The 288,358-nt window shown below is 46.3% G+C and overlaps 2 protein-coding genes and 2 long non-coding RNA genes across 5 annotated transcripts; 3 read left to right on the top strand and 1 right to left on the bottom strand.

Annotated features, from left to right (window-relative positions):
• Positions 1-17,600: 17,600 nt before the first annotated feature.
• Positions 17,601-37,342, bottom strand: KLHL31 (kelch like family member 31). Of its 2 annotated transcripts, none has more exons than XM_027524831.1 (3): positions 37,133-37,342; positions 23,876-25,080; positions 17,601-22,163 (listed from the first exon to the last, which is right to left on the bottom strand). In XM_027524831.1, exons 2-3 carry the CDS (start codon positions 25,045-25,047, stop codon positions 21,431-21,433), a joined length of 1,905 nt encoding a protein of 634 aa, XP_027380632.1. In that variant the 5' UTR covers positions 25,048-25,080; positions 37,133-37,342; the 3' UTR covers positions 17,601-21,430. The 2 variants fall into 2 exon arrangements, with proteins under 2 accessions (XP_027380632.1, XP_027380633.1); XM_027524832.1 differs by having other exon boundaries at positions 23,876-25,076.
• Positions 37,343-54,696: 17,354 nt separating this feature from the next.
• Positions 54,697-58,250, top strand: LOC113882181. The gene is made up of 4 exons (XR_003508310.1): positions 54,697-55,066; positions 55,608-55,784; positions 56,708-56,816; positions 58,211-58,250. It is a non-coding gene; the product is annotated as an uncharacterized LOC113882181 (long non-coding RNA).
• An 82,569-nt stretch (positions 58,251-140,819) lies between these two features.
• LRRC1 (leucine rich repeat containing 1) lies at positions 140,820-275,986 on the top strand. The gene is made up of 14 exons (XM_027524203.1): positions 140,820-141,032; positions 191,243-191,360; positions 226,845-226,923; positions 230,891-230,980; positions 244,550-244,606; positions 244,918-244,981; positions 245,360-245,434; positions 249,252-249,396; positions 251,688-251,806; positions 253,302-253,385; positions 263,960-264,075; positions 271,726-271,898; positions 272,807-272,943; positions 274,528-275,986. The coding sequence occupies exons 1-14, from the start codon at positions 140,874-140,876 to the stop codon at positions 274,684-274,686; spliced, it is 1,575 nt and encodes a 524-aa protein (XP_027380004.1). The 5' UTR covers positions 140,820-140,873; the 3' UTR covers positions 274,687-275,986.
• A 6,763-nt stretch (positions 275,987-282,749) lies between these two features.
• LOC113881936 lies at positions 282,750-287,996 on the top strand. Its single transcript, XR_003508219.1, has 3 exons — positions 282,750-283,615; positions 284,594-284,684; positions 287,857-287,996. It is a non-coding gene; the product is annotated as an uncharacterized LOC113881936 (long non-coding RNA).
• The last annotated feature ends 362 nt before the right edge of the window (positions 287,997-288,358 follow it).

Below are 288,358 nucleotides of genomic sequence, written 5' to 3'. Positions count from 1 at the left end.
ATTGTGTCCCCCGCCCCCAAAGAGATGTTGAAATCCTAACCCTTGGTACTTGGGAACGTGATCTGATTTGTGATAAAGGTCTTTGGAGATGTGATCAAGGTAAGTTGAGGTCATTAAGGTGGTACCAATCCAACACCCTGAGGGAAGTTTGGACACACACACACACACACACACACACACAGGAAAATGCCATGAGAAGACACAGGGAGACACTGGGAGAAGGTGGTCACGGAGTCATGGAGTTTCAAGTCAAGAAACGCCGAAGACGGGTGGAAGCCTCCAGCAGCTGGGAGAGAAGCACGGAACAGATGCTCCCTCGCAGCCCTCCTGAGGGAACCAACCTTCCTGGCACCTGGATTTTGGACCTCTTGCCTCCAGAACAGTGAAAGAATACTTTTCTATTGTTGTGAGTCATCCAAATTGTGGTCATTTGTTATGACAGCCCTAGAAAACTAGTCCACCGCCTGTGGACTCAGATAAATCCTGTGCAGGGCTCCCCTCTGCTCATGTTTGCCAAACACCCCCTTCCTCCTATTTAGATGCCTCAGGAATGGAATACATTTAATAACTCTGCCATCAGATGCAACGGGCTGCACTCTGGGTTTAGTTTGACTGATCTTTCAGATAATCTGGGACTTTTAAAGTCTGACGGAAGTGAGCATTTTAATACCCATCCTCTTTTTGTTCTGTGAACTCAGGGACGATGCCGAAGGCGGTTTGGCAAACAGTCAGCCACTGGTAGTATGACTGCAAAACCTGATATGTCAGCTATTGTCCTCCTGTATTAGCGGCATCTTTGGGTGCCATGAACTCATGAAATATAACAAAGCAGTGTATTGTCTAAACTCTTCTGAATATGTGGCTGGTGTTCACATAACTCCCTTTGTCTTGGTCTGTGCCTGTCAAACGGGAATTCTCTGGTGTCTTTGTTTCCCTGTGGAGCTTTCCTCTCTAATCTGGTCTGTGTTTGATGACATGCACAGAAAGGGCACCACGCACCTGGCATACCCAGGTCACGACAAGCACTGCTGAGCCGTCCTGCAGTCTCTGCACTCCAGGCGGAAGGGAAGGAAATTTTCCAGGAAGAAGACTTGTCACGGCTATCACATTTAGCCTGTAATACGTACGTGCCAAACCCTCCTCTAGGCACTGACAGAATATAACTCTTTCCGTTCTCACGGGTACCACTTGAGGCAGGTATCCTCATTCAACTGCCCAAGCATCTGAATTGCAGGGATGGTAAATAAAACCTGCTGGTCACAAGACTGGTCAGGGCGGGAGCTGAGCCGAGGAACCCAGGGTGACTAGCTGCAAAGTCTTAGCTTTCACAATCACTCTGTTGGCTTCCTGGCTGGAAATACTCCCATCCTGAATCTGAATGCTGTGATTTTTTTTTTTTTCCACTGAAAACTAGTCTTTCTATCCTTTTCAGCTAATGCAAACTTTGGGTTTATGTCCTTGCCCAAGGTTATGGGGTCATCTTTGGAGGAAGGGGAGAGGATGAGCTGGCCCCTGGAGCCCAGCTTGAGGGAGTCACAATGGGTGGTGGTATAGAGGTCTCTCCATCTTGGAATGAGGAAAACCAGGTGTGCACCATCTTCCAGCAGTTACATTTCCTCCAGCTAGGCCCACTCACCAGAAATCCCTGTTGCTGTCATTGTTCAGTCGCTCAGTGGTGTTTGACTCTTTGTGACCCCATGGACTACGCATGCCAGGCTTCCCTTCACTGTCTCCCAGAGTTTACTCTAACTCATGTCCATTGAGTTGATGATGCCATCCAGCTATGTCATCCTCTGTTGCCCCCTTCTACTCCTGCCCCCAATCTGTTCTAGCATCAGGCTAAAAATGGAATATTTTACTTTAAAAAATCATGATATTATATGATAACATTAGTGACAGTGACCATTTGGAGATCTACTCACTTCCTTACAGAATACACACATTTTGGCAGGGTATGTCAGAGACCCAGGAAGGGAGGGCTAGGTCCAGTGCCTTGTCGTCCTGCAGACCAGCATCTCCACCAGCTGGAGTGGGCAGGAGAGAAGAGAACTAACGGAAAGGATGGTCAGAAATGCTTCCAGAGCAGGGTTTCAATCCCATCTTCCCCAACACCTCTCCCTGTCAATTAAAAAAAAAATTAACTTCTTTTATCTTAAAATAACTTTCAGAGATAATATAACCTATTATACAATCAGTATAATGTCCCACCTGAAAAATAAAGAAAAAATAAAAGGAACATCAGTGAAACTGGTAATAGTTTGATATCTGTTGCTCGGGACCAGCTAAAATCACAGTGATGTAGCCAAATGTTTGCACTCACGTGGAGCCTCTGCAAAGCCACACAGAGGCGGACGCGCTGAATCGAGGGTGTGTGTCTGACTCAGGCATTCCCCATGGCCTTTACAGCAAGAGCTGAGGTCTTCCGGTGGTGAACAAGTCAAGTAGAATCATTACAAAACAAACTACAGTCGTCCTCTGCTTTAAAAAAAAATTATCAGCAAAGCAACATATAATTTTCTTTTTAATCTAGCGGCATTACTGGGATATTCAGCTTATATCAAAATAGAGCAATAATACTGTGTGCTATTATGGAAAAACAGAGTCGACTCCTGGATCTCTCACCTTCCTGGATTAGTTCCATGGTTAAGCAGGATGTGGTGGTCAAACAACACGATCCTACAGTATAGCACAAAGAAATATATTAGTATCTGATGATAAACAATAATGGAAAAAGTATTTAAAAAAGAATGTGTATATATTTATATATATAAGAGAATCGCTTTGTTGTACAGCAGTAATGAACAGAACATTGTAAATCAACTCTACTTCAATAAAAAAATAGGATATATAAACCATCATTAAGTGACTTTTAAAACATAATAAATATTGATAAGATAAAATTAAGAAAAAAAGCAAGCTGGGCCCCTTCTTTGAGTGGTGGGATCTGGAGACCCACATGACAGCTGCCACGTGCCACCTGCAAGTGTGGAGACAGGCAGCCACGCCCTTAGGTTTTCCCAGCATGCTCTGGGGCTGTAACACTCCATCCAAGGGGACAGGCAGCCACGCCCTTAGATTTTCCCAGCATCCTCTGGGGCTGAAACACTCCATCCAAGGGGACAGGCAGCCACGCCCTTAGATTTTCCCAGCATCCTCTGGGGCTGTAACACTCCATCCAAAGACTCTGAGGTGAGCATGTCCCCGGTCACAGGGCTTCTCTCGCCGCCTTTACCTCTCTGTGCATTTCCTTCTCCCTCTTCTGTCCCCCAACCATGTTCTTCTTCACTTCACTTGCTTCTTACGTTCTCCAGTTCTCTCTTTACCTCGCCCAGACCCTCCCCCTTCAGCAGGAGGAGGTGACGGCCGCTTTCAGGAGTGGAGCTGAGGACTGCTTGTCTCTTGTGGAGAACAGATCTCATCGGGCTGCCCGCTGTGGTCCTCCCAGCCCTGGCCTGATCCTGCACACTCTCTCTCATTTTTCCAGTTCTCAAGTTTTAATCTGTAATTTCAACTGTAGACGTCAGACGATACTGTCTGAGGAACGCTGTGATATCAGAACCTTAACTCTTTAATACAGTTTTCATATAGACGCTTAAGCACCAAACAATGGCTAAGATGTATTTGCACAAAAACTTACTTACCGGCACTGTGCCAGGTGCTTCAATACACATCACTGGCTTTGACGTCCGTGTTAACCCCATTTTGCAGACGAGGACTAAGACTTTAGGAAATTAAATGGTAGGCCAAGCTCACAGATCTCATAAATGACAGAACTGGAATGTATGCTTATGTACCAGGTAAAGGAGCACCAGAGAACCAATTTCCCTCCTCAGAGAGCTGAAGTGAATCTGACAGCTGGTATTTACTGGATGGGCTTCCCAGGTGGTGCTACTGACAAAGAACCCACCTGCCATTGCAGGAGACATAAGAGACGTGGGTTCGATCCCTGAGTTGAGACGATTCCCTAGAGGAGGGCATGGCAACCCACTCTAATATTCTTGCCTGAAGAATCCCGTGGACAGGGAAGCTTGGTGGGCTACAGTCCATAGGGTCACAAAGAGTCAGACGTGACTGAAGCAACTTAGCACATACCCATGCATTTGTTGGGCATTGCACACGTCATCAAGTGTGCTACTTGCATTATCTTATCATCATTATCCCCTTAATAACCCTATAATGATAAGGCCATTGTTAGCATGGCCACCACAGCCTCCCCCTTACAGATAAGGGGCCAGAGGTAGGAAGGTTCAGTAGCAAAGCAGAGGTTCAGACTCAAGCTGACTTCCTAGGGGCCTGGATTCTTTCCCACTAGTCTAAGCTGGTGAACATATTCCCAACATCTGGGATCAGGGAGGAGTGGCATTTGGGCTGAGCTTAGCAAGGAGAAGGGCTTCCCTGGTAGCTCAGATGGTAAAGAGTCTGCCTGCAATGCAGGAGATCCGATTCCATTCCTGGGTCAGGAAGATCTCCCTGGAGATGGGAATGGCAACCCACTCCAGTATTCTTATCTGGAGGGTTCCATGGACAGAAGAGCCTGGCGGGCTACAGTCCAAGGAGTCACAAAGAGTCAGACATAACTGAGTGACTAACACTTAGGCAGGAGAGGAATTTCCACTGGCAGAGGTGGGAAAAGGGGTTCTGTGCCTAGAATGGCTGGAGGGGAACAGAGCAGGGGTGTCCCCACAGCTGTGCAAACCCCTGGGAGGAAGGCGGGAGCCTGGGCAGGCAGGCAGCCTGTACTTTCTCCTTTATATTTTAGAGGCATGGGGTCTTTTATTTTTCCTTTTTTTCTCCAGCTGAATATTGAAGGGAATGAACTTTACTGTTGAGCATTTGTAATTGGAATAAATATATCCCTGTCTGTTCTGAGTGGCTATTAAATGATGCGTTAGCAGGACTGCTGCCATTCCTCCTGGTGCTCTGGGTGCCGTGTGTACACAGAGGATGGTCTGAAAGCAGGAGCTGGAGTCCAAGTCTGGATCCCACCCTGTGACTTCATCTTCCTCATTCTTCTGCAAGTCTGGGGCAGTCATATGTGCCCCAGCTCATCTTGGAAAGACATGAGGGGGTTCCCAGAGAGAACAGATGTGCAAGGCTTCAGAAGAAAGGTGCTGTGGAACTCAAAGGAGTCAAATCATGTATTACTCTGATGAGTCTGTTCTTTTAGAACATGGCAGTCATTCACAGCAGCCACAGGAACTCAGTGTAGAAACGCCGTGACCTGAAGTAATCTGTCGGGTGCCCTAGCGTTTTCGTGTACATGATATAATTTAATCTTTACAATTGTCCTACAAGATAAGCAGAATGGTTATGATTAACTACCATTTTTACAGAAACCAAACCATTTGTTTAGCAGATGCTGGATTTAGATATAAAACACCAGTTTTCCAACTCTCGATTTAGGCTTCTTTCTAAAGACGATAGATGAGGTCATGAGGGGCTAACCCTTGTTAAATTTTTTGGTAAAATTCAAGGGAGGCCAGAGTATACACTTATAATGCTCTTTTTTAAAATTTTTAATTAATTTTTGGCTTGTTGTTTTGTGGGTTTTTCTCTAGTTGGAGTGGTGGGGGCTACTCTTCGCTGCAGGCTGCAGGCTTCTCGCTGTGGTGGCTTCTCTGGTTGCAGAGCGTGGGCTCTCGGGAGCACGGAGTTCAGTAGCTGCGGCTCCTGGGTGCTAGAGCACAGGCTCAGCAGTTGTGGTGCATGGGCTTCGTTGCTCCACAGCAGGTGGGATTTTCCCAGAATTGAATAGAACCCACATCTCCTGCATTGGCAGGCGGATTCTTCACCAACTGAGCCACCAGGGAAGCCCTACAATCTCTTTGAATGTAGTGCATGATCCACAGAAATACTTGATTTCTAAATCTTTTTTTAAATCCAGTTGGAAGTTTGCCTCTTTTGCGTTGACCCCTGTAGAGAAGTTGCCTCTCCCGCAGGATCCCATGAGGCTCTGCACACACCCTGGGGTTCCCTGCATTGCATCATCCGGCAATTACTTGTTTACACTTCTGTCTCCCAGCCTCTCTCCCACACCCCTCCACCCCTGGGGACTCCCAAGGTCTAGTCATCTTGGGTCCAGCGCCTAGCAGGTTGCTAGACATAACAGTTCAAGATGTATCTTTATGTTTTTCACAAAGTAAAAAATTTGTTTTGACTGCATAACATTTAAAGACATTTAAACAGTAAAGGATATATCCTAAACAAAATAAAGGTTAAAAACACATGGAAAAATAAGAAACAAAGGTGAATGTCAAATCCCCTAAACTATGAGTTAGTGTTTATAAAAATATTGCAAGACTAAGTTTAGCTGGGGGTGGTGTTGTCATTTGGGGGTGTGTGTGTGTGTGTGTGTGTGTCTACACTCATGTGTTGTTTTTAAAAGCAATCAAAATTTTTGAGATATTAACCTACTATTATAGATTTCCAATAACAGCTCATAGAATATAGAAATGATCTTTATGCTTTTGAATGTTTCCTTCTGGCCATGTTGAAGTTTAATGATGGCTTAAATGATCATGGACCTTTTATTTTAAACAAAATACAATATTTATATGATTTATTCTCTACAGGAAATAATGTATGCATAAGAATTACATAGCAACCACTTATATTTGAAAAACAATACCTTAGGAATTGTAATTTTATCAGCAAATGTGGCATCAGTGAAAAAAATAGTGGTTAAACTAAAAACAGATAAATTGACTTTTAAAGAGAGAAAACACAGGCAAATTTCCTGTGGCTGTGGATGCACAGGGGCCAGTGAAAGCGGAAACAGACCTGCATGTGACCCTGGGTTCCAGAGTCCTTAACTCTCCTCCTCCCTCGGGGACCTGATGCACTGATCTTTTAGGACCTGTGCCGAGGGCTGCTTGTCGACTGGAAGAATATTAGCTCTCAACTTAGTTCCTCAAAACAACACACATTTATTCTAGTTCTGTAGGTCAGAGGTGTGACTTTGCTCTCTGGTTTCTTTGCATCAAAGTGCGGATGGGCTGGACTCTATCTAATAGAGAGGCTCAGGCTAGGCTCATTCAGGTTGTTGGCAAAACTCAGTTCCTTGCAGCTGTAGGTCCGAGGTCCTGTTTCCTGGCCAGCTGTCAGCTAGGGGCTGGCAGCAGCTTCTCGAGGCCTTTATTCAACCTTTGCACGTGGACAACTGCGACTCGGCGGTGCAGTGAATCCTTCTCCCACCTGGAAATTCCCTGACTTCCTCTCTGACTCTAGTTGGAGAAATTTCTCTGGTTTTTCGAGGTCTCAAGTGACTAGATTGCATCCATCTGGTGAGTCCAGGATAGTCATCGCCTCAAGATCCATAACCTTAATTACCTCTATGAGGTCCTTTTGGCCACATGACACAAGTTATGCACAAGATCCAAACAGTGGGGTGTGGCCATTAATCAGCCCACTCTAGGGCTGCTTGGGGAAATTGGAAATTTACTTCAGCTGATTTTTGCCAGGTACGGCCATTCCCTTGTCTTAGCTCACTGAGCTTTCTTCCAGTTGTCGAAGCTGCCAGCCAGCTCTCTTGAGCTTTTTTCTCATGGAAGATAATCCATCTAGCTTTCCAAGAAGGAAGTTGTAATTCTTTCTCCAGACCTTCAGCCAGACTGTCTTCTGGCTGGAGTTGTGTCTCCAATTCATGTTTCTGATGCTTTTCTACATTTTTGGAAGTTTTTCCTCTAAGAGATAAATTACCTCCTCAGCTGGTTTTCTACAAAGTTTCACTGTGTGTTCTTGACACAGTTCAGGCAGTATTTGAAGTTCAGTTGAAGTTCTTATCTCTCACCTTTAGGCTGTGAACTTTTAGACATTAAGATACTTGCTCAGTTTGGAAATTTTTCATTTGAACTATAAACTCTTCATCCATCTGATTTTAGTCAAATTATTTAAAATAATTCCTGTTTTTCTCTTTCAAGGAAACATTTAAGCAAGCAGCATTGATAAGTTTCTTCAAATTGACTTCTGACTGATAGTATAAGCAGCTGTGTTCGAATCACTTTTTTCATCTAATTCAAATGTAATCTTCCCTAAACTAAGCAGGCAGATGTATCATCTTCAGTATAGTTTCAGTTAGAGATGTGAACTGGCTCCCTTCATCATTTGAAACTATTTTGTTTTGTAGGATTTGAATATTTTTTTCCCTTTCTTTAATTCCTGCACTTTCTTCCATCTCATAACTTCTTGGATCAGCAGTTTAAGGCTTTCCAGAAGATGAGTGTTTTCATGCAAACCATTCATCATTTCTCTCTGAAGTTGTTCTATATTCTCCCAAGATGCCTATAAGATATTTTTGGTGTGAGTTACCAGGCACTGGGGGATGTTGATGCCTCTTCAACTGACTGTACCTCTGTCCTTGAAGGTGAGCCAATGTCACACCAAGAAATGAGAGGTTGGGGGTCTCGGTTTTCTATCTTTTGTCAGGAAGGCCTATTGTATCCTCAAGTGAAGAGATGAACATATTCAGATTTTTGTCACATGCTTGTAACTTCAGAGGACCAGTCTCCACTAGAGGTGACTCGTGCCTTCTTGGGTCTTGTAAGAAGTCTGATCTCTCTGACTTTACTGTAGTATTAATCCCTGGCACAAAACCTTTTGCTTCACTCTTTTTCCCACCTTATAGCTCAGTTGGTAAAGAATCCACCTGCAATGCAGGAGACCCCAGTTCAATTCCTGGGTCAGGAAGATCCACTGGAGAAGGGATGGGCTACCCACTCCAGTATTCTTGTGCTTCCCTTGTGGCTCAGCTGGTAAAGAATCTGCATGTAATGTGGGAGACCTGGGTTTGATCCCCGGGATGGGAAGATTCCCTGGAGAAGGGATAGGATACCTGCTCCAGTGTACTGGCCTGGAAAATTCCATGGGCTGTACAGTCCATGGGGCCGCAAAGAGTCAGACATGACTGAGCCACTTTCACTTTTCCCTTCTTAAAGTACACAGGCTTTTTCGAATAAAGAGCAGATACCACACTCAGTGGGAAACTCAGAGAAAACTGAGCACCATTCCCAGCATTCTGACCACACAGGGGGACCCAGCTGTTCCACGGCTGTTGGAAAGATATTCCCGTGGCAGTCAGCAGGCCCTCCATGGCTCCAAAGAACCCTGCAGCTCTGTTGCTGGTTGCCAGTGTCCTGTGAGCCACAACTGATACTCTGCATGGAATCCTGTGGAGTTCTGACCCAAACAAGTGCCTGATATCCAGGGCGGACCATCAGTGGGGCTCGATTCTATAAAACAGGGCTCTCTAACTTTGCACTGCGTGAGCAAAGAGAAAATGCACAAAGAGAAAGTAGAATTATGTAATGTGGTGCATTGGGGAAAAATGGAAAAGACTGACTGCAGCCTGAGAAGCACTGGCCTCTGCGGGTTCCATCTGGCAAACCCACAGCCAAATCCCTTCCACTACATCCCAACAGCAAAGAGGAACTGAAGAGTCTCTTGATGAAAGTGAAAGAGGAGAGTGAAAAAGCTGGCTTAAAACCCAACATTCCAAAAACTAAGATCATGACATCCGGTTCCATCACTTCATGGCAAATAGATGGGGAAACAATGGAAACAGTGACAGACTTTATTTTCTTGGGCTCCAAAATCTTGCAGATGTTGACTGCAGGCATGAAATTAAAAGATGCTTGCTCCTTGGAAGAAAAGTTGTAACCAACCTAGACAGCATATTAAAAAGCAGAGATATTACTTTGCTGACAAAGTCCCTGTAGTCAAAGCTATGGTTTTTCCAGTAGTCATGTGTGAATATGAGAGTTGGACCATAAAGAAAGTCGAGTGCCGAAGAATTGATGCTTTTGAACTCTGGTGTTGGAGAAGACTCTAAGGACTTGAGAGTCCCTTAGACTGCAAGGAGATCAAACCAGTCCATCCTAAAGGAAATCAGTTGTAGTTGTTCATTGGAAGGACTGATGCTGAAGCTGAAACTCCAGTACTTTGGCCACCTGATGCAAAGAACTAACTCACTGGAAAAGACCCTGATGCTGGGAAAGATTGAAGGCAGGAGAAGGGGATGACAGAGGATGAGATGGTTGGATGGCATCACTGACTCAATGGACGTGAGTTTGAGCAAAGTCTGGGAGATGGTGATGGACAGGGAATCCTGGCGTGCTGCAGTCCATGGGGTTGCAAAGAGTCAGACATGACTGAGCGACTGAACTGGACATTCCAACAGCAAACCCGGGAGGCATCAAAGCAGGGCTTGGCCATCACTTGTTCCCTGCTCAGGAGTGTGGCAGAGCATATGGTGGCATGTGCTCCATCCCTAGGGAAGCCCCCCCCCGCCCCCTAGTGTAAAGTCTCCTCCTGCAGCTTGGAGCCCAGGGCTGCCTGTGGTCACAGGGACCTCTGACCCCTAGAACTCCCTCTCTCATCTGTGTTTGGTCAATGTAGTCAGGGTCAGAGGTCTGACAGACTTCACCAAAGGCACTGACTTATTGAGCTGGATTTCTACTGGAGGATGGGCTTCCCTGGTGGATCAGTGGTAAAGAATCCTCCTGCCAATGGTTTGATCCCTGGGTCAGGAAACTTCCCTGGAGGAGGAAATGGCAACCCACTCCAGTATTCTTGCCTGGAAAATTCCATGTAGGCTGGCAGGCTACAGTCTATGAGGTCACAAAGAATTGGACATGACTGAGTGACTGAGCATGACTGAATGAATTCATCAGAAATCAAAGGGAAGTGACAGTATCTCAATATTTCATGGACTTTTGGTGGAGCCAGTTTGTCCCTGTTCCAGCCAATCCTTGGATGGAGAAGCTCTCCTCCAGGGACCCTGCCACCTCCAGCACATGCCTTCCGCCCTTGCCTGGGATCAGTCTCCCATCCACTGTATCACCTTCAGAAGGGTGCCCCTGGGGAGAGCCTCTGAAGAGTGGGCAGGTCCTTCTTTCAGCTGAGTTTACCACCTTCTATGTTATTTAATGTCACATTTTAGTGTCTCTGGAAGATGTCCTAGTATCTCAGGTCAGGGCTGGTGCTGTCCATCATCCAGGGACTGTGACCCGAGTCCTGACTGGTCCTCAGTGTCTTTATCCATGAGGGAAATGAGAGAACCATCAGTGAAGGACTGTCTGGGGGATCTAAAGGGCTCCAGGGTTTGGGCTGCAGGTGCCCTGCTCCCAAGAGTCCCTCTGTCTATGGCTCATTTCTGAACCAAAACAAGTCCTCTGGGGGTCAGGGGGTGGGCTTCAACCTTCTCAGGTTTCTCCATGTGGCCAGGAACATGGCAGCCCTCAAGACGTATTTAAAGAAATGAATGTTGCCTACGAACTCATTCAGCTCCCATGGAATTTAAGGCAGTGGCATCAGAATGGCTGTTAAATCTCAGAACCAAACGTGATGAGACATAGATATGTCTCTGTCTCTATAATCTTCATCTCCACTTGTATTCCTAGCTCAGTCTGCTCCAGCTGGGGCTGCTGTAACAAGGCACCGTAGACCAGGAGGCTCCACAACATACATTCATTTCTCACTGTTCTGGAGGCAGGGAAGTCCTGAGAGTTAGTGTGGTCAGAGTCTGGATGAAGGCCCTATTCCTGGTCCACAGATGGCCATCTTCTCAAGGTGACTTCACAGGGGAACAGGGAGGGCTCACTCCCCCTCTTCTTACAAGGACACTACTCCCATCATGGGGCTCCACCTTCATGACTTAATGATCTCCCAGTCATGACCAACTTAGATAGCATATTGAAAAGCAGAGACATTACTTTGCCAGCAAAGGTCCATCTAGTCAAGGCTATGGTTTTTCCAGTGGTCATGTATGGATGTAAGAGTTGGACTGTGAAGAAAGCTGAGCACTGAAGAATTGATGCTTTTGAACTGTGGTGTTGGAGAAGACTCTTGAGAGTCCCTTGAACTGCAAAGAGATCCAACCAGTCCATTCTAAAGGAGATCAGTCCTGGGTGTTCTTTGGAAGGAATGATGCTAAAGCTGAAACTCCAGTACTTTGGCCACCTCATGCAAAGAGTTGACTCATTGGAAAAGACTCTGATGCTGGAAGGGATTGGGGGCAGGAAGAGAAGGGGATGACAGAATGAGACAGCTGGATGGCATCACTGGCTCGATGGACATGAGTTTGAGTGAACTCCGGGAGTTGGTGATGGACAGGGAGGCCTGGTGTGCTGCGATTCATGGGGTCGCAAAGAGTCGGACATGACTAAGTGACTGAACTGAACTGAACTGAAAGGCCTGCTTCCAAATACCATCACATTAGGGGTTCAACATAGGAATTTTGAGGGGACACAGTCCCCTATTACACATAACATTGTAACTATATATATAAGTACATATATATGTATAAAACTATATATAGGACTTGATTCTACATTTAGCTGGTATTTATTTAGTGATAAATACAGATAGATCTAGCTAGCTACAAAATTTAACAGGATGTATGTTTATATTCATATATATACACCATTTGACAGAATAAGTATAAACAAATATATTCTATCAAATTATATATAATTATATACTATATATTTATATTCTATATAGTAAGCACGAAATAAATGCTTACCAGCTATTTGCTGAAATTAGTCCTAACCTGCTTTTAAAGGTTTGGCAATGTTAGAGAAAAAGTATGTGATTTAAAAAATTTTAATAGAGAAATAAGTATAGAAATATTATCAACCTTCTAAGAAATTTAAAAGTAAATAGGCAGAGGTAGAGTAAGGTTTGTCTGGATAATTCCCTTTGCCTGTGATGTGTTCTCAGCAATAGAATTCACGATGTCCCATTAGTTTGGAGAGGTTCTTGTTGCCATGGTTGTCACAACAGCCTTCATTATACTCACCTCTTCCTGGGGCAAAGGAAAGTGCTTTGAATGTAGTAGATGTGCAGTAATTGATTGTTAAATAAATGAATGGGGCTTCCCTAGTGGCGCAGTGGATGAGAATCCACCTGCCAGTGGAGAGGACACACGTTCCATCCCTGGTCCAGGAAGATTCCCGCACACCACGCCGCAACTAAGCCCATGCACCACAGCTACTGAACCCTCCTGCTCCCACTACTGAAGCCCACATACCTAGAGCACGTGCTCCTCAGTGAAGAAGCCTCCACAGTGAGAAGCCCGCACACCACAAAAAAGAGCAGCCCCAGTCAGTAAAACTAGACAGAGCCAGTGCCAAGCAGCAGAGACCCAGCGCAGCCAAATCTAACTAAACAGACAGAAATCCAGCTGTTTAAAAATAGTAATAACAAAGGACCTTGTGTACGTGCTAAGTCGCTTCAGTTGTGTCTGACTCTGTGTGACCCTACAGACTGTAGTCCGACAGGCTCCTCCGTCCATGGGATTCTCCAGGCAAGGATATTAGAATGGGTTGTCAAGCCCTCCTCCAGGGGATCTTCCTGACCCAGAGATTGAACCTGCATCTCTTACATCTCCTGCACTGGCGGGTGGGTTCTTTACCACTAGCACCACCTGGGAAGCCCCATAAAGGACCCTATCATTCTTTGAAAATAATTGGAATGGGAATCTAGCAAGCAGTAAGTTACATGGGTTTGTAATTTCATTCACGTGTTCATTCATTTATTCAGTCAACAAAACATGCTGATCCCCTGCTGTGCACCAGGCATGTTCTAGACGCTGGATGTTCACAGCAGTGCCTGAGACGGACAAGGTCCTCTCTCTCAAGGAACATATTCCCAGAAGGGTGACAGACTGTCAACAAGCCAGTGAGAAGGTACCCAGGGTCGGCAGCTGGTGTGGAGGTGTGAGTCCTGCGAGAGCCGGAGTCCCGGGGCTGCAGGCACAGAAGAGCCGTGGAGAGGGACACCTGCTGGAGAACAGGCCAGAAACACCGCAGCCACTCTCTCCCACCTCGGACCTTCCTGCGTCCTCCCACAGAAGAAATACAACCTCTCATCTGAAGAGTCTGAGTCTGGGTGCTAGTCCCTGGGGGTCAGCCTCCTGGAGCACAGAGCCAGGCAGAGACAGAGCGTGATCAGGGCCCAGCGGGGTCAATCAGGAAGCTTCTCACCACATCTGAGCACCCTGAGCGCAGGCTCTAAGTTGGGTTTACCTTTCTTTTCTCCATAGCACCCAGGGAACACAGAACTTGGCAAGGAGCACGTGCTTGCTAATTTAATTGTGTGCTGTAGGGTTGGCCCTACTTGATCTAAATATGCGCTTCAGGCATCGGGCAGGAATCCCATGGGGACTCTGGTTCTTCACTACCCTTGGGGAAACACAGCATCTTGTTCACCATGTATCACAGCAGAGCGCCTGGTACTTGTAAACATTTGCTAAATGCGGATTCTTTTTGCATGCAGAATTTTCTTTGTTACCCATATGCAAAACTCTGATAGGATAAAACATTTCTCAGCTTCAAGCTTGCACTAAATGGAAAGGTTTCATAGAGGTTAGGGAAGAAGATTTGGAGGACAGACTGATTATTTCAGTTTCCTTCCTCCTCTCTCCCTAAGGAATCCTCTCCTGTGATGGTGATGAAGAATTGATGAATTGAGGGGAGAAGGATAAATCAGGAATTTGGGATTAACAGATACACACTGCTGCTGCTGCTGCTGCTAAGTCGCTTCAGTCATGTCCGACTCTGTGCGACCCGAGACGGCAGCCCACCAGGCTCCCCCATCCCTGGGATTCTCCAGGCAAGAACATTGGAGTGGGTTTCCATTTCCTTCTCCAGATACACACTACTCCATGTAAAATAGATAAACAACAAGGACCCACTGTATAACACAGGGAACTGTACTCACATCTTGTAACAATCTATGATGGAAAAGAATCTAAAAAAGAATATATATATATTCTTTTGTACATGTTCATATATGTATGTATAATTGGATCACTTTGCTGTACATCGGAAACTAACATAAGAAAACAAAAGAATCGATGCATAGTATTTCCTCTCTTAGACTACACAATGTGCTCTTCCCCCCAAAGCATCATGCATTAGGAACCTTCTTCTATGGCTGGAATGAGAGAAGTTTAGTCACAGAAAAGGACTGTATAGTCCACATTGTCTTAGAAGAAGTGTTTTAATAAAATCAAGAAGAGTTTAGAGCATTCTAGAAGTAGAAGGACAAGGAAACCTGAGTGGGGGAGAGGTAAGGGGGGCAATTCTGATATTAGACCAGTTTCCTTGAGTTCATTGGCACCAGCTTTATGCAAATACCCGAGGCTTACAGAACCCATTAAATGTATGCTGGAGACCCATAAGAGCCCCGAATTGAGAAAAGGCTGCAAGAGCTGTCTGCGCTTGTCTTCAGAAGGGAAGAAGCAAGATCTAAGGAGGGGGCTGAGTGCAAGACCTGTGAGCCTGGAAGCGGGTGGACGGAGCACATGCTGCCGCGTGAGCACAGAGAGAGGGGCACTGGGAAGCTCCTTGTTTCCTGGACAGCCGGGGTGGGAGATGAGAGCTATGGTTTCCAAAGGGTAATCCTTCATTGTGTAGAGACAACACTCTGGGAAAGCTTTTCTTTTTCCCTCCCAGGCTCACCTGAAGCCTCTTTCCCCAGCTCCTGAGCATCCAGGAGGGCCACGTGCCTACTTCTAGCCGAAGTGACATAGATGCAATTGACATAAACCACTTCCATCCCTAGCCCACCAAACATTCACCCTGCTCAGTGTGCCCCCTGATCTTGTTGAGGAGCAAAGATATCCCCAAGATGGAAAGGCTTTCCGAATGTGGAGCCTCTGATGATAACCTAAACGTGAACGCAAAGCAAAGATGGTCAGAAAGGCGGGGGTAAGTTCTCTATTCGTATCACTGGACTCTTCCCTCCTCTGGGTCCGTGTTGCTGGCCGGTATGGGGAGGCAGTGGGAGAAATGTTTGTTACTATGATCAGAGCCATGCTTCTTCCTTTTTGGCACATCATCCCTTCTGGGCTAAATGAATAATGGTAATTAACAAGGGTCTTCTTTTTGAAGACTGCGATCACTTCTGAATATCAAGGCAAAGTCCAGATGGAAGATCAGTTATGAGTCAGCCTGACTTACTTTATAAGGCTTTGCTCTGAAAGGGATAAGGAAAGAAATTGCATAGGATCTTTAGGCTAATCTGAGGGTACTGTTTCTGTCCAAAGGTTCAGGAAAAGTGCTTTCTCCTCTGTACCACTCCCTAAAGAGCAGATTTGGTCTGAAACTGGGTAGAAGGTTGGTGCCGGCATGAGGAATAATGCACGTTCCACCCAGGTTCATAAGCCGGCAAAAGGGCTGGGCAGGGTGTTCCCAGGGGCCACTGGTTGGATCCCTCTCTCCCTAAAGGCCCGTTTGTGAAATGGACCTCCTACTGCTCTTCTCTGTACCGCTTTGAAGGGAGGAAAGCAGAGGGGAAGGTCTGAGTATCTTTTCCCCGCTAGTCTTTCTACTTCGTTTGCCAAGCACACTGTGTGCTAAATGGTTATTTCTTTGACACACAAAGGCGTAATTTCATGAAATAACTTCCTGTGTATTATGATTTGGATAGATGGTATATGAACGTCAGGGGAGAGGAGGGCTAACCTGCAGAGAAACTTGGAGCTCTGTGGGGGCTCAAAGAAAACGCGAGGAAACTCTGGGGCCCTTGGCTGGGATGCTCACGATTGGGAATGCCACCTGTTTCTGTTTGGGGCCCAATCCCTGGTGGCTAGCTGGTAAAAAAAAAAAAAATCCACCTGCAATGTGGGAGACGAAGGTTCCATCCCTGGGTTGGGAAGATGCCCTGGAAGAGGGTATGACAACCCACTCCAGTATCCTTGTCTGGGAAATTCCATGGACAGAGGAGCCTGGCGGGTTACAGTCCATGGGCTGCAAGAGTAGGACATGACTTAGCGACAAAACCACCACCACTAACTAGTCTCTGTACCTGGTCATGAGACTTGGGGAAGCTTAAGAAAAAGTTATTTCTGCCATTTAGAATTTTCTAGAAATGACTAAGATGGCCTCAACTGAGTTTCAATATTTTACTACTAGGACATCCCCAGTGGTCCACTGGTTAAGTGCCTTCCAATGTAGGGGGTATGGATTCCATACTTGGTTGGGGAGCTGAGATCCCAAGGCCGGAGCCAAAAACCAAAACAAAAAACAGAAGCAATATTGTAAAAAAGAAAATCAAGAAGGACTTAAAAAAATGGTCCACGTGTAAAAGAAAAAAACCTTTACTGCTAACTCAGATCAAAGGTTGAACACCTCGTGTTGGTTACACGTCATTTGCTCGTTTGGATGGTGAGGTGGAAGGGACAGGCTGTGAGGCTGGTCTGACAGCAACATGATTTCATTTCCTAAGTGGTGGTTTCCTTGCAAATGATGATGAATCCGAGTCTGTTCCGGGCTGGCTGTGGTCAGGGCGGAACCAAGATGAGAAACCACACTTCATCTATGACTTATGCACGGTCAGGACTGACAGACAGACCTGGGCTCCTGTCTGAGTTACAAAGCAAGTCATTAGCAATGCTTTATCCCTTTTTGTTTTTCACTAGTCTTCAGGTTATTGGAACAGCTTTTTAAATGATTTGTGGCTTCCTTTTTTGTTGTGTTTCGTTGAGGTGAGTCATCATGAAAACAAAATAAAGAAGAAGAAGAAGTAAAAAAGAAACCAACACCCAACTATCACAGAAAGAACACTTCAAAGCTGCCCACATCTGATCACTGACAAAGTGCTTGTTGAATACAGCTTTATTGATAGTGAGGAGATTATAAACAGGATATACCTTTTAGTTTGTTGTTCCTTATACAGTACAAGAATGTTTTAAGCAAACAAAGAAATTTTGGGCCAAAATTTGATGAATAAACACAAAGATTTTTAAGGAGTATTCAAGACAAGTATTTTATTTCTGGTTCCCTGAGAGGGGCATTTAAATGCTCTTTACTTTCTCAATGTGGTGAAGGGTAAAATTGTTAGTTTTAGAATCTTCTCATAATTATGATGGAGGAGTGTTTAGGAAACCAGTCTGCAGTTTTTAAAAAGCATGTATTGAAAAATAATTCCTTTGAATTATTTTTGTGCTGGAGAATATACTCATCAGTGGCTGGGCTGGGAATTCTAGTTTATTCAGAGAAGACTCATTCAGAGTAGATGGCATAAACTCATTTCTTTGTAACTCTGGAAGAAAAATAAGTGAAGTGATATTAGTTTCTTTTATCTAATAACTTGGATGAATTTGGAAGATATTTGGCCAGGGTAACCAGCAAAAGATGGACCTCTTAACACTTACATATTTCCAGGCAAACTTTAACTACACGCACATTTGTAAAATACACTTATTATAATGCTGCTCTGCCTTAAGTCATAGAGCCAGTCAGTACGTTCTCACATGCTTCTTACCTCAATTATACCTCCTCATTCATAACACTCCACTACCATCTAAGCCTGGTTTAGAATTATATTCATCTGCACCATCACTGACCTCCTATTCATAACCATTCGTACAACATAGGAAGCAAAAATAAAACCCATCCAACGCCGCTGAAAGCAACTGGTACATCAGGGATAACAATCTGGTACCAAAAGTCTAACTAAAAATGGACAGACTACAGTCTGGTATCCTGGAAACCTTCACATCAGATCTCTGGCCCATTCCAAAAAAGAGAGCTTGAATTTTATTATTTCAGCTGCTGGGTGGCCTGCTATTTCTCTGATACATTGAACTAATGCTTTTATTTCATCAGAGGACTCTGGTATTACAAAAATAATAAGTCCTTTGCTTTCAGAAAAATAAAAACAGGAACAGGGTTGGATCCTAAAGGCCTGAAAGTGTGATTGATTCTAAGTTTAAAACATAATGAAAATTAAGTAATTTTCCAGTTGGAAAACATGGAGAAATTGTCAAGTTTTCTAGGAACACCTGCTTCAGTAGTTGGCTTAAAGAGTGTGTTTCCCTTACACATGGAAGGTTACAGACATCATTTTGATGCTATACACTTTCATGGCTTTCGATTGTCCACGCAGGATGTTCTAAGATGTAAAACTTTCATTAACTCTTATGTTCCTTGCTCCCTACTAATTTGATATGTAAGAAATTCTGGAATTTCAAATTTCTATTAGTTTTTTGTTTATTGACCTAACTGTTGGAGCAGACGAAACAACAGCAATATACCCAGGAATCTGGTTAGCGCAGATATTTGTATTCTGAGTCTTCAAGCAACCAGTGTAGAAAATACATTAAACGGTCATCTCAAACAATCTGTCCATTCTAACCCAGGCTCTCTTCTAGAAAGTCACTACCGAATTTTTGCACATCATATTTTATCAAGCTCTGATGGATGAAAAATCTTCTAGTTTCAGCATCTTTTCTCATTCTTCCATGATAAAATACTTTAATTGATTGGTTGTATTCCATTCACATCTTAGGCCCCCCACTTCACGATGTTTCTAGGATCTCGGTGGGAGACACATCCAAGAAATTATGTCTGTTTGCCCACTTATGGCCGGTAACCCACAATACATCACTTTTCTCTCTCAAAATTAACGATGCGCTGTAGGTTTCTCAATTGTATGCAAATATATCACAGCAAACGAAACAATATTACAGTCACCCTCACATTGGCTTTGTAAGTTGTGGCCAAAATAATTTATTACAAATCAAAGTTAACTTTACCAGTAGTGCTGCAAGGACAAAAGTCTATCTATGCGTTGCACATTGGGACTTAAGAGCTCAGTGATGTAACCGCTCCATGCACTGGCTTCTCACACGCTTTATTTTTCAGACTGGGACAGTAAAGAATCAAGGAGCAGGTCTGCTCTGTACTGCCCTGCATGGGGAGAGGAAACAGCCCAGTGTTTTTATATTAATAATGTCTTATTCTCAACCTATGGTGTTTTAGCCTTTACCCAAGTATTACCATTAAACACTCAGAGACTGAACTTCCTCTCAGGGGCAATGATATAAAATTGTTCCACAAAATGTACTATATGAACCACTTTTCACAGTTCGAATAAAATATTTTAAATATAAATATTGTAACTCTAGCCATAACCTATCTACACAAGGTGGAAGAGGAGGGGGTTCATGGAAACCCAGTTATACCGTCATAGATATTCATGTTTCACCATTTAGATACTTTATCTTATTTTTTCAAAATCCATTTGCACGTAACCCATAATTGATAAGCCCTTCCCCTCCAAAACGAACTATCAAAGAACAAAAGGATAAATTATAAGAAAGGAAAATATGTATCATTTACTACCATCATTCCTTTGCTCCCAAACTTGGCAAACATAATAAAAAAGTGATATGCAGTGGATATAGTTTCATTTGTAAAGCTAATTTGCAACAGATGAAATTTTAAACATATGTGATCAAATGGGCATATATTAACATTTCAATGGGAAATGAATGTGTTAGATTTTTAATTAAGAAATCAGGATTGATATGAAATGGTAAGCAATAGGATTTACCAACAGGAAAATCCATTCATCCCACTTGTGCCAAATCCAGGAATTCTAAACATTTCCTTCATTCTCACTCATCTAAGAGTGGAAGAAATCAAATTATTGTTACTGGCTCCATAACCTTTGGGCTGTGTATGCTTTAAGTTAATGATCCTTAAGGACAGACTTTTATTTGCTGTTCTTCTGGGGTCCTACATGAAGGTCAAGGTTGCCTTTAACCATCTTGGGGTGGTTTTTAGATTAGCAATTATATTAATAATATCAATATTTGCAATCCCTTTAACAGGGAAGCAAAGTAAAGTGCTAATACTTCCAGGAGAAACAGAAAAATGATCTAAATTTACACTAGAAATGAAATGACTGATGTCAGTTTCTTCTCTGAGAGTAGGATTTTATGATAGGAAATACTCTGGAGGGCCTGAGGCATGGAGGAGGGAATCACTCTTAAGCCAAAGGCATCAACCTGGCAGCCCCTGGATGGAGTCCCTGTTACTTTCCAGTCGCGCTCTCATCTTAAGCTTTGTGATTTTTCTCCTGGGATGCCTTTAAAAATCTTTTACTCAGGCACGCATAGGAAAAGAAATTGCATTGACACATAGAATTAAATCTTGAGTTCTTATGGACGCAGACGGATTTCCATTTTAAAATAAAGTCTATAAAGAATATTTTTAATTTCCTAAAGAAAAAAAAAAAGAGGACAATCAACTTTTGTACGAGAGATCTTTTACTCACATAAGCTTCCTGTGTTACTAAAATGCGGAAGCACCATCTCCAAGGTGGGTGTAACCGCTCTAGTTTAAAAAGGATGCGGCGATGAAGTGCGCACCGCGAGTGCTGCCTGCCACCCAGTGGCCGCTGAAATCAACAGCTTCTTGTCTCTGTTGGCTCCGGCCCTGACTTTTGCTTAAGGAAAAAAAAAAAAAAAAATCGACAGAGAGGTAGATGATGCCCCACCAGCAACTGCAAACCCCCGAGACGGGTGCCTCGATGGATCTGAAAAGACTGCCCCGTAGTAAATGTTAGATATTTTCCTTTCCTCTCCCCCAGCTCACGCTTCGCCGCGCCGGCCGCTCTCTCTTCCCGCGGCGCCCCGGGCTCAGATGCTGACCGGCACCGAGGACACGGAGCTGGCGCGCGACTCCCGGGTCACGGGGTTGGGCATGGCCAGGGCGCAGCACGAGACGCCCACGGTGGCCTCGGGCAGCTCGTCGTCCTCCGTCCACTCGTTGAGCTCGGGGTTGAAGCACTGGATGCACTTCTTGTACTTCCTCTCGCCCTCGTTCCAGCCGCCCAGCAGGTAGGCGCGGCCGTGCAGCACCGAGGCGCCCGCCGTGCTCACGCCCACCGGCAGCGGCGCCGCGTAGCTCCACTGGCCAGAGGCCGGGCAGAAGCTCTCCACGGTCAGCACGTCCACGCGCTCGCCGCGCGGCCCCAGCTGGCTGCCGCCCATCACGAACACGCGCTCGCCCAGCGCCACCGCGCAGTGCCAGCCGCGCGGCGTGCCCAGCGCCGGCCGCTCCTGCCACGCGTCGCGCGCCGGGTCGTAGGCGCACACGGAGCGCGAGTAGGCGCCGCCGATGTAGCCGCCGGTCACCAGCACGCGGCCCTCGGCCACCGCACTGGCGTGGCAGCAGCGCGCCACCTCCAGGGGCGCTTTGGGCAGCCACTGGTTGGCCGAGGGCACGTAGCACTCGAGCGAGGCCAGGCTGCCCTCGGCGTTGCGGCCGCCCACTGCGTACAGGAGCCCGTTGAACACGCTCAGGCTGAAGTGCGTGCGCCTCTGGGTCATGTTGGCCAGGTGGATCCACGTGTTGAAGCGGGGGTCGTATCTGGAAGTGGCAGAGCAAGCGTGACAGCCTGGCGGGAAGTACCCGGGGCGGGGGCGGGGCTGGGGGTGGGTGAGGGGTAGACACCAGTACGTCCGTGCGAGGAGCCGGGGGACCCAGAGCAACTCCTTGCCGGGATGGAGGCTGCTGATCCTCTCTGATCCAGTAACAAAGTGTGGCCCTTAGGAAAGGCAGGGCCGGCGAGGGTGACTCCCGCCCCTCCCGCGTGTAAAACCAGCCACAACCGCCCCGCTGAGATGACCTCCGGCCCCCTTTCCTCCGTATTCAAATATGGAGGGGGGGAGGTGAAGCCGGAATGTGTGGAATGAGAGAAGGGGAAAGGAAACGCGGCCGCATGAAAGCCAATTCCACGTATCCTCAGACACCAGCCCCTCCAGCTCATCCTCACAGCTTAATCAAGGTAGGGGTTGACTAACTGGGTTTGTTTCTTCTTTTCTCACAAATCCCTTCTTGTTCACACACCTCTCCTGGCCACTGGCACCGTAAAGCTAGTCACTGAGTCTTCTATCCTCTGTTTAGCATGAGAACAGTAGAACTCATGTCTCAGCGCATCAACAAAGCTAAACTGTGGATGCTTTTCTAATTTCTAGCACTCATTATTAATAATAGGTCCGATTTTTTTAGCGTAGGTATACACTTTTTTCAGTGTTCAACGTTACAATTACTATACCATCAGCATTGAAGTCAATACCGCAAAAGGTGGAGTACCAACAGTTATCAGCTGGAGGAAAAGAAGCACCCATAGGAAACTAATACTTTCCTATTTCCGTAGTTCCAAGCATTGTAAACACAGAACTGACTTTGTTTGATGTTCATTCATGTTTGTCTCATTTCACCTCCAAGTCAAGACTTAACCATGGCTATCAAGGCTAAAAATCATTAAGTGTTTAATTTAAATGACACGTGCATATAATAAAATAGTAAAGAATATTTTTTATGATTACTAGATGAAGTTTCAACTCTTGTTCATTAGGTATGTTTGGCTTTGAACCACTACCCCAATAGAAGCACTGCTTTCTGAACATTTCATGTGTATGTAGGTTTCATTTTTTATTATAAATATACAAAAATAACATGCATGTAAATTTCACTTTCTGCAGGATTCGTTATGCTTTTGCTCTCTACATGCATCAAAGATATTGATGGTATTTAGTCTTTAAAGAAATGTTTTAAATTAATTTAAATTAATTAGCTGTCACATTTTTAATAATCTCAACCTAGTTGCCAGTTATGAATCTGACAGTCATCAGTAACAAGCCAGTTATGAATCTGACAGTCATCGGTAACAATCCACTTAAAAGAAATTTTACATCCTTTTAATCTTCTTACTTTGCACCCAGTTCCTTTCAAAAAGGCACGGTATCATGAAGAGCACCCTGACCAGAAATGAGAACATGTGAATTCCACTTACTAGCAGCATCACTTCTCTGGGTGTCAGATTTCTCACATGTAAAATCAGAATCATCAGACTCTTCCTGGCTTGCTTCACTGGCATATTCAGAAATTTCTAGTGCAGAATCTATGTGAGTGCACTCTATAAAATGTGAAGTTTTATATATGTGTATTGTGGCGTTATTATTATTGATTTACTGAGCCAGTAACCTAAGCTAATAGACATGATTAGCTTCCTTTTATGTCAGGGCAATTCCCTCATGATATTGAACCATTTCTATTTCTAATAAAAGAGTCTGTACCTGCAGAAATTGCTGACTGCATGCTTGGCTTGATTTCTTGCATCGTTCTGGTCTTCCCCACCAGCCACATAAAGAAATCCATCCATCACAGCCACACACTGATTAAAACTCTTGGCTGGCATCTCTGTAAGTTTGCTCCATCCGATTTCAGGGTCTCTATACAAGACATCTCTACTAAGGGACTTCTCTGTAAGGCCTGGACGGCCGCCCACAGTGACAAGCACACGACAGCCCCCTCGGATTCTCGTGCGTCTAGACTGTAACGTGTTCTGATGATAGGGAAGGAGGTGGTAGTTCATAGCATCTACAAGAAGCTTGTGACAGTCAGCATCTTGCATCATTCTCGGTACTGACTGAACATAATTGACCAGGTCTTGTGCAGAGATGGTACCAAAGCGAATATTGCTCAAAAGATCGGCAGCGTATTTCACTCTCTTTTGGTCAAATTCTAACCATTTCATTGCAATCTGGAATGCTACTATTTCAGAAGGCAACTGTAAATCATCATCTATAAGAAGTTCATTAATTTGCTCAAAGGTAAGTTTCATAAAATGATCTGTCTCTGCAAATTCAAGGAAGTTATCCCGGATAAATTTCTGGGCGGCTGCCTTTGCGTTTCTCAGGGAGTATGTTTCGGCGATGTTAGCAATGTACATGCAATTCTCAACGCTCATCTCTTGTATCAGAAAATCACTGCACATCTTGACAAGGGTGTGGATCTGAAGATAAACAGCAGCAGAAATAATGCTTCCTATGGTATACAGGGAGAGAGTGAGCTTTCCGGTGTAGGCGTATGCAATGACTGTGGCCAGGCCCAGCGGTGCGATGTCATTGAGATCTACCCTTTGGGTTGAGGGGTCTTTTTTTAGGATGTTGTAAAAGTACTCACTGCACGAAGCCATCACTGACTTGTGAACATCAAAGGATTTGGTTTTTGTGCTGATGACTAAGTCACAAAGGAAGCCCTCCTGCCTCATTTTACTCAAACCTTCCAAGAGGTTGGGGCCATAAGAAGCATCTGTCAGTTCAGAAGAAATGCAGCTAAGGCCGTTGCCTCCTTCCAGGAGCCCATTCAGAGCGTTGAGCTTGTTGAGGGGACTGTCTTCCACAATGATGGTCATCTCATTGACGTCAGCTTTGTTCTTCCTGACCGTCTTCTTTTTGGGGGCCATGTTGGCAAACACACTGTCACAGGCAAGAACTTGCTAGGAAAAAAAAAAGACTTGGTTTTCATTGTGCTCTGGACTTCAAAATACTACCCAGAGAAACTTCTCTTTTCCTTTGTAAGATAGTAGTTTTTTAACGGCACAATGTACATTGTCTCAAAAAAAGATTTAAAGACATTGAACTAGATCCACATCTTATTGACAGTTGACTTAAGCATCAATCATTGCAGACAATGCTAGAAAGATTTATGTTATCAAATGAGACCTCTCAGTAGCTATATGGACAAATTTTATACAGCAGAAATGGCCAAATATTCTCTGATCTAGCTGCCCAATAATTATGGAATAAGCTAAACATCATTTCAAGGACTGAGCTTGCACTCAGGAAGAAGTAAATTAGAACTGTGCTCAGTTGCTCAGTCGTGTCTGACTCTGCGATCCCAGGACTGTAGCGTGCCGGGCTCCTCTGTCCGTGGCGATTCTCCAGGCAAGAATCCTGGAGTGGGTTGCCATGGCCTCCTCCAGGGGATCTTCCCAACCCAGGGGGCCACCAGGGAAGCCCAAATTATAACTACTCTGAAGTTTTTCTCAATGAAATACTATAATACTAAAACTCAGGAATTCATGTTAAATGTAGATGTCTGAATATATATTAGAATACACATGGCTAATAATCAGTGGATAAGAACTTGTAATGATGTTCAAGTACTTCCTACTCTGCATAGTCACTAAAATAATTTCCAGTTGAATTAAATATCTAAAGGATGCATATACACACACAAACTTACAAAAACAAGAACAAAATAGTTAAAAAAAAAAAAAACCTTAGCATCAGAAAGATACTTAAGCATAACATAAAATCCAGAAGCATACAGGGAAAGACTGAACTCTGAATATTAAAAAAAGTGAAAACTTATATCTATAAAACAACATCAGCTATTTAAAAGACAAGCAACAGACTGTGAAGACAAATGTTTGTAACATTTTTGACAGATAAAAGGTTGCTGCTGCTGCTAAGTCGCTTCAGTCATGTCCGACTCTGTGCAACCCCATAGATGGCAGCCCACCAGGCTCCCCTGTCCCTGGGATTCTCCAGGAAAGAACGCTGGAGTGGGTTGCCATTGCCTTCTCCAGTGCAGGAAAGTGAAAAGTAAAGTGAAGTAGCTCAGTCGTGTCTGACTCTTAGAGACCCCATGGACTGCAGCCCACCAGGCTCGTCCATCCATAGGATTTTCCAGGCAAGAGTACTGGAGTGGGGTGCCAAAGTAAAGTTAATACGGTGTCTATTTTTATTTATTTTATTTTTTGGCCACACCTCACAGCTTGTAGGATCTTAGTTCCCTAATCAGAGATCAAACCTAGGCCCCAGCAGTGAAAGCTCTGGGCTATCAGGGAATCCCCTAACATGGTAGTTAAAGAGCTCCTACAATTAAGAGGTAAAAGGTTAACAAAGGAATCTTTGTAATAGAAAGTGGTTGCTAAGGAACATCAATAAAAATGTTATATAAACGACAACAAAAAAAGAAGTAAAAGGTAACCCAACTAGAAAATGGATGAAGACTATGACTGGGTAACTAGTTGTTCACAAAAAATAAAATACAGAGTTAATATTTTTTAAAAAAGCTAAACTAACAATAATCAGGGAACTGTCAACTGAAATACAGAGAGCATTTTTATTTTTTGTGGTCAAATTTTGCTTATCAAATGGTTAAAATATCTTAAAATACGAAGAATATCAGATGGTGTTGATGGGAGGATAATTGATACAGACTTTTGAATAATAATTAGCAGACTATCAAAAAAAAATTTATGCTTTGACACTAAAGTTCCAAATCTACCAATATGCATCTTAGAAATATATTTACATGGATGCTGATGTATGAAGGACAGTAACCATTTCATATTATCAATATCATAAATATTTGAACCAACTTCTAAACCTATAGGGAGTGTGGGTTTAGCTGTATATTTAGAGCTATGAACAGCTCTAATATTAAATGTAGACCAAACTCCTAACTTATCCCTTCCCCACCCCATCCTGTTTCTCCTTTTGGTAACGGTAGTTTGTTTTCTGTCTGTGGGTCTATTTCTGTTTTATAAATTAGTTCATTTGCATTTTTTTAGATTCCACATATAAGCGATATCATATGATATTAGCTTTTTTCTTACTTAGTATCATACTCTGTAGGTCCATCCATTTGTTTTTCATTTTTAAAATGTCAAAATCATGTGAAGGGACCTAGAGAGTATTATACAGAGTGATGTAAGTCAGAAAGAGAAAAACGTTGTATATTAATGGATGTATGTGGAATCTAGAAAAATGGTATCGATGATCTTATTTGCAAAGCAGAGATAGAGACGTAGATGTAGAGGATAAATACATGGACACCAAGGGGAAAAGGAGTGGTTGGGAGGGATTGGGAGATTGGAATTGACACACATATGCCATTGATACTACGTATAAGATAGATAACCAATGAGAACACAGTGTATAGCACAGGGAACTCTACTTAAAGCCCTGTGGTGGCTGGATGGGAAGGAAGTCTCAAAGGGATATATGCATGTGTGACTCACTTTGCTGTATGGTACACAACATTGTAAAGCAACTATACTCCGATAAAATTAATTTTAAAAGAAAAAAATCATGTTTCTCACCAAAAATAATAAAATCAGTATGTGTAATTCAACAGTTAGCAGTTTGCTGTATATCATTCCAGAACGTATATGCTCATGCATATAGATATCCATAGATCTTTCAGGGCTTCCCTGTGGCTCCGTGGTAAAGAATCCACGTGCCAATGCAGGAAATGCAGGAGATGTGGGCTCGATCTCTGGGTCAGAAAGATCCACTGGAGTAGGAAATGGCAACCCACTCCAGTGTTCTTGCACGGGAAATTTCAGGGACAGAGGAGCCTGGCAGGCTACAGTCCATGGGGTTGCAAACAGTCGGATACGACTGAGCAACTAAACGATTCCCTTGATATAAATACACTTGTGGTTGGTTTTAAGCTGTCAACAACCAGTTTGCTAAATTCCTGAAAATATACATTGGTTCTTATAAGCTCCAGCATACCACTGTGAGACAAGGTATCTCAACTCTGTGCAACTCTGTGGACTGTGGCCTGCCAGGCTCCTCTGTCCATGGGATTCTCCAGGCAAGAATCCTGGAGTGGGCGGCCATGCCCTCATTAGGGGATCTCCCTGACCAAGGAATCAAACCCGAGGCTCTTATGTCTCCTGCATTGGCAGGTGGGTTCTTTACCACCAGTACAACCCGGGGAAGCCCAAAACAAGTTTGTGCTCTATTATTCGGCAATTTGCTTTCTTCACTGGGATGTACTCATGTACTTCTTTCCGTAACAGCACATACATAAATTTATCTTATTCTCCCTAATAGCTGCAGAGACTCCCACAGCAAGGATATATAAAATTTGTTCAATTATTCTTGTGTTGATGGGCATTTAGGTGTTTAGGTATTCTATCACTTTTGAAGGATGGTGTGTGTGTATTTTAAGTCTCACTGAGGGGTGACACTTAGCTTTGAGTCCCCCTTGAATGTTTTCAATTTAATTACTACTGGAATAGATGTTTGAAGAACTCTATAACCTTTCTATTGTGTTTGTTCTTGTTCTTTTCCATGTGGAAGGAGAGAAGCAAGTAGGGAAGAAACAGGGTGTCTGTCTCTTTGCCGGGCCTTTTGTCTTCCTCATTAAGCTCTGATCGTCATGTTCACATTTGTATTTGTTTACAAGACTGGAGCACATGTGTCCTTCTTCATTCTTCCTTGTGAGCAAAGCCACATGCTTCCTTACCTGTGAAATAGATTTTCAACCCACCATCATTTTAGTCTTCAAATGCATTTGACTTATGTGGTGAGTGACCCGTTATTGGATTTTTCTGGGGAAAATTTAAAAAATTTTGTTCAGCAAGCAGTTATCAGGGTGTGGGCGGCACTGTGCTGGGAGTGAGGGAGCGATACAATGTGCAATTCATGTTAAACAGACAGACAAGGGCAAGTACTGGATGCCAGCAAGAGAGTAGGGAAGCCCAGCAGAGTACCTGCGGAATAACAAAAGCAGTTTCCACCACCGGGAGCACACATGTGTCTTCGCAAGAAGCCCTGTCTGTTTCTCCTGGAGGAATCCCTACGGGCAGTTTTTCACTCGTGTAGATGTAGGGCTTATAACTACTCATCAGTCTTTGTTTTGGAGGACATCAGGGAACTCAAATAATACGCTTCTAAATAATCCATGAGTCAAAGAAGAAATCACAAGGGAGATTGGATCGTATTTCAAACTGAATGATAATGACAATATGATGTAAATACCAGCTTGCCTACTTATCTGACGTGTGACTTTTCATAGATTACTGACCTCTCAGAGTCTGCACGGACTTACCTCTAAAGGAAAGATAACAATGGTGCTTGCCTGTAGAGTGGCCCATGAAAGCTTAGTGAGGAAGCATCTATACAGCATTTAATAGGGTATCTTGCAAAAAGTCAATTGTTGTCATTAAAACAAACAGCCCCTGTTATTTGTGTTTAGAGGAATAAAGGAAGTGACCTGTTTAAGCTTTGAGGTGAAGCCCATCAGAGAGAGCAGCTGCACTATCGAGAGGTAATCAGGGGATTAGGAGATTTCTGGAACAGTAGACATTTCTAAGGGATCTTTGAAAATGCCAGGGAGAGAACTGGAATTCATGCAATGATATAGGCTGAAGAACAGGTTATCTTTACGTTGCTATGAATAAGGGTAACCCTGGAAGTTTAGAAAACTTGGGACACAGATTATGTAAACAAAAGAACTAATATATGGGTGACTTCCCTGGTGGTCCCCTGGTTAAGACTACCCACTTCTGTGGCAGGGGGCACCACTTCCATCCCTGGTTGGGGAACTAAGATCTCATATGCCGCATGGTGTGGCAAAAAAAAAAAAGCAAAACAAAACAAAAAACCCCAAAACAAACAAACAAAAACACGGATTATATGGAACAGGTTGAATCTATGAGCCTGGACCTTAGAATTCAGATGAAAGGAATTGTTTTGTTGTGATACAGTTAGGATGGGAAAGTTTATAGATAACAAGAATCTTGCTGGTTCTAGTACTGAAAGCTTTTTAAGAGGAGTAGGTATGGGGGTGGGTGGAGGGGAACAAGGGCTTTAAAGCAGAGGAAATGCCCTTGTGGAAGCAGAGAGGGATGTGCAGACCGAGACGGCTGGAGTGATGGAGACAGGAGGGCAGGTAACACCAGACCAACACAGAAAGGATGCTGGGCGCCAGGAAGGGTTTGAACCTGAGAAGCTGGTACACGACTGGGAAGGACAAAGAAACCTCCAGGAAGGAGAGAACACACTGAGGCCCTAGTGCACTCCGTCACGTTTCCGCCGTGGCTTCCTGCTCTTGCTTCCTGTTACCACCTTCTCTTTCCTCCATAGTCTGGCCTTCCCGCTTCCTGCTGCCCTTGGCGTTCCCTTGGAGACCTCTCAACCCTCCATCTGAATCCTCTTGCCTTTGTCCCATTTCCCCAGGACCCTACTGGGTGAGACATCAGCTGGTCTGATAGATGATCGAGGATATGCATGGTTTCTCCCAGATATGCGTGGTTTTTGTTTTGTTTTTATCAGTGTCCTCCTATGACTCACATACAAATTTCTAACAGAGTTGCCACCATGGGACATATATTTTTTAATGTATTATTATGATATATTAATATTCAAATAATATTTTAACATCATTAATTTATTTAATCTTAATGTTCTTAATTTGGCAATAAGGAGTTCATGATCTGAGCCACAGTCAGCTCCTGGTCTTGTTTTTGTTGACTGTATAGAGCTTCTCCATCTTTGGCTGCAAAGAATATAATCAATCTGATTTCGGTGTTGACCATCTGGTGATGTCCATGTGTAGAGTCTTCTCTTGTGTTGTTGGAAGAGGGTGTTTGCTATGACGAGTGCATTTTCTTGGCAAAACTCTATTAGTCTTTGCCCTGCTTCATTCCGTATTCCAAGGCCAAATTTGCCTGTTACTCCAGGTGTTTCTTGACTTCCTACTTTTGCATTCCAGTCCCCTATAATGAAAAGGATATCTTTTTTGGGTGTTAGTTCTAAAAGGTCTTTTAGAACAACAGACCGGTTCCAAATAAGAAAAGGAGTACGTCAAGGCTGTATATTGATTTATTTAATTTCTATGCAGAGTACATCATGAGAAATGCTGGGCTGGAAGAAGCACAAGCTGGAATCAAGATTGCTGGAAGAAATATCAGTAACCTCAGATATGCAGATGACACCACCCTTATGGCAGAAAGTGAAGAGGAACTAAAAAGCCTCTTGATGAAGGTGAAAGAGGAGAGTGAAAAAGTTGGCTTAAAACTCAACATTTAGAAAACAAAGATCATGGGATCCAGTCCCATCACTTCATGGGAAATAGATGGAGAAACAGTGGAAACAGTGACAGACTTTATTTTTGGGGGGCTCCAAAATCACTGCAGATGGTGATTGCAGCCATGAAATTAAAAGACGCTTACTCCTTGGAAGAAAAGTTATGACCAACCTAGATAGCATATTGAAAAGCAGAGACATTACTTTGCCAACAAAGGTCCGTCTAGTCAAGGCTATGGTTTTTCCAGTGGTCATGTATGGATGTGAAAGTTGGACTGTGAAGAAAGCTGAGCACTGAAGCATTGATGCTTTTGAACTGTGGTGTTGGAGAAGGCTCTTGAGAGTCCCTTGGACTGCAAGGAGATCCAACCAGTCCATTCTGAAGGAGATCAGCCCTGGGATTTCTTTGGAAGGACTGATGCTAAAGCTGAAACTCCAATACTTTGGCCACCTGATGCGAAGAGTTGACTCACTGGAAAAGACTCTGATGCTGGGAGGGATTGGGGGCAGGAGGAGAAGGGGACGACAGAGGATGAGATGGCTGGATGGCATCACTGACTTGATGGACGTGAGTCTGAGTGAACTCCAGGAGTTGGTGATGGACAGGGAGGCCTGGTGTGCTGTGATTCATGGGGTTGCAAAGAGTCGGACATGACTGAGCGACTGAACTGAACTGAATGTTCTTAATAAATATATTTTAAATACATATATATATCTTAAATAAGAGAGGCTTTTTAGAGTCCTCAAAAGCACTTTGTAAAGGCTTCTTTAGCAGGGGACCATCTAACAATTTTGAAATCAGAGCCTGCAGACCCCTTCCTGGTGGCTGTATTTCCCCAGGTATGCTCATACATCCAGTCTTTCTTTACGAGAGCTGCCGTTGCATTCTGTTCCAAGGTCTGCACCTCAGAGATAAAGCTGTCCCGGCACCTGCCCAGGTGTACTTGGTTGGGGCTGAGTTCCTTCAGCAACACTGCAGATGCCTCCGAGGAGCCTGGGGTCCAGGCTCACTCCTTGGAAACTGGGCCAGGTCCTGATGATGTCCTCTCGGCTGCGGAGATGGTCACCGCCTCCCACATCCTAGGCAATGCTTTTCCTCTGGTGTCTCCCAGGGAGACAGGGCCCTGGCCAAAGCCCTTCTCAGTTTACGGGTAAGAACAGTAGGGCAGCTGCAGGGTGCTCTGGTCCCTGCTGCAGGTTCGACCAGCTCCCTCCTGATGGGGAGGCAAGACTCAGAGGCTCTGTTCTCCGCAGGCGCCCTGGGAAGCCTTCAATGACCCTCCAGGCCCCTCACACCGAGGCCTCTCTGACATGGCACGCTAGGGACAAACACACACACACTCTCACCACGCCACGTGACTAACACACCCAGCATTGTTCTACAATCACACTTAAATGAAAAGCAAAGGCAGCCTTAAAGGAAAGAAGTTATAAGCAGGCAGCCTGGGTCATGAATGGAAGGAAAGGGGAACAGTTTAATTCACTGCTATTCACTCATCTGGTGGTGGTGCTGGGTTGCTGGGCTGATGGTGTGGGCTTATGGAGGGAGATTAGAAAAACACAGAATGTCCACAGACATGTACTACTCAGTCCCAAGGTTATATGTGAACATGTAGTCAAAACAATGCACCGGAACCCTCGGTGGATCCTTCAGTTATTATGTGTGAAAGTCTTAGTTGCTCAGTAGTGTCTACTCTTTGTGATCCCACGGACTGGAGCTTGCCAGGCCCCTCTGTCCATGGGATTCTCCAGTCAAGAGTACTGGAGTGCGTAGCCATTTCCTTTTCCAGAAGATCTTCCCAATCCAGGGATCAAACCCACGTCTACTGCATTGGCAGGCAGATTCTTTACCATCTGAGCCGCCAGGGAAGCTAATATATGTGTGTGTGTGTGTGTGTGTGTGTATGAGTTTTTACAATCATACAAATGTTCATTATGCACCCATAATGACCCAATATGGGTCATATTGTAAATGATCACAAATGATGGCCACAGATGATACCAAAATGTGGCTGCAAGGGAGACGCAGAGGTTACGCCAGTGAGTTAGTTGCCTGTATACATCCTTATATGATCCAGACTATAACCCAGGCATTGAGTTACAGTTTGGAAAGCCTTCCATTCTTATTATATCAACTCAAAGTTGGATGAGCATTCTACTTGTTGTTTTCAAGGCGTTTTTCTTTTTTTGACGAGTGAGTGCTTTGTGGCTGGTGGTCAGGGAACCCCCCAGCTTGGTAGCTGTTGCCATGGGTCCCGGCGGGGGTGGGGGCTCTGATGGGGGTCACAGTCAGTCTGCATGGGGTCTGCATGGTCAGCCTAGCTGAGCAGCCTGCAGCTGGGACACTTTCAAGACTATTTCTCTGTTTTTCTCTGAAGCACAAAGGGCTGGGTTCTCCCTCCCCACTGTGGGGTTCTAATGAGTCGTCCCCTTGGGATGGAAGCACTTTCCCAGCACCCTGGGACCGGGAGTGGCCCTGCCGTAGCAGGACACACTAGACGGAGCAGGTCCAGCCCTGGCAGCAAGCTTGTGTAACGGGATGAGCAGCTGTTAGGAGGCACTGCCGGTCCCCTTCTGTCCCTTCCCTTTTTGAGTAAAAGAGGTGCAGGGTGCGGAAGGCTGCAGAAGGCTCGCAACCGAGCCATGCTTTCATTCTGTGGAGGGAACCCGGAGAATTCTCCTCTGGTCTTGAAGCCCACAGCCTCCTTCCCCCTCTGCTACATCCACTGTCTCCCAGAGCAACCTCCCAGGTGCCCTAGAAGAGCTGCCCGTTAGAAAGTGGGCAAAAGGCAACATAAGGCCACGCTCTCCTCCCACTGCCCGCCACTGCTCTCAGCACTTCTATCATTTCTGACAATAGGATCACGTATTCAGCGTGTGATCAATGAGTGGGCAGTTACATGAGCTGTCAAATTTGCTATGCTCTTTTGTCTTTGAAAATTTTAAGTATGTGAATAATTAACTCCTAAATATAAATCATCAAGCATGAATCTAGACTCTGTATTCAATGGAAACCATTACCTTTATTTCTACCTAAAATATTGATAATATTTATAGAGCTAGCAAACGTTGAGGACCACTGTGTTCTGTGCCCAGGTAAATACATGATTCTATTTTTATAAATTTAAGCATCATGCAAATTCCAAAAAGGCAGGTGATATTATGTTCACTTTACAAATGAGGAAATTAATATTCTGAGAGAATTTAAAAGACATATCCAAGTTCACACACTGGGTACATAATTCGTAGTGGAGCAAAGATCCAAATCCAGATTGAACCCTGACCCCCTTATATTACCCTTACCTCCAGGGCAGCTTGTAATCTTTCATAGGTTAAAAGGTTAGCTCCTTCCAGCATGAGCAGATAGAGACTGAATGAGGTGGAACTCAAGTTTATAATTTCAAAGGGTAGATATGGAGATCATGAAATGGTTCTTTCTGGCTCCAGACTGAAGCCCTGAAGCTGCCCTTCTCAATGGGAGACAGATTTGTTTAGAGACGGTCAGAGCCTGTGAGTTTCTTTATCTTATTAGGGGCAGTGAAGCTATGAGATTCTAGTAGTTTGGGTGAGCCAAAAGCAAAAGTAGGTTCAAGGAGATCTTGCGTGGATTTGTTGACCAGAGAATCAAACACTTCCTTTTAAGTGTTAGGTTGAATATAAAGTTATCAACTTTTGCTTAAAGACAAATATTGCCAATCTCTTATGGATCAACTTAGCTAGAGACCTGTCTATCTATAAAGTGTACAGACTCGATACCTAAAGCTACCTTCGGTTAAATCTGCATACACAATGTAAGGACTCTGTGCTAAGATTTTTGGCCTTGATTTTGTTGAAAATTTTAGTAAAATAGCTCTTTATTGTTTCTAGTCTTTGGTGTGTGTATGTTAAGGTTGTGAGAAGTGAGGTTGGAAATCTGGTTTGTAAGACTAATGATCTGGTCATCATAGAACTGAGAATTGGGTTTTGGTGTTAATGTTGCTGTAGCCATCTGAATGATCTGTGGCAAAACACTCAATTTTTTAAGATTTCAGTTTAATCATCTGTCAAATGAGGAGCTATATACCTTTCAGTTCTAAAATTTTACAGAGTTAAGAATAAACAGCTGGTCTTTGCTGTTAGAATTGTCAAAGTCTGATCTGTATCACTTCTTCTCCCTGACCCCCCTTCAGTATGGCCTTTTAGACTGGTAGTATCAACTCATGATTAACTATGGATAAACCAACAGAGATAAGGGATTCTTCACCCCGGGATCATGCATTTGGGTCTGAGTTGCCAACTTTAGCAAATAAAAATAGAAGATTTCTAGATAAATTTGAATTTCAGAGAAACCACTAATCATCTTTTAGAATTTAAGTATATCCCAGGCTATACTTGGGACAAACTTATACTAAAAACTGGTTTGTATCTGAAATTACCTGGCTGTACTGAATTATATCAGGCAACCCTTTATTGGGTTGGGTTTCAGGAGTCCAGGAATTGCATGAAAATTTCTGGAATATTATGAAAACATATTCTGCATGTGTGTTCATGTGTATTTTTCTCTAAGTGGGCCCAGAGCTTTCATAGGTTCAGAAAAAGGTCCATAACCCCAAATATTGGGTTGACCAAAAAGTTCGTTCAGGTTTTTCCATAACATCTTTTTGGCCAATCTAATAGATCTGCAACCACTGGACTGAAGTAAGGCTGCCAAGAAATGCTAACGTAATTCTACCCTCTTTTACGAGGGGCAAGCCCACGTGGCAGGATCACACTCGTCCCTCATGGCCTGAAACAGATTTCAGATGAAAACTCCTAGAAACGATTGCAGAGTGGGACCGTCACTTCATAAGTAAGAACGTGTTCTTTCCTTCCGCCCTCCACCCCGCCTCCTGGGAGGCCTCTGCCCGGTGCGGCCTGGGCAGCCTTGTGTGTCCAAGTGTCCCTGTCACTCTCCTGCCAGACCGAGCTGGGATCCCAGAGGGCCTTCTTGCCAAGGGGGTGGCAGCTGCGCCTGCCCCGGCCCCAGCACATTCCAGCCACCGCGTGTGTCCGCCCGGCAGCTTGACTCCGGGAATAGAAACAGCAGCCCTCTGCCTCTTGCCATTTTAAGCGAAGTCCAGCTTTAGGGGAGGTTTCCATTTTACTGTTCCACTTCCAAAATGATTTCTAGCATAAAACACAGGTCAGTATTGCCACAGGTGCACATCCGGAACAAAAACTTGTTTTAAAGTTAAATTAAACGCTGTTCTTTTTTTGCAGAAGACATTTTGTCAATAGGCTCTGTTTCTGGGAATTCAAAGAGCTGTCTGATTTGTTGGTACTGATTTCAACACAACAGATTATATTTTATCTAAACTTATCAGATACTAAATGCTCCTGATGTTCCTGATAAAAATGAAGATGAACTTCTAAACTTTAAGAACAAAACCTCAGAGGTTTATTTCCCCTCCCTCCTCTCTAACACAGAAAAAGAAAAACCTACATTAGCATTAGAGACTTAAAATGAGTGTTAGTAATTGTCACTTTACTTTCACGCCTTTCTATAACTATACTTCCTCCTCACATTCCTTAGATTTCAAGAAAATGTTTTCTAGCTCACGGCTTCAGGACTGGAGGATATGACGGAGAGGAGATCGTTGTCTATAAAATCACTACCACCGCGAACACACAGACACCCCCCTCCCACCCTCTGTCATTCACCCCCCGGATTTGGAGACTGGGGCCCCAGCGCCTTACCCTCCTGTGTGAGGGGCGTCCCGGAGACTTGCGATGCTGAAGTTTCAGCTGCAAACTCCTTTTGAGAAGCAATCTGTGGCGAGAGGGCGGAGGAAGACCCGGTGCGGAGCCCCCAGCAGCCACCTGACGCGTCCAGCAGCAGCAGTGCTTAGAGTGACCCTTCACCGCCCCGCGGCTGCGGCGACGAGCCTGTGCTCTGCCCTCCGCTCCCTCTCTGGCTTCAATTTCAGGCCACCCCGGGGCAGAGGGCGGAGCCTCTGGTTGGTGGAGAGGGTTTGGGTTTCTTGATCTCCCCACTTATTGAAAAACAAAAAATAGTCAAGCCCCCATAACCTGAGAGTGAGGAGAGAAAATTAATTAGGTAGATATTTAATTGTCGGAAGCAGATTAGAGTGTGTGTGGACTTGGTCAGAGAAAGGGAATGTCGTGGATAAAATGAGCTTCTGGAAAGGTAAATAGCCTGGTCAGCTCAGGTCCTTTGAGAAGACTGGGCTTATAAATAGACTGTTCTTTAGAAGAGGAGCTTCTGGTAGCTCGCACATGGCACCATCATCATTGGAGTCACAGTTCCACGGGGTGAGATTCACAGTCCCGACTCTCCGGTGGTCCCCAGGGAAGCCTGAGATGAACACGCACCCCAGCACACCCAGAGCTTGGGGAAATACTTTGGCAGTGCTTCCTGTGGGGGGAGAAACAGAGAGGGTCATAACTGACCACAAGCTTTAAATAGGTTCTGGGAGTGTGAAATAGCTGCTAAAAAAGTTACCCTGATAGTAGGCTGCAATAATAGAAAAATAGATCATGGAAAATAAATGTTCTAATTATTCTTGATTAGTCAGATCGTGAGTTCAGCATTGCTTTGCTGCTGTGGCTCGCTGAGAAGTTCTGTATCCTGAAGGAGGGGGCTGGAAGGAAGCTGGGCGTGTTGGGACCATCTGCAGAAAAGAAGAACCAAGAGAGGACTCAGGAGGAGTGGGAATCCTGGGTGCAAGTGTCCTGGGCGCTGTTGGGCAGCAAGGGGCCTTAATTAAAAATTTTGTGGTTTTAAGATATCAAAAGTTAATATCAAATATCAAATATCAAAAGTTCTACCAGTGGGTAGAACTTCCAACAAAAGACCAAAGTACTCAACTCTATTCCTGCTGTGATAAAAAATGAGCCTTATATCAGTATTTATGATAATGATGTTATAATGGCAAGAGCCTCTATCATGGCATCTGGTCCCATCACTTCATGGGAAATAGATGGGGAAACAGTGTCAGACTTTATTTTTTGGGGCTCCAAAATCACTGCAGATGGTGACTGCAGCCATGAAATTAAAAGATGCTTACTCCTTGGAAGGAAAGTTATGACCAACCTAGATAGCATGTTGAAAAGCAGAGACATTACTTTGCCAACAAAGGTCCGTCTAGTCAAGGCTATGGTTTTTCCAGTGGTCATGTATGGATGTGAGAGTTGGACTGTGAAGAAAGCTGAGCACCGAAGAATTGATGCTTTTGAACTGTGGTGTTGGAGAAGGCTCTTGAGAGTCCCTTGGACTGCAAGGAGATCCAACCAGTCCATTCTGAAGGAGATCAGCCCTGGGATTTCTTTGGAAGGACTGATGCTAAAGCTGAAACTCCAGTACTTTGGCCACCTGATGCGAAGAGTTGACTCACTGGAAAAGACTCTGATGCTGGGAGGGATTGGGGGCAGGAGGAGAAGGGGACGACAGAGGATGAGATGGCTGGATGGCATCACTGACTTGATGGACGTGAGTCTGAGTGAACTCCGGGAGATGGTGATGGACAGGGAGGCCTGGCGTGCTGCGATTCATGGGGTCGCAAAGAGTCAGACACGACTGAGCGACTGAACTGAACTGAACTGAATGGCAAGAGCCTCTAAGAGGTAGGTGTTGGAGCCAACACTGTTTTCGAGGGTTCAGTACTGTTCATTTCAGTTCTACTGGAACAACACTGAGGTCATCCTTTCAATAGACTATTATTTTACATAGCGGTATGAACCCAAGTGGAAGAAATCAATGGCAGAAATGGGAAATCTAAGACACTTTGATTTAAAAACATTTACAGAATAACTACATGTGCCAGGATTCAACTTCTGCTGTGGTTTGTATGCTAGAAATGGGGGCATAGAATGTGGGTGAAAAAGGAGCCTGTATGTGGATGAAAAAGGAGTCCTTGTGTATATTAGGACATTTAATCTTTATTTTTAAAGCAATGGGAGCTTATGTATTGAAGTCTATTATGACAAAAAGATCATGATGAGATTCGCATGGGAAAGAATGCTCTGGCATTTGGGGACTTTAACCTTTATAGACTTTAGAGGTTTAGAAAGAGAGAGAAAATATTAGGTGAGTTATCAGCAAAGACTGGGGTAGAGTAGATGGTGCTGGTGATGGAACGTGGGTTGGGATTGCCTGGCAGGATAGAAGGCCCCACTGAGGTCAGTGGCGGTGACTGTGGGTCTGAGACCTGTCAGTCTGCATGTATGCTTTTCTTAACCCAACTTCAACTGCAGAAAAACCAGTGAGCTGGACTTAACCGGAGAAGGGGTATTGCAAGGTGGGTAGTTTACTTGTTTCCATTGCTGGTGCCCACCTCTCCTTCACCAACCTCTCCTCCGGACCCTGTACCACAGGCCGTCTCAAATGTGAGCTCCAGGAGAGCAAGGGTCTTCTTCTGATGAGTCCCAAGTGCCTGAAACAGTGCTTGGCACATATTGGCTGATGAGTCATTGTTTATTAATTGACTAGGTGAATAAATGAATGAATAATTAGACACTGAATGAGTACAATGAAGTTAGGGGACGAGAGAGTGGAGGGTGTATGCCAAGGAGTATTATAATGGCAGGCCACAAAACTGAGCTGAGTGAGGATGGATATGAAATCCTAAGGGCAGGGGATTTTTCTTGTTAATTACTGCCATCCCAGAACCAAGACGCTGCATATAGTAGATACTCAATAAACTAGAGTTTATTAAAAAAAAAAAAACAAACACCGGACATACATGGTGGCCCAGTGGTTAAGACTCTGCACTTCAACTGCAGCTGGCGCAGGTTCAATCCCTGGTCAGGAAGCTAAGATCTCTCAAAAAAAAAAAAAAAAAATCCACTATTATAAATAAATAAATGATTACCTTAAAAAGTAGTACTGACAACACAGCAAAATACAAAGCTGAAAAGTGTTGTGATACTTTGCTTTTTCCTTATCCTATTTGTCTCTTATAGAAATTCATAGGGATTCTGTAGCTAAAACAAGTGTGTCTTTTAAAAAAACTTGTAAAGCTGAAAGAACCATTGGACAAAAAGGCATGGTCCTTAAAGTATACGTGTCTGCTGTAGATTACAGCTCTGACCCTTTAGTCAGTTCTCAACTCTTAGATTTAATAGGAAGTCGTTAAGAATGCTGTTTCTCAAATTTTAGCGGATACGGGACTCCTGAGAACATTTTTAAACACTCATTCTGGTTAAGGGATGTCTGAAGTGAGGCCCAAGATTCTGCCTCTCTAACTAGCTCACAGGTAACGTTGATGCTGCTGGTCTCAGGGCCACGCTTTGAATAGCAAGGATTTGGAATGCTTGGTTACTCAGCATCTGAAAGGAAAGGGTTTGTTAAAAGACAATAGAAGCCATTTCATCAGAACTCAGTATTTCAGTATCACATCTTCAGATCCACTGGAAAAAGTTCCTGACGTTTCTTCATTAAGTTGTAACAGCCCGGACTTCCCTGAAGGCTTAGTAGTAAAGAATCTGCCTGCCAACGCAGGAGACACAGGTTCGATTTCTGATCCAGGAAGATACCACATGCCTCGAGGCAATGATGCCTGTGTCCCACAACTACTGTGCCCCCAAACTACTGAAGCCCACCCACCCTAGACCCTGTGCTCCGCAACAAGAGAAACCACCACAGTGAGAAGCCTGAACACCACAACTAGAGAGGAGCAAGTAGAGAAAACAAGCACAGCGATGGAGACCCAGCGCAGCCAAGAATAAATAAGCAAATGATGTGGAGCAGCCCTCCTCCTAAACCCAGCTTTGGACCACTGCCGCAACCACCTGTTTGGGAACCCCACCCTCCGTATCTGCAGCTAATTTCTACCACCATTGAATGGTACACACGCTTTCTCTATTAAAAAACAACAACAACGGCAAACAAAACTTTCCATTTAGTCTGTTTTTCCCTGCAGTTAAAGCCACATTTCCTTCCACGTCCTCACAGGCACATTTCTCAGGCGCGCTGCCTGTCTCCTGTTGCTTTCCATTTCCCCTTAACTGTATCCAACCAAGCCTCCCTGTTTGCCCTCTACCAAGTGATTTGCCAAGGTTGTAAATAACCCTGGGTCACTGGGTTTTTTTTGGACATTTGCCAGTGTTTGACCTTTCAGAATGATTCCACACAGCTGACCAATTGCTCCTACTAAAAATGCCCTTTTCCCATTGGTTTTGGTTTTCCTCAAATTGCTCTGGCTGTTTCTTCTTATCCTCTTTTCCTCACGGAAGGTCTTCTGCTCAACTCTTGAAGATTACAATCCTTCAGGTCTGTCCTGGACTCTCTTTTCAGCCTCAAAACTGGAAGACGAGCTCATGCATTCTTAGATATCCACAGATATCTAAGAATATCTTTCCAAGACTGGAGTCATCCTTTCCCTCCAAATAGGTTCCTCTTACAATATTCTCTTTGGTAGTGAACAAGCCACCCCTCGTCCAGTTCCTTAAATGGTAAATCTGGGCTCATACATGACCTCTTCCTCACCACCCCGTGCCCGCATCTCCACATCTGATTGATTGCCATGTCCTTGTGCTACGTATCTATAATTTCTTCTCACTGCTGCCATTCTGGTCCAAGCCATCAGCACCTCTCACCGGGACCATCGTGAAATCCCCCCAAAATGACTTTACTGTATCCACTCTTGCTTCCCTCCAATCCATCCTCTGCACAGTACAGTCAAAGTGATCTCTTCACATCTGATCATGTGACTGCCCTACAGAAAATCTCACAGCTTTCCATTTTCTTAGGAGAAAGTCTCAACTCCTTCTTGGTTTGTAGTGGTTTGCAAACCACTTTGCAAACCTTGGTTTGCCTCTCAGCCACCTGGTCCCACAGTGTCCACCTCTGTGATCCCTTCATTCAAAACCCTCTTCAAGGGCCCCCAATATTCCATACTCATCTTCTGCCTTGGCTTTCCATACTTGCTGTTCCAACTGCCCGAGTGATCTCTTCCTCACCTTTGCCTAACAATTCCTAACTCATCCTTTGCCTTGTGGCTTAAATATCACTTCCTCAAAAAATCCTCTCTTGAACCTTCAGCTCAACTTCTGTGTTCCCGCAGCAGCTTCAGTTCCCCTTCCAGAGCACGTGGCTGGTGATGGGTGGAGCCATGATGTGAACCACATGGTCAGGCTCCAGAGGCCATGCTGCTGACCTTGACTTCGATGGAGGTAGGTCTGTCTAATGTGTCCACAGCTCTAATGCTAGTCACAACACGGTATTTAGCACATACATTATTTGGTTAATTAATTGATTACTTAATTCAGAAACTTACTAAATGAATAGATTGTTTATGTGCTGGGACTGTTACAAGTGTATTCTTAAGTGGTATAGTGTCTGTTTGGTCTCAAAGGCATCTTCTCATTTTGTAGATTGTCTAGGTGTGGGATGGGCCGTATACTAATTGACTGAAAGTTAGAGATGCATTTCAGTGTATAGAGCAGCATATATACACATTATGTGAGTTACATATGTAGCTTTAAATTTTCTGGAAGTTGCTTTAAAAAGCAAAATATTAAAATATTTTTTTATTAAAAAAGGATCCCGTGCAGCTCAGGAATCGTTTCAGCTGGACGACCAGAGAAACAGACCAGGGAAAGGAAAGGAGAAAACGGGTCTTCTGCAGATAGAACCACAGCCCAGACAAGCTCCAGACACCATAGCAGCCCGCACATGGCCACGGAAGCCATAACTGAAACTGGCAGCTTGGATATTTCTCTCTCTTTTTTTAAGATTCTTTTTTATGTGGACCATTTTTAAAGTATTTACTGAATTTGTTACAATATTGCTTTCATTAAAGCAATCGCTGCAGACGGTGACTGCAGCCGTGAAGTCAGAAGATGACTGCTTTGGCAGGAGATTGATGACAAACCTAGGCAGTGTGTTGAAAAGCAGAGACATCACTCTGCCGACAAAGGTCTGTATAGTCAAGGCTATGGTCTTCCCCGTTGTCTATGGTTGTGAGAGCTGGACTGTAAAGAAGGCAGAGCACCAAAGAATCAATGCCTTCCAACTGTGGTGATGGAGAAGACTCCTGAAAGCCCCTTGGACAGCAAGGAGACAGAACCAGTCAATCTGAAGGGAGATGAACCCTGAGTTTTCATTGGAAGGACTGATGCTGAAGCTGCAGCTCCAGTATTTTGGTCATCTGATGCAAACAGCCGACTCATTGGAAAAGTCAATGATGCTGGGCAAGACTGAGGGCAGAAGCAGAAGAGGGTGGGTAAGGTTGGGTACAAGGATGAGACAGCATCACCAATGCAATGAACATGAACTTGGGCAAACTCTGGGAGATGAGGAGGGACAGGGAGGCCTGGCATGCTGCAGTCCATGGAGTCGCAAAGAGCTGGACACAACTGGGTGCCTGAACAACAGTGTAGTTGATTTACAATATTGTGTTAGTTTCAGGTGTCCCGCATGGTGATTCAGTTACATATTCATATGTATGTGTGTACATATATATGTCACATACATGTATGTGTAGGTATATGCACACATATATGTTAATATATATACACATATTCTTTTTCAGATTCTTTCCCCTTACAGATTATTGCATGATATTGAGCACAGTTCTCTGTGCTATACACTAGGTCCTTGTTGGTCATCTATTTTTTTTATAGCAACTATTAATCCCAAACTCCTATCCCTCCCGTCCTCGCTTCCAGTAGACCCCTTTTCTCCTTAGTTACACAGTTATCTGCTCAGGAGCTCATGAAATGAGGGGCACTGAGGAGCTGGGAGCAGACCACCTTGGAGGCAGGAAGGCTGGGGCTGAGGCACACGACTTGAGCTGGAGTCTGTGGGGAAAAGGGGCCCGGGAGGACTTCCTGAGGCCCAGCGGCCGCAGGACCCACGTCAGCAAAGGTGCCTGACCATCTGTGTTCAGTGGCTTGCGTTCTGTGGAGTGAGGACCCTCCACGGCGCCGGGGTGTCAGGAAAGCCTGCTCTCCGTAAACGCTGGGTGGGTGTTTCGAGTGGAGATCACTGAAGAGAGCACTCGGTGGGCAGAGCTGATAGGAGAGCTAAGCAGAAGGACGTGATGGGGAGTGAGACGCGGGCCTGAGGCCCTGGGCCCGCCCCTGCAACGCAGGTGACGGCAGGGAACTCCCCAAAGGCTGTGACTTTGAGAGGTCAAGCCAGTTCTATTTAAAAAGGCTCAGAGACCTCAGTTGACATCCGGGTCACACCAGAGCTAATCCACTTGTCTTCGCTGAGGAGGACACACGGTGACAGGTCACAGGGAACGACAAGGCTGTTTCCATCATCGCTGCGGGAGGTGGAAACTGCCTGCAAGAGGAGCTGTCAGTGACTGCAAACAAATGCCACGCGCAGAGCCAGCAGAGGCCACGTGCCAAGAATTCCAGATAACAGACTCGAAACCTTGCCTTTTCAAGGGGACACAAAGTGGGATGCTTTATTATTCAGACAGGTAGGTCGGAAGCAGGAAGCCATAAGTTCAGCACAGATGTGTTGACTTCCCATCAAGCTCTAACTTCTGGAAAATAAACAGGAGGTTCATCAATGTAGTCAAAACGTTCATGGAGACTGCTGCTAACTCAGTGAATTCCCACTGCCTGTTCCAACAGCCTCGAGAAATGCCAGCTGTGCTGAGCTGCACTGAATATAGCTAAGAGCTTCTTGATGTAAGTGGACACTTGCGGTTCACATGCTCTGTTGTGACATTTTAAAGGTAGCAGCACTGTTTGGGATAAGACACACTCGGAAAGGAGAAAGCATATGCGTTGCAAGCACTTCTGAAAGTATGATGCAGTTTGCAAAACCCAGAGCAAGGTTTCTCTGACTGTAAGCGGGCAGCCACCATGGGCTGCTTTTCAGTGTCAAATAATGAAAACAGTGTACATATGAGAGCTGAGCGCCAGCCCGCCTTTGCGGTGGCACTGTTGAAGAGTCTTTCTTCTAGAATGTAGATGCCTCTTAATCAGGCTACTTGCTGTCCTGGCAGCCTTTGGCTTAATCAAAAGTAGGTTGATTCCTGTGACATCACTTCACTGACAAAGGTCCATCTAGTCAAAGCTATGGTTTTTCCAGTAATCACGTACGGATGTGAGAGTTCGACCATAAAACAGGCTAAGCGTCAAAGGATTGACATTTTTGAATTTTGGTGCTGGAGAAGACTCTTGAGAGTCCCTTGGACTGCACGGAGATCAAACAAGTCAATTCTAAAGGAAATCAACCCTGAATACTCATTGGAAGGACTGCTGCTGAATTTGAAGCTCCAATACTTTGGCCCCCTGATGCAGAGCTGACCACTGGAAAAGACCCTGATGTTGGGAAAGATTGAAGGCAGGAGGAGAAGGGGACAGCAGAAGATGAGATGGTTAGATGGCATCACCAACTCAATGGACATGAGATTGGGTAAACTCCAGGAGTTGGTGATGGACAGGGAGGCCTGGTGTTCTGTGGTCCATGGGGTCGCAAAGAGTAGGACATGACTGAGCGACTGAACTGAACTCCGCTTCATATGAACAAGCTGCATTCAAAGAATGAGTTCGAAAAGACAATTTGTTCTTAAGTCTGAAGAAGTTAGCCTAGGTACTAACACAATTGGCTGTATACTGCTGGACTATAATAGGCTTATAATACTTTTCACACAAATAATACATAGAAAACAAATACAAAAAAATAAAACATTTTTAATCTTGCAGTATAGTACCTTGAAAAGTATAGGAGTATAGTACAACAGCTGGCACACAGGGGCTGGCATCGAGTGAACAGTCAGGAGTTACTGACTGGAGATGGTAGCGCTGAAGGATCATCAGCAATAGGAGATAAAGGCAAGCCGCAATGTCACTCACGCCTGACATTGATGGCACAGCTTGTAGTTCCTTGCTGGAACCAGATGCATGTTCTCGTCTTTGAAAGTTTGCAACTTGAAGGTTCGTATGTAGGGGCCTTACTGTATAGTTCTTTTGAAATATGTATTTTTCTGGGGTTGGTCTGCTGTGGGGCCTGAGATTCTGCATGGCTAACAAGCTGTCGGAGGCAAGGGATGCTATTGGTCTGCAGACCATGCTTTGAGATACCTCAGTTCTAATGCTGACATCCTGACTTCTTGCTCTGAGGTAGAACCCAGACATTACCATTTTCTAAAGCTTTCCAGGGCTCTTTTGTAAACAGGGTGGAAGTGATGAGTAGCTTGGGGCCCCTAGCGAGGGTAGGAACACTGAGAAGAGGACTGCATTAGACATGCTTAGTTCTGAATACTTCAGCTAAGAAAGTGTTCTAAAAGATGAGCGTAATATGACTTGAAATTATTAAAGTTTATAAAATAAGAGAATCCTTCATTCTTCACACAGTATAAAGAAAATTAAAAAAAAATTAAGCTATCTCTGCATATGCAACAGTTTTCTTTTTCTTTTTAAAATCTTTTCAGGCATGTGGGACCTTAGTTCCTGACCAGGGATCGAACCCGTGCCCCCTGCAGTGGAATTGCACAGTTATAACCACTGGACTACCAGGGAAGTTCTTACAACAATGTTCTAACTCAGTGATGAGTCACGAGCCTCTTCCAGCATCAGTACTCGGAAACATACTGCGTCCTTACTGACATGGCGCTGTATTCCACAGCTTGGTTAAGCCATAATTCATCTCACCAACTCCTTATAGGGGGACATCCTGTTGACTCTGATTTTTCTGTTTTGCAGATGATGCTCTGTGCGCATATCCATGGGCACATGTACACGATGTTCCATAGGGACAGATTTCTAGATGTGGAAGTGCTGGGTTATTTAAATAATGCTCCTCAAATTGTCCTCCAAATCACATCTTCTTCAAACGGCTCACCAAATTACATTCCTACCATCTTATATAAAAATGCTTTTTTCCCAATCACTTTGCAACCACTGGGCCTTGGCCGTCTTTCGAGATTAACCAATATGCCATGTGAAAAGTGGCTCCATGGGTGTTGTAGTTTGCCTGTCATGATGAAGGTGTGAGGCTGAATTAGATTTAAGTACCTCTTCTTGGGATGGCCTGTCTATAGCTTTTGTCCCTTTAGCTATTTGATTGTGTTTTTACAGTAATCTTTTGTCTACTATGCATTATAAGTATTTTCAGCCTGTTTGACAGTGGTACACAGACAAGTTCCCTTTCTATACAGTGAGATCTATTCATTTTCATGACTTCCGAGTTTTACTTCTTGTTTAAGAAAGACGTCCTTATCCCAAGATTATAAAATATATTCCTGGTTTCTTTATCTGCTACTTGCATAGATTTGTCATTTATTAATCTGTCTGATCATTAATCCTTGTGCAAAATGTACGCTTCACTTACGACTTGAAGTTGAGCTATTACTTCGTTTCTTTTATTTTCAAATTTCATTCTCAGCACCAGACAGGTCTTCATTATTCCCGGATTTGAATCATCTCCTTTATCATATAGTCAACTCCACAGGTACATTCTGGTCCTTCCTTTTATCTCTTCCTCTTTTTACGTGACTATCCGAGCTGTCAAAACTTCTGCAGTTTTATAGAACTTCTAGAAAGTTTAGTTTTTGTTTTTCTTCTTCTCCCCTTCCTCTGCCTCTTTCTTCTTTTAACAAATTTCTTCTTGACTTTTTTCTAGATGGATTAGGAATTCCCATGTCAGGTTCTAAAGCAGTCTCATTGGAATTTTTACTGCAATTCCATTTTAATCCACGAATGTAAGAATAGACTTTTTTACAGTATTGAGTGCTCCAGACAGAAACAAGGTCTCTCCACTTATACATGTATATTATTCATATATATTTAAAATATTTTTTACAAATATAGATCTTACACATTTCTTATTAAGCTTATTCCTGATATTGACAGATAGACTGATCTATTAATCATCATTTTAATTGATTACTAACAGTATACGACAGCTATTGATTTCAATATCTGCTGTTGCTGTTAAGTAGCTAAGTCATGTCCTACTCTTTGCAACCCCATGGACTGTTGCCCACCAGACTCCTCTATCTATGGGATTTTCCAAGCAAGAATACTGGAGTGGGTTGCCATTTCCTTCTCCAGGAGATTTAAATATATTTATCTCCTAATCATCAATCTCACTAGGCTCTTAAGGCCTCATGGTTTAATTCATTGTCTTTGGAGTTATTAAGCTTTGATTTTACAAAACCCATTTATTAGTTTCCTTTTTCAACTATGAAGCTAATAAATATGCAATTGGGAAAATTAGAAATATAACAGAGAAACTACCCCAACAACCAAGAACAACTATTATTATTTTATTATTTTACTTGCATCGGTTTTCATTCCTTTTTTTAACATTTTTTTTAACATTGAAATGTTGTAGGCTTACAGGGCTTCCCTGGTGACCCAGTGGTAAAGAATCCACCTGCCACTGCAGGAGACACAGGAGATGCAAGTTTGATCCCTGGAAAATTCCATGTACAGAAGAGCCTGGCGGGCTGCAGTCCATGGGGTTGCAAAGAGTTGAGCATGCACACGCAATTGAGCATGCACATGTGCACAGTTGTAGAGTATAATATTAATTTCAGGTGTACCATACAGTGATTCAATATTCTTATATAGTACAAAGTACAGTTACCCTCTGTCATCATACAAAGCTATGACAAAAGGAACTACAGTCAATATCTTATAGGTTATTGTAATAATTTATAATGAAAAATAATATATATGTGTTACTGAATCATTTAGCTATACACCTGAAACATTGTAAATCAGTTGTACTTCAATAAAAATTTTTTTTTTAATTTTAAAGGAGGAGGACAAGATATATTTGCATGGCTTCTTCCACAGAATTGTAATAACACGGCATACTTAACTGGGTGCCTTTCTTAAATGAATAATTGCCTTCTATTTGCCAAACCCTTTTGCTGGAGGCATATTTGTCTAATAAGGAGCCGTGTGCTTCTCACTTAGGGGCAGAAGCACTCATGTGACTTGTGCACTGAGATGCTGAGTTAGGTCAGCCCCTCTGCTGCCAGCCTGGCCTGCTGGCATCTGAACCACCCGCTCCGGTTCAGCGTAACCAGGCCTTCCGGCCCTCGCTCCACACATAGCTGCTAACCTCTCTACATACCTAGCTGCCCCTTTCCAGGCCTCTGAGCAATCACTTTCAGGGTTCAAGTGATGTGGAGGTGGCAGAGGCCTTATAATTCTACTTAAAAGGCTGACCAGGGGCTTCCCTGGTGGTCCAGTGGCTAAGATTCCGTGTTCCCAATGCAGGCGGGCAGGTTCAGCCACTGGTCAGGGAACTAAAGGCCCAGCACCGCCCTCCCCCCACAAAACAAGTCCAAAAAGAAAAGACTGACTAGACTGTGACATGATAGAGATTTCCCAAGAACACTTTTAGAAACCATTTCCCATATGGCTCTTCCATGGGGGTTGGGTAGCAGAGTTTCTACTTCTTGAATGGGTGCTTCTCCATCAACTGACCCTGTGGGAGGTGGCTGATTCCCCTGCTGTGTGTGATGGTGTTTCTCCCCCTTCTCTGGGCCCTAGCAAAATTCCCTGCAACAGGAGAAACCCGTTTACCTGATACCCTATTACTCTGCTAGCCTAGCATCCTCTTCGGAGTACTGGAGGGTGACACCCGAGGTATTTGTGAGCCACTTGAGCCAAGACAAGGAGATGATCTTTCGCTGTAGCTGCATCGCCCACATGACCAACGTGAGGACTGAATTAGAGCGGTGGGCGTGGGCTTTGACCCCTGCTCACATGGAAATGAGCAGAAATGTCGGCACATGGCAGCTGAAGATATTCCACGTCTAGACGAGCCTTTTGTCGTTTGGAAGGGAGCCAAGCTCAATGAGTGACTGCACCTGTTCATCCAAAGAATCTTAAAAAGATCATCTCAAGGGAGCAGAAATAGTCCTACACTTGACTAAGTCCAGGTTTCTGGACTGAAGAAAACAATCACTTTTTTTTTTTAAGGTTTTGAGCCAGTATTGGTCAGGTACTGGTGAAGATTTCATATTTTTTCCCCTACTTGTCAATTAACAGGTTTCATTTTTCTTTTGCTCTCAGGGATGAAGGTCTCACTTAAATCATTAGCATAACTCCACAGATTGGAGCTTTACTGAGTGGTGATCTCAGAGGTAGCTTTGAATATTTAAAAACCATGTGTAGAGCAGACCCAAACCGGTACCCACAAAAACAGCGATGAGGGTAGTCGGCTCAAAGGAGCTGATGGAGCACAGCCCCAGCTCACAGACACCACGGCAGATCTAACAAGCAGCCTTTCTCTTCAGCAAATGATACCTGTGATGGAGAGAGCTGAGACACGCCGCAGTACAGAGCTTGACAAGGGCAGGCGATCCCCAAGCCTTACCCTGGCTATCTCCTCTGAATTTCTAGATTATTACAGACTGAGAACTCAAACTACTTGCTCACGGCTGGCATGAAGCTGAGGCATCTTCATTTGTTGCAAACAGACTGCTGATGCTAAAAAAGGAACTCACTTCATCCCGGGTTAGGTTGCTGCTTAAGCCGGCTCCGACCAGAGCTGTTTAAAACAACTGCGCTGAAATTAACCAAATAGCCACATTACTTTAAGAGAAACACATTGTAGGCGTGAATAAATCTGTGCTGAAGAGAAGCATGAAGCTGTCTGAACTGATGTTTACAGGTGAGCGGGGAGAAGTAAGGATGGCATTGGAAGGGCTGTTGGATTTCATGCATGTGATTGGAGGGTGTGCGGTACGACACCAGCACCCATTCCAGTCCTCAGTCCCCAAACCCAAGGGTGGTTCTGGATTCCTGCTCCCACCTCCCCCTTCGCAGTCTCTCAGCAAGTCCTGCCAGGTCCAAAATGCAACCAGACTCACCTGCTTTCTCCATCACTACTGCCCCTGTGCAGTCCAGGAGTCTGCCCTGGCTTCCTCTGCATCCCACTTACAGCCACACTAAGGGCCCACAACACTTCTCTACTTACCACCCCACAGGGCACCCCTTCTTAGAGCCCACAGCGTCCTTCAGGATCTGAGCCCTGCTTCCCGCTCTTTCCCTCATCTTCTCACACCTTCTACCCTAAGCAAGTGCAGCACACTGCAGCCCAGGCAGATACACTAACGGCTTTAGGTTCTCTGATGGGACTTCCCTGGTGGCTCAGACAGTAAAGAAACTGCCTGCAACGCAGGAGATCCAGGTTTAATCCCTGCATCAGGAAGATCCCCTGGAGAAGGAAATGGCGACCCAGGGGACGACAGAGGATGAGATAGTTGGATGGCATCACCGACTCAATGGATGTGAGTTTGAGCAAACTCTGGGAGTTGGTGATGGACAGGGAAGCCTGGCGTGCTGCAGGCCATGGGGTTGCAAATAGTCAGACATGACTGAGTGACTGAACAACAACCACCAATATTCTTGCCTGGAGAATCCCATGAACAGAGGAGCCTGGTGGACTACATACAGTCCATGGGGTCACAAAGAGTCGGACATGACTGAGTGATTCACACTTTCACTGTTTTCAATGTACCTCGTGGTCTTTGCATTGCTATTCTCTCTGCACAGACTGTTCCTCGCATGGCTCACAGCCCAAATGTCATCTTCTTAGAGATGCCCCCCACCCCATGGCCTCAGTCACTGCTCAGTCCCTCTATGGAGCAACCAGGCTTTATCCTCTTTATAGCTTGATTACAACCTGACCTCTGCTTGTTTGCTAACCAACTCCTTAATAGAAGCAGTGACTGTATCTGTCTTATTCACTGCCGTGTGCCCAGCGCCTACTCATTCTCAGTTAATAATGGTTGAGTCAGTGAAGAGGATGCCACGTTTCCCGCCCATTTGCTTCGATTTGGACTGTGCCCCCTCTTCCCCCCAAATCACAGAAGAATAATGCGTTAACAGTTGACAGGAAACTGAGGCGAACAACTTCCCTTCTCCCCTGCTGGGCTGGGGAGCTGGAGGCTGCGGTTCCGAGGTGGTTTGCCCAGTAGCACACAGCTCACCAGGGGCAGAGTCCGGAATGAAGCCGGGTCTCAGGACTCTGTCTGGCACCCTCCCTACAAAACCTGTGGATGGGCTGGGCTCCAAAAGAACTGGATTTTGTGGCTGAGCAAACAGTAATAAGGAATATGCGATGAAAGGAGGAAGGCGAGCCTGGGAAGAGAATACCATAAGACCCCTTAAAACAGCAGGGATAGGGAACAAGGTCCTGAAATAAAAAATAAAGGGAAGTCTTGCCATCCATCTGCCAATGCAGGAGACTCAGGTTTGATCCCTGGTCCAGGAAGAGCCCAGAGTCCTCGGGACGACTGAGCCTGAGAGCCGCAACTACTGAGCCCATGAGCTACAGCTACTGAAGCCCATGTGCCCTAGAGACCGTGCTCGGCAACAAGAGAAGCCTCTGCGATGATAAGCTGAGCACGGCAGATACAGGGCAGCCCCTGTTGGCCACAACTACAGAAAGCCTGCATGCAGCAATGAAGAACTGGCGTAGCCAAGATAAAAGTAAGGGGAAGTACACGTGCGGGAGGAGCAGTCATTGGCACGGGCCGTGGAGGTCGAGGTACAGTCTCCTGCTTTGTAGAAGGGCTTCCAGGGCAGCAATGTGTGAGAAGGCGTGGAGGCTGCCCCGTGAGACAGTGATGAGGACCCAAGCAGGTAGGAGGCAGACTCTCGAGCCCCGGCAGACACTCACAGGCACTACTCAAATGCTCTTGTGGACAAATGTAAACTTTTTATGTGGCTGGATGCAGCCCCGGGGAAGTCAGTTTGAATCCTTTGACACAAAACCTCTGAATCTGGTTGGGTCTTCTTGTTGTTCAGTCGCTCAGTCGTGTCCAACTCTTTGTGACCCCGTGGACTGCAGCACGCCAGGCTTCCCTGTCCTTTACCATCTCCTGGCACTTACTCAAACTCTTGTCTATTGAGTCAGTGATGCCATCCAACCATCTCATCCTCTGTCGTCCCCTTCTCCTGCCTTCAATCTTTCCCAGCGTCAGGGTCTTTTCCAAGGAGTCAGTTCTTCACATCAGATGGCTTCAGCTTCAGAATTAGTCTTTCCAATGAATATTCAGGACTGATTTTCTTTAGGATGGACTGGTTCGATCTCCTTGCTGTCCAAGGTACTCCAAAGAGTCTTCTCCAACACCACGGTTTGAAGGCATCCATTCTTCAACACTGTCTTTTTGATTGTCCAGCTCTCACATCCATACACGACTACTGGAAAAACCATAGCTTTGACTAGACGGACCTTTGTTGGCAAAGTAATGTCTCTGCTTTTTAATACGCTGTCTAGGTTGTTCACAGCTTTTCTTCCAAGGAGGAAGCGTCTTTTAATTTCATGGCTGCAGTCACCATCTGCAGTGATCTTGGAGCCCAAGAAAATAAAGTCTGTCACTGTTTCCATTGTTTCCCCAATTATCTGCCATGAAGTGATGGGACAGGATACCACGACCTTAGTTTTTTGAATGTTGAGTTTTAAGCCAGCTTTTTCACTCTCCTCTTTCACCTTCATCAAGAGGCTCCTTAATTCCTCTTCACTTTCTGCCGTAAGGGTGGTGTCATCTGCATATCTGAGGTTATTGATATTTCTCCCAGCAATCTTGATTCCAGCTTGCACTTCTTCCACCCCAGCATTTTGCATGATGTACTCTGCATATACGTTAAATAAGCAGGGTGACAATATGCAGCCTTGACGTACTCCTTTCTCAACTATGAACCGGTCTCTTGGGTCTTGTGTTGTTCCAAATATACAGTGAACTTGAATTGTGGTCAGTGCTGAGCAGAAGATTACCTCTGATGGGAGAAGTGGCAAAAAAAGCTATGGGGTTGCTTCTGAATCTTTGTCATCTTCTCTTCCTCCCAAATTCCTGCCCACGGTTTGACAGCTCAAGCAGGGAGTGACACAGGAGAAGATGGAGCTGGCCTGTGGCTGGCAGTGGGCATCTGTCCACACGCCTGTCCACACACATGTCCTTCTTCTTCTTTACATGGACTCCAGGCTATGACGGATTGTGTCTTGGAATTAAAGACAGTCATATACTCTGGTCCCTTGGTGGGATCCCAGAATTTGCTATTGAGTTAGGAAGGAAACCCAGGATTGGGTTAGAAAGCAAGGGTGATGGGAAAAGTCAGGGCATTAATATTAACGATGGATGTAGTCAGAGGAATTGGAAGGGGGGCAAGGAATTAAAGGGAGAACTCTTTAAATGAAAGGGGGGAAGCCCACTCAAGGTGGTATCAATCAGTCTATTTTGGTGACTATTCTTTAACTTATCCTTCATACATAATAGGCTGTGTGTGTGGTGGTGGGGAGTGTTCCAGATAAAAATAAATACCAACCACCAAAAAAAAACCTTTTCAAGGAAACTACTGAAGTAATACCCAATTTTTTTGCGGGTCCCTGACTCCAAAGAAACTTTCTGAAGAAACATCATACGAGATCCTAAGTCTTGGTTTATTTTGCGGGAAATTGTTCCAAATACAATAGTAGTCCCTCTAACGCACTGCACTGGCTGACAGTGATCACTGCTATTCATTACATTTCAGTTCACGGGAGATGAAAGTCTTCAATAACCTGAGCAGAAAGGAAGGAGGAGTAACAATAGCTTTAAGACAGGAGGGCTGCTCCCAAGAATTCTTCCTCTTCTTCCCCAGCCCCTTCAATAAGGCGCTTGCTGGCTTGGTGGTCTTTCTTCCTGACTTTCGAGGCATGTTTGGCCGCATGGATGAGACTGCAGGCTCCGGAACCCGGTGAGGAGTGTGTCCACCTGAGGGGCCGCCTGTGCGGGTCAGGAGGTCTGTCCACACGGGGGCAGCGAGGTCTGGGGGTCAGGGCCCACGTGGAGGGAAGAGGGGATGTGATGTAGAAGAGCGTGTCTCGGGTATGAGCATCTAAGCAGAGCAAGGGCGGTGATGCAGGGCAGGATGTCAGGGCTCAGGTAGAGTGGGGGGGGCTCCGGGGGGCTCCCACCCTCCAGCAGGCCTGACCCTGAGGGAAACAGGATGGGGGGAAGGGCACACCTGTCTGGGAAGGGGGTGGCCGCAGCAATATGGACCTGATTATAAGGAGGGAATTGATTCGATAAGTGAACATATCAAGAATGATGGGTGCCAAGTCTCTCACCGTCAGCAAGAGAAACTATTAAAATGCAAAGGGGGAAAGCAGGAGGAACCCTGTGGGATGTGGTTAGAACTGGCATCGATGCTGTATATTGTGTGTGTGAGTGTGTTCTCTTTGCCGATAACCTGGGAGCAGGTTCCACTCTAAATTCTAAATACTGTTTCCTACTAGAAGGAACCGGAGATCGTTGCAGAATTTGGCTGATTTCAGAGCGAGGGCAAGGCAAACATACCCCAAAATGGCTGTGCTTTTGCATTCACATCGTTGGAGATCTTCCGCCACTGGAGTATTTTTATTCTACAACAGTCTGTGTTTTATGTGTTCTCTGCACCTCCAGCCTAGCACACAGTAGGTTCTCAGCATAAATCTTTTTGCTGAACGCATTTCACTTTCATCTTTTGAACACTTACTTTGAAAACACAGAAAGCTTCAGAAAAATTTTACCTTAAATTGTAAATGAACGCTCCTATTCTAAATGTTTTATTTATGTGCTTATTTATTGAAGTTCAGTTGATTTACAATGCTGTGTTAGCTTCTGGTGTACAGTAAAGTGATTCTTTGATGTATACACACACACATACACATGTGTATTCTTTTTCAGATTCTTTCCTCTTATAGGTTATCATGACATATTGCAGATATTTCCATGTGCTGCACAGTACAACCTTGTTGTTTAGTTTATATATACTAGTGTGTATCTGCTAATCCAAAACTCCTAATTTATCCCTTATCCCTTCCTTCTTTTCCCCTTTGGTAACCATATGTTTGTTTTCTATGTCTGTGAATCTATTTTTGTTTTCTAAATAAGTTCATTTGTATCATTTTTTTTAGATTCCACATATAAGTGATATCATGTGATATCTGTCTGATTTATTTCATTTAGTATGATCATCTCTAGGTCCATTCACTTTGCTGCAAATGGCATTATTTCATTCATTATTTCATATGGCCGAGTAATATTCCACTGTATGTTTATATACTACATCTTTTTGTCCATTGATCTGTTGATGGATATGTAGGTTGCTTCCATGTCTTGAGTATTGTAAATAGTAATGCTACATGGTTTAACAAGAATTTTATTTTCAACCAATTCATAACCTAGAGTATGACCCAGACATCGGATTAGAACACTTATTGAATATTTAGAGGGAAGGGGAAAATTACAGAAGTCAAGATTTTTGTTTCTTTATAAAAGTGATAAAATTCTCCAAATTTTAAATTTTAGCAGAAAGTTAAAGAAGCGTTTAATATGTCTTTTGCTCAATTATCAGTCTGGGCCAAGAGACTTCCATGGAATTTTTCACATGCTCAAGTCTTGCCTGCTAGAGGGGAAACTTGCTTTTGAAGGCAACTGTCACTGCAAGTCTACCGGGAGGACAGGTGAGTGGACAAGGCAGGATGGCGAAGGACTTTCAGGTGGAGACATGCCTGCTCTTTCCCACGGTCCCTTCCGGGGCTAATGGCGCCCCCGTATCTATCCCCCAGGACATAAACCTGTGGATTGAGATTGGTACCGCAGACTCCTTTATGCCTCCCACAAAGACACCCAATGAACCCATCATCAAATGGTTCTTAACCTCCCAAACATCTCCCCTCTCATTCTGGGCCAGCTTCGCAACCGTGCCGTGGCGCGGGGCCGGCTCTCAGCGGTGTCTTCTGGGGTTTAAGGCTCTGAGGCTGCTATTTAACGCATCTTAACCAGGTTGGTTCTGGGGTTTTGCGAGGAAGTCGAAGGGGAGGAGGGAGCAGGCTCCAGGGGCTTCGGAGCACGCGTTGTCGGAGGTGCAGCCCTCCGGCCGGGAGCTTCTCCCCACCCGCACCCCGGCTCTGCAGCCCTTCCCCCGCTGCCCAGGTCTCGGGTCGCAGGGTCAGATCTGTGGGCCCTGGGCCATCGTGGCGGGGCAGGGGGTGGCTCTCAGGCCGCCGACCCCTGCGAGGCTGGGGGCCGTGGGGGCTGCGAGCTCCCGCGCCTCCCGCGGGGGCAGCGCCTCGGGCCGGCGCTGGACAGGGAGGCGCCGGCTCGGCGGGGGCGGCAGCGCCCCGAGACTCCGCGCAGCCCCACCGTCACCCCCACCCGCACTAGAGAGGACCCCTGCTCCTCCCTCCGACCTTCCCCCAGGCGCCCCCCAGGATGAGCCGCAAAATTCAAAAGGCTCGAAAACTCTGATATTTGTATTTAACACTGGCCTTGCACAATACAAGGATAAGGGGTAACATTCAACGCAGGAATGTAGAGTTAAATTTTTCTTTACTGGGAAAAGCACTAAATGGCAAGTAAAAAATATCCCAAGTTGAGAGGGATTTGGGCGGGGGCGGGGTGCCGTGGAAGGAGACACTTGTCCCTTTCAGGGTCTTTCGCCTTGGCACTGAGCCCTGCGGCCCCGGCCCTCTGCCCCCAGCTCAGCCTCTCCGTCTCCAGCCCCGAGGTTAAGGCTAGGTTCTGGGGCTAACCCACCTCAGGCACCATTTCAACAGCTTCTTCCGGCCTCTCAGAGTCCGGTCTGACGCCAGTCCACCCCAATACCTCCTCCAGTTTGCAAGAGCAACCTTTAAAACCCTCCAGAGTCTCAGCTCCGGTGACCTTGCCAATAATCCTTCTGAGTTTGCTCCAAAGTTACACACTTGCCCCTTCTCTTTTCTGAACTCAACTTTGTATATTTCTATTGTAGCACGTTTAATACATCATATTATAAAAACTGTTTTGCATTTCTTCCTGAGTCAACAGCAGCTTGAAGGCGAGTTCTATTTATTTCTTAATATTCTTTATTTTCCAGTGGTCGTGTATGGATGCAAGAGTTGGACTGTGAAGAAAGCTGAGCACCGAAGAATTGATGCTTTTGAACTGTGGTGTTGGAGAAGACTCTTGAGAGTCCCTTGGACTGCAAGGAGATCCAACCAGTCCATTCTGAAGGAGATCAGCCCTGGGTGTTCTTTGGAAGGAATGATGCTAAAGCTGAAACTCCAGTACTTTGGCCACCTGATGCCAAGAGTTGACTCATTGGAAAAGACTCTGATGCTGGGAGGGATTGGGGGCAGGAGGAGAAGGGGACGACAGATGATGAGATGGCTGGATGGCATCACTGACTCGATGGACGTGAGTTTGAGTGAACTCCAGGAGTTGGTGATGGACAGGGAGGCCTGGCGTGCTGTGATTCATGGGGTCGCAAAGAGTCGGACATGACTGAGCAACTGAACCGAACTGATTCTTTATTTGGGGGCTTCCCTGGTGGCTCAGACGGTCATGTATCTAGCATGTCCTAGGCACTCTTAAGCTAAGAATTCAATGGTTAACAACAAAAAATGCCTGCATTCAAGGAGTTGCTGTTTAGTCATTGAGATAGAGAATCGCATAGCAGATTACATTTCAACAGAGAAGGGGTGCTTTCAGGGGAGCTTTAGGGGATCTGATGTAGTTAAGGAAGCAGAGGTGTCATTCCTGAGAGCAGATTAAGCTGAAGCGTGGGTAGGAGTCCCCCAGGCAGAGCTGGGGAGAGAGGTTTCAGGAAGATGAAGCAGGGCCTGCAGAGACTGTACAGTGTAGCCTATGCCACTGGAGGTCAGGGCATGAGGGCCTAGAAGGTGAAATGAGCCCAGAGGGGTAGGTGGGGCAGAGTTTTGTGCAACACAAACCCAAGAAGTGAAGAAAACTAGATTAAGCAAAATCTGGACATACTTTGCAGTGGTAAAGTTCAAAAGCATCTATGTAATACCAGCCTCACGGAGAAGGCAATGGCACCCCACTCCAGTACTCTTGCCTGGAAAATCCCATGGATGGAGGACCCTGGTAGGCTGCAGTCCATGGGGTCACTAAGAGTCGGACACGACTGAGCGATTTCACTTTAACTTTTCACTTTCATGCATTGGGGAAGGAAATGGCAACCCACTCCAGTGTTGTTGCCTGGAGAATCCCAGGGACGGGGGAGCCTGGTGGGCTGCCGTCTATGGGGTCACACAGAGTCGGACACGACTGAAGCGACTTAGCAGCAGCAGTAGCAATACCAACCTCTGGTTTTGCCAGTAGGCATGTACAGATGTGAGAGATATAAAGAAGTCTGAGTGCCAGAGAATTGATGCTTTTAAATCATGGTGCTGTTAAATCATGATGACTATTGAGAGTCTCTTGACTGCAAGGAGCTCGAACTAGTCAATCGTAAAGGAAATCAGTCCTAAATATTCATTGGAAGGACTGATGCTGAAGCTGAAGCTCCGATACTTTGGCCACCTGATTCAAAGAGCCAACTCATTGGAAAAGACCCTGATGCTGGGAAAGATTGAAGGCAAAAGGAGGAGGGGTTGGCAGAGGATGAGATGCTTAGATAGCATCACTGACTTAATGGACATGAATTTGAGCAAACTCCAGGAGATAGTGGAGGACAGAGGAGCCTGGTGTGCTCCTGTCTATGGGATCGGAGAGTTGGACATGACTTAGTGACTGAACAGCACCAACAACAAATACCATCCTGGTTGAGAGTGTGGGAAACCATGGCCCTTGTATTAGGCTGGGGACAACTTTTTGGATCCCAATTTGGTCAAGTGTATTATAAGCCCCTTAATATCCTTTGACACAATAGTTCTACTTTCAGGAACTTACCATAAATAATTAAATGAGGGTATTAAGATAGTGTTAATTATTTAGACTTTGTAGAAAAGAGGATTTCACACTTGGGAGATTGTTACTTCTTTTGATATTCATGAAGGAATTCATGAAGTTTTCTTTTTGAGTATGCAAGTCTATTTATTTATCTGAATAGATGGGGTTTTTTTTTCTGCTTATGTCCCTAACAAAGTAAAAACTAAACATTATTAGTTTAGCCATTATCTTAGTTGATTCCACATATGATAAAGCCATTTGTTAAGAATGAAGAGATATTTTCTCTTTTAAAAACAATTCGAACCAAGTGTCTTCATGGTGGATCTTGCTATTTAAGGCGCTGTTTGGGAGTCACAAATCACTGCCTGTCCATGGCAACTGTTGTAAGTAATGTGATTTTGCAACATGGCAGCTTGGACACTGGGCTGCTGACTCCTGCAAGTGACATGGATCGGTTTTCTTGCCTCATATAGTACGGTGCTCCTGGCAGGTGGATTATACGCCTTCAGGTCTACAAACATGATTTTTTAGAGTGATTTAAATGTGGTTGCACATGTTTTAGAATGTCATCAAGAACTAGACCTACCAGTGATCACCCTAGAATTGATAGGACAATGTTAAGATTCAGCATCTTGGGTCTCATCAGGGCTTTAATAAACTGTGAATAAGCCCGAAATCAACTCTGGTATCAAAGAGCATGGATTATGCCGCTTCTAACTGTTACCTTGCCAGGAAACAAGAGATAAAGGAACTTCTCTGAACCACCCTCCTTGTCTACGATTAGAGCTAACAACAGTAGTATCACCCCATCAGGTGATGCAGGGGATTAAATGAGCTAATACAGATAAAGAACTAAGAGCCACACCTGGCTCAGGGTAGACCCCAAACAACGTCAACCATCTCGATCCACAATAGAGAGATGCTGTGAGAGATGCCATTTTCCAAGTTAAAAGAAGTTATGAATCCACTGGGAGAAAACTGCTGTTATGGGAAAAAAAAGGGAGACACGTCTTAGCATAGCCTTAAAATTCTTGCTTCAAGAAACCCAGTCTCTTCTTTGTTGCCAGCCAAAAAGTGACAGACATGGAACTGCTAGTCTCCAGGTGTCAGAGGTAAGGCAGGTGTGGAAGCCCTGGGGAGGAGGAGAGATTAGGACTGCCCTGGTGGGGGAATGCGGTGAGCTGTAGGTAAATTTGTAGAGAGCCACCTTTGACCGGACATAGAGAATGAATGGTTACCTTGGAAGAAATCATCTCTAGATAGTCATGGGCTACATGACTTTGCAGTAAACATAAATCTCCAGAATCCCAAAAAGTCTTCTTTTCTATTCAAAGGTATGTGTCTTTTCCTTATGGTTACTTGACATCTTTCAAAGGGACAGTTTGTAGAGGTTCAGTGTACAGACCCTTAAGTCGGAAAAGACTGAATTTGTATCTTTTTTCTGCCACTTTCTTAGCTGTGTGACCGTTGGCATGTTAATCACCCTCTCTGGGAGGGATTGGGGGCAGGAGGAGAAGGGGACGACAGAGGATGAGATGGCTGGATGGCATCACTGACTTGATGGATGTGAGCTTGAGTGAACTCTGGGAGATGGTGATGGACAGGGAGGCCTGGCGTGCTGCGATTTATGGGGTCGAAAAGAGTTGGACACGACTGAGCGACTGAACTGAACTGAACTGGGCTATGTGTGATATTAATTGCATCTACTACAGTGAGTTGCTGTGAAAACCACAATAATCTCTATACAGTGTTTCAGTACTCACTAGCACTTGCATGCGCCCTCAGTCGCTCAGTTGTGTCCGACTCTTTGCAACGCCATGGACAGCAGCCCTCTAGGCTCCTCTGTCCGTGGAATTTTCCAGGGAAGAATACTGGAGTGGGTTGCTATTTCCTACTCCAGGGGATCTTCTCGACCTACAGATTGAATCCGCATCTCTGGCATCTCCTGCATTGGCAGGTGGATTTTTTTTTTTTTTCCCACCACTGCGCCACCTGGGACTAGCACTTACCAAAATACTATTATTGTGTGTATTGTCATTTCTTTTTTCATCTTCTAGTCCCTGAAGTTCTGATTGTTTTTATAGACACTCAGCCCCTTTCTGGGTTCTCTTTTTTCCTTAGGAAACCTGGGCCTGAGCCCATTTTACAGGAACATCTCCACCACTTTGCATTCTCTGCCTTCTGGACACACAGTGGGTTGCTAAATGGAGTGGGTGCCAGGAGAGCTCAGCTGCAAGTCCAGGTTGTCAGTGGGGCATCGACATTAATACAGGATGTCGAGGCTGCTACTGATTGAGAACAGCAGCTTTGAAGTCAGATGACAGGTTCCAGGCCTGACTCTGATCTCTGACCATCTACAAGGCTTTAAACAACAGAAGCCCTAGTCTATGCCTCAGTCTGCTCACCTGCAGCCAGGCTGTAGCCTGGGCTGTGATGGCTCTCCGCTGGTGCCCCACCAGGTAGTGCTCTTCCCCACCTCTGCTCTGTGCCCCTGGGGGATCCCAAGCCCCCTTGGGAAGCATCCAGAGGTCGGTTGGCACATCCGTCTCCCAGGAGGGCACATGTCAGGTCAGACTTGTGCAAATTCGGCTCTCAGGAAGCTGCTGGGACTCTTGGGGCATGGAGTGAGTGTGCGATTGTTGCCTGTAATTCTTCCTGACCTGGCAAGAATCTCACTTTTACCTCCTCTTCTTCCTGTCAAAATCCCCTCAAGCTGAGCTGATGAGTGCAGATTACTCGCGCCCCCCACCCCCCGCCCCATTTCCCAAGCATGTCCACGCAATTCCCTACCTTTGTGCCCCTGCCAATCTCTGCCAGGGCCTGACTGTGCAGGACTCAATCCCTGTTCTGGCTCAAATGCCTTCAAGACACACCGTGCCTCACCCCCGCCAAACACAGGAACTGGTCTCCTTCAGGAGCGTCCACATTCCTGTGTGTGTATCTTTGGACACTTCCTCACTTCCCACCTGTATTATAACTGCGCATTCTATTTCCCGTGTTGTTTGGGAAGTTCCATGGGGAAATGTCCAGTGTTGGACTCATCCGATGCCCCCACAATTACCTGCCCACGGAGGCGGTTCAACAAAGACTTCATGAATGAGGCATGGTGTGTTGATAGATGGTTGATGTCCACGCGCTGGTTGAAAGGATGATACCAGTTTACGGATTTGCTTGTAACCAGCTCTTCTGGAGGTGTTTAGCCATCTGAGTAAGGATTGGGCCTTTTGTAAAGTGCTGCTCAGCTCGGGGGAGGGATGAGGAGTAAATTCACCTCTAATCTTGCTTTTGGACCACTGCTACTTATAGTTCATGATGACACCCTGTCAAAAAAGTTCCCTGGAGTGACCCTGTGTGGATGGTGGGTGCTAGGGTTAGGTGGGGTGTTAAGAAGGGAGATGGTGAAATTCTCACTCTCTGCCTGCCTGCCAGGAAAAAGAGGAAGCATCTTCCACCCTGGCGTCTTTGATTCCCCTCTCACATTAGGACACACAGGAGGAATTATGTTTATGACTTAGTGATAAACGCAGTGAACCTGCATTGGGTGCCCCGGCACTGCCCCATGCTTTGGGGGACCCCAAGGACTGGAGGCAGGGTCTCTGCCCGGAATATATTGTTCAAATTTCCATGGGAAACAAGATCAAAGCTATACCATCCACAGCAAGGAGGCACACAGGTTGGTTCATGATCTGACAACTTTCTGCCCCAAAACCATTCATGAGTTGAAAGTAGTTTGATGTAATTTGAGATCACATTACATGAGCCAGATTCGCCGGCCTGAGTTCCTCTCCGGGAAGAAGTAAGGTTCCTTTAAGGCAGCCCAGGAGTAAAAATAGCTTACTGTGGACTTTGAGTTACCCTCTTAGGAAGCAGACTTGGATGGCTCCCTGCCCTTTAGGACCCCAGGCCTGCCCTGTACTTGTCTGCCTCATCTCAGAAGCTTGAACAGGACCCTGCTGGTGGTGGCCACTGGAGGGAGGTGTGAGACTGCCCTTGGGTCCCGGGGAGTGGGCTGGGCTGCTGGCAGAGTGGCGAGCGGTTTGGGTGACCCCACACCCAGCAGGTGGGGCTGGGCCCTCCTTTCCCCTGAGTGTCCATTTAACCCGTGCTGTTTCAGATTTGTTTACAAAGCCTGTGACTCAGAAATGAAAGGAAAGGCAATTTCACATTTTTAACGTCCCTTAACCCACTGGTTATGGCTTGATTCTTGCCCTACTTGTCTGTTTTCCCAGCAGCTTGCTGCTTTAGGAGGTTGGGAAGATGAGCTCAAGTCATTTAGAGAACTCAGCACTTCTTCTTTGACCGTTTATCCCAGATTCCCAAGGATTAACAGAATCCTTAGGCAAGTTATTAGCACATCAGTGCCTTGGTTTCCTCATCCGTAAAATGAGAGGATTGTGTGAGATAATACCCATAAAATACTTAGAGTAGTGCCTGACGCATGGCAAGCACTCAGTGAATGTTGGGCTTCCCTGGTGACTCAGCTGGTAAAGAATCCGCCTGCATTGTGGGAGACCTGAGTTCGATGCCTGGGTTGGGACGATTCCCTGGAGAACGGAAAGGCTACCCACCCCAGTATTCTGGCCTGGAGAATTCCAGGGACTGTATAGTCCATGGGGTCACAGAGAGTCAGACACACGACTGAGCGACTTTCAATAAATGTTAGCTGTTACCAGCTGTCCTTCTTTGGCCTTCTGTAACACTTAGATTCTTTCACGGGGCAGTTATTACCTTATGCCATATCTGTTTGATTTCTCTCTATATCTTCTGGTGTATTGGTAGCATAAGCATACCTTGTGACCAATATCAGGCCTTATATGTAATATGCTTTACGTAAATACCGATTGAATAAAAATAAAGTACTTGGGTGAAAGTACTTTAATAATAAATAATAATAATAAATTATAAATAAAAATAAATAATATATTTATTTATTTAAATTATAAATAAAAGTAAATAAATAATAATAAAGTCCCGCAGGGTGAAAGTGCAGAGCATCATGCAAAAATATTGTGTTTTGTGGAAGATTCATCATTTAGTACTGTCTCAGCCTAGTGATGCCTTGAGAGCAGAAACCGCATTCTAATTTTTTCTGATTACAACCTAGCATGTGGCTTAAATGCATTCCTCACTTTGATTAAACCGTTAATACTATATGATGATGGATCCTAAGAAAGCAAGTTGTGATAGTAAGTGTTACAAATGAACCCTCTTCCTGATGTTACACCTGCGTGTTTACTGCGAGTGTCCCTCGATGTCACACCAACTGGTTTGGAAGAGAGGACCCTGCCCAGAGCTGTATTCAGAGTGGCTTGGGGACAGTCTTGGTGTTCTTGAACTTGTATAAGTTTTTTTGGTCACAGATGAACGGACATCAACTCTTGCAGCTGCTCCAGTGGCTCTGTCCAAAGGAAAGCCACTCTCAAAATAGAATCAATGGGAACAAATGGCCTGCCTGATAGACTATTTTGAGGAGGAGGTTGGAGAATCCAAGTTTGAAATACTGTTATTAAGGAGGATGAAAAGGATGTAGAATTTGGAGAAGTTTGGGGGTGTGACTTTTAAAAAAAAAATGTTCAGTTGGCCAAGTCCATGGATATGTGCCACCCTAAAAGACCAAACATATAGAGTTTCAATATTGGATACAACCCAATGTTTAAAGTTTTACATGTTTCCTACAAAAAGCAAAGTCCTCTGTATCTTAGGGACACAATTTCAAGTTTTCAGAGTAAAACTCTGGCCTTTAAAATGGTGTTGGGGCTGCAGACATCCATGTTAGAGAACATTTAACTCCCTCACTACTGGGACTCCTGGTAGCACAAAAGACAGACCCAGCTTCAGCCGGATTGCTGCTCTGGACTCTATCCACGAGCTCACAGCCCAAAGCCCGGCTCAGGCTTCCCCCTCCCCATGGGATCCTAAATTTTCCTTCCCTCTCAGTAAGTTGGGGATGATCCAAATGAGGGGTCAGCAAATCAAACAGCAGCACCAGATCCAGTTGTGTGGACTCATGTCCTATGTGGGCACCCAGAGTACTGTGCCCAGAACCATTGCTAAATTTCTCGTGCGTGTTCTTACGTGCTTTTAGTAATAATAAATAATTATAGATGTAATCATAATGTTTATACAGTTATGCCCTTTGCCCTTTCACATATAGGTATTTTCACCCATAATACGTTCATTAACTCTTTTTAAGAATAATTTTGTCTATTTATTTGCTTATGGCTGTCTGGGGTCCTCTGCGCTGCACAGGCTTCCTCTAGTTGCGGTGAGCGGGGGCCACTTTTCGTTCTGGTGCCGGCCTCTCACTGCAGTGGCTTCTCTTGTTGCGGAGCACGGGCTCTAGGTGCCTGGGCGTCAGGAGTTCAGCACACGGGCTCAGTACTCAAAGCTCGAATGTGGGGCTGAGACGCTGATGCTGAGTGACCCAAATGTTTGTACAGATAAGACCCTGGCAAAATAGATTTGTCCTTCCCCTGCTCCTGCCACCCCAGGGACAGTCCTGGAAAAACAAGGGAGAGGTTGGACAAAGGAGGGTGCCAAGTTGCCAAAGGGCCTGAGAGAGATCAAGAGACTTAGCTGGGGAAGATTTGAGAGAAAGTCCATTAACAATAATACGTAGTTAGTAATAGCTAGTACTCTCACAGGGTTGTTATCATGGCCTGGAGTCTAAGACCCCTACAAATACTAACTTGTTCTGTCCTCACAACAACCCTACGAGGTGGGGGCTATGAGTATCCCAATTCATAAGAGAGAGAGAAAAAAAAGAAAGAGAGAGAAAGGTTGGAGAATGGAGAGAGGGAAGAGAGAAAAGCGAAGGGAAGGGAAGGGAAAGTAGAGTGTATCTGTTAACCTCAAACTCTAATTTATCCCTGCCTTGCCCTTTCTGCTTTGGTAACAATAAGTTTTTTTTTTTCCCCCTTGTCTATGAGTCTGTTTCTGTTTTGTAAATAAGTTCCTTTTAGATTCCACATGTAAGTGATATCATATGATATTTGTCTTTCTCTTTCTGATTTACTTCATTTAGTATGATAATCTCTAGATCCATCCAAGTTTCTGCAAATGGCATCATTTCATTCTTTCTAGTAGAAAGAATGGCTGAGTAGTCTTCCATTGTATTTATGTACCACGTTTTCTTTATCCATTCATCTGTCGATGGACATTTAGGTTGTTTATGCCCTGGGTATTGTGAATAGTGCTGCTATGAACACATCTTTTGAATTATGGTTTTGTTTATATATATATACATATATGCCCAGAACTGGGGTTGCAGGATTATATGTTATCCCTGTTTTTAGTTTTTTTTTTTTCCTTCCTTTTTATTGCTGAGTTGCATTCCATGGTACGAATATACCAGTTTGTTTAACTATTCACCTGTTGAAAGAAATCTGGTTTTTTTCCAATTTTGAGCTATTTCAAAGAAAGCTGCTGTAAACCTTCATTTACAGTTTTTTGTGTAAATGTAAGTTTTCATTTTTTTTTTTTTTCTGTAACAGTTGCCCAGCAATTCAAGTGCTGGATCATTTAGTAGTTGATGTTGACTGTTCAAAAAAAAAAAAAAAAAGTCAAATATTTTCAGAGTGGCATAACCATTTTTTCCTTCCCATCAACCATTCACAGTAATCTAGTTTATCTCTCTCCTTACCAGCATTTGGTGTTGTCTTCATTTTTCATTTTAGGCATTTTGATGTGTGTTTAGTGATGTTTTGTGGTTTTGTTTTTTAATTGAAGGATAATTGCTTTACAGAGTTTTGTGGTCTTCTGTCATACATCACCAAGAACCAGCCATGGGTACCCCCATGTCCCCTCCCTCCTTAACCTCCCCCCCTTCTCCCTCCCCACTCCACCCTTCTAGATTGTCACAGGACCCCTGTTTGAGTTCCCTGAGTCATAGAGCAGATTCCCACTGGCCGTGTATTTTACATATGCATTGTAAGTTTCCGTGTTACTTTCTCTATACACCTCACCCTCTCCCTCCTCCCATGTTTTTAGTTTTCTTAAGGAACTTCCATACTGTTCTCCCTAGTGGCTGTACCAGCTTACATTTGGAGTGGGCTTCGTCTTGATTCCAGTGGTGGTGTTGGAGCCTGGAGGCTTTACTGAAACCTTCTAGCACTTTCTGCTATTACATCAACTGATCCATGGAAGTGTTTCATTGGATTCTACTCTTAAGCTTCTGCTTGATTCAGTGAAAAATCCAGGATAAAGTGTCTTGTGTGAAGTTTCTTGATTTTGTGGGTAATGTGATGCTGTAATATATGTGTGATATATGAGATTATATTTGAAATGTTTCAAAGGTCTTGCCTTTCTCAGGGAAGGAGTGTGGGCCTTTTGTGCCAGGGATTTCTTGCCCATTTTTATCCCCTTGTTTTTCAGTTCTCCTTATCATCTTGGCTTTGGCTCTGTGGTTATTTTAAGGCCACTGTTGTGACTGAGCTTCTCAGTGAACTTGACCCAGCACCTTCCAGTCCCAGAGACCTCCCAAGGGACAGGGGAGTGAGAAAAGGGCTGGACGAGCTGGAAAGAGGGAATGAGAAGGCCAAGTGTTGGAAATGCCACCCCACTAAAACCATCCACTCGGTGGTAAATTCCAGCAAACAACTTTCCAGGTGTTGCTGAATTTCCAAGATATTAATGCAATCCCTAAGGGCAAAAATCTTAAAAAGAAACCAGAAACCAATATGGGAAAAGGGCAGACCTGGGAACCTACACAGAGAGGCTCTGCTGTGTGCACTTCTTACACACAAGTCATCACAGACCATGCCTATAAGCAGAGAAATGTCAGTAATTGGAAATGTGGAAGTCTCTTTGGCTCAGACAAGGCTTCTGCCCCTAGGATGTGAATGATTTGTGCCACAAATAACAGCAGCTTCCTCTGACACAGCGGTAGAGGAATTCCATGGAGAAGGGAAATGCATTCATTGCCACGTCTCACCTGGTTTGGTCATTTGTCCTGTCTCAGAAGGCCTAACTGCAAGTCCACCATATGAAACAAAGTACAAAGACAAAGAGCCAGAGCATCACCTCTGGCCCCACCTTATTTTGCACACACCCTCCCCTGCATCTGCACGAGCAGCCTGTGAAAACCCGGGGTCCTTGTTCTACACCCCTTCCTCATCCTCCTCCGTCAGGCTCCTTTCATCTTTTCTATGTAAGATGTAATACTCTATGTAATACTCTATTGACTGTAGTATTTATTTGTTTGGTATGTCATGTCATTCCAACTGTTGATATTTTTATGAGAAATAGTAATTTGTTCCCAGATTAGAGTTGCATTGATTGAGTTGCTGGCCACTTTTTGTCACTCCATAAACCATGTTGTTTTTAATGTACGATATCACAGAATGTGAGGTGTTTATTTTGGGGGTTACATCATGAATGGATGTAAGAGGTTGGGCCAGAAGGAAGGCTGAACACTGAAGAATCAATGCTTTTGAACTGTGATGTGGGGAAAGACTCCTGAGAGTCTCGAACAGCAAGGAGATCAAATCAGTCAAAAAGGAAATCAACCCTGAATATTCATTGGAAAGACTGATGCTGAAGCTGAAGCTCCAACACTTTGGCCACCTGATGCGAAGAGCAGACTGGTTGGAAAAGACCCTGATGCTGGGAAAGATTGAAGGCAGAAGGAGAAGGGGACGACAGAGGATGAGATGGTTGGATGGCATCACCAACTCGATGGACATGAGTTTGAGCAAGCTCCGGGAACTAGTAAAGGACAGGGAAGCCTGGCGTGCTGCAGTCCATGGGGTCGCAAAGAGTCTCACACGACTTACGGACTGAACAACAAAGAATTGGTGAATACCCTGGGCGGACAGCTCGGAAATACCCAGCTCCCTCTGGCGGGCTCTGGCGCCTGGCGCTTCGCCGCTTCTCTGCCCCGCCCTCTAGTGCCGCAGGGGTGTCGGCGCTGGGCTGCTCCGCTCTGCACCAGGCTGCCAGGGACGCATTTTCTACTGTTTCTCAACTTTTCCCTTCCAGTCCTGAGAGTTCTTGCTCAAGTTCTTGTTTCTTGCCAGAAGAGAGTCAGCTTTAATGGACAACATTGGTCTTGGGCCCTACTTGGAATAAAAGTGCTTAAAAAACGTAGAACATCCGGCTGGAAAGAACATGCCCATTTGCAGTAACCAGGATGGGATCCAGGCCCCTCGACGAGAGCCTCCGATTCAGCACCGTGGGGGCCGATGGCGGGCTGTCGGGGAGCCGTAGCCGGGCCGGGGTGCCCCTCTTCACCACCCGGATGTCATTCCCAGCTGTCAGGAGGGAGGTAGCGTTTCTGTTCTATTCAGGTTCTCAACAGGTTGCGAGGCTGGGCCCATCCGCGTGCAGAGGATGGTATGCATTACTCCGCCCACCGACTCCAATACTTCTCTCTCCCGGAAACACCCTCGCAGACACCCGGAGACGCCCTCACAGACACCCGGGAACACACAGACACCCGGGAACGCCCTCACGGACACCCAAAAGTAATGTTTAACCAGCTTATATGAGGAAACAGTAACCCACTCCAGTGTTCTTGCCTAGAGAATCCCAAGGACAGAGAAGCCTGGCGGGCTACAGTCCACGGGGTCGCGAGAGTCGGACACGACTGAGTTACTAAACCATGAACATCTCGGCGCGCAGTCAAGCTGCTAAGTTAATTAACCATCACAGGGAAAATTTTTTTCCGTGAAGAAGTAACAGGACAAAAGCAAGTACTGTGTTAGCGTGATAAAGAGAGGAAGTGAATGGTGGCTAAAGGAAAACTTCTCAGTCTTGAACATGGTCTACGATGAATTCTCAGTTGCTAACGATTACTACTGGTACTTTGTAAACCCAGTAGGGCGGCCAACCAAAGACCCCAAGAAGCCAAGAAGGCGCTTCGGAGATGCCGCGTCTCAGTCTGTGGCTCAGAGGTGAGACCCCAGGAAAGGGCAGGGAGGGGCTCGGAACAACCTGAAGGAGGCGCCAAAGAGGGGCCAAAGGGAGCAGTTGGCAGATGCCCATCTGAGGGGGATTCTGGAAATTAAAAGGTGACTCGTAAGAACGACAAAGTAAGTATTTTGTCACACTTTCTACCCTCCGTGTATTAGTTTTTATGTTTACACTACTTTCTATGTGAAAACAGATTTTACCTACAAACCATTTCAGGTGTTGAAGGTGCAAGTAAAGGTTATGTAGAAGCTTTAGTGCATCCCTGGTGCTTAGAGGAGCAAGGGGGATGGCCCGTGTCCTGAATTGGAATTTTGTGTTTTCCCTACGAAATCTCACCTGCGCATATAACTCGAGACCGCACTGACTTCACATTAGAATCACCTGGAGACTCTTCAGAAGGTTAAGTTGGAGTGGGGGAGGGGCAGCGGGTTTTTCAGACCCTCCCCAGGTGAGCTGAGGGTACTGGTGGCCGCGATAGGAACACTGTGTGGGCACTTAGCGCTGCTGCACCTGCGGGGGAAGCGTGGGGATGAGGTGGATATTTCGGAGACGTGGAGACATGTTCCCACATGGCTCCTCTGAGGAAACTTCCCCAGGTACCAGCCAGAAGCCCTGTCATCCCCTGGGGACGGCACACAGTCTAGAGATGATATTCAAGTGCCTTATCTCAGGCCAGTGGGATTATACTGTTGTTTTCTTCCTAGATTGTTTCCAAGCCCAAACCTGAAATCTAGAAAAGTTTATGGTCAAAAAAAAAAACAAAAACAAAACAAAAAACCCGACGGGTTCGGTTTTGTTTTGTTTGTGCTCACTATTGGCTTTTTCTCATTGATATTTTGCACTTTGGTTTTGGTTTTCTGTCATGTATTGTTACACTGAAAGCATGTTGTCAAAGAGCCATCTCTGTTCCTGCCTGGGTTTTCTCCTTCACCGGGTGATTTCTGATCTGGTCTCTGAGTCTCAGCACACTGAGGCCTTGGGGACACACTGCCTGCTCGCCCCCACCCCTCATCTGACTTACACCCCTCTAGCCCCAGCTCACGTTGCCTTTAGGACGTTGCCTGATGAACTCATCTGTTGGCCTCGCTGCGGAGACCATAATACACCTGTGGCAGGAAGTGGCCAAGAGATGCTGGTCTGCGCAGTCTGCACATGCATGCAAAGGGCTGAAATATTTTAATGAATGAAATTTGTCAAAGGCAAGAACCTTATCTTCGTTATGCAATATTGAATTTCAAAGCGTTCAGCTAGTGCTTGCCCCGGCCGCCGCGCTGCCCCCCGCCTTTAGCGGTGACTCTCATAGTGCGGCGTTATTTAAGGGATGAAGAGTGAGTTCTGTGTATAAGGTCTGCCGGACGCTCAGCCCTTGGTCTCCGCTTGGGATTCCAAGAGGATGCTTAACACGAAGTGGTCTGCGTTGCCCTCTTGTGGTCGCTGCGTCGCAGGACACCTCCAAAGAATACCTTCATGAATTCTTACTCTGTAGTAGGAGAGGACGGAGAAGGCAATGGCACCCCACTCCAGTACTCTTGCCTGGAAAATCCCATGCGCGGAGGAGCCTGGTAGGCTGCAGTCCATGGGGTCGCTAAGAGTCGGAACGACTCAGCGACTTCACTTTCACTTTTCACTTTCATGCATTGGAGAAGGAAATGGCAACCCACTCCAGTGTTGTTGCCTGGAGAATCCCAGGGACGGGGAAGCCTGGTGGGCTGCCGTCTATGGGGTCGCACAGAGTGGGACACGACTGAAGCGATTTAGCAGCAGCAGCAGTAGTAGAGGATGGAGAAGGCAATGGCACCCCACTCCAGTACTCTTGCCTGGAAAATCCCATGGGTGGAGGAGCCTGGTAGGCTGCAGTCCATGGGGTCGCTAAGAGTCGGACAGGACTTGGCGGCTGAACAACAACAGAAGTCGTAGTAACGGTCATGATAGTAATGAGATGGTTAGATAACATCTCCATCTCAGTGGACATGAATTTGAGCAAACTCTGGGAGATAGTGGAGAACAGAGGAGCCTGGCCTGCTGCAGTCCATGGAGTTGCCGAGAGTCAGACACAACTTAGCGATGCTGATTGAACAAGCAGTTAGAGTCGTTATCATCACCACCATCATCTCTCCATGATGGTAGTGGAATGCCAGCCTGTGCAGCAGCCTGGTATGACATCCGATGGTTCTCCCTGCCTTCTTTTGCTGTTTTCTATGAGAGATGAGGGATCCTTGGTCAACAGTCTGTAGGCATACTCCGCCGGAGATTTCGTGTTTAAGAACACTCCTCCCCTCAACACTCTGCAGGTCCAAGCAGCATCCCACAGGCCACTTTAAATGTTTTCTGTCTTTCGAATCCCAGATATTTTCCCATACAGTTTAGGAGTGACTGCAGATTGGGTTTGGCAAGACTCCTTTAGGCTAAATATTCAAATGAAATTCTATCATAAAAATTCAACATAGCCCAATAGAGCTGAACCACTATGAACAATTTCATCGGGCTTCAGTAAGTTAAAGAAAATTATTTTTCAGACTTCGCTGGTGGTCCAGTGGTTATGAATCCACCTGCCAATGCAGAAGACACAGGTTCGATCCTTGGTCCAGGAAGATTCCAGGTGCCTCAGGGCAACTAAGCCTGAGCACCACAACAACTTAAGCCTGTGTGTCCTAGAATCCATCCTCTACAACAAATGAAGATACTGTAGAAAGAAGTCTGTGCACCACAGCTAGAGTGTAGCTCCCACTCGTGGCAACTAGAGAAAGCCCACGTGCTGCAATGAAGACCCAGTACAGCCAAAAATAAAATAAATAAAAGGACCACAATGTTACAATAAGAAAGAAAGCTACTTTTTATTAAATTATAGTTGATTTACAGTATTGTGTGTGTTAGTTTTGGGTGTACAAGGTGATTTGGTCATACATATGTATATATTGTTTTTCCTGATTCTTTCTCGTTACACTTTACTACAAGAAATTGAATGTAGTTCTCTGTTCTATACAGTAAAACTTTGTTGTTTATCTCGGAAAGTTACTTTAGTTTCTGAGTTGTGGTGGTGGTGGTGGTGGTGTGAGGACTTTTTGTTTGTTAAGTTTTTGTGTTTAATTGTGACAACAGAAAGTGGTTGTGAGGATTTGGGGAAGAAATACAGAATATTCCTGAGGCCAGTTGCTTTATAAAACCGACCACACAAAATCTGTTGATGAAGAAAAAAAGACATTCTGATTCCTATCTGACCGTTTTTAGATTGGGGCATGGGGACGATTAGGGACAGTGCAGGAAATAACACGGTGTCCACAGAGGAGTGTCCCCTGCCTGTGACCTACAGATTGCTGCAAACACTCTCTGCAAGTTGCAGGCACAGTTTTGAGTCCCCACAGTGTGGTTCATGATGCAATTTGTAGTCTCAGTTTCTTTTACAAAATTATGATGTTTAAAGCATCGTGTAATTAGGTCAGAGGAAAACAGTGTTTATTCTATGAGCTGAGCAGAGGCTGCACTTCTGAGTTCTCATTAACCCAGTGGTTGATTTGCTACTGCCAAGAGTCTGCTGACAATGAAGGCATGAGAGCAGGCCGACAGGTAATGATTGCAAAGGAGTTCTTCTTTTTATGTTTCACTCTTTTAATTTTAGTGTTGATTACTTAGAACTTTTACAGACTGTTCGAAGAAACCCAGTATTCCTGCATAGAATGGATAGATCACCTTATTTTTGTTGTTGTTAATATTTAATATTTTATTTATTTTTTGTTTTGGGGTTTTAAATTTTTAAGATGTTTTTTTGATTGGAGGGAAATTGCTTTATAATGTTGTGTTGGTTTCTGCCATACAACAATGCAAATCAGCCATAATTATACATATATCACCTCCCTCTTGAACCTCTTCCCCCTCACCCCCATCCCACTCCTCTAGGTCATCCTAGAGCGCCAAGTGGGGCTCCCTGTGTTATATAGCAACTTCTGACCAGCTATCTGTTTTATGCATAATAGTGTACATATGTTGATGCTGCTTTCTCCCTTCGTCCCACTCTTTCCTTCCCCCACTGTGTCCACAATTCTGTTCTCTAGATGAATGGATAAAGAAGATGTGATACATAAATACAATGGAATATTACTCAGCCATTAAAAAAGAATAATTTGAGTCAGTTCTAGTGAGTTGGATGAACCTAGAATCTGTTATACAGAGTAAAGTAAGTCAGAGAGAGAAAAACAAATATTGTACATTAATGCATATATATGGAATCTAGAAAAACAGTACTGATGAACCTATTTGCAGAGAAGGAATGGAGATGCAGATGTAGAGAAGGGGCTTCCTTATAGCCGCAGCTCACGGGCAGATGCTGACGGCTTCAGACCCTGATCCTGTCTGAGAACGTGCGTAAGAATGAACTGGATTCACACCTCAAACCCCCTTGCAAGAAAATAGAGATTTTCTTCCGCCCAAATATGTACAATGTGGCACCTGGAAAAATGCAGGTATTCACAGATGGAAGTATTAAACCATGCATTTTGGACAAGACAGCGAGGCTTAAGAGAGACTGCTCTGATTTCAGTGCTAGATGACTACTGACCTCAGCACCCCAGGGAACCAGAGTCAGTGGTGTCTTGGGAAGCCTTTGATCACCTTCTGCTTTCTTTTTGTAGAATTGATCAAAATGCCAACTGTGAAGAAAATCTCCTTGGGAAGCTGTAGGGCTCAACTCAGTCCTAGGCCCAGGGAGATTAAAATGTTATGACTGTTACGAAGTTCCTTTCTGGCAAGGCTCTAGAATCCTGTGAAAAGTATCAGAGGAGAGTAATTAATGCAAAAAGAGGACTTCACCTTGTACCTCAAAGTCAAAGGATATGTTGTTGTTCAGTCACTCAGTCATGTTCGACTCTTTGTGACCCCATGGACTGCAGCACGCCAGGCCTCCCTGTCCTTCACTAGCTCCCGGAGTTTGCTCAAACTCATGTCCATGAGTCAGTGATGCCATCCAACCATCTCATCTTCTGTCGTCCCCTTCTCCTTCTGCCCTCAGTCTTTCCCAGCATCAGGGTCTTTTCCAATGAGTCAGGCTCTTCACATCAGGTGTCCAAAGTATTGGAGCTTCAGGTTCACCATCAGTCCTTCCAATGAATATTCAAGGTTGATTTCCTTTAGGACTGACTGATTTGATCTCCTTGCAGTCCCCCCTTAATATTAGCGGGGGGAACTAATATTAGTCCCCCAAGGGACTCTCAAGAGTCTTCTCCAGCACTACAGTAGAAGATGGAGTAGAACATTAACTGTAGTCACTCCAGTGTGACAGAAATGCTACATACTCCTGCCGCCTCAAGTCCCCAGTCTGTTCTTGCTAACACACACACACACCCTAACGTCCTTTAGTCTTTCTAGCAGAGTGTTTCCTTGCTGATGGTGCTCTATGTGGGAGGCAGATTAAAGAGAGGAAACCTTGTCTAAGTGGAGGCTGTTTTTCAGAACTTGAATCTTTCACCCCAGGAATACGTACCTGGGTAGAGCAGAGCATGACCCCCACCTTAATGGTAAATCAGTTTAGCTGTGAACCCAAACAAAAGCTCTCATCCTCAGCACCTCCGCCTCTTCCTGTCTGCAGGTTTCCCCTCTCCCCCTGCAACACCCTGACTCCTTCCTTCCCTTTGAGACAGGCTGGGACCTCAAGCACCCTTTTCTGCAGTGCTTGTACCTGGACACACCTGTCCTCGAGCAACAAAAAACAAAGAAACTGTATGGGACTGAAAATACTAGCATGCACATTTGGGGCAAATTCTAGATCCAAAAGATACAAAGAAACCAAAAACACCAACTACCACTTTTTTCCAACTACCACTTTTGAGGACAGGGGGTACGGAGCAAAAGCAGGGTACTGCGCATGCCCCCTGCATATTCCACCGCCTAAGGGGTGGGCAAACCACCTAAGCGAGCCCTCTGGCGAGACCCCTGGACACACCCCTACCCTCGGCCCATGTAAGGAACAAGCTTGTCCCCCCTCAGGAAGCCAGCACGGGAACATGTTGCTTGTTCTCCACCCCTGCTGCTGCAGTACCCCAGTAAAAGCCTTGCCTGACTTTCCTGTCTGCCCTCTAGTCAATTTCTATTGATGAATGAGGCTGAGAACCCTGGTCAGTAACACCTTGACTGCCAGTCCTGACCATCCTTCTGGTGAAGGGTGCTGACTTCGGGGGCATGTTCCTCCTCTGTCTCCTTCCTTATTGCTTGACTGATAAGAAACGGCCTGAGAAAACCCCACGTGGATAACAGAGCCATGAGACTCCTAATGCAGCTGTCTGCTGCCCTTCAGAGCGTCTCAAAAGACCCCTCCCTTTCTGCCCAGACTTTAATCTTGTTGTGAGACTGGAAGGCCAGGTGTGATGTTTTCCAGGTGGAGCTGTGGGTATCGAGGTTGAAGATCCGCACTGAGGCTGCCCCAGGTAGGACTGTGGAACAAGTACTTGGTGTCTTCCATCACCTTTTAGTTTCTTATCTGCTTTCCTCCCTTCCCTCCCTTCCTTTATTTCCTAGTATATTCGGTGCAGAAACTTCCAGGAGCAAATTTGCTGCTGGCTCCCAGCCCTCCCACCTGCCCTTGCTTCAGCTGATCACCAGTAGGCATGGAGGTGCACTGCATTTAACAAGGGGTCTCCATTCATGGTCCATATAGTCAAAGACCCGTATAGTCAAAGGTATGGTTTTTCCAGTGGTCATGTATGGATGTGAGAGTTGGATCAGAAAGAAGGCTAAGCACTGGAAAATTGATGCTTTTAAACTGTGGTGTTGGAGAAGACTCGAGAAACCCTTTGACTGCAAGGAGATCAAAGCAGTCAATCCTAAATGAAATCAACACTGAGTTTTCATCAGAAGGACTGATGCTGAAGCTGAAGCTCCAATACTTTGGCCACCTGATGCAAAGAGCCAGCTCATTGGAAAAGATCCTGATGCTGAGAAAGATAGAAGGCAGGAGGAGGAGGGGACGACAGAGGATGAGATGGTTGGATGGCATCACTGACTCAATGGACATGAGTTTGAGTAAACTCCAGGAGATACTGAAGGTCATGGAAGCCTGGTGTGCTGCAGTCCAAGGGCTTGCAAAGAGTTGGACATGACTTAGCAACTGAACAATAACTTCATTCCTGGTGGTAACAAGTTGGTGGACAGGGATGCTCTCTATTCCCTGGGATCATGTGTCTGTGGAGGCTGCCCTGGGTGGATACAGTCAAGTTCTTCCTGGAAGAGTCAAGTTGCTCTGAAAGCCTGTTCTAGAACTCTGCTCCATCACCAGCATCACCTGAAAAGTTACCAACAGAAGATGGACGATAGTCACCCACTTGAATTTCTCTGGTCAAATTTGATTTTTTATCTCAGAGGGATTTCTTCTTGCTTTAACACAGCAGCTACTGTATTCATGGGATACAACGTCTTTCAGATGTGACATTTTTTTCAAATCAAGCCTGAGCCTGCAAAGATCTCAGTTTTCATCCTTGGCGGCTGTGCGGCCTCAAGTAAGCTGCATTCATTCATTCTATGAACATGAATCCCAGGGCCTGCAGGCACCTGGGATGCAGTGGTGAGCACACAGAACACGGCCCCCAGTATAGGCCACGGCAATTTGCTCTACAGTTTCAGTACAGGACCAAGGGCAGACAGGAAGCAGCTCCTGGGTCTGCTGGAGGAGGAGCCCTTTCACAAGACACGTGGCCATCAGCTCTAGTGCTGTGACACACCTTGTTAGCTGCACCTGACCACAAGCTTCTTGAGAGCACCTGTTTGAAAACTGTACATTTCTCCTGATGGCGATAGTTACAGTCTGATCACTCATAGGTGACTTTCAAAGTCTGAAGTTAACAAATATCTCTGCCTCCCCCGATAGATTTTAGAACACTCTCAGCCAGCAGTCTTGTTGGAACTCCATCATATTTTTATAAGTACAAATCAATCATCGTAATTATGTCGGTTTATACAATCAAGACCTATTTAGAATTTTCTAAGTATTTAGTAACTTTGCTTACTACACCTTTATGCATCTTACTTCTTCCTTCTGAGTTCAAATTTTTTCTTCCTGAGGTAGTAGGGCCTGTTAGGAGTACATTATCATCATCATCATCATTATCATTATTTTAATGGTAGTTTAGTTGGGCACAGGGTTTCAGGTTGGTGGCTATATTATCTCAGCCCGTTGAAGATGGGAGTACACTGTCTTCTGACCTACAGTGTTGCTGTTGAGAATTATTACATGAATCTTTCTATTGTGCTCTTGTGTCATCTGACTTCCCTCTGCTTGGTACGGTCTTGGTCTTCACTATTCTGCTGCTCAGTACAGGCTGTTTTTGATTTACTTTTATTTGTCCTGATCAAGGCTTCTTTTTTGTTGTTGACGTATAGTTTATTTACCATGCTGTGCTAGCTTCAGGTGTACAGCAAAGTGATTCTAAGTTGTGTGTATATATAGCAAGAAAATCGGACAGCTGGAGGGGACCTTGGTGAGAAATGTATTCATTTGTTTGTCCAGCCAGCCAGCCAGTTACCTGATGTATGTTTACTAAAATGACACAGAAACTGCTGAGGATACAGTTGCTCCTCTTATAAAGCTTATCTTCAGATAGGAAGCGGCACACAATGAACAGAAAACAAGTGATTAAGGAAAATAGTTGCAGATGGTGATAAAGGCTGCAGAGAAATAGAGCTGGAGAGGCATCTTCTATAAAGAAGCGACAGCGAGGGACTTCCCTGGCCGTCCAATGAGCAAGACTCTGCCTTTCTAGTGCAGGGAACTCAGGTGCCATCCCATCTGGGAACTAAGATCCCAGCAGCTGCGTGCAGCCAAAACGGGGGGAGGGGAGGGGAGAAGCAGCAATGTGCTGACCCTAAACCGTGAAAAGCCACCAGTTATAAGAGCCAGGGCAGGAAGACAGTCTGCAGTCCAACCGGCGGAGGGAACCCTAGTGAGAAACCACAGCAGATGGATTCCAGAACCCAGATCCCAGCTGTGCCGGAGCTGATCCTACCGAGGCTCTGATCCTACAGCTTCTATTCTCCAATTCCCAGCCTCTCACATGCGGCTAATCCCCACGCCAGCTGTCCTGCTCAGCCCCGTCTTTAGACAAGCTGTCACCTCCCACGTCAAATAACGCTGAGCGCCCACACGAGCCACACCTGCAGCATCCCTCCTCCAGCTGTCTCGGGGGCTGGGGCCCCTGGCTCCAGATCCTCAGAGCTGCTGCCGTCAGTGCCTCTGTGAGCTCTTGCACCTGTTATTTGTATGTTTCAGTGTGTGTTCATTTGGATAACCACTAATTATGTCCTGGTGTAATAAATATAAAATTTGCTATTGTGGTTTTCGCAACAAAGAAAGTGCTTGATATGTTAATAGAAAAATCTCTAGCTTTCCTTGTAAAACTCCCAGCCACTTTTGTTACATACAGAGCTCTACAGCTCTGCTTCAAGTTAGCAACAAGAATATATACACATACAGAGGTATATGTGCATTTATATGACAGTCCTAAAAGAAGGAAAAGGACTGTTTGGAATTTTACTGTCTTCTCTTTCATATGCTATTACTGATTGATAACTACATATTCCTTATACTTTGAAGCTATTGTTTACTTGATTTCACCTTATTTTCATAATAATCACATAAGGTAAATAGTTTATTTCTCTTTTACAATAATTTGAAAACTTAGTCCAAAATGGGAACAGATATGTCCATGATGGTACAATACAAAATATTACTGAGAATAAAGTTAAAATATTTGATCGCTCTCTGTACTAAGTGAAGAGCATTCACAGTTATACCTTCATTTGCATTAATTAAATATCTTAAATAACTGTAATCTCCAACCATTAGTAGGAAGACTGAGGTGCATAAGAATGCTTTTAAAATAAACATTCATTGACCAAGATTCACTCATTATTGAATACAATATCAAAATGAAAATTTCAGTTTTTATATGTAATATGTGATTATATGTTCTTTACCTTGTTTTTTTGAAGGCCTTTTGATAGGAAGTCATGGTCTTCTATGAATTGTGGAATGAGATATATTTCTGAGACATTAATCAAGTTACATGGAGTTACGTTCATTAACCCTTTGTAGAGCAACTGAGAAGAGATGGTGGAAACATTCAGCTTAGACATAGAAACACCCCATGGGAGGAACATCCCAGCACGGGCCCGGGTCCCCAGTCTTAATTTCGTCTTAGCTTCGGTGCTGCAAACAGAACGTTAGGATTTGTTCGATCAGCACTTGTCACGTGACTTTTCTCAGCGACGATGTTGCCTCCGTGTCCCCCTCCTGCCCATCCAGTCCATCCAGTGATGCCCTTTGGGACGAGTTAGAACACAAACCAGGAATTGAACCGCTTTCTGACACTGCTGTGTTGCATCTCAGGTTTTGTTTTACTTGGTCTGGTTAAGTGTCTTCACTTGGCAGCAAGGCTGTTCCTTCAGGCCTATAAAATGGATCAGGCAGGAAAATAATTGTGCAAATCACATGCATATGATTTCTAACCATGCCTTCAAAAGTTAAGCTTTGGGAGGGAAAAAAAGAGACTTATCTAGGGCCTTACTTGTGGATACTAGAGAAGTCTGTATAGTACTCTACAAGTTAATCTTCACTAAAGGATACAAATAGAATGAGCAGACAAAAATTAGTAAACGTGAGGATTTAAACAACATGATTAACAAATTTGACATAATTGATGTATACATATTAGAAAGTGAACTCAACTGCAGACTGCACATTTTTTTCAAGTGTGTGTAAAACATTATCAAAAATTAGACCATATACTTGGCTATAAAGGAAGTCTTAGCAAACATCAAAAGCAAATAGTGTAGAGATGGTTCTCAAGCCATAATGCAGTGAAGCTAGTAATAAATATACCAATACAAAAATATACCAACGTGAAAATCCCACAATTTTAGAAATTAGTACTATATTGCTAAATAATCCAGTGGATCAAATGAAAAATCACTGTAGGAATTTGAATATATTTTTAATTGAACATATTGAAAATTTGAGATACCAAAATTTGTAGGCTGCATTCAAAGTTATGCTTCAAGGGAAATTTATAGGTTTAAATGCATTTACTAGAGAAGTAGAAAAACTGAATGATCCAAGTATCCATTTCAAGAAGTAGAAATACAACAGAAAACTCAAAGGAAGTAGAGAAGGTAAATAATAAACCACAAAGTACAAAACAGACAACAAACTTACAATGAGGATTATTTGGTCTAAAAATTCTATCCAAAAAAAAAGGACAAATTGACAAACACTTGGCCAATCTGATCCTGGTAAAGAATCCATCCGCAATGCAGGAGACCTAGGTTCGATCCCTGGGTTGGGAAGATTCCCTGGAGAAGGAAAAAGCTACCCATTCCAGTATTCTGGCCTGGAGAATTCCGTGGACTGTATAGTCCATGGAATCGAAAAGAGTCAGACACGACTAGTGACTTTCGCTTCACTTGGCCAGTCTGATCAAGAAAAGAGGTGGAGGAAATGTGTACATAATGTCAGGGATGAACAGAGTTGTTGAAAAGGTCATAGGATGTCCATGTGAATAATTTTATGCCAATAATTTTGAAAATTTAGATACGGATAAAACCCTAGTGTACCTAAATGGACACAGTAAAAAATAGGATTAAAATCTAGATCTGGGGACTTCCCTGCTGGTCCAGTGGTTAAGAATCCTCCTCACAGTGCAGGGGACAACACCTGGCCGGGAAACTAAGATCCCACATGCCAAGGAGAAACTAAGCTTGAGAGCCTCAAATCCTGAGTCCACTCACCGCAGAGGCCGCCTGCCTCAATGGAAAGTTCCCGTGCCAAAAAGAAAGATCCCGTATGAGGCAACTAAGTTCTGTGTGCTGCAACTAAGACTCCACACGGCCAAAGAAATAGGTAAATAAAAATTAAAAAATCTGGATCAAAGGAATTGAGCCTCTGTCATCAAACTCTTTCCTACCCTAGATGCTTCTCTAGTGAGTTCTATCAAATATTTAAAAAGTAATAGCATCAGTCTTACACAAACTTTTCCAGAGAATAGCAAAAGAAGGACTTTTTATGAGACCCACATAAGCTTGATACCCAAACCTGACAAAGAGATAGAAAGAAAGAAGTTACAGGGTGCTCTTGTTACCAGAAGAGTGTCTAGGGTTCGGCTGCTTGCCGCTTAAAAGCCAATAGACCGGCCAGGTTGGTGGAAAGTTTGCTTTATTTCAGATGCTGGCAACTGAGGGCGGAGGGTGCAGGGGGCCGGTTGACGGACATCTGTCCAAAGGCCAACTGCTCTCCCCCGACAAGCAGTGGGTGAGAGCTTTTACAGACAGAGTGTGTGTGGGGGTGGGGGGCTACATGCAGACACAGTACAGTCGTCTCTAACAGTCATCTTCAACTTAGTCATCAGTGGTCTGACCACCATCATCTTGGTTGATTTAGGTAGAGTTAATCTGCAGTTCCAGAGTCCATTTTTTCCCCACTTCTTTGCAGTCAATTCTCGGAATTTTGGCAGCTCAAGTCCTGGGTACAGTCTGGCCATCATGTAGTTAACTTCTCCACCTGGTGTTTTGGTATCTATAAGACAGCTCACAGATATGGCTCAGAATATTATCTACAGCCCTTGAGAAAGAACTAAAGGTCCTTGACTATGCTTAGTGACTATATTATTATTATTTAGTTTCCTTTGACTGTTTTCCTTTGTTTCAGCATTTCTCACTTCTCTGATTAAACTTATTTTTTTGACTCAAGTTTTTCGCAGATAAAAGGCAGAGGGCATGGTGTGGGATGGGGGGTGGAGGGCAAGGACCTGCTCCTTCTCACTCTCTCTTGTCAAAGTAGTGAAAGTGAAAGTCACTCAGTCGTGTCTGACTCTTTGTGACCTTATAGATGGTGGCCCGCCAGGCTCCTCTGTCCATGGGATTCTACAGTCAGGAATACTGGAGTGGGTAGCCATTCCCTTCTCCAGGGGATCTTCCTGACCCAAGAATTGAACCTAGGTCTCTTGCATGGTGGGCAGTTTCTTTACTACTGAGCCACCAGGGAAGCCCTTTAGGATTAGAAAAAGAGAAATAAATCTGTAATTATTTATATTTAATATAATTTCATGTGCAGAAAAAGCAAAGATATCTGCAGATACACTATTAGAATTAATAGGAGAATTGAACAAGTTCACTGCGTAGATGGTCAATAAACAAAATCATGTAGTTTATTTCTGTGCATAACTAATACTATTGATATTTATCAACATAAACACAAAAAGTGTATGTCTAAGAACCAAACCAAAAATACTCTGCAAGATCTTGACACAGAAAATTACAAAACATGGTGGGGAGAAATGGAAGAACCTCTGATAAAGGAGCAACTGAGGATGTTCATGAAGTAAATTCATATTATAAAGTCGCTTTGTTACCACTCCAAAAAGTAATGGCTGAAATCGGCAACAATCAGTCGTTGCTGATGACTCCATAGATGGCCAGATTCAGTGGACAGCTCTGCTGGTCTCCTTGGGGTCCCTCCTGCGGCTGCAGTTGGATGGGGTTTGGGACAGCTTCATTCACTGACACCTTGAGGGACAGCTGGGCCACTGGGCTTCACACTTTCTTACTTGTGATCCAGGGCTTTTCCCTCCCCACCTGGCTTTTCCATGTGATCGCCCCAGTGGAGCATCTGAAATTCTTACACAGCAGCTCAGGGATCCCCAGAGTACAGAGAGGAGGCTGCTTGGCCTTGTTAAGGCTTGTGTGCAGAACTGCCATGATGTTACCTCTCCAGTGTTCTAATAGTGAAAACAAGTCACCAGATTTAGTGTAGGAGGACACTGGCCCCTGGGGGCCTGAAATCCAGGAGGTCAGGCTGACCGGGGTGTGTTTAGACACCAGTTATGAGTGCACTCTCAAGGGGAGCCCTCTCACGGGTTTCAAGGACTCACACCCCTCACAAGCAAAATGCATGTACACCCACTCCTCTCTTCACTTCCAAAGCCTCATCCCATGACACAGTTCTTAAAAAATCGTGTGGGTTCTGATGTATCAAACGACACACTCCCTTGGGTTCCATTTGTATAAGCTACTAGTTAGCAGGGAAAGGGGCTTCCCTGGTGGCTCAGACGGTAAAGAATCTGCCTGCAATGCAGGAGACCTGGGTTCGCTCCCTGGGTCGGCAAGTTCCCCTAAAGAAGGGAATGGCTACCCTCTCCTGTGTTCTGGACTGGAGAATCCCATGAACAGAGGAACCTGGTGAACCACAGTCCATGGGGTCGCAAAGAGTCAGACATGACTGAACGACTAACACTTCACTGGGGGGAGAGAAACTGATGACATCCTATTTCTTGGCCCGGTGCCCCCCTCCTCCTGTATCTCCACCTCAGACCCTCTGAGTACCACCTGTGTCTTCATCTTATTAGCACCAGAAAAATCACAGGATGATCAGATCGGGATGTCAGATACAGAATTCTTAGTGAAAACGGCTCCACTGAAGTGTATTAGTGGTGATGACTGAATGATTGCCCCAAACCCAGAATACCAGGTAAGGAACATATACAAGAAAGTCTGCCTGAGCCCTGATTTGCTACAAGTAGCACTTCCTGTTTCGAATCAAGTCACAACCAGCTATTGTTAGGCTTTTCCTCATCCAAACCAGTTCTACCTGTTAGAATGCTTTACCTCCTAGAACTTGTTAAGGAAATATTTTTCCCACAATGGCCAACTGAGAAAATCTCCCTTGTTCAAGTCACATAAATGGCAACCTAATAGATTTCAAGTGTTAATTTGAAATTAATGATACCGACATTATTTCACAGGTATCAAGGCTATTAGGAAAGATTTTAAAGTTTGATAATGCAACTGTGGGCTTCCTCGATGGCTCAGTGGGTAAAGAATCCGCCTGCAATGCAGGAGACAGAGGAGACGTGGGTTCAATCCCTGGGTCAGGAAGATCCCCTGGAGGAGGAAATGGCAACCCACTCCAGTATTCTTGCTTGGGAGATCCCGTGGATGGAGGAGCCTGGCACTGTCCAAAGAATCACAGAGTCAGGCAGGACTGAGTGATGAAGCACACACAGTGCAGCTGTGGGGAAAAGGAGACCCTCATACATTGCATGTAAGGTTGACCGTACTGGAGTGTAAATACCCAAAGAGCTAAAGATGTACCTATTCATCACTCAGAAATACCTCTTCTGGGTGGAATGTGTGTGTGTGTGTGTGTGTGTGTGTGTGTGTGTACTCAGTCGTGTACAATTCTGTGTGACCCCATGGACTGTAGCCCACCAGGCTCCTCTGTTCATGGAATTTGCCAGGCAAGAACACTGGAGTGGGTTGCCTTTCCTCCTCCAGGGGACCTTTCTAACCCAGAGATTGAACCCACATCTCCTGGATCTCCTGCATTGGCAGGTGGGTTTTTTTTTTTGTTGTTGTTGTTGTTTTTTACCATTGTGCCACCTGGGAAGCCCTCTGGATGGAAACTGCAGAAATTCTGAAATGCTATCATGAGAATCCAGTGTTTCCCTTTTGAATTTCCAACCTATTGAGGATCAACATATTTATAAGAATAAAGCAAAAAAACTCATAAAATGTAGGAGAAGGCAAGGGTGGGATGCTTTGAGACAATAGCATTGAAACATGTATATTATCATATGTGAAATAGATCACCAGTCCAGGTTTGATGCCTGAGACAGAGTGCTCAGGGCTGGTGCACTGGGATGACCCAGAGGGAGAGGGGTGGGAGGGAGGGTTCAGGATGGGGAACACATGTACACCCGTGGCAGATTCATATCAATGTGTGGCAAAAACCACTACAATATTGTAAAGTAATTAGCCTCCAATTAAAACAAATAAATTTTAAAATAAATAAAATACATAAAACAAATGAAATATAACAATAGACCTACAAAATATAAGCCTGAATAATTTTTTATTATTAGATTCCATAGATGTAAAAGTCTCAGTTGAATAACTTTTGAAGTTTCTAAGTGCTTATTCTGCACTTCTGCAGTTCCTGGCCATGAAATGCTAACAGTCTGCAGTTCTCAGTTTGAGGAACTGTGCCATTAGTAACTGAACCCCACGGCCATGAGGAGATGCATTTAAAGAAGAAAATAAACATTAGGGGAAATGTTCATAGGGAAAAATAAACATTATAGTCATACAATGAAATACAATATAGCAGTTAAAATAAATGTTTCTATCCACATATTAACATGGATAAATCTTGAAATCAAAACATTGAGATAAAAAAACTGTCAACTGAATCTTTCTTGTATATTATCACTTATAGGCAGACCTCATTTTAATGCATTTTATTGTGCTTTACAGATACTGCATTTTTTACAGATTGAAGGTTTGTGGTAACCTGGCTCACACAAGTCGGTCGGAGCCAGTTTTTCAACAGCATTTGGTCAGTTCATATTTCTGTCACATTTCAGTAATTTTCACAATATTTCAAACTTTCTTTGTTTTCATTGTGTGTTAAAGTGATCTGTGATCAGTGGTCTTTTATGTTGTTACTGTGATTGTTTTGGAGTTCTGTGAACCGTGCTCGTGTAAGAAGGCAAACTTAAACAGTGAATGTCGTGTGTTTCTGCCTGTTCCACCGACTAGCTGCTCCCCCTGCTCTCTCCTAGGGCCCTCCTGTTCCCTGAGACACAACAGTATTGAAATTACATCAGTTAATAACTCTACAATGGCCTCCAAGTGTTTGAATAAAAGGAAGAGTTGCATGTCTCTCACTTTAAATCAAAAGCTAGGAATAATTAAGCTTAGTGAGGAAGGCATGTTGAAAGCCAAGTTAGGCTAAAAGCGAGGCCTCTTGCGCCAAACTGTTAGCTAAGTCATGAATGCAAAGGAAAAGTTCTTGAAGGAAATTAAAAATGCTGCTCCAGTGAACACATGAATGATAAGAAAGTGAGATAACCTTATTGCTGATATGGAGAAAATGTTAATCTCTGGGTAGAAAGTCAATCCAGGCACAATATGCCCTTAAGGCCTAACTCCCTTCAATTCTATGAAGGTTAAGAGAGGTGAGGCAGCTGCAGAAGAAAAGTCTGAAGCTGGCAGAGTTTGGGTCATGACTTTTAGGGAAAGAAACCACCTCCCTAACAGAAGTGCAAGGGGAAACAGCTAGTGCTAACGTAGAAGCTGCACCAGTTAATCCAGAAGCTTTAGCTAAGATAACTCATGAAGGTGGCCACACTAAACAGATTTTCCATATGGACAACACAGCCTTTTACTGGAAGAAGATGCCATGTGGAACTTTCACAGATGGAGAGGAGAAGTCAATGTCCGGCTTCAAAACTTCGAAGGGCAGGCTGATTCTCTTGTTAGGGGCTAAGGCAGCTAGCGACTTGAAGTTGAAGCCAGTGCTCGCTCACCATTCCCCAAATCCTAGGACCTTTATCCTAAATTAGGGCTTCCCTGGTGGCCCAGAGGTAAAGAATCCGCCTGCCAATCCAGGAGACATGGGTTTGGTTTCTGGTCTTGGAGGATCCCACACGCCTCGGAGCAACTAAGCCCAGGCACCGGAACTGTGGGGCCTGTGTTCCAGAGCAAGGGGGCAGCAACCACGGATGCCCTCACCCCGGAGGCCCTGCTCCGCAGCAAGAGAAGACACTGCGATGAGAAGCCTGCGCACCCAGCTAGAGAAAAGCCTGTGCAGCGATGAAGACCCAGCACTGCCGAAAATAAAACACATGGTTTTGAAAAATTGAAAGAATTATGTGACATCTACCCTGCCTGTGCTCTATAAATGGAACAACAAAACCTGGGTGATATTGCATCTTGTTTACAACGTGGTTTCAGAAAATAAAAAAAAAGCTTTTTATTCAAAATGTTACTGCTCACTGAGAATGCACCTGGTCATCCGAGAGCTCTGATGGAGCTGTGCAAGGAGGCTCATGTTGTTTTCATGCTTGTTAACAGGACATCCACTCGGCAGCCCACGGATCAAGGGGTAATTTCAACTTTCCAGTCTTATAATTTAAGAAATATACTTCATAAGGCTATAGATGCTATACAAAGTGCTTCCTCTGATGGATCTGAGCAAGGTCAATTGCCCGGAAATGATTCACCACCTCGGAGGCCATGAAGAACATTTGTGATTCATGGCAAGAGGTCAAAATATCAAGGTTACCAGGAGTTTGGAAGAAGCTGATTCCTCAGAAATGGAGCAGGATGCTGTGGTCGTTGCTCCCTCACCATATCCTCTGCATGCCTTTTGTCTGTGCAAAACTATAAAGAATAAGTTTTATCAGAGAAGTGAGAAATGCTGAAACAAAGGAAAACAGCCAAAGGAGACTAAATAATAATAATGTAGTCATTAAGCATAGTCCATTCTGAAGGAGATCAGCCCTGGGTGTTCTTTGGAAGGAATGATGCTAAAGCTGAAACTCCAGTACTTTGGCCACCTGATGCGAAGAGTTGACTCATTGGAAAAGACTCTGATGCTGGGAGGGATTGGGGGCAGGAGGAGAAGGAAATGACAGAGGATGAGATGGCTGGATGGCATCACTGACTCGATGGACGTGAGTCTGAGTGAACTCCGGGAGTTGGTGATGGACAGGGAGGCCTGGCCTGCTGCGATTCATGGGGTCGCAAAGAGTCAGACACGACTGAGAGACTGAACTGAACTGACTGAAGCATAGTCAAGGACCTTTAGATCTTTCTCAAGGGCTGTGGATAGTATTCTGAGCCATATCCTGTGAGCCGTCTTGTAGATACTAAAACACTAGGTGGAGAAGTTAACTGCATGATGGCCAGACTGTACTTCAGCTGCCACAGTTCCGAGAATTGGCCGCAAAGAGATGGGAACAAGTGCACCCCGGAACTGAAGATTAGCTGAACCTAAAACAACCAAGGTGATGCTGGTCAGACCACTGATGACCAATGTGAAGATGACTGTTAGAGATGACTGTGCTATTTCTGCATGTAACCCCCCGTCCCTGCCAATACTCTGTCTATAAAAGCTCCCACTGTCAGGGGCAGGGGCGAAGTTGGACTTTGGACAGGTGTCCGCCACCCTCCACCCCCAGTTGCCAACGTCTGAAATAAAGCAAACTTTCCTTTCCACCAACCTGGCCTCTTTGTTGGCTTTTGAGTGGTGAGCAGCCGGACCCCACACTCCCCTTTCGGTAGCACTCATGAATGACTGACGGTTCAAGACCTCAGTGGAGGAAGCAACTGCAAATGTGGTGGGGAAAGTAGGGGAGCTAGAATTAGAAGTGGAGCCTGAAGATGGGACTGAATTGCTGTGGTCTCAGGATAAAACTGGAACAGATGAAAAGTTGTTTCTTATGAATCAGCACATAGAGTGAGTTTTTGACATAGGACCAACTGTTGGTAAAGACGCTGTGAAGATTGCTGAAATGACAATGTAGGATTTAGAATATTATACAAATATTCTAAATAATTATATAAATATCACCCAAAGTTTACAGGTCACTCTTGGTTTTGTAATTTGATGGGTTTGGGCAAATATATTCATCACGTACTTTTCAAAGTTATATCTTAAAACTAGAATACTCCAGAAACTTAGTAGGGATGATAGGAAAAAAAAAGAAACAACTGATGCCTTTTGAAAACAAAATCTGTGTCCCAGCCCTTCCTTACCCATAGGAAGCAAAAAAAAAAAAAAAGGTTTTGATGTCAGGCAGATCTTGGTGTGAGTTCAAGCCCTGTTCTGTGTGTTAGCTGTATGACCTTGGTCCCAGGGTGACTCTTCTTTAAGTACAGGTCACATATAGCCTCTCTGATGAATGTACGCAATGGGTGTCTAATGTGATTTGTGCTCACTCTTCTGCAGCCTCTGCACAGTTATTTTTAACTCCATGCCTGCTTAGAGCTGATGAGACAGACAAGTTAACAGATGATTACAAGTCAGACAAGGGCCAATTGGACACATCAGAAGTACTCTGAGGTAGCTGCAGAAGCAGTAACGATTATACTAGACTGTGTTGCCATGTAACTATCTGCGTTTCAGTGTATTCCCTTATAAAGTAATTCTCTGCTTATTGTTCTCCTGATTCAGAAGTGAGAGCCTAAAGGAATGAAAGTCTTGGTCTGTCCTACAACAGAACCACCAGTAGGAGGTGCACTGGGCAGAAAAATGGCCTGTCAAAGATGTCCATGTCCCTGTGTTACCTAGTAAGGTGGGATGAAGGTTGCTAACCAACTGCTCTTATTTATTTTTTTGGAACATAATTATTTATTATTTGACTGCATCGGGTCTTAGTTGCGGCATGTGGGATCTTTCGGTGTGGCATGTTGGAACTACTTCCGTGATGAAGGATCGAACCCAAGCCCCCTGCATTAGGAGCTCAGAGTCTTAGTCACTGGATCACCAGGGAAGCCCCAGCTGTCCTTAAAATATGGATCTTATCTTGGACTCTCTAGTTGGTTCAATATAATCACAAGGGAAAAGGGAAGCAGAAGTTCAGAATCAGAAGGTTTTGAAGGTGCTGCTCTGCTGGCTTTGGAGACAGAGGAAGCACACCCCCAGGAAAATGGATGGCCTCCAGAAGCTGCAAAGGTGAGGAAACAGTCTCTCCTGGAGATTCCAGAAGGAATGCAGCCCTGACAGCAGCTCCGTGTTAGCTCATTAGCCCATTTTAGACTTCTCACCTCCAGTGTAAAATGTATAAATGTGTAAAATGTATAAATGTAAAATGATAAATGTGTGCTTTCTAAGGCTTTTTAAAAGTATTTATGTATGTACTTATTTGGGGCTGCACTGGGTCTTGGTTGCTGAGCGTGGGCTTTCTCCAGTTCGGTGGGCGGGCTTCTCACTGCAGTGGCTTCTCTTGTGGTACACAGGCTCAGTTGCCCTGTGGCATGTGGCATCTTCCTGGACCAGGGATCAAATCCTTGTCTCCTGCACTGGCAGGCGACTTCTTAACCACTGGACCACCAGGAAAGTCAGATGTGTGCTGATTTAAAGCGGATTTAAGTTTGTAGTAATTTGGTGACAGTGGTGTTGGGGCCCAAGGCAGTCTGGCCCCAAATATGCCAAAGTGGCATATTGATTAGTTTGAATGAAAGTTACATAAGAAACAGCTGATACAAGGACACTCTGACCCTCCCCTCCATCTCCCTGAAAACAGGAAATAGGTCTCCCATGTGAAAGTTGCCAGGAAGGCTCTAGAAACAACCTTGTTTCTTCTTTACTAATTTATCACCCAAGCCCAATTCTGTTTAGATTCTTCACTAATAATCACCTAAGTCTCAGTTTCTTCATCCTCTCCATTCCTCACAAATGTGTTGTTTCTTTATCTAAAGAATCTAAAAGCTGACTGCCTTGGTTACTTCTTAGGTCTGTTCTATAAGAATTGTATGTTTTTGTTTTTTTCTCCTATTATTCTGTCTTGGGTCAATTTAGTGATTAGATTATACAACAGAATTCAAGAAGGATGGGAGGAAATTGTCCCTCTCGAAACATGAAAGAATCCCCCTCTCTTTCATGCAAAGACAGGCGCAATAAAGGACAGAAATGGTATGGACCTGACAGAAGCAGAAGATAAGAAGAGGTGGCAAGAATACACAGAAGAACTATACAAAAAAGATCATAATGACCCAGATAACCACGATGGTGTGATCACTCACCTAGAGCCAGACATCCTGGAATGTGAAGTCAAGTGGGCCTTAGGAAGTGTCACTATGAACAAAGCTAGTGGAGGTGATGGAATTCCAGTTGAGCTATTTCAAATCCTAAAACATGATGCTGTGAAAGTGCTGCACTCAATATGCCAGCAAATCTGGAAAACTCAGCAGTGGCCACAGGACTGGAAAAGGTCAGTCTTCATTCCAATCCCAAAGAAAGGCAATGCCAAAGAATGTTCAAACTACCACACAATTGCATTCATTTCACATGCTGCTGCTAAGTCGCTTCAGTCGTGTTCAACTCTGTGCGACACCAGAGACGGCAGCCCACCATGCTCCCCCGTCCCTGAGATTCACATGCTAGCAAAGTAATACTCAAAATTCTCCAAGCTAGGCTTCAACAGTACATGAACTGAGAACTTCCAGATGTTCAAGCTAGATTTAGAAATGGCAGAGGAACCAGAGATCAAATTGCCAACATCCGTTGGATCATAGAAAAAACAAGAGAGTTCCAGAAAAACATCTACTTCTACTTCATTGACTATGCTAGCTATGTAGATCATAACAAACTGGAAACTTCTTCAAGAGATGGGAATACCAGACTACCTTACCTGCCTCCTGAGAAATCTGTATGCAGGTCACGGAGCAACAGTTAGAACCGGGTATGGGACAACAGACTGGTTCCAAATTGGGAAATGAATACATCAAGGTTGTAGATTGTCACCCTGCTTATTTAACTATATACAGAGTACATCATGAGAAACACTGGGCTGGAAGAAGCACAAGCTGGAATCAAGATTGCCGGGAGAAATATCAATAACCTCAGATATGCAGATGATACTACCCTTATGGCAGAAAGTGAAGAATTAAAGAGCCTCTTGATGAAAATGAAAAAGGAGAATGAAAAAGTTAGCTTAAAACTCAACATTCAAAAAACTAATGGCATCTGGTCCCATCACTTCGTGGCAACAATGGCAGACTTTATTTTCTTGGGCTCCAAAATCACTGCATATGGTGACTACAGCCATGAAATTAAATGACACTTGCTCCTTGGAAGAAAAGTTATGACAAACCTAGACAGCATATTAGAAAGCAGAGACATTAATTTGCCAACAAAGGTCCTTATAGTCAAAGCTATGGTTTTTCCAGTGGTCATGTATGGATGTGAGAGTTGGACCATAAAGAAGGCTGAGCAATGAAGAATTGATACTTTTTTTTTTAATTGATACTTCTGAACTGTGGTGTTGGAGAAGACTCTTGAGAGTCCCTTAGACTGCAAGGAGATCAAACCAGTCAATCATAAAGGACCTCTGTCCTGAATATTCACTGGAAGGACTGATGCTGAAGCTGAAGGTCCAATACTTTGGCCACCTGATGCAAAGAACTGACTCATTAGAAAAGACCCTGATGCTGGGAAAGACTGACGGCAGGAGGAGAAGGGGACGACAGAGGATGAGATGGTTGGATGGCATCACTGACTCAATGGACATGAGTTTGAGTAAGCTCCAGGAGATATAGAAGGACAGGGAAGGCTGGTGTGCTGCAGTCCATGGGGCCGCAAAGAGCTGGACACGACTGAGTGACTGAACAACAACAGCAACAGTGGAAATAGGAAACTAATCCAATCCTTGAAGCATAAAGGATGGATTCTTTTGGAAAGCAGCACAGAACGTGAGTCTTACTTTTCCTCTTTTAAGAGTCACTGTCCATCAAACCGGAGACACTGGGTTCAAATGGCCCCTCGTGGTTGATCTGGGCTGAGATGCAGCCGTAGGAGGCCTTTCATTAAACCTCTTCTAGCTCGATGTAGCTCTGGCAGCCACAAGGCTGTGCTCATCTCTATGCGCTAGTGGCCCTGGTCTATTCCATGACAGATGCTGATCACGGGTCCCCCAGAACGTGCCTGACTTCTCCCCTCAGGACTCTTCTTGGAGGCCAGATACTGTGCATGAATGTTGCTTGATGTTTCTTGATCTTTGTTTTAGATGTTTAGGTTTACCTGGTAAACTTGAGCTCATCTCTCAGGATGTAGAGCCAAGGTCTTATGGTAAATTGAGTTTGGAGCCCCAGTTTCTTTACTCCCCTGTAGAGCATCCACACAGACACTGTGGAAAAGTGGAGTGTACTGCCCAGTCCCTTGACTTTGGACGTGGCCACCTTGCTCGCTTTGGCCACCGGAATTTTAGTGACCGCAGTGAGAGGCGAGACTTACTGTTTTTGCACTGTTGAGCTCTCTTGCTCTTTAGAGACCCACTCTGAGAACAAATTCAGATCTAAGGAAGAGAAGAGCCGTGTGGAGTGAATGCAAACGCAATCAGCAGCGTAGAGCCGGAACCCAGAGCTTGCAGTCAAGTTCAGCCCAGTGGGTTGGCCGTTGTCCCGTAGACTGTGAGCCTGAGGACTATTGTTTTAACTCACTGTGTCTTTGAGCCGTGAGCTGCAACACTACTGTGGCCATAGCTGGTTGCTACTCCTCCCACAGGAAAGCTTTGCCAACTCCTCTCCCTCGATGGAACTGACCACTCTGCTTGGTGCCCACCATACAGTCTTACTGTGGCAGATATTCACATCTGTCTCCCCAGCTGGACTTAAATTTCCCTGATGGCAGGTCCCAGGTATTGACTTTGCATCTGTGACCTCCGAGCTGCTCAGAATATACTCAGCCCCAATACATTTTTTTTTTTTTTTAACGAAAAGAAACGATTAACCAAATGAATGGATACAAGGAACACAATGGATTCCAAGTCTATGATCTTCAAGTAGCGACAGCGAGGAGAGGAAGAAGTCATAGGGGCCACTGCAAACATCATCTCGTTCCTCAGGGGCCCAGCATTGTTGGTCAACCGAAGAATTCATATTCTTTAATGAAATTTTCCAATAACATAAATGCTAATATAATCCATGAGGCAAAGATATTTGTTTCAAAGTCATGGCAAAGGTGCAGCTGCTAGCGATCATGTAGGCCTTTCTTCGAATGATGTACTCAAAAAGAACAACGCAACTCATAGAAGGAATGAAAAGTTTTGACAGGAAAAAGAGGCCCTCCTATTCCAAGATATTGGGAACTGTTGTTCTAAATGATTCCTTTTTAAGACGCCATCAAGAATTCAGCTCTTGCTTGTTGACTTGTGGTTCATGGAGCGGGGACTTTATGTGACTGTCTGACTTATTCTCCTCTGAATCTCTGGGTCACTGCCTGTTTACATGACCAGGGCAGGGCTACTGTGAGACTTCAAGATGCCTCAAAGGAAATTGTAAGCTTTCATTCTCTCTCCACCCTTCCTGTCACAAAAGCTGTCACATCGCGGCATCTTCTAGCTCAGTCTTGGGTTTGCAATTACAGTTGTTGCCATAAGAATGCTTCCAAAAGAGAGGCTTATTCAATAGGAAGAAACTCACATACACAAAAGAAAGACTGCCAGTACGGGAGTAATGATTGAACACGATCGTTTAAAACAATGATCGAACACGATCATTTAAACCAAGAGAACTATATACGCTGAATGTGGCTGGGAGTGCCTTAAGCCATGTTGCCTTCTTGTCTGAAAGAGTCTTAGCAGCAGAGAGGTTTCTGTGCCACATTTCCCTTCTGTGTTAAAGCCCTTTCTTTCTCTTGAAATGTGTTTATTTTCTTTCACTCTATTCTTTTAAAGGTTGACATGTCTAATCTATGGGTGAAACATAAGACAGAAATACTGAGGGACTTCTCTTGTGGTCCAATGGTTAAGACTGTGCTTCCGCTGCAGGAGGCGTGTACTCCATCCCCGGACACGGAACTAAGATCACGCACGCCTCACAGTGCAGCCAAGAAAAGTACTGAAGGATCCAAAGGCATGTTCTGGGGCCTGAGAGTGGAGGTTGGGGAGGGGGAAGCAATAAACCAACGGTGACTTCACCTGGAATCTTTATCTGCTCACTGATGACTTTCAGCGTCTTAAGCCATGACACAACCATAGCTCTCTGGAGCTGGTGGAACTAATAGGAGACATGGGAAAGAATGTTAGATAAATATTTGTTGATGAACATGTGAATGACAGCCTCTGCCTAACCCCTCACTCCGGTGTTTCCTAATCATCCTCCTTGTAATCCTGCAGCAATGACCCGCTTGCTATTCTAAAAAGCATCACATGCTTCCTCTTGCTGTAATTTCTGGCTTCCTTATCATCCTAGGCAGCCCACCATTGCCCAGGCAGTCCCTCTCAACTTCCAAGTTATAACTCAGGCTCCGTGCTGGGGCAGTACTTCCTGTGTGTATCATGACACAGGACTCAGCTTATTGCAGTTTTCCCAGCTCAAGTGCAGGAACCGTATATTTTAGATACTAATTTATTTGGCTGTGCCGCGTCTTAGTTGCAGCACACAGGGTCTTTAGTTGTGGCATGTGGGACCCAGTTCCCTGACCAGGGGTCGAACCTGGGCCCCCTGCACTGGGAGTGTGGAGTCTTAGCCACTGGACCAGCAGAGAAGTCCCAGGAACCATGTATTGTAATCATTGTCACTTAGCAACTGACTTGGTGCCAGACACATCACAGGTATTCAGTAAGTGATCACAAAACAACCTTTATGTTATTTGAGTCTTCCAGTGCCTTCCAAGCCAGACTATAAATTACCTCCATGTAGGATGATCTCCTCTACAACTCTCTTCTTATGCGTCTTCTATTCCTGGCTTGTGGCAGTCCCTCACTCTGTCCCAACAGTGATCAAGCTGGGAAAGGAGGAAGACACGGTTCTGGGTGCTGGGTTAGGAGTAAGAAGGTAAGACCATTGGGAAGCTTTTAGTTGGAGATGACGTCATCAGATTACCTGTGGGAAAGAAACCTTAGAGTTTAGAGAGAGCACCGTTTAGATGCTCTCTAAAGAGCATGGGGACAGTCCAGAAAAAGTGACTGCAGATTATTTCAGATTTTAACTAGGATCACAGCTCTGGGAATAGAGTTGGGGATCTATATTTTGTATTTCAGAGATGGCATTTGGATTTGGCAGATGATTAATAAATGGTGCAAAAGATGGAGGGAATCTAGGATGACTCCAGGGTTGTTTGCTTGGGCAGATAGTGTATCCTTCTATACAGTGGGGAATATAGTGGGAAGAGGTCCACCAGCAGAAGGGAGAAGGGCCCTGAATTCACTATTGCTTTGATTGCAAATGTGGGTCCTGTGGACCGACCGGAAGATAGGTACCCACTAGCAGACGGGGGTTTTGGAGCTCAGCAGTGTGATCTGGATTGAAGATGCAGAGTTCAGAGTCATTAGCAAGCAAGCAGAAGTTGAAGATGAGATAACTACTGACTGACTTTGCCCAAGAATATTGTATAGAGCAGAGGTTCTGGGGGTCTGAGTTTACACAGGAATTTCCCCACCTGAAAATGTTTAGTTTTAGGTGACCTACAGAATATGCCTTTGGGTACTTCCCTGGAGCTACAGTGGCTAAGAATCCACCTCCCAATGCAGGGGACATGGGTTCGGTCCCTGGTCCAGGAAGATCCCACATGCCATGGGGCTACTTAGCCTTTGGGCCACAACTGCTGAGCCTGAGCACCTAGAGCCCATGATCCACAACAAGAGAAGCCGTGGCAATGAGAAGCCCTAAAACAGCAGCTAGAGAGTAGCCCCTGCTCGCCGCAACTGGAGAAAGCTCACACACAGCAGCTAAGACCCAGCACAGTCAAACGCCCCACAAAACAAACAACCCCCAAGACCCCACACCTTTCATTGCTAGGTACAGGCGGGAGCAGTTTTGAGGGAGTGAGACTTACTGAGAGCATAGAATCCCAGCCCCCCTGGAGGTGGCTGTGTGTGATCTGAAAAGCTCCCCGTGTGTGTCTGATATCACCTCCCATCTCGTGAGCCTCTGTGGAATCTGCTTCTAGAACCCTGGTTACATCCATTTATAGATTTGACTTTCCTGTAGATTCTGGAGAGCCGGAACTTTGTCTTGTTCAAAGTATATCCCTAGGACTCAGCACAGGGTCTGACACATAGGTGTTCAAGTGTTTTATGAGTCAAATGATCTCATTTACTGTTGACTTCATGAGACGTTGTTTGTCACTGACATTTTAGATGTGAGAAAAGGAAGTCCCACAAGATGAAGTATCTTGGTCACGTCACACAGTTATTAATAATAAGTGACTCCACAAATACTCTGCCGCAGCGTCAGTCCAGGCTCTTCCCCTGTGGACACGGCCCCTGCTCATTCCTGACCAGCCTTCAGCATCAAAAGGAAGGATGGGAGATTGGCGGCAAGATGGATGGACTAGAGGCGATCCTACTAAGTAAAGTCAGAAACGGAAAGACAAATGCATGATATATGTGTGGAATCTAAAACATTACACAAATGAACCTGTCTATGAAGCGGACTCACAGAAAAAGACCAGACTTGTGGCTGCCAAGAGAGGGGACATGGGGGAGGGACAGAGTGGGGGTTTGGGATAAGCAGATACAAGCTACTACCCACAAGAGGGATAAACAACAGGGGCCTACTGTACGGCACAGGGAACCATATTCAACAGCCTGTGATAAATCAGAGTGAAAAGAAATGGAAAAGAATATATATATATGTGGGGCTTCCTGGATGGCTCAGTGGTAAAGAATGTGCCTGCCGATGCAGGAGATGCAGGTTCGATCCCTGGGCCAGGAAGCTCCCCTGGAGAAGGAAATGGCAACACACTCTAGTAATCTTGCCTGGAAAATCTCATGGATAGAGGAGCCTGGTGGACTACAGTTCATGGTGTTGCAAAAGAGTCCGACATGACTTAGTGACTAGACAACAACAATGTGTGTGTGTGTTTGTGTATGTGTGTGCTCGCGCATGCTCCGTTCTGTCCGACTCTTTGCGGCCCCATGGACTGCAGACTGCCAGGCTCCTCTACCCATGGGATTGTTCCAGCAAGAACACTGGAGTGGGTTGCCATTTCCTCCTCCAGGGGATCTTCCTGACCTAGGGATCAAATCCATGTCTCTTGCATCTCCTGCTTTGGCAGGCAGACTCTTTCCCACTGTGCTGTTTGGGCAGCCAAATATATAAAATGGAGTCACTTTGGTGTACAGCAGAAATGGATACAACATGGTAAATCAGCTATACTTTAAAAAAAGTATTTATTTACTTGCTGTGGTGGGTCTTCTTTGTTGCGCGAGGGCTGTCTCTAATCACGGTGCTCGGGCTTCTCCCTGTGGTGGCTTCTCTTGTCATGGAGCACAGGCTCTCCGGGGTGCGGGCTTCAGCAGCTATGGGCCTCAGGCTCTAGAGCAGAGGCTCAGTAGCTGTGGCTCATGAGTCCAGCTGCTCCTCAGCAGGTGGAACCTTCCCAGACCAGAGATTGAACCCAAGTCCCAGGTACTGGCAGGGGATTCTTAACCACTGGACCACCAGAGAAGTCCAACTATACTTTAATAAAATAATTTTTTTAAGAAGGTGGGATAGGCACTTCTCTGGCGGTCCAGTGGTTAGCACTCTGCGCTTTCACTGCAGAGGGCGTAGGTTTGATCCCTGGAGAAGTCAGTGGCACCCCACTCCAGTACTCTTGCCTGGAAAATCCCAGGGATGGAGGAGCCTGGTAGGCTGCAGTCCATGGGGTTGCTAGGAGTCGGGTACGACTGAGTGACTTCACTTTCACTTTTCACTTCCATGCATTGGAGAAGGAAATGGCAACCCACTCCAGTGTTCTTGCCTGGAAAATCCCAGGGACGGGGGAGCCTGGTGGACTGCCATCTATGGGGTCGCACAGAGTCGGACATGACTGAAGTGACTTAGCAGCAGCAGCAGCAGCAGGGAACTAAGATCCTGCAAACCATGCCTAAAACAAACAAAAACAAAAATTAAAAAAAATTAAAAAGTCTAAATAGGAGGCTAGTTTAGCAACTGACTGCAGCTCTCCTGGAAGATTTTGCTAAGGGAAATACAAGTTGCTCTCTAAGATTCATGCAATTTAGCTGTTCTCTATTAATAGATTTCTTAAAATATCAATGAAAAAATAGGAAGATGGGGTTATTTCATTTTGGACTCAGGGTTGGATGCAAAAATAGGAGAAATGAGTAACTGAAGAAGTACGTGTCATCATTCTTGATAAGCCTCACCCTTTTCATCTGATCAAATAGGGAGTTTGTTTTCACATGTTTCTTGTATGAATAATACGATTTTTCAAACAGGAAAGTAAAACTTGTGCTGTTCTTTAGGACTCTATTCAATATCTTGTAATAACCTATATTAGAAAAGACTCTGAAAAAGAATATATACACACACACATACCTGAATCATTGTATAAATAAATAAATATATATATTATATATAGGTGTACATCAAAGTGATGTACACCTGAATCATGGTAAATCAACTCTTCTTTCAGTTAAAAAAAAAATAAACTAAACTCTATTGAACAAAAAAAGAAAAAAAGAAAGTTGACAGATATACGGTTGTTTAAAAAAGGACTCTCATTAACCAAAACACTGATAGGTGAATGCTGGATCTGGGCAACCCGCTCCAGTGTTCTTGCCTGGAGAATCCCAGGGATGGGGGCCTGGCGGGCTGCACTCCATGGGGTCGCACAGAGTCGGACACGACTGAGCGACTTCACTTTCACTTTTCACTTTCATGCATTGGAGAAGGAAATGGCAACCCACTCCAGTGTTCTTGCCTGGAGAATCCCAGGGACAGGGGAGCCTGGTAGGCTACAGTCCATGGGGTCGTACAGAGTCGGACATGACTGAAGCAACTTAGCAGCAGCAGTAACTCCGCATGTAAAGGATCTGCTTGCAACGCAGGAGACAAAGCAGACTTGGGTTTGATCCCTGGGTTTCGAGGATCCCCTGGAGGAGAAAATGGCAACGCACTGCAGTATTCTTGCCTGAAACATCCCATGGGCTGAAGAGCATGGCAGGACGTCCAAAATGTTGCAGAGAGCTGGACAGTCCTGAGCATGAACCTGATGGAATGTTGGGTTTAGTACAGAAAATAGAGACAAAGGAAAAAGAGAAAAGCATTGAGAAGGGCGGTGGGGGCTAGAGAGGAATTTTGTGATTGAAAAATAGAGGGGGCTGTATTGTCACTTGGCTCCTCTGAGTGGAAACTCCTAGTACCTGCCAGAGACGGGGGGCAAAGTTGTTCTGAGGCTCAGACCTTCACTGAGTTATGCGTTTGAGATTCTTGGTGGTCCTTCATGAGTGAATAAGCATAAAATTTTACCATGTCAGAGCTTTCTCTTCTCTTTTATACTCAGTTGCTGTTAATTTGAATTCCTTCCTCCCTGAACAACTTGTTGTTTGGAATTTTCCAAGGACACATTTTATTAATTTTTTTTTCTCATTATAAAAGCAACACTTGTTCACTGTAGAAAACTCAGTAAATACAGAAAAGGAGAAAGAAGAAAATAAATTAATCATCCTTCTACTCATGGGGGCCACTTGTGCACCTTCCTTGAGCCCTGTGACACCTTCTGAAGCTCGCTGGCTGGACTGACGACCTCGGGCCTGGCCTCCACCTCCATCCTGTGTCCTTCCTGCCTCCTCCCCTCCCCCATCTCCTTTACTCCTGCCACTCACCCCTAAATCACAAACAGCTCCCCAAAATTAAAAGTGTAAATGTCATTATGAATATTGTACTAACTCGGAAAATTTAGGATGGGACAGACCCACAGGTAAGGGCATAAACTTGCCCGTTAGCTTTGATAGGACAGGAGGCTATGAGCACAACTCATCTGAAGAAGGAGCTGGGTAAGAACCAGGAAAGAGTTTGTTCTGGGGTTATGAAAAAGCTCACTTTCTCCACCTTTTCAGAGTTGGCAGTCCAGACCTTTCTAGAGCAAAGGCTATCTTATTTACTGTGTTCTGTGGCTCAGACAGAACCACAAGGAAATGGCAGCCCACTCCACTGTTCTTGCCTGGAGAATCCCAGGGATGGGGAGCCTGGTGGGCTGCCATCTATGGGGTCACACAGAGTCGGACTTACCAGCAGCAGCAGTGGCTCAGATGGTAAAGCGTCTGTCTACAATGTGGGAGACCTGAGTTCGATCCCTTGGTCGGGAAGTTCACTGGAGAAGGAAAAGGCAACCCACTCCAGTACTCTTGCCTAGAAAATCCCATGGACGGAGGAGCTTGGTGTCCATGGGGTTGCAAAGAGTCGGACACGACTGAGCGACTTCATTCAGTCACAGCACACAGCACTTGAAAGAATTGACGGTGAAAGTTGTTTACAGTCCGTGGAATCCTCCAGGCCAGAATACTAGAGTGGGTAGCTGTTCCCTTCTCCAGGGGATCTTGCCAACCCAGGGATTGGACTCAGGTCTCCCGCATTGCAGGCAGATTCTTTACCGGCTGAGCCACCAGCGAAGCCCAAGAATACCGGAGTGGGTAGCCTGTCCCTTCTCCAGCAGATCTTCCCGACCCAGGACTTACTATGCACCAAACCCTGTTAGAAGTGCTGTATGTATACTGGGACTTCCCTGGCGGTCCAGTGGTTAGAACTCAGCACTTTCACTACCAGGGCTGTGGTTCAGTCCCTGGTAGAGGAACTAAGATCCTGCGAGCCAAGTGGTGCGGCTGGGGGAAAAAAAGCATCTTGTATACATTAAATTCATGGTGCTGTCAGCCCATTTTACAGATGAGCATGCTGAGGCACAGAAAGACTAAGTGACCTGCTCAATGTTGAGCATCACATCTGGGGTCTGGACCCTGGCAGTCTGTTCCTAGAACCCCTAGTTTCAAACCGCTATGCCACGCTGCCTCTAAAGTGCTTTCATAGGCTTTAAGTTGTGATTTCCGCAGTGTTGGGGGTGAGACAGTTTTAGGTGGTTTTTGGAGACAGTTTTAAAAATACCATGTCTTCATGTGTGTTTGGGGAAAAAAAAATCTCTTAAAAGTGTAATGTTACAAATATTTTCATGTAAGATGAACAAGATTTAAAAGTCAGCTCCAAGTCAGCTACTGTTAATAACAGTACAAATAGTATGAAAAGTTGCAGAAATAATAAAAGTGACACGCTTGTGAAACACTGTCGATGAAAAAATCAAAACAAAAAATCCCACTTCCAACTCGATGAGGCACCTGGGAGAGATTTCCCACCAGCAGAGATTGGTTCAAAGGTGGTGGACTGAGGCCCACTGTACAGCACAGGGAACTGTACTCAGCATTGTGGAGCAACCCACATGGGAAAGGGTCTGAAAGAGAGTGTGTGTGCGTGCTCAGCCACAGCCAACTCTTTGTGACTCCATGAACTGTAGGACTCCAGGCTCCTCTGTCCGTGGAATTTTCCAGGCAAGAATACTGGACTGGGTTGCCATTTCCTCCATATATATATATATATATATATATATATATATATATATATGACTGAATCACTTTGCTGTATGCCTGAAATTAATCAGATCAGATCAGCTCAGTCACTCAGTCGTGTCCGACTCTGCGACCCCATGAATCGCAGCACACCAGGCCTCCCTGTCCATTACCAACTCCCGGAGTCCACCCAAACTCATGTGCATCGAGTCACTGATGCCATCCAGCCATCTCATCCTCTGTCGTCCCCTTCTCCTCCTGCCCCCAATCCCTCCCAGCATCAGAGTCTTTTCCAATGAGTCAACTCTTCGCATCAGGTGGCCAAAGTACTGGAGTTTCAGCTTTAGCATCATTCCTTCCAAAGAAATCCCAGGGCTGATGTCCTTCACAATGGACTGGTTGGATCTCCTTGCAGTCCAAGGGACTCTCAAGAGTCTTCTCCAACACCACAGTTCAAAAGCATCAATTCTTCGGCGCTCAGCCTTCTTCACAGTCCACTTCTCACATCCATACATGACCACAGGGAAAAACCATAGCCTTGACTAGATGGACCTTTGTTGGCAAAGTAATGTCTCTGCTTTTGAATATGCTATCTAGGTTGGTCATAACTTTCCTTCCAAGGAGCAAGCGTCTTTTAATTTCATGGCTGCAATCACCATCTGTAGTGATTTTGGAGCCCAGAAAAATAAAGTCTGACACTGTTTCCACTGTTTCCCCATCTATTTCCCATGAAGTGGTGGGACCGGATGCCATGATCTTCGTTTTCCGAATGTTGAGCTTTAAGCCAACTTTTTCACTCTCCACTTTCACTTATTAATACAACATTCTAAATCAACTATACTTCATTAGAAAAAGTAATAAATTAATGATAGTGAGTGAGTGAGTGAGTGAAGTCACTCAGTCGTGTCCGACTCTTTTCGACCCCATGAACTGTAGCCTACCAGGCTCCTCCGTCCATGGGATTTTTCCAGGCAAGAATACTGGAGTGGGTTGCCAATTCCTTCTCCAGGAGATCTTCCCGACCCAGGGATTGAACCCAGGTCTCCCACATTGTAGGTAGACGCCTTACCGTCTGAGCCACCAGGGAAGTCCAAATTAATGATAAACCCCCCCCCGCCAAAGGTGGCAGGCTCAAATTCTTGCCCAGAATGGATTCTGTTGGTGCTTTGAGTGAGGCCTCTCTGGGTGAAATTTTTTTAAAAAAATTATAATCCTAGAAAAAGTTGGCCTAAAACTCAACATTCAGAAACTAAGATCATGGCATCTGGTCCCATCACTTCATGGCAAATAGATGGGGAAACAGTGCAAACAGTGACAGACATTATTTTCTTGGGCTCCAAAATCACTGCAGATGGTGACAGCATATTCAAAAGTAGAGACATTACTTTGCCAACAAAGGTCCCTATAGTCAAAGCTATGATTTTTCCAGTAGTCATGTATGGATGTGAGAGCTGGAGTATAAAGAAAGCTGAGTGCCAAAGAACTGATGCTTTTGAACTGTGGTGTTGGAGAAGACTCTTGAGAGTCCTTGGACTGCAAGGAGATCAAACCAGTCAATCATAAAAGACCTCTGTCCTGAATATTCACTGGAAGGACTGATGCTGAAGCTGAAGGTCCAGTACTTTGGCCACCTGATGAGAAGAACTGACTCACTGGAAAAGACCTGATGCTGGGAAAGATTGAAGGCAGGAGGAGAAGGGGACGACAGAGGATGAGATGGTTGGATGGCATCACCAACTCAATGAACATGAGTTTGAGTAAACTCCAGGAGGTGGTGATGGACAGGGAAGCCTGGCGTGCTGCAGTTCATGGCGTCTCAAAGAGTTGGACACAACTGAGCGACTGATCTGAATTGATACTCCTAATAATTTTTAAGATATTATCTGCCTTGAAAAGTTGTCAGCCTGGGTATCACAGGCTGAAGTTCTACCTAAGGAGCGGGCAGAGAACGGATAGTTATTCCATTTCTAATCTTCACTATATTTTTATTGACTCGCTGAGAAATACGTTAGAAATATTACAAGATTGTGTACAGTTTTTATAACCAGTGCCTTGGCTGAGGGCTGGTTATGTAGAGGCATAGACCCTTGGTCACTGAGCTGTACCAGAATCTGGCCACAGAGGGGTCAAGGTCGGGACAGAGTCTTGGCAGCTCCAGGAATCATTTGCAGTGAATAAAATACACATGTATTTTTTAACAATGTGTTTTGTCTGCCCATCCTTGAAACTTGTGCTTCGATGACTTGAATGATGCTGTAATTCTACAAAACTCTGGATTATACAGACGTTGAAAGAATTTTTTCAAGTTTTTACAAGGTCTTCTTTTTGACAATGCTGGAGGCATTTTCCCCTCTGGTCTCAGTTCCAGACATTTTCATTTAAGCAGACTGTGAATATACCACTTGTTTTCATACAATAAAAGGTAGAGCTGAGTGAGTAGCCACTGTCTCAGTGGCTCTCAAGTCTCAGATACCATGAACGTACAGCTTTTGACTTATATCTCATCGTTTTCCCACCTATTTTTCATTTGGCTTATGTCCTTCATTCTTTTATTCAAAATTGTGTTTTCTTCCATGGCCTGTATATCTGTATAATCCATTTTACATTTTGCATGGAATAAAACAGAATGTAAATAAGGAAAATTATTATGCCCCAAATACTAAGCGTAAAATAGATTATGACTCAAATTGCCAAAGGCAGGGAAACCATAGAAAGTGTTTTTGTAACTGCCAGTCACCATTAAATTGGCTTTGTGAGCCAGAGCTAATGCGTGCATCTTTTCCAGTTCCACACCCAGGCATGCATATTCATGGTGCCTTTGACGTCCTGCTTCTCCCCTGGTGCTTTATGGCTCAATAACAGAACTAGTTGTCTGGGTGTGGAGCCCATGAAAGCAAGATTTTTTTTTTTAAATTTCTTTTTTCCTAAAAAGATTTCCTGATCTATTTTAGACAGGGCCTGGGTATTTGTGGTAATAGGCATGATTCTCTTGTTCTGTTATAGTTCAAGGTCATTTTGATCATAGATCTATTTAAAGCTTTTTTAAAAAAGTTTAAGAAATTCACAACACCAGGAAAGAAGTAGGGAAACCAAAGTGCTAGTCAAAACACTTCTCCAAGACTCCTGTGTAAAGGCCTAAATAGACATCTTTGCTGTGTCCTTGTCAAACTATTTTTGGTTTAGCCTTTTAATTAAACTGCCACCAGGACCCTTTTAGAATCCCACTCTACTCTCCGATCCATTCTGAAAACGAGGTGAAGTTTCATACGCACTTTAAGATCTCAGTGACTGCTTTAGACTCAAGTTTTATCTACCAGGGATGCAGGGAGTTCAAGTGTGTGGGATTCTGGAGGTCTATAAACTGTTGTAAGCAGAGTTTTTAAAAAAAAATTATTTTATTGAAGTACAGTTGATTTACAATGTTGTGCTAATTTCTTCTGTAACAGCAAAGGGACTCAGATATATATTATATAGATATATGTATTCTTTTCCATTAAGGTTTATCACAGGATACTGAATATAGTTTCCTGTGCAATACAGTAGGAAAGTGAAGTTTTCTCAGTCATGTCCGACTCCTTGCGACTCCATGGACTATACAGTCCGTGGAATTCTCCAGGCCAGAATACTGGAGTGGGTAGCCTTTCCCTTCTCCAGGACATCTTCCCAACCCAGGGATCAAATCCAGGTCTGCCGCATTGTGGGCGGATTCTTTACCCGCTGAGCCACCAGGGAAGCCCAAGAATCCTGGAGTGGGTAGCCGATCCCTCCTCCAGCAGATCTTCCTGACCCAGGAGTCAAACTGGGATCTGCATTGCAGGTGGATTCTTTACCAACTGAGCTACCAGGGAAGCCCTTGTTTATGCACTCAGAGTTCGTATCTGCTAATCCCAAGCTCCCAGCCCATCCCTGCCCCTCACCTTGGCAACCACAGCAAGTCTGTTCTCCATGTTTGTGACTGTTTCTGTTTTATATGTGTTTACTTGTTTCATACATTAGATTCCACACATAAGTGGTGTCATATGAGGTTGATATGTCTTTCTCTTTCTGACTGACTTCACTTATCACAGTCATCTTTAGGTCCGTCCATGTTGCTGCAAGTGGCGAAATTTCATTCTTTTTACGGCTGAATAATATTCCATTGTATATAAGTACCGTATCTTATTTATTCATTTATCTGTTGATCAGCCATCAGTTTGTTTTTGGCTGTGCTGGGTCTTCATCTGCAGTGTGCAGGCTTTCTCTAGTTGCAGGGATTTACAAAGCAGGTAACCAGGAGCCTGTCATTTGCTGTCCTAGGAATGCACCGCTCAGTACAACAGGGCCCCTGCTTTGCTCACTCTTTCAATCACCTGCAAATCTTTAACGTCTGCTCCTGCTTGGCCCCGCCCCCAGACAAACTGATTTAATTGGTCAGGGACAATGGGGATCGACAAGCTCCCCAGGAATTTCTGGGGACCATAGCTTAGGAAAGCTTAGGAAATTCAGCAAAGCTTAGGAACCACTGATCTGATAGCTACCATCATTGCCTCTGCATCTTGTAACTTCTGAAAGTGATTAGTGAAGTCAGAATAAAACCTTGGTCTGCCTGAGCCCTGAGCCTACCAGTAGGGAACTGCTGATCTTTCAACTCAAGCACTTTATACCTATTTTCTGTGAGTTTCTTAGAAATGTTTACTACGACCTTACTGTTATATTTTCATACAATAATAAAAGACAATCTTGAGAGTCAGACAAAGCCAGGAGAAATTAGTCATGTAGGGTGACATCAAGTCTATTTTGGTAAGCATTTAATATAATCCTAAATGGTGCAAAGAACAGTTCAAAGTAGTATTAACAACTGCTTTGTAAACAGATACTGAAAGTTCCCTGTTAAGGTAAGTAAGATCGTAATAGTGGGTTCTGGACCAAGTTTTTCAGCATGGGGCAAAAGTTACCCCTGCCCCCCACTAACAGGTAATTCTCTGGACACCAGCTGAGTGTCCTACAATTCAACACAATTCTGACCTAGTTACCGGAGATGGTGTCCCTCCCCACTTCAGATGCCAATCAAACATCCAGCCTTTTGCCTGGCCCACTGGAGATCAAAGATTCCAATGACCTCAGCTTGTGGGTTCTATTAATTTGCTCAGAGAACTCAGAGAAACACTTTACGGCCACCCGTTTATTACAAAAGACTGTAACTCAGGAACAGACAGAGGAAGGCAATGCAGAGGGTAAGGTATGTGGGAAAGGGTGTGGGACACCCATGCTCCCTGAGAAGTTTACCCTCCCCACATTGCCACATGTTCACCAACCAGAAGCTCCCTGGACCCGGTCCTTTGGGGTTTTCACGGAGGCTTCGTGGCACCGGCACAACTGATCAAATCATTGGTCACTGGTGACTGACTCAACCTCCAGCCCCTCTCCTCTTCCTGGAACTGAAAGGTCCAACCCTCTAACCATTTGATTTGTTTTCTTGGCAACCGTATGTGTTTCTGGATAAATGGCTAGAAATAGAACATCACAGTGATCTAGCCAGACCAGACTGGCAGACTCCTGTTGGGGTTCCAGCTGTCCCTTTATAAACTTGTGACTTGGGAGCAAGATTCAGGGTACATGGAAGGTGGGCACCATCAGCCTCAGCAGGATGAAGGCTGCTCCGGGCTCATCGCAGCTGCGGCCTCGGGTCACCCGGGCCAGAACTGCTCACGTTCTAGCGCGTGAATCACTGAGGGATGTTTTCTGAATGCAGATTCCAACTCAGCAGGTTTGTTGGAGATTTGGCCTGAGGTTCTGCATTTCCAACAAATTCCTGGTGATGCCGCAGCCGGTGTACAGACCACACTCGGGATCGAGATAACTTAGCATGAGAGCTACTTCGTCCCCTGTTTCGGTGCTTGACTGACATCCTGGTTCTTTCTGTGTCTCTGTGTTTCTCCATGTACCTGTAGCTTCTGTCCCTCCTCCAGTTGTTTGTATCTTAAGTACAACTAATTACAAATTTCCACAAGAGAAAAGATTGAATTGATTGATCTCAGAATAGTGGAGATATGGGTTTCCTGGAGGCTCAGATGGTAAACAATTTGCCTGCAATGCGGGAGACCTGGGTTCGATATCTGGGTTGGGAAGATCCCTTGGAGGAGGGCATGGCAACCCACTTCAGTATTCTTACCTGGAGAATCCTCATGGACAGAGGACCCTGGCGGACTACAGTCCATGGTGTTGCAGAGTCAGACATGACTGAGCGACTAAGCACAGCACAGTGGAGATACAGGCACTTTAAAAACTATGCTTTCATCCTTTCTCAAAGTTATTTCATACCTTCTAAATATTCTTTCACACACTAGCATAACTTGTTTTACCAGAAAAAAATTTATCTCCTGCTATTGGAATGAACCACATTATCACTCTGCTGTCTTGCATGCCATGCTGACCAGATTTAAACCCTTCAGAATCCCACAGAGCTGGAGAGGAAAGTACAAACTCAAGAGGCAGGAAGTAGAACCCGTGGCACTAAAGAACACATCCTAAGGACACAGCCAGCATCTTTGGAAGGAACCGCAGAATTCCAGAGGGTCCGGCAAATGGCATCCAAACTTTACAAGCCCTGCTTTCCTGAAAATTTCTAATGTTCTGTGTGTCAGGGAGTCTGGCATCGCAGCTCCGTGGGCTCATTCTGGAAGAGGGCAGGAGAGCTTTGTCAGTGTGTGATGGTTTCCGTCTTTAGACAAGCTTGCAGCAATTCCATGTCAGCCATGCACGGTCCCTTGGCACGTGAATACAGTTAAAATGCAAGAGAGTCTTATCTGAGCATGTCCACAGAAGCTCAAGTCGGCCTGTGGATAACTGAAAGGCTTAAGAAGATTTCTCTGCAGATTTGTGCTAATTGTTGGCTCAGAACTTCACTGGCTCAAGATGGTATGTTTTACCAGCTTTTTGTATTTTGCACTCAGTAACTCTGGCTCAGACGGTAAAGAATCTGCCTGCAATGCAGAAGACCTGGGTTTGATACCTGGGTCTGGAAGATCCCCTGGAGAAGGGCATGGCAACCCATTCCAGTATTCTTGCCTGGAGAGTCCCATGGACAGAGGAGCCTGCTGGGTTACAGAAGAGTGGGACATGACTGAGCAAATAACACACACACACACACACAGTCAGAGAAACAAGTACCTAACATAACACAGGGGTGGGAGTGGCGGGGCAGGAATCAAAGCTCTTCCCTTCTGGGAAAGCTCTAGGATTTGACTGAAAACTGCTTCATAAAATGGTTTAAAGACTCCGATGCTTCTCAGCAGTTTCGAGCCGAAGGGTGGGCCTGCTCTGGTTGGCTTCTGCCCCTGTTTCTGTTAAAGAAAGGGCTTTCCTGAGCCTGCACTTGCCCTCCCCACTGGTCACTAGCCTTTAACCACAGCTGCATGAGAGCATTATTTTCTGGACTCAGAGGGGCAGGATATCAGCTGATCCTGCCTCCTGCAGACTCCCATCACCCACCCACCAGATGGCGTCATGGAAAATTGTACATCGACCCTCAGGTTTTCTGCTCGTGGAAAGGACCACCCCGCAGGCTGCCCTTTGAAAGGTTCTGCCAGCCCCGCCGCAGTTTTCTTGCTGGGGGTACTCAGAGCACACGGAGCTGATAGTTGCATCTTATGAGCTGCTGAAGGTCTGAGACGGGCAATGACGAGCACCATACCATCTTCCCCAGTTAAGTGCAGAAACCATATACATGGCACACACATTATCTCATGACGTAACTTGAGCCTGCTGATGTGTACAGATATTTTTAAATGAACCATAGACATTGTTTTCCATGTTGGTTTGTTTTGCAGACATTCCTGCTTCAATCTCCCAACCCGTCAAACACTGGTTGTTCCTCCTTGAAGTCATAAAGACTTTCTGGGGTGGCCTGGCTGTTTGCTTCCTTTTTCTGTGCTTTGTCACAGTGGTTTGGTGGAGCAAATTATGACAGGGAGGAAAGTCAGAGTGCTTCTAGAAAGACAGAGAAGACAATGCCCACACTAGTGGCAGAGCTGGAGAGTGCCTTCAGGAGGACAGAAAGGTCTAACGGGTAACTCTCGGAAAGTTCGCTGATGGTGTGGGACTCAAACCCCCTCTGATGCTTCTTGCACAGAATCTTCATAAAGGATGTGGTTCTGACCAGTGGCTTTGTGTGAACAGAAGACACAAGAGTGTGTGGAGATTTGCTGTGTGTGAAGATTTCCAGGTTCTGGTGGGTGTGAAGAGAACACAGCTCCCAGGTGCAGGGGCTGGAAGATGGGGGCCCTGGGTGTGTTTGCCCAGGTCGCGCACTGCCTGGGAAAGCACTCCTCATGCTGGAGGTGAATGTCACCCCTTAAAACTGTTTCAACCTGCACAGCCATCTGTGGGGCCCCAAATCAAAGGTCAGCTCTGCAGTGGGTTTGCTTTTTCAACATCGGCACATTTACAGAGCACCTCCTGTGTATATGGGCTTCCTTGGTGGCTCAGCTCATAAAGAATCCACCTGGAAAGTGGGAAACCTGGGTTTGATCCCTGGGTTGGGGAGATCCCCTGGAGAAGGGTAAGACTACCCACTCCAGTATTCTGGCCTGGAGAATTCCATGGACTGTATAGTCCATGGGGTCGCAAACGGAAAGTTATGACCAACCTAGATAGCATATTCAAAAGCAGAGACATTACTTTGCCAACAAAGGTTCGTCTAGTCAAGGCTATGGTTTTTCCTGTGGTCATGTATGGATGTGAGAGTTGGACTGTGAAGAAGGCTGAGCGCAGAAGAATTGATGCTTTTGAACTGTGGTTTTGGAGAAGACTCTTGAGAGTCCCTTGGACTGCAAGGAGATCCAACCAGTTCATTGTGAAGGAGATCAGCCCTGGGATTTCTTTGGAAGGACTGATGCTAAAGCTGAAACTCCAGTACTTTGGCCACCTGATGCGAAGAGTTGACTCATTGGAAAAGACTCTGATGCTGGGAGGGATTGGGGGCAGGAGGAGAAGGGGACGACAGAGGATGAGACAGCTGAATGGCATCACTGACTTGATGGACGTGAGTCTGAGTGAACTCTGGGAGTTGGTGATGGACAGGGATGCCTGGCCTGCTGCGATTCATGGGGTCGAAAAGAGTCGGACATGACTGAGCGACTGATCTGATCTGATCTGATCTGAGTGACTTTCACTTTCCTGGGTATATGGCTAGAATTTTATTCTTGCCTTGGAATTTCCCATATGTTGTAGGGAAGGTGAAGTGAAATGCAGAGATAAAAATATAACATAGCATATGCTGAGTGTCACATGAGCTGTATAGAAACTCTTCTCAGAAATTCCAGTTCCGTCAGATATTCTGTGAAGTTTCGCAGAGTGGATTCAGTTGGGAAAACACTCGTGGAGCCCTTGTGTGAGTGTTTCCTTGGAGACTCCCCATGCAGGTGAAGACTCTCCTTAGCATATGAAGGCTGGGGGTCTTGCAGCAGTGTAATCTGCAGATCTTTTGTTAACACTGAATTCCCTATTTGTTTGAACCTGGAACCCATTTTTGTATAACACCCATGAAACATTCCAAGAAAATGGTGAGATACTGTTGTAGGGGACACGCACTGAGGATTTAAGGGTGGAAGAAGTCACGGTGGGCTGGAATCACTGTACTAGGGGAACATTTCAGGGAAGCAAAGGAAAAGCAGCTCAGCCTCCCGAGATCCACAACAGTCAGGTGAGCAGAGCCAGGCAGGGAAGAGAATGCTCGCGAAGCAGGAGAGCAAGGAACACACACACACACACACACAATTCATGTAGACATAGTCACACATGCATGTACATACATACATGTAAATGCAGGCACACACATTCATATACAGACACACAGGAACACAACATACACACACACACAGACACATGCACACACACACACACACACACACACACGCACTCACCGCTGTACCACAAGGGGTTTCAGTGTCCTGCCTGCAGTAAAGGGATGTGCTGAGGTTGCTCAGAAGATCCCGTCAGTCTCTGCCATTGTGTCATCTTAGGTCCTGGAATAATTACCTTAGAGGGAACCTTTGAAATAACTAGCCTTAATGGTGGTAGAACTGCTGTAAACTTAGGCTTCTAAAATGTCTTACTCTTAAACACAAATCAACAGGCGAATCATATGACGTAATGGCACGAGTTCTTTATTTTTTACACATTTCTTCGGGTAATTTTAAAGTTACCCACAGTGATGAACTGGCAGTGCTTAGTCTATTATACAGAATAAAAGCATTCCCCTCCCTATTCCCCCTTTAATTGGTTTAACTCATTAGGAACCACTTTTGATAACTCTTTAGAAGAATAAGCAAGATTAAGAACTTTATTTCTATCATACCTTTAGGGAAGGCAGAGATTTTGTGAGGCTTTTAAAGGTAAGACTAAAACAATGAAATGTACGTTACCAGAGGGTGTGGAGCAAAGAAAGCCTTTCTACACTGGTGGTGGGAATGTAAATTAGCGCAGCCACAGAGAAAAACAGTATGGAAGTTGCTAACAAAGATAAAAATAGAGTTGCCATATGATCCAGCAATCCCATTCCTGGACATATATCAAGACAAAACTGTAAGTCGAAAAGATACATGCACCCTGATGTCCATAGCTGCACCGTTCATAATAACCAAGCATGGAGACAACCTAAATGTCCATGGACAGATGCGTGGATACACAAGGTGCGGTATCTTTTTGAGAAATATATATACGATGGAATACTACTCAACCATGGGACAGAATGAAACAATGCCACCTGCAGCAGCACAGACGGACCTAGAGACGATCACACTAAGCGAAGTAAGCCAGAAAGGGAAAGACAAGTACCATATGGTATCTCTTATATGTGGAGTCTAAAATATGACATGAGTGAATGTGAAACAGAAAACAGAAACAGACACAGAGAGAACAGACTTGTGGCTGCCAAGGGGCATGTGAGTCGGGGAGGGACGGAGGGGACTTTGGGATTAGCAGATGCAAACTACTCTATAGAGAACGGATAAGCAACAAGGCCCTAGTGTAGAGTGCAGGGAACTCGTCAATATCCTGCAATAAGCTATACTGGAAAAGAAAGAAATAAAATGTCACACACAGATGGCCAACGAACACAGACAAGGATGCTCAACGCTGCTCATTGTTAGAGAAATGCAAGTCAAAACTACGAGTACACAAGTCAGAATGGCCATCATCAAACATCTACAAACAACAAATGCTGGAGAGGGTGTGGAGAAAAGGGAATTCTCTTGTATTGTTGGTGGGAGTGTAAATTGACTCAGCCACTATGGAGAACAGTATGGAGATGCCTTTTGAAAAAAAAAAAAAAAAGGAATAAAACTACTATATGACCCAACAATCCCACTACTGGGCATATACCCTGAGAAAACCATAATTCAAAAAGACGCATGTACGCTAAAGCTCACTGCAGCACTACTTACAATAGCCAGGACATGGGAACAACCTAGATGTCCATCGAGGGATGAATGGATTAAGAGGTTGTGGTACATATACACAAAGGAATATTACTCAGGCATACAAAGGAATGAATCTGAGTCAGTTCTAGTGGGGTGGATGAACCAAGAAGCCTGTCATACACAGTGAAGTAAGTCAGAAAGAGAAAAACAAATGCTGTTTATTAATGCATATATATGGTATCTAGAAAATGGTCCTGATAAACCTACTCGCAGGGCAGGAATAGAGACGCAGACGCAGCAGGGGAAGGAGAAGGTGGGACGAATTGAGAGAGCAGCATTGACACGTGTACATTTCCGTATGTGAAATAGACGGCTAGTGGGAAGTTGTGTATGACACAGGGAGCTCGGCCCAGTGCTCTGTGACAACCTAGAGGGGTGGGTGGTGGGGTGAGGGGAGGTTCAAGAGGCAGGGGATGTATATATATACTTATGGCTGATTCATGTTGCATGGCAGAAACCAACACATTGTAAAGCAATTATCCTCCAATTAAAAATAAATTAAAAAATAAAATGTCAAAAAAGAAACATATGCTATCAAACTGAAACACAGTCCTATTAATACTCGATCATTTAGAACAATGATTCTCAACTGGAGACAGTTTTGTCCCCCAGGGGACATCTGGACATAACTGGAGACATTTTTGAACATCACTGCTTGGGAGCCGGGTGTCTTGGTATCTAGCGGGTGGGGTCAAGGATGCTGGTGAACAGCTTATAATGCACAGGACACCCTCTACTACAAAGAGTTGTCCAACTTAAAGTGGTAATGGTGCTAAGTTGGAAAAACTTGGATTTCAGGATACAGACAGGGTGGTTCAAACCTGTCTTCGAGTTTCTAAAGTGAAATGTTTCACGAGCGTATGAACTGAGTTCTTGTTAAAAGAGGGCAAAAAAATGAAAGTCACTGCACGAAATTTCTCTACATTCTGTAGGGACAGAGTTGGTGGCATTAAGCGAATGGTAATGTAATCACTGCTTCTGACTTTAGTTTGGAGCACACAGCTTAATTATACATGACAGCTCCCACGGTGAGAAAAGAAATTGTCGTGATGGAACAAGAAGAAATAACCGCCCCCAAAAGTCCTGGGAAAGTTTTAACAACAAAAGTGGTAGCCAGTGGAAATCGAAGCAATTGACTGTCACCTTGTTCCTAAAACAGCTGAACCCTCCTGGCGGCGGCTGCCAACAGCATGCTGGGTCAAAAGGACCTTGTCAGGGAAAGGCTTGTAATTGCCAACAGCTTCCCTGGGCAAGAGAGGGAGAAAAAGAGCTGAAAATTTCCATCGCTCTGTGAATTGCTAAAACACAGAGCACAAAGAAGTGGTCATAACAGCTTTTAAGCAAACAGCGGCTGTAGACCCCGCAGATGTTTAATGAGCCTGTGACAGGACACTTTGCTCTGTCCCAGTAGCCATAGCTAATTTTCACTAAATTTCACTGACTCGGTGGGCAAAGGTTTCTGAGTGAGACGTCCTATCATTTTTCTTGGTTACCTATAAATAAATTGTGGGAGGTACAGCTCTGGAGAATTCTAGTCAGTTAGAAGGGCTTCCCTGGAGAAGGCAATGGCGCCCCACTCCAGTACTCTTGCCTGGAGAATCCCATGGACGGAGGAGCCTGGTGGGCTGCAGTTCATGGGGTTGCTAAGGGTCGGACACGACTGAGCGACTTCCCTTTCACTTTTCCCTTTCATGCATTGGAGAAGGAAATGGCAACCCACTCCAGTGTTCTTGCCTGGAGATTCCCAGGGACCGGGGAGCCTGGTGGGCTGCTGTCTATGGGGTCGCACAGAGTTGGACACGACTGAAGCAACTTAGCAGCAGCAGCAGCAGCAGCAACAGAAGGGCTTCCCAGGTAGCTCAGTGGTAAAGAAACTGCCTGTCAGAGCAGGAGATGCAGGAGACTCAGGTTCGATCCTTGGGTTAGGACGACTTCCCTGGAGGAGGAAGTGGCAACCCACTCCAGTATTCTTACCTGGAAAATCTCATGGACAGAGGAGCCTGGTGGGCTACAGTTCCTGGGGTCGCAAAGAGTTGGACACAACTGGGCCATTGAGCACACACTGTCTGTTAGAAATAGAAGGAGGCACAGATGTGAACTGTGGGTACTGTTTCCTCTTGCACAGGACAGAAGCAAGAAGATTCGGAACCGTGGAGACGGCATCTGGGATCTCTGGGTCACTGAATGGCAGGTACCTTCCCTTTCTTCCGCCACTCTGAAAACACCAATTCAGTGTGGCTCCAGTGCTCTTCTGATAGATGATGACGGGTGTTAGGTAAGCTGAGAAAGGAAGAAACGTGTCTGCTGGGACAGAGTTGTGGGGAGAAGCACACAGCTGGGGGACACCCTGGAATGGTTTCCAGAGGCTGATTTCCAAGTTTTGAAGGTGAGTGGCCAGGGATCAGGGTACATAAGTCCCAGCCACCAGCCCAAGTGCAGCTTGGTCTAAATTATAAAAGAAGACCCTTCTGAAAGATGATTTTCTGCTGTCCTCCAGAAAACTGTCATAACAGTTACACAATCTACAGTGACTACTTCATCAGACCTCACCCCTCAAGTTGTGCGAAGCACAATCTATAAAATCATAACAAAGCAGGTCTGGTAAAAATAATAGTGGTCACTGAAGGCTGACATTTTAACATTTCAGTGGTCTTAGTTCATCCCCAGTTAACAAGAGAAAGCTCTTTCTTCTTAGAGCCAAGCCAGCTAACAGATGTAGCAGAAAGTCTAGAACCAGAAAAAGCATCATTTTTGCAGCTCCCGTTTAAATAACCGATGCAGGCAAAGATCATCAATGAATGCTAAAACCACTCGGGGAAAGGCCCCCGCGGAACAGCACTTCCATGGTGCCAAAGTATCACCCTATGGATTATTTGTTTTTCAAAAAGAACCAAACACGTCTTTTTCTTTTTTCCATTTAACTCTCCCACTATAACTTTACTTATTTATACACCGTATTCAGTTCCTTCTGTACGAATGTATTTCTAAAACACACACACACACACACAATACATCTAAAAGAGTGAGTTATAAATAGAAAAAAGTATGAGGCAGGATCAGGATGGCAGAATAGGAAGCCCTGAACTCCCCTCCTCCTGTGGACACACTGAAGCTACATTCCACAGGGAGCAACTCTCTGAGAACGCACGACCCGAAGCCAAACAGCTCTTCCATAACTAAGGTTATAAGGGAAAAAAAGCACATAAAGGTGGGTGGCAGGGCAGACACGCAGTCTAGTCAGGACCCACACCCCCAGCGAGGGAACCCACAAGCAGGAGGGGAAATCCCAGAGGCAAGGTTTTCCCTCAGGAGCTAGGGGTTCAAGCCCCACATTGAGCTCCTCTACCCTGGGGACCTGAGCCTGCATGATGCCTGGCTTTGAAAGTTGGGGTGTGTACATCTGGGAGAGCAGGGGAGCTGGGAATGGGAAACTCCTCTGTTTTCTTTAGAAATCTTTTTTAAAAATAATTGAAGTATAGTTGATTTATAATGTGTTAATTTCTGCTCTACAGCAAAGGGACTCAGTTATACATTTATTCTTTTTTATATCTTTTCCATTATGATTTATCCCAAGACACTGAATCCTGTGCTACGCACTACGATTTCATTGTTTTTCAATTCTGTATATAATAGTTTGCACCTACTAACCCCACACTCCCCCCACCCCTCCACATCCCCCTCCCCCTGGCAGCCACAAGTCTGTGCCCTGTGTTTGTGGAGACTCCACTCCGCAGGGCTCACACGCATACTCATCGGCTCCAGGTCCCAGTGCAGAGGCAGCGGTGTGAAAAGTACCTGTCCACGTGTGGAAAAGATCCATTGGCCACTTCCGTTTTTATTAATTTTTATTGGAGTATAGTTGCTTTACAATGTTGTGTTCGTTTCTGCTGTACAGGAAAGTGAATCAGCTATGTGTATGCATACATCCCCTCTTTTTAGATTTCCTTCCCATTTAAATGATCACAGAGCACTGAGGAGAGTTCCTTGTGCTCTACAGTAGATTGTCATTAGTTTTCTATTTTATACATATCAGTAAATATGTCAGTCCCGATCTTCCAACTCACGGCACGCCCCCTTCCCCTCTTGGTATCCATAAATTTGTTCCCTACATTTGTGTCTCTATTTCTGCTTCACAAATAAATTCATCTGTATCACTTTTTCTAGATTCTAGGTATAATCACTGACTGCTTTCAGGGTGAGTGCCAAAGAGGCAAGAATCTTGTGGAACTGTCTCTAGGGAATGGATCACTGATGGTTCCCCTCTATCTAGCTACCTTGCTGTTTCTTTTTTTTTTTTTTTTCTAATTTTATTTTATTTTTAAACTTTACATAATTGTATTAGTTTGCCAAATATCAAAATGAATCCGCCACAGGTATACATGTGTTCCCCATCCCGAACCCTCCTCCCTCCTCCCTCCCCATACCATCCCTCTGGGCCGTCCCAGTGCACCAGCCCCAAGCATCCAGCATCGTGCATCGAACCTGGACTGGCAACTGGTTTCCTACATGATATTTTACATGTTTCATTGCCATTCTCCCAAATCTTCCCACCCTCTCCCTCTCCCACAGAGTCCATAAGACTGTTTTATACATCAGTGTCTCTTTTGCTGTCTCGTACACCGGGTTATTGTTACCATCTTTCTAAATTCCATATATATGCGTTAGTATACTGTATTTATGTTTTTCCTTCTGGCTTACTTCACTCTGTACAATAGGCTCCAGTTTCATCCAACTCATTAGAACTGATTCAAATGTATTCTTTTTAATGGCTGAGTAATACTCCATTGTGTATATGTACCACAGCTTTCTTATCCATTCATCTGCTGATGGACATCTAGGTTGCTTCCATGTCTTGGCTATTATAAACAGTGCTGCGATGAACATTGGGGTACACGTGTCTCTTTCCCTTCTGGTTTCCTCAGTGTGTATGCCCAGCAGTGGGGTTGCTGGATCATAAGGCAGTTCTATTTCCAGTTTTTTAAGGAATCTCCACACTGTTCTCCATAGTGGCTGTACTAGTTTGCATTCCCACCAACAGTGTAAGACCAGAAACTAAAAAACTCCTAGAGGAGAACATAGGCAAAACACTCTCCGACATACATCACAGTAGGATCCTCTATGACCCACCTCCCAGAATATTGGAAATAAAAGCAAAAATAAACAAATGGGACCTAATTAACCTTAAAAGCTTCTGCACATCAAAGGAAACTATTAGCAAGGTGAAAAGGCAGCCTTCAGAATGGGAGAAAATAATAGCAAATGAAGCAACCGACAAACAACTAATCTCAAAAATATACAAGCAACTCCTACAGCTCAACTCCAGAAAAATAAACGACCCAATCAAAAAATGGGCCAAAGAACTAAATAGACATTTCTCCAAAGAAGACATACAGATGGCTAACAAACACATGAAAAGATGCTCAACATCACTCATTATCAGAGAAATGCAAATCAAAACCACTATGAGGTACCATTTCACACCAGTCAGAATGGCTGCGATCCAAAAGTCTACAAATAATAAATGCTGGAGAGGGTGTGGAGAAAAGGGAACCCTCTTACACTGTTGGTGGGAATGCAAACTAGTACCTTGCTGTTTCTGACTCTAGCCAGCTGCCTTGCCAGCACTGGCTGCTCCAGCATCCCCTGTGGACTCCCCCTGGCTGCACCCCTCCACAGCGGCTCCCCCGCACCCCGCACACTCAGAAGGCAGCCTTGGAAGGGACCAGTGTCCTGACCACCCTTGTTCAGGCAGCAGGACCCCTTCCTTGGGGTCTTTCCAGCCCCTTTCCCTCCTTTAAAGTCTCCTGTTATCATTTTCAAAATATATTCATACTTTACGTATGTAGATTTCTTTGCATATTACACATTGATTGCCTCTCTTGCCTTACTGGAATGTAGGCACAGCCTTCCTACCCTCAATGAAGCATGATGGTGCTCAATAGGTTTGCGTAGCATTTACTGAATGAAAGAGCCCATTGTGCATTCATGGAAGGGCCCTGGGCCTGACTGCTGGCACAATAGAAAAATGGATAAAAGGCAGCCTCTGCTCCTTGCAGACAGTCCACCTGCCTCCCTGCTCTGCTCCCAGCGCTGTTCACATCATCATCATCTCGCACATGTAGACCTTTTGTTTTTATTCCCCTTTCCCATTTCTCATATTCTTTTTTTTTTTTTTCCTTCTTGTCTTTAACTCTCACCCGATTGTTCTAGGGAAATATCTTGTTCTCCCTTAAAAGAAATCACTGTGACTAATGAACAGAGAAGGTGGTACTGGTAATTACATATTTATTAAGAGAAAGTCAAATTTGAAGAGAAAACAATAATAATAGTATTATCAGTTGGGAACATCTAGTAAGTGTTTGCCATATGCCTGATTCACTGCCAGGCAATTTCTATGCATGGCCTCGTTGAATCAGCACAGATAAGGACACCATGTCAGCAAGAAGTAACCTGTCCTGATCTCAGAGCCAGTGACTGGTCTGAACCAGTGTTGGCCTGATTCCAGAGCCTGAGCCGTCCCAGGGGCAGCAGAGGCTGCGCTGTTCGTGCCCGCTGTAACCCTCACGGGGGCTTCCCGCGACCCCGCCCTGCCACCGCCGCTCACGTTCCTGCAGCGATCAACCCACCCTGACTTCAGCTCTTATCACCTGAAAGGTGAGGCGTGCCTCTGGAAGATTTGCACTCACTCCCCGTGTCATTCATTGCAATTAGCGTTGTAATGGAAGCAGGACCTCCATGTTTGCGCATCTACTCACAGATCAGACTTCAAAACCAGAGTTCCAAGCCAGCGTCTGCTACCTGCTACTGCGATCGAGGTGGGCAAGTTATTTAACCCTTCTTTTTTAAAGTATTAAAAGAAAGTTTCATTGGAGTATAGTTGCTTTACGACGTTGTGTTAGTTTCCACTGTATAGTAAGGCGAATCAGCTATATATACATATATAGCTTATATATATATATCTTCCCTCATTTTTCAATTTCCTTTCCCTATATGTCACCACAGAGCATTAAGTAGAGTTCCCTGTGCTATATTTTGTATGAAGTCGCTCAGTTGTGTCTGACTCTTTGCAACCCCACGGACAGTAGCCTGCACCAGGCTCCTCCATCCATGGGATTTTCTAGGCAAGAGTGCTGGAGTGGGTTGCCATTTCCTTCTCCAGGGGAATCTTCCTGACCCAGGGATCGAACCCGGGTCTCCTGCATTGTAGACAGACGCTTTACCATCTGAGCCACCAGGGAAGTCTATGTAGTAGGTTTTTATTAGTCATCTATTGTATACCTGGTATCAATAGTGTATATACGTCAATCCCAATCTCCCGATTCATCCCCCTCCCCGTTTTTTAAAACAGTTCAGGAATTAACAGTTTATTTTCTTTTCAATCCTCGTCTAGTGATTTTCAAACTTTTTTAGCTTGATCTTGATTTTTTCAAATCTAATATTACTTCATATATTTTGTTGTTTAGTTGCTAAGTCATGTCCCACTCTTTTGCAACCCCATGGACTGTAGCTTGCCAGGCTCCTCTGTTCATATGATTTTCCAGGCAAGAAAACTGGAGTGGGTTGCCATTTCGTTCTCCACTCTTCCATGTTTTTCAAAGTATTTATTGGAGAGGGTTTATTTTTTCATTTAAAATAGATTATATCAATTGTCAAAGGAAATAAACTTGCTGGATAATTTCTTAGCCTATTTCAATCCTCCTTTGCATACAAAGCCATATGCTAAAAAAACTTCCCCAAACATGTGAAGTTACCACCAATCTTTGATTAACAGAAGTAATGGAACTTGGAAAAGACTCTTTACTGAATGAGCCTAGAATAATTTGTAATCCGTATGAAAATATACTTCAACGCTATTTCACCTCACACACAGAAGCCAATTCTAAGTACATTAAGAGCTTAAGTAAAGAAGGAAAGGAAAGTGAAGTCACTCTGTCGTGTCTGACTCTTTTCGACCCCTGCTGGGCTGTAGCCCACCAGGCTCCTGTGTCCATGGGATTTCCCAGACAAGAGTACTGGACTGGGTTGCCATTTCCTCCTCCAGGGGATCTTCCTGCAGGGATCGAACCCAGGTCTCCCACATTGCAGGCAGACACTTTACCCTCTAAGCCACCAGGGAGGCCCAAGTAAAGAAGGCAAAATTCAAATTATTCAATCCTTCTGAACCTTAGGTTATGCATGTGTGATATGGGCAGAATGACGCCAGGGCTCCAGAGTGTCGTGAATAACCTCAGGTGTGTCTGTAGGGACAACACGGCTGCTCCATGCGCTGGGTCACCATTCACGTCTCTCCTGCCTCGACTCTGACTCTTCCACTCCACCTTGTATAGGATTTCAGCTATGCCACGTGTTACCTATTATGCTTTGAATTAGTCATCTGTTACTGTACAACAAATGACTCCAGATTTTGCAGCCTAAGGCAATACACATCTACTGTCTCAAAGTTTCTGCGGGTCAGGGATCTGGGCACAGCTTCCTGGGGGCATTCTGGCTCAGCCCCGTTGCGAGGTTACAGTGAAGATGTCAGCCGACCTGCAATCAACTCAAGGGGAAGACTCTGCCCCTGAGCTCACTCACGTGGCTGCTGCTGCACTTCAACAGGCCAGCTTCCAGGCTTATTTAAATGGGTGTCTCTGCAGGGCCGTCTCAGGCCGTAGCGGCTGGCTCCCCCCCAGAGCAAGTCACCCTAAGACAGAAGGAGACAGGACACCCAAGATGGGAGTCATGGCTTTTTACAACTGAATCACGTTTCATGAATTTTGCTGCCTTTTGATTCATTAGAAGCAACTCAATCAATCCAGCCAACTCTTGAGAGGAGGGAATAACGCCAGAACCTCCGCTGTGTACTGAGATGGGGAGATGGCTGGGGCCCTGTGAGAGTCTGCCTACCACGTGGTTTAGTCCTACAGACCTAGCCCAGGGATTGTGACGTGTCCAGTTGTATTTCATCGCTTTCATAAGAAAGTTAGTCCTGTCTTTCTGTAAGAGACTTGCACACTATGAAGACAAAAACACGGCTAAGCAGTGTGACCGGCTGTACCAGAAGAGCTTCAACACACCCCACGAAGAAAACAATAATTACGACTTCTTTTGTGTAATCTTGGAACTTATCACACCATCTGTACCTTTCAATTCCCACTCGTCTAATTGTACTTTTCCTTTGAGCTGGTTTGTTTCTTAAAAACCATTTCCCCTTTGGCTGTCTCCTTGGTACATTTTCCACTTCCTCTTCTTTGGTTTACACACACACACACACACACACTCCAGCTTCCTTCCTCAGGGAGCCCCGAAGATCAGGTAGGTAGTCATGGTGACATGGAAACATCACTCCCAGCCCACACAGGGAAGGCAGCTTGTTTATTATTCCCAACTAAGGCACCGTGAGCTGCAGCCAGCTCCCCAGGGTGGAGTGTTCTGCCCCTGGATGATCTTGGCTCTTCTCCCCTCGTTGTCCTGCTGGCTTCCCCTTGGCTATGGCATTGCCTAGTTGCATGAGCCTCCCAAGAGGTATGACATAGATCACATCTGATAGCTGCATCCTTTCAGGTTTTAAAGATAGATTATACTATATAAATACTAAACTATGTATGATATAACTAGATAAACATATCATAAATACTAAATCAGAATTATAAATATTAACAATTTACTGTATAAGTAGGAAAACGTACCTTTTATAAAAACACAACCTGCTTGGAGATTAAGAAGGTCAATACAACAGTCTGACATTTTGTGTTTTTCCATCTCTATGAATTACAGAGTCTATTGTATTAGGGACAGCATTTAATTCCTGGGTTGTTGGTGACAGTCAATCACTCTATTAAACTTAACAATTTCTGTTTTTGAAGTATGCTTTCTCAGTAAGGTAGAGAAAAATGAGGAGTCAGATGAACATAGAAGGGACTGTAAGGGGCTATGAACAGGTGATTATTCTGAGGCAAACAGATTTGATGATGACAGTTATACTGGGAAGAAGAAAAGTAATCATGGAAAACAGGAGATGCCCTGACTGTGACTCATGAAAGAGAAATGCTTGCAAACATGAAAACCTGCTAGCATGTTTCCTTATGATGGAGTTTGTGTCGTTAACTTTTGCTAAAAGGTATACTGAGTACAGGACTGGAAAAGGTCAGTTTTCATTCCAATCCTAAAGAAAGGCAATGCCAAAGAATGTTCAAACTACCACACAATTGCACTTATCTCACACGCTAGCAAAGTAATGCTCAAAATTCTCCAAGCCAGGCTTCAACCGTATGTGAATCAAGAACTTCCAGATGTTCAAGCTGGACTTAGAAAAGGCAGAGGAACCAGAGAGCAAATTGCCAACATCTGTTGGGTCATTGAAAAAGCAACAGGGTTCCCAAAAAATGTCTATTTTTGCTTTATCGACTATGTCAAAACCTATGTGTGGATCACAACAAACTGTGGAAAATTCTTCAAGAGATGGGAATGCCAGACCACCTGACCTGCCTCCTGAGAAATCTGTATGCAGGTCAGGAAGCAACAGTTAGAACTGGACATGGAACAACAGACTGGTTCCAAATAGGAAAAGGAGTATGTCAAGGCTGTATATTGTCACCCTGCCTATTTAACTTATATGCAGAGTACATCATGAGAAACGCTGGGCTGGATGAAGCACAAGCTGGAATCAAGATTGCTGGGAGAAATATTAATAACCTCAGATATGCAGATGACATCACCCTTATGGCAGAAAGCAAAGAGGAACTAAAGAGCCTCTTGATGAAAGTGAAAGTGGAGAGTGAAAAAGCTGGCTTAAAACTCAGCATTCAAGAAACAAAGATCATGACATCCGGTCCCACCACTTCATGGCAAATAGATGGGGAGACAATAGAAACAGTGACAGACTATTTTCTTGGGCTCCAAAATCACTGCAGATGGTGACTGCCACCATGAAATTAAAAGAAACTTTCTCCTTGGAAGAAAAGCTATGACCAACCTAGACAGCATGTTAAATAGCAGAGACATTACTTTGCTGACAAAGGTCTGTCTAGTCAAAACTATGGTTTTTCCATTAGTCTTGTATGGATGTGAGAGTTGGACCATAAGGAAAGCTGAGCACTGATGCTTTTGAACTGTGGTGTTGGAAAAGACTTTTGAGTCCCTTGGACTCTCAAGAAGATCAAACCAGTTAATCCTAAAGGAATTCAGTCCTTAATATTCATTGGAAAGACTGATGCTGAAGCTGAAACTCCAATACTCTGGCCACCTGATGTGAAGAACTGACTCACTGGAAAAGACCCTGATGCTGGGAAAGATTGAAGGCAGGAAGAGAAGGGACAACAGAGGATGAGATGGTTAGATGGCATCACTGACTCAATGGACATGAGTTTGAGCAAGGTCTGGGAGTTGGCGATGGACAGGGAGGCCTGGTGTGCTGCAGTCCATTTGGTCGCAAACAGTTGGACATGATGAGTGACTGAATTGAACTGATATCGAGCAGAACATTTTACAGAATAAAAAGAATCATTGTCCTTTTAATAGAAGTTGTCAGAGACCTTACACGCTTTGTCACCCCATCTGCTCTGGGTAGAGATGAGAGAATGAGACCCAGGAGAGGAGAATCTTCTGATGTCTAATGCTATTTTGTTGAAAAGCCAGGACCGACAGTCACTGAATTCCTGATTCAGTGGCTTTTGTTAATAATTTTATTTTATAGTCTAGAAGAGAATTGGTTTAAGTTTTTCTTATAAGTGTAAGTTAGTTATTTTCTATATCACTTAAGATGTTAAAAATATGAAATAAGCCCATTATATAGCACAGGGAACCATATCCTTGATAAACCATAATGGAAAAGAATATGAAAAAGAATGTATATATAACAGAATCACCCTGTTGTATAGCAGAAATTAATACAACATTGTAAGTCCATTAGACTTCAGTAAAATAAATTTTAAAAATATGAAACAAACTTATCAAGTGAACTTTCCTTATATGTGTATGTGGATTTTAGCAAGTTGTGCTTTCAATGTGAATTTTCCTCAATTCTTGTTATACAGCAGGCCTAAGAGAGATTCAAACTCTCTGGTGCGGGTTATGTTCTGATGGGCTCAGGACTTGCACAGAGTAATGTCTTCACTGTTAAGCACAGGTGTTGAACAATATCGTATTCAAGACTAATGCATTAGATGTCTAGCTACAAAATTGTATGAAACAATTTTGGGGTAAGTAAAGTTCAATTTCAGTACATTAAAATAATGATCCATTTAAACCTTGCAGTAAATTGTTTTGGCAAAGCAATAGATTGAGAGAAGGCGTCTCCTCAAATTTGCTATAAGATTAGGTATTCTCATGCTTGATTTTCTTAGAGATAGTGTTGTCTTCTACAAATTGATTCAGGTTATACCAAGGGATAGATTTATAATAATATCAGTTACTGATATTTCTATCCAAATACTTAAATTTTTATCTCTTTTAAGGTGCTAGTAGAATGAATAAAAATAAACATACTTGCATACAAATTGTTCAACATATTCAGAAAATAAAATTCTTACAAGATAATGCTCTTTAAAAATATTTCCCCCTCATGTTTTGTGGGGGAAATGGAAAAAAAAGAATTTTTAGTTGATCCAGTAATGTAAAATACTAAGAATAAATTCCAGTCCATTCTGAAGGAGATCAGCCCTGGGATTTCTTTGGAAGGAGTGATGCTAAAGCTGAAACTCCAGTACTTTGGCCACCTCATGCGAAGAATTGACTCATTGGAAAAGACTCTGATGCTGGGAGGGATTGGGGGCAGGAGAATGGAACGACAGAGGATGAGATGGCTGGATGGTATCACCAACTCGATGGACGTGAGTCTGAGTGAAGTCCGGGAGTTGGTGATGGACAGGGAGGCCTGGCGTGCTGCGATTCATGGGGTCGCGAAGAGTCGGACACGACTGAGCGACTGAACTGAACTGAACTGAAGAATAAATTAGAATTGAGGAGACCTCTGAATGATTTATTAAGTAAAGAAATATGATTGAATAAAATCTAAGTGTTATACTTTTAAATATATAAATATTTATAACTTTATACATATATATGACTTATCTTTATTATTTGGTTAGTAATGTAACTGGAAGATGAAAAATAAGCTATCTGTTACTCTTAAACAGTTAATTTGTTTTTGTAGATAACCTGGAAGTCCACAGTTATCTTTCTTTTCTTTAAGGAAGCTTCATTAGAGATGTCCACTCTCATCACTTTTATTCAACGTAGCTTTGGAAGTCCTACCTACAGCAATCAGAGAAGAAAAAGAAGTTAAGGGAATCCAAATTGGAAAAGAAGAAGTTAAACTGTCACTGTCTGCGGATGATGATACTGTACATGAGTGAGTGAGTGAATTCGCTCAGTTGTGTCCGACTCTTTGCGACCCCATGGACTGTAGCCTACCAGGCTCCTCCGTCCATGGGATTTTCCAGGCAAGAATACTGGAGTGGGTTGCCATTTCCTTCTCCAGAAGATCTTCCCGACCCAGGGATCAAACCCAGGTCTCTCACATTGTAGGCAGACGCTTTGCCGTCTGAGCCACCAGGGAAGCCCTGTACATAGAAGATCCTAAAGATGCTACCAGAAAACTACCAGCACTCATCAGTGGATCTGATGAGTGGATCAGTGGATCAGCTGATCAGTGGATCAGCACTCATCAGTGGATCTGGTAAGGGTGCAGGCTCCAAAACCAATGCACAGAAGTCTGTTGCACTTCTACACACTAACAATGAAAGATTAGAAAGAGACATTGAAGAAACAATTTCATTTACCATCATATCAAAAAGAATAAAGTACCTAGGAACTAACCTACCTAAGGAGACAAAAGACCTTATTCTGAAAACGACAAGATGCTAATGAAAGAAATCAAATAAGACATAAACAGATGAAAAGATGTATCATGTTTGTGGATTAGAAGAATCAATATTGTCAAAATGACTGTACTACCCAAGGCAATCTACAGATTCAATGCAATTCCTATCAAATTACCAGTGGCATTTTTCACAGAACTGAAACAAACAAAAATCTCAAAATTTGTATGGAGACAAAAAAGAGCTCAAATAGCAAAAGAAATCTTGAGAAAGAAAAACTGAGCTGGAGGAATCAGGCTCCCTGACTTCAGATTATACTACGAAGCTACAGTCATCAAAACAATATAATACTGGTACAAAAATAGAAATATAGATCAATGGAAAAGGATAGCAAACCCAGAAATAAGCCCGTGCACCTATGGACAATTAATCTATGACAAAGGAGGCAACTCTAATATTGGAAAGACAGTCTCTTCAACAAATGATGCTGGGAAAACTGGACAGCCATGTGTAAAAAAATGAAATTAGATCATTCTCCAACTCCATACACAAAAATAAGCTCAAAATGGATTAAAGACCTAAATGTGAGACCAGACACTATAAAACTACAGGAAAACATAGGCAGAACACTCTCTGACATAACACAGCAATATCTTTTTTGATACATCTCCCAGAATAATGGAAATAAAAAAATTAAACAAATAGGACCTACTTAAACTCAAAGGTTTTTTGCATAGCAGAGAAAACAATAAACAAAAAGGCAACTCACAGATTGGGAGAAAATATTTGCAAATGATGTGACTGATAAGGGATTAGTCTCTAAAATGTACAAACAGCTCATGATGCTTAACAGCATCAAAACAAACAAGCCATTCAAAAAATAACCAGGAGACCTAAATGAACATTTCTGCAACAAAGATATACAGGTGGCCAACAGGCACATGAAAAGATGTTCAACATTACTAAATATTAGAGATATGCAAATCAAAACTACAATAAGATCCATCTCACACAAGCCAGAATGGCTGTCATCAAAAAATCCACAAACAGTAAATTCTGAAGAGGGTGTGAAGAGAAGGAAACACTCTTCCACTGTTTGTGGGGATGTAAATTGGCATAGCCACTATGGAGAACAATATGTGTGTGTGTCACTTGCTAAACTGGGTCCAACTCTTTGAGACCTCTTGGACTGTAGCCCACCAGGTTCCTCTGTCCATGGAATTTTCTAGGCAAGAATACTTGCATGGGTTTCCATTTCTTTCTCCAGGGGATCTTCCCGACCCAGGGATCAAACCCACATCTCTTGTGTCTCCTGCTTTGGCAGGCGAATTCTTTATCAATGTGCCACCTCCTTAAAAAACTAAAAATAGAGTTACTGTATGACCCTGGGTATGCCAGGGTATATATGCCCACTCCTATATATCCAGAGTGGGGCTGGTGCACTGGGACGGCCCAGAGGGATGGTATGGGGAGGGAGGAGGGAGGAGGGTTCGGGATGGGGAACACATGTATACCTGTGGCGGATTCATTTTGATATTTGGCAAAACTAATACAATTATGTAAAGTTTAAAAATAAAATAAAATTAGAAAAAAAAAAGAAAAAGCAAAAAAAATAAAATAAAATAAAGCCCTATACAAATAATATTCCTCCCCCCAAAAAAAAACAAAAAAAAAAAGAAAAAGATGATCCAAAAAGATGCAGGCACCACGATGTTCATTGCAGCACTATTTACAGTAGCCAAGACATGGAAGCAACTTTAATGTCCATCGACAGAGGAATGGATAAAGAAGATGTGGTACACATATACAATGGAATATTACTCAGCCAATTAAAAAGAAAGAAATAGTGCCATCTGCAGCAACATAGACGGACCTAGAGCGTGTCATACAGAGTGAAGTAAGTCAGACAGAGAAGGAGAAATATTTTATGACATCCCTTGTATGTGGAATATAAAAAGAAATGATATAAAGAAACTTACAAGACTCATAGACTTCGAAAACAAGCTTATAGTTGCCAGGGGAAAGGATGGGAGAAGGGGTGGTTAAGGGAGTTTGGATGGGCATGTATACACTGCAATATTTAAAAGGGTAAACAGAAAGGACCTATTGTATAGCACAAGGAACTCTGTTGAATGTTTTGTGGCAGCCTGGATGGGAGGGGAGAATGGATACACACATATATACGCCTGAATCCCTTCACTGTTCACCTGAAACCCTCACAACATTGTTATTTGGCTACACTCCTATACAAAATAAAAAGTTAAAAAAGGTTCATTAGCGTCCCAGTCTTAGATGGCAGCATAGGAATCACCTGAACTTACCTCTTTCCCTGGATGCACTAAATCTATTCCTCTACAAGAAATCCAGAAACCAGCTGCGTAAGGTCTCTACATTGGGTGGATGAGAAAATACCCATATTGAAATGGGCCTTGGCACACCCTCAATTCCTGGGAGCCACTAAGAACAAAGAAGGCAGTTTGAATGAGCACAAAGACTTGAGAGGAACACACAGCTCAGGCCAGGCTGAGTGATAAGGATAATCTCTCACACAAGGCCACTCTGTCCAGACTGAAAAGTGACTATTTTACCTAAGGCACAGAATTCAGCACAGAGAGTCAAAGAAAAAGAAGAATATATTTCAAAAGAAGATAGGATAAAACTCCAGCAACAGACCTTAATGAAATATAGATAAGTGATATACCTTATAAGGAATTCAAAATAGCAGTCAGAAATATGTTTACTGAAGTCAAGAAAGCAATGCATGAACAAAGTGAAAATTTCAACAAAGAATACAATGAAGTACACAAAAGAAAGAATGGAGCTGAAGAGAACAACAATTGAACTGAAACATTCAATAGAAGTGTTTAACAGCAGATAAGATAGAGAAAGAAAAAAATCAGAGAAATCAAAGAACGGGCAGTGAAACTCATCCAATCAGAAGAGCATAAAGAGAAGAAAAGAGTGAAAAAAAAAGATAGCTTAAGGGATTTATGGGGAAACACCAAGTGGACCAATGTTCACATGATAGGGGTGCAGGAGGAGAAGAGAGAGAGAAACGAGCAGAAAGCTTACTTGAAAAAGCAATGGCTGAAAGCTTCCCTAACGTGGGGATGGAAATAAACATCCATATTAACAAAATGAGGTATAAAAAAATCATGAAATCATTTTGACAGATACAGAAAAAGAATGTGACAAAATTCAACATTCATTTATAATAAAATGAACTCAATGAACTGGGTGCAGAGGGCACACAGTTCAGCATAATAAACTCTATATATGAGTCGCTCAGTTGTGTTCAACTCTTTGTGACCCCATGAACTGTAGCCCACCAGGCTCCTCTATCCGTGGAATTCTCCAGGTAAGAGTACTGGAGTGGGCTGCCATTTCCTCCTCCAGGCAGATTCTTTACCATCTGAGCACCAGGGAAGCCCCCTATATGTGATAAGCCCACAGTTAACATAGTATTCAATGGTGAAAAGCTGAAAGATTTCCTCTAAGATTTGGAACAAGACCAAATGCCCACTGTTAACCACTTTTCTTCAATACAGCATTAGGAGATCTGGCCAGAGCAATTAGGTAAGAATAAAAAGGCCTCCAAATCAGAAAGAAAGATGTAAAACTATCTCTATTTGCGACATGATATTATATACGTATAAAAACTCCACCAAAAACTGTTAGAACTAATAAAAAATTCAGTAAATTTTCAGGATACAAAGTTAATAGACTACAGTCAGTTGTATTTCTATTCATTAACAATAGACTATCAGAAAGAGGGCTTCCCTTGTGGTTCAGCTGGTGGAGAATCTGCCTGCAATGTGGGAGACCTGGGTTCAATCCCTGGGTTGGGAATATACCCTGGGGAAGGGAAAGGCTACCCACTCCAGTATTTGGCCTGGAGAATTCCATGAACTATATAATCGATGGGGTCGCAAAAAGGCAGACACGACTGAGTGACTTTCACTTTCACATCAGAAAGAGGAATTAAGAAAACAATTCCATTTACAGTTGCATCAGAAAGAATGAAATACCTAGGAATAAATTTAACGAAGGTAGCGAAAGCTATACAGCAAAAAACATTGATTAAAAAAACTGAATGAGACACAAGTAAATGGAAAGATATTTCAAGTTCATGGATTGGAAAAATTATATTGTTAAAATGTCCATATTACCCAAAGCAATCTACAAAGTCAATGCAATTCATATCAAAATTCCAATGAAAATTTTTCACAGAAATAGAACAAGCAATCCTAAAATTTGTATGCAACCACCAAAAACTCTGAAAAGTCAAAGCAACTTTGAGAAAGAAGAATGATTCTGAAGGTATCATGTGTCCTTGTTTCCAACTATATCACAAAGCTATAGTTATCAACACAGTATAGTACTGGTATAAAAACAGATACATCGATCAATATAAAAGAATAGAGAGCCCAGAAATAAATCCATAAATACCTGGTCAATTGATTTACAATGGAGCCTAGAATGTACAATGGGGAGAGGATAGTCTTTTCAGTAAATGGTGCTGGGAAAACTGAACAGCTATATCCCTTTCTTATATTGTATACAAAAATCAAACAGAGAAAGGCAAATACTGCATGGTATCATTTATGTGCTGAATCTTTTTTAAAAAATTCAAGCTCATAGAAACAGAAGAGAAAGGTGGTGGTTTGCCAGGAAGAACAGAGTGAGGTTGGTAAAAGGGCACATAATTTCAGTTATAAGATGAATAATGTTTTAGTATCTAATGTAAAATATGATGTCTATAGTTAATAACACTGTATTGTATAAACAGAATTTGCTAAGAAATTAGAACAGAAATCTTCTCATCAAAAAAAGGAGAAAAAGAAGAAAAAGACAAGTATGCTAATTAACTAGATGAAGGAATACTTTTGCATGTGTAATCAAATCACCATTACATACACATTAAGTATTTTATAATTTTATATGTTCATTATACCTCAATTAAACTAAATTTTTTTTATAAAAAGCTTTATCAGTAACCTCACAAAGTTTTACTCTGTCAGGGCATAAAATATTATTTCTCCAATTAAGCTTACATGAATTATATGGATGGTGCAAACTTCACTGGAGAAACATGACCTTTTCTAGATTTATTTTAGTGAACTGATCAACATACTTTTATTAGCAGTGGTATTTGAATTGCTTGAATCATTAGAAGGGGCACAGTTCTGCTCATTGATATCTTTTTCTATTTTTTATGCAGTGAGTCTTGGCTTTCAGTGAAGACTTAGTATCCATGCTACTTTAATTTATACAGTAGGCATTATAGCTATAGGAGTAATATAAGAAAAGGAGGATTTGTAGGACCTTCTTAAGTCCTTTCTGGATCAAGTTGGAAAATAAATGAAGCAAGAAATGAAGCCTCTGTGTTTATCTAAATGACTAAAAATTACATTTCAATCCAGTGAGATGATGTATGTTATGGTTCTTTAAACTAAAATGCATTGAGACGTCCCTGGCAGTCCAGTGGTTAAGACTGTGCTTCCGTTGCAGGGAACACAGGTTTAAAGGAAACTAAAAAGCCTTATACAAATGGACATCATTGCCCCAACCTGAGGAAGGGTGCTTGGGAGCCTCCTCTAGGCTTTGCCTGACATGTTCTGCTTTTTTGGAAGAAGGAGGTTGTGACACAGAGACAGAAAAAATAAAATGCACAGAGTGGTGGGTGCTATAGTTTTTACTGGGCTCCTCTGGTATATTCTCTTTCATGTCGAAAAATGTTGCTGTCTAACTTCTTCCAATCCAATGATTTACATACTGTTTACCCAAACAGAGTACACACTCCCCAGGCTTTATTTTGGCTGGTGACTGAGAAAAGAATACGGACAGTGACTAATGCCTAATGTGTCATTTTCTGTGGCACAGAAAGCTCTTTCCACTACATTAATCCGCAGTTTTCTTGACAGCTTTTTGAGGGTGGCATTTTTCATCTCTTTTGAAGATATAAAGAAAATGAACGCTGGAGTTAGTATGATTCACCCAAGATCTCATCCCTAGTTAGCAGCAGATGCAAAAATTCAAGGCAAAATTATGAGTTCTTTACACCAGCCTACATGACAGACAGTGCTTGGCTCATCTCCACCAAGGCAAAATGTTGTTCAATATTTGTCTCATCGTGAGCACATTTACAACACTGACAAAAACAGAAGAGCAGAGAAGCTGAACTGCTCATTTGTAACTTCTCCGAATGGAGGAGCTGATTAAAGTCTTCATCATGTGAAGTTGTAGACTGCTTACATATATTACAACCTATAAAGCTGGGTAAACAAATGTTTATGATTAATAAAAAACAGAAAATAGTGACTGAGTGGTTACCATCGGACCGACCTTAGCACAGACAACAATGATAATGTTGGACAAACATTAAGAAAAAGCTATCTGGGGTTTCACTGGTGGTCCAGTGATGACGACTTTGATGACTGCGAGGGGGCATGGGTTCAATCCCCATTCAGAGAACTAAGATCCCACGTGAATAAATAAATAAACATAAACTATAGGGGAAAAAAGCACAAGAAAAGACTATCTGAAGGTACTGGAGGGTGACCAAAACCAAGCGGAAACTGAAGGGGAGTCTACACCAGGAAGGGGAAATAACACTCGGTGAGGTTCTGTTTCATGGTTTTGACAAGTGTAGTCATTATTCTCTACTGCACAGAACAGATAATATTTCTTCTCTCTATTAAAACAGCCAAAGTTTAGAGCAGTTTGGTCAGGCTTGGGGTGACCAAAGCAGTTGGGAAGTGAGAGGAGGAGTCTCAGAAGGGATTGAGTGAAGGTCCATCCATCCATCCATTCATCCATCTGTCACCTGCTCAGTTGCATCTGACTCTTTGGGACCCTATGGACTGTAGCCCGCCAGGCTCCTCTGTCCATGGGATTGTCCAGGCAAGAACACTGGAGTGGGTTGCCATTTCCTCCTGCAGGGGACCTTCCTGACCCAGGGATTGAACCTGCATCACCTGTGTCTCCTGTATTTCGGGTGGATTCTTCACTGTTTGAGCGGTAAAGGCAGCCCCTGAGTGACAGTGGGTGCTCTCAATTCTGCATCAACTCCTTCCCTATCTTTGGCTGACCTTTCATTATGCATGTGGAGTTCAGTTTCTAAGAATCACAGTTAAGAATAAAATAACTCAAAATTTCAGCTACATCCAGCAGAGAAGATAAGATGCTATAGATAAGTAGGTATTCCCCTAAATTTATATCTTGAAATGTAATTCCCAATATGACGGTATATGGAAGTAGAGCAATTGGATGGTCATTAGATCATGAGGGTGGCACTCTCATGAATAGGATTAGGGCCCTTATAAAAGAGACCCCAGAGAGCTCCCCAGGTCTCCTTATACTGTATGAGAACGCAGTGAAAAGATGATCATTTGTGAACCAGGAAGCAGGTCCTTACCTGACATCGTATCTACTGGTGCCTTGATCTTGGACTTCCCCACCTCAAGAACTGTGAGAAATACATTTTTGTTGTTTATGAATCACTAAGTATATGGTAGTTTTTTTTATCCTGAATGGACTAAAACACAAGTTTGGAGTTTGATTTCATCCAAGCTGATGTATAATCTCTAGAAAAGATTCTTAAATTCAAGCTTGGGGGAACTGAGGTATAGGTCTCCCAGAGGGCTGTGTGATTCTTATGCAAATTTCTTCCAGCATTGCATTGCCTGTAAGATTTAAATTCCCTGTTTGATATGCCTTTGCCATCAGTCTTTCTGTCCATATCTCTACTCCAATCTCTGACTGCAGGTAACCAGTGACCTAGGTTGTACTGCAATATATTAGTTTGCGTTGTCTAGAATTTGTATGTTGGAGAAGGCAATGGCACCCCACTCCAGTACTCTTGCCTGGAAAATCCCATGGGCGGAGGAGCCTGGTGGGCTGCAGTCCATGGGGTCGCTGAGGGTCGGACACGACTGAACGACTTCCCTTTCACTTTTCTCTTTCCTGCATTGGAGAAGGAAATTGGCAACCCACTCCAGTGTTCTTGCCTGGAGAATCCCAGGGACGGGGGAGCCTGGTGGGCTGCCGTCTGTGGGGTCACACAGTCGGACACCACTGAAGTGACTTAGCAGTAGCAGAATTTATATGTATATAAAAGGAATCAAACAGTATATAGCCTTTTGTGTATGGCTTTGCTTTTGCTAAACATGCTGTTTCTGAAATTCATCCACATTGTTGCAAGTATCAGTAACATTAGGAAAGTAGTAGAAAAGGAACAAAATTCCTTTTTATTGTTGTTTTTCTATTGTTTCAATGTAGTACATTTTGTGCATTCATTTATCTATTGATGACTCTTTGGATGGTTTCTAGTTTGGGCTATTTTTAACAAAATTGGTACCAACACTTGTAAACAAGGCTTTGTATGGAAATAAGCTTTCATTTTTTTTCATTTCATTCTACCTGGGGGTAGAATGGCTGGATCATCAAGACAGGTATATGCTGATAAAAAACTTAAACATTGTTTTCCAAAAGTGGTTTTTATTATTTTATACCCCTACCAGCAAAGCCTGAGTTCCAGTTGCTCCTTACCTTCAGTAACACTTGAGACTGTCCATCTTTTACTTTTTAGTCGTTCTAGTGAAGGGGTGGTGTCTCCCTTTAAAATTCACATGCTCAAAACTCTGAATTCTCATTTGACCCCATCTTATCAGCTATTGTTTTGGACTTTCACTGTCAATGACAACCATCATCGCCAAAGAAATAATAACAGGGCAACAATACCACCATTAATGGAGCATTTATTGTTCTTAACAAGATCTGTCTGGAGTACCATCTGGGGAGCATAAGTAAATTTATAAGTTATCTGTCGCTGTGTAACAAATTACCCCAAATATTAGCAGCTGAAAATAAGAAACGTTTGTTTTATACGGTTTCTGAGAGGAGTCCAGGGGCCGCTTAAAGTGGTCCTGGGTCCAGGTCTGTCCTGCTGTTGCGGTTAGAGGATTGGCTGGTTCTGTCATCATTTGTAGGCGTGACTGAGACAGGACGGTTGGCTTCCAAGTCTACTGACTCACTTAGCTATGGGCAAGATAGTCGTGTGGGTCTCTCTATGGGGCTGCACAACATAGCTGCTGGTTTCTCCAAAGTGAGTGAGCCAAAATAGATGCTGATTACACAGACCAACTAGTACATAGTGAATATTTATTGCCTGAATAGACGTGTACCTGACACTCTGCTAAGCATTTTACTTACATCATCTTATTTAATCCTGATAACAACTTGTGGACCATTGTCCTCATTTGCACTGATAAAACTGAGGCTTATAAAAGTGAAACCTATCTAACTCAACAAAGCTGAAAGTTGGACTTCTCTAGCCCCAAAGGATGTGAAAAGTGGTCACACTGAAAATTAATTGCATTATTCCAAACAAAATTAGATTTCTATGGTTATTTACATTTTAACTTGAGTCAAAACGTTTACACAGAAGGAAAGAAATTAGAATTTTTGTCAGTAGGGAAACCCTCAAACTCTTCAGGAAGATACAGAATTGATTTTCTAATTCTCCACTTCACCAAGTGTTTTCATATTTTCTCTATTACCACACTAACGTTTCAGATTCTTGGCAGATCTTTGAAAATGAGGAAATTCAAGAATTCTACCACTGGCTTTCCAAAGATTCAAGGCAATTTGATCATTCAATGTGCCTATAGGGCTATGGTAGTTGTTGGGGTCTACAGAGCAAGTGAAATAGTACCTGTGGTCTAAGAAGTCACAATCTTTTGGAGATTAAGTAAAGATAATCTAATATATGGAAGTGTAAGTGCCATAGAGAGACACATGGAGAATGCTTCTTGAGGTTTTGGAGTCTTAAAAAGATCAGCCTCATTTTAAAAACATTTGGTGTTTATGATAATAACCTAGTGTGATAATTCTGGAAATCAACAGAAGATGAAGATGAGGGGGCCAGATCTCCTTTATTTTTATTATTATTTTTAAGCATTTGGAAAACTTACAAGGCCAGTGACTTGCTTACTTTTTTAGACCTAGGCTCTCAGGCAGGAACCAGTCTCCCCACCAAAGGTGTCACAAAGTGGGTTTCTGGAATTTGAGAATGAAGGAAGGGGGACTAAGGTTCAAAGTCCGGGTAACCTCCCTTGAGAATGCAGAAATCAAGCCAGGACAAACGAAAGTCAAGGTGGACAGGGTAGGGCAGTGGAGTTAAGGGACGGATTGGAATTAGAGTTACGGTGGTAATGCGGGGGTAGAAACAGACAAGGCCATGGAACTTGGACCAGTCCTCACTGACTGGGAAGTGAAAAGCTCTCCTAGCAGAGTTGAAATGATGAACTGTTCTCCCCACTCACCCCACAAAGACTGTCCCATGCACAGTTGGAACCGAGACCACTTATACCTTGCAAAAACTAGTTTCAGATCCAAATTTGCTTTGACTACAGAGCACGCTCAGCGCTCAGTCTTCTGCAGAAATGTGGATTCCTTGACTTCAGACTCCTTGACTAGCTTCGCAGTTTGGGGGCGGGGTGGTAGAGCCTGGGGGGGAGAGCTTGAGTACTAGAGGTCATAGGTCAAGTTCACTTGAAGGGGGAAGGCATGAGGACGAAGGGGCGCCCAGATGGGGAGTCAGAGTCGACCCCGAGAAAACAACCCATCAATGTGACTGGTTTTGACCTGGTCAGCAACCTTTTGCCAAGGAGCTGGTGTGGTTATTCGGAGACAGGAAGAGGGGAAGTTCAGGGTGCTGGCCCTAGTCCTCTGATACGAATCAGCGGCAAGGTCATGGTCACCCAGTAGTGAGCCTCCTGGGTCCTCCCAGCTACTCCTTCTGGGGCTGCAATCTACTCTTTGCAAGAGACTAGGTATTGGTGGAGAAACGCAGGAGCCAGACGGAGGATGCTACCCGGCGGCCCCCTGCCCTCCTCCCCCGCTGTTCCCTCCAGTCCAGGCTGGTCTCCAGGAGCCAACGTCCAGCCGGGCTGCAATGGGCTCAGAAACCCGTATTTGCCTGCTCGTTTGTGTCTGTGGGCTGCCCACCGGGTGCCATCCCCTCTATGAGGGTCTCGCAGACTCCCTGACGCCTATGTCCTTGGCGGTGTGGTAAAAGGGGTCTCCTTTCACTGCGTAGAGAGACGAAGGATACCGAGGAAGCTACGGCGGCCTGCAGGCGGTGCCCGCGGGCCGCAGGGCAGCCCGCTCACCTGTGGGGCCGCCGGAGCATCGCGGGCGGGGAGGGGGGGCGGCAGAAAAGTCGCGCGGCCGCGACACCTCAAACGCGCCCGGAACCCGGAGCTCAGGGGCGCCCAGGGCGCGCAAGGTACGCTCCAGGGCGGCGCCTCCCGACCCCGGAAGGGAAAGCGGTTTCGGGGCGAGGGGAGCCGGAGAGCGAGGTACGCGCAGCTACTTCAGAAGTTGTCCCGCCGCCCGCCGCGCCCCCTCCCCGCTGCATCCCCTCAAAGGTGCTCCCCGGACACGCCCCGGGGCCCAGCCCGAGCGCGCACCGCCAGCGTCCGGCTGCCGCGGGGCCGACCCTCGGGTTCCGGGCCACCGGGAAAGCCCCGAGAGGAGTGGCCCCCAGACCCGAGCAGCCCCGCGCGCGCCCCCCACGCCGGCGCGCAGGCGCAGTGGCGAGGCGGCGGCGTGTCGGAAGCGGGGCCCGCGGTGGGCGGGGCCCGGGTGGGCGGTGCGTCGGAAGCGGCGGTGGCGCTGGGTGGGCGGGGCTCCCGCCGAGGTGCCTGCGCGCGGCTGCGAGTCCGGAGCCCGGCGCGAGGCGCCAGCGAGCGAGCCCTGGGGCCGACGGGCGCGCGGGTGCGCGGCGGGCGGAGCGCGGCCGCCGGGCGGGCGCGGAGCCCGGGTCTCGGCGGCGCGGGCCCCGGCGGCGGGCGGCGATGTTCCACTGCATCCCGCTGTGGCGGTGCAACCGTCATGTGGAGACCATCGACAGGCGCCACTGCTCGCTGCTCTACGTGCCCGACGAGGTCTACCGCTACGCCCGCAGCCTGGAGGAGCTGCTGCTGGACGCCAACCAGCTCCGCGAGCTGCCGGAGGTGAGTGCGGCCTCACCTGCGCGCCCTGCCGCCCTGTCCCCTACTTTCCGCTCCCCCTTCCGTCTCCTTGGCCATCTGGGGGCCTGGCCGCCAGGTCCCGCGGGCACGAAGTCTACCTGCGCTCACCTGCTGCTTCCTCCTCAAAGTTCCTTTTCTTTCTCTACGGAGCGACCTGCTGTGGTCGCCGGAGCGTGTGCGCTTTGTGGAGACGTCCTGTGCAGACACGCCGTCTGGATACACATCTAGAGACCAGAGTCCGGCACCTGTGAGCGGGCGAGTGCGGGGCCAGGCGGCCCAGGACTGTGCCCGGCTGGGAGAGCCCGGCCCGGCGTCCGGCTCCCGGGGCCGGTCCCCTCGGCCCCGCCGTGCCGCGATCGCCGGCCGGGGCGCGGTTCCCCTCCGGCCCGGGCAGGGCCGGGAGGAGGAGGCGGGCAGCGCGCGGGCTGGCCGTGCTATCTCGGCATCTCCCGAGGAATGTGCTCCCGGCCTCGTCGGGGGCAAGAGCCGTGGCTGGCCGGCCCGCCCGCCCGGGCTCCAGGACCGGCCGCCCGGGGCGGGGCGGGGTTGGCGGGGGCTGCCCCGGCGGAGCTGTGGGCAGGTGCCCGGCTCTGCGTGGACCTGTTGCGTGAAAGGAACCGCGGCGAATGCCAGCAGAGCCTCCGCCGGGCGGGCTAGCCTTGCCGCCGGGCTCCCGGAGCGGCGGCGTTCAGCCTGCTGATTGCTGCCTTTGCAGGGGTTGCATTTACCTCTTCTGAGTTGTTTGTTGTGCATTAATCTTCCTATCCGGCCAGACCTGTCGAAGCGACACATGCTGATTGTGCTTTAATGGAGGGTCGCTCGGGGACTGCGAAACTTTTACGCTTCGAGCCTGCCTGGGGAAATTAGCTTGAGAGAGCCCGAAGGAGGAAGGTAGCCCAGCATCCAGGGCTCTGCAGGAAGTCGGGGCGCTTGATCCGAAGGTGTGCAGGAAGTGCGGAGGCTGCTGGCAGCGGGGCCAGACCTGAAGGCCCGAGCGTCCTCCTCCTGGACCCTTTGTTAACACAAAGCCGAGACGTGGTCACAAAAACACTCAGCAGTCAAATGTTCTGGCCTGTTAGAATGACCCGATTCGTCCTCTGGCCCGGCAGAGGGTTTTAAACAGAACTGTGTTTTTCCTCAATATTTCAAGTGTTGTTATTATTCCTGGATTAACTTTCCTTGTTCCCTGGTTAGAAGTGATTGGATGGTTTGCTCTGTGCAGTTGAGGGGGGATTATCCTCACTAGGATCTTTGCAAAGCTCCCCCCACCCCCCAAGCTTTATTTAGCTTAGAAGCAGAAAAGCCATCCAGTTCCCTCCGGCATTTATTATTTTGCAGGCATTTTCAAACACATGGTTTTATCTGGCCTTTAGCTGCCTTAAATTTGACTTAAAAGTCATGAGCTCACTAACTGCCTTAACTTGTAATAAATTTTAGGCATTTCTACTGTCAGGAATATCAAATATGTAATTTAATACTTTTCAAGGGCTTCAGAATGAACTTATTAAAGCTTGAGGGAAAAGCTGTTCGACTAGAAATGTTTCAGGGCTCTTTGTGGTGTTTTTGTTTGTTTGTTTTCCTTTGTAGCACTGGAAGATTTTCTGTGACTGGATTGGCTTTTTACTGCCTTCCACAACGTTTGTGGGTTTTCTGTAATGTTTGGGGATCCAGCTTGGTATGGGAAATTATGGGGTTTGGATGTGCCAGGTATTCCTACTGATTCTAAATGGAAACTTCTCAGAAGCTCAAAATACAGTTGGATCGCCCTCAGTAAATATGGTAAAAAAAGGCTTTTCAAAGGTTATAAGAGGTCTTGCTTATGGATAATTGCTCTTACAGCTCTTAAAATAGTTTTATAGTTTTCAAGTTGTGTAAAATGTTTCTCCCTGCCTTCTTGTGTCCTGGGTGTGCGCAAGTCAGACTCCAGCAACAGCCGTGAAAACACCAGAGTTTTATTCACAGTCTTTGAGACCCGAGTGGCTCATTGGTGCTGCTCGCCGCTGGCCTGACCTCCCCCAGCCCGTCCCCTTACCCGCCACATCACCAGGGGGCCCCTTTTGCTGACACTCCTCCAGGGCCCTTGGGGTGGTGGCCATACCTGTGGTACCTTCTCGCCTCTGCAGTTTGTTTGCAGCCTTGGTCCCCCAGCCCCAACAGCGAAGGTGCGCACGCAGCTTAGCCTTCAGCATCATGAAAAGCATCTCCTCTCCCTGAAGGTCTGCAACCTCTGGTTTGCTCCAGTCCCCTCGTTTTCCAAAGCGAGACTCAGGACTGAAGTGACCTTCAGGGCTATTCAGCCAGTGAGATCTGATCGCTGTGGCCACCCCTGCCTGCCTCCCCCGCCATGCGTCTGCCAACTGAACAGGAAGCTGGCCTCGCCCGCTTCTCACCCCCATCAGACCCTCAGTTATTCAGCCCCTCTGGTTTATCCTTGTCATGAAAGCTTGGTCTCAGTCGAGCCTTTATTGACCCTCCAGGATTTTGCTAGTTGTGGGGGATACAGAGATTAAAGAAAATGTGAGTCCTATGAGCAGTTTGTGGGGAGACAGTGACTTTAGTACAAGTGTGGTGGGTGTGGGTGGAGCGGGCACCCCCGTCATCAGAGTCAGCAGTGGTTACTGACCTAATTGCCGACCTCTTGCTGAACCTGCATCGGTGCCCTCGGCAGGGGCCACACCCACAGATAGCCTCTCATGGCTGCAGGGGACTCAGTCCTCACCTTCAGCCTCCTCACCCTGTCCCCTCCTTTCGCTGGTCCCCTCGCCCAGCCCCATCCCTTCCGGATGTATGTTAACGAGACACCTTGAGGTGCGCCCTTGGGAGCATGAGTTATGTGTCCGGTGGGTCCTGCTCAGTAAACCCCTGTTCTTCTGTTGAATGAAGGTTGCCGAGTCTGATGCAGATCCTCCTCTGCTTCTTGTCCCTTGAAGCTCATCACTGCTGTGGCCTCTGGCCTTCTCTAATGTAGTCAGAGAACAGTCAGGTCTTCAGAAGCGAAGGTCGCCCACGTGGTGCAGTGGTTTTGTCTGCCTCTCCTGCCTTCCTCTCTGCGTTCCTGACACCATCGGTCTTCCCCTCGGTGTGCACGATTATCAGATGCCTTCAAACGTGTGTTTGCTGTGGTCTCTTTGGAGCATCGCAGGGCCTGGTCTACCAGGCATCAGACACTTGGAGCGAGCGCTCTCAAGCCTTTCTAGGTTAAAGACTTGAGTTTCATCTTGTCCCCTCTTCTTAGAGCTCAGTTAATGGTTCCACGGTTGCCAGATGCCATCTGCCCCCACCCTTCCTTCTCTCTGGCATCCTGCTTTATTCTTTTCCTAGCCCTTAGAGCACTTGTCACCCCCTGACTCCAGACTGGGTCCTCACTTACTCATTCTTTGTCTCCTCAACCAGAGCTTAAGCTCCACGTGGGCAGGGGAGTTTTAGTTTGTGGCTGAACTGAGGACAGTGTCTGGGACACCGTGGGCACGCCTGTTGCCTGGATGTGTCCTTACACGCCGTCGCAGGGACACTGTGCTGTTTCTTCACCATTGTGATCGCCCTTCCCACGCCTAGCTTCTCCCGTGCACTGGTCTGTCGGGATTGGAAAAGACGTTCAGAGTCCAGTGTCCTATCCTGCCTGCTTTTGTTCTCTGTCTCTTCTTGTGCCGGACAGTTTTTTTTTGTTTTTTTTGTTTTTTCCGGGAGGCTTGCAGGATCTTATCCCTCCCCCTCTCCCCCCGGCCCCGCCCCAGGCATTGAACCTGAGCCCCCAACAGTGAAAACGCTGAGTCCTAACCACTGGACCGCCAGGGAGTTCCCCCATGCTGGACATTTTGACTACCTTGTCTTTCTGAAGTCATCTTCATGCATCATAAACATAATTTCTATGAATGTGACTGCAGGCTCTTCAGCTGTGATCTGTTGAGAATAAGTCCGCCTTGTCTTCAGCCCACTGTGTTTGAATGTGCAGTGGCTCCTCTCGCCAGCAGTTCCCGGCTGGAGGCCGGGCCCATGATTTTTTCGGGCTCACAGGTTCAGGGACTCAGCCTGCCTCCATCCCTCCTGTCCCTGGGTCCCACCGTTGCCGGGCGGGTCTGGAAGCAGCAGGGGCGGGGCTGCTGGCTCAGTTCGGGGCTGCTCTTGCATCACCTGCATTCTCTCCTCAAGCCTTGGCTTCCTCCTGTGTCACAGTGACTTCTGCCTTATAGGGTGGTTTCTGGGATGAAAGAGAGGATGCATGCAGAGCACTTACAGTTAGCTCTGCGATGTTTAAGATTTCTGGATATTATGGTAAGGCACTTTTATTAGGAAACTGTTTTTTTCCATATAACAAATTTGTAATATCTATACAACTGTTCTCTTCTTTCACCAAAATATAATATTCTCTTAATTTTTGAGGAAACGATGTCTTTTAAACTGGAGTTTAAGGCAATTTCCTGGGAATTTGAAAAAAAATTAAAATTTTAATATCCTTTTAAGTAATAATTAAAGGAATCATAGATTCTGTAAAATGTAGGTGACCTCACAAGTGTGTTGTGCCATAAGGATTTCCTGCTGATGTCCAGTGTGCCCTCTTTCAGTTGTAGCCAAGGGGGAAAGGACAGATGTGGACTTAGTGCAGAAGTCATCTCTTGGGATCAAATGAGGGCTGGGAGTTGATGGATGGGGTTTCAGGGCAGTCCACTAGAGGAGAGCGACAGATGGACGGCTGAGGGGTCCCAGCCCCATGGTGCGCGGCCGTGCAGGGCCCCTGGGAGCCCGCTCCGAGGCGGTGGTGTAGTTCATACATGTGCAGCCGTGCGTCGTACATAGTTGCATCGTACATGCTGAGTTCTCTTTTTGCTGCTTTTTTAAAAAATCTGATTTTTACATTGTCTCACCTTATAGTTTTATAAGGGCTAAAGCATATAAAACGTTATATTTGGACAGACTTTAAGTAACATTATCCTGGAGGAGGGCATGGCAACCCACTCCAGTATTCTTTCCTGGAGAATCCCCATGAACAGAGGAACCTGGTGGGCTGCAGTCCACGGGGTCGCAAAGAGTTGGACAGGACTGAATGACTAAGCACAGCACAGCAAGTAACATTACAATGAAAATAATTTAAGGCAAGCCCAGGAGGAAGGGCGTCCAAGAGAGCGCTTGCCCCTTAGAGCTTGACGCGTTTCTGCTTAGGGAGCCGGTTCTCCTTCTGCAGAGAGCCTGTCCTGTTACCCAGCTGAGCACTTAGCTGTTTCCTGACTCTGTTCTGTGTTAGCCCAGCCCCCCACCTTTCCTCCCTACGGCCCCGCCCGCCACCCCCCGCTTTACAGGTGAGGAAACTGAGGCCTGGTGGCTGTTGCTGCTGCTGCTAAGTCGCTTCAGTTGTGTCCGACTCTGTGTGACCCCATAGACGGCAGCCCACCAGGCTCCCCCGTCCCTGGGATTCTCCTGGCAAGAACACTGGAGTGGGTTGCCATTTCCTTCTCCAATGCATGAAAGTGAAAAGTGAAAGTGAAGTCACTCAGTCGTGTCCGACTCCTAGCGACCCCATGGACTGCAGCCTACCAGGCTCCTCTGTCCATGGGATTTTCCAGGCAAGAGTACTGGAGTGGGGTGCCATTGCCTTCTCCAGAGGCCTGGTGGGGGGTTTGTAATTTGCCCTAGGTTGGTGGACACTGGAGGGTCTTTGATTAGAAACTACTTATTAATAATAATTACTGATATTTGAATGAGTGCCAAACACTGCATTAAGTGCTCTCTAGAAATTATTTCCCTTAGATGGAATCACCACTCACTTTAGCCCTTATAATTCCAGTTTTGCCCGTGCGGGCACCGAGATGATATGTATTTAAGGAGTGGTCTTGAGGCTCGTGCAGGGAACTTGGCCACGGTCAGCAGTGGAGCCAGGCCCCGCCTCCAGGCCCCTGTCACTTGCACCGGGGGCGGGGCCTGGCCCTGTTACAGTTAGGAGGCGGCTCCTTCTCTGGGGGGCAGAGGGGAGGCTTCAGGGGGTGATGCTCACCTTAGAAGGAAGGAGAAGACCCGTAGAGGTCCCCAGAGCCTGTCCTTCCCGGGTAGCCAGAGCGAGGGGTGCCTGGGTGGTCGAGCAGGACTGGAGCGAGGCCGGGCCGGGTCTGAGCAGGTGGACCTCAGTTCTGGAGAGGTGGTTCCGGAGCGGGGCAGAGGAGGCAGTGAGGCTCGGCGCGGAGGTCTGGCGCCCCGGGGTGGGCCGCGCCCTCAGGGACGTTCGGGCGTCTGATCCAGTGCGCTTCCTCCCGCTCCCCTTGCCGTGTTGTGCTGACCGCCCAAGCCCCTCGTCAGTGCTGGGGGTCACAGCGCACAGAACATCCGCCTGCTTGTCGTGGATGTGTTTTCCTCCATCGTGGGGCATGTTGGCACTGAATTTGTCAAGTGCTCGCTAAACAGCATACTGGACATTAACTCAGGAGAAAGGTGGAAGGCCCGAGGTGCTGGCTTTCTTTTGGGTTTCAGTGAATGTGGTTATCAAGTTGATAATACTGTAGCCACAGTGACGCTGGAGACCCCGTGGGTTCTTTTTTCCCCAGTGACATGAGCTTTGCCATGCCTGTACCTCCCCAGGGAATTCAGTCTCGGCCTCCTCTGCTGATGCTTTGCAGCACTGATGCTTGCAGCATTTCGACTTCCAGAGTCACTTGAACTCTTGCTGAAATCTCTTTGTTTAAAAGCAGCTCAGTTCTTTGAGAAAAAGTAAAGCTGTTCCCTGAACAAACCTGTCCCAGCACTGACAGAGTTGAGTCATGCTGGTAACATGGCAAAATAAGCCAGTTCCACAGCCCCGCTTCCTTCTTCCCAGGGGCTTTTGGGGAGAAGGGGTCACCCTGGTCCCTCCTCATATCTTCCAGAGTGTTATCACCTCTGCAAGAAATTGCGGCTGCTGAAACTGTGGTACTTGGGTACTTGGTGGTATTCAGTCGCTCACTGATGTCCGACTCTTTGCAACCCTATGGACTGTAGCCCACCAGGCTTCTCTGTCCGTGGAATTCTCCAGGCAAGAATATTGGAGTGGGTTGCCATTTTTTTTCTCCAGGGGATCTTCCCAACCCAAGGTACTTGGGATTTCCTCAAAAAGGATCCTTTACACAGGCTTGAATTTTGGGGAGGTGTAAAGGGTAGCTTTTTTCAATAATCCAGCGGATGTTGGCAAATTGATCTCTGGTTCCTCTGCCTTTTCTAAAACCAGCTTGAACATCTAGAAGTTCATGGTTCATGAATTGCTGAAGCCTGGCTTGGAGAATTTTGAGCATTACTTTACTAGCGTGTGACATGAGTGCAATTGTGTGGTAGTTTGAGCCTTCTTTGGCATTGCCTTTCTTTGGGATTGGAATGAAAACTGACCTTTTCCAGTCCTGTGGCCACTGCTAAGTTTTCCAAATTTGCTGGCATATTGAGTGCAGCACTTTCACAGCATCATCTTTCAGGATTTGAAATAGCTGCACTGGAATTCCATCACCTCCGCTAGCTTTGTTTGTAGTGATGCTTTCTAAGGCCCACTTGACTTCGCATTCCAGGATGTCTGGCTCTAGGTGAATGATCACACCATCGTGATTATCGTGGTTGTGAAGATCTTTTTTGTACAGTTCTTCTGTGTATTCTTGCCATCTCTTCTTAATATCTTCTGCTTCTGTTAGGTCCATACCATTTCTGTCCTGTATCGAGCCCATCTTTGCATGAAATGTTCCCTTGGTATCTCTAATTTTCTTGAAGAGATCTCTAGTCTTTACCATTCTGTTGTTTTCCTCTATTTTTTTGCATTGATCGCTGAAGAAGGCTTTCTTATCTCTTCTTGCTATTCTTTGGAACTCTGCATTCAAATGCTTATATCTTTCCTTTTCTCCTTTGCTTTTAGCTTCTCTTCTTTTCATAGCTATTTGTAAGGCCTCCCCAGACAGCCATTTTGCTTTTTTTTGCATTTCTTTTCCATGGGGATGGTCTTGATCCCTGTCTCCTGTACAATGTCACGAACCTCTGTCCGTAGTTCATCAGGCACTCTATCTATCAGATCTAGTCCCTTAAATCTATTTCTCACTTCCACTGTATAATCATAAGGGATTTGATTTAGGTCCTACCTGAATGGTCTAGTGGTTTTCCCTACTTTCTTCAATTTAAGTCTGAATTTGCCAATAAGGAGTTCATGATCTGAGCTACAGTCAGCTCCTGGTCTTGTTTTTGCTGACTGTATAGAACTTCTCCATCTGGCTTCATGGGAAATAGATGGGGAAACAGTGTCAGACTTTACTTTTTTGGGTTCCAAAATCACTGGAGATGGTGACTGCAGCCATGAAATTAAAAGACACTTACTCCTTGGAAGGAAAGTTATGACCAACCTAGATACCATATTAAAATGCAGAGACATTACTTTGCCAACAAAGGTCCATCTAGTCAAGGCTATAGTTTTTCCTGTGGTCATGTATGGATGTGAAAGTTGGACTGTGAAGAAAGCTGAGCACTGGAGAATTGATGCTTTTGAACTGTGGTGTTGGAGAAGACTCCCGAGAGTCCCATGGACTGCAAGGAGATCCAACCAGTCCATTCTGAAGGAGATCAGCCCTGGGTGTTCTTTGGAAGGACTGATGCTAAAGCTGAAACTCCAGTACTTTGGCCACCTCATGTGAAGAGTTGACTCATTGGAAAAGACTCTGATGCTGGGAGGGATTGGGGGCAGGAGGAGAAGGGGACGACAGAGGATGAGATGGCTGGATGGCATCACTGACTCGATGGATGTGAGTCTGAGTGAACTCCCGGAGTTGGTGATGGACAGGGAGGCCTGGTGTGCTGCGATTCATGGGGTTGCAAAGAGTCGGACACGACTGAGCGACTGAACTGAACTGAAAGGGTAGCTGATATTTACACAAGAGGGTCAGAAATAACAGTGTCAACAGTTCTCAGCAGTGATGACAAAAATCCTAACCATGGTCCCGTCGAGCCATGGCCAGAGACATTGGGCTTATGAGGGTGTGGATCCAGTGAGGCTGAGGGCTTCTCTGTTCACAGAAGTCTGAAGGAATTTTGCCCATTTCATGGTTTCCGCAGGAACACGGGGCTAGTCGTTTGTCTTCCACTTTGTGTGATAGTGATGGGGGCAGTGAGCTCATGGGCCAGATCTCAGTTAACGCGAGGAGACACTGCTGGATGTCTATTTAAATGTCACACCATTTCTCGGGTGTGATTTAGAGGACAGGGGTGGTAATTTACTGTTGCATGTGGTATTTCAGCAGATCTGATCGTGTGTGTGTGTTTGTGTGTGTGGGTATTTATATGTGTCTTAGTGTAAAATATTCTGAATTTCTAGAAGTCAGATGGGATATGAATTTTTTTCTTGCTTATCACAGTTTAGAAGAATTTCCTTATCTAGGCTGTAACTTCTGGATCCCAAAGAATTTGACTCAGTTGGGAGAGATTTGGTATTTCTGTTTCCAAGAACCACAGGGCATGGATTTGTCATGAAGCAGGTGGAAGGTGTTACGCCTAGTTGCAGTACATTCCAGACTGATTCCTGCAAGTGTGGCTTCTACAGCCTGATGGCTCTCATCACCTGTCTTTCCGCAATCTATACCCATTTCTGGGAGACAGATAGTTGGAGGGGCTGTCAGCCGGCTTGGGGTGGACGTGGGGAGCTTGAGTCAGACGAGCAACAGTGAAGGCTGGAAAGGAGCTGCTGAAACTCTGAGGATGTGACCTGGGCTCTTGACCGCCTGACCTGAAATGGAAGATAGGGAGGCCTCTGAGGCTCGTGCCTTTACTGCAACCTGCCTGACTTTGACCACAACATGGCCTTGTTTTGTCTGTCTGTTATGTGTTGAATATGTAGAAGAACTCAAAGAATAAACAATGTGACTTTTCCTTAATTCCTTCCAGGTAATACCAGACATGAACAATTTTATTTATTTATTTTTTTAGCGTATTTATTTATTTAGCCACATCCATGCAATGAGTGAGATCTTAGTTCCCACACCAGGGGTTGAACCTGTGCCCCCTGAAGTGCAAGCTCAGAGTCCTAACCGCTGGACCCCCGGGGAAGCCCCCACATGAACAATTTTAGGTTGTTCTTACTGACTTTTTCTCTTCCCATACCAGCATCTGTTTATCATTCTTGAAAAGAGGGCTCCTACATAAATTACTTCTATGTAAATTGCTGTATAAATTGCTTCACCCATTGCTTTTTCTGCAGTTAACACCCTGCCCTGGATGTCTGCTGTGTCAATATGTGTAGATGTATTTTAGCATCGGTACTGGTGCCCTGGGTTCCCTTGTACTCGATACACCGTGATTTATTTATTTCACCATTCTCCTTTCGCTGGACATTTCGATTGTTCCAGTGTTTTGAAGCACTGATTTGTGTTAGATTGAGTATCCTTGTCCATATTACTTTGTACACCTGTGCAGACATTTCTTTAAGATAAAGTTCAAGGTGCATAATTGTTAGATGAAAGGATGTATACTTTACGGAGTTCAATAGGTGTTGCTAGGTTGTCAGAGATTATTACTTTAAATTTTTATTTATTTTTAGTTGTGTTGGGTCTTCATTGCTGCTCGGCCTTCTTCTCTAGTCGTCACGAGTGGGCTCTAGGCGTGGGCTTTAGTACGGGTGGCGCACAGGCTTAGTTGCCTCTCAGCACCTGGAATCTTCCCCAACCACGGATTGATCACTTGTGCCCTGCACTGGCAGGTGGATTCTTATCCTGTGCACCACAAGGGAAGTCCAGGGATTGTTATTTTTGAATACAGGTTGGATAGGAGAAATCTACCCACTTTACAGCTAAAGAAATGCAAGACGAGAGAGGCGAATTGATGGGTCGTAGCAGAGTTAACGTGGGCTGTCTTCTCCCACTCCCGACTCCAGGTCCGGTGGTCCTTCTGGGCTGGAAAAATACACAGGGAGATGGATTCTGTCATCTCTGCCCCCTCTCTTCTTGGCTGGGCTCTTTCCCAGAGACTTGGGAGGACCCTTGGCTTTCCATCAGACAGTCAGATGTTTGCTCTGGGTCTTCGAAAGACTGAGGTCTGATGCTTGCTTTCAAGAGCCTACCTATTAGTTGGGCAGAGAGGTTGGCGTCATGGAATTCCAAATGTGAGCTGACTTGGTTTCTGGAGCAGGAGGGCAGGTGGTGAGCAGGGTGTGGGGCCCGGCAAGCCCACATGGGTCCGCACCTCCCTTCGACCCTCCTGTTGGTGTGTTCGTGCCGGCTTGGATCTTTTGCTTGATGGAAAAGTGTGTAGGGTGGTTAGGAGATACACCTCTTAGCTGTGACGCCTGGGACAAGTTCTTCAGCCTTACTGGACCTCAGTTTGCTCATCTGTACAAAGGGACTAACAGTCCCCACCTCATGTGTGTGAAGATGTAGTGGGTTACTGTGTATAAAGTGCTGGGAACAGTGTCTGTTCCATAGATGGCACCCAGGCAAACCTGCTGGGTGTTGTCATCATTCGTGGCTATTTTATGGGAGAGGCCCAAACAACCTCTGCCCCGTCTTTCTGCGAATCCTGTCTCAGTTCCTGGTGGGAGAGATCTGGTGTGATGGGTCGCTCGGTTCCTGGTGGGAGAGATCTGATGTAAGGGGTGGCTCCCCGCTGCAGTGGCTGCTCTCTAGCAGAGCGCAGCCTGGCTCTGTCTTCCACCTGATCTCCCGTCTCTTCCCAGCCTGAGCTGTGCATTTCGGCAGCCCTTCACTGCCCTGGGTTACCTGTCATTTCATGGCTTCATTTTTGTGCTCTGTCTCCTGGGAGTTCCTCTTTCTCAGCTTCTTTGTCTGCCTCCCGATCTTCCTCCCATGGGATGCAGTTCAGGAGCTCCTGTTCCCCTGGGCAGCCTTCCCTTCTCTCCTGCCTGGTTTCCAGGGACAGCTGTGTCATTACTTTGACCCCCTTGTAATGACCTCTGTCCGCCACCAAAGCTACACACCTTGTCTTCTTTACATTCCTGCTGCCCCACAAAGCAGGCTTTTAAGACATATCCGAGCAGGATTCTTGCGGATGTTTTCAGCCCTTTTGGGGAGTGGCTTTGGAAATGGGTTCGTAAATCGAACTTACCGATGGTTACTTCGTGAAGAGCTGGGCGTTCTCACAGCCTTGCCTGTATGGGTGGTGTCTGGGTGGTGGCCCTGATCTCACAATTACACAGCCCTGGACTCGGGTGATCGCTCTCACGGACCCTAGCACTGACCTCGGGCAGTGTCATAATTTCAGTTTCCCTGTCTGAGTCATGAAGGGGTGCTGTCAGTGACGTTCAAGGTCTCTCTGCGCTCTGACCTCCCTGGATGCTAGTTTTACAGCATTTTATGACTCCATGCCTCAGCCTTAACCTGAGGGGAGTGGGCCCCGGTTGTGCACGTGACCTGTGAGGTTGCTCAATGAGGTTTAGTAGAACCACAAGTCGAGGCTTAATCATTATAATCAAGGATTCGATAATAAGGAGAAGCTGTTCCAAACGCTTACCCTCCTGTGGTCAGTTGTTGATTCCCAGAACCAATTAAGGGAAAAAGATCAGCAGATTTTCTTTGGTTAAAACACATACACACACACCCCCTCCAGCAACCTTTGAACACCGAATTTTTTCCCCCATGTCAGTTGCATTCTCCAGCTTTTAGAAGTGACGAAAGATAGGCCAGTTAGCTGAGGCAGTTTGTCTCCTTTTGAAATGAACTCGAGCGGTTCAGAGGAGGTTGCTTGAAACTTCACTCCGGGTTGGTTTGAGCATCCACCCAAGAGAGTGTACTTTGGGAAACTCACGTTGGGGACTGTTAAGGAATGTCTGTGGGTTAATATCAGACTGAGGTGGCTTTTCGAGGAGTATTTTAGGATCAGAAGCTGCAGCCTTCTGCTTTTCCGCTGTCGGTTGCTCTCCTGACTGGATGCTGGTGTCAGGCTTCCCAGGCAGTGTGGTTCAGGAGTGGGCTTTGGGGGCAGCTTATCTGCTGGGCCCCGGCAGACCCTTCCTCCCACTCTGCTACGCACTCGGCATCTTTATTCAGTGCTGCCTGCGTTCCAGACTTCGTTCTGCCTGGCAAGGTGGGTGCCTTGCTTTGTCCTAACGGAGCTTCCATTCCAGGTAAGGGAGTCCGCCAGTAAATGGAAGAGCAGATAAGAATTTCAGATAGTGATCAGTGCTATAAAGCAAACCAAACAGGGAAATGGCATCAAGCGTGGTGGTGAGGTTTCTGTTTATTCCGAGAAGGCCTCTCCCAGGAGCTGACCTTTGCCCTGGAGTGGTGAGGCAGCTGTGTGCGCAGTGAGGAGGTCCTTGCAAAGGTTCTGGATGAGTTTGGGGTGTTTGTGGGTGGAAGGAAGGCCAGAGTAGCTTGTGTGTGGGTGGGAGAAATAAAGGTGAAGTTGCTGGTGGAGTTAATGTGTGTGGGGTCTCAGACACCCTGGTGATTTCGGACTTTTTTTTTTTTCCCCCACACACTGAAAGTATGGCAGATGTAAGCCCATAGAGATCTGGTTTGTGTTTTACAAAGTTTACTCTGCCGGCTGGTGAGAGTTTAATCTCGAGGGAGGAAGGTTCACAGAAGCAGAGACCTGGAGAACCAGTGGGGGCTTGGAGCAGGGTGGTAGCAGTGAGTGACGAGATTTATATTGGGGGTAAAGTCAACAGGACCGCTGATGTGTGAGTGCAGGTTTTTGGTTTTATCAGTTAGGGAGCCGGCAGGGCCTTCCCTGGTTTGGGAGGACCAGAAAGGGCATATAGTGGCATCAGATCAGATGAGATCAGTCGCTCAGTCGTGTCCGACTCTTTGCGACCCCATGAATCGCAGCACGCCAGGCCTCCCTGTCCATCACCAACTCCCGGAGTTCACTCAGACTCACGTCCATCGAGTCAGTGATGCCATCCAGCCATCTCATCCTCTGTCGTCCCCTTCTCCTCCTGCCCCCAATCCCTCGCAGCATCAGAGTCTTTTCCAATGAGTCAGCTCTTCGCATGAGGTGGCCAAAGTACTGGAGTTTCAGCTTTAGCATCATTCCTTCCAAAGAAATCCCAGGGCTGATCTCCTTCACAATGGACTGGTTGGATCTCCTTGCAGTCCAAGGGACTCTCAAGAATCTTCTCCAACACCACACTTCAAAAGCATAGTGGCATAGGAACTGGTAAATCCTTGAGTTAGGGTGTGGCAAAGTGTTTACGAGACCCGGGACTTAGGCGCGGAAGCCTGGACACCAATAATTACAATAAAGACAGCAGACATTTTTTGAGCAATGGGCCCTGGACTGCACTTTGCCTAAACAGTTCCCATGAGGAACTTGTTCAGTCCTCACAGAGACCTAACTTCCTTTTACATAAATGCACGCGTGCTCAGTCATGTCCGACTCTTTGGGACCCCATGAACTGCAGCCCACCAGGCTCCTCTGTCCATCGGATTATCGAGGCAAGAATACTGGAGTGGGTTGCCATTTCCTCTTCCAGGGGATCTTCCCAACCCAGGATTGAACACGTGTGTCCGCATCTCCTACATTGGCAGGGAGATTCTTTGCCACTGGCCCCGTCTGGGAAGCTCTTTTATGTAAATAGCTTTATTATACTCCCGAGGACACCCGGGGCACAGACTTACCTTGCTCAAGGCACACAGCTAGTAGACAGCAGAGCTCGGGGGTCAGACCAAGACGGTCTAGCCGGTATCCCTAACCCCCGGACCAACCTTCCTCAGGGTCACACAGGCAGAGACCACTTCATGGGTGCCAAAAGCCCCCTGATGGGCCTCGAGTTATGTCTGCTCTGGGTTCTTTTTGCAGTTGTTTAGAAAAAGAGTGCTGAGCTGAAATACCGTTTTAAGAATTAGGTCACCAAATATTAATGTGCTTATTCACGCATAATCTTTCAGAGAAGATTAGTGGTGCCCATTTTGCGGGCCTGCGTTTTTTACCTTCAGGAGAGAAAGTGAATGCTGGTTTTATGCTAGGAGTGTGCCTGTTATAATTCTGCTCCCGATTACTCAGTTATTGTACTATTGATTTCTGTTCTGAAAGCGTGATGTCAAGTGATTAGCTTATGAGGCAGTTACGAGTCTTGACCGAAAGGTCAGAATCATGGAGAGGTTCTGATGAACTATACACATTCCAGTACTGCTGCCCATGGATGCCAGTACTATCAGGTCGATAGAAACTGCGCGTCTGATGGGAGATGCGCCTTACCCAGTACCTGTACCCGTGACTCACCTACCTTGATTTTTGACATCTTCATTCTAAAATGGCAAGAGATAGGAAAGTGTCACGTCATCTCTGTTAACAGTGATTCATGCAAGTTACACGGAGGGCCAGAGAAAGCGCCCCACCCCCCAGTCTTCAGCCCCACCCCCCAGTCTTCAGCCCCACCCCTGCCCACCCCTCTTTACAGCTGACCTTCAAGATGCCTTTGTCAGGCAGATGGAGCAGAGGGTAATTGCTCGTGAGGCTTAGTTCATGTGGTCTTTACAAAATTTCTGTATTCTAGAATGTCTGATTTTGATTTTTAGGCTTAGGTCTAATGCAAGTCTGGCCCAGGAGGTATGTCGGGTCACATCTGTGGTTTCAGCTCGCTGGTCGTTGCCTCGCATAGGGGCTTTCAGCCCCCCAGAAACAGGAGCGCCTTTGGAATACTCAGCTGCAAGGAACAAGCGTCTCAGCCTAACATGCCTTGAATGACAGGGGCCCTTAGGCCTCGTGTGTCAGGAGGCCGGGAGGAAGGTGGTGGCAGGGTGGGTCCAGCAGGTCGGCTCCTCGGCGGGTGGGGCCCGGGAATGGGCGTGCTCACAGTCACGGGTGGGCCCTGAGCTGGCCCGGGAACGGGCTGCTCACAGTCACGGGCGGGCCCTGGGCTGGCCCAGGAACGGGCTGCTCACAGTCACGGGCGGGCCCTGGGCTGGCCCGGGAACGGGCTGCTCCCAGTCACGGGCGGGCCCTGAGCTGGCCCGGGAACGGGCTCACAGTCACGGGTGGGCCCTGAGCTGGCCCGGGAACGGGCTCACAGTCACGGGTGGGCCCTGAGCTGGCCCGGGAACGGGCTGCTCACAGTCACGGGTGGGCCCTGAGCTGGCCCGGGAACGGGCTCCCAGTCACGGGTGGGCCCTGAGCTCTAAGGGCGGGGGGCAGGCGAGGAGCCGAGCGCTGGGCGCGGTGGGCGTGGGTGCTGTGCTCCGCCAGGTGGAGGGCAGAGACGGCGCCCGCCTGTTGGCGCTGGCAGGTGTGATCCTCTGGTGACCTCTCTCTGGTCTAACCCTCTTTTTTTTTTTTTAATATTTATTTATTTGCTGCTGCGGGTCTTAGTTGAGGCATGTAGGATCTCGTTCCCCGACCAGGGGTCGAACCCTGCATTGGGAGCTTGGAGTCTTAGCTGGTGGGGCACTGGGGAGGCCGCTAATCAATGCCTTCTGCCAGAAGCACAGAGACTGCTCAGAAAACGTCTCTGGCGGGAATGATTTCTGTTTAAAAAAAACGGAAAGCTTGGACATGTCAGTGTCTTCCCTAGGTTTTTTTCACACTGTGTGTGAGAGATTTGGGAGAGAGGAAAAAGATAAGTCAGTAGGGTATTATAAAGATTTAATTGCCAAGTAGACCTATTTTCTAAGTTGTTAAATTCAAATGTGCTGGATACTTTCTAGTAGTTTCTGACTGTGGTCTTTCATTGCTAACTTTCTCTGACTTAGTGGTCTCACGTCTTCCAGACCTCCATGCCTCTGTAGGTGCTGTGCACTTGGCTTAGAAACCTCTTCCCCAGGATGTATGCTGCCCCCTCCGAGAAGCCCTCCCAGCTCTGCAGCCACACCCATATCTCCGTGCCCCTCTGCCCCCCAGCCTCCCCCACCCCAGCACTGCTCCGCCCACCTCACTCCTGCTGTTCCTCAGGGTTAGACTTGGCCCTGCATCTGTTTGTTTCCCTTTGTTTGCCGTCAGGGACTTGTTCTCTGTCTCAGGCGCTGGGGAACTCAGCGTCTTATTCACAGGAAATGTTCAGAAAACATCTGTTGCGTTGAAAAAAAAATTATTTTATTGGGGTAGCTGAGATATATAAATCCTTGGACGCTTCCTTTGATGCCCCAGTGTGTGAGTTGCTCCAGGGGACCAGCAGTGCTCCATCCGCCTCAGCCAAGTTCAGCCTGTGCCCGGTGTCTCTGGAGGGAGTGCAGGCTGCCGGCAGGCCGGGCATGCTGCCCCCGGACAGGAGGCTGGGGCTGAGTCAGCGCACCATGGTGGTCCGGAGAGGACCTGGCGTGGGCCTGCTCAGGCCTGTCTCTTCGCAGAGGTGTGGATGAGGAGAGAGGTGACCAGGGTTGAGGGGGGAGGTCTGCCCACACACTGGACCGCCTGCCCTCACCTTGGAAGGAGGGAAGGAAGCCTCAGCGGCAGTTTTGAAAATGCCCAGAGCAGCCCTGTGCTGACCGCCTTTGCTGATCGCGTGTTTCAGATGCACAGCATGAACCTGGGATGTGCTTGGTCCTCAGGTCAGCCTTAGGTGGGGGGGCTTTTAAAAGCCCCATTTTACAGATGGGAACAGGAGGCTGAGCCCTTGGCTGAGGCCACCTGCAGGGCAAACAACCTGGTGGGAAGTGCAGGCGCTTCAGAGGCCCTGCTTTTCTGCCTGCGCTCTCGTGTCAGAGCAGGCCGGGGGCCTGGAGATCAACACAAGGCTCCAGGGCGTTGAAAACCCACCGTGTTGATGAATCAGGCACCGGGCAAGCAGAAGTGAGTGGCAGCGGCATCCGACGCCTGAGCCGATGGTGCCTTGAAGGCTGCGGAACTGGTGGCACAGGCTTCCTGGGGGTGGAGTGCGGAGGGCACAGCCCAGCCACGGGTTTCAGGAGAGGGGTCAGGACGCAGGAGCCCCATTGTGGGCGGCGGAGGGAGCCAGCTTTGGGAGGTTGGGCTTTATCTTGTCAGTGGAGGCTTGTCATCGGTGGAGTTGAAATAAACCTGGGCGGAGTGGGGCACGGGGTGGGGGCTGATCAGACTCATGTGGAGACAGCTCATCCTGGGGGCAGCTTGTGCACGGACTTTCCGGGGAGCGGGACAGGTGACGGGGGGCATATATCAGAGGCAGATAGAGTCAGACTTTGGTGACTGACTGGCCTGGAGGGTCTCGGGGGACAGGGGTCAAGGATCACCGCTGAGTTTTCAGTTTGAGTCACTGGGTCTGGCCTTCAGAATTTGAAGAATGAGGGGGAGGGTGCATGAGGTTAATAAGAGATCAGGCCTGGGGGCTTCAGTTCTCTCATTCTATGGGGGGGGGGGTGTGGGTTCCTGGGGTGGTGCTGGCCTTTCTGCTTCATTTTGTTGGAAGGCTCAGTTCTGTGGACTTGGGATAATGCAGGGTGCCTAGTCCACCTGCAGGGGGAGGCTGTAGGATGAGAAGGAGGGGCGAGGGGCCTGATGGGTTCAATCCCTGGGTCGGGAAGATCCCCTGGAGGAGGGCACAGCAACCCACTGCAGGATTCTTGCCTGAGAAATCCCATGGACAGAGAACTGTAGCATTCACACCACTCAAAATTTTGGGCTTCCCAGGTGGTGCTAGTGGTAAGGACCCGGTCTGCCAGTGCAGGTAGATGAATTAGACAGGGTTCGATCCCTGGGTGGGGAAGATCCTCTAGAGGAGGGCATGGCAGCCCACTGCAGCGTTCTTGCCTGGAGAATCCCATGGACGGAGAAGCCTGGTGGGCTGCTGTCCACGGGGTCGCAAGAGTCGGACACGACTGAAGTGACTTAGTACGCGTTAGCTTGAGGCCCCTGAGGTTTCCCACACCCGAGGTTTGCGTTGCTGTTTCCGCAGACAGAGGAGAGGGTTTCCGCCCGGGGAGGGGGAGAAAGTCCTGGAGAAGTGGTGGGTGGAGACCATGGGAGAGGTTGTGGAAGGTCTGGAACAGCGGAGTCAGGGGAGTGACAGGAAGTAGCTCTGAGCAGGGTCAGCGGCCCAGGGTGTGACCAGGAGGTGACAGGGACGCCCAGGGCATGGCGATCACCGACCTTCTGTCCCCGCAGGATGGAGGGGGTCCAGCCAGAGACAGGCGTGTGGGCAGGAGGGGTGTGCCCCTGCGCCCCGGGGGAGGGAGCCTCCTGCTACTGCCTCACTGAGTGCTGTTTTTTTTTTTTTTTTTTTTTTATTCTTTTGCTGGAAAACAAGAGTTCCCATGTGAAGTCTCTGATTTTTGAGTGCTGACATCTAACTCAACCATTTTGAAGCCACACTGTGGGTCAGGGGCGCAGGGTGGGTTTGGCTGGGCTCCTGTGGGCTCTGACGTTCCTAGGACTCTGCAGAGGGACTGACCGGGAGCTGGATCCCACTGTCTGGGTGGCGTCTCGCCTTCCTGGACGTCTCCTTTGGTTTGGAGGATGGAGGCTCTAAAGATAAAGACTTAACTAGCTAATTAGTTTCTCAGGAGGAGCTAACAGGGGCGATAGTAATCTGAAGCCTTGGCCCCGGTGAACCGGGATCCTGATAACAGAGTGCCGCAGCTCCGCTCCTTTGCTCTGGGCAGAGCGGCCCTCTTCGCCAGCCCTCTCTCTCTTTTCTTGTTCCCAGGTCTTTTCTTGACTTGCCTTCGTCTTTGCTTCTTCACAGCCTTTCTTTCCTAACTGCTTTCCCCCATCTCTCTCTCTTTTTTTTTTTTTCTGTATTTCCCTTCTTCCCAGTTCATTTTTCTCAGAGTTTGCCTCAAGGTAATTCGTTCAGGCTGAGTGTAGACCAATGCTTTTGCGTGTTGCTTCAGTAAACTTTTATATTCCCTCCTCCGAGTTTTCAGACTCCGGGAATGAGCTGTAACGTAGGCACATGTACAGTCACAGGCAGCGTTTCCCCTTCAGATTGGTGGGGAGCCTGAACCCTGGGGGTTTTGCTCAAATTTCAGAAACGCTGTCTGCCCTCAGCCATCCTCTCATAGCTTTGACCACCCTTGAGCTGACAGGTCCTTGTCCCTTTGGAGGGACAGTTGACATTTGGGGCAGGCTGGGAAGCAAGTCTGCAGTGTAAGGCGTGGGTCTGTGTGGGAAAGCCCTGCAGCGCTGACCCAGGTCCTCTGCATTGCTGATGTGGGGTGTTCCCGAGGCGGCCCCCAGGCAGCCCCCGGGGGAGGCACCTAGACATTGGACCCTCACTGCCTGCCTGGGGTCTGTGCCACTTCCGGCCTGCATTTTCAGTCTGGCTGTGAAGGCTTGGAGTCCAAACACACTGTATTTGTGAAGTAACTAACCGTTAAGTTTTTTCACTTCCAGAGACATTTTACTTAGACCTTGAGTTAGTCTTCTGGAGAGAAAGGTCCGATTTCTCTTGGCGCTTATGGTACTGCGGTACAGGGACTCTGAGCCTGTCTTCACGGGCCTTTCGGGCTCTGGAGGCGCTAGGTTGGGAGCCCCCCGGGGCCTGGGCTCCCTGGGGGCCTGTAAGGAATGCCGTGCACGAGGCCAGCACGGTGGGTTGCTGACCAGCACACGCATACAAAGCAGGCCCTCGGCTGCACCCCTCAGGGACCTGCTGGGGGCCGGGCTGCCTCCTCTGGCCCGTCCTGGGCAGACTCCGCCTGGTACGGACCTGCTTCTTTACCAGAAGCACCCACAGTTCTTTGAACACCGTGGATTCTGAAGCTGTGTTTCTCGGGATACTGACGTGTGGCGTGGAGCAGGGGGCAGTGGGCGCCCAGGTGAGCGGTGCTGGGGTCTGGTGGCCCTGCCCTGAGGACCGCGGGCGCTGTGGGCTCCGGGGCAGGAGGGACGGGTTCCTGCCCCGTCTCCTCTCCCGGTCCCATGGTCTTACCGAGTGACCTCATGTCTCCCAGCCTCGCCTCTCTGGTCCTTTAAAGGGAGGCTGGCGCCGCCGTCGGGAGGGCGTGGTGAGGAGCACAGTCCCGTCCGCAGGGCGCCTGGCTCAGTCTGGCATGTGCTTCGGTGCTTATCACCTGGGCTTGCAAACCCAGGATCTCCATCCGTACTCTGAACTTCTTGTCAGAGAGAGCGGATGGCTGACCCCTGGGGCTCTCCTCTGTCCTGGAGCCCTTCCTCTGTGGGGACCCTGGATGTGGGACCCTCATCCTGTTGACCCTGGCGTTTGGGGCTCAGCCTGTAGGTCTGCATCTGCGTTGCCTTTCTCTCACTTCCTGCTTTGCTCTCCTGTAGGGCCTTTCTTCCTGCATCCTTACACGTATGTACACATGTGTATACACATGCACACGCGTGTATGCACATGTACATGCACGTACACACATGTGTGCACTGCTGAGCTGGTACCGAGGAGCTGTATCTGAAGCCTGGCTTAAGCCCAGCCGGCTTCTCCCAGGTCACTGGCACGAGGTGACGGTTGTCCGAGGCCCTGGCCTGCCGGGGGGCTCTGCAGCCTGCGAGGGCTGACCTCTGCCTGCTGGGCTTGCAGGAGCTCAGGGACAAACCCAGGCTCTGTTCTTCCTCCGCACCCACAGACACACGAAGCAGGCTTCACGTATCGGTCTCCACGAAACTTCATCTCAGCCACTGTGAGCTTGACTCTTCCTGGAGGACAGGCAAGCTGCCTTTTACAAAATGTTTTGTTTTTATTGGTTTTTAATGCTAGCCCTGAAAAAGAATGCCTTGGTTTTGGCCCAGGGTGCTGTCAAAACAAAAGCCTTCCCGTATCCAGGATAGAAGCAGGTTTCCGGAGGGCCCACGCGCGTTGCCACGGTTGAGTCTCCATCTACCCTTTGTGACTTTTCAATAACTCTGTATCCTTCTCGCGCTGATCATTTAAAATTCTAATTGAAAGTGTGGCTTTCATAACGTGAGCTCTTTTGGCAAACGCGTGAAGGTGTGTCTGATGTAATTCCAGTCTCAGAAGCAGTTTTTAAGTAAAAGAGGCTTTAATCTTCAATGCCTTTGATGCTGGGTTGTTCATTAGATATTTTGAGAATGTAAATTATGGTGAACACAGTACCAAAGGGCACTTTTTTTTTTTTTTTTCTTCGTTTGGTGTATTTCCTCATTCTTGGGTTGGTAATTATATTTGGGATAATTTAGGCTTGGACTAGAAGGCAATGGCACCCCACTCCAGTACTCTTGCCTGGAAAATCCCATGGATGGAGGAGCCTGGTGGGCTGTAGTCCATGGGGTCGCAAAGAGTCGGACACGACTGAGCGACTTCCCTTTCACTTTTCACTTTCATGCATTGGAGAAGGCAATGGCAACCCATTCCAGTGTTCTTGCCTGGAGAATCCCAGGGACAGTGAAGCTTGGTGGGCTGCCGTCTATGGGGTCGCACAGAGTTGGACACGACTGAAGTGACTTAGGAGTAGCAGGAGCAGGAGGCTTGGACTGCAAAATCGATTTTGGGTCTGCGTTCTCTATTTGTTATGTAGTAGTGCTTCTTTGTTCACTACCTGACACGGTGTCTGGATGTGTTTTGGGACTGGAACCGCTACTTGTCTCTCTCAACAGGCTCTTGAATCTTAAGCAAAAGAAACACGTGGGGAGAGAGAACTCCCAGAGATGGAAATTCTAAGTGCCCAGCACCTATAGAAATCAATCAAAAACCTTTTTGTGTTCATTTTGAATTACCAAAAATGAGTTCAGTTCAGTTCAGTCGCTCAGTTGTGTCTGACTATTTGTGACCCTGTGAATCACAGCACGCCAGGCCTCCCTGTCCATCACCAACTCCCAGAGTTCACCCAAACTCATGTGCATCGAGTTGGTGATGCCATCCAGCCATCTCATCCTCTGTTGTCCGCTTCTCCTCCTGCTCCCAATCCTTCCCAGCATCAGAGTCTTTTCCAATGAGTCAACTCTTTGCATGAGGTGGCCAAAGTATTGGAGTTTCAGCCTCAGCATCAGTCCTTCCAATGAACACCCAGGACTGATCTCCCTTTGGAATGACTGGTTGGATCTCCTTGCAGTCCAAGGGACTCGTGAGAGTCTTCTCCAACACCACAGTTCAAAAGCATCAATTCTTTGGCGCTCAGCTTTCTTCACAGTCCAACTTTCACATCCATATATGACCACTGGAAAAACCATAGCCTTGACTAGATGACCTTTGTTGGCAAAGTAATATCTCTGCTTTTGAATATGCTATCTAGATTGGTCATAACTTTCCTTCCAAGGAGTAAGCGTCTTTTAATTTCATGGCTGCAGTCACCATCTGCAGTGATTTTGGAGCCCCCAAAATAAAGTCTGACGCTGTTTCCACTGTTTCCCCATCTATTTCCCATGAAGTGATGGGACCGGATGCCATGATCTTAGTTTTCTGAATGTTGAGTTTTAAGTCAACGTTTTCACTCTCCTCTTTCACTTTCATCAGGAGGCTTTTAGTTCCTCTTCACTTTCTGCCATAATGTTGGTATCATCTGCCTATCTGGGGTTATTGATATTTCTCCCGGCAGTCTTGATTCCAGCTTGTGCTTAAATCAAAGTAGAGCTAAATTTACAGTTAGTGCTTTTTGAATATGGCTTTATTTCAATAGAATATTTAAATAATATGTTAAAGTTCCTTATTCAAGTTTTTAATAATTTTCTGGGATTCTTTGTAAACTATATCTTTGAAAGTCAGGGGAGGCTTATGGACACGTACCCGCCCTTCCTTCCTGTTCTTTCTGATCCATACATCTTGGGAATGCTTTCCTAGGTGTCAGACCATCTGAAACAGTGTGTGAGCTCCCTAAAAACCCAGCTCTCTTCCCCTCTACAAACATTTTATCACATTAGTGTCATGGTAATAGATTAAGACAGAGAAGATAGCCAGAGTTTTAATTAGTGCTTCCAATTTTAAGCCAAAAAAATCCAGTTAGGATGATATTTTTGATTCTGGACGTTGATTTTGGGGGGTAGTATTTTTTTTTATTTTCTTCCTCTGATTACAAATATGACACTGATGCCCTTTTCGGGAACCTTGATAAATTCAAAATGTTTAACAAGGCAGAAGAAAGTCCCCTGTAATCACATGTAAGGTTCAAAAGATTCGAGTCCCTGACTCCAATAAGAGGTAGTGATTGTGCAGAATTCCACCTCAGGAACTCTGGGGTCATCGTCACCCTCCAGCATCTGGTTTCGCGTGCCCCCTGCCCTGCATTGTGAATGCCTGCCTTTCTCCTGGACTCAGAGCTCCTGGAGGGGAGGGGCTGCCCTCAGTTTTTGTATCACAAGGATCTAGAGTAATGGGGGTGCTCCAGAATGGTTAAGTTGAGGGACTTCCCTTGTGGCCCAGTGGTTAAGCATCTGCCTTGCAGTGCAGAGGACGTGGGTTCGATCCCTGGTCCGAGAACTAAGAGCTCACATGCCGTGAGACAGCTAAGCCCGCAAGCCACAACTCCTGAGCCCACGTGCTCCGGAGCCCACGCTCTGCAACAGGAGTGGCTTTCTCTGCTGAACCCCAGTGCAACCAAGAAAAGATTAAGTTGAAATGAAATTCCGTGCGTTTTAAGTTCACACCACTGAATTGGATGTAGCCAGTGCTCCGTGGTCAGGACTGGATTTGTTTTGGTTTTTTTTTGAAATGTCTAGAAATATTTTAGAGAGCATTTTATATTTTGAATAAGTAATGCACGGATGTGATAAAACACTGAGGCAGCACCGGAGCGTGTGTACAGAGAAGAGCAGCTGCATCCCGTTCCCGGGTTCTAGGCCTGCACTTCCTTCCGCAGAGAAAGGGCTCTTATCACTTGTGTCTTTCCAGAGGTGGTCTGTGCACGTGCAGACACGAATGCCGGTTACCTTTTAAGCAGCTTTCCTTTGGGCAGCAGGGCAGGGGTGGATGTGTGATGATAGGGCCTTTCTGGAAGCCTCTCCGTACTCTCTGTGAAAACTGGAAGCCCAGCCCAGCAATTCCAGCTCTGGCATTCAGTTTTAAAAATAGAAATACCAGTCTGTCAAGATAGAGATTGAAGAATTTTGTTAACGCATTTTTGCAGTGGCCAAAAGGAGGGAGACGAAAAGGAACAGAAAAAAGAAAAAAAAGGGAAAAGGAAATACAGTGAAGGCTTGTCAGGGAAGTGATTGAATAGATTGCGATACACTTACAGAGAGGACGCGGTGCTTTATTAAGTAGTCTGGAGGAACTTTCTTGATGTATTTTTATCTAAGAAAAGAAAGATGCAGAGAAGATTGTCCAGTATCTCCTTTTTACAAAATAATGAGAAACTCCGTGTGTGGCTGTGCATTTGTCTGTTTATGTATGATGTTATGAGTGTGGAGAAAGACCGGGAAGGGGAGAGTCAAGTCAAAAATGCTTTCTAAATTGAGTTTACTTTTCTTGATTTTTAACAATATGCCTGGAATCTTCCCTGGAATAGGTGTCGCAGTCATTGAAATCATTTGTCAAATCTCCTTCCTTTCACTTCTAGGAAATGGGTACTCAAATCCTCACTTAATCTCATTGCGCAAGTGCGCTTGTGTTTTAGGGTCTGAGTCACCCAGGGCAGGAGCTCACTGCTCAGCACGCATGTGGTGGGTCCCGCTGTGGCCTGAGCGTCTGGAGGTGCTCAGCGTCTGTGTAATCGCTCTGTAGGACCAGAAGAAATGATTGCTGAGGCCGTGCAAGAGCTAGGGTAGTACAGGGTCTGATGGTCACCGGAGGGTCTTACCAGCAAGGTGAGTTAGGTGACAGAGTTACTCAGTGGTGATGGTGACAAATGGAACGGCATTGTGGAGAAACAGGCAGTTTGGGGGGGGTGGCGGGTGTCCGCTGGGTTTGCCTCTCAGCATACCTCTTGGTTGCCCTTCGCATTTATCTGGTTAGCCTTGCTGGGATTAGGCAAGTACACCAAGGCATCGTGTCCCCGCAGGTTCACAGAAGTGCCTACACGCTCCTGAGTGAATGTGCAGTAAGTCCCAGGGAAAGGTCTAAATTGCTGTTATCGGGACCCTAAATAATTAGTCTTGGCTTGAGGAGGTTCCGTATCTGCTCAGACATCTGTAGAGGAGTCTAGAAGCTCCACTCTTGACCAGAGCAGCATAAATGCCAGATGAAAGGGATGCTGGTGGCAGGGCCTCAGCCCCCGAGGGTAGGGCAACCCACCAGCATCTCTCTGGCTTGCGTGTCCCCTCCCACTTCTGTAGAATCTGGGCTCCAATGAAAACTTTCTCGTTCCTAGATTTTCCCTGTTGTGCTTCTGTAGGAAATGTTACATTTCACCAGGGCTCTTTTAAAAAATGCTATGTCTGAAGTGAGATTTATCAGCCAGGGCAGAGAAGGGCTCCTCCCCTCGTTTTGGGCAGAACACGCTCATAGATGCAGTCTGAGAGCATAGAATGCATGCGTGATTATCGGATTCGTATTGTGCTTAGGGCTTAGTTAACATGTATAGTTCAGGGCATAAAACGCTTGGTTAACTCCATCTGCAGGTCTTGCTCACGCACGTTGCTTCGTTCAGACCACGTCTCCATTATTTTGTGCAGAATTTTAGTTTTTTTTAGAATCAAATGCAAGACTTCACATTTCTTGGGGCTAAATTTACTCTCATTAGATTAGCACATTAGCTCTACTGTGGCTGCCTTTCAGAAGATCTTTTTTCCACTGCTGCTGCTGCTGCTAAGTCACTTCAGTTGTGTCCAACCCTGTGCGACCCCATAGACCGTAGCCCACCAGGCTCCCCCGTTCCTGGGATTCTCCAGGCAACAACACTGGAGTGGGTTGCCATTTCCTTCTCCAATGCATGAAAGTGAAAAGTGAAAGGGAAGTCGCTCAGTCGTGTCCGACTCTTAGCGACCCCATGGACTGCAGCCCACAAGGCTCCTCCATCCATGGGATTTTCCAGGCAGGAGTACTAGAGTGGGGTGCCATTGCCTTCTCCGCTTTTTTCTACTAGATTTTCTTAAAAACTTACTGGCTAGTTTCTGGGGCCCTGAAAATGAAAGAAAAATGTGTCATCAAATGGAAAGGAAGTGGGAGCCAGGAGCTGAATTTAAGAGTTCTGACCTTCAGCAGGTTACTCAGCCCTTGTGAACTTCCGTCCCATATACCATCATTGGTGTGAAATGGAAACCTCTTGCTCCTAGTCCTGTTATAAATAAGGGCACTCTACGCAGGCATCTGGAGTGGAGCTGTGCACACTGTCAGTGCGGTGAGTCCGCGCAGGCATCTGGAGTGGAGCTGTGCACACTGTCGGTGCGTTGAGTCCGCGCAGGCATCTGGAGTGGAGCTGTGCACACTGTCGGTGCGTTGAGTCCGCGCAGGCATCTGGAGTGGAGCTGTGCACACTGTCGCTCCCTGGGATTAGCATCAGTGTCTGAAACGCACCCGCGGCAGTGCCGCACGGCCGGACACCTGCCTCGTGCCCCCGTTCACTCCTGCAGGTGGGTGACACACCCACGGCCAGCCTTCTCTGAGTTGACCTTGATCGTTCCACCAGTTTCCACTCCCTGTGTTTTCTCTTCATCCCGTCCCTCCTTTCGTTAAGGGCAGCGTAAGAAGTGTTCCCACATGCCTTGGTGAGCTCCAGATGCTCTGTTTAGGGACACGGGAAATGATTCAGGATGTAATATTACAGGAAAAAGGCAAGATATTGGAGTGTACAAATCACAATTCAGTGAAACAAAACGTTGCAAGGTGAAGTAGATGTGACCTGAGGTGGCACGCCCAGCCTCAGCACTGACCTTGCGGGCACGCGTGGGTGCACTTCTGTATGCCGCTGCGGCGGCCACATGGAGCGGCTCCTTCAGGGCGGGTTGCCTTCTTTGCTTTTTTCCTAGGTGCCAGAGCTTGTTTCCTCTCTGCTGTTCAGAGAGCACTTACACCTCTGTCACTGGCACCAAGCTCTCTTTGAACAATTTAAAGCAAAAATGATTTTTTCCTTTTCCCCGTGCCTGTTGTAATCTGCAGAGTTGAGCCGTCAGGGCAGAAGGTCATCTGTGTCCTTGCTTTGCACCATTTGAATCCTGCACCACGCCCCACGCTCCCCTGACCCCTGCCCCGGGTCCCCAGGGGTCTCCCAGGGCCCTGGGTAAACAGCATCTCCAGCATGCTTTCCTCTGTGCACGGGGCTGACTGTCCTGGGCCCTGTAGGCACTTTTCCTTCCTGGGTCCCTTCCTTTATGACTGTGATGGACAAATATAATCCAGGCTTATGTTATTCTTGTATCCATTTTTTTCCCTTTTGATCTTAAATAAAAGTACTTTTGAGGTCCTCAGAGTATCTTCAGCATTGGGGCCTCAGCATTGGTCCTCCTGGGTTGAAAAGCTCAGGGGAGCCCCTGGCACCCTGACCTTGTGCTGACCTTGATTGTTCTAGCAGTTTCCATTCCCCCCTGTTTTCCCTTCATTGGTCCAGGGCACCTTAAGAGGTGTTCCCACATCCCTTGGTGAGTTCCAGATGCTCTGTTTAGGGACACACCTGCTTAGGGACACAGCCCCCTGAGGACCACGTGATTTCTGTGGTCGTGCCTGTCCACTTGTATCCTCAGTTACTCTGAGTCTATTGGATGGTCCCGAAGACCATCTGAGAAGTCACCGCCTGCTTTTTCCATCTTCATGCCGCTCTCTGGTTTTTTCCAAGTTGTTGGGCCCTGGTGGCCTTTCTCAGATTCTGTGCAGACCCCTACTCTGTTTTTAAAAACAGTTAACTTATTTTTGGCTGTGCGGGGCCTGCATTGCTGCACAAGGGCTTTCTCTCGTTGCAGCGCGCGGGCTCCTCATTGCAGTGGCATCTTGTTGTGGAGCGCGGCCTCTGGGCACGAGGGCATCCGTAGTTGCTGCCTGCAAGCATAACAGCTGCACAGCACGTGGGCTCTTCCTGGAGCAGGGATCAAGCCCCTGTCTCTGGAGTTGGCAGGCGGATTCTGGACTGCCAGGGAAGTCCAGCCCCTGCACTTAAATATAGTGATGGAGGGGAACTTTGTCAGTAACTGCTGTGGCCCATTTCAAGCTGACTTTGGAAAGACTCCAAGGTTAATGCTTTGCTTTCTAATACTAGGCTTTTAAAACATTAAGAAAAAAAACTTATCTTTTTTTCATGTTGTGAGAGCATTCTGTTCTTTTCCTTTTTGAAGGGAGCCCATCAAATGTATTTAGATTTTTGTCAGTAATTATTTTGAACTAAAACTTGTGAAAGAAATTATAATCACCACACTTGTCATGAGTTGAGAGACTGTTTACTCTCTGTTCTTCCCCTGGTTGCATATTTCTGGGTCCTGTTAGGAACAGCACATCCACTGTGCCAGTGTCAGGTGGCTGGTAAGGAATACGGCTCCTTGACAAGAAGAACATAGCAATTGAGAGAGGAAAATTGCAGAGGAGCCGGGAGGACGCAGGAGCCGCAAAGGCTCAGATGCCAGTGAGAGACCAGGGAAAACGGTTTAAACTTGCTTCTTGAGTGTTTAAACCAATGGGTGACCCAAAAATAAAGCCCCACCCCCACCCCACAAAGCCAGAACAAGTACCATTGAGTGAATCCCACCCTTGGAATGGAGGAGGTCAGGGAGATATAGGACGAAGCTTAGTCTGGCAGTGCGGCTGTGGCCTCATCAGGAAGGTGGCTTTGGCATTCTGAGAGCCAGGAACACTGCTGGCGTCTCCAGTGTGCTGACAGGTGAGTGGCCTGGAGCAGTGACAGCATGTCTTCCTAGAGGTGGCTGGGGAGCAAGCAGCCAGCACATGGGGCTTGCTGAGCTGCAGCCAGGTCCTGGAGGGTTGGCTCAGGTTTCCGAGGTTCCCCTGGGATTAGCTGACGGCCACTCGTCTGTCCCTGGCCACGTACTGAAATCTCACTGGTACTAAATGCCCGCTAACTTAACTTGTCCATCCTAGGGCCTCTCCGAATGTGCTTTTTCGTAATGGGTAGGAAGAATGGCCACACAAAGGATTCATCCTCTCCTCTTCTTGTTCTTGACCTTGCAGACGTGAAATCCACACATGTATTCTTGGGAGATGTGAGTGTGTTCCCTGCAGTGGGGAAGATTGAGCCCCGTTTAGGTGGAAGCCTCCCAAGCACTAGAAAGGGCTTGAGCAGGTGCGGTGGTGAGAGGTACGCCAAAGCTCCTTCCAGCTCAGCCGTCCCCACATACAAAGAGATCGGATGCCTGGATGCATCACCTAAGGTCAGACTCCTAACTCTCCGTGTGCTTGGTCCTTGGGGAGGTCATGGCAGCCTGAAGGCCGTGGCCAGCCTGCTCCTGGCCTGAGGCCTCACAGTGCTTCACTTAGACCTGCATTCTGAAGATAGGGAACAGTTGTATTCTGTTACAAGTGTCCCACTAAAGGGATGTTGCCTGTAAGCTTAAGTTCTACGTAATGGCCCGCCTCTGGCAAACCTGACTCCTGGTGAGTATGAAGCTAAAATATCTTCGTTCAGGTTATAGGCAGGAAGATCTTGACCAGCTCATCTGTGAATGACTGCAGGAAGGAAGAAATTAACATATGCCCTCTGGAGGCTGATGGGAATCAGGAAATACTTGACTTGACTCCCTCCCCTTTTAGTACAAAGGAAGCCTAAGTTCTGACTCAGGCGAGATGGTCTTTGGAACATGAGGCCACCATCTTCTCAGTCTGCTGGCTTTCCTAATGCAGTCATGGTTCTTTGTCCCAACAACTCATCTCTTAATCATTGGCCTGTCATGTGGTCAGTAGTATGAGTTTGGACTCGGTAGCAATTCCCACTCATAGTGCCGTTCTCACCCGTGTGTGTGTGTGTGTGTGTGTGTGTGCGCGCGTGCACGCATGCCCACGTGCTCAGCCACGTCCGACTCTTTGTGACCCCATGGACTATAGCCCACCGGGCTCCTCTGTCCATGGGATTTCCCAGGCAAGAATACTGGAGTGTGTTGGCATTTCCTTCTCCCGGAGATCTTCCCAACCCAGGGACTGAACCCTTGTTTCCCTGCGTCGGCACGCGGTTCTTTACCACCAAGCCACTTGGGAAGCCCCCACTGTTCTCATTTATGAGGTCTGATTTTTGGATTTAAAAACAGAACAGGAGCCTTCCATTAGCATGGAAAGTACTGATAGGAATCAATTAAGATTCTGTATCTTTTTAAAGTTCTTTGTAGCTCCTGAGGGAGGACATGGTCCTTTCGTGGAGAGCTTACTGTGTTGCTGCCTGCATCCTTGCGCAGAAGCCAGTGCTGATGCTGTCTGGCCAGACTCTTCCTTTATCTCCTTCCTTCCAACTCCCGTGAAAAGTCACGCTATGTTTTTGACATCCGTCTTGATCAGGCTTATTTTCCTCCTCAGTCGCCAGGGGATGTGACATCACGTTTGTTCTTTTTGGCAGCACTGGGTCTTTGTTGCAGCACGTGGGCTTCTCCTGTGCGTGGAGTGCAGATGCTAAAGCACGTGGGCTCAGGAGTTGCAGCACGAGGGCTTAGCTGCCCCTCGGCTCGTGGGATCTTAGTTTGCCAACCAGGAACTGAGCCCGTGTCTCCTGCATTGGAAGCCGGTTTCTTAGTACTAGACCGCCAGGGAAGTTCCATGACATCATGGTAGACTTGATTTTGGGGTGCTGAATTCTGACCCCAGATAACCTGCTGATGGCTTTGCTGCTTCTTGCAGATGCTGTACTTTTCGCTCAGTCGTGTCTGACTTTTTGCGACCCCATGGACTATACAGTCCATGGAATTCTCCAGGCCAGAATACTGGAGTGGGTAGCCTTTCCCTTCTCCAGGGGATCTTCCCAACCCAAGGACTCAACCCAGGTCTCCCTCATTGCAGGTGGATTCTTCACCAGCTGAGTCACAAGGGAAGCCCCAGGGCTAGTTAATTATAGGCCAAAGAGCAGATCACCCGTTGTTATCTCAGAACCTTGGGAAGTTTTGACTGGAAGGAAGAACATGCCCAAGGGAAGTTGAACTTGCAGAATCTCAGGGTCAGAAAGGTACTTTGTAGATCAACTTCCCATTTAGTCCATCTGATTCCATCCTGAAGCCACATGGAGCAGTCATCTAGCCTGTTTGAGCAGGGAATTCACTGGGTCCCCAGAGGACTCTGCCATGTTCAGTTCAATTGTAGAGGGATGTTTTTCTTTCTTTGGTTGGGCCTTACTGAGCAAGTCTGATTCTTCCACCATGTGACAGGTCTTCAGATACTCATAAGCCATTTGACAATCCCTGCAAATCTTAACTCCCTTTTGGCTCATCACCATTCTTGCTGTGCTGGTTGCTCTGTCCTGAGCTTTTTGCAGCATCCTGTGAGGTTCCCGTTGTTGCCTGGTAACCACGCATGGGGAAAGAGCGTGACATTGTCCTTAGACCTTTGATCTGTATGGCTCTGATGTGTACTTCATAATGGCAGTAAGTTTCAAATCTTGCATATGTGGTGGGAGAAGATGCACTTAATTTTTTTAAACATTGAAGTATCGTCGATTTACAACGTTGTATTAATTTCTGGTGTACAGCAAAGTGGTTCAGTTATACACGCATGCATGCATGCTGAGTCGCTCACTCATGTATGACTCTCTGCAACCCCATGGACTGTAGCACACAAGGCTCCTCTGTCCATGGGATTCTCCTGGCAAGAATACTAGAGTGGGTAGTCATTTCCTTCTCCAGGGGATCTTCTTGACCCAGGGATCGAACCTGGGTCTCCTGCATTGAAGGTAGATTCTTTACCATATACGTGTATATGTATAAATGCATGTTGTTTTTCATATTCCTTTCCATTCAGGTAAATCACAGGATAGTGATTGGGCATAAAGACTTCTGAGAGGTTGTGGCATTTGGGATGAGCGGCATGTTTCTAGCTGGAGAAAGGTGTTGGAGACAGTGAGGGGGGACCTGGTGCATAGCAGATGGTTCCCTGGGGCTGCAGATGTGGGGACCGAGGTCAGAAAGGCCACTGGGCAGTTGTGGGCAGAGGGTAACTGGATGTCAGACTTGCAGCCCAGGGAGCCTGGGTGTGAGGGGTGGTTTGGATGCTTTACGTACCATGTAGTCTTCCTTGAGTTCAGTGGCACCCCACTCCAGTACTCTTGCCTGGAGAATCCCATGGACAGAGGAGCCTGGTAGGCTGCAGTCCATGGGGTCGCTAAGAGTCGGACACGACTGAGCGACTTCACTTTTCACTTTGCTGCATTGGAGAAGGAAATGGCAACCCACTCCAGTGTTCTTGCCTGGAGAATCCCAGGGATGGGGGAGCCTGAAGCGACTGAAGTGACTTAGCAGGAGCAGCAGCAGCAGTACTGGAGTGGGGTGCCATTGCCTTCTCCCCACCAGGTCCCCAGGCTTCCCCAAAATACTCCCAGCCCTTTCATGTTGGTTTTCATTCACTCTTTTGCTTTATTGTGTTTTGGATTATTTGATGAGTTGGGAATAACTGCTTTTGAATTTACTTGTCTTATTTGGATAGTAGCTCGAGTACTAAGTATACTGGGGGTGACTGGACTTGTTAGCGAATATCTGAAGTCCCTTCTCCAGGTCCTGTAAGCATTTGGTCTCAGCAGTCTATTGATTTATGTGTAATAATGTCTTTTTGTTTGTGGTCTTTCTCTGATTTTGAAAATAACAGAAGTCTTGAAATGTATGGATGTGGTCCTCATTTAGCACCTAGCTGCATCCTAACAGGATAATCCAAGGGCAGTAATGCTGTAGTTGGATCTATATATCTTACATTTGAGAAGTTTTAGTAGCTTAGGTACATAGGATTTTTTTTTTTTTTTTTTTAGTGTATGATTCAATTTATATGAAACGTCCAGTGTCAGACTTTATTTTTCTGGGCTCCAAAATCACTACAGATGGTGACTGCAGCCATGAAATTAAAAGACACTTACTCCTGGTAGGAAAGTTATGACCAACCTAGATAGCATATTCAAAAGCAGAGACATTACTTTGCCAACAAAGGTCTGTCTAGTCAAGGCTATGGTTTTTCCTGTGGTCAAGTATGGATGTGAGAGTTGGACTGTGAAGAAGGCTGAGCGCAGAAGAATTGATGCTTTTGAACTGTGGTGTTGGAGAAGACTCTTGAGAGTCCCTTGGACTGCAAGGAGATCCAACCAGTCCATTGTGAAGGAGATCAGCCCTGGGATTTCTTTGGAAGGAATGATGCTAAAGCTGAAACTCCAGTACTTTGGCCACCTGATTCGAAGAGTTGACTCATTGGAAAAGACTCTGATGCTGGGAGGGATTGGGGGCAAGAGGAGAAGGGGACGACAGAGGATGAGATGGCTGTATGGCATCACTGACTCGATGGACGTGAGTCTGAGTGAACTCTGGGAGTTGGTGATGGACGGGGAGGCCTGGCGTGCTGCGATTCATGGGGTCGCAGAGTCGGACACGACTGAGCAACTGATGTGATCTGATCTGATGATTCAATTTATATGAAATGTCCATAAAAGGCAAATCCATAGAAACAGGAAGCAGATCAGTGGTTTCCAAGGGCTGGAGAAAGGGAGGTTTGGGGAGTTATTGTTTACTGGGTGCAGAGTCTGGTTGGGATAATGAGAAAGTTCTGGAAATAGAAGTGGTTGCACAGCACTGTGAGTACAACCAACACCACATAACTGTATAGTTTAAAACAGTTAAATGGATACATTTATGTTTATATATTACTGCAGTTTTTTTAAAAAAGACCAGAAGGTCACAAAACAAATTTTAGTTATTGACTTTTGAGTGGTAGATTTACAAAGGTCATGCCTTCTTTCCTCTTTAAAACATGCTGCTCCTTTACGGGGGACCTTGCTTATGACTGGCTTCAGTTTATAAAGTACTGCAGCAGTATGTAGTCCATCTGAATTTATTGCACTGCAAAGCCTTCTGATGCGAGAGCCCCTCGACCTCTGGGTGGGGACCCTGCTTGGACGACACCCCGTCCCTGTCAGTGTGCGGCTACCATGCTGGCCGGAGGAAACGATCTGCCTCTGAGCTTCACCCTGGTCAGGAGGGGGTGTTTTATGGAGGGACAGTAGTGATAATCACAGCTAACATTGTCAAACGTCTCTCCTAGGCCAGCACTGTTCTGTGTACTTGACCTGGAGGAGGGACAGTAGTGATAATCACAGCTAACATTGTCAAACGTCTCTCCTAGGCCGGCACTGTTCTGTGTACGTGACCTGGAGGAGGGACAGTAGTGATAATCACAGCTAACATTGTCAAACGTCTCTCCTAGGCCGGCACTGTTCTGTGTGCTTGACCTGGACTTGCTCATATGATTGTCACTGCGCCTCAGTGAGGGATGGGTGCTGTTATGACCCTTTACAGGTGGAGATACCGGGGTACAGGGAGGCTAAGCAGCTTGCCTGAGGTCACACAGACAGCCAGTAGCTTGGGGAGCCAGCTCTGCAGACTTGGGGCCCCACAGTGCTTCTTGACCCTCTGTTTATCATAGCAGACAGGTGGGGACTTTGGACCTGCGTTTGGGCCCTGCCGCTGACGCCTGTGTAAAGGTGTGCTGCCGCCCTGTGCTGCACTTTCATGATTTGTGAACTCCTGGTAGCTGCTGGGCTTAGGGTGGTTTTTAAGATCCAGTGAGGCAATGTTTATAGAGCCCCCTGCCTGCTACCTGGCAACTTAGGGGCATTTCTTATTTAGTTTAGAGTTACTTGTGTGAAAAGTAGTTTTGAAGTTTTTGAAATTAGACTTTCAAAATCCACTCTGATCATGTACCATTTTAATTTTAAATCACTTGGACCTATGCATACGAGAGGATTGACCTTAAAAGAAATGATCAGTGAGTAGCCAGCCAGTAGTCAGTAGTGCTGCGGAAGGTGCTTTCCAGAAAGACGGTGATGCCGGGTCGGGCTCAGATTCCATTGGTGCAGATAGAATGGATGGATGGTGCTGAGGGGACCCCACGGCAGGCGTGAAGGGATGACCTGGTGTCCTTTTATTAGACGCACCTAGGTGAAAAGCTGGACTCTGGGCTGGGAGTTGGAGTCTGGGGAAGTGATAGCACAGAACCTACTGGAACCCCGAAACTACCACAGAAAATGGCCCCAGGAACTTACGGGGGCTAGTCCTCACCGTTACAGCAGGCCACCTGGGAGCTCTTGCTTGTTTCCAGGGGTCCAGGAGCTGAAGGAAGGCAGCTGCCTCTCCTGCTTCACTCTGGGATACATTCATGAGTTCCCTGTTTCTTGAATGTTCTTTTTGGTCACAGGCTGCAATGGAAGGTTTTCGACTCTGCCAACTCGTGAGGTGATGGCACTGAGTAAACTCTTATCCTGCAGAGATGACTGGTTGGCAGCGCGAGAAGTTTACTAGGACCTCTCTGCAGAGCTTGGTGGCAACAGAAGAACCAAGTCCTTAACTGTTGGGCCGAGTGAATGGAGTGGGTGGTGGTGGTGGGTACCCCTAGCCCCGCTGTATGTCCCGAGGTTGGGCCAGTGCCAGGCACATCGCATGGCCTCTGACCAAGGTTGCTGGCAAACAGTAGAAATGAAATCTAAAGCATGTTGTAAAGCACAGCCTGAAGAAGTGGCTGGGAGAGGGCTCTGCCTGCCCTCTCCCCACACAAAGCGTTTACTTAGATGGAGACCGTGGGCCGAGTGTTTTCTGGGGTAGGGCGATTCAGAAAGTTTTCAAAATTAGGTCTTGTGTTTGTGGTTCTTCATCTGGATTAACACTGGAATTTAGTATCTGTTCAGTTTGTGGTGCTGAAACGCGGGGACGGGCAGGAGCTCCATCGTGTTTTTTCGTAACTGTTTGGGAGTTGCTAGGGAATCTGCTCTTGGTTTTTTCCATCTTGCTTCTCACTTAGCTGTCGGGGCAGCCAGTAGGAAGCAGAGTGCATTTAATGTGTGTGAGAAGTTTGAACACAAGAGAGGATCTCCTTTGAAGACACCAGGCCGCTCTCACAGGAGCTAGACGCACTTGGGAACCTGAACCTATCTAGGCAGAGTGAGACGCTTATACTGAAGTTCCTGAATTATGAAATTTTAGTCTTGAATTGTGATTACAGACATGCTAAAGTACATGTTAATAGCTCCTGTGTATTTAGAATATATTAGAAAATGTTTGCAGGGGTAAGCCCTGCAGCAGCTTGTAAAGCATGGATTCTGGGCGTCTGTCAAATTCACTGGTTCCCCCCACCACCCCAGAAATCTCTCGATAGTGGCTTACAACAGTGTGATCATCTCCAGTGTTTTTGAGGATAAGAGACAAAGTCCTTTTCTTACCTCTTTACTTATAATTAGTGTACTCTTGCCTGGAAAATCCCATGGATGGAGGAGCCTGGTGGGCTGTAGTCCATGGGGTCGCGAAGAGTCGTGCACTACTGAGCGACTTCACTTTCATTTTTCACTTTCATGCATTGGAGAAGGAAATGGCAACCCACTCCAGTGTTCTTGCCTGGAGAATCCCAGGGATGGGGAAGCCTGGTGGGCTGCCGTCTATGGGGTTGCACAGAGTCGGACACAACTGCAGCAGCAGCAGCAGCAGCAGTGTGCACTGAAACTGCCGTTACGTGTCACCTTAGAAGGTTAGGGACCATTCTTCTGTTTTGATTTATTTCCAGTCACATTGATGGACATTTAAAAATTCCTCCTGTGTAATCAAATTTTCTATGCACTTTTTCAGTGCATCTCCTCCTTTGGGTATCCCAACAGCTCCCTCAACCCCTTGTCAACATCGGATCAAACACAGGCTTTCCTGCTAACCAGAGACCAAACCAAGGGCTCCCTTTCTCAGTTGAAGGTCAGCATGGCATGAAGGGCACTCAGCAAGTAGTTCCCAGTAGCCCAGGATGTGCTGTGCTGACCCTCACACGTCTCAAATCCAAGACATGGTTTTATACTGACATTCATGTGAACAATTATATTTTGCGCCTGTTGAAACAAAAAGTCACACAATGACTGATTTCACAGTGAAGTATCTCCAAATAAAAGTTCCCATGTGGAAGGGCTTGGAGTCTTTGTGAGGTTTCTCTAATGGACACTTCCTCCGCCTCGGGACCCAGGCTGGTTTGGGACACCGTGGAGTTGGTGGTGTGATTTCACTGGGACCGCTGCTGGATATTCAGGGGAAATGATGCAATACAGTCTGATTCGTTCAGATTATATAGAAGAAGGCTCACAAATTAGGCCTGTCATTATTCTAAAGATATCAAGCCACAGAGGTATTGATGAGCTTTGTGGTTAGCAAAAGAGACTCTTCCCCAGAGTTTTGAGTGACTGTGAACTGGTAACTCAGAGTTAATAGTGTGTTATTAATTCATCAGTGACCGGATTCCTCCAGTTCTTGCTTGCTATCCGGAAAGATCAACCCTTGGCTGGGGTGCTCTCAGTTTATTACTTCAGGAGGTGGAAAACATCAGCGAGTTGGCAGTTGGCAGAATTCTGTTCATCCAGGATGGGCGTTCATTAGCGTTGCCTGTATCTTTTCTTAATTGAGCCTGGAAGAACGCAGAGCATTGATCCAAATGTTGATATATTTCTTGAGAAAATTTAGGAAGTTTTCCTAATCGTTTTTCTGAATAACCCATTCTTAAGTGGTGTCTCATTGGAAACTGATCTTACTGGTATGGCGTGATTGACCATGAAATAGCCTGATTTTTTTATTTAACCTAAAGAAGCGTATCAGGTGTAGCTAAAGATAAGACATTTATTATCCTTTCACAGTATTTTGAGCCTCACTTATTCCACTTTCCCCCTTGTGTTTTAACTACTATTTGTGTCAACTCCTGGGCGTGTCCTGAGAGTAAGGACTGCGTCTGTTGACGTCTTTTCCTCCACTTGAGAACCCTGTGCGTGGGTTCCGTGTAGTGCCTGCTCCTGTTGTTAGCTTGGAAGAGTTGTATTGAATCCAAGACAAAACGTCCCCCAAACAGGATTTTATTCCACTTGAGTCACGTAATGCCTTCCTGAGTACAATGTGTGAAAAATTCAACCTCATTCAAAATCCTGTGTCAAAATATGAGACCAGTTTAATAATCTGAATTGCTTATCTGTTTGACTTCTTGTTGGAAGAGCTGTTTTTTGGTGCGTAAGCTGGTCTTAGCGCCTTCCCTTCAAGTTTTGCTTGAAGTCAGTTCAAGTTTAAAGGAAAATCAACTCTTCCTTCAGATAAATAGGCTTTGGATTTTTATGGTACAAAACATCGGTACCCCACAGCCAAGTGATCCTTATTCATTGAATTAAAATTATTTTTTCTTAGATTTAACTTTTTAAAGTAGTTTTTTTCCCCTGAAATTAGTATTGCATTAAAAAAATTGGTCGTTTATTTTTGGCTGCGTTGGGTCCTTGTGGTTCCGTGTGTGCTGTCTCTAATTGGGGCGAGCAGAGGCTGCTCCTCATTGTGGAGCCTTTCACGGCGGTGACTTCTCTCGCTGTGGAGCACGCTCCGGGTGCGCCAGCTTCGGCGGTTGCAGCGCTTGAGCTCAGTAGCTGCGGCTTGCCGGCCCCAGCTCGCGGGCTCGGCAGTGGCGGTCCACAGGCTTCGCTGCTCCTTGGTGTGTGGAGTCTTCCCCGACCAGGGATCGAACCCACGTCCCCTGCATTGGCAGGCAGATTCTCATCCCGCTGTGCCGCCAAGTAAGTCCCAGCATTACTCTTCTGGCATAACAGGCATTATACTCTTTATATACTTTTGCATTTTTTCATAATCCTAGAACACACGGATTTACCATATTATTAAAGATTCTCTAGAAACATTTTTAGTGGTCATGCAGTAACTTATTACTTGACCAGCCTGTATTTAATCCTTCCCCTTTGCTAGGTTTCAGGTTGACATCTCTTTCTTGCTGTGATATCCGATCCTCCCACTCTGGGCCTCTCCTGCTCAGTCCACATCTGTCTCTCTTCTCTCTGTGCCACCAGCCTGCCCACCAGTGCCCACGGCTTTCCCCTCACTCAGGTTCTCGGCACAGGAGAACCTCGTACTTTCAATGAATGTTTCTCGTCTCCAAACCGTTGCCAGTACCTCTCCCATCCTCATCCACAGACTTCTGATCATAGCACCATAAATGAAGCATTCCTGGTTTTATGATTCTCACAGTGATTCACACCTGAGCTATTTTAATTACTGAGGGTGCACCCTTGAGTGGAGAAGGCAATGGCACCCCACTCCAGTACTCTTGCCTGGAAAATCCCATGGACAGAGGAGCCTGGTGGGCTGCAGTCCATTGGGTCGCTAAGAGTCGGACATGACTGAGCGACTTCACTTTCACTTTTCACTTTCATGCATTGGAGAAGGAAATGGCAACCCACTCCAGTGTTCTTGCCTGGAGAATCCCAGGGACGGGGAAGCCTGGTGGGCTGCCGTTTATGGGGTCGCACAGAGTCAGACATGACTGAAGCGACTTAGCAGCAGCAGCACCCTTGAAGCATTCGTATCCTCCTTATTGTTCATTCATGATGCCAGCTTGATAATGTAATGAAAGCACCATGAAACTGTGAAAATTTGTTATCAAATAAGAGAGGGTAAAATGGTTAGTAGAGACCAGAGACAGAAAAATTGGAAAGAGAAATATTCCAAGCAGAGTAAACACCTTTGTTGTAAGCACTCACTTACACATGCCGGCTCTTAGTGGGAAGCTCGTTTGCTTGTCTGAACTTTGATTTGCCTGTGACCTTCTGGGGCCACTCAAGGAGAAGAACATGCATTCTTTTCTTTGTTGCCTGAGAACGTGGACCTGTGCTGCTCAGTCAGGAACTGATTAAAACTTTGTGTTTTAGAACAGGAGACTTTTTTCTGTGGTATGTTCCACTTATTTGTCTTATGGACGAATCAGTGAGCAGGGAAATAGGTTTCTCCCGCTTCCCATTATAGAGAGGGCAGCTAGTGTTATTGGAGGGACTGAACCTTTTATGTCATTTCATGTTTATCATCTGTGCACTGTCCAGACAGTGGGATGTGGACATCAGCTTCCCATTTTGTGAATCAGCGTTCTAAATTCTTGACTCTCTTTTGAATTTCATCGTATGTCTATCTGAAAATCATTCAGAGAGTTCGAATTGCCAGTTGAACAGTGTGGGAAGTCTTTTTTGAAATCTGCCAGGGCTGCCTTGCTGCGGGGGATGTTTCCTCCTTTGCCTCCAAAAGTAGACCAAGCTTTTTCTTTATGGACATGTCCCTTTTGCTCTGACGTATTGTAGACTTGTACGAAGGCGGGAGGAGAAGGGGACGATGGGACGAGATGGTTGGATGGCATCACCGGCTCGATGGACATGAGTTTGAACAAGCACTAGGAATTGGTGATGGACAGGGAGGCCTGGCGTGCTGCAGTCCATGGGGTTGCAAAGAGTCAGACAGGACCAAGTGACTGAACTGAACTGGTCCCAGTTCTGTGTACTGGTTTCCTGTCTTTCAGCCTTTCCCCTGGCCTTAGGCTTTATCTGGAGTTAGCCTTCCAGGACCAAGTGCCTCCAGAAGATACTCTCTTATCTGCCTGGACTTCTTCCCCTTCACACGTGGTCTCTGCGCCTGGACTGCCATGCGGGCCCCTCAGCATGTTGTTTTCTTTCCCCACAGCACTGGCAGCATTGTAGTGCGACCTAGCCCTGGTTCCCACTTCCCGGGACTTTGTTTCACTTTGCTCGTTAAAATATAGCTTCACAGATGTTTTTTGTTTGCCGGTTACCTGAGAATTTATTATCCTGTGATTCTCTAACGTGGGTGTGCCTTGGAATTTTCCTGAAAGAATGTTATTAAGTGGTAGTGGCATCTGGGAGCTGTGCAGTGTTGCCAAAATGTTTCCTCATCAGTGAACTGGAGATGAAAAGCCTTCCCTCGCTGGCACGTGTAGCAATGCAGTTAAACCAAGTGCGCAGCTGCTCAGCCCTCTGCGACCCCATGGACTGCAGGCCTCCAGGCTCCTCTGTCCATGGGATTCTCTTGGCAGGAATACTGGAGTAGGTTACCCTTTCCTTCTCCATGGGATCTTCCTGACCCAGGGATTGAGCCTGCATCTGCTGTGGGTCCTGCATTGGCAGGCAAATTCTTTACCACTGAGCTACCTGGGAAGCCCAGTGAAATAAAAATGTCCAGGAAAACTCTAATTTGAAAAGATACACGCACCCCCATGGTCACAGCAGCACTTCTTACAATAGCCAAGACATGGAACAACCTAAATGCCCATCTACAGATGACTGGATAAAGGAGGTGTGGTGCGTGTATAAAGGGGCATAGTACGCAGCCATAAAAATGGAAATAATGCCACTATAACAGCATGGACTGACCTAGAGATCACAGAAGTGAAGTCAGACAGAGAAAGAGACATGGTGTCTCTTATATGTGAAATCTAAGAGGACGAGACAGTTGAACTTGATTTATATAACAAAAACAGACTCACATACACAACACAAATGTACAGTTACTAACAGAGAAAGTAGGGTGGTGAGGAGGCACAGATTAGGAGTTTGGGATTAGCAGATACAAACTACAGAAACTAGATAAACAACAGAGACCTCCTGTTTAGCGCTGGAAACTATATTCAGAATCTTTTAATAAATAACTAGAATGGAAACTAATCCGAAAAAGAACATGAATGTGTGTGTGTAACTGAGTCATTTTGCCGTACATGAGGAATTGACACAACATTGTAAATCAACCACACTTCACTTAAATAAAAAAGTGTGTATATCTAGCCTCAGTTCAGTTCAGTTCAGTTCAGTCGCTCAGTCATGTCTGACTCTTTGTGACCCCATGAACCGCAGCACGCCGGGCCTCCCTGTCCATCACCAACTCCTGGAGTCCACCCAAACTCATGTCCATTATGTCGGTGATGCCATCCAGCCGTCTCATCCTCTGTCGTCCCCTTCTCCTGCCCCCAATCCCTCCCAGCATCAGAGTCTTTTTCAATGAGTCAACTCTTTACATGAGGTGGCCAAAGTACTGGAGTTTCAGCTTTAGCATCATTCCTTCCAAAGAACACCCAGGGCTGATCTCCTTCAGAATGGACTGGTTGGATCTCTCGTTTCCTAGGCAACCGCTAATCTACTTTCTGTAATTTTATTCATTTTTAAGTGCATGCTTGTTATATTGTGGGCTAATAGGATTGTTATGTTTTTATGGTACATTGAAGGTATTTTGAAATGCAGTTCTAACGTTTTTAGAACTAAAAAGAGCCCTTCGATCATTTAATGCTTATTTTTTACAGAAACAGAGGACTAGGGAAGTCATGTGATTCCCCTGGGGACATTCCCATTCCACACCTCTTTACCAAAACACAGTAGAAAAAGTATCTTGTTAACACTTGTTTCATCAGCAGTTCTTATTTTTGAGTGTTTGCTGAAACCCTTTCAAATTCAAATTCTGGATGTGAGATATGATCCTTTGAATTCTCTGCTTTAGCTAATGGATCTTTTTATTCTTCTGTGAATATTTCTTGAGTCTTTTCCCTTTAACTTTCTTGTGTGTTAAAAGTCATGTCTTAACCAAAGTTTATCCAGTATATTATTACATTTTCTGTTTAGGTTTCCTTTGGAAAAATCGTTACTCTGTGGTGAATCATAGAGTTTTATAGAATAGTCTGGTTTTTATACGTGGTCTTCTGTGGTACCTCTGAGGCCCCTACCTCATTTTATAGTAGACCATTTAATCTACCAGATTTTACCCCTTCCAAGCCTCTTTTCAGTGTGATTTTTGCTGCTCTTTCCATCTACCAGTGGAGACTTATTTCCCCATTCCCCTCACTATGGCAGAAGTGACATGGTGCAGATTTCAAGGTTTCGGCTCTGAGAGTCCTCCCGGACTCTTTGCCCCTTTTGAAGGCTGGTCTGAGAACCGCTGGATCATATGGCAAAGGAACGAGGCCTGTGGAGAGCAGAGGAGCTCCCGCTGGGTGTTGGCACAAGTAGCAAACCATGAGCTGAGGCTGGGGTGGTCTTCCTGCGCCTCTGACCCGCTCGCTGAGTGAAGCTGCATGAGTGAGCTCAAGTGAAAACAGCAGGCCCACAGAAATGTGAGAAATTTCAAGAAATCGTGTTGCTTTTGAGTCACTGAGTTTGAGATGGTTTGTTGTGCAGCAGTGACCGTTCTACATAGATGTTAGCTCTGTAGCGATGTTGAGATGACTACAGAGTATGACCTGAGTGGAGTCCTTGGCTCACTGCTGAGCACAGAGAATCCCACAGTAAATAAAGGGTGACGGTTAATGGCTGCAGCGTGGTCATTCTAACGTTGTTGTTTTGGTTGCTGCTGGCCTTGTTGTTTCTCCTCCTGCAGACGTGATGCCATTGCTTTTCATTACCATCACCTCTGTCAGGGTGAGGCATTCGATGTCATTGGTCCTAATTGGCGTTTTTCTTTCTGATTAGTCAGTAGTTTAAAACTTTTAAAACTTCTCTTATTGTGAAATAAAACACACATATTAATAGTGCACAAAAGCATAAATATACAGCTCACAACAAATTATAAAATGAAAACCTGTGACTAGCAGTCAGGTTAGAAGGTTTAGAATTGGCAGGACTCCTGAAGCCCATCTCATGCCCTTCCTGATCATGTTTCCCTCACGACTGGAAGAAGCCGCTAACTTGATTTAATACGGATCACCTCTTTGCCTTTTTCAAAAATACTTTTTACCACTTGTGTATGCATCTCTAAACAAAGAAGTTTAGTTTTGGTGATTTTTCTACATTATATAAACGGGGTAATATAGTGTGCCTTCTTTGGTGTCTGATTTTATTTGCTGAATATTATTTCTAGATTTCTCTGTACTCCAAGAGCAAGTGTTCATTTTCATTGCCATGAAAAATTTCATTGTAAGAATACATTTCTGTCAGATGTCCTATTGATGGGTATTTGGGTTATTTACAGTTTTGGGCAATTATGAATAATTCTGTCAAGCACATTCAAATATATAAAATATACTAGAATAATATGTGAATTTTTTTTTTAAACAAGTATGCAAAGTACATACCTAGAAGAATTTATCTGGGTAACAAAGTCATGATCACTTTTTATAAGTCTCATAGTGAAGAACATGGCCAGGTGATGAAAATGATAGATACTGTAACATGATTATTCTCACCTGGAGATTAGAACCACTGGTTTACAATATCTTTGCCAAGCTGGTTGACCACAAAGGCAGTTCAGGTCTTTGGGGACAGGGATGTGATGAGACTTAGGTAGGGTGGGAAGGGGTCAGCGTTTAGTTGAGGGGTTGAAAAGTGAAAGCAGTCACTCAGTCGTGCTCAGCTCTTCGCAACCGCATGGACTGTAGACCAACAGGCTCCTCTGTCCATGGGATTCTCCAGGCAAGAATACTGGAGTGGGTTGCCATTTCCTTCTCCAGGGGATCTTCCCGATCCAGGGATCGAACCCAGGTCTCCCACATTGCAGGCAGATTGTTTACCACCTGAGCCACCAGGGAATCACAGCTGAAGGGCTAGAAGCTGCCCAGAAGGAAGTCTGTGAGTTCATCTGGTGTCCTGACAGCTCAGAGTCAGACAGCTTTTCAGGAGGTTAATCCCATTCTTTATGCTGTCCTCCCCAGGTGAGTCTGCAACAATGGTTCATCTTTTCCCCACCTTATGGGGAAGTTTGGGGAGACCGTTGATCCTTGGCCATATGGTGATAGCAAAGGACGCAGCTCTCTTAAGACTCAGATTTCCTAAGAAGGGAGAGGAACTAACACTTTATCAAGAGAAGGGAAAAGAATCTCGTTAGAAATGGAGAATGGGAAAAAGAAACATTCTGTTCAACCAAATTAAAGACTCTGTATCTACTAAAAACAATGGTGGCTATAAGAAGACTGTGGCGCGGCAACGCAGGCCAAGGCAATTTGGGTTTCTTTGCATGTAACTGTACAGAATGTGCTCGGTGTGGGCCAGGGCACTGTAATCAACATGGTGCGGTTGAAGAATGGTGTCTGTGTGCCCCGTCACGCGATCGCCCTGCCCAGGCGCCCTGCCAAGACTGCCGTGGGAATTGTTCCTGTGGGCCCTGGCTCATCCCAGAGAAGGCAGAAGGGTTTATACAGTTTTGGAGTTTTCCTCCGTGACTGTCTGCAAGTGCAACACTTGAAGATTTAAGCAGTCTTAGTGATATTGTGTCTCTCTTACAGATTGTAGTTGATTTAAAGCATTTGAATGCCAAATTAGGGTCCCCTCAGGATAATGAGGGAAGGATTGAGGAATCGCTGTTTTCATTGTGGGATGCTGTTGGATAGGGCTGTTTCTCTATCTGGTCTGTGTGTCCCCAGTTGAATAAAGTAGTATTTGTGACAGGTCCTTTTTGAGGATGTTTTTAACATGCAGAACAACTTAAATTTGCTTGCTTGAAATTAGGATTTAAAGTTAGGATTAGGAATTTCTGTTGAACATTGGGATTCGGAGCTTGTCATTTCCACAGGCATAAAACTAGCTTATTATCCACTGATGATTTAAGTCCCTGGTTGACTTGGTTTCTTGTATTATTTCTGAACGGTCCTCGAATGTATGGATTAGGTGATGGCCTTTGAGCTGTAGCTTTCCTGGAAAACAAAGTGAGCTTTTCATGCCTGAGTAAGCACATCGATGCATTATGAAACTGTCAGACTCTTTGAACAACTGGCATAAGCTCTGTTATTCAAATGTGACTCTTTTGAATGGCTTTTGTGTCAGCTAATGCTTTAGTATAACCCACATAAAGAAATTTCCGAATCTTTCCTTAAGAAATTAAATTTCAGCCCTATGATTGAAGAACTCAAAAGGATTAGTCCTTTTGTTGAGCATGCTCATTATTATATATAGCTGATTGGTAGCATTCATTTGATGAGATTCGTAGTTCATATTAAAGTATCTTTTTTGTTAAAAAATAAAATTGTTCATGCATTTCCCTTGTCTCTTGGCGTAACTTTCCCCGCTGTGTTCTCTTCTCAACAGGTACATGTGCTTTTCCATAGTGTACCTGCTATTTTGTCTTCTTTTAAAATTATATTTGTATTGTCAATCTCTTTGAAGTTCTCTGGTGTTTATAGTAATCTTTGGTTGCTTAATATTGAGTTCTTAATAACATGCTAGTCATTTCTCTTATTTGATATGCTTTTCATTTCTAGTGATAAGAATGCAGAAACATACTGTGTACCATAGCTGCTTTTTCTTATTTTCAATTATGTTACTAGAACAGATGCCCAAAAGTGTTGTTACGATGTCAGTGGACTTGAAAACTTTTTATGTTTTGTATTGCCCCATTGATTTCCAAAAGATGATGCCTTCTTTTTGATTATGTAAGTTACAATCCCTTTTACTAAAGGAAAAAACCAACAAAGCTTATTAAATGTTGGCAGCCTTCACAACTATCATTTGGAGTACCCTGTTGTCTTGGTGGAGATGTTTTCTTTTGTAAATTCAATTTCTATTTTTAGCAAGGTAATATATGCAAATAATTTTTTAAAAATCCCATAAATCTCTTGTCCTCCCCTCCGCCACTCCAGTGTCTTGCTTTTGAGAACCCCCAGCTCTGGGATTTCTGTTAACATTTGCTTCCACATTGCTAAATGGCTTGCTTTTACAGTTTGATTTTTACCCAATACTATTTAGTTGTTTACTGATTTCCTTCTGTGGAAGATGAGTCTTTAGCACTTATGGTTTCTTTCCTATCCTCTCAATATTGACATAATGTAAAATTTGTTTTTAACAATTTATAAATATTAAAATATTATGACTGCATAAATATTGTTCATAATCACATCTTGTATTTTGACTATATATCTTCTTTTACGCTGTATTTTTTTTTCTGGAATTAATAACTCCTTCCTTTTTTTGCTTGCTTTGTTTTCTCTATTTCATTTTCTAATTTGTCACCAAGTAAATTTCCTGATACTTCCAGACATGTCAGATAATCCCTCACATGTGTCTTTTTTTTTTTTCCAAGCTCTCCTCTGAGAGCCCTGGTATTTTCTTCAGTGTAAGCTGGCTGCTCTCGGGACCTGCTGCTTGGCTGCCGTCTTGGAATGCCTTCACTGTTTTAGCCTCTGTCTCCTTCTGTTTGGCTGATTCTCTGGTTTCTGAATCTCAGATCTTCCTCCTTTTAGATTTGCTTCCACATTTTGATGGATTCTTGGGAAAGGTGCAAGGAAGATAACTCTTTTGAGACCATGTATGTCTGAGAATGTCTTTTATTCATTCATCATACCTGATCGATAGTCTGGCTGGGTATGTGAGTGGGTTGGAAATGTTTTCTTGGAATTTTGAAGGCACTGCTCTGTTGCCTTCTTACTTTCAAGGTTGCTGTTGAGTCCAGTGCCACTTCTGAGTCCCAATCCTTTGTTATTGCCCTCTTCCCCTTCTCTCCACCCTTCAGCCTCTGGAAGCTTTTAGAATCATCTTATTTCTGGAGTTACGAACTTTTATCATATTCTTTGCTATTCCTATATGTTTTGTTTCATTCGTGTAACTGGCCACATGGTGGGCCTTTTTAACCTGGACACTTATACTCTGCGGTCTGTAAGTTTCTATCTTTGGAATATCTGTTCATTGGATCTAGTACCTTGCAACCTTATCCTCTAATTTTCCTTTTTTTTTCCCCCTATTCTGTCTCTCCATCTCTTTGTCTTTCTATTGTCCCTTCTGGGAGATTTCTAGCTTTATTTTTCATCTCTTTTGTTGGATTCTTACCTTGATGCTGCACTAGTTTTTAATTTCTTAGGGTTTATTTCTTCTTATTTTATGGCTGTTTCACCTCGTCTTATTTATCCGTGTCTGAAGAACCTTGGCTTTGTTTAAATGAGATTCAGGCACCTGAATTAAAAAAGAGAACTGAAGCTCTGAGTGCCTGAATGGGGCTTATAACCTGGGGCTTCCCTCTTGTATAATCTGTGTCTGTTAGTCTGTTTTCTTGCTGAGAAGCCCGGCTGCAGGGAGAAGGGAGTAGATCTCATGGAGCAGGCTCTGACCCCCTTCCCTGTTTCTGGTTGTGTGCCTCATCCCTGATTTTAGCTGGTCTTAGAGTCAGCTCTTCTGGAGGAAATTTCCAGTCCCCTGCTTAGTTGTGCAAGCCAGAGGAGGGGCTTTGGGGACTTAATGGTCTTTATATCCAAAGTGAAAGTTGCTCAGTCGTGTCTGACTCTTTATGACTCTGTGGACTATACAGTCCATGGAATTCTCCAGGCCAGAATACTGGGGTGGGTAGCTGTTCCTGTCTCCAGGGGATCATCCCAACACAGGGATTTAACCAAGGTCTCCCACGTTGCAGGCAGATTCTTTACCAGCTGAGCCACAAAGGAAGCCTGAAAATACTGGAGTAGGTAGCCTGTCCCTTCTCTGGTGGATCTTCCCAACCCAGGAATCGAACCCGGGGTCTCCTACAGTACAGGCAGATACTTTACCAACTGAGCTCTCAGGGAAGCCCCTTCCTTCAGAGATACCTGTACCTAATCTCCACAGGCTACTCACTCCACAGGCTTAAAGTTCAGCTTTGTTTTGACTCTTTTATTCACTGCCATTTATTCATCTGTTTCCTTGCTTCAAGGATTTTGTCACATGTCTAGTTTGCTTTTCATCTCCTCTCATCTTGAATTGTCTTCATCCCTTTATTTTGTATTTTTATGTCTATGTCCATCTCCCTATAAATTCCTTTAATGCTATTTTAGTACAGTTTTTAAAGGGTGTGGGGCAGAAGGCATTTGCCTTATGTGCCATGTTTAAGGCAAGGATCCAGTGCAGGCTCTTTTTTAGATTGACCAAAAATATTTCCTTTTCTCCTACACACACTTGTGGGATATTTATATATTTTCTGATGCACAGGAATTTCTTTTGAAATGTTTAAGAAATATTTTATTCTAATTTTCAAATATCTTTACTTAACATAGAAGGTTTCATACCAGTTTCTGTAAGTAGAAAATGTGACCACCTACTGGATACTGTAAAGGAGGCATTACTATTCTCACTGAGTTACTTGTTCATTGTGAAAATTTTTTAATTTTGAAATAAGTGTTGCTTGTGCACAGAAATGTCTTGTGTACCTCGTTTACCCCAGCGGTTACGTCGTCGCATGACTGTGGTACAATATTAAGATCAGGAAAGTGACATTGGTGCAGTCCTTGATAATTTTTAAAAGACATTTAAAAACATTTTATTATTTTATCTTTGGTTGTGCTGGGTCTTTATTTGCTGCGCGGGCTTTTCTCTAGTTGCGGCAAGTGGGGGCTGTTTTCTGGCTGTGGTGCGTGGGCTTCTCATTGTGGCAGCTTCTCTTGTTGCAGAGTGTGGGCTCTAGGGTGCCCAGGCTTCAGTAGCTGCGGCGCGTGGGCTCAGTACTTGTGGCTCCCGGGCTCTCAAGCACAGGCTCAATAGTTGTGGAGCACGGGCTTTGTTGCTCCACGGCATGTGGGATCTTCCTGGATCAGGGCTCAAACCCGCATCTCCTGCAATGGCAGGCAGATTCTTTACCACTGAGCCCCCAGGGAAGACCCTAGAAGACATACTGTTTTAGATTTCATATTGGGCAAAAAGTTTGCATTGCAAATATCTGTGAGACCTACATAAACCTGTTTTGTCTTTCAGCAATTTTTCCAGCTAGTCAAGTTACGAAAGCTTGGACTGAGTGATAACGAGATCCAGCGACTCCCTCCAGAAATAGCCAACTTCATGCAGCTGGTGGAGCTCGACGTGTCCCGGAATGGTAAGAAGAAAATGGTTCCACGTGAACCGTCCGTTTGTCTCTTCCAATGCTGATGTTCGCAATTTTGAGTAAATGTGGCTGGATGAATGTTCAGGAAGAAAGCTATGTATATGTTTGGGATGAAATTACTTCCATTATCGAATAGTTTGCCACAAAACAAATTTTAGGTGCTGATTTTCTTCCAGTCAGTTCACCCTGATTCACAGCGGTGGAGAGGGGCCTGAGAACTCGGCAGCTGTCCCCTCATTTGATGGGAGGAGACACTGAGGGCTGGGAGCGTGGTCACTTGTCCAGACCTCTGGGGGCTGCTGTGGTGGGAGCCTTGCTTGGGGAAGGGCTGGTCTCTCCTGGCGGTGGCCCGGCGCCTCAGCTGCTCCCCTGAGAACCTGCCTTTCTGCTGCAGTGAATGGACCTGCCTGCCATTTCAGGCATTTCTGTCAGTCTTATTTATTTCTGACTGCGCCCTAGGTAGGCCTGCCCACTTGAATTTGTGTGGCGTGTTTGTGAGTTTATTTTGATTTTCAGATTCCATTGTGATGTTGCCTCCTTTTAATGGAACGGCCTGACAGGGTGTTTACATCGTGTTTAACCTTTCGCTTTTAAATGGGTACCTGGTTTCACCTTGCGTCTTGTAGCCTTGGAGCATTCCCGGGGTAGACTGGTCCCGTGGCTTGCTGGAACATGTTTGATTAATTACCTCAAGGTAAAGTGGCAGCTCCCAGGGACCCTGTCTTTAGCGGTGGCATTCTGTTCTTGCGAGGACTCTGGTCTAATGTCCTGAGGATAAGCCCACATGTGCTCTGTTTATAACAGCGATAGTCTGTTCTGCCTCACCTATTGCACGCCTGCTTTGTGTTTTGTTTTGCTTTCGTACAAGACTCTGTAGGTTCCTTCTCAATGACCCTCAGGTCTGGCTCTTTCAGTGTGGTGTCCTCTGCAGAAGCCCCCAGCTCTGGATATAGTATTTTCCTGTGGGTCCTTGTTATAAGGCAGCAGTGATAATCAGTACTTCATTGAAAATGTGAAGAAAACAATGCTTTCCCCTCTCCCCCCCACCCCCCACCTTTTAAATTGCCGCTCCCTCTCAGATCCCGTAATTGGAAACTGTCTTTAGGCCGAGTCATATGCTCTTGTCATAGTGTCTGCTTTTGTTTGTCATGAGAATTATTTCTTCCCTTGAAAGTACTACAGAAAGTGAAAAAATTACTTGGGGGGCTTGTTTGTCTTCTTTGGTTGCAGGGGAGTCGGCTCTCCTCAGGTAAAAGGGATTTGGTGGTGAGAATGGGGGTGGAGCTGGCGTTCTGAGCGTTGTGCTGGGGCCCACACCCGACACTACGCTAGGGCTTTCGTGGCCTCTCTTCTGTCTGTGGGTGGTCTGTTCCTCCCTCCACGCTGACCTGCTGTCTCACCACCAGCCTCTTCAGTCTGTCTGTTGTGGTCTTCTGCCCTTGTGGCCGCATCTGACGGCCATTACTGAGTGAGGCCTGGTTGACCCAGTGCATCTTTCTAAGGCAGCCGTTAGCCCCAGCTCCAGGTCACTGGCTGCCCTAGACACTGGCTGTCCTGCAGCAGAGGTGGGCGGCAGTGCAGAGCACAGTCAGCCTCCCCTTACACTGCTGTGCAGCGGGGGGACCTCTGGCATTCCCCACCGCCCCCCCGCCCCGCGTCTGAGGTCCGGCATCTCCCTGGTCTGAGGTCCGATATCGCCCGGGTCTGAGGTCAGGCATCCCCCGGTCTGAGGTCCGGCATCCCCCCGTCTGAGGTCCGGCATCCCCCGGTCTGAGATCTAGCATTCCCTACTGTCTGAGGTCCGGCATCCCCCCGTCTGAGGTCCGGCATCCCCCGGTCTGAGATCTAGCATTCCCTACTGTCTGAGGTCCGGCATCCCCCTGTCTGAGGTCCGGCATCCCCCGGTCTGAGATCTAGCATTCCCTACTGTCTGAGGTCCGGCATCCCCCCTGTCTGAGGTCCGGCATCCCCCCCAGTCTGAGGTATGGCATCCCCCGGTCTGAGGTCTGGCATCCCGCCTGTCTGAGGTCCGGCATCCGCCTGTCTGAGGTCCGGCATCCCCCTGTCTGAGGCCTGGCATCCCCCACCGTCTGAGGTCCGGCATCTCCCCCGTCTGAGGTCCGGCATCCCCCCCAGTCTGAGGTCCGGCATCTCCCCCGTCTGAGGTCTGGCATCACCCCCGTCTGAGGTCCGGCATCCCCCCCGTCTGAGGTCCGGCATCGCCCCGTCTGAGGTCCGGCATCCCCCGCGTCTGAGGTCCGGCATCTCCCCAGTCTGAGGTCCGGCATCTCCCCCGTCTGAGGTCCGGCATCACCCCCTGTCTGAGGTCCGGCATCCCCCCCGTCTGAGGTCCGGCATCGCCCCGTCTGAGGTCCGGCATCCCCCGCGTCTGAGGTCCGGCATCCGCCCCGTCTGAAGTCCGGCATCCCCCCCGTCTGAGGTCCGGCATCCCCCCTGTCTGAGGTCCGGCATCCCCCGGTCTGAGGTCTGGCATCCCGCCTGTCTGAGGTCCGGCATCCCCCGTCTGAGGCCCGGCATCCCCCACCATTCTGAGGTCCGGCATCCCCCCGTCTGAGGCCGGGCATCCGCCACCGTCTGAGATCCGGCATCCCCCGACGTCTGAGGTTTGGCACCCGCCCCATCTGAGGTCCTGCATCTCGCCTGCCTAAGGTCCGGCACCCGCCTGTCTGAAGTCCGGCATCCTGCCCGTCTGAGGTCCGGTTCTCCCCTGCCTGAGGTGCATGTATAGAAACTGCTCTCTCTCGTCTCAGCTGTGCTCTCAGCGGTAAAGACTGGATGGCTGTGAACTCTGCAGCGACTTTGAAAAATGACCGCTGAAATCACACAACCCAAAGAAATCAGATAGCCTTTTTGAAATTGGCGTTAAGAAGAAAAAGAAGCAGGGGTCCAGAAATCCTCGAGAAAGAGGAGACCTATTGGCTTCAATTACTTGGGAGCTGAGGAAAAAACCGAGCTGGAAGGTTGCAGTCCCGTTACTGACTCTTGTGGGAAGACGTGCTCCGTATGAATTCAGTGTTGTCAGGGGCCAGTTGTACTGGTTCCCACATCAGCTGTGTCTTTTGAAACATTCAGAGGAAGAAAGAAGGGCTACGTGCCTCTCCTCACGCACCCATTTATACCTTCCAGCGTGGATAGGAGGACATGAGCTGTCACTGAAGCCCAGTCAGGTCCCAGTGTTTGCTTTCCCAGGGAGAACCTTCCCTCCTGCAGGTCTGGACTTTGGTGATGGATCCTGCAGGTCTGCCCCCTTTTTATCAGGCTCTTGTGGAAATGCTGGGGGATTTAACCGCCTGCTTCTCCTAACGGCAGAGGCTTGCTCTGGTGTGTGCACATGTTCGTGTGTGTGCGCGCGCGCACAGTGGGAGGTCGTGGAGGAGGCTTTTTTGTGGTGGTGAAAAAGCTGCACAGATGACAGAGCGGAGAAGGGTCACGGTTTTACCATCACCAACGGGATCTTGGGTCTTGAGCTGTTTCCAGACCAGGCAAATCTGCCCGTGTCTCCTCTCATTTTTTCTGGCTGATCAAATCCCATGAGTGTGAATTTCCTAGGCAGGTCAATCAAAGTGGTAGAGTCTGCAGCCTGAGAGGCCACGTGGGGACCCCCACTTTTTCCAGATGCGGGCTTTTGTAAGGGTTTGGGGCTTGTATCTGGGGGCCCATGTGAAACTAGGCTCCTGTAGCCCCCGCAGAGGTGGCCCGCCCAGTGATCAGGGTCCTGTGTGTCCCTGAGCTGTCGCATGGCTGTGGCTGGCGCTGACCACTGTCAGGGTAGAACCTTTCCTGGCGTCCTCAGTCTCTGACTGTCCAGAGAGCATCACTGACCGTGGACGGAGGCACCGGAGAGGGTGGTGTCAGACCCCTGAGGCCCTTTGGATCAGTGCTCGTCAGGCTTGAATGTGCCATGGATTAACCGCAGGGTTTTGTTAAAATGTGGATTCTGATGCAGGCGGTCTGGGGTGGGTCTGGGGATGCTGCATTGTTCAGAAGCCCCAAAGGGATGCCAGACACACTGAGGGTGGGGTTTTGGCTGTCCCCACTCCCCGGCTTTCTCCTAACATCCCCTCAGCAGCTTCCTGTGGCTTTCAGCACAAATTCACTTAGCTTCTGTCGACCCCACACCTTCCCCGTGTGGAAGGTGGGAAACCTTCAGGGTTTAACCTCCTGGCTAAAGGGTGAGATGCTAGAGCTGACTGAACAAGTTGGCTTTGATTCCAGGAGCAAAACGAGCCCTTTCCTGATGTTCCCTTGCTCCAGGGAGGGGACCAGCGCTATAGGTTTCAAGTTAAGGTCTGGTGCGGTTTCCTGTGGTGAAGAGCACACTACACTTTCATGCCTGGACTTTATATGTGTTTTCTCTGTTCACCAATTCTTAGTGGTTGGAGGCGAATGCTTTCTGGATACGTGAGAAAAGGCACTATTCCGTCTCACTGTCCACGAATCGGGGACAGACTTTCTTAATGCATCATGAATCTTGCCCAGAGGGTTAGCAATTCACATTTTATAGTCCATGCTGTAATTTGACTTACATCACAGTACTGTATCATTACCTATTTAGTTCAGTTTTTCCCCCACAAATGTAAGGCCTGTGCCACCAGCACTGCTAGAGACGATTTTAAGTGGCACTGCAAAAGAGCAGCTTTTAATGTTGGATCAGAGTGAGGAGTTAAACTTTTTCCTTTTCATTAAACATTTTTTTTTTTTTACTCTCTTTAGGTTGCTTCCTGTAAAACTTAATAGCTATATTGTATTGATTGTTATATTTATCTTTTATGTCTGTTGATGATAATAGCTTTCTTCCCTGGTGGTTCAGCTGATAAAGAATCTGCCTGCAATGTGGGATACCTGGGTTTGATCCCTGGGTTGGAAAGATCCCCTGGAGAAGGGATCGGCTACCCACTTCTGTATTCTGACTGGGAGAATTCCAGGGTCTGTATAGTCCATGGGGTCACAAAAAGTTGGACACGACTGAGTGACTTTCACTTTCATTCATGTTAGTGATTTTAAAAGTAAGTCTTACTCAAAAAAGTTAACTTAAAAGAATGAAGTAAATAATAAAGAACACAGGTGCCCCACCAGGATGGCACAGATCATAAAGGTAGAACAGGGGTAGATGGAGTTGAGGGAATGCTGTTATTATGCACACAGCCAGTGAGGGTTTGAGTTTCTTTCATTTATGGGGCAAATAATGCTGTGTGTGGAACAAACATGGCCAGAGACCCCACATCCTGGAGAATTACTTTGCAAACTTGAGTGAACAGGAAACTAAAATGTAGGTTTAATACAAACCCTCACTGGCACCAGGATGGCACTTCACACTTGGCAGAGGGACAGCTGATCCAATGGAGAAGGCAGTGGCAGCCCACTCCGGCGCTCTTGCCTGGAGAATCCCATGGACGGAGGAGCCTGGTGGGCTGCAGTCCATGGGGTCGCACAGAGTTGGACACGACTGACGTGACTTAACAGCAGCAGTTGATCCAATCCACCAGCAGGATCCTCGTCCCACAAAGTCAAGAGCTGGATGTGTGCTAAGTGCTGGGGTTAGTTGCCCTCTGTCCGGCTGCAGGACGGGGGTCACAGCCCGTGGTCGGCGGCTGCGGGCTTGTTTAATGACATCTGAGGCCAGTTTTGAAGCCTGCTGGAATGACCTGGTGACATCAAGTCTTGGTGTTTCTCAGTGAGCCCTGCAAAAAGCTCTTTCTGGCAAGCAAGGCATCCCATGTGCCTAGAAGTCCCTTCTCAGTGATGAACAGTTGGCCCTTTGGGGGTAATGACTACATACGTCCACAGCCCAAGTTCGGCAGAGGCCACTGCCCATGAAGACTTTAGACTTGCCACAGCCAGGCCATTTCCCCCGTCTGCCTCTGCCTGGTTCGGGACCGGGCTTGGAGCCCTGCTCCACTGCTAGACTTCAGCCACGCTATTGGTCAGAGCGTTTCTTCGTCCCAGTCACTGTGAAAACCGACCAGGAGACTCCCCTGGGGGAGACGCCCGTGGAGCCCCTGTGCCGCAGGGCAGAGCGACAGGCCTGCCGTTGCCGTCTGTGCGGGTGCTGCCACGTTCCTGCCGCAAGCCCTTCCTCTGTCTTTTTACCTTTTGTTAGGAAGAGGGGTTCACAAAAAAATATATATATTATTGTCTTCTACTCACATTTTAAATCCTGATAATAGTACTTATTTTCAAAGTGAATATGGAAAGAAAATTTGGCATCTGTTTTCTAATCACCCTTCCATGCCACAAAGACTCTTTTTGGGGAAACTTGTATATTTTTTAAATTAAAACGGACAGTCTATCTATTGATTTGGCTGTGTCGGGTCTCAGTTACCGCACGTGGGGTGTTTGTTGCAGAGTCTTCGTTGTGTCATACCAATCTTTCTTTGTTGCGTGTGGCTCAGTAGTTGTGGAATCGGGCTTAGTTGTTCTGCATGTTGTGGGATCTTAATTCCCGAACGACGGATTGAACCCCTGTCCCCTGTTTTGGAAGGTGGATTCTTAACTCCTGGACTATCAAGGAAGCCCTGGGAAGCCTTGTTTAGATGTGAGTGTGTATGGGAATCATTGTAAACACTGAAAGTTGGAATAAACCTTGCAAACGTTGCAAAAGATCCTTTGTCCCTTTTCTTTTGTGCCATAGAGAAACATCAGTGGTATTTTATCAAATTATTGAATTTGAAGGGAAGTTTGGAAGTAGTGCTTCTGCTCAAAATGATTTTGCAGCTCTTTAAGAATTTGTTGGTTTGTGATCCACAGACCAGTGGTTTCACGTCCTCAAGTGGATTAGTTTTCAAAAACAGCCACCTTAGGTAAATAAACCAGGACAGTTTTATAGGAATCAAAATCTGCCTCAGGTTGCAATTTCAAAAAACCATAGAAGAGTTGTTAAGTAAGTAAGTAAGTGAAAGTCACTCAGTCACGTCTGACTCTTTGCGACCACATGGGCTATACAGTCCGTGGACTTCTCTAGGCCAGAATACTGGAGTGGGTTGCCTTTCCCTTCTCCAAGGGATCTTCCCAACCCAGGGATTGAACTGGGGTCTCTCGATTCTTTACCAGCTGAGCTACAAGGGAAGCCCAAAAGAGTTGTTACTCTTTATTAACTCATATGGTTGTTTTCTTCTTTTCAGAAGAATTGTGATTGTTCTCAGTAAGTTGTAGGTTTATATAACTTCCTCTCTCTCTCTCTCTTTAATTATTAGGTTCGTAATAGAGAAGGTGCCCCCTGAGTTTGAAGTCAACACCTTTGAATGTATCTTTTAGGTTAATATGATCTTCAGTCTATCCTGGGTTCTCGAAATGCTTAGAGACTCTCATCCTCATTCCCTCTCCACATCTCCCCCATTCAGTTTATTCACTCAGTCCTGTGCTGCTCTGTGCTGGGGGATGAATTTTCCAGAACAGTGCTAGATTTACACAGAGTGGGCTAAATTGAAGATATACAATTGTAGTGGTTTCTCCTGAAATAAAACGAAACCCTGGGCATATATCCGAAGAAAACTCTAATTGGAGAAGATACATGCACCCCAGTGTTGATAGCAGCACTATTCACAATGGCAAGAAGCAGCCTAAACTGCCCATCGATAAATGAATGGATAAAGATGCGCGTATGTAAAATGGTGTATTACTCAGCCATGAAAAAAATGAAATAATGCCATTTGTAGCAACATGGATGGACCTAGAGATGATGGTACTAAAAGAAGTAGGCCAGAAAAGACAAGTAGCATATGCTATCACTTACATGTGGAATCTAAAATATGACACAAAGGAACTTACCTATGAAATGGAAGCAGACTCGCGGACGTAGGGAACAGACGGGTGGTTGCTAAGGGGAGGACGGAGGGAAGGGGATGGGCTGGGAGTGTGGGATGCGGAGATGCAACTGTTGCACGTAGAATGGATGAACAACAAGGTCCTACTTGCCGCACGGGGACCTCTGCTCAGCATCCTGTGACAGGGAATCTGTTGGTCACCTCCACTGTATAAGGGGTTTGATTTAGGTCTTACCTGAATGGCTTAGTGGTTTTCCCTACTTCCTTCAATATAAGTGTGAATTTTGCAGTAAGGAGCTCATGACCTGAGCCACCGTCAGCTCCAGGTCTTGTTTTTGCTGACTGTATAGAGCTTCTCCATCTTTGGCTGCAAAGAATATAATCAGTCTGATTTCAGTATTGGCCATCTGGTGATGTCCATGTGTAGAGTCTTCTCTTGTGTTGTTGGAAGAGGGTGTTTGCCATGACCAGTGCCTTCTCTTGATAAAGCTCTGTTAGCCTTCACCCTGCTTCATTTTGTACTCAAAGGCCAAACTTGTGGGTTATCCAGGTCTCTCTTGACTTCCTACTTTTGCATTCCAATCCCCATGATAAAAAGGGCATCTTTTTTTTTTTTTTTGGTGTTAGTTCTAGAAGGTGTTGTAGGTCTTCATAGAACCATTCAACTTCAGCTTCTTAGGCATTGGTGGTTGGGGCATAGACTTGGATTACTGTGATATTGAATGGTTTGCCTTGGAAACAAATCAAGACCATTCCATTGTTTTTTGAGATTGCAACCAAGTACTGCATTTAGACTCTTTTGTTGATTATGAGGGCTATTATGAAGAATTCTTGCCCTCACAGTAGTAGATACAATGGTCACCTGAATTAAATTTGCTCATTCCTGTCCATTTAGTTCACTGATTACTAAGATGTTGACATTCACTCTCGCCATCTCCTTCTTGACTACATCCAGTTTGCCTTGATTCATGGACCTAACGTTCCAGGTTCTTATGCAATATTGTTCTTTAAAGATCAGGCTTTACTTTTACCACCAGACACATCCACAGCTGGGCATTGTTTCTGCTTTGGCCCAGCCTGTTCATTCTTTCTGGAGCTATTTCTTTACTGTTCCTCAGTAGCATATGGGACACCTAATGACCTGGGGGTTTCATCTTCTGATGTCATATCTTTTTGCCTTTACATATTGTTCATGGGGTTCTCGTGGCAAGAATACTGGAGTGGTTTGCTATTCCGTCCTCTCCTGGACCATGTTTTTTCAGAACTCTTCACTATGACCTATCTGTCTTGGGTGGCCCTGCATGGGATGGCTCGTAGCTTCACTGGGTTACGCAAGCCCCTTCACCATGACAAGGGCTGTGTTCATGAAGGAGAGGCTATTATATATAGAATGGATAAATAACAAGGTCCTGCTGTATGCAGAGGGAACTCTATTCAATATCCTGTGATAAACCATAATGGAAAAGATATGACAAAGAATGTGTAGATATGTATAACTGAGTCACTTTGCTGTATGGCAGAAATGATCACAAATGATCACAAATCAACTATACTTCAAAAAAAAAAAAAGTGGGATGCTAGCCTCTGCTCCCTTTCTAATCAGACAGTTTATGTTGGTGCTGGGTTGACAGTTTCCAGCTCTAAAAGTGGTTGAGGGTGAGTGGCCACAGGCCCTCATTTTTGATTTTGAGGTCACCTGTTTTGTCGTGTGAATGAGGCTTGAGCCAGGAGATGCTGAGCCTTCAGGCAGCTGAGGGCTGGATGGCCTCTCTCCATCAGGATGACGACAACCATGTGTTGCCATGACCACAAACAGTGCTCTGAGCTTATTAAGCTAGAAAAGATGCATCTTAGAAAGGGATGAGGAGTCCTAGGAGGAAAGAGGGAATGAGGAACAGGACTGAGAACTGAAACTAGATTGCATATAGAAATGGTGTGGATTTTAAATTGGCTTTGTATGCATTGAATATGTACCTGCTCAAAGCTAATAATAAATTGTGATTCTTAAATCTTTTTAGTTTGGAAAACCCATGGACCCACGCCTTTTTTTTTTTTAATGCTTATGATTATCAACTATAGCCCATAATTATTATTTTTTATTCAAGCAACATTTTTGAGTACTTACTGTGTTTGTGTAAGGCTCTTTGCTGAATTCTTCTGTCCCTTAAGGAGGTAATTCTACAGACACAACAGACATATGTAAGGAATTCAACATTAATGACTTACATTGTTATATAAATACAGTGCTCACTGCATGCAGAGAGGTGTCAGTTGCTGCTGCTGCTGCTGCTGCTGCTAAGTCGCTTCAGTCATGTCCAACTCTGTGCGACCCCATAGACGGCAGCCCACCAGGCTCCCCCGTCCCTGGGATTCTCCAGGCAAGACACTGGAGTGGGTTTCCATTTCCTTCTCTGATGCATGAAAGTGAAAAGTGAAAGTGAAGTTGCTCAGTCATGTCTGACTCTTAGCGACCTGATGGACTGCAGCCTACCAGGCTCCTCTGTCCATGGGATTTTCCAGGCAAGAGTATTGGAGTGGGGTGCCATTGCCTTCTCTGAGGTGTCAGTTACAGTATAACTGATTCGAAAGAGACTTGAGAGAACAATGGAGATTTTTGGTTTGAAGTTGAAATCATGCAGTCTTTAACAGTTCTAATGCTTTAGTTGCAAATTTGGAGGGAGTTAATAAGTGGATAACCTCAGCTGAGTTGTTGGTTGGAAAAAAATTTTCAAATGTTTGTTATCTATTCACAGAGTCAATGGTATCATTAAAATTGCAAATATCTCAGTGCTTGCCTAGTGGATATTCACTGAAAATTTTTAAATTCATCAAAGATCAGAGAAGAGGGAATTCCCTGGTGGTCCATTGGTTAGGACTTGGAGCTTTCACTGCTGTGGGCCTGGGTTCAGTCCCTGGGCAGGGAACTAAGACCCACAAACTGTGCGGCCAAATAAATCAGAGACATTCTCAAGATCAGAGACATGCCTGGTGCATATAGTAAGAACTACAGCTACCTGAATTGTCCCGAGATTCAGTGTATGGCTGACCACTGCTGTGTTGTAAAGGGTTTGCTCTGACTATGCTCAGCTCTGTGCATTAGTCAAGAGAGACTGACTATTGCTACAAAATGCAGAAATCTCGAGGGCTCAACAGAATGAGAGACTTGCCGGTCAGTCTGTCAGCTACAGTTCTGTGTGTGTGTGTGTGTGTGCGTGTGTGCGTGCGCGTGCGCATGTGCTGGGGGGTCATGGAATGGGGAGGTGGGGGGTAAGAGGCTTTGCTCTATATATTTAGGGATCTGGCTTTTCCTTCTTGGATGCACATTTTCCTTCTAGTGGCCCCCAATGGGAGGGGGAGATGGGGTTTGTGCCTGGGTTAATTTTGTGGGCTGTGTTGAGAAATGGCCTACTTCATCCCCATCCATGTTCTGTTGGCCAGTTTTATGTCCACAACTTAACTGAATGGAGCTTGGAAGTGCAGTTAGCTGTTTACACAAGAAGAAGGGAAACCAGCTGTTGGTAAGGCAGGAGCAGTAGCTGCCGCAACTTGCATTTAATTGAATCCTGGAATGGTATGGTTTTATATGGTGGCTCAGTGGTAAACAGTCTGCCTGCCAGTGCAGGAGATGTGGGTTCAGTCTCTGGGTTGGGAAGAGCCCCTGGAGAAGAAAATGGCTACCCACTCCGGTGCTCTTGTCTGGGAGATCCCATGGACAGAGGAACCTGGGGGGCTATAGTCCATGGGGTTGCAAAAGAGTCAGACATGACTTAATGACTAAACAACATGTCACTGATCACACGGAAGCCTAGTAAACACACACACTCAATTCTGTTGCACTGTCACAGTCTTCCAGTGAGTGACCCATTTGTAGAAAATTCAGGTGTATGCCCCCAAAGAAGAAGGGTAGACTCCTCCCCACATCTGCACAAAAATGTGTAAACTCAGAGACAGATCAACCCGGTGGGTGCCCACCCATTTGCTACAAGTTAGCATAAAACCTACGGAAGTACACATGATTATTTTAAAATTTGAATTTTTAGAAACTGGTTTAAAGTGTATTTTGAAAATACACTTTACATTTGAGGGATGTTTGAAGTACTTGCTTTAGGCAACATGGAATCCTGAAAGGTTTTCAGGACAGGAATCACCATCTTGGACGAGTTGCTTCAGCTCTATCTTTCTCGGTTTCTTCGTCTGTGAGATGGTATGATGACTCTTAAAAGAGGCTATACAAGCAGAGGACTTAAAACAGTGCCTTGTGTGCAGTGAACACGGTCGGCTGCTGGCATTAGCCCTATCGTAGTCCTTCGCTTCACACCGTGAGGGTCTGCACTGGCGTCGTGAGACTAAGAATGCAGGGCAAGAGCGAGGACCCCGGCAGGTCTGAAGGCTGCCGTGATGCAGGTAGGGGAGGCTTCTTCCTGAAGTGACGTCTAGATACTGTGTGCTTTATGCTAGGCAAGTGCTGTCTCATCACACCTGCGATTTATCTACTCAACACACCAGTCTTGTGAGCTGGATCAGCAGCATCTCAGGATGACTCATGAGGAAGCTGGGGACTGAAGAAGCTGTGATGTGCCTCCAAGTCATATTTCTAGTAAGGGATGGAGCTTCAGTAAGAAGCCCAGAGGGGTGGCACTTTTAATTATTCTGGGGAACATTGAGCATGATAAAGGTAAGGCTGATAGTTTTAGTCTGTTTTGAGAGAAAGAATAGAGACAATATTAGGACTAAGTACTCTTCGCATTTGGAGATGAAAAGAGGAAGAAGTTATCCTAAGAGATTTAAACTCATGAAATTCTGCCCGGTGAATGAATTCAGCCACCAGCAGACGTGGTCCACTGTGAGAGGTGGCTTGTGTGTCTTTAGTGTCCAGAAAGGGAACATCAGCTACTAAGGGGGAGCAGGCCTTTCTTGGGAAGCGCTGAAGCCATCCTTCTGAGGTCATTGTTGTGCTGTTTTGGCAAAAGATTGGTGTGTTGCCTGAAGTGTAGAACAAGGAAAGCCCAAAACAAAGACCTTATGGGGTTTTACTTTTGAAAACAAAGTAAAAAGATTAGACAATGTGAATGTCCCAGGTCCTTTGGAAGTAGGTATGGATGGCCCTCTCCTATGGAGAGGACTGTGTCTCTGGATGGCCAGTGGCCAAGGTCAGCCCATATTCTTTTCTCAGAGTGTGAATATTCTGCAAGCACTGTAATGGGGTGTTTAATTCTTGATATGGATCGTGAAGGTGTAGAGAATACCTTCAGCTGATACGCTGACATGTTGGTATCAGCATCTGGCTCCATCAGATTGATCACTGGTCCCACCTGAATTTTCTTAGTGTGGCACCTATTATCATAGCCTTCTCTCCTTTGTGCAAACTGTCATTGACCTGGCACCTGGGTGACTCACCTGGTTAACTCACTGATGTTTGGCTCACTCCTGGTGTACACGGGAGGCTCCTGGTCTCTGGGAAATTCTTCTTTGAGTACCCCCAACTTAGCTGCTGTTTTTTTGTTTTTATCTTGCTTTCAGTTCAGTTCAGTTCAGTCGCTCAGTTGTGTCCAACTCTTGCGACCTCATGAATCGCAGCATGCCAGGCCTCCCTGTCCATCACCAACTCCCGGAGTGAACTCAGACTCACGTCCATCGAGTCAGTGATGCCATCCAGCCATCTCATCCTCTGTCGTCCCCTTCTCCTCCTGCCCCCAATCCCTCCCAGCATCAGGATCTTTTCCAATGAGTCAACTCTTCGCATGAGGTGGCCAAAGTACTGGAGTTTCAGCTTTAGCATCATTCCTGCCAAAGAAATCCCAGGGCTGATCTCCTTCAGAATGGACTGGTTGGATCTCCTTGCAGTCCAAGGGACTCTCAAGAGTCTTCTCCAACACCACAGTTCAGATGCATCAATTCTTCGGCACTCAGCTTTCTTCACAGTCCAACTCTCACATCCATACATGACCACTGGAAAAACCATAGCCTTGACTAGACGAACCTTTGTTGGCAAAGTAATGTCTCTGCTTTTGAATATGCTATCTAGGTTGGTCATAACTTTCCTTCTAAGGAGTAAGCGTCTTCTAATTTCATGGCTGCAGTCACCATCTGCAGTGATTTTGGAGCCCAAAAAAATAAAGTCTGACACTGTTTACCCATCTATTTCCCCTGAAGTGATGTCTTGCTCTAGATAATGTGAATTACACTTGACCCATCCCTGAGATGACTGGGAAGGGTAGAACCGGGAAATACAAGGATCGTTTCTTTAGCACCTTATGTTTTTCAAAACACAGGTTGCTTGTTAACCATAATAATAAGGCAGCGTAAAGAAACACGGTTGATTAACCAAGAGAACCCAGTAGATCTTTATCCTCAGAATACTTCCTGAAGGCTTACTGGGCATAAGCTGTGAGGCCAAGCACGCACGGCCTGTGTGTTTTCACCTTTAATCCTAAACCAGCTCCAAGAAGGAAGCTTGTACCCCCTTTTTGACAGTTGAGAAAATCATCTCTCAGGTTTAAAAACTTGGTTGCTCATCACAGGGCAATTGAGTAGTGGATCCAGGTTTTGTTAGATTCCAAATCACAGTTCTGTCTCCCCAGTATGCAAATTTTGTGTCTTCCCAGAAATAGTCATCATTAATGTTTTTATGTATTCTGTTAATTCTTTTCATTACCTGCTTCACAAAGTTGGGGTTATGCAGCATGTAGATATTTCTGTCTTGCTTTCACTCACTTCATTTAAGTTTGCGAACATTTCCCGAACCATTATTGGTAAATATTTAACTGTTTTACCAAGGTAAATTAATCAATAACGTTTGCCTTTTTGACTTTCTGGAGGAAACATGAACACCAAGAGGAAGCTATAGGCTTGAAAGGTAGAAGTGGACAGGTAACCATCAGGACGGGGATTTCCAGAGAATGTGATAAGGTACAGGCAACTGGACAGTGCGGAGGGAGGCGAGGAAGCAGTTTGGAAGTCTCTGCCTGCCTTAGAGTCTCGTGTTGAGAGCAGTGAGGGAGGCACCGCCACCCCGGGCCGCGGCTCAGGGTGGGCGCGCGGTGGTGGATGTGGACCGAAGCAGGCGGAGCGCAGGCGCCAGCCCTCTTCCGGCTCTGTGAAGCATCAGCCCGTGTGTACCCGACGTGTGTCTTGTTGGTGAAGGTGCTCGGGGAAGGTGCCACTGCGCGTTAAGAGGTGTTGTCCTGAAGTGTTTAACCCCGCTGTTCACCTTTGCTGCCGGTGCTGCAGGCTGTGGAGGAACAGGCCTTCCTGTGTTCAGCGGGGTGGGTGAGTGCTGGGTGGAGAGGAACACGGGGTCTGAGCCAGGCAGACGCACGTGGCGGGGGGGGCTGCTGAGCTAGGCAGACGCACGTGGTGGGGCCTGAGCGAGGCAGACGCACGTGGGAGGGCCACGTGCCGGTAACTCACACGCATCCCCCGCCACAGGCGGCCCCGAGCCGGGGGCCATGGGGTCCCTAGGGAAACCGGAAAGGCGAGCAGAGGCCAGGTCTCTCATCAGCGGCCCCCGCTCAGTGCAGGGGGCAGCCGGCAGCTGGGAACTGAGTGGGTCACAGGGTTTCCTCCCTCCCCACGTCTAACTCAGACCTTCCTAACTTTTTAAATTCCATTTTTAAAATGTTGTATTGGTGTATAGTTGATATACAGTGTTGTGCCTAGAGGAGGGCATGGGAACCCACTCCAGTGTTCTTGCCTGGAGAATCCCAGGACTGAGGTGCCTGGCAGGCTACAGTCCAGGGGGTTGCAGTCAGACACGACTGAAGCGACTTAGCACACGAGCACACAGTTGATTTATAATATGTTAGTTTCAGGTGTACAGCTAAATGAATCAGTTACACATACACATGAATCCATTCTTTTTCAGATTCTTTTCCCTTGTAGGTTATTACAGAATATAAAGCAGAGTTCCCTGTGCTATACAGGAGTCCTTGTTTCTTATCTATTTTGTATATAGTAGTGTGTGTATGTTAATTCCAAACTCCTAATTTATCTCTCCCTACCACATTTCCCCTTTGGTACGGAGTCTGTGAGTCTGTTTCTTGTAAATGAGTTCATTTGCATCATTTTTTTTTAATTTCACATGTAAGTGATATCATATGGTATTTGTCTTTCTCTGTCTGACTGAGTACGATAATCTCTTAAGTCCATTCATGTCGCTGCAAATGGCCTTCTTTCATTCTTGTTTTGTGGCTAATGTTTCATTGTGTATATGTACCACATGTTATTTATCCATAACTCAGACCTTGTCATCAAGGTCCCTGCCTTGAGCTCTTATCTTGGACTAGTCAGCTTTTAGGTGTGGCCCGTTGAACCGTGGTGAGGAGGTCTCCCTGTAGGTCACTGGCATTTCCTGAGCAGATGCTCTGGCTTCTGGAGCCCTTACTGTGCTGCCAGCCAAAGTTATTCTTATTTCTAAGATGCCACTTGGCCATGTTGGCAACTGTTAATGACCTTCCTCAGTGGTCCAGACGGGAAGAATAAAATTCAAGTCAGTGATCAAAATTAAGGCAGCATGTTTCCTTGTGAAAGGCCCATCAGAGCCCGGGTGAAGTTTCTTGGCCAGAATGCATGCTTCACTGCGACAAGGGACAGTGGGGCAGGAACAGTTTTGGAATGAGTTGTACTGACTTCTTGAATTTTTCACCAAAACCACGTATTCGAGTTCTGTGCTGGGGGCCAGCAGTAACAAGTCAGAAGGGTGATGGCTCTCAGGGGATTTAGGGACAGGGGTGAAAGGACAGGTCCATCTGTGATGACTGGACGAGGTTAGAGGTGTGCCTGAAGGAGCACAGGGTGGGGTGGGGCCTCCGTCCTTCCCCGGGATGGAGGAATATTAAGAAGACTTCCTGGGAAAGGTGACATTTACTCAGGCTCTGAGGAACAAGTCACAGGTAGAGACAAAGCAACGCAGGAAGGATGTTCCTAGGCAGATGATATAGCACGTGTGCTTGTCTGAAGGTGTGAAACTTGGAAAATGCAGTTTGTTACTGCAGCACATGGCGAGAGATGAGACTGCAGAGAGGTGGACGGCAGGGGCATTGGGAGGGCCCGGGGACCTGGTGAGGAGCATTTTCTGGAAACCCGGGGCAGTGGGGGTGTTGGGTCTGTGAAAGGGTGATGCTGAGGTCACCCAGAGGGAGCTTGGGCTTGGTGGGGGCAGCCTGGGGGCAGGAGGCAGGCGTCCACGTTGGGGATGGAGAGACTGTGTGGGGAGCAGGGGAAGGGGAGATGCTGGACCAGGCCCGAGGGTGACAGGTGGGGAGGTGACTGGATGTGGGGGGAAGGGCGAGTGAGAGGTCTGGGTCTGGGATGAACCCCCGCTTCCTGCCACGGGGAGACGGGAGATCCTGAAGGCAGGAGCAGGACTGAGTGCAGAGATGCGGGGAGGCGCCTTTGGAAGATCCCAGTGGGGGTGTTCGGCGGGCAGCGGAGCATCAGGTCTCAGGCTCGGGGGAGCTGAAGGTTTGGGAGGCATCCCCGAGAAAAATGCGAGGAGGAGTGGCGAGGGGGCCGGTCGGCAGAGTGCTGGCTGGCATCAAGGACAAGCTGCCGCCTGACTGCGTCAGACACCCCACAGGATGGACCTTACAGGTGGAGTTAGAGCTGTCACCACAGATGACGTGGTCCAGGGGCTGTGAGAGGGCAGGACCCTGGGGAGCACCACTGTGACAGGACTGATAGAAAGGAACCTGAGACCAGGGACTGGGAGGGAGCAGGGAGGGAGATGGGGGTCTCCTGAAAGCTTGCCCAGGAGCCAGATGCAGGACGTGCATCCGGGAAGGCTGCCTGGAAGAGGAGGCGGGATGGTCAGTAAACGTGGGCTGATTTGGCGTCAGGACGTCCTCTGTAACCTTAGAAGCGGCACCAGGAGGTTATAACCCTCATTGCTTTGTTCTGTGTGTGTGCCCAGACTCTCTTTATGAGATCAGAGGAGTGCTGCAAAGGCACCCCAGCCCCACTTCCTAAAGGAAACAGCAGCTTCCTGGCTTCCTGAGGGGTCTGCCAGTTCTAAGGGATGGGAACAGTCCTGATGCAAAGTGTGCCTTGGATGGCTGACTGGGATTTCGTTAACGGAGGACTTCAGTCACTCGGGTCATATGTGTATGGTTTGACGGCTGCCTGGCACGGGGATGAGCCATCCAGGCAGACCCTTCAGAAGGCAGAAGGGTGGTGGGGGGAACCAGTCATCGGTATTCTTCTTCTGAAGTCTGGTTGTCAGTGATGATGGGACCAAAGTGGATTCTGGGCATGTTAAGCCTGGTTATTCCATGTTAAGTCTTGAGGACCACAGACAGTGTTCCTTCTTTCTAAGACCCTTGAATGATTGCATTTACTCATTGTGTTTCCAAGTTTATTTCATTTTGGGATTTTTTTTTAATTATAAAAGCAGCATATGGTTCATTATAAAAATCAGTGGAGGTAAATAAGGTTTAAGTCATCAACCTGCCCTTCCCACTTGAAGACTCTCCCCATGCTGGTAAGGTCTCTGGTGTGGGGCGTCACACTATACTGCTCTCTTGCCCCCTGGATTTTGAAGTCTTCGTGGGCCAAGGCTGTACTGCTTACTCACCTTTGCCTCCTTACCTCTGCCACACAGCTTGACCTAAGTCTCCAGGGTCCACTAAATATTAGTGGCATAAGTAATCTGATACGTGAACGGGTGAAGGAATAGGGTGATCTCTTAGGCTTTGCCCTTGGGGCTGTTGCTTCCATTTTCACTTCAGAGAGAAACTGGACGCAAGAGGAGAGTCCCCATGTTGGTCACTTGTTGATTTGCAGGAGTGCCTATTCTGTGGAAGGCGCTTTGCAACAAAGTGCAGGGTCTGCAGCCCCTCTGTCCAGCCTTAGGTGTAGATTTCTTGAATTATGTGAATTAATCTGTTTAGAAAGCAGTAGATGGCTGGCAGAGAATCAATGAGATGAGAGGTTTAGCACGTTCATGGCATTATAAGATGTGATCTTTATAATGCATTTTAAATTCTTCAAAAGCACGCCAAAACTTCTGAAATTAAGTGCAAATAGTCAGGAGACGTTTACTCTGCTTTCTCTGAACCTCAGGCACTGGGATGTTATCACAGATAAAGCAGAAGGAAGAATCCTGTCCAAGAGGTGGCAAGTCACAGTCTGTCCCCAGAGGCCTGCAGACCGTGTGGGCAAAACCATATTTGTAGGTATGAAAGGGAGGATGGAGAAAAAGATGAAAAGTCCAGCAAATCAGAATGTCCTGCTGACCACAGACCACAGAGAAAGGGGATTTCAGGTATGATGGGAGCAAGACTTCTTTCTGCCTGGAAATTTAGACTTTGGGTTTTGTTCTTCCTTCGTTCACTTGGAGCAGTGTTTCTCCGGGTGGGCTCTGGGACCACCTATGTCAGAATCCTTGTAAAAATTGCTTATTGCCTACCTTCTCCAAGGACTATACAATCAGAATTCCCAGGGCAGGATCCCAGAGTCTGCATTTTAATCTCTAGGGCAACTACTGTAAGTTAAACTGGAGCCAGAAGACACATGTACCACACTGTTCATAGCAGCTCTGATCACAGTCAGGACACGGGGGCAGCCTGTTGTCTACTGACGGATGACTGGAGATTACAGACAGTCAGGACACGGGGCAACCTGATGTCTACTGACGGATGACTGGAGATTACAGACAGTCAGGACATGGGGGTAGCCTGATGTCTACTGACAGATGACTGGAGATTACAGATAGTCAGGACACTGGGGCAGCCTGATGTCTACTGACGGATGACTGGAGATTACAGATAGTCAGGACACGGGGCAACCTGATGTCTACTGACGGATGACTGGAGATTACAGACAGTCAGGACATGGGGGTAGCCTGATGTCTACTGACAGATGACTGAAGATTACAGATAGTCAGGACACGGGGCAACCTGATGTCTACTGACGGATGACTGGATAAGGAAGATGTGAGAGAGACACACACACACACACACACTGGAATACTACTTAGCCATAAAAAGAATGAAATAACGCCATTTGCAGTGATATGGAGTTAGAGATTATCATACTAAGTGAAGTAAGTCTTACAGAGAAACATGAATACATGATATTGCTTGTAGGTGGAATCTTAAAAATAAGATACACGTGAACTTATATACAGAATGGAAATAGACCCATGGACATAGAAAACAAACTTACAGTTACCAAAGGGAAAGGGGTGGGGGATAAATTAGGTGTTTGGGATTAATAGATACATACTACTTCATACAGAATAGATAACCAACAAGGACCTACTGTATAGCACAGGTAACAATACTTAATAAATAATCTATAAGGAAAAAGAATCTGAAAAAGAATACATATACATATATGTATAACTGAATCACTTTGCTGTACAGCTAAAATAGAACGTTGTAAACTAACTATATTTTAATTTAAAAGAGGCATCACCATTTAAAACAAGAAAAAAAAAAAAAAAAAGAACCTAACAGAACCTAGACAGTTCCTGATGGTTTCAAGATCCTAGACGGCATTTAGGCCAAAAGTTTTCTTGCCATGGACTAAATCCATGGACTAACGGCTTAAGTTCAGAAAATGATTTTTTGCACAGTCCGGAATTCAAGAGTGTGCTGTACTAACCCAGATGACTCCTCAGCAGAAGCAAACATTCCATCTTCTCTCTGCCTTAAACTTGGGTGGAGGGCCTGGGAGGATTGGTTTAGGACGTGGACATAGATGCAAACTTAACATATCATCTTCAGAGTGAAATTCAGCGGAAACAACAGAGTATATTTTATACTAGCTCCCGGTGTTGAATTTTCTGTAATTGATAGAGACTGCATTGGTTCTGCAAGATTTTCTCAAAACCGTGGGTTGCGAGAAATACTCACTGCAGTTCTGAGAAGGAACACTAAAACATTCATCTGGTGACAACACCAGAATATGTATGCATGCCTCCTGTGCTGCCTGCTTCAGGGGCACTACCAATTTCAGTGTGTAAGTTCTGAAATGTTTCTTTTTAAGAAGTTAAACATGTTCCTAATAGCATACCTTTTCTTCTGTCAGTTGGCAGCTTATATATTTAAGCCCTTAAGCTGTTTTCTACAGTATTGTTTGAAATTGTGTAAACGTGTGTTTGAGCCCTTTATAAAATACTTTTGCACTCTGTTTTCTGGTTTAAACTTTTTTTTTTTTTTTAGGGTTTCTTTTGAAAAAGTATGTTTGTATCACAGGTAGAGAAATTTCTTAAAAATGGATTGTATTTAAAAATGGGAAGTAGACTGTTGAATTAGATTCAAACAGACCCCTTTTACATCTTTTCCCACCTCTTTTTCCCCACTCTTTCCCCCATCTTCCAAACATCAGAGCAGCCCTATTTTCCCTCCCGTCACTGTTCTGCCTCCCTTTGAAGCACTCTGATCCAGGCCTAGGTGTGTGCAGCCGTCCGTGTAGGCTGGGCTTCCCTCTAACAACAGAAAGAGCTTTCCCTGGAGATGGATGGTGGGCAGGAGCCACGAGTAATTGTCAGGTGGGTCGGGTACCGCACCAGCATGGCTAGAGCCACCTCATCAGTGACCCCTGACCTGACTGCATCTTAGATTCCGCTGAAGTAGGGTTCTTTTTTAATGACATATAGTTGATTTGCAATATTGTGTTAGTTTCTGGTGTACAGCAAAGTGGTTCAGTTATATAAGTATATATTCAGTTATAAAATGCATGTTTAAATACATACATGTAAGTGTATGTATTCTTTTTCAGATTCTTTTCCATTATAGGTTATTTCAAGGTGTTGAATGTAGTCCCCTGTGCTATGCAGTAGGTCGTTGTTAATTTGTTTTGTATTTAGTAGTCTGTATCTGTTCATCCCAAGCTCCTGGTTTATCCCAGCTGCCTCCCCCTCCCTTTTGGTAACAGTAAGTTTGTTTCCTATGTCTGTGAATCTGTTTCTATTTTGTAATAAGTTCACTTGTATCTTTTTTTTTAATTCCGCATAGAAGGGATATCCTATGATGTTTGTCTTGCTGCCCAGACTCCACCCAGGAGTGACGTCACTGGACTCTCAGGCCCCAGGCGGTTCTGAAGTGCATTCAGGGCTAGGAACCAGTGAGGTCAGATGCCTCAGTGTTTCTCTGGGGCTTCAAGGCACTTTCTGTCTGCGTCTCCAGGAGAGCTGGGTTAAAACACAGAGTCCTTCTCCAGACCCCAGACCCTGCGAATCTGTTGCTCGGAGTGGGCCTGGCCTCATCAGCGTGTAAATGTGTCTGTGTTGGGAGCCCCCAGCCTTGGGATCCTCAGGGTGTTTTTGGACCCGGGTTAGCGAGGTGCCCGGGGAAGGCTGGTGGGAACTGCGGAGCGTCAGGGCTCTGGCCGGTTTGTCTGGGGGTGGGAGGCTTCTCCCCGCTTTGGGGAGGACGGTGTGCTGTCCCCCTCTGTTCTCTGTGCTCCCTAGAGCGTGGCTCCGGGCTCTGAATGACTCACCCCAGCCTGTGGCCCGTCAGCTGGCAAACACCGTGCCCAGTGTGGGGGTGTGAGGATGTTTATCCCAGCTGACAGGCGCAGATGCTAATTGGAAAGATGAAGGGAATACATTTATAAGGGTGCCACAAACAGCTCGGGGCCAGGCCTGGAATCCACGAGAAGGGGCCCTGACCCCAGGGACTCATGTGCAGTTCAGGGGACGGAGGAAAGGGCTTGTGGTCTCAGAAGATGGAGAGGACTTGGGGTGAGGGGAGCTGAAGCCTTCATTTCTGGGCCGGGGCATCCCGGATCCATTGAGAGACCTCATTTCCCTGAGAAGTTTAGTGCCTAAATACCCAAGTTGTGATTTTGTCTGTATTAAATGGAGGTAATTAAAATGAGCGGTAATTTAGAATGACAAAGTAACTGATGAATACGAATATTGTTTTTTAATTTTGGGCATTTAGTTGCTGTTGTCTTGAGGTTTAAGTAGACATTATTCAGAATCTATATATTTTATTTCGGGAAGAGGATGAGCAGAAAGAAGCCCGAACTGTGTGCGTCTCCCTGCCCCGCCCCCTCTCCCTCCCCTGGCCAGTATGTCTGAAACCCTACATTTAATATTCTGTAATGCTTTACCTTCTGCTGATTTTTTTCCAGCCCCCCCAACAAGAGGTCGTGTATCTTAGGACATATTTGTGTTTATTGAGCCAACACTGCTGGGGAGGAAAAGCTGAGGCATAAAGGTTATTTTTGTAATTGTGGCTGGAATTAGGTGAAAATCCTCTTGGCTGGGAAAGCTTTTTCTTTTTCTTTTTTTGAGTGCTGAGTTACCAAGACTCAAAATAAAACTTTGACAAAGGGGCCTGTGTCCCCTCTGACCCCCTCACCATGTAGAGACCGCGCCAGCTTTTCTGCCCCACACTGTCTGTTCCCATCGGCCCTTCCAGAGGATGGACACGCTTCCCTGGGCAGGAGTCCTGTCTCTGTCTCTCCAAGGCTCACTGCCTCCTGGGCAAGTCCCTGGGGTTTTGGAAAATGTGATAAGTGGGGGGATGGTGCCTTTGAAAAAAAGATCTCTGCTTCTCTTTGTTATTTTCCCTGTACGCCGAGAGGAACAGCTGTGGCAGCAAGTGCGGGCCAGGATTATACGTTCATCCCGAGTCTTATTTGACAATCCCAGATATGTTTAAGCAGGATGGAGCCAGGAGCCCAGCAGTCAGCCAGCCGGATTGGCATACAAGGCCCTGTGTTACGCGAGGGGTGAACAGCCCTCAGTGAAGCAGTTTGATGTACGGAGCGAGCCCGAAGTCAGCCCTCAGGGTTCCACCGCGGCCCGAAGCGTCTCTTTTTATGCACTCATCCTGTCCACGGCTGGTGTTTAGTCCTTGTATTCCAGTCCAGTCTTCAGTGAGGCCTCGTCTCATGGTGTTGATAGGTGACATGACCCCCAGAGTGAGCTTCCCGCCTCCCCTGGGCCTGCGTGCAGCCTTGCAGCCAGATGCGGGGTTCGTCGTTTGCGGAGGATGTTTCATGTTTGGGGTCTTGTCACTTGCTTCTGCTGTGGGGAGGGCTGTCTCCTGGTCTGTGGGCCCCTTCCTCGTCTGCACAGGGCCCCCCCAACCTTCCCTGTGGGCGTGGATGGTGTCCTCAGGCCTCCGCTTGGCCCCTGTGCCCCTGTGTGCTGCCTTCTGAGTGAAGGTGGGCATGAGTGTCCACGCCGCTTCACCCCACTTCTGTCTGCCTCTCTGCCTGCCCCATAGATACCGCAACAAAAAGGTCAACCCAAACATGCTCCTCAAGCCACAGACCCTTCCTCTCTCCCCTGAATTGCCAGGCTTTCTGAAGGCTTTCCCCCATCCCTAGGCTCGCAGATGTCCAGATTTAATGGAGCAGCAGGATTTATTTTAGATGGGATCGTGACACGGGATTGCCAAGTCTTTTTGATAAGAAAAACTCATTGTCATTTAGTGAAAAGCCAGGAGATTCAGCCCCCCAGCAAGGCTGTAATCTCTGATTAAACAGAGCCCAGGGCACAGCAGCCCTTGTGAACACATCTGTCCGGCTTCACGATGGCAGAGTCACGTCACTGTCCCCCCATTTCCCGGTTTTGCCGGCCAGAAGCCCCACATCCAAGACCAGAAGCAGCAGCTTCTGTGTGCCTACCCCTCCTCTCTGTATATAGGAGCTGGTGGGGGACCTGGCTTCCCCACCTTTGCGGTCTGATTCTTCACACCATCTCCATGTTGGTGGCCCCTGGACAATGCCCGCGGATCCCTGTGGGCAGCACGTGCTCCCCTGACCTGCTGGCCACCCCGCTGACCCGCCCTCTTGGGGACCCTTTGCTCTTTGACCTTTCAATCTTGCCCCCACAGCTGCCTGCTGGGGCCCCTGGCCGCCTCAGCATGACCTCACCCCCTCTGATTGTGGGTGAAATGACTGCCTGGGGGCTCTCGGAACCCTGCTGGGATGAGGCCAGGACCCGGGTTTCTAGGCTCTGCTCGTGGGCGCAGGACCTCAGCTGTTTACCTTGGGCCTCCAGGGCCTCTCCTGCATCTGCTCGCGCTGACAGCCATCCATCTTGGTGTTTGTTCTGGGTTCAGACCACGCATGGAGGCCCTCGAAGTGGCAGCTCTTCTTGCCTGGGCGAGTGGTGAGGGAGGACCTGGAGGAGCTCCTCTTTCGACCCGGACCTGTCGCTTCCTGCTCCCAGCCCGCCTGTCCCCTGCTGCTCTCTCGGCGCCTGAGCCAGCCGCTCGTGTCCCGGGGGGTGGTGACAGCCGCCTGCCCGGTGACCGATCTTAAACGGGCTGCTCTGAGCACTGGAGAGTGGAGAGCAGCTTCACATCTTCCTCTAAGAAGTATAGGTGTGTGTGTGGTTGAAGTGTGTGTGTGTGTGTGTGTGTGTGTGTGTGTTGGGGGTCACATTGGCCAGTGGGCCCTGGTGCGCCTTTCCTCCCAGGACAAGTCTCGGGTGTTCTGTTGAGTGTCGCTGCAGGTTCAGGGGCGGTTAGAGTCTGGTACCCGTGTGCTTCTGAAGCGGCTGGGCTGCCGCTGGGTCATCCCCGCCCCTGGACCTCTGAGGGCGGTTCCGGGGTGCCTCCTGTTGCCCCGGCACCGTTTGCTTGTGCTGTCTTCTTTTTTGTTTGCCTCTGACATGGTTAAGCATCAGGTTCTGCCCTCAACTCCTGCCCTCAACTCAGCGGCACGCTTCTCTCTGGTGGGATACTGATGACGATGCTCAGGTGTACCCCATGCCAACGGAGGTGTTGATGAGGGCTTCCCCTCTGACCTGAGTCTGTCAGGGTGAGAGGAGGTGCGGCACGTGCCCGCTGATAGAAAAGGTGATGAAACCTGTGCGCCTCGGGGGGCGCCCCTCCCCAGTCCTTTACATTCGTCTGCTTGACCGTGTTGCCCGTCCACCAGCCCATCGAACCCCTCAGTCTCCGCACTGCTGGATGAGGCAGGGGATGCCCTTGGGAGGAGCCGAGGTCCCGGGCAGTGCAGAAGTCCCCCGACCCCAGGCCCAGTCAGGGGGCAGTCAGTAGCATTGCACACCGGCTTTGGGCCCGCGTGGTCATGCTACGGAGACGCTGGTGACAAGATAGGCCTGGTCCTGGGGACTTCCCTGGCGGTCCAGTGGTTAGGGCCTTGTACTATCACTCCCGGGAGCCCGGGTTCAATCCCTGGTCGAGGATCTAAGACCCCCGAAGTCACATGGCATGGCCAGAAGGAACACATGTGGTCCCTGAGCCAGCAGAGTACCCCTGGTGGGGAAGGCAGGGGCTGGGAACATTTTGGTGTTAACAGATACTCACTTTAGAGCACAGGGCATGGTGGGAGGCCTCATCTATTTGACGGGGTTTGGGGACAATATACCTGGAATTTGATGACGCTCTGGCGCCTTTTTGTCAATAGTGCTAACTATATTCCCTATCTTCCCTCATAGGAGCTTCCTTAAGCAAGAAACAAGGACGAAATAGCTTAATATTCTGTACTTAGGCAAATACCATACTTAATTTCAAAGCTCCATCAGAGTCAAAAGTTGGTAAAGATTAGCCAAAGCAGAGAATTGAGTTTTGAACTTTTTCCTTTGCTACTTTGATATTTTTGTGATGTTCTCTTGAAAATGAATTATTAGCTTGGTTTCATTTAATCAGAGGAATTGGGTGGGAAAAAAAGAACGTTTAAAGCTGCCCTCAGAGGTCCGTGGGCTAGAGTCCCCCCACAGGCTCCCTCGTGTGCACCTGCTGGAGACGGGGGACGGGGGTCCCCCTGCAGTGGTGGCCTCGCCTCCCTGAGGGGCACACGCTGGGGGCTGGCAGGTCGGGCCTTCGGGTGGAGGTGGATGGTTTGTCTTGACATCACAGGTTTCTTTCAGAGTCGGGATGACTTTATGGTCCAGAGCGTAGGCTCAGGGGGAAGTGGGGTGAGACGGCCCGGGTTCTTCTCCCTGCTGTCCTGCGGATGAGCTTCCTTCTACAGGGAGCGGGGGTGGGCGTCACTTCCCTGGAGCTGTTGTGAGGATTTAAACCGGTTCATTTATGCAGAGTGCTTGGAATCGTGCCTGACCCTCAGTAAGCCTGCCTCCCTTGTGGCTCAGCGGGAAGGAGGCTGGGCTGCCTGCCCTAGGTTTCAGGTGAGGGGTCCCGGGCCGCGGGGCTGGGGCCGGGAGAGGAGCCGTCTGCACTGGACGCAGCCTGCCTGCGGGACAGCGGAGCCATTGCCCTCCGTGCAGACAGCGACTGACACGGCTCTTGCTCCATGTCCAGTAATAAATCGTCAACTTACCAGCCTTCCATGGAGTGTGTCTTGAGTTTTAAAATGTTATTCCTTTCAGTTTTACCAAATTATGTGATGTTGATCATAATTTGCTTTCTTTAAGCCTTTCAGTTCTCCTTTAAATGCTCTCCTCCCAATTTTTAATCAATTAACACAGATTAGATACTCTTAGAGAAAAGTGTGAAAGTGTTAGTCGCTCAGTTGTGTCCAGCTCTTTGTGACCCGATGGACTGTAGCCTGCCAGGCTCCGCTGTCCCTGGAATTCTCCAGGCAAGAATGCTGGAGTGGGTAATCATTCCCTTCTCTGGGGGATCTTCCTGACCCAGGGATCTAACCTGGGTCTCTGGCATTGCAGGCAGATTCCTTACTAGCTGAGCCACCAGGAACAGCTACCACATATGTAAGGCTTTCTTTTTGCTTTGAATGTCACAGTCTTCTCAGTGGAGAGAGCCTAGTACTATAACTGCAGACATCATACAGGTCTTGAGCCCAGGAGAAGAGATGCTCTTTATATAGAACCAGTGAGAAATGCCATTTATTCAAAAAGAACTTGGGCGTCTGTGCACAGGGACTGTGGTCACAGACTGGGCAGGCTGTCTGCACGCAGTTCTCCATGAAAGGAAAGGCCCTGGAAGGTTCTGAACTCACACAGACGTTGAAGGAACCATGAGGTCACACAGTCCAGCCTGTGTCCATCACACGACGGGCCCTGCGATGGTGATAGCTTTTCAGGAGAGGTGCTGGTCTGCCTTCAGGCTTCTGGGTGTCCGATCCCTTGTCGAGGGATGTAGACTAAGCCTCTGTATTCCTCTTGTAGGTTAGGGGGCTGCGGAAGGTGGAACCGCATCCTGATGTGTTAAAAGTGGTTGCTGAGAAAAGGAGTACCAGGAAGGGCAGCCCTGTCCTTCTGGATCACTTTCTAAATGACAGAATCTGCGGGAGAAGCGTGTTCTCTCTCAGAAGCCCTTGGGCTCTTGGTGCCAGGGTGGTTGTCCGCTTGGTGGTGGTGAAGATGAAGATTTTTGGCACTGCAGAGTTTAGGGCTGATTATAAGTCTCCTGGATACAGGTGATAGTAATGGTTATATTGGTAAACAGCAGATTAGGTATTTTTACTTTTTAAGTAAACTCAAAGCAGTTCTGATTCAGAAATGAGGAAAGCTTAGAGTGTGTCCAGATTGAAGATTATCTTAAGAAACTTGTAGGGAAGAGATTACTTAATTTTACTATCATTCTCAGACATTTTATAAATATCAAATTTTATGCTTTTATTCTTGGACATACATGAGATAAAGCCCATTTGAATTCATGAAAAATGTGATTAAATTTGCTTTTTTTTTTTTTTTAACCTTTTTAAAAATCTGTATAGAAGCTTGAAGTAAGCTGAATGTTGGCAGTTAGGAGTTTGGGGGCACCTTCTTTAATGAGCTGAAAACCTCATGAGTTATTTCTCATATTTGTATGTTAATAAATCTTCATTCAGGGTTTAATCACTATTGCTTCTCAGTTAAAACAGCAGCAGAAGCTCTCAATCCTCTCGTCTCTGTTAATCACACTGCTCTTCTTCAAATTATCCAGCCGTCATTCACAACAATATGAATGGACTTAGAGATGATCATACTGAGTCAGAAAGGGAAAGACAGGTGCCACAGGCTGTCACTTACACGCGGAATCCAGAGAACGACACGAGTGAGCCCGTCTACGAAACAGACACCGGCTCACGGACGTGAAGAGCAGACGTGTGGTTGCTGCGGGGGCTGGGGAGGGTGGAGCTGGGCGTTGGGGTTAGCAGGTGTAAACGTTTATGTATAGAATAAGCAACGGGTCCCACTGTAGGGCACAGGGAAGTGTATTCAACATCCTGTGAGAAAACATCATGGGAAGGAAGGCTTAAAAAAAAGAATGTATAGGGGACTTCCCTGGCCGTCCAGTGGTTAAGAGTCCAGGCCTCCACTTCAGGGATTGACGGTTCACTCCCTGGTCGGGGAACTAGGATCTGTATCCCAGGCAGCTTGACCGAGAAGGAAAAAGGGTGGGTGGGTGTGGGAGTGTGTGTGTACATATCTGTATCAGATATGTATATATCTGAATGTCTTTGCTGTATAGCAGGAATTAACACAACACTATAAATCTAACTACGTTTAAATTAAAAAAAATGCTCAGCCTTGAATGGCAAACAGTGGTCCTTTCCACTGACCGCCATCCAGTATAAAACAAGAGGTCAGGAGATGCGCCCTGTTGTTGGTGTGCCTCTCCTTTATCCTTTGACAGCCCTACGCTGGAGCTGTGGTTATCGCTTTTTTAGAGGAGTAAACTCCGTGTCTGGCCAATTAACTGCACACACTCAGCCTGGTCTCAGGAATCTTCTGTCAAGAGGTCTCTCTGGCCTTCTCCGCAGATATTCCTGCACTGATGCTCCGAGTTCAGGAAGCTGTGCCCCAGGCCGACCCTGTCCCCGCTCAGCATTCAGGATCACGTTTCTGCTTGTGCTCCTCTCCTCTTATTTATTTCAAAGCATGTGTCCTTTGTCTCATTGTATCCTTTCTCTGAACTTCTGCAACACTTAAGGTATGATATGCTGATATTATTTTAAAATATCTGTTGCTGAGCCATTTTACAGATGAGGAAATCAAGGCCCAGGCAGGTTAAGTAGTTTGTCAGACGCCACAGACCTGGTAAGTGTGGAAAATGTGCAAATCGGTCTTGTGACTCTTTGGATTTGATGGATGACTAATGGGATTCAGAGAGAGACCGTTTAGCAGGATAGTGTATTATATAGAATAGGTAATCCCTGTGTAGCACAGGGAACTCTGCTCAATATTCTGTGATAACCTATATGCAAGAAAGAATGGATACACATATATGTAAAACCGAACTACTTTACTGGACACCTGGAACGAACACAGCATTGTTAACTGTACTCCAGTGCAAAATAAAAACTAAAAGAGAATAGTGTAGTCTTCTAGAGCATTGAAGCCTGAACTGGACTGATAATGTGAGTGGATAGGAAAGATGGGCGGGGAAAATGATAGAGAATGACAGAAGATTTGGAGACTGAGTGTGCGTGGCAGGGAGAGAGGGTGTGGGGGAAGAGATTGAAATTACAGTTTTTTAATGAGGTTCGTGCTCAGCCTCGACCTCACTGAGAAGTGGCTTTTTATCTGTAGTTTTTTCATATGTTTAGTCTTAAAACTAACATTTATCCAGAGCAAAACACTGGGAAGACAGTTAAAGGGGATTTCAGCTGGGAATAACCTGCAAGCTTTATACTATCTCTTATGAGGGGCCTGGGACCAAACAGTTTTCTTACTGGTAAAACAGACTGGGGGATATTTCCTGACTCAGGTGAGAGAGCAACTGTCTTTGCAGAGGCTTAGCAATGTGAGTTTCTCATTTACTCCTTCATTCATTCAGCACTATGGGCTGCTTGAACTTAATGCAGGCATCCCTCAGCATCTGGGATGCTGGAGCCCCTTATATAAGACAGCACAGTGTTGGCATGGAATCTTGTGTATCCTCCTGTACACTTTAATCTCCAGATCACTTCTAATACCTAGTACAATGTAAACAGTTGTTGCTGCTGCTGCTAAGTCACTTCAGTCGTGTCCGACTCTGTGCGACCCCATAGACGGCAGCCCACCAGGCTCCGCCGTCCCTGGGATTCTCCAGGCAAGAACACTGGAGTGGGTTGCCATTTCCTTCTCCAATGCATGAAAGGGAAAAGTGAAAGTGAAGTCGCTCAGTCGTGTCCGACCCTCAGCGAACCCATGGACTGCAACCCACCAGGCTCCTCCGTCCATGGGACCTTCCAGGCAAGAGTACTGGAGTGGGGTGCCATTGCCTTCTCCGAAACAGTTGTTAATACTATGTAAATGGTTGTCACATGAGTAAATAGTTTTGCTTTTGGACCATTCTGGAATTTTCTTTCTCTAATATTTTGATCCACAGTTGGTAGAGTCTCCAGGTATGGAACCTGGGAGCCAACTGTACTATGTCAGCCTTGGGGACGCAGACAAGGCCCACAGGGTCTTTCTTGCCAGTGAGCTTAGAGTTAGTAAGGGAGATCGATCATCACCAAACAATTATTTAATTACCACTGTAACAGATTTCAGGAAGCTGAAGCCCAAGGAAGCTGAGAGTAGGGGAATGCAACCTAATCTTGGGGCCAAAGGAGGTGTCCTGGAGGGCGTGGCATTTTAGCTGGCATTTAAGGAGGAGTGGCTGTACCTCGTCTTCAGCTTTCTTCTGTTCTGATATTTTTAGTAACTTAAAGCAAACCAGTAATCAGGACTCTTCAAACCACTCTCTTGCTTGCCTTGTCTAAAGCTCTTATTTTTACAGGCAAATGCCTGCTTTCCTTTCAAGTTAGGACACACATAAGGCAGAAAGAAACAGTCTTTGGAGTTGAGACCTGTGTTCCATTTGCTGGTTTTGTGTGCGAGCAGGTTTGCCCAGGGAGGGAGTGTCTTCCTGCGAGGCGGACCTCGCCCACCTCCGTCTGGACTGGGTCCATCTGTTTTCTCCAGCAGTTGCTGTTTCTACCTTCAGAGTCCTGACTCCAGACCAGCCCTGACCAGAGTTCTGGCAGCCACTGCTTATGTGTTCCTTGGTAAACCCATCATCCTGAGCTTCAGGGATGCTTCTGATGCTCTTTGAAGTGTTAAAGATTTCCACCCAATTAACAAGCCTTCACTCTTTCTCTGTTTCCTTGATCTTTTCCTCGGAAAGCTGCCACATGACGTACACGTGGGTGTCAGCTTGACCTCCTTCCCGAGCGCTTGTGAGGTGGCAGGTGCATCCCTTGCACCTCTTTTCTCAGCCTTAGAAAAACCTGCTCAGCAGGGCCCGGCGTGGTGGCTGAGGGGTGCAGTCAGGAGTGCAGACCAGCTGGCACTGCCCCCCGGGCGGCCTCACCTGGCACTGCCCCCCGGGCGGCCTCACCTGGCACTGCCCCCTGGGCGGCCTCACCGGCCTGAGTAGCCCTGCTGCTCCTGTAACGGACGAGGTTCCTGCCTGCGCTCTGTCTTTTGTTTCTGTTTTTTGGTCTTTTCCTTTTTTTAAAAATTGAAGTATAGCTGATGTACCGTATTATGTAAGTTATAGGTATGCACTACAGTGATTCACAGTTTTTAAGGCTTATACTCCATTTGTAGTTACTATAAAACATTACCTGTGTTCCCCATATTGTCCAACAGATCCTTGTAGCTTTTTATACCCAGTAGTTTGCACCTCTTGCTCCTCTCCCCCATCACCCCTCCCTAGTGGTGACCTCTAGCTTGACCTCTATATCCCTGAGTCCGCCTCTTTTCTGTTACACTCACTAGTTTGTTCATTCTTATGCCCAACAGTGCCATGATCTCAGCCCTCAGTAAAGTGACTGCTAACATTGGGGGGGTGGTTCTTCATCTCTGAGCCTTAGTGTCCACTTTGGGCAATGGAAGTTACAGTAATTTATGTTGCAGTTACACAAGGTAAGGGCTTCCCTGGTGGCTTAGATGGTGAAGAATCTACTTGCAGTGCAGGAAAACCAGGTTCGATCCCTGGGTCTGGAAGAATCCCTGGAGAAGGAAATGGCAATCCACTCCAGTATGTTTGCCTGGAGAATCCCATGGACAGAGGAGCCTGGCGAGCTACAGTCCATGGCGTTGCAAAGAGTTGGACACGACTGAGCAACTTCCACTTTAGTTTACATAAGGTAATGTGTATAAAGGGTCTTGCCACTGTATATGTGCCTCAGGGCCTACAAATGTTGGTGTGTTTTAAAAATTCATTCCAGATTCAACTGTGGACAAATCATATATACACATATATATGTCTTGTATATGTGTGTATGTACATGCTCATATGTGTATTAATATATATCTGTATATGTTTGTGTGTGTGTGTGTATGTATGTGCATGTCCGTGTGTGTGTATACTGGTATCGTATTTATGAACTAGGACCATAAATAATGTGTGTTCTTTACTACCTTATACAACCAATTTTTTAAATTGAAATGTGTGTTCTTTACTAACTTATACGACAAGGCAGAGACTTGTGTGAGGCAAATGTTACCACAGATTTAAATATTTGCAGCTTTAAAATTTGTACTGAGAGGTTGTATGTAGCTTCTGATGACTGTGCAGCTTCATCTTCCCCTGACTTCTTCTGTCTCTCTTTACCCCCAGTTTAGAAAAATCAGGTATGTTTAGGTCTGCTTGCCTTTGTCGAGCTGCTGGAAGAAACAGCATGGGACCAGGAGAAGCTCTTCTATTTCAGCCCTTCTTAATGTTGTGGGCTCAGTCATGTCTGCCTTTGTGACCCCACAGGCTGTAGCTTGCTGGGCTTCTCTGCTCATGGAATTTTCCTGGCAGGAATATTGGAGTGGGTTGCCATTTCCTCCTCAGGGGATCTTTCCGACCCAGGGATTGAACCTGCGTTTCCTGTGTCTCCTGCGTTGGCAGGTAGATTCTTTACCACTGAGCCACCTGGGAATCACTTCTTAGTGTTAGTATGTCCAAAATAATGTATTCTTGAAATTAAATACTATGAACTAACCTTTTCTAGCCCGGAAAGCTGTTATCTCAGGGTTTAAACAAGAGGAACTTAAAATAGCAATTTTGGTTTATTTCAAGAATTACAGCACTTAGTGGCAGGTAAACATGGGGGGAAATATTCAGCCTCATTAGTAATCAAAGGAACAGAAAACAAAATGTTACCAGACTGTTTTACCAATAACACAGGCAGTTTTTAAAATGTGAGAGACAGGAAAGAGGGGAAGACGTTGCGGGGGTGGCGGAAGCGTGAGGGTGTGCCTCGCCCCCGCCTGCCGGTGTGGCAGCGTTGGTGTCTTGAGGGGGTGGCGGAAGCGTGAGGGTGTGCCTCGCCCCCGCCTGCCGGTGTGGCAGCGTTGGTGTCTTTGGCACAGCGGTTACCCTGAGGGAGCTTAGCCTAAGGAGGTAACCAGGAGCGAGCATAAACATAATGATCACCTCAGGACCTTGGAAACAACCTAAATGTCCAGCCACTGGGGATTGGTTACATGGAGTATGAAGAGATAGGCAGCGGCCTTTTCTGCCACTAGAATGGAGGACTATTTGGAAAAATAATGATGGGGGAAAGTTTGTAAAATAACATCAAGGGAAGCACGAACCTAGTCACTGTGTCTGTGTGACAAATAAAAACTACATTGGAACAAAACGTCATCCCTGTGTGATGGGAACGCTGGTGGTTCCTCCCCCCGCCTTTGGACTTTTCTGTATTTTCCAGATTATGCTCATAATCAGAAGAAAATCTGTAATTTAAAAATGCATACTTTATGGCTGAGTAATGTCCCATTGTGTATATATGTACCAGAGCTTCTTTATCCACTCATCTGTCGGTGCACATACTTTATGGCTGAGTAATGTTCCATTGTGTATATATGTACCAGAGCTTCTTTATCCATTCATCTGTCGGTGCACATGTAGGTTGCTTCCACATCCTAGCAGTTGTAAATGGTGCTGCAGTGAACATTGAGATACATGTGTCTTTTTCAATCATGTTTCTCAGGGTGTATGCCCAGTAGTGGGATTGTTGGGCATTTGGGTCGGTTCTAATGAAGCGGATGAGCCTAGAACCTAGAAAAACAAATGTCACGTGTTAATTCATATATATGGCATCTAGACAGATGGTACTGATGAACCCATTTGCAGGTCAGTGACGGAGACACAGACAGAGAGAGCAGAATTGTGAACACAGACAGAGAATTGTGAACACAGACAGAGAGAGCAGAATTGTGAACACAGACAGAGAGAGCAGAATTGTGAACACAGAGAGAGAGCAGAATTGTGAACACAGAGAGCAGAATTGTGAACACAGACAGAGAGAGCAGAATTGTGAACACAGACAGAGAGAGCACAATTGTGAACACAGGGGGAGCAAGAGCGGGTGGGGTGAATGGAGAGAGTGGCATGGGAACATTACGTTATATGTAAAATAGACAGCTAGTGGAGACTTGCAGTATGGCTCAGGGAGCTCAGAGTGGTGCCCTGTGACAACCTAGACGGGTGGGAGGTGGGGGGAGATTCAAGAGGGAGGGGACATGTGTATACTACAGCTGATTCATGTTGATGTGTGGCAGAAACCAACACAATATTGTAAAACAGTTGTCCTTCAATTAAAAATAAACAAATGTAAAAAATGCATACTTTAGCATACTTTGTACTGATGAAACCGTATGAACACTTAGTGGGGTTTGAAAAGCCTCGTGGGAATGACAACAGTGACTTTTGATGAGGTGATGGGACTTGGTGGAGGGGATTGTTTTTAATGTTTTGCTTGAATATGCTTTTGTTCAGACTATATCTTGTATCGGGAAAGCGAATATAAACGTAGAAAAAGTGTTTTGGAAATCCACGCCACATTTGAGCAGAGGTAGTAGTGTGCAGATACCTCCTGGTCCACGTTGAGGATGATGGAAACAGCTAACAACGGTGGTCAATGATAGACGTTTTCTTTCCTTCTGCAGATATTCCTGAAATTCCAGAGAGCATCTCATTCTGTAAAGCACTACAGATCGCTGACTTCAGCGGAAACCCATTGACTAGGTAACCTTTCTGCTTGCTTTTCTGACCATAGTACTAAAGGCACCTTTTCCCTCCTGGCTCAGTTGTGAGCCCACTGACCGGTGGATTCCAGGCACCTGTGATGCCAGGGTGACTGAATTGCTGCCCACACAGCAGTGCGGGGACAGCTCTCTGGAGTCTGTCCCAGGGGTGTCTCTGGGCCACGTGGGCCCATTTCTAAGATTTCTCGAGACTCTAAGCAACCTCGGAAGACAGAAAGGTATTTTTCCTTTCCATTCCTTTTGTTTGTTTTTAAAGTGTCTAGAAAAATTGGGATTAAGTTAAAACTTGGGAGTCATCTATCTCAAAATTGCTTGGGTCTTCTTGGGTATGGAGAATGCCCTATTTCACTTTGTTTTTCCTGTACCTGCTTATTTTTAAGAAGTAAGTATGTCTTTAATTCTGTTTTTTCTCCTTTGAATTTCAGTTTTATGTTACTAATAATGCTTATTTTATGGAAAATAGTGTTCTAGTAAGCTCCAGCCCGATTGCTTTCTGACTCACCACTGTCGTCACGTCTCATCCTCTTTCCTGACCATCCTTGTCCGTGTGGTTGTCCCTCTTCCTCAAACATTTCCGCAGCTCCCACCACGATGAGGTCAGGTGGGAGCCCCTACCGTGCTGTGAGTCTCCTCCACCCTCTGTCTGACCTCGGCCTGCCTTCCGGCCTTCACTTCCCTCAGTTGCCTTCTCTGGCCTGGTCCTCGATTTCCCTCCCCCTCTGTTTTGGCTGTGCCAGTCCCTTCACTCACCTTTCAGATGCAGCCCACGCATCACACTTCTGCAGGACCCTTTCCTGGTGACTCCCACGGCCCCTCCTCTGGGCTCTGTAATGCTCTCTGGGTACTTTTCTCATAACGCTGGAAATCTGCATGTGAGTGATCACTCCGACCCAGGCCCCTGGACTGGACTGTGTTCCTCTGTCACTTAGCTTGTATCTGCTGCCCTGCTGTCCTTTCTGGAAATGAGAGAACCCTCAACTAGTGTTTGTGGAACCAAACTGAGCTGCTTGTGCTAAAGGCAGCTTCTGGGTTAGGCAGCTGAGAAACACTCACTATACTGGCTGGAAGCTTTTTGTTAACTCTTCAGTTGCTTAATCCCCTTTTCTGTTTCTTATGTTTTTTTCCCCTCATGTCTGCCGACATGTGACTTTACCATCATCTCAAAACTCTGGATCAGAACACATTGCATCATAAGAGGCCTTACTCAGTTTTCACCCTGGCCTCTTGTTTACCAGGTTTCTTGAAGGAGAGCCATTTTAATGTGGCGGGTGTGTTCTTTTAAGAATTATGAGTTAAGAATCTGTGAGTTGAAGGGACTTCACTTTCACTTTTCACTTTCATGCATTGGAGAAGGAAATGGCAACCCACTACAGTGGTCTTGCCTGGAGAATCCCAGGGACGGGGGAGCCTGGTGGGCTGCCGTCTATGGGGTCACACAGAGTGGGACACGACTGAAGCGACTTAGCAGCAGCAGCAGCAGCAACAATTATTCAGCATGGCCTACAGATTTTATTACCGAAGCAGCTGAGGCTCCAAGAGATGGAACGACCATTTAGGATTGGCCTACGGATTTAATTACTGAAGCAGCTGAGGCTCCAAGAGATGGAACGACCATTTAGGATCATGTAGCCACTGAGTGACAGCTCAGACTAGCTTTCCTCCCTCCCCACCGTAAGTCTGGCCTTCCTCAGCATAGCCCATCACATCACTAGCTTGACTCTTAATGTTAACAGCCAGTAAAAAAGCAAACCAGCCACTTAAAAATATATTTTCCTTACATTTAAGATCATTTTAGCTAGTTTTAAAATTATATATATATATATATAGTTTCTGGAAAAAATTCAGAACAGATAAGTTGCATCTTTTGAACTATAGATAAAAAAAAAACTTACCTCTATTACATTATGGAAGAGGTTATTGTTGTTGTTCAGTCACTCAGTCGTGTCCGACTCTTTGTGACCCCATGGACTACAGTATGCCAGGCTTCCCTGTCCATCACCAGCTCCCAGAGCTTGCTCAAACTCATGTCCATTGAGTCGGTGATACCATCCAACCACGTCTTCCTCTGTCATCCCCTTCCCCTGCCTTTAATCTTTCCCAGCATGAAGGTCTTTTCTAACGAGTCAGTTCTTCACATCAGGTGGCCAGAGTATTGAAGTTTCAGCTTCAGCATCCATCCTTCCAATGAATATTCAGGACTGATTTCCTTTAGGATGGACTGGTTTGATCTCCTTGCAGTCCAAGGAACTCAGCTCTCAGCTTTCCTTATGGTCCAACTCTCACATCCATACATGACTACTGGAAAAACGATAGCTTTGACTAAATGAACCTTTGTGGGCAAAGTAATATTTCTGCTTTTTCATACACCATCTAGGTTTGTCATAGCGTTTCTTCCAAGGAGCAAGCATCTTTTAATTGTATGGCTGCAGTCCCCATCTGCAGTGATTTTGGAGCCCACGAAAATAAAGTCTGTCACTGTTTACATTGTCTCCTCATCTATTTGCCATGAAGTGATGGGACCAGATGCCATGATCTTTGTTATTTGAATGTTGAGTTTTAAACCAGCTTTTTCAGTCTTCTCTTTCACTTTCATCAAGAGGCTCTTTAGTTCTTCTTCACTTTCTGACATAAGGGTGATGTCATCTGCATATCTGAGGTTACTGATATTTCTCCTGGCAATCTTGATTCCAGCTTGTGCTTCATCCAGCCCAGCATTTCTCATGATGTACTCTGCATGTAAGTTAAATAAGCAGGGTGACAGTATACAGCCTTGATGTACTCCTTTTCCTATTTGGAACCAGTCTGTTTTTCTATGTCTGGTTCTGACTGTTGCTTCTTGACCTGCACACAGATTTCTCAGGAGGCAGGTCAGGTGGTCTGGTATTCCCATCTCTTTTCAGAATTTTCCACAGTGGAAGAGTTTGCAACTTTGTAAAAACCATTCCTGAGAATGTATTTCATCGATTATGAAAGCCCTCATTAATACTCTCATACTATTCTCTATATTAAACGTCATACAGCATAGGATTTGTTTTTTAAAAAAGGAATCTAGAAAGAGGAGAGAAACGAAAGACTCTAATCTAGAGGCTATCACTAAGGCAAGAAGCCCTCACTACCCCCTGCAAAAAAATGAGTTATGTGTTCTCTTCTCCATCTTAGCAGGTTTATGTATAAGGACCTTCAGCATTTTAGATGCAATGAGATCTTTTTGCCTTCAGTTGGTGTTTTTTTAAACCTCAAATACTGGTAACCATAGGAATATTGAAAGTAAATTTTCTTTATAAGTATTTAAATAATTTTATTTTGAATCTTCTCTGTTCAGTAGAGTCTAAGAGAAGTATACAGAATTTCTTTTTTGTGTAGAATGTTGTGAAACATATAATCATCTCACATGATTGGCATCTTAGATCAAATCAAAAGAAAAATATTAAGAAAGTAGCAATTGGCTGTCAGCTGATTAATTGTAAGTAATCTGTAGCTTTGCTCTGGGTATTATAAGCTACAGGAAAAAAATCTGAAGCAGCTGTCTTATGTTTTATGATAATCTTGTGGGCTAAGATTTCTCTCTGTTTTCTGTTAATCCATAAAGTGTTTTCACTCTTAGGCACCTCCAGCTGCAGCAAGTTTTTACCGTTTTCTTTCATAGAGTGCTCAGTAGGCTCACGACACTTTTTCTCCTTTATTCTTACAATTTGTATTTCTTCCTTCTTTATTTCTGGATCACTTTATCAACAAGTATTTATCATGTCCCTGTACTGCCAGGTAAACCAAGTCCTTACTTTTTTTTTCATTATAGTTAGAAAGACAAGAAACATGCCACATGTAATATAATTTTATGAGGTTAGTTCAATCAGCAAATAGAAGAAGAAATCATTATAATTATGTTCACTATACACCATATATGCAATTCTCTTTATCAATTATAACATTTTTTGTTGTTTTTTTAGATTGCCAGAAAGCTTTCCTGAATTACAGAATTTGACATGTCTTTCCGTAAATGACATCTCACTGCAGTCTCTGCCTGAAAATATTGGCAAGTAAGTTAAGTTTTTATGTGCAGTTTGCTTATATCAGGGTGAATGGGCATTTATATCAGCTCCACCTCCTTCCCTTTTTTGGCTCTTGTTTTACGTCTACTCAGAAAGCTGCTTACCCAGTCTTCAGTTTCCCCTCAGGAAAGACCACAAGCAGCTTCTGTGTGTTTTGCATCCGGTTGCCCCTGAATTTTAATAATTAAAAAGGATGCTGCCTCTTGTTACTGGTGGAGAACCTAATTTATTTGGAGTGTTTCTCTATAAACGGATGGATTCTAGAGTAGTTAATTGAAGCGAAGCAGCGTGTGTCATATAGGTGGTTATTAAATCCTGTTAGGAATGACTGCTCCTAGTAATTTCATTGAAAACTTACGGCCTGTGCCTTATACAGCAGCTGTGTCTGACAGGCTGTGCACCGTGGATCTGGGGACAGGGAGCGAGGGTGGTGGTCTGGAGAGCAGGCTTGGAACGGGGAGGGGCGAGGCGTGGCGAGGCTGTGTCAGGAGGGGATGGAGCAGGGCGGGCGGGGGACTGGCCCAGCTCAGTCCCCATACTGGTTCCTGAGGTCGGGGAGCATGGCCATGGCAAGAAGTGTAGGATCCTTTGAAGGAACTGTATGCTGGTGAATCTGTTCTCTTGCACATTCCCACGGATGAACTGATGGAGGGAATTATCTTAGCAGGTCTTCTCCATCCCTTCAGGATGGATGGTGGCTTGAAGCAGGCCGGTGGCTCATGCTTGACCACTTGAAAGCCCACCTTGCCGGCCAGCACTCGTGGACCAGTGTGTGGCTGTTATAAACGATTTCTCTCATGCTTACCTGTCCTGCTTAAGTTCTGAGATGAAACAGAAGCTCGCTTTTTGGGAACTGCAGTGTATCTGGGTTTCTTCTGCAAAGGCTTTTCTTCCCAGGTGTCTGCAGTCCACCGTGTCCCCTCCTCGCTAGAGGGAGACGGCTGGCTGCCCCGTTTCTACCTGCAGGCCTGTGTTTCTCTGCGGTTCATGCAGATGTTTGGACCCTGAGCCAGCATATGTGATGATTAAGAACTCCACCCTTTTAGCTCTGGGACAGGATAGACACAGGAAGGTCCCAGCACCCCGAGTTCATGGCACCCTTCGTGGAGGAAATCGAAGTGTTTTGTGCTGGAGAAAGCAGTCATTATGATGTTTTTATGGAAACTTTTTGTTGTTGTATTTTTGTTAATATGCATATTTGAAAAGTGTTCCAGCAATCATTGGATTTAGTACATGCTAAGTTGGGCTTCTCTGATAGCTCAGTTGATAAAGAATCTGCCTGCAATGCAGGAGACCCTGGTTCGATCCCTGGGTCAGGAAGATCCCCTGGAGAAGGGAACGGCTGCTCACACCAGTATTCTGGCCTGGAGAATTCCATGGACTGTATAGTCCATGGGGTCGCAAAGAGTCGGACACGACTGAGCGACTTTCAGTCAATAATCATGCCCTGCACTTGTGCTGTGTCAGGTTTCATGGATTTCTAATTAATACACTAGCCATGTAAATATTGACCTTGCCCGCCTCCTGCCCTCAGGGTCTCTGGAATCTAATTCTCTGAGCCCCTCCTCCCCTCTTCTCCTGCTCTGGCTGGCCAGCTGGCTGCTCCGTCCATCCCTCATTTGTGTGTTTTTAAACAGGTTGCATGGACCCGACTGAGTGACTTCACTTTCACTTTTCACTTTCACTTTTCACTTTCCTGCATTGGAGAAGGAAATGGCAACCCACTCCAGTGTTCTTGCCTGGAGAATCCCATGGACAGAGGAGCCTGGCGGCTGCAGTCCATAGGATCTCAAACAGTCAGACATGACTGAAGCCACTTAGCGCTTCCTCATTGGGAGGGACTCTGCAGTTTCCCAAAGGATTCCCACATGGTTGCTTTGGAGCATTTAACTAAATATTTAGTAACCAGAAAACTTCTTAGTGACAGGATGGTATTGTGAACAGGGCACAAATAGCAGGTGCTGCAGAAAGCACGAAAAGGATGTTGAATGGCCACTTACCTGATGGATACTCCCCGCTGTCCCTGTGGATGCTGGAGTGGAGGGCCGGGCGTGAGTTACCCTGCTGGTTTGGTCAGATGAGGCAGACACCTCATTGTCGGTCCTTTCAGGCTCTGTTGACAATGGGAACCCTGTTTCTCCTTTCGGCGCCTGGCTTGAACAGGTGGCCTTAACTGAGAAAGCTGTGGAATTCTCCAGGGCTGGGTGGGGGTGTCCTGCCTGGGGGAGAGAGCCCAGCCTTTAGGACAAGAAGCCTTGCAGGACCTTGGAACCGAGGGCACCCTGTTCCCTCCTGTGTGATTTGCCAAGAGGCAGTTTGGAGGGCGTTTGGGCATTGAGGGCAGAGCTGGAGCTGGAGTCTGGCTCTTCTGGTCCCAGGCCTGCTTTTCCCCAACTCCCCGCTGCATCACCGTGGGACAGCTGCCCCCTCCACGGCCCTGAGAGCCTCAGTGACTATGTCCTGGTTCCCCTTGTGGCACCTGACAGTCCACTCGTTAAGGAGGCAGTTCCAAACAGCTTGGTAAAAATTTTTCTGCTAACAAGCTAGTGGCTGTTCGAAAAAGTAGTCATATACTTTGAAAGACTGAATATTTGTATTGCATTCTGAAACATCCCCAGATCCATGCCATGGGAGGGGGGTACCTGATGGGCACCAGGCCAGCTTCTCAGATCACCGTGGCCTCTCCTCTTCCCCGTCCTCACCGTTTGTCACTGCTTTGCAAAGATGCTGTGTCATCCACACACGCTCAGAGCTGTCCAGTGTGGAAGCTGAGCTGCTGGTTTACCTGGTAGCGTTTCGCTGCGTGTCTTTCTCATATAGAACTTTCTGTGGGGCTCCCGTGAGTTCCCCCCCAGTGCACAGGAGCTTGAGCTGCTGCCGTGGGAATTGCTGAGTGCGCTGTTTGGGTTCTTGCGAGTCTGCAGCATCAGCTGTTGGTGATGAGCAGCAGCCAGCGTGGCACAGGTGGTTCATTCCTGCAGGGCGTGGCTCTGAGCCAGGCAACCATTGTCTGCTCACTGGGATGAAGCAAGGCTCTCCAGCAATAGAATCTTTGCAATACTTTGTAACAAGATGAGGAATGATCATGAAAATCTTTTAAGCCCCCAAGAGGTGTACCAGCTACTTCATGCAAAAGTATACATTTTTCTGTCACTAGAATAAAAGTGTCCCAGATTTGCTGGCCCTTTTCTGGGATGGCCCGTCCATAATTACTTGGCCCTTCAAAGGAAAGGGCATTTAACAAGAAAGCAGGAAACTGACTGACTTTCGATGGGTGTTTAAAAACCTCTTTGTTAATAAAAAAAAAAACCTCTTTGTTAAAAATACACTTTCTGATTAGTCTTCTTGAACACACGTGTTTGATGTCAGGGATGATGGAACTTTATCAGCTGAATTTCAGCAAAGACCTTTCCATAATCAGAAGAAATTTTTTAAAATTACTAATGAATGATTTAATAAGTGCAGTTGATGACACAGTTCTTGGATCAGTGTAACTTAAAAAGAAAATATCTTGGCTGGGCTGAAGTATGTAGAATCTTTGTTCCCTGACCAAGGATCAAACCTGAGCCTCCTGCAGTGGAAGTGCTGAGTCCTAACCACTGGACTGCCAGCAAAGTCCCTGGATCAGTGTGACTTTGCGAGGTGTCTTTTTCCCTTGTTACACCATTAAACAAATATCAAAGTGAATCATTTAGGGTCAGTTTTGTTCCTAAACGTAAAACAGAGTATTTACTACATAATATAGTATTTTCAGTCTCATTGCTTTCACTAATGAGAGCCCAAAAGATTTTTGTATCTCTCATAAAATATTTAAGAATATTTTTCTTTTGTTTTTATTTTCTACTTATTTTTTTTTCTTTTTATATTTTATATATGGGTACATAGTGTATCTATATATCTATCTTACAATAAATATAAGTGTAAGGATTTACTCTTAAATGTGTGGGACCACCCTTTAGAACAGAATAGTTGGGAGTCACTTAAGCTAGAGACCAGTGATTCTCAAACTCTGCCATGTTGGGTCCCCAGGGGTTTCTAGAAGTCTTTCCCGGCTCTTGTGGAGAGTATGGACCAGGCTCTGGCGGGTGGTCCCTGCTAGCCCCTCCCTGCTTGTACCAGCACAGTTCTGCTATTAGCTTCTGATGTTTTTGTATCTGTGTTGCATGTAATGTTTGCATTTAAAAACCTGCTGCATGTGTGTTTAACATGGTTCAGTGACCTGTTGCAGACGCTTGGCAGTGCTTGCTCACTGTAGCATCAGGAGTTTTCACTGGGCTGTAGATCACTTCAAACCCTCTCACGAAAGTGAATTAAAAAATTTTTACCTGTCTGCTTACTATCCAGACTGGCTGAGGTTTCCCCCCACTTAGTGGTTGAAGTTCTAGCTCTTTTGTGAAAACTTCCCTAGTGACTAGGAGAGATGAAAGAGATCCCAGACTCACAGATACCTGATCCCTGGGTCACCCGCACGCTCAGCACTGGACTCCTTTGTCTACACACAGAAGGCTAGTGCAGTGTGTGTGTGTGTGTGTGGTTGGCATGTACACTGGGTCCACCTTGTCTCCTGGAGCTGTGGAGCTCTGGGTCTGAGTCCCTCTTTGTGTCTGGACCGACCCTGCTGTGGCTCTGACGCGCTGGGCAAATTCATGGATGAGACGCATGGGGTTCCCTCCTCCATGCTGCTGGTCTCCAAACGGACATCGCAGATGGTCCAGGTGGGCTCTGGAAGCTTTGTGCTGGGACCACGTTAGCCTGCCCCTGCAGAGTCATCTTCTGGGCTGAATGCTGTACCGTTCCTATAAAAAGCTGACTGAAGAAGCAACTGTGAAAAGAACCTGTTTCTCTGAAACCGTCTCCTGAAAAATGTGTGTGTGTGAGTCGCTCAGTTGTGTCCAACCCTTTGCGACCCCACAGACTGTAGCCCGCCAGGCTCGTCTGTCCAGGCAGGAACACTGGAGTGGGTTCCCATGCCCTCCTCCTACTGAAGAATACTTGTTACCAAATAATGTTGCTTATTTTCCCCCAGGTAAGGAGGTATTACAGAGAGATTTAAAAAATACGTATTTTTAGGGGAAAAAATGCCTCACTGGGAGAACCGTAAGCTTCTTCCTTTTAATAACAGTTCTGACATTTATCACATTTCCCTTTCTGCTTTTGTTGCCAGAAAGCTCAGAGCTGGTTCCCACGATCAGCAGGAGCAGCTGTGTTGGTTTCCATGTGGTGGAGGGACCCGGGGACCGGGGGCAGGGGTGCTGCCGGCGTGCAGGGGGGCGGGGGCGGGGTGGGGGCCTCGGCACACCTGTCCCGTTACAGCTGCCACTCGCTGAGCACCGGGCGCCAACCCACGCTGTGTTAGCTTTGTCTGTAAAGTGGGGTAAGTCATCTGCCCGTGTGTGTCTCACTGGTGGGGTTTGAACTTGGTCTCCTCCTGTAGGAAGCTGCATTTCCTCTGCTGTCGGATGCCCCGCTGAGCACATGAATCTCCTCCTCCCTTCCCCAGCCCTCGTTCTCTAATTCATGAAACTTTTGGCCTGGTTGTGCTTTATGAAGACCTCTTTAAGTCCCTCCTAGAAAGAGTTGGGGTAAAATTAAGTAAAGGGCTTTGTCACTGAAGGTGCCAGTGAGGCAGAAGGGTGGCAGGGGAGGAGGGGGGCCTTCGTAGACCTTTGAGAGGAGAATTCTAGGTCTCGGATGGGCTTTATGAAAACTCTGTCAGTAAAACGGAGTTTTCAGATATGCTCTTGAAAACAGTGCCAAGTGACGGTGACTTTTTACTATCACTAAAAACACCTGGAAGATTCCACTGCTCAAGCCAGGAAAGATGAATTTACTTTAAGAAGTTTTGAAACATTGGTACAACGTGTAAATGAACTTTCCTCTCAAAAGCGCCTTTTGAGCTTGTGAAAACATTTTTCTTGAGATTAGTGGTAGCAACGTGGATGGACCTAGAGATTATCAAACTAAGTAAAGCAGGTCAGACAGAAAGACAAATGTATCAGTTTTATGTGGAAGCTGAACAATAGTACAAATGGAGTTATTTATAAAACAAAAACAGTCTTGTAGACAGAGAAGACAAGCTTTTGGTTACCAAAGGGGAAAGGCAGCGAGGGATAAATCAGGGGATTGGGCTGAATAGATACTCACTACTGGGACTTCTGTGCTGGCCCAGGGGTTAAGAACTTGCCTTCCAAAGCAGGGGACGTGGGTTCGATCCCTGGTCGGGGAACCAAGATCAAACATGCCATGGGGCAGCTGAGCCCGCACGCTGCAACTACCGAAGCCCACACACTTTAGGCCTATGGTCTGCCACAGCAGAGGCCCCCTGCACAGCAACGAACAGCCTGTGCAGCCATAATGATACTTTTTAAAAATCAGACACACACTACTCCCCAGGTGGTGCTAGTGGTAAAGAACCCACCTGCCAGTGCAAGATACAAAAGAGACATGGGTTCCATCCCTGGAGGAGGGCATGGCAACCCACTCTGGTACTCTTGTCTGGAGAATCCCATGGCACCTGGTGGGCTACAGTCCATGGGGTCGCCAAGAGTAGGACATGACTGAAGTGACTTGCGCATGTGTGCGTATATATATATGTGTGTATATATATATATGTATATGTAACACTGAATCACTTGCTGTATACTTGAACTTAGCACAGTATTATAAATCAAGTATACTTCAATAAAAAGGATGCAGCCCTCATTTAAGGGAGTGGGTCCTTCCTCAAAAAGTTGAACATGATTACTGTATGACCCAGAAGTTCCACTGCTAGTCATGTTTACCCGAGAAAACTGAAAACATATGTCTATAGAAAATGGGTGTACAAATGTTCATAGAAGCATCATAATAGCCAATTTGAAACAATTCAGATTTTCATCAGTGGAGGAACCAATAGACAAAATCTGCTGTTCCCATGTGATGGAGTATTACTCAGCCATAAAAAGGTAATGAGGTAGTTACACATGCTCCAGTGTGGATGGACCTAGGAAACGTGTTCAGTAGGGAAGCCGGACAGCAAGGTCACATATCGTACCATTTCATTCAGATGAGATGTTCAGCAGAAGCAAGCTCATAGAGACAGAAATTAGTGGGTTGCCTGTGACTGGGGTAAGAATAGGGTGGGATGGTGGGAGCAGGGTGTGTGTGGGTGTGTGTGTGTGTGTGTATCTCACTGGTGGGGTTTGAACTTGGTCTCGTCCTGTAGGAAGCTGCATTTCCTCTGGTGTCAGATGCCCCGCTGAGCACATGAATTTTTTCCTCCCTTCCCCAGCCCTCATTTTCTAATTCATGAAACTTTTGGCATATTTGGGCTTTATGAAGACCTCTTTAAACCCCTCCTAGAAAGAATTGACTTGTGATGGATGTGAAGTTTCTTTTTGGATGATAGAAATTTTCTAGAATTAGGTCATGGTGATGTTTGTACAACCTTGTGAATATACTGAAAACCACTGAATGGTACCCATTATAAAAGTGGATATTATAGTATGTGAAATGTATCAAAATAATAAAAAAGAAGGGACGTTAGGCAAACTTGAAGAAGCCTGGTGCTGTTGAGGGATGATGCCATACCTAGGAAATGGATCTATGCTATTCTTACAGGAAATCTTCTGTAATGTAGCCTCACCAGCAATGTGCTAAGATCATTTCGTCTCAGTTACTGGCACCTGGTGATAAGCAGGTACACAGAGCCAGAGCCTCCAAGACGTCCAGGTGTTGTGGAGTCGGGGTGGTGGGGAGCTCAGGGAGAACTGTGAGAATCTGGGAAGCCTCTCCCTTCGTTGTGAGCAAGCTGCTCTGTTTGACTTTGTGTATCTAGCTTCATGAGATTCCATATCCTTGGCTGTTAAAGAAACTGGTACCATCAGAAAAAAGGTGAGTTAGCCTAAATATATCTAGACATCTCTATTTAATTAAATTTCCTCCTCAAAGAATAACGTTCTTTAAGAAGAAGAAATATGTGTAATAGATTGGAATGGTGCCCAAAACCCAGTGGTCAGTCACTAAATGGTTATCATCAATAAAGAGTTGGTTGTGACCATTTGCTAATAGAAGTAGAACAAGCAGATAAACCCTGGGTTCTCTGGCAGATTGAAGTCGAGCGTGTGGGTGTGATTTTGTGTCTGCCGCCCTTGGGAATGGTGACCTGTTAGTACATGCTGCCTGAAAAGAATCAGTCTTTTTGAAAACTGTTACTGTATTTAATACTTTTTTTTTTTTTTTGAGGCCTGGGAATTTCTGTAAATATTTATTGCTCCAAAAATAAAATGAAAGATTTTTAGAAAATTTTCTAGAGCAACACCGCCATAAGGAAGTTTGTAACCAGAGTTTTCTTATTAAATACTAATCTGGTACTAAAAAAGTGGAAATACCGTGGATATGTAAATACTTCCCTCATCCTAGTTGAAAAGTATTGCCATAAATGTTTCCAGATTTTATATTTTAATGGTTTAATAGTATACTGTCATTTGTTTGTTTGGGGGCACCTAAATTTATTTTATTCTTTCTTTTCTTAATGATATTTGCCACCAAAATGGGAAAAAAAAAAAATCCCAGTGGTTTAGAAAGGAATTTTTAAAATACAGTGGAGGACAGATGTAAATTTTTTTTTTTAAGTAACCCCTCATCCAGTCCCTGAAATAGAATCCTAAAAATACAGTTGGCCTGCGTGTTGGCTCACAGCAGGGTGAACTCTTGCACGTGCTCTCAGGGACCTTCAGCTGCTGGCACCAAAGACTTCTGCAGACTCTTCCTGCAGAAGCTTGTTAGGATTTTATCTTTCTTTTTTTAAACCCTGTTTGGGGGACTTCGTGGTAGTTCAGTGGTTAAGGGTTCTCCTTCCAGTGCAGAGGACACAGGTTCAGTCCCCGGGGTGGGGAGCTAAGACCTTACGTGCCACAGGACAGCGAAGCCTGTGCACTGAGCTACTGAGCCTGGGGCGCTCCGGGGCCAGACGCCAGCTCAAGGAAGCCCAAGTGGGCAGTGAGGACCTGATGTGGCCAAATAAATGGTATTTTTTAAAAAAAGAAAAGAAAAAGTTAAACCCCATTTGATGGTAAAAACGGTGGGAGTGAAGGAAAGATAGAAAATAGTGGTTTGTGTAGGAGGTCATCCTGATGATATTACACAGAAATTTAATTTGTCAGGAATTAAAATTGAAGGGTAAAATATCTGTTACTAGGGGAGTGGTTTCGGAGAAGGCAATGGCACCCCACTCCAGCACTCTTGCCTGGGAAATCCCATGGACGGAGGAGCCTGGTAGGCTGCAGTCCACGGGGTCGAGAAGAGTCGGACACGACTGAGCGACTTCACTTTCACTTTTCACTTTCATGCATTGGAGAAGAAAATGGCAACCCACTCCAGTGTTCTTGCCTGGAGAATCCCAGGGACGGGGGAGCCTGGTGGGCTGCCGTTTATGGGGTCGCACAGAGTCGGACACGCCTGACGTGACTTAGCAGCAGCAGCAGGGGAGTGGTTTAAAAAAAGTAAGGTTTGTATGGATTCTGAATTACCATGCAATTAAAAAAACAATACCTGTGTGTATTATCTGTTGATAAGAAAGTTAAAAATCTCCTTTGTATAGGATGCTGCCTTTTGTATGAAAAAAGGAAGCTAAGGCTATATATTCATACCCCTTTTTCTTTGCATAAAAGGCAACTCTGGGTAAATGCACAAATAACCAACAGAAAGAGGTTATTTCCCGTGAGAAGGGTCTAGGTGGTAGGAGACTGGATAGACGCAGGACAGAGATGGGAGCCAACTCATTCCTGAATATTTGTTCTGCGTGTTTATTCATGTATTATATTGCTGCTGCTGTTTAGTCATTCAGTCGTGTCTGACTGTGACCCCATGGACTTAGCCCGCCAGGCTCCTGTGTCCATGGAGTTCTCCAGGCAAGAATCCTGGAGTGGGGTGCCTTCCTTCAGGGGATCTGCATGACTCAGGGATTGAACCGGTGTCTCCTTCATTGACAGATTCCTTACCACTGAGCCACCTGGGAAGCCCCAGTGTATTAGTACTATATTACACATATTCACAAATATTGTATTCCCTGTTCACAAAGTGAACCTCACAGACTCGAGGGTGAGAGCAGAAAGTGGTGACTGAAAATACAGATTCCATGATGAGTCCTGGCTCTGCCCCTTCCCAATCGTGGGAGACCTCATTCAGGTGCCCTCTTGTGCCTTCATTTTCTCATCCATAAAGTTAATTCTTGGCAAGAACTGGCAACAGTCTCTGTCATACAGTTCCTGTTGATGTTGTTACAGTAGTCATCAATGGCCAGTCATGTTGCCTGTTGAGTGTCTAAGCTTTTGGTCACATATCACGTGTTGACTGCATCAGCTGATCAATGCATGTGGAGTTTCTCTTGGCCTGTGGCTAACAGCCTGGCCTCTGAAGTAGACAGAGTTCAAGTCTCCGGACTGCGTCAGTTCTTAGCAGTGTGTCCTTTGCTCGCAAATATGCTGGAGTGGCATTGACCAGGTTGCCTGCATAGGGAAGTCACCTTCCTGAAGTCTATAATGGAAGATGCTGTATTCAGAAAAGCCAGGAGAGGAGGTCATTCATCCTTGAATTTTGATCTTACTGTCTCTGGTCCAAATCTGCATTCAGGCCAGCCCTGTTTATGTCAGCTCTTCCTAGAACGGCCTAGAGAACTTTCTTCTGGAGAGACTGGTAGGATTGTGCATTGGCCTGGGGCTGTCCAGGGCAGGGTACTGATGAGAACCAAACCTGTGGTTTCATTTGAGAATCAGTTAATAATCAAAATGAGAACAGCCAGGCCAGGTTACACTCTGAGGTTTGGGCTTATATAGGAGGTGGGCATCTGTAGTCAAACCAGTGTCCTTACTTTTTATTCGTCATTGTCCCTCAAGTCACCAGTTACGTATGATGTATCCTTAAAAGTTGTCCCGTACCAGCGGCTCCCCATCTGCAGGCCTGTCCTTGGAGGCGGTTTTGGGCAGAGGGGATGGCTCCCGTGGTTGATAGAATTGTGGAGCAGTCTTTCTGGGGACCCTGCCTTGGGGCTCATACATTTGTGTGGCCCCCGACTATACTTCCCTGGAGTAGGAAATGTCAACCCACTCCAGTATTCTTGCCTGGAAAATTCCAGGGACAGAGGAGCCTAGCGGGCTACAGTCCATGGGGTCAGAAAGGGCTGGGCACGACTGAGTGACCGAGCATGCAGGCAGGCATGACTGCTTGGGCACAGGGCCGTCTCAAGGAAATAACACATCAGACTAGCTCTGTCAACTTGAAGGAACATGTATCCTGCCCTAACTGCTGCAGCAGGTATGACTGTCTTCATTTTAGGGGACTCGAGGCACCGTGGCGAAGCACTTCAGCCAAGCAGATCCAGGTAGTTGTGAGGATGTAAATTATAGAGAGAGAGTTCCAAAGAATGGCAGTCCCCAGAGTGAGGGCAGAGAAAGACGTGGCATCCTGCTCCAGTATTCCTGCCTGGAGAATTCCATGGACACGGGAGCCTGGTGGGCTGCAGTCCACAGGGTCGCAAAGACTCGGACATGACCGAGTGCCTAACGCACGCAGGGTGAGGGCAGGGTCTTGGCTGTCACTGGGTTTGAGCTGTGGCTTTGCCACTGTCTGATGGACCTCACACCAGTGGACCTCGGTTTCTTGATGGGGTCATCCTGGTGATACCAGCGACATGCTGGGTGGTTCCCGGTCAGGAGATGACAGTAAGGACCCAGGGGGTGCCCCGGGTGGCGGGCCCAGCTCTGTACTGCTTCAGGCAGGAGGTGTCGGGCCAGGAGGTGTCGGTAGCTGGGCCTGGTGACACTGCTTTGCAAGGTACACTTGATGGTGCCCAAGGAGGGAGCTTTGGAAGCAAGAGGAACGTTTTCCCTCATCTCATTAGTGGACCTCTCTAGTGGGTCAAAGAGATGTGAAAGTGATGAGCGTTCAACCTGGCAGGTCTGTCAGTGGTTTTAAAATAGAGATGTGAAAACAGCCAAATGCTTATCACCTTTCCCATAAGACTGGTTCTGGGAACAGCTAAAACTGAAAACCAGGCCCTTGATTTTACTTTCACAGTGGCCTGTAATGTCCCGTCTCCGCCTTATCTATGGGTTGCTTTTAGGGGCACATAATGGGTGGTCCCCCATCCCTCCCACGTTATTTCTTCTACGTGAGGGTTTGGCCCAGAGGCAGTGGGACTGGGAAGTTGCGATTCCACCTGGCTGCACTTTAGAGAAAGAGTCTTGGTATTAAATTCATAATTACTTATTAGCAGGGTTACTGACTTTTAAAAATATGTATATTCTGAAGGGTTTTATTTTTTTCCTCTGGTTTAATTGTGAGACTGTTAACTGTTTCTAAATTTCTAAAATTATTTTTAGAAAATTGAAGGGGATATCAATTTTGTGCATTTCAAATGTATAGTTCAGATACATTTTTCAAGCCACTGGGTTTTATGTGTGTATATGATTGTTCCTGAAAATCAAATTTACATTTTCTAATGTTATGAAAAGCGCTGTCAGTGCCTGCAATTCTGGCTTTGATGTTGGAAGGAGAACAGAGGATTAAGGCAGATTAGGGTGTTGGTCTGACACCCTGTGTTCTGTGGGATCACAAGTAAAAGTCCTCCAAATCTGGGCGTTACTCTGGTGACATTAGCAGAAGCTGGAGTTCTCGCTTTTCAGAGCTTAGCACACGCCTGCTGGAGTAACCAGCCGATTCTGTCCTGAATCAGCGTGTCGTGCCAGCGCTAACATACTGGGAGGTGTGTGGCGTCTGCTGATTCAGAATCGCCACCGTGACCCAGATCACCAGCATCTGGGGAGAACCTCTGTATGCTCGCACGGTGTTTCTGCTAGACGTGGATTACGGCTGAGAGGCAGGAGAATCTGCTGAAAAGAGTGCCACCCGGGGTTTATTAAGAATAAAAGCAACATTATCACAGCCACTGCTTACCGAATCAGGCTGGTGTCCCGGGCACCGCGTGGAGTGTGTCGTTACTTGACCTCCTGCATCTCAGGGGCCCCTTGCTCTGTGAGTGTGGGAACTTAAGTGGAGCACGTGGACTCTCTGAACTGAGATGCCCACTGCGATCAGACAGACAGACTTCTCAGTGATGTTCAAACAGACTTCTCAGTGATGTTTGCAAGAAGAGCAGCTTGAGATTAAAGGCGTTCGGGTGGTCCTGTTTTTAAGGCAGTGGTGCATTTTTTACATTCTCAAGCCTGGAAGTGCATATTCGGCCCCCGTCTTGGTCCTGGGAGTGGCTGTCTCCCAGGGACTGGAGAGCTCTTCCCGTGTATCAGCGCACAGAGTTCATGTGCGCGAGGCCCTGCGGTGACGGTGCCACTCTCTTTACTTTAATGTTAAAATTTGCAAAGTAGAGACGATACTATTTTTACTGGGGATGGGGTGGTCATAGATATTTTTCCTCAGGGCAGTGAGTTACATGTCTTATTACTAAGAATTGCTCCTTCTGGAGTGCATACGTTGGGGAGTGGGGATTGCTGGGGAGGGGAGGGAATAGGAAGAATCTTAGGTATTTTCCTTAAACCCTTTTTTTCTTCTGTTCATTTCTAGTCTTTATAACCTGGCTTCACTGGAACTGAGAGAGAATCTACTTACTTATCTCCCTGAGTGAGTCTCTGGGGAAAAGCGGGGGGGGTTTCATACTGAATGAATTTCCTGAAGCATTAAAAAAAAAAAAAAAAAAAAAACTACAAAAAAAACTACAGTAGCTTGTCAAAAAGAAGTTCTGTGTCTTTTGGAAAATTTGAGAGATGCCAGCCTTAATAGACTTCCTGTGTAGTATTTATGGCCATAAAATCCAGATGAATCTTATTTTGGGAAACTAGTCCAAGTGAGGAATCTCATGTTGCTCAGCATTTCTAAATCCCAAGAGCTCCTTCCCTTTGTGTGTGTGTGTGTTTTTTTTTTTTTTTAAATAGCTCCCTTACCCAGCTACGGAGACTAGAAGAACTTGATTTAGGAAACAATGAAATATATAATTTGGTAAGTCTGTACTGAAGAGAGATTTGAATTTCACTTGTTCTTAGTTATGATCACAAAATATTTGGGGGGCATCTCTAGGGATACTCTTAAGCCATTGTTTCCACAGAGACAGCTTGGCAACATTAGAGCACGTGCTTCGGTTCACACGGGTTACGGATAATGATTGGGGGTGGAGGGTCGGGGGTGGAGGTGATGGCGTGAGTGGAAGCAGCTGGGAGTCTTGGGGGTGCTTTTAGGAGAGGGGTGCTGATTTTAGAGAAGTACCCACAAACCTTTGCTGTGATACTCCATTCCTAACTGTTGAGTGAAGGTCCTTTCCTTCTTAATGGGGGGCTAAATACTGGAGCTTTGTTTCGGTAACATTGCTTTTTGTTTTAGCCAGAATCAATAGGAGCTCTTTTACATCTAAAGGATCTCTGGTTGGATGGAAATCAGCTGTCAGAATTACCTCAGGTGAGTGGTAATTTCACACTGTTTCCCTCCAAAATGCAAAGAGACCACCGTCACCCTCATGCATCCCCTGCTTCTCCATGAGACTTCTAGAAAAGGGAGCTTGAAAACTAAAACGTTGGTTGCCAAAGCAGATTTGGAAAAATTTGTTGAGCATTCATCGCGCCACATGGCCACAAAAAATTGAAAGCCTCAACCCATCGTTTCTAAAGATAGTAAATATATCTTTTGGTGTGTGAAGTCTGCATTTTATTTCATCCTGGCTTGAGGCCTGGGTTGCCTGCTTGAAGCCCAGCTCATTTGGAAATTACCAGGATGCCGGATTCTGATGGCAGAAGTTTCTGCCACTGTTGGTGATATGCCAAGTGTTTTGAGATGATTTGAGCACATTTTGCTGTGTAATAGTTGATGTAAAATCAGTGCAAAAAGTTTCTACTTCATATTTTCTCCCAAATGTTGCTTATGGTGTAGCTGGGCCGTCACAAGCTCTTTATGTTTCTCCTGCTGGTACCAAGCATGAGGAGCCGTGTTCCAAATGAAACGGGCTCTCGTGTGGGCTTCTGTGTCAGCCTGTGGGTTCTAGCGCATAGACCCACCTTCCCATCAGTTGAGAGAGAGTTAAACAACAACAACACACAGGCATTTCCCCCAACTTTGTTTTTCTCCAACTGTTAACGAATTCTACTCTTCGGGGTCTCTTAGAGCCAGGGTTTAAAGTCCATATATTTCCTGATGGTTGAGGTATGTGTATTGTATAGTAATTCAGGGGCTGTCTCTGCTAGGCTCTCTGGACCAGCTATGATGGACCGTGCCCTTCGGGTGGAGAAGGTGTATCTGTGCAAGGAAGCCTGGTGCTATAAAAAAGCACTTGAGTAAAATTCTAGTTGTAGTTATGTGCTAGAATTGCCAGGACATCACCGACGACTCACGCGACTACGGAGCTAATGCGAGTCTGTTCCTGAGGTCTTGGCTGCATTTGGGAAAAGGAAAGGGCAGATCAGCAGCTGATATGAGTGAGGGTTTGATTAACAGATTTCTCTAGGAAATTATGAAACGTCCTGATTAAGAGAAGTCTAGTTACTTAAAAGAGTCAAAGGATGGGGCAGAAATGCCAGGAAGATATTAAGAAAGTATAAAATACCATCTGTAAAGGCTGGATAAACAACAAGGCCCTGTGGAGCACAGGGAACTATATTCAATATCCTGTAATAAAACAGAATGGAAGAAGAATATGAAGAAGTGTGTATGTATAACTGAGTCACTTTGCAGTATAGGAGAAGTTAACACAGCATACTTGAATAAAGTAAAAATCAGCTCTTAGACATGCGGAGGAGAGTATATGTGTGGACGGATGTATGTAAACAATTGTGTGCAAAATGTCACGTCCTAAACACAAAGAAATTAACATGCCACTGATCATGTTATTAATTTTTTTTATGCATCTCATTGGCCCACTTGTATAACCTTTTGTTAAGTCAGGACTAAACTCATCAGACAGTCTCAGATAATCAGTTATTTTCCTGTCTTCACTGATGACAGAAAGAAAAGGAGACAAAGACGTTGTTTAAAGGAATACATTTAAAAAGTAGACTATCCTCAGGGAGCCTGGCCTGAAATTAGTAGAAAGGTAGTCTGCTTTCCTCCAGGCAGGAAATGCAGGGTTGGAGTCCCAGGGTGAGTACTGGATTGGGTAGGGATAATCTGGGTAGTTGTTCAGGCCAAATTCAGTGCTAATTTAGGAGTCTGTACCTATGTAGACTTCAGGGGGCCACTGGAGTTCGAGGTGGGGTTTCATTCTGGGCCTGGAGTGATGTTTCCCAGCGGGAAGGTTGGAGGCACAGTTGTGAACAGACTTGGGCAGAGGGTGTCCAGACCTGTCCAGGCGAGAGGGTGCTGAGCGCGGGGGCGGGGGTGGGGGGGCGCGGACAGGCTGGCAGCAGATCGGGGCAGTGGGGGCACCGGTAAGAGGGAGCGTGTGTCAGGAGAGTGGAGGGTCAGATGCCTCTGGATTGGAGCTTGGGCCCCAAGGAGGTACCTCCCCTCCAGGTCGGCTCTTCCCTTTCAGAGCAGTCTGGCTCTCTTGTCTCGGGTATTAACAGAGTGTGTGTGTGTGTTAATAGTGTGTGTGGTATGTGTGTGCATCTGTGTCTGTCTGTATCTGTGTGTGTGTCTGTGTGTGTATGTCTGTGTGTAAGTTTGTGTGTGTGTGTGGCTCTCGTATCTCGGGTATTAACTATGTGTCTGTGCGCGCGTGTGTGTGCATGCGTGTGCCGTGTGTGTGTGTATATTGTGTGTGTGGTGTATGTGTCTGTGTCCATGTGTATCTGTGTGTGTGTGACCATGCACATGTGTGTGTGCGCTCTCCAGTTTCCCCGGGGAGCAGCTGAGCCCCTGTTGTGTGTGTGTGTGTCTGTGGGTGTATGTGTCCGTGTGTGTCTGTGTGTGTGTGTGTGTGTGTGTGTGAGTGCGCACATGTGTGTGTGCTCTCCAGTTTCCCCAGGGAGCAGCTGAGCCCCTGTTGTGTGTGTGTGTGTCTGTGGGTGTATGTTTGTCTGTGTGCGTGTGTGCGTGTGCCTGTGTGTGTGTGTCTGTGTCCGTGTGTATCTGTGTGTGTGAGCGTGCACATGTGTGTGCGTTCATTTCCCCGGGGAGCAGCTGAGCCCCTGGTGTGTGTGTGTGTGTGTGTGTGTGTGTGTGTGCTCCAGTTTCCCCGGGGAGCAGCTGAGCCCCTGGTGTGTGTGTGTGTGTGTGTGTGTGTGTGCGTTCCAGTTTCCCCGGGGAGCAGCTGAGCCCCTGTTGTGTGTGTGTGTGTGTGTGTGCGCTCCAGTTTCCCCAGGGAGCAGCTGAGCCCCTGTTGTGTGTGTGTGTGTGTATCTGAGTGTGTGTGTGTGTGTGTGTGTGTGTGTGTGTGTATCTGTGTGTGTGTGTGTGCTCCAGTTTCCCCGGGGAGCAGCTGAGCCCCTGTTGTGTGTGTATCTGAGTGTGTGTGTGTGTGTGTGTGTGTGTGTGTATCTGTGTGTGTGTGTGCTCCAGTTTCCCCGGGGAGCAGCTGAGCCCCTGTTGTGTGTGTGTGTGTGTATCTGAGTGTGTGTGTGTGTGTGTGTGTGTGTGTGTGTGTGTGTGTGCTCCAGTTTCCCCAGGGAGCAGCTGAGCCCCTGTTGTGTGTGTATCTGAGTGTGTGTGTGCTCCAGTTTCCCCGGGGAGCAGCTGAGCCCCTGTTGTGTGTGTGTGTGTGTGTATCTGAGTGTGTGTGTGTGTGTGTGTGTGTGTGTGTGTGTGTGTGTGTGCTCCAGTTTCCCCAGGGAGCAGCTGAGCCCCTGTTGTGTGTGTATCTGAGTGTGTGTGTGCTCCAGTTTCCCCGGGGAGCAGCTGAGCCTGTGTTGTCCCACGAGATGCCTGTCACAGGCATAGAAAGGAGTTGGCTTCCCACAGGACTTCACAGGCTGTTCTGAGTATTGAGTCCAAATGTGGAGAACTGGCGTCTGGCCTCTTTTTTTTCTTCTTTATCCCGAACTGTGGGGCCTTCAAGCGGCTGGTTTTCCCCTGGTGCCCATGTCCTCATCTTACTGAGGGAATGACTCCTCGCCTGCCTGCAGGTGGAGGGCCTGGCCTCCCTTCCCAGTACCCATGTGTGATTCACACAGCTTCCCGTTTTCATCGGAAGGGGTCTGGAAACTCACCCCCGCTGTCGCCTTTGACCAGCACTTATGGAAGAATCCTTAGGGCCACTCTGCGGTGATCTTGAAAAATCAATATAAGAAATTCCTCCAAACGGTGACTGGTTCTGGCGTGACTTTCTTTTCCTGTGTCATTGGTACAGGAAATAGGAAATCTGAAGAACCTGCTCTGCTTAGACGTCTCTGAAAACAGGTTGGAAAGGCTTCCGGAAGAAATCAGCGGCCTGACTTCACTGACGGATTTGGTCATTTCGCAGAACTTGTTAGAAATGCTCCCGGACGGCATTGGTGAGTGTAGACGCCAGCTGCCCCCGTGCTGGCTGTTCTCGTGCTGGGGCGTGGTTCCTTCAGTCGTTACAGGTTGAATCTCTCTGTGTGCAGGCATGTCTGTGTTCCTGGTCTGGGAGCGGGCCTGTTAAATATACGTTACTACTTTTAAATGTAGGCCCGTCTACCTCCTCTGCAGCTTGTGTCCATGATTTTGGTGGGGATGAGCCCAAATTGTAGAATGTGTTTTGGGCATATGAACAGTTATCAAGACTTTTCTAATTGAGCATTGCAAATAGTTTATGTGGAATGACCTTTGACCTCATAGTGTGACCCCCAGAAAGGGCTGTTACTGGGGGGAAACACATTGAGCCTTTTCTGTTGAGCCTTTTCTGATTCCATCGGGAATCATCTTTTCCTTGAACCATTCTGTGCCGTTTCCTTTAAAAAACAGTCCAGACGTTTCCTTTACCGAACAGGAGCTCAGCTCAGGGTGAGAAAATAAACACAGAGAAGATAAACAGACGTGGGCTGTCAGCTCTGCCATAGCCAGGCCTTCCTAGAAACTGTAGGAAGCTGTATTAAACCGTGTGGCTGTCGTAGGGCAGCTTCTTTGACCTTCACTTAACCTGCATTCAGAACATCAAAGGGAGTTTGGGAGAGGTTTTCAGTAGTCGGAGAAGCCGTGTGACAGGGGCCCGGCTTCCTTTCTGGCATCTGGTCCAGATGAAAGGGTTGTTGATAAGAGCAGCTTGGCAGAAGGACCGACAGACGCTGCCTTTCAGGTGAGTCTGGTTGGGGACCTGAGTGGGACTGTGACTCTAGGTGGGAATGTCCAGTAGGAATCACGTATAGCATCAGAACAGCTGTGGGGACTCAGGATGTTTGGCTGCTGGGAAAAGGGAGAAGTAGGCACGAGATGGCTGACATCAGGCCTTTGAAGGGCTGTCGGGTGGAAGGAGGTGTCGCCTCCTTCTGTCTTCTCGGTTCAAGAGGGTGAAAGGAAAAGGTTGTGAATCTCAGTTTGATTTAAGGAAGAGCTTAACATGCATCTCTTAGGAATCAGTGTGGGCTGCTTAGTGAAGAAATGAACCTCCTGGCACTAGAAGTATTCAAGGAGAGTCTGCAGGCCCGCTTGTGAGTGGTGTTGAGGAGCTCTTGGGGTGAGCTCTGCCAGCTGTATGTTCCATGCCCCAAAGACAGTGCTGACGAGTCTCCTGGCCTGAGGACTGGGGGCCCTTCTGGGGACAGGGTTAGTAGGTACTGACTGTGCTGAATAAGCAGCCCCCCTGCCCTGCCCCGTGACCGCACTCAGCATGAGTTCACCCTTTTGGCATCTCTCCGTCTCCGGCTTTATCACTTCTGTGATAGAGGCTGTCCTCTGACTGCCCTGAGGACAGTGACACCACGCTGGCCACCCTCTGTGGATACCAAGGACACCTGCTTGGGAGGCGCGCCCTCGAGGCAGGAGCAGGTGACAGCGAGACTCTGACGGCTCAGGGTCTCCTCCAGCCCTTGGCGGCTGCAGAGGCTGCGGTAAACTGGCTCTTCCTCTGTGGCCTGAGGGCACCTCTCATGAGTCCATTCTGCGTTCTGAGTGAGACAGATCTGTCTTAATGTGGCCTTCTAGAGATTACCATCTGACCCCGCAGGCTCAGAGATTTCCCTTGTAGGGCTCCTCACTGACTCATCGTTACCCCCAGGTGATGGAATGGACTGCCGTGTGCTGTCTTTTGTTTTTAGCGAGGGTGATTCTCGTGTGTGTTAGCTGCTCAGTTGTGTCTGACTCTTTGTGACCCATGGACCGTAGACCATCAGGATCCCCTGATCCTGGAATTCTCCAGGCAAGAGTCCTGGAGAGGGTTGCCATTTCCTTCCCCAGGGGATCTTCCTGACCCAGGGATTGAACCCAGGTCTCCTGCATTGCAGGCAGATTCTTTGCCATCTGAGCCAGGATGATTCTTAGGGTAACGTAAAAGTCTCTCCTCTGTATACAAGACGTTTCCTGTTCTTGAAGCTCCATCAAGAGCCAGCTCTTTGTTTTTTCGTGAAAATCTATGGGCTTTGACATGATTTTTTTAGGTAGCAACTTTTTAAATGATTTGCCATTAATTGCCAACTGTTTCTGACAAACAGAACACATGATTTTAACTCTCAACCTTTTGTACTCTAAATGCAAATAGCACAATTTCTTGAAGCTGGGTGAGGAAACCAAATGAGAATGGAAATTCCAAACAGCAAGCAGAGGGGAGATGCCAAGTGGTGACCAGAAAAACAGTGATAACTAATGAGCCTAAATGACCCTTTTACAGGAAAACTAAAGAAACTGTCCATCTTGAAGGTGGATCAGAATCGACTCACCCAGTTGCCCGAGGCGGTCGGAGACTGTGAGAGCCTCACGGAATTGGTTCTTACAGAAAATCGGCTCCTGGTGAGTGTGGCCCCAGGGTCAGGTGGAGATTGATGGTGTGGGTTCTGCGTCAGCAACGCTTTGCAGGGTCGCTTCTGCATATTTGTAATTTGGGTGGACCAGATGGAGGTCCCCTTATGTTGTAACTAACCAAGGGGCCTGAGAAGCAGGCTCGGGACATGCAGATGATCCCGGTCCCCCCGTCAGAGACTGCGCCCCATCGTGACGCTCAGGGTACGGGCACTGGCCTGGACACCTGGGGAAGGGAGGCGGGGGGACCGGCCCTGCTGGTGGAAGTGCCTCTGCTCGTGTCTGAGGGTGGGCCAGTGGGAATGGTGTCCTTCTGGTTCTTGGAGCAGATGTGAGTGCAGGGGAGGGGAGGGGATGGGGGCTGGACCCAGAAAGCCTTGGGGGCACTGAGGGTGGGGGATGCTCTTTTGGGGAGCCAGAGCACAGCTCTGACCTTGATCTCACCCCGTCCAAGAAGCTGGGTGAGGCAGAGCAGGTGCCCGGGCTTGGACCGGCCCTCCCCGTCCTCTGGGTGACGCCTGCAGAGCGGGTTTCTGGGGCGGCTGCTCTCTGCCCGCTGCTGCTCCTGCTGCCCGCCCCATCTGCTCACCCTGCTCCCCCTGTCCTGGCCTTGTAGCCTCTTTGTTTTTGGTTTACTTTTCTGCCTTTCCCTCCACTTCTCTGTCTTCATTTTGTCACTTTAGTTTTTACCCGACTTTTCCTTTTACCTCTTTCTCCCCTTTTCTCCTCTCTTTATAAAAGGAGTAAGTAATGCTCTTCTGGGGAGCAGAGCAGAAGAAGACAGCAAGAGTGGGTTAAGGAGGCGGAGCTGGTGTGGGCCTGGGAACATCCCCCTGTAGTCAGGACACTGGGCTCCTTCCTTGTTTCTGGAAGGAATCCGTTAGAATTACAGATGGTAGTCGTGACAGTTAGAAAAGTGACGTTCACCCCTGGATTGCATCAGGGTTGAAGATCCTCCTCTCCCCATGGACCCAGGGCCGGTTCCTGCAGGGTCGGAGGGCTCACACCAGCCAGGGTGGTCCCCGCCCCCGCCCCGGCGCCCGCCCCCCCCCCCCCCCCCCCCCCCCCCGCCCACACACACACACACCTGCCCAGTTCCAGCTCCCACCGCCTGCACTCCGGCCCCCACAGGCATCTGCAAACTAGTGGTTCTCAGAGGTGCGGGCAGGGATGGGTGGATTTCAGGGGTGCAGATTTCACTTCCTTGACTTGAAGGGCCTTCACTACCTCTTTTACTGTGTGTTTCCCTGTTCCCAGGCCTGTGTCTTTAACCTCATTTCATTGAAACATACTCTCATTTCTACAAAAATGCAAAATATTAGATGCCACATCCCCAAGTGAGCATTACAAACACCTGCTGTTGAGGAAGGACTTGTCTTGCTGGATGAGATTAGACCCTCTCAGTTCTTGAAAAGATCCATTTTATCTGTTTAACTCTGAGCCATGTCCAAAGTATGTGTTAATAACAAAAATGTTATTTTAACAGACTTTACCTAAGAGCATTGGAAAACTTAAGAAGTTGAGCAACTTGAATGCAGACAGAAATAAATTAGTGTCTTTACCAAAAGAGGTATGTGCTTTTAAGAAAATAATATAATAATTCATAAAGAAATAATGATAAACAAGGGATCACAGATGTCAAATACTTATATGCTGCTTTTTAAAGGTGTGAACTCTCATCAGTGGGTCCAGAGATGGTCGGAGGAATTGTATCAAAGAATGACCCATCAGTAACGTTGGGGAGAGTTGGGAAAGGTGAATTCGGAGGGGGACAGAGAGAGTGGCGTTTGGGGGCTGGCCTAGGAGAAGAGCAAGACCATTGACAGGAAGGGGTGATTATGGACTTTGGCTTTGGGGGTGATTGGGTCTAGTGAGCAGGTAAGCCCTCCCATGAGCCATTGGAGTTGTGAAGATGGGTCTCAGTGAACAGTCTTCCTGGGCAGAAGCTCATGTCTGGGAGAACGAGAGGGAGCCCTTCATGTAGAGGCGGATGCCCGGGAACGTAGAGCCCGGTTCTTAAGATTTTTTGGTGGATGCTCCCAGCGGGAGAAGAGAGCCTCCACCCCTTGTGGGCATGGCTGTGTGATTTAGAGGCATTTATCCGAGGAGGTGCCGGAACTGAGAATGGGAGGAAGCCCTAAGGGGTCGCACGAGGTGGCCTCCGGGGTGCTGTTTAAAAGGAAGGCTGTCTTTCTCTTTGGAACCAGGAGAACCTGCCTGAAGATGGGTCCCACCGAGCTTGGTCTCTGTTAAAGAGTAAAACGCTGTTTTTCTGACGCACAGCAAGCTGCTGAGCCGCTCCGCCTGGCCGCACAGGAGGAGGTGTGGCCTCCTGCGCTGTGGTCCCCAGGGAGCAGCTTCCCGCTTCCTTCTCTGCTCCACCCTTGTCAACGCCCATCTTGCAGTCATTTCAGAGCTGTTCTCCAGGCAGCGAGCGCTTGAGGGGCTCTGACGCTCCCGGGCCGCTCTTGCAGGCATCTCACCTGGCCTGGTCTTTTCTCCCCCGTCCCTGTCTGGGGGTTCAGCGGCCCCGCTTCTCCCTGGGTGCGTTAGCCGGTGCTCCTGAGCGGAAGGATAGGGATGTTTGTTACAGATGTGACCGCATTCTCACACAGCCACGATGGGAACCCTAACATTTAAGTAAAGCTGTTTCCAGCGCAAAGGCTTAAGTCTCCATCTTCGCAGAACTGGGACTCAAGGAAGAGATTCTGCTCATTAAATCCTCATTTTGGTTCCAGTCTAAAAGCAATAAACTGAAGGACAGAGCTGGTGTTGATTGTACTCTGGTGGGAGAGCACGTGTGGGTGGGTGTAGGTCAGACGCACAGGCAGAGGGAAGGACAAAAGATCCAGGCCCTCCCTCCGCAGCGGCTGCCCCGGACCAGGCGCTGTCCTGCCTATTCAGTGAATGTCACGGCCCTGGACCAGGTGCTGTCCTGCTTGTTCAGTGAATGTCACGGCCGCTTTTGAGGCCATGAAGATCTGGATCTCCCTGCTTTATAGACGGGGAAGCTGAGGCAGGGAGAGCTTTCCGGCCGGGGCTCCCGCAGCTGGAGTCTGGAGAAGAGACTGCAGATGTGTCCCCCACGGCCAAGCCCGTAAAAGCCTGGCCGCTCAGCTGGTAGAGATGGAACCCCACCTTTTCACCTCTTGACCTTGACGTGAGGCAGCCCCCTTGGTTGCGTAAAGGAAGTGCAGTTTGGACACCTTAGAAGATTAATGCATTTGAGGAAAGTTTTCAGTAGACCCTGAAGAGAGCACTTTCGAGTGTGACGTTAATCCCCAGCAAGGTCCCCGCATCCCTGCCCCTCTCTGCATCCGGTCTTTCAAAGGGACACGTTGTAGACAAGAACGTGAGGAATTGCTTCCTGTAAACTGTCCCCGTCATATTAGCATCAGCCCTTTTTTCACTCTGAGAGGATGAAATTATGATGCTTCCCTGGCATCTGGAATTTCATCAGGGGATGGAGTCTGCGCCTTTTCTTTCCGCTGCCCAAAAAGGCAGTTGTTTAGGGCCCTGGGGACTGGCTCCTTTCTTGCCCATTTCACCCCCGCTCACACTCAGCTCCCAGACTGGGATGTGTCCCAGTTCTGCTTGTGAATCCCAGCTCGGTGACCCTGCAGAAATTGGCAGTGCTGCCCCGTGGACTGGGCCGACAAACCACGGAGGGGCCCTCACCTTGTGCTGGGTCTCCTTTGTTGGTCTGGGCTGTGCGTGTGTGCGTGCGTGCGCATGTTCTCTGCCTCCAAGCTTGATACCATCCCATCAAATCCTGCACTCTCCTGATTGGATTCTCCTCTCTTCTTCTTCCTGATGTGATTGCTTCCTCTTGAACAGTTGTCTCACGCATGACGCATTTAGACTGACGGTGCCAACCAGTCCCGTGTACGTGTCCCCAGCCGTAGCTGTATTAGTGGCCGTTGGTCTGGGGCGCTGTGAGCTCTTTCTCTTTGTCTTTTCTTTCCCATTTGGTAACGTAACGTACTGTCAGTTTTACAGCACAGTCCCTTCGTCTATAGCAGCATTTCTTTGCATTTTTTCCCCACATGGTTGAGGGGAAGATGTTTGTACTGTGTGGGTCACAATGATAGATTCTGTTTGTGTTCTGTGGTGTCACGTGTAGTAAACATTTGCAAATCAATGAATGTCTTTTGTTTTCTTAATTGTTAGCTGCTTGGATATTTAGAAAAGTCGGGTAAACTTGCCATCTTGTAAGTATTGTTCAGACCACAGTTGCATCTCCAGCTTCCATTCTGCTGCTCATATGCATGAAGATTCAGATTGGCTGAGCACTTTATGCGCTTTTCATTGTAAAATGTTGGACATTTTCCTCCAAACTCAGTTTTTCTTTTCGTGAATGACTGCATGGCCTGGAACCTAATTTTGTTATGTGTTTGTCAGATTTGTTCCAATTGTTCTCTCTCAAAAGAATGCTTTTCTGTGAATTACATCTTAAGTTATTCAGATATTTTGAAAGGCATAACTTGGCAGCTCACCTGCCTTCACCCGATTCTAGTTTATTGGCATGATTCTGTCTCCGATGCGAAGGCTAGATTCGCTGTATTTGCTACATGTGGCATGCTTCTAATTTTTCAGGTCACTTATTTGCATCTTTTACCCCTCATCGTATTGCTCAAGTATGTATGTTTCTGCAATAAGGAAGTTCCCTTAAAAAAATCCTGGTTTTGGTGGACGGAAGACTTAAGGGGAAGAGGCTGTTGTAGCGTGATTTGCGGACAGACAGGACGTTGGTGAATGTGTGATCACGCATATGAAGATACGTTTCCGGCCACCTCTTACCTTTAAGTAACCTTGACCACAAAGGTTTCTGTCTGGAAGATGTTGTGCATGTGCCTAAGTTTAGGACTTGGTCTTTTTTCTCTATTAAGTCAAAATGGAGGTGACTCTCATGCCATCATACCTGTCCAGTGAAATAAGACAAGGGAGGATTTACAGATCAGTCATCACAACTTTTCCTCTAACAGGCAATCTGTAAACATCAATTACCCACAGATTTTGTTGTGATATTCAGAAAGGTTCATGGTGATAGAGTATTCATTTTGTGGATAACTTCCTTCCTAATTCTTCAGTTCAGTTGCTCAGTCATGTCTGACTCTTTGCAACCCCATGGACTACAGCATGGACTCCCTGTCCGTCACCAGCTCTGGAGCTTGCTCAAACCATCGGGTCAGTGATGCCATCCAACCGTCTCATCCTCTCTCGTCCCCTTCTCCTCCTGCCTTCAGTCTTGCCCAGCATCAGGGTCTTTTCCAATGAGTCAGTTCTTTGCATCAGTGATGCCATCCAACCATCTCATCCTCTCTCGTCCCCTTCTCCTCCTGCCTTCAGTCTTGCCCAGCATCAGGGTCTTTTCCAATGAGTCAGTTCTTTGCATCAGGTGGCTAAAGTATTATTCTTAGTACAATTTAAAATTCTTCTAGATTAAGTTCCCATGATATAAAGTGAACTATTGATAAATAAAAGAGATAAGACAAAACCTAAAAATTAAAAAAAGAAGAAAGCTGACCATTGGATTTCAAAGTATCAAAGATGGAGAAGGCATTGTATATTTGGAAGAGGAAGTAAGTCATAAAGAAACAGTTGATGGATTTATCTACATGAAGATGAGATTTCTGATCTTTGTGAAAATAAAGACAGCTAGCTGGAAGTCAGGGAGACTTTTACAACATTGCATGTGAAGGCTGCCTTTCCTTACTCTGTTAGAAGTTATTTCACATCCGAGAAGAGTCGTGCCTACTCTAGAACAGTGGACAGAAAGAAAAGCAGAGAAACCCCACAGAAGCCAGTAAGTGATTCACAGGAGAAAAAAATTGAAATGGGTTTCTAATGTGAAATCATTATTCACAGCTAGAATTGAGATTTCCGGGAGAAATATCAATAACCTCAGATATGCAGATGACACCACCCTTATGGCAGGAAGTGAAGAGAAACTAAAGAGCCTCTAGATGAAGTAAAAGAGGAGAGTGAAAAAGTTGGCTTAAAACTCAACATTCAGAAAACTAAGATCATGGCATCTGGTCCCATCACTTCATGGCAAATAGATGGGGAAACAGTGGAAACAGTGACAGACTTTATTTTCTTGGGCTCCGAAATCACTGCAGATGGTGACTGCAGCCATGAAATTAAAAGACGTTTGCTCCTTGGATGAAAAGCTAGTGACAAACCTAGACAGCGTATTAAAAAGCAGAGACATTATTTTGCCAACAAAGGTCTGTCTAGTCAAAGCTATGGTTTTTCCAGTAGCCATGTATGGATGTGAGAGTTGGACCATAAAGAAGGCTGAGTATCAAAGAATTGATGCTTTTGAACTGTGGTATTGGAGAAGACTCTTGAGAGTCCCTTGGACTGCAAGGAGATCAAACCAGTCAAGCCTAAAGGAAATCAATCCTGAATATTCATTGGCAGGACTAATGCAAAGCTAAAGCTCCAGTGTTTTGGCCACCTGATATGAAGAACCGACTCATTAGAAAAGATCAGTTCAGTTCAGTTCAGTCGCTCAGTCTTGTCCGACTCTTTGTGACCCCACGAATCACAGCACGCCAGGCCTCCCTGTCCATCACCAACTCCCGGAGTTCACTCAGACTCATGTCCATCGAGTCAGTGATGCCATCCAGCCATCTCATCCTCTGTCATCCCCTTCTCCTCCTGCCCCCAGTCCCTCCCAGCATGCTGGAAAAGACTGAAGGCAGGAGGAGAAGGGAATGACAGAGGATGAGATGGTGGGATGGCATCACTGACTCGATGGACATGAGTTTGAGCAGGCTCCAGGAGTTGGTGATGGACAGGGAAGCCTGGGGTACTACAGTCCATGGGGTCACAAAGAGTCAGATAGGACTGAGCGACAGAACAACAGCAACCAGTGTGCATGCTAAGTCGCTTCAGTCCTTTCTGACTCTTTGTGACCCTATTCACTGGAGTCCGCCAGGCTCCTCTGTCCATTGGATTCTCCAGGCAAGAGTACTGGAGTGGGTTGCAATGCCCCCCTCTAGGGGATCTTCCCAACCCATGGGTTGAGCCTGTGACTGAGCAACTGAACAATAACAGTTATTTACAACAATATGTTAATCAAAGCATTTATATCTATCAGATGTTTAAGATTTTAAAAATAGAATAACATACCAAATATTGATGAGAGTACAGGAAGTGCCTGTTATCATGGAAGTATAAATTATTATGGCATCTCTGGAAGGGAATTTGGTAGCATTATTAAAAACGTAAAGAAAGTGCGTACTCTTTGATTCTGTTGTTAGACTTGTAAGAATTTATCCTAAGACAGCAATCAGGAGTGTACGCTAAGAGGCATGCACAAGATTTTTTTCTCCCGATGTACACAGAGGTGTCTAACATGTTCCAAGCACCATGCCAAGCATGTATAGGGGCAGCTGGCATGTGCCAGGTGGCTTCAGGCTAATTCTTGTCTGATTTCCACAACGGTTCTATTAGGTAGAGGCAAATAATCTTCTGCATCCAACAGAGGTCTAAGCTGAGATTCAGCGAGGTTAAGTAACTTGCCCAGGGTCACACAGCAAAGAAATGGCAGAACTAATAAGCAATGTCTGAAAGGGTGATGTGCTAAGTAATCTGTGATCCTTCTGTAGAAAGAAATAACTGAGTGGTCAGTAAAAATCCTGTTAGAATCCTAATGACGTGGGAAAGCATTCTTGGTGCCGTTTTGGGTGGGAAGGCATTCCGGCATGCAGACAAAGGTGCTGAAGATCATAGCTGGTCCTAATTCTGTTGCTGTGCATGTTTATAACCACAGATGCCTGGCACTGGCACCTCCGAATGTTAAGGTTGATTATCCCTCTGTGGCAGGATTTGGTTTGAGTTGTTTTCTCATCACGCCGTCGTGTGTGTGTATGTGGTTTTTATTTTTCCAGTCACCTAAGTTACTTTGTATAATTGGGAGAATACTGTCGCTGTCAGTGGGTATTTTGATGTCAGTGGCCCAGCAACTCAGGGAGTCCCCAAACTACACGGTCTCCAAGATATTTCTGGAGTGGGGAGCATTTCAATAATAAGCTACAGATGATGGTGGGAGAGGCAAAAATAGCCTTTGGTTTCTAAAATCACACATCATGTTATTTCTTTTCCAATGGGATTTTGACCCGATTTTGCTTATTGTACATTTTCCCTCTTGGCCGGTGAAGTATGGGTTCAGTTCTGCTACAACAGTATATTGAAAGGAAGATACTGAAGGAAAATGGAAGTTCCTTTCCACTCGGGGCAGGATATGGGCAAAGGTGACTCATACCGCCTTTCTCCTTGAGTCCTGCAATCTGTCTGATGGTCTCCCCCAGCTGTCACCTGCAGGCAGTTGATACTCAGGGAAAGCTGATCTGGGCAAAGGCTTGCTCCGTGATCTGCAGGGGCCGTCTCCTTGAGATGGGTCAGAGCAGCGCCAGAGGGTCAAGGGTAGTATTGTTTTGAATAGGAGAGCACAGTGAGTGTCCTCGGCTGCGTTCTGTGATTCTCAGGGAGCCCAGGTCCAGACCCTCGTATTCTTTTCTGTGGGGCTGTTATCTTTGTGTGCTATTATGAGGTTAAAGGGGTTTTAAAATGTCAGCCTCCTATGTCACTGGTGATAAGTTCCTTAAACAGCATCTCTGCTTCCCAGAAATCCTAAGTGATGAGACATTTTTCCTGTTGACCCCTAAGGAGCATGTAAACTCTACCTCCTGAACCCGAAAGAGAAAGCAAAACTGCATGAGTGTTGCAAAGCACAGTCTTGAACTCAGGGCAGTTCTTCAGTCCTGTGAACACAAGAAATGTCACCCCAAGGCACGGTCATGGGGCCTGACACCCAAGGGGCTCTGTGGCATCCAGGGCCAAGCGGGGCGGCCTCCGTAAAGTTCCAGTGATGTGGCAGGGGCTCAGGCGTGGACTGCCTCCTGACTCGGACCTGGGACTTGACGTTCTCGGAAAAACACCAGCTCTGTTTACTTGGCAGAGGCGACAGGCCAGGTCCTAGGATAGGGGCTGTGGCAGGTGGTTCCTTTCAACCTAATGCTTATTACTTTCGCTAAAGGAACACGTGAGAACCCACAGGACCCAGGAGGGAGCCTGAATCCCACTGCGGGTCTGTGTGACCCCAAAGACCACCCCCCGCCCCGGTGTCCTCATCCCACCCTGACGTCTGTACAGAGCCCCGTCTTGTGTGTCATGGTTTTAACTGTCCAGTTGTCTTTTCTAAAAGCCAAAGTTTCGCATCCCCCCTTCCCAGGGGCTTGGACAGAGGCCCTGTGGGGTGCTCGCATCTTTTCCCGGATCAGGCAGCCCTTGCGCGTTGGCCCAGATGGGCTCTTTGTTGTCATCCTTCCCCTAGTATGTCGCCAGTGGGGCTCAGAGGCCACTGTCCTGCCTTGGGGACCCAGGGCGCCTGAGGCTCTGGGATACACCGCCTTCCTTCCCTCGACCTCTCCAGTGGTGTGACATTAGAGTGGGGAAATAAAAATAAACCACAAACCATGAACACGTAGGTAGCACACACCCTCCGGGTTTCCCATCTTTTACCCCAAAGTCCTTAAGGGTGTGAACTTGGGCAGAGCTTTTATTGCATGGACAGCGTTCACAGCCCTCTCTGACTCACGTTCATTAGTTAATGATTGTTGAGGAGTAGATGGTATATGCATGTGGTACAAATCGGACATGCTGTGGTGGTGTATCCAACCGTGGACACCCCCCACCGATACAGAGACCCTGCTGGTGCAGGCAGCAGGTGGCTTCAGCACCAGCGAAGCACCAGATCTCCACGCAGTCTCAGCTCTGTGCACCCCCAGTACCTCATCCCTCAGCAGGCAGGTCCTGCGTGTGAATCACCGTCCCTGGCGTCCGAGGGAGCCCTGCCTCAGAGCGGGGCGGGATGCGGTGTGTCTGCCCCTCCTTGCAGACCCAGGGGGGTCCCCGGTGACCGTGGGCGTTCCTCCCTGTGGGTCAGTCTTTGTTGGGGTCGCCTAGATTCATCAGGGGGGCTCTGTCTTGTCGCTCCTCGCCTGCTCCAGGGCATCCCTGGTTTTGATCCACCTCCTTTCCCAAGGTGCCTGGGCACCTGAGGAAAACTGATCCCTTCCTCAAGGGAGGGAAGAACACCTGCCCCCTGGGAGATGCTGACGCCTCTCGTAGGACAGAAAATCTGCACTACATCAGACATAGAGATTCTTGCCAGAGAAAAGAGTTCTGTGGTCTCCAGTTACTGCACATGGAAGCAGATGACAGCTTCATGCCACAGCCTCTCAGCAGTAGGTGAACAAATAAATGCGAGCATGTAAGCGTACCTTCATGAGGAACGTTGGCTGGTGGCTGGGCTTCCGCTGAGGGTAGATGGGAGGCCAGGCGCCCTGATTACATGTAAACACGCAAATTAAACAGCCTGTCAAACGCTCTTTCAGAGGATTGTGTGGACTAGGAAGGCAATGGATTGATGTGGACCAGGGGTTCTGGGACGGCGGTGTTGGGTTAGAGAATGTTTTTGCTAATTAGGGGTGATTGGTAAGATTCGAAAATGACAGAAGGGTGTTTCTGTAAGAAACAGTGTGATGAGAAATATCAGTCCATGCTGGCTTGTAGAGGACAGTGGGCAAACCAGTTTTTCTGGGATGGGAAATGCAGATACTGAGAATCAAGCATACCTGGGTGTTTCCAGGTAATCAGAGAGGAATGTTAGTCCTGTTTCCTCTGTGTTTTCTTATACATTCATTACGGTTACGTGCTGTGGTTAAATATAGTATTTCAAAATCTTTATATTAACTCCTGAGGGAAGATATAATAAGTTGTCCATGAAAGGAATTATGCAGCAGTTTCATAAATGTGCCTTCTGTTAAGGTCCAAATGTACATTTAACACAGAGATAAATATAGAAAAGGGCAGAAGGTATATTCAGACACTGATGAAGACCCAGGTGTCTTGCTCCTCTTGTGGCAGGAGGCCCTGGAGTACTTTTCCATGGGCTGGAATCAATAGGTCCCTTCAGGAGCCCTTCCACAGCAGCCGCTCTGAGTCAGGACAGCGCCTGGTTGGAGAGTGGAGTGTGGCCCCAGGCCTGCGGGCTGTTGTGTCTAGGACGAGCTGGTTTTGCACCCCCTTGGCTCAGCTTTCCTGTCTGTAGAAGCCACAGCCAGCTTATTCAAGAGAGGCAGTGAATTCTTTTGTGAAGACCAGACTCATACTAAGCTCAATTACCTTAGAATTGGTTACTTTAAATAATAGGGAATTGGATTTGGTGGGTGCAGATATTGACATATGCTTTTAGCAGTAGGTTATGTTGCTGTTGTTTAGTCGCTAGGTCGTGTCTGACTCCTTGTGACCCCGTGGCCTGCAGCACGCCAGTCTTCCCTGTCCTTCCCTGTCTTCCAGAGTTTGCTTATTAGGTCATAGCCGACCGAATTTACTTTTTGCTAAAAAATGGTTGATTTTGCATTTGTCAAAGGCAAATGAATTTATCAAATTAAGTTGTGAATGACCAAAAGCTATTCAGAGACTTGTGGTAGTAATCCGTGAATCATCTCTCAGATGTCTCTCTTTTTTCTCTTTTTAAAATAAACTGGAACACTGAAGTTAATATAGTGGGCAGGTCTTGAAAACTGTGTGTGTGTGTGTGTGTGTATGTATCATCTTTCGCCTAACTTTTAAAACCTAGTATTCTTTTTCTTTTAAGCTTTTTATTGAAGTATAGTTGATTTACAATGTGTTAGTTTCTGGGGTACAACAAAGTGATTCGGTTATACAAACATATATATATAATTACGCTTTTTCATATTCTTTTCCAACCTAGAATCTTAAACTCCCACATTGCCAAATTGTATATGTGTCTGGACTATGTCATCTGGTTAACATATTTGAAAGATAAAATGGCTTTCTGTTCAGAATGCAGTTTTTGAACTGTATTGTTTATTTTCTTGGCTTCATTGAGAACATGAATGTTTAATGTTCTGCAGAGATTTTTGTCAGGTTACTCAATGTTTCGTGTGATTTAAGTTGAGCACAGTTTGTCATCAGCGAGACTGAATCGTCACGGGATAGAATTCTGTGCATCCGTTTCATGCCATTTGATGAACAAGACCCTCCAGCCCCACCCCCGTGTCCCAGAACAGCCTGGAAAACTGTCGTGTTTCTTTCCTGTCATAGATCGGCGGCTGCTGCAGCCTCACGGTGTTCTGCGTGCGTGACAACAGGCTGACTCGGATCCCCGCGGAGGTGTCTCGGGCGGCCGAGCTGCACGTCCTGGACGTGGCAGGGAACAGGTAAGCCGAGACAAGCAGACGGCCCTCCAGCCCAGCCTCGGCCATCTCGCTTTACTCCCCCTGGTAGAGCGTGTACTGATGGGTCGCCTGAGCCAGGCCCGGAAGCTCTCAGTCTGGGAGCCGGAGTGATGGAGCCCGTGGAGGGGACAAGGTCAGGGCCGCCGGCGCCTGGAGTCCTTTCAGGGTACTGTGGGTGCAGCTGGAGACGTGGGTCTTGGTTGGCGGTACCCTAGTGGGAGGTGGGGGGAGACCTAGGTCTTGGCTTTTATAGCTGGCTTCCATGAGTCACCACGGGCCTCAGTTTCCTCATCTGAAAAATGAGCTCCAGTGAGTCTGAGCTAGAGTTTAGCTGGGAGTCTTGGTCTGCTCTATCTGTGACTCTGAACCCCCTGAATTTGTGGACAATATTGTACTCAGAGACGCTTTGCTGGTGAGAAGATCCATAGCTGATGTCAGAATTACCAAGTGCTTCATAGTCTAAAAAACCTAAAGAGCCGCCAGTCTGTCGGGTTCTGGGTCAGAGGCCTGCCGGCATGCTCACCAGCCTGCAATGTGCAGTAGTTTCAAGCATTCTGAGCTTATTTCATCACTGCAGACATCGCTGCACTTTCCTACCCAGGCTCTGCTTCCCACCTCCGACCCTTTCTCTGGCTCTGTACCTTTATCTTTTCTCCCTCATGCCCCTCTCTGGGAAGACTTCTCTCTGGGTCTGCGTTTCTGGATTATCCCAGTGATCATTGCCTGTTTACCTGCTCGCGGTCCTCCGAAAGCTCAAGTTACCTAAAGTGCATGTGATGGTTTGCGTCTCATTGTGATTTGTGCCTTTAGGAGATGCCTGGCGAATATTTGTTAACTGAATGAAAACATGAGAAATGTTAGTTTTGCAGAATAGCTGGCAGGCCACTGCAAAGTGCCTGATGTCACAGGCTTCATTGCCAAGAGGAATTTAAACAATGCTTTTGCGTGTCAGAGGGTGGGGGACGGGGTGTTAGAGTGTTAGATGGGCCGGGGCCGGGGCTGGGGCCGGGGCCGGGGGGAGGATGATCAGTGGTCCTAAGTGGTAAATGCCGGTGACTTGAAGAGTGTCTGGGGAACTGTGTCCTCACTGATTCGCTGCTCGCAGGTTGGGCGCGGGCCGCAATTTTTCACTCCTGCTAATGGATCGTGGGCAGCAGAGCTAAACAAATAGCAGGACGCGGGGGAATCTGGTGATGAGTTATGGCCTCAAGAAACGCTCGCCGTATTAAAGTTGATGCTTTCAGGACATCATGATAGGTTCTTAAGGCCACTCACTGGTGACTGGGATCTCGGGATTAGTTAGAGCTGGATGTTGACTTTCTGCTTGGACTGAGCCCCCAGGAGACATGCAGCATGAGAAGGTCCCCCTTCCCTCCCTCCTGTGCTCTTCCTGCAGCAGGAGAAGCCCAGGGACTCCAGACCCGTCCTGGTTCTCGCTGCTCTAGAGAGCATGCATTTTCATGACTAATTCTTAAGCAGAAAGATGACTCTGGTGTCTAAAAACTGCTTTTTACACCAGTGAAGTCCCCGTTCTCCAGTTCTCAGAAGAAGGGAAAGTTCTGTTTTTATTACGCCTGGGCCAGGGTGGAGAAAACCCAGTTAAAAAGCTGAGTGCCACAGCTGTCATCTGAGCGGGTTAAGTGTGCCATTTAGGCCATGGTATATGCAGATTCATAACCAGATTTCAAGCTTATTAAATATATTTAATGACTACTTATTTAAAGTATTGGTATAGAAGCTCATAAAAAAGAGGCTGCCATGTCAGCTTTTCAGCTTGCAGAGATGTGACACCATGGGAAGTCCTACCAAACACCACAGAAGTGTCTGTCTGTCCTCCCAAGCGTATAAAAGTAGCAAATGGCACAGGGGCCCTGCACGTTCGTTCCTAGAAACCTTTGACACGTTTGATAGGAAAAATTGCAGCAAGGATAATGCTAAAGTGCCACTTGGAAACGAAAGCACGAAGCCTCCGGGTCCAGGAACAGAGGAGGTGCCTTGTATCAGCCATGTGGGCCCAGGACGCAGAGGCACCTGACTCTCAGCTTCTTCCCCAGGGGACTGTCCACCAAGCACACACAATCGGGTATCTGAGCATCTTCCTCAAAGAACTACTAACGCGAAATACCGCAAGCCACGGCTGTCAGTGGAAAGATAGTTTGTACCTTTGACTTTCATGATCCAAAAAAATTAAGTTAAAAAGACTAAATAAGGTGTCACCACATACCTATTAGGATGGCTTTTATTAAAAAGACAAGAGGTAAGACGTGTGGGCAGAGAAAAGAGCACCCCTGTGCAGTACTGGGGAAATGTAAGTTGGGGCGTCCACTGTGGGAAACAGCATGGAGTTTTTCCTCAGTAAATGTTTATAAACAGAACTACTGTATGACCCGGCAGTTCCACTTCTGGACAAGAAAGCAGGATGTCAAAGAGGCATCTCCTGTTCCGTGTTCACTGCAGCTTTATTCACAGTAGCCAAGATGTGCAAACAGCGCCAGCAGCGCCGGACGGATGGGTGAAGGCGATGCGGTGTGTGCCTGTGTGTTCATATTCATACATACGAAGTGGAATATTACTCAGCTGTGAGAAGGTCGGAAATCCTGCCATTTACAGCATGTGCCCAGTCGTGTCTGACTCTTTGTGATCTCATGGACTGGAGCCCACCTGGCTCCTCTGTCCATGGAATTTTCCAGGCAAGAATACCAGAGTGGGTTGCCATTTCCTTCTCCAGTTTACAACATGGACAGGCCTTGAAAGTATTTTGCTAAGTGAGATGAGTTAGAGAAAGGCAGATACTGTGAGATCTCACTGATTTGTGGAATCTAAACAAGCTGAGACAGAATAGAGTGGTGGTTGCTAGGGGCCAGTAGGTGGGGAAATGAAATGCGGGAGGGCGCACATTTCCAGTTAGCAGGTGAAGCGGCTCTGGGAGTCTAACATGCAGCAGATGACTGCGGTTAGCAACACTGTACTATATCCTTCAGAGGTACCAAGAGAGTCCATCTTAAATGTCTCCAGCATACACACTCACTGGTGACTATATGAGGAGATGGAGACCCTAAGCCTACTAGGCAATCATTTCCCAATGTCGTTGTCCTCTGTATCCTTGGGGAGGTTGGTTTCAGGACCCAACCAGGGTACCAACAGGGGCAGACGCCTGCAAGGGCAGCTCCTTAGGTTAGATGCCACAGTACAGTGGACCCCCGTATCTGTGAGTCCTGCATCCTCAGACACGGAGAACTGACTGTATATGTAAGTGCATCAAATCATCACACTGTCCACCTCAGGTTTACAAAGTGTTACCTGTCGATAGAGCTGGAAAAAATATTAAAAGAGAAAATGCAACACAACAGTGTAGCCAGAACCCTGAACCGCTAGAGAATGAACTGCGTCTCCGCCCTGCGACCTGCGACGCCCGGGGCTGAGAGCTTGTGTGGCCGGCACCCAGTGATCCCGCTCTTGTTTTTAGAACGTCTTGCCTGCGGAGAACTCCAGAAAGTGAAGTGGTGCCCCGAAGGACGACTGGAAACCCGAGGTTATGGAGGCTTTCTTTCACTTTAGATATTTAGGCACTGTTGACATTTTTTTCACTGATTATGTTCGCTCACTATATGTACCTTTAAACATTTTGAAAACTTTACTTAAAACTAACAATTCTAGTAGGAAGAAACAGATGGAATGCTCAGTTGTAAGTACCATTCAGCTGTCAGTTAAGTTAGTATTACATTAATCAGTCAGCCACATTTGGTTGTTAAATAAATTGGATAAAGTAACTGCTGTCCTAATCTGCTCATAGCTTCCTCATAGCTATGAGGGGCTTCCCTCACAGCTCAGCTGGTAAAGAATCTGCCTGCAATGTAGGAGACCCTGGTTCGATTCCTGGGTCAGGAAGATCCACTGGAGAAGGGGTAGGCTACCCACTCTAGTATTCTTGGGCTTCCCTGTGGCTCAGCTGGTAAAGAATCCACCTACCATGAGGGAGACCTGGGTTCGATCCCTAGGTTGGGAAGATCCCCTGAAGAAGGGAAAGGCTTCCCACTCCAGTATTCTGGCCTGGAGAATTCCATGGACTGTATAGGTCATGGGGTTGCAAAGAGCTGGACACGACTGAATGACTTTAAAAAAAAAAAAGTCCTAATCAGAGGTAGGGAAGGTTACTTCAGGCTGGACTGGTCACTGAGGTACCTAAAAAGAAGAAGCTCACTATACGGTTGTTCATTTCTTCTAGTCCTTGTACTGTTGCTGTAAATAGTAGCTGTAGGCTTTTTATTTATTTATTTAGGGGATGTGGTCCTAAATGGAACATGGTGATGTGTACAAATGGGGCTGTGGCTTCTCATGTTGATCTTGTAGTGAGTGGAAAGTACCAGAATAAACCAAAAATATATTATTAACTCTGCTGGAAAGTGGGAATATATACATATATATACTTTAAAAAATAGAAAAGATATGTATATAATATTATATATATTTAATACAGTACAGCTTTTGTATATTTAAACTCTGCCTCTGGCCTGTGTCTGACTTGGTTCACCCAGAGAAGCAGGGCAGCGTGCGTCTTCCCCCTCAGGCTGCAGTGCGCCAGTGCAGGGCCGCCCAGCCCGCAGAGTCTGTTTGCAGACTGGGCAGGGAGCGGAGGCTTTTTTTTTCCCCCTTTTGCACTGGGAACACCTCTGTCCGCAAGACACGTGTGAACGGGCTCGTGTGTGTGGCGTGTGCTTGGCCGGTCGCAGCCGTATCCAAGCTGGTACACTGGTGCTTTGTAGGAAAACCTGTGTGCTAGACCCCGTGTCCGTCTTCCCTGGCTTGGTGGCATGTGACTTTCAGACCTGTTGCTGTGGAGTCTAGTGATTTACTGTAGCTCTTATGACATGATTTGTCATCCTTAGCAGCTGCTACTGATGCTTTGCCTTTCGTTTGTACCTTTGCTTTAGCATTTCGCTGGGAAGCCAGTTATTAGCTCGAGAAGGCACGATGACTGTGTTTTCAGTACCTGCGTGTCATGCCAGCTTTCGAGCCTTGATTTATTCTTTTCTTTCCGCTCCTAAAAGTAGAGATGCTGACTATAGATTTCTTGCCCAAGGCCTTGAAATATTCCAGAGGATATTAGCTTAACTCCTTTTTAAAAGAGAAATAGGGACAAATTTTGAAAAGAAATAATCCTTGGGTTCCATGACATGAAAGAGGGTTTGATGTCCTTTAAGCGCCTGCAGTGAAATAGGGTATTCTTTTTAAAAAGCCCCATCATAGCGTCCGGCAGATACTTGCTTTGTGTCTTCAGCTTCCTTGCGTTTAACATGTGTGTGACGGCATTTAGGCAGATGAGAGATCGTTTGAAGCTTATACAAATAAGCACAGAGATTTCACTTCCAAGCCACCTCAGGAACCCAACCACTGCCTCAGAAAAAGGGGAGCTGGGGCTGTAAGCGGCTGTGCCCCCGAGTTCCCCACCCCTCCCCCAGGCATCCTTATGGTATATGCACGTCACTGCACTGGGTGGATTCTGGGGTTTAAAAACACATATCTCCCACCCAGTTTGACTGTCATTAGTAAAATACTGGCAGGTACACCACGTGGAGTCTTTTCGGGGTCCTTTAACATAGGTAGGTTTCATGGCATTGACTCGAGAACCTCACTCCCCTGTGGGCATGGTTCCCTACATTTATCCAGCACCACACCCCTTGCATGTGTGGGGGTGGATCAGCCTTTCCTGGACGATTAGGAAAAGAAAATATTTTCTCACCTCCATAAATAGGACAAGGGAAGGTGTTTGCGAAAATGTATTCATTCTTCTTACAGAAAATTTGTTAATACTCTCGCTGCTTTCTTTGGTCATTTTTAACTTCATCCGCTAAAATAACTTAGCTGGTCTGTGCTTACGTTTTACTTGGATTCGTCTTATACTACTGGAGTCCAACTGCTCTTCCTAGAGTTCTAGTTTATTTCCCATAAGTCTGTCAATTCAGAATGCATCTGATAAGGCAGTATCAATCTGTTGGTGAGACGTTAGGCGGCTCTTCTATGTATGTTAAGTGGAGATAGAGGTACTTTTTCCTGGAAGAAAGAACCCCAGGATACACACTGTCATGTAATGTCTTTCAGAACTAATGGGCCAGAAATTTCTCTGAAGAAAATATGTGTCATATTGTAGATAACATACTGTGATCAGCTTATTTTTTATCTAACTTAAGAAATCACTTCTCAGGTGGAACCACCATTTAATCCACGGAGCCATCCTTAGAGTAAAAATACTTGATCAGGTATAACCTTCGGTTCTTTAAACCTTAAATTCGTGGCATCTGCAGAGGTTCGGGTGTTTTCAGAGTGAATTAGTGACGTGTGTAAAGCGTTGACTTCTACCACAGCCCCACACTCGGCACCCTTCTGTTTGGGGCCGGAAGGCTCCTTGTTGCGGGACTGTCCTGTGCACTGAGGATGTTTGGCAGCATCCGAGCGTGACCTCTAGATGACAGCAACGTCCCCAGGGGCTTTCCTGGCAACCCCGGGGTTAGAACTCTGCTTCCAGGTTCAGTCCCTGGTTAGGGAACTAAGCTCCTGCAAGCCGCATGGCGAGGCCACAAAAATTAAAAAAAAAAAAGCCTCCCCCACAGTGTCTCTAGCAGTTACCAGGTGTTTGCTGGGGGCAAAATCACCCCTAGTTGAGATGTTCTCTGCAAGTTGCCTTTGCCAGGTACCAAGTACATTTGATTTCTGGTAACAGTCTCCACTAAATAGATTTCACTGGTCAAGTATTTGTACAGACATAAATATAAAACTAATCTTGAGGAATCGCTTTACAGTTTTTAAAGTGCTTTAATAGATACCTTCCCCTTTGAAACTGAAGCAATCTGAGGTGGAAATTAATGATCATGTAGGTGTCTGAGAAGTGGGAGCTTTCAGAAACTTTAAAGTCTAAAATGGAATGCCTAAAATAATCTCCCCGGAGAGAGCAAGTGGAGTCCATGAAAAAAACGCTTGTAATCTTTACCTGTGATTTAAACTCTTCAGCATCCCAGCCTCCCTCACATCCAGGTTTACAGGTGCGCCTGGGACCAGGCAATCCTGCGGCTTCATTGCAGCCCCGCTGACTGTGACTCAGGAAGGACTTGGCTTATGGGTCCTTCCACAAGTGCACTGGCTTCTCCACCTCCCCACCCCCCCCTTTACATGGAAACTGGCTTCCCTGATCGTTCAGCTGGTATAGAATCCGCCTGCAATGCAGGAGACCCCGATTCGATTCCTGGGTCAGGAAGATCCCCTGGAGAAGGGAAAGGCTACCCACTGCAGTATTCTGGCCTGGAGAATTCCATGGACTGTATAGTCCGTGGGGTCGCAAAGAGTCGGACACAACTGAGCAACTTTCACTTTCCTAGCCTGAGAATAAACAGTGTGTGCTGTAACTTTTTTGCCCTGTGGCCTGAAGGTGCCAGAGAGATGATGGCAGGAAAGGTGACACAGTCACCCCCGAAGCATCTCCTGGCAAAGGGGGCACAGTGCATCTCAGTATAAGCAGAACGCCGTCTCACACACCGCGCCCAGTCTCGGGGAGCAGTTGCTGAATTTTTGTCCGTGTGGACAAGGTTTGATTTAATCACAGACGGTAAGCGCCCGGCCTCTCCCTGTGTTTTCACCAAGGCTGTCGCACCTGCCTTTATCGCTGACCGCTTTGAACTTGAAGGCTCTCTGGTTATCGGACAACCAGGCCCAGCCACTGCTCACGTTCCAGACGGACACCGACCACACCACCGGGGAGAAGATCCTCACCTGTGTCTTACTTCCTCAGCTGCCTTCTGAACCCGCCTGCCAAGGTGAATTGAAGGGCCAGGTTCACTTGACCCCGAGAGTTAGCAGCGGCTCCTGCCCATCCGTAAGGCCTCTCCCCGACCACGGGGCTGCAGGCCAGCCCAGCTGTGAGGTTCCTGTGGGTCTCCCCTGGGGATCTTCTGCCGTATCTTTACAGAACACATGCTCATACCTGTGTATCACGCCTGGCATTCCTTAAATAGCCTTCTGGTTTTGAATTCCAGCTAAGGCTGAAAATGCACATTTGTCTTCCTAAAAGAGATTAGAGTCCCTAAGGAAATGGCAGCCCACTCCAATACTGTTGCCTGGAAAATCCCATGGACAGAGGAGCCTGGTAGGCTACAATCCATGGGGTCACAAAGCGTCGGACACGACTGAGCGACTCCACTTTAAAATTCATGCAGACAGTTCGGAGGATTAGTACTGATGGTCTCCAGCAAAGCGTTTTTAAGCCAGGGAGTTGTTTTGAGTAACTATACCTTTGTTTTGTAAATCATACGTGCTTTAAAAAAAGCATTCATAGTCACATGGCATGGCTGTCAGAAACCCTTTGCTGAGAGCTGGTTTTGATAGAAGAAGTCTAGAAGGCTCTGGACAAATGGAGTCACCTTGCTGACCCCAGCCTGGTTAGAGGAACGTTAAGACCCCAAGAGGACAGTGTAGGTTTGAGCGGCCAAGAAAAGGACCAGATCCCACACGTGCAGCCACCTCACTGTCAAGAGGAAGTTTTTGAAGTGAGTGTGTAAGAAAGAATCTTGAATAAGTGGTCTGGGAATCGTGATGACATTCTGAAATGAAATAGTAAACACTTATTTAGCAGATGTGATCTCAGAAAGAATTAGGTATCCTCGGAAAGACAGGGTCAGGGTCGCCTTGCCACAGCAGCCCTGCTCACGTGGTCTTTGTCCGGCAGAGAACCTGCCCCGCTGCGGCGCCCTCGAGAGCCTGGTGCACGACGTGTCAGAAGAGGCCTGGAACGAGCGGGCGGTGAACCGGGTCAGCGCCATCCGGTTTCTGGACGATGAGAAGGATGACGACGACAACGAAACGGTATGGGATTCGGGCTGCTTGGCGTTTACGGATGCTCAAAATGGAAACGCGTTCTGAGATTGAGAGTGGCGCCTGATAAAGAGCCCTCTTATTTTCAAATAGTCTTTACTCCTTTCTGCCTTCAGCATTTAAGAATTTTTTTTAGAAGGCAAAAGCTAGATATTTCTAAGCCCTGGTTCACCAAATGTGTGTAAAGCAAGTGGGACTTACAGATTTGTTTGTTTGAACAGGGTGTGGGTGCTTCTTTTTCTTTCTTTGTGATGGTTTCCCCTCAGGCCCCCACTGATTTCTTAAAGTCAGCTGGGAAGTGTTTCTTTTCCGCTGTTCTCAGTGAACTAGGTCGCTCCCCTCCCTCCGCCGCCATGCACAGCTCTGCCGTGTGGACTCATCCACGTTTCACCGAGTGGCTTAGCTTGCCTGCTGTCCTCTTGGACTTGGTGCTCCCCTTCATGTGACCCAGGAGCCTTCACCTTCTTGAAGACAGCGTGTGACCTCCGTAGGATTCCCTTACATGCTATCATTGAGAATCAGGCATAGGTTTGAAAGGACCACTCAGCCCAACTTGCCTCCATCCTCGACACGTGTCTCTGCCATTCGGCTGAGTCAAGGACAACTTGTGAGCCTTGCTGCAAGTTGACTTTGGCCTCTGAACTTTCTGACACTAATTGAGATTTTCATAAGCAGAGCTCACAGGGAATACTTGCTGCCCCCAAGACAAAGGGAGGTTTTAAAATTACTGCCAGGCAGCAGTCTGTTATTCCAGCTGTCTGCAGGGGGACTTTTTACTTATTCTATGAGGGCAGAGTAGGAGTTAAGCATGACAGAATGACTCCAGCCAAAAGGGCTCTTTAATTTTATCTCATAGCTGCTTAGAGCAGGACTGTTTCACCAGCTGCTCGCTGTCTGAGTTCTGCCCTGCCTTTGTTAGCCTACGATGCCCTTCCTCAGACTCACTGACGAGAGGTAGGTGCTGTTTAGGAGCAGAAGAGCACATAGCATCTTTAATAATATAATTTTTAAAACATTGTCCATACCCCGTTACTTCACTTCCAGCCCTGTGGTCTTTTAGGAAAAGAATGTGAATTTTCTTCAGTAGGTCATATAAATATTAATAAAACAGACGAATTAGAAAAGAAGTCCTTTCTCACCTCCCTTTTCCTTCACCTCCTGTGCCTCATGGGTTGAAGAAGACCTTCAGATAATAGTAGAACATTCTAGTGGTTCCAATTTTAAAATTTTTGACTCCTCTTTCTTTTGCCTTCCTCCACCCCCCTCATTATATCTTGTAAGTCTTTTATTATTTTTCTTACTGTTCGTGGAACCTTGTTTTTATCTTAACACATCTCGTATTTTCCTAAGTATTCTTTTATCCTGAAAGGAACTCTTCCATCTTGACGAGATAAGTTGTAGACAGCATGTTTGTCCTTCCTTCCACTTGGGAGCAGTTGATAAATGCTTGTAGCTCCAAGGCAAGCTTTCCACCCGCTCTGCCTGTGACCTCTGGGCAGGGGGACCTGGGTGGGACAGCTTTTGCGGGAGTGATGGAGTGAAGCCCAAACACTCACCCCGATGCTTGCTTCTCAGAGAACACTCCTGAGACGAGCCACGCCCCACCCAGGGGAGCTCAAGAGCATGAAGAAGACAGTGGAGAATTTACGGAATGACAGGAATGCTGCTAAAGGACTGGATTCCAACAAAAATGAGGTCAACCATGCCGTCGACCGTGTGACCACGTCGGTGTAGGTGGCGCGTCCGTCTTACCTCCCGAGTCGTCCTGCTGCGGAGCCGGCCTGCCCCCTGGAGCCCCCCACGGGGATGCTGCGCCCGGGAAGTGCCTTACTCTCACCCGACAGCCAGTCACTGCACCCTCCCGGTCTCCAGCTTGATTGTTTTTTCCTCCTAAATTTCAGTCATTTGTAATAAGTAGAATACACTACTGACAACACCTGACCTTTGTTTTTGTCTTGTGTTGGGGTCAGGGAGAGCAGGAAGGGGAATGCTGGCCCCCCTCCCTCCCATCAAGTGCTGGGACATTGCGAACTCGCCTTCTCTTGGACCTACTGATGAGACAGTTTTATGTGTGGAAAAAAACAATTGGTAATTTTTTAAACCCTTTTTGGCAGCTCAGATGGTGTACATTTAAACATTTTGTATAGGTATTTCGTAACAAAAAATATGTATTTCCTTTTGTTATTTTATCTTGGAAACGGTACACATTTTAGTATTTGTGCAGGAAAAAAAATACAGTCCTAAAGTATTTGTTTTTATCTGTACTATCCACTTGTGCCTTATTGTCGCCTGAGTCCTGTCAAACCAGTTGTCACAGTGACATCTTTGAGCAGAGATGAGGCTGGAAAGGTGATACTTTGAAAGCAGTGTTGGATTTTAATCAGTAATCAGGATTTATTTTTAAGCAAAAAGAAGAATTACCACCAATTTGCAAATTTTATCAATTGATTATTTTTTTAAGATGAACCAAAGGATTAGACTGCTAATATTTCATATCTTTTCCACTTTGACATTTTCATGAATGGGTCTCTTAGGATGAGTGTCCTGTCTGATTGTACCTACTCAGAAGGTACATGCCATTTGTAAAATAAAACAGAGCACAAAAAGAGCAAACCAGTTCAGAAATTCAGTGGGGAAATAAATTATGTACTGCAAAGAGAAAGTATGATTTTTTTTATTAAAGAAAGCTTTAAAAGTTTTATACTGAGATATAAAAACCACAATAAAGCAGAATAACCTACGACCCTGTTAGAAATGTTGCTATCTTTATAAGTGCAATTTAATTTGTAAATAGAGTTTGGATCAAAGTGTAACAAAATATTGCTTCAAGTTTTAATTTTAAGTCTGCTAATTTAAGAGGTGCAGGGTATGTTTTGGTGTGTTTCTGTTGATTTTTTTTTAATTTTATTTTGTATGATGTGATAAAAGAGGAATGAAAAACGCCTGTCCCTGTCTGGTGTTTAGGAAAATCATGCTGTTGGTGTTGCCTTTTTATTCTTTCCATGAAATAAAGTCAGCCTGGACATTAGCGATACAGCTTTTTAAAGTTGATTATGTCCTCGTATGTTCAGATGATAACAGGCAGCCAAGTTCTTTAAGAACGAGCGCCCTCTCGGATTCCTGAAGCCTGAAGCGTTGCTCAGCTTTGTGTGAGCCTCCTGTGGGACCGAACTCCGCATCTCCCCCACCAGGGGGAGCGGAACCCAGCACCCTTCTCAGTCTGCCTCCCCACCTTGGATTGGGGCCGACTGGCCAGTCGAACTCCTTAGAAACCTGCTTTCAACCAGCCAGATACGATGCCTTCTTTTACTACCGGGCATTTACTTACTGAGTTCGTTCTGCCTTTATGGTGGTGTGTACGTGTGTATCGAGTCGTAAGGCTGCTGAGTTGAGAGCGCGTGGCACGCAGTGGTTTTAACCTGGTCAGTCTCTGTCTCATTCCCGCATCAGTGGGCACCCTTCTCCTTCTTGCCATTTTAAGATTCTGGCATACTCTGTTTTGTAAAGATGATGCCACAGAGTCTCGGGCTGACAGAGCCGCAGACTGACTTTATTTAAGGAGAGTTACCTTGACCCTGATGGCATCACTGACTTGATGGACGTGAGTCTGAGTGAACTCCGGGAGTTGGTGATGGACAGGGAGGCCTGGCGTGCTACGATTCATGGGGTCGCAAAGAGTCGGACACGACTGAGCGACTGATCTGATCTGACCTTGACCCTGAAGAGCAGAACAGACTTCCTGGTATTCTGTTGGTTTATCTCCATATGAAGCCCAGACTCAGCTCACCATGGCTTGGGTGGAATAGAGACGGACAGGAAGAGTATGTGTGTTTGAATTTTTCTAGAAAATTCTGCATACCTAATTGTTTCCTTTGGTCTGTCTCCTCTACTTCACATACTCCTGGGCTTTTTTTTTTTTTCCCTGGTTTGTTTGATAATGTTTTTTGTTTTCATAAGGAAAACTCACTGTTCACCTTGGTCATTTATTCTGGGTGACACGATGCTGCTCTTATCCTCCAGATGCTGGGACAGAGGTAGCTTTCACAGCGGAAATGGCACCAACCAGTCAGACCCAACCCAAGAACATGCAGCCTCTTCCAAGGAAAAGAAATAATTAGGTATGTAGAATCTCCTAGAGGAATTTAAATGTGCACAGTGCTCTGTCCACCTCTTTCCCCCAAAGCTGTGGTGAACTGAACAGTGAAGGATGAGCTTTATATGAAAACAAAATCCACCGTGGACGTTCTCTCTGTTCTTCAGGGTCAAGATTTCACCTTAGATAAAGTCGGTCTGCTTCTCATTCAGCCCATGGGTCTAAGTATCATCTTTATAAAAACAAAACCGAGAATGCCAGAATCTTAAAATGGGAAATGAAGCAAGCTTTCTTATCCTTATGACTCCCTGGGGGCTCAGTGGTAAAGACTCTGCCTGCAGTGCAGGAGACTCGGGTTCAATCTTACCATTTTAAGGGAAACTTGACCATGTGAAAGGAGGCCTTGTGAGGCCAGAGGCAGAAGTTCCTGACCTCTCTCTGAGGAGTCCTGCTCCCCAGCCCTGTCAGCCCTGCCCCTGTCTGTCTTTTCCTCTAGGAAAGGGAGGAGTACCCTGTCTGGCCTGACTGTTTGTCTTGGGGGAGTGGCAGGTAAAAGCAGGAAAGACTTGTATGACCTGTTCGTCCACTTGTTTGTAGCCCCCAGTTCCTCTTCTTTAGCAAGGAAATTGTGCCTAAGTGCGTAAAATTCTCAAAATGGAGAGGGCATGAAATCATGAAATCACTGATGATGAGGAGGGAAAAAGGAAAAGGGTTAGTTGCTCAGTCATGTCCGACTCTTTGCAACCCCATGGACTGTAGCCCCTGTCTGTGGAGTTCTCCAGGCAAGGATACTGGAGTGGGTAGACCTTCTCTTCTCCAGGATGATGAAGAGGGGCATTTAAGAAATCTAGAGTAGGTTGCCTGTGTCTTCTTTTTTCTGGAAAGTTTGGAGGAATGGGCCTGACCAACCCAATCTTTCTACCTAGAAGCTTCCCAGTGAGGTTTCGCAGGGTAAGGAAACCCAGGTGAGTCAGGCCCAATTCCTTGTCTGTTGGAAAGTTACTCTGAGCAGCCCGTTCTAATCTTGTAAGGTGGCCGACGCCCCTGCTCTGGGCACGCTGGCTGGCAGGTGGCAGGGCTGCACAAACACGGTCTAATCGGGGCGGCCCTGGAGCTGCTTGTTAACGGGAGCCCAGTGAGAGCTGAAATCTCACAGTAGCCTTCAGAGTTGACTTTACTCAAGTTTCCAAAGAACTAATTAAAAGAACTTCAAAATCAAAATCAAAAGTAGAGGTATCAGTTCAGTTCAGTTCAGTTCAGTCGCTCAGTCGTATCCAACTCTGCAACCCCATGAATCGTAGCACGCTAGGCCTCCCTGTCCATCACAAACTCCCGGAGTTCACTCACACTCACGTCCATCGAGTCAGTGATGCCATCCAGCCATCTCTTCCTCTGTCGTCCCCTTCTTCTCTTGCCCCCAGTCCCTCCCAGCATCAGAGTCTGTGGACCCTCATATACTTACCTCCCGGAGTCAACAATTCCCAGTATGAGAACAGTGCTGAGCCATTTGACAAGATAGTGAGTAGGGTTCCCTGTGCTACACGGTAGGTCCTTGTTGATCATCTGTTTTATATGTAGTGTATCTTTTAATCCCAAACTCCTAATTTATCCCTTCCCTGCCTTTCCCCTTGGTAACTGTAAGTTTGTTTTCTATGTCTGTGAGTCTGTTTCTGTATTGTAAATACGTTCATTTCTATCATTTTTGTTTAGATCCCACATATAAGTGATGTCATATGGTATTTGCCTTTCTGACATCACTTAGTATGATAATCGCAAGATCCATCCATGTTGCTGCAAATGGTAGGCCGTTGTGTAGAAACCAAATGATGTTTTATTTTGAAAGTTTTTTTTTTTTTTTTTTTCAGATGTGGACCCTTTCTACCGTCTTTATTGAATTTGTTACAATATTGCTTCTGTTTTTTGGCCACCCCGACCAGGGATCAAAACACACCCCCTGCTTTGGAAGACAAAGTTTTAACCACTGGACAACCAGCGTGCCAGACCTTCTAGAACTAACACCAAAAAAGGTGTCCTTTTCATCATAGCGGACTGGAATACAAAAGTAGGAAGTCAAGAGGTACCTGGAGTAATAGGCGAGTTTGGCCTTGGAGTACAAAATGAAGCAGGGCAAAGGCTAACAGAGTTCTGCGAAGAGAACACACTGGTCATAGCAAACACCCTCTTCCAACAACACAAGAGAAGACTCTACACATGGACATCACCAGATGGTTAACACCGAAATCAGATTGATTATATTGTTTGCAGCCAAAGACGGAGAAGCTGTATATAGTCCAAAAAAAAAAAAAAAAAAGACCAGGAGCTGACTGTGACTCGAATCATGAGCTTATTACAAAAAAGTGAAAAGTGAAAGTCATTCAGTTGTGTCCAACTCTTTATGACCCCATGAACTATACAGTCCTTGGAATTCTCCAGGCCAGAATACTAGAGTGGGTAGCCTTTCCCTTCTCCAGGGGATCTCCCCAACCCAGGGATCAAACCCAAATCTCCCACACTGCAGGTGGATTCTTTACAAGCTGAGCCACCAGGGAAGCCCAGGAATACTGGAGTGGGTAGCCTGTCCCTTCTCCAGCGGATCTTTCCGACCTAGGAATTGAACCCAGGAATCAAACCAGGGTCTCCTGCATTGCAGGCTGATTCTCTACCAACTGAGCTACTAGGGAAGCCCTCCTTATTACAAAATTCAGACTTAAATTGAAGAATAAGCAGGGAAAACCACTAGACCATTCAGGTATGACCTAAATCAACTCCCTTACAATTACAGAGTGGAAGTGACAAATAGTTCCACCAGATTAAATCTGATAGACAGAGTGCGTGAAGAACTATGGGCAGAAGTTTGTGACATTGTACAGGAGGCAGTGATCAAAACCATCCCTAAGAAAAAGAAATGCAAAAAGGCAAAATGATTGTCCGAGGAGGCCTTACAAATAGCTGAGCAAAGAAGAGAAGTGAAAGGCAGAGGAGAAAAGAGAAGATATACCCATCTGAATACACAGTTCCAAAGAACAGCAAGGAGAGGTAGGAAAGCCTTCCTCAGTGATCAGTGCAAAGAAATAGAGGAAAACAATAGAATGGGAAAGACTAGAGATCCCTTCAAGAAAATTAGAGATACCAAGGGAACACTTCATAGATGGGCACAACAAAGGACAGGAATGGTGTGGACCTGACAGAAGCAGAAGATAGTGAGAAGAGGTGGCAAGGATACACAGAAGAACTGTACAAGAAGAGCCAAATGACCCAGATAACCACGATGGTGTGGTCACTCACCTAAGCCAGCCGTCCTGGAGTGTGAAGTCAAGTGGGCCTTAGGAAGCATCACTACAAACAAAGCTAGTGGAGGTGATGGAATTCCAGCTGAGCCATTTCAAATCCTAAAAGACGATGCTGTGACAATGCTGCATTCAGTATGCCGGCAAATTTGGAAAACTCGGCAGTACCACAGGACTGGAAAAGATCAGTTTTCATTCCAATCCCAAAGAAAGGCAATGCCGAGGAATGCTCAAACTACCAAACAATTGCACTCATCTCACACTCTAGGAAAATAACACTAAAAATCCTTCAAGCTAGGCTTCAACAGTATGTGAACTGAGAACTTCCAGATGTACAAGTTGGATTTAGAAAAGGCAGAGGAACCAGAGATCAAATTGCCAACATTTGTTGGATCATAGAAAAAGCAAGAGAATTCCAGAAAAACATCTGCTTCGTTGACTACACTAAAGCCTGTGTGGATCACAACAAACTGGAAAATTCTTAAAGAGAGGGTAATACGAGACCATCTTACCTGCCTCCTGAGAAATCTGTATGCACGTCAAGAAGCAACAGTTAGAACCGGACATGAAAGAATGGACTGGTTCAAAATTGGGAAAGGAGTACATCAAGGCTGTATGTTGTCATCCTGCTTGTTTAACGTATGCAGAGTACATCATGCAAACTGATGACAAGCTGGAATCAAGATTGCCAGAAGAAATATCAACAATCTCAGATATGCAGATGACACCACCCTTATGGCAGGGTGAAGGGGATCTAAAGAGCCTCTTGATGAAAGTGAAAAAAGAGAGTGAAAAAGCTGGCTTAAAACTGAACATTAAAAAAACTAAGATCATGGAATCCAGTCCCCTCACTTCATGGCAAATAGATGGGGAAACAATGGAGACAGTGACACATTTTATTTTCTTGGGCTCCAGAATCACTGCAGATGGTGAGTGCAGCCGTGAATTAAAAGACACTCCTTGGAAGAAAAGCTTGACAAACCTAGACTGATACTAAAAAGCAGAGACGTTACTTTGCTGACAAAGGTCTGTTTAGTCAAAGCTATGGTTTTAACCGTAGTCATGTATGGATATGAGAGTTGGACCATAAAGAAGGCTGAGCAGTGAAGAATTGATGCTTTTGAACTGTGGTGTTGGAGAGGACTCTTGAGAGTCCCTTGGACTGCAAGGAGATCCAGCCTGTCCATCTTAAAGGAGATCAGTCCTGAATACTCACTGGAAGGACTGATGCTGGAGCTGAAGCTCCAATACTTTGGCCACCTGATGCGAAGAGCTGATTCATTGGAAAAGACCCTGATGCTGGGAAGGAAGGAAGGCAGGAGGAGAAGGGGATGACAGAGGATGAGATGGTTGGATGGTATCACTGACTCCATGGACATGAGTTTGAGCAAGCTCTGGGGGTTAGTGAAGGACAGGAAGCCTGGCGTGCTGCGGTCCATGGGGTTGCAAAGAGTCAGACATGACTGAGCGACAGAACAACAGCAACCAGCGTGCATGCTAAGTCGCTTCAGTCCTTTCTGACTCTTTGTGACCCTGTGGACTGCAGCACGCCAGGCTCGTCTGTCCATTGGATTCTCCAGGCAAGAGTACTGGAGTGGGTTGCAATGCCCTCCTCTAGGGGATCTTCCCAACCCACGGGTTGAGCCTGTGTCTCCTGCATTAGCATGTGGGTTCTGTACCACTCTTACCACCTGGGAAGCTGTGGCCCACCAGGGGAGACCTCAAATTATGTTCTAAAAGACATCCATGAGGAAAAGACTGTACAATGAAATAATTTAAAAACCCCAGGAGAAGCAGAGTGCAAGTGTACCCTTTGCAGCAGCATTTGGAGTCTAAAATTTTGAATCAGCACAGCACAGCCACTGGAATCATGTGCTTGGGTTTGAATCCCAGAGCTGCAATGTGGCTTCGGAGACGCGACTTAACCTCACCCATTCTTCACTTCTAAAATGGGGCAGTGAAGCCTCTTACAGGCTCAGCCTGAGGATGAAATAGGGTGCGTAGGACACACGCTCTCAGGAAGCCTGCGTCTGTGATTATTACAGGTCTTGCTGCTGTTGTTATTCTAATGGTGTTATTAGCAGCTCTGCACTTCCTCCCACGGGCTCAGCAATGTGTGCTCACCGGGGTCATATTCACCGGAAATGAGGACACACGCTTATTCTCTGTTGGAGAAAACTTCATCTGAAAACTCTCCTGTGATGTTCTCTAGAGACCCATGGGTTATGTAATGGACCAGGGAATTTGCAGTTCGCTTAATGGTTAGGTTAGCAACCATCGCCTTGTAACTGGTAACTGATGGCTCAGACTGTAAAGAATCTCCTGCCTGCAGTGCAGGAGACCTGGGTTTGATCCCTGGATCAGGACAATCCCCTGGAGAAGAGAATGGCTACCCACTCCAGTATTCCTGCCTAGAGAATCCCATGGATAGAGGAGGCTGGTGGGCTACAGTCCCTGGGGTTGCAAAGAGTCATACACGACTGAGTGACTAACACTTTGACCTGGTAACTGCTCATTGTAACTCGAGTTACCAGCTAGGTGTTCTCAAGGGAAAGCTCGTTCCTACTGAGAAACCGTTAAATGCCTGATTGAGAAAAGGTCTCTGGGTTTCCACACCGCGCCACCACCCACCCCCCCACCCCTGCCAAGTCCTCGGCGCCCTGAGCTGTGGTCTCGTGCCCATTTACTGTCTTATTTCCCTTTGGTTCACCCTTGACTTTTGTGAATCCCTCCTTTCCCTCTCTTGCTGGGTTCTGTCCCTTCTCTCTCCGAGGGAGATCTCTGAGGCTTCTCTGTCCCAGGAGGGGCAAGTAGATTGAACATGTGGAACATTTTTGGGAAGAAACCTACTGGATAAAAGAAATCAACGCAGCCTGCGTTGGCAAGCATGCAGTCCACTCCCATCTTCCTGGAGTGTTTGCTTTTTGAAAAGCTGACAGCTGGTAGGATGGATGGGGAGACTGACCGGAAGAACTTGATCTGGTTGCCTTCGTTCAGCAGGCTGTGGGGAAGATTCAAGGTGAGCTTTTGTGTCTCACAGTTGGCAGACGGACAGTGTAAACTGTGGTGGTGGACAGTCCCTCTCTTCAACGGGCCCAGGCCCTTGAGAGAATCTGATTGGGTTGATCCTCCAAGGACTTGAGAGGCACCAGCATTTAATTTCTAAGGCTACCCCGGTGCAGCGAAACAGTGGTTCCAAAGGCTGCTGTTTACTAAGCACTTGGCACACGCCACATCCCGGGCGGACTAAGCACAGTTCCAGTTTTCCAGAACAACCTCTGAGGTAAGGTTGTTTCCATTTTGCAAGCATGCATTTTGCAAAAGACACAATTAGGGTTCAGCTAGTTTTGATGTGTTTGAGGGAAGAGGCAAGCTCCACATCCTGTTTCACCATCTTGAGCTCTCCCCACCAAGGTTCAGATAATTTTCATGACTTTCACAACATCAAAAGTAAATGACAAAGTTGAAATTCAATTCATATCTCCATTGACTAGGATCTGATCTCCATAACTCATTTGTTTTCCTTAGCCCCCCAGACAAAACACTGTGAAGCTGCAGTTATATTTAGAGCTGTATTTATTGTAGAGATGATGGTTCTGTCTTAATTTATCAAGATCCTTTAGATCTAGGTTGTAGACAAAGCCTGGGCTTCCTAGGTGGTGCTAGTAGTAAAGACCCTGCCTTCCAAAGCAGGAGATGCAAGAGACATGAGTTTGGCCTCTGGGAAGGGACAATTCCTCGGAAGAGGGCATGGCAACCCACTCCAGTATTCTTGCCTAGAAAACTCCGTGGACAGAGAAGCCTGGTGGGCTGCAGTCAATAGGGTCACAAAGAGATATGACTAAAGAGACTTAGCACGCACATATGCATAAACAAAGATTGGTGTAGAACTCTGTGACATTGAGCAACATCTATGCAAACTTGGATCTTCCTCTGTGCCCAATTAGGGTGGCAAATGTTATGCCTTTCATCCCCTCCCCTCCCTACTCTACCTGGTGTCCTATGGCAAGAGGTGCAAACATTTTCATGGGCTCTCTGTTCTACCATCTCAGAATGCCTGCAATACTCAAGAAACTTGGGAGAAGAAGGGCTTGGTGGGTGACCAGAAAAGAAATCAGTATGTTTTTTAACATTGACTGAAGTGACAGTTGGGGAACCGACTCTTGAGAGAGCGCCAACATGTTGCAAAAATTGGCAGTTAGCCCTAGAGTGAGTGAATTAATTAATTAGGAACGATCCTCAACCTCGCTGCCTTTCACAGCCTCCTGTGGGAGAAAAGACAGCTCAAGAAGGCTTGGAGATCAAGAGTGCTGAAACCTGACCTTGGCGCAGTCTTGGGGGAGGTAAGAAAGGTGAGTCGTGGTTTATTTCAGATCCTCCCTGTAAAAAGTGGTGTGAAAGATTTGACAAATAACGATCACTCCCCTTTAGGAACTATTGTTTAACCATAGAAGCAGAAAAGTAGGGGGGAAAAAAGCTCATTTGATTTAGCAGGATTTAATTTTGTTGGAAACTGGCTCAACATCCCTGGTTGTACGAAGAGATGGCTTTGTGCGGTCAGTCTTCGTGTGGCAGGAAACCCGGGCCCTTTGGGGTTGGGTGGGGTGACACCTATATCTGATGAGTGTGCAGAGGCTTTTCAGAGGGGCTTTCTCAAGCGCAGGCTCGCTCTTTGCACCAGGCTTGCTCCTGTCTGAACCCCAGCATCCCGTGTTCACGCACCTGGCAGCTGCTTCTCGCCCTTCCCAGTTGTAGGTGTGAGGGCTTGTTTGTTTAAACCTCGAGCAACAGTTCTTGGAAAAACAAAACAACATGCTCACTTGTCTGGGCATTGCATGTTCTTCCTGACTGTCGTCCTGCCCATTGGCCCAGAGGCATCCTGGGTGGGGTGAGTTTCGGGGATGGTTTGGGGAGTTTCGGCAACGGGCTCTGGGCTGGGTCTGTCGGGTGGGGGTTGTTCTTGGTTTTCATCATTCTGGAACAGCTGGGGGTCAGAGGGCATCGCTGTAGATGTAGGTTCTTAGGTTCTGGCTTCACGCTTCTCAGCCTGAGGGCAGATGTACCCGGGGAGGCATTTACCCTAAACCTAACCCTGGTCCTAACACGTGCCTTAACCCTGACAGGTGGGAGGGAACCCTCGTCTGGCTTGTGTTCTCATCAGGACTCTTGAAAAACCGCTGGTTGGATGGGGTCCCTGCAGGACGTTACCCCCTCCCACTGCTGGCTGCCAGCTTCATGCCCCATCCCTCCCTAGCCCCCGCACTGGGTTGGTGTCACCAGCAGATGAAGGTGAAGGCAGTGTGCTCGGGCCTGAACAGAAGCAGACCTTTGGATACCCAGGGCTGGGCGTCTGTGAGGACTGGCCTAAGCCAGCGACCCAACCTCCTCTTTCCCATCTCTGTGTACAGTTCCAGGTAGCACACAGGTTGTTAGAAGAAAAACATCAACAGAGTACGGACGCTCTGGACTGGTTCTTTCCCCCTAGTCATAGCTACTGGGGATAGGATCACATTGCTCTTCAAGGAACTGGCACGGGGTGGCCAGAAAAATCAGTGCACAGCTGCCCTGCCTCCTGCCTGGAGGAGGCCGCCAAGCCCGTTTCTGCTCACCGTCCTGTGGTCCAGGACCACTACAGGATCCTCTTTCTTGGTGGAGACAAGCTCCAGAGTCCCTTGGTGGCCATGTTAAAGCAGATTGCTGGCTCCCACCCCCAGAGTCTGACTCAGGAGGGCTGGATTGGGGCCCCAAAATCTGCATTTCTAACATTGCCAGGTGCAGCTGTTGCTGGCTCAGCGTCCACACGTAGAGAACCACTGCCCCCGGCATTGGAAGGAGCAGAAGCCTTAGAGTTAAGCAAAGCTGGGTTTAAAATCCAGCTACAGCACTTGGGTGGGCTTCCGTGGTGGTTCAGATGGTAAAGAATCCGCCTGCCAAGGCAGAAGACCTGAGTTCTATCCCTGGGTCAGGAAGATCCCCTGGAGAAGGGAATGGCTACCCACCCCAGTATTCTTGCCTGGAGAATCCCATGGATAGGGGAGCCTGGCAAGCTCCATGGGTTTGCAAAGAGTCAGACATGACTGAGCAAGTAACACAGCATTTACTTAATTTTGAGACCTTGAGAGGTTTTTCTTAATTTCTCCAAGTCTCAGTGGACTCATTTTTAAATGGGAATACCATCTCTTTTTCTAGAGGATTAGGGGACAGAGGTGACACAGAGCAGGCGTTCAGGAATCACCCGCTCCTCTGCTGTCCTGAAGTGTGCACACAGTGGCATGGGGCACCTGGTCTCTGTAGCTGAGTGCTGGGTTGGAGGCTTCTGTTAACACATCTAAGCTAATGCGAGTTGAAACGGTGCCACCAGGATCAGAAACTCTGATCGGGAGTGCCCCAGGGGAAGCCCGGAAGTGCTCGTGGCCAGCGGGGTTACAGCAGATCAACACTTCCTGACTTGCCCGATGGCAGAGACGGCATTATACTCATTTGTGTGTCTGTGCCTGACATTCCACCCCCAAAATTCCAAACCTACGATCTGCTGTTACACCTCGGCTGTTGGAGGAAATCTCCCAACCGTGCTATCTCAAAACATTTCAGGATGCTAAACCTCACTTGTGATTCTAAACCTTCACATGAGCCAGCACTCACTTTAGTGTCTCAAGAAGCTAAAGTCAAGTTGATTTAGTCAACTGGGCCCAAGTTTTCATTTTTCTCCATAAATCCATTATTCCATGCAAAGACGATCCTTAAAACAGGTTAACTAGTATGGAAAAAATATATCTTCATAAATATTAAGTGGTATCATCCTTTGTTATTATCTAAAGCAAAATTATATATAATTTTAATTACAACGGTTTCATAGACATCTGACTAGTGGTACTAATCATTTATCATAGAATTTCCAATAAGTTGTGCATTTTTAAGCCTTGTGTAATGTTTACAACATCACTATCTAAATGATGGAGTTTCTCTGAGCCAAGATTTCCTCTGAGAACAATGGCAAAGTTTTTTGGACAATATTTCTATTAAAATATTTAAGTGCAGGAGTCCTTAAACTGTGGCTCACTGAAAGATTTTGTAAATAAAATTTTGTTGGCGCATGTCTGTGCTTATTTGCTTATGTACAGAAACTGGCCCTCAAAACCTAAAATACTCTCCGGCCCCTTACAGATAAAAGTTTACAAGGGGTTTCTGCTTCTATCGGGCCGATGTGGCTCTCTTGCCACCAGAGGGCGCTGTGTCCTGTCTGCTTACACAGCCAGATCCTGTGTGGAAACCCTGGCTTCCTGCAGAGGCTGACTTCAGAGAACTGAATACACCCTGGGCCCTGCAGCTCCACCACCGACAGTACAGCCTCCTGGCTGCTTGCTCTGTCAACATGGGGTGCTCTGGGACCACCTCCTCTCAGGATGCTGAGAGGTCTGGGGTGAACCCTTGGTGCCCTTTCTGGGCCCCAGGACCATCTTAGGCCTGGCTAAGCAATGTGACCTGTCATCTCCATAACTGAAATAATATCTCATCTCTTCCCAGGTGGTACAACTGGTAAAGACTCTACCTGCCCATGCGGGAGACAAAGAGATGCGATCCTTGAGTCTCGAAGATCCCCTGGAGAAGGAAGTGGCAACCCACTCCAGTTTCTCACCTGGAAGATTCCACGGACAGAGGAACCTGGTGGGCTGCAGTCTGTGGGGTTGCAGAGAGTCAGACACTGCTGAGCACACACGCACACACACGCAGCATGCTGTGGAGAAGAGGCAGTGTTTTAAAGGCTGTGCAGGTGGCACGTGAGGATGCCTGAATGCCCGCTTTATTTTATGGAGGAAAGGCAGGCTTTCCTATATGTCCGTCTTCCTCTAGGGATGTCCCCTGGGCATCTGTGCTGAACTGGCCTTTCTCCAAACCCCCGTCCCTGGCCACAACCTGCTCTCCTGGCCTCTCTCCTGACTTTGCTGCATCAATGACTCACTTTACCCTTTAACTTCAACTGCTTCTTATAAACTATAATAGCCTAAGTTAGCGATAACCTTGATCT

This window comes from Bos indicus x Bos taurus, chromosome 23 (genome assembly GCF_003369695.1).
Source record: "Bos indicus x Bos taurus breed Angus x Brahman F1 hybrid chromosome 23, Bos_hybrid_MaternalHap_v2.0, whole genome shotgun sequence".
NCBI lineage: Eukaryota > Metazoa > Chordata > Mammalia > Artiodactyla > Bovidae > Bos > Bos indicus x Bos taurus.
This window is presented reverse-complemented; position numbering and strand designations above follow the sequence as displayed.

Coding starts and splice junctions, on each gene's coding strand:
- LRRC1 (XM_027524203.1), top strand. CDS start 140,874: ATGTTCCACTGCATCCCGCTGTGGCGGTGCAACCGTCATGTGGAGACC. Junction 141,033..191,242: donor AGCTCCGCGAGCTGCCGGAG/GTGAGTGCGGCC, acceptor TTTGTCTTTCAG/CAATTTTTCCAGCTAGTCAA. Junction 253,386..263,959: donor TAGTGTCTTTACCAAAAGAG/GTATGTGCTTTT, acceptor TTCCTGTCATAG/ATCGGCGGCTGCTGCAGCCT.
- KLHL31 (XM_027524831.1), bottom strand. CDS start 25,047: ATGGCCCCCAAAAAGAAGACGGTCAGGAAGAACAAAGCTGACGTCAAT. Junction 22,164..23,875: donor GCAGTCAGCAATTTCTGCAG/GTACAGACTCTT, acceptor TGCCACTTCCAG/ATACGACCCCCGCTTCAACA.